At 45.4% G+C, this 285,849-nt stretch overlaps 1 protein-coding gene, 1 long non-coding RNA gene, 37 other non-coding genes and 6 pseudogenes across 77 annotated transcripts in view; 44 read left to right on the forward strand and 1 right to left on the reverse strand.

Moving 5' to 3' along the window:
• Positions 1-6,993, forward strand: part of LOC119619087 (uncharacterized) — a 14,027-nt pseudogene extending 7,034 nt beyond the window's left edge. Inside the window, exon 1 of the transcript XR_005235478.2 lies at positions 1-6,993. This exon is cut by the window's left edge and continues 7,034 nt beyond it. The product of XR_005235478.2 is annotated as an uncharacterized protein (transcript).
• Positions 6,994-29,874: 22,881 nt separating this feature from the next.
• On the reverse strand, positions 29,875-60,346 carry RTL1 (retrotransposon Gag like 1). 5 transcript variants are annotated; one of them, XM_007987865.3, is made up of 4 exons: positions 57,697-60,346; positions 53,384-53,462; positions 43,593-43,660; positions 29,875-35,005 (listed from the first exon to the last, which is right to left on the reverse strand). In XM_007987865.3, the coding sequence occupies exon 4, from the start codon at positions 34,917-34,919 to the stop codon at positions 30,840-30,842; it is 4,080 nt and encodes a 1,359-aa protein (XP_007986056.3). In that variant the 5' UTR covers positions 34,920-35,005; positions 43,593-43,660; positions 53,384-53,462; positions 57,697-60,346; the 3' UTR covers positions 29,875-30,839. The 5 variants fall into 5 exon arrangements, with proteins under 5 accessions (XP_007986056.3, XP_037840440.2, XP_072867426.1 ...); XM_037984512.2 differs by having other exon boundaries at positions 57,299-60,346; XM_073011325.1 differs by having other exon boundaries at positions 29,875-36,160; positions 57,299-60,346.
• LOC103229707 (uncharacterized) lies at positions 34,401-222,899 on the forward strand. Of its 34 annotated transcripts, XR_012091069.1 has the most exons (47): positions 34,401-34,499; positions 39,756-39,863; positions 44,853-44,924; positions 45,026-45,192; positions 49,074-49,202; positions 56,169-56,234; positions 57,011-57,082; positions 60,345-63,622; positions 89,145-89,254; positions 90,784-90,870; positions 92,261-92,337; positions 93,746-93,831; positions 96,150-96,214; positions 98,525-98,588; positions 100,723-100,805; positions 102,677-102,738; positions 103,215-103,296; positions 104,454-104,527; positions 104,830-104,948; positions 105,380-105,462; positions 106,658-106,741; positions 107,618-107,689; positions 109,521-116,816; positions 117,171-120,593; positions 121,448-121,524; positions 122,258-122,344; positions 123,541-123,626; positions 124,364-124,584; positions 125,080-125,164; positions 126,938-127,016; positions 128,220-128,305; positions 128,863-134,537; positions 135,394-135,475; positions 136,340-137,084; positions 137,966-138,053; positions 138,892-138,978; positions 140,046-140,127; positions 141,027-141,113; positions 142,633-142,699; positions 144,946-145,018; positions 148,005-148,035; positions 149,118-161,299; positions 177,945-181,034; positions 181,233-202,260; positions 202,467-214,064; positions 214,155-220,617; positions 222,381-222,899. It is a non-coding gene; the product is annotated as an uncharacterized lncRNA (long non-coding RNA). The 34 variants fall into 34 exon arrangements; XR_005235484.2 differs by adding an exon at positions 109,168-109,249 and having other exon boundaries at positions 122,258-124,584; XR_012091058.1 differs by having other exon boundaries at positions 122,258-124,584; positions 181,233-201,358; positions 202,149-202,260.
• LOC119619188 (small nucleolar RNA SNORD112) lies at positions 48,042-48,118 on the forward strand. The gene has a single exon (XR_005235618.1). It is a non-coding gene; the product is annotated as a small nucleolar RNA SNORD112 (small nucleolar RNA).
• Positions 73,955-74,026, forward strand: LOC119619166 (small nucleolar RNA SNORD113/SNORD114 family). The gene has a single exon (XR_005235599.1). It is a non-coding gene; the product is annotated as a small nucleolar RNA SNORD113/SNORD114 family (small nucleolar RNA).
• Positions 83,276-83,347, forward strand: LOC119619157 (small nucleolar RNA SNORD113/SNORD114 family). Its single transcript, XR_005235593.1, has one exon. It is a non-coding gene; the product is annotated as a small nucleolar RNA SNORD113/SNORD114 family (small nucleolar RNA).
• LOC119619158 (small nucleolar RNA SNORD113/SNORD114 family) lies at positions 89,861-89,935 on the forward strand. Its single transcript, XR_005235594.1, has one exon. It is a non-coding gene; the product is annotated as a small nucleolar RNA SNORD113/SNORD114 family (small nucleolar RNA).
• LOC119619162 (small nucleolar RNA SNORD113/SNORD114 family) lies at positions 91,565-91,642 on the forward strand (annotated as a pseudogene).
• Positions 92,939-93,013, forward strand: LOC119619160 (small nucleolar RNA SNORD113/SNORD114 family). The gene has a single exon (XR_005235596.1). It is a non-coding gene; the product is annotated as a small nucleolar RNA SNORD113/SNORD114 family (small nucleolar RNA).
• On the forward strand, positions 94,508-94,584 carry LOC119619149 (small nucleolar RNA SNORD113/SNORD114 family; annotated as a pseudogene).
• On the forward strand, positions 96,838-96,911 carry LOC119619151 (small nucleolar RNA SNORD113/SNORD114 family). The gene has a single exon (XR_005235589.1). It is a non-coding gene; the product is annotated as a small nucleolar RNA SNORD113/SNORD114 family (small nucleolar RNA).
• Positions 99,361-99,432, forward strand: LOC119619152 (small nucleolar RNA SNORD113/SNORD114 family). The gene has a single exon (XR_005235590.1). It is a non-coding gene; the product is annotated as a small nucleolar RNA SNORD113/SNORD114 family (small nucleolar RNA).
• LOC119619127 (small nucleolar RNA SNORD113/SNORD114 family) lies at positions 103,533-103,604 on the forward strand. Its single transcript, XR_005235565.1, has one exon. It is a non-coding gene; the product is annotated as a small nucleolar RNA SNORD113/SNORD114 family (small nucleolar RNA).
• LOC119619163 (small nucleolar RNA SNORD113/SNORD114 family) lies at positions 103,931-104,005 on the forward strand. The gene has a single exon (XR_005235597.1). It is a non-coding gene; the product is annotated as a small nucleolar RNA SNORD113/SNORD114 family (small nucleolar RNA).
• Positions 104,858-104,932, forward strand: LOC119619126 (small nucleolar RNA SNORD113/SNORD114 family). The gene has a single exon (XR_005235564.1). It is a non-coding gene; the product is annotated as a small nucleolar RNA SNORD113/SNORD114 family (small nucleolar RNA).
• Positions 105,793-105,867, forward strand: LOC119619147 (small nucleolar RNA SNORD113/SNORD114 family). The gene has a single exon (XR_005235586.1). It is a non-coding gene; the product is annotated as a small nucleolar RNA SNORD113/SNORD114 family (small nucleolar RNA).
• Positions 107,105-107,174, forward strand: LOC119619137 (small nucleolar RNA SNORD113/SNORD114 family). Its single transcript, XR_005235576.1, has one exon. It is a non-coding gene; the product is annotated as a small nucleolar RNA SNORD113/SNORD114 family (small nucleolar RNA).
• LOC119619165 (small nucleolar RNA SNORD113/SNORD114 family) lies at positions 107,980-108,074 on the forward strand (annotated as a pseudogene).
• Positions 109,583-109,656, forward strand: LOC119619154 (small nucleolar RNA SNORD113/SNORD114 family). The gene has a single exon (XR_005235591.1). It is a non-coding gene; the product is annotated as a small nucleolar RNA SNORD113/SNORD114 family (small nucleolar RNA).
• On the forward strand, positions 115,916-115,992 carry LOC119619155 (small nucleolar RNA SNORD113/SNORD114 family; annotated as a pseudogene).
• LOC119619125 (small nucleolar RNA SNORD113/SNORD114 family) lies at positions 118,833-118,904 on the forward strand. The gene has a single exon (XR_005235563.1). It is a non-coding gene; the product is annotated as a small nucleolar RNA SNORD113/SNORD114 family (small nucleolar RNA).
• LOC119619143 (small nucleolar RNA SNORD113/SNORD114 family) lies at positions 119,862-119,933 on the forward strand. The gene has a single exon (XR_005235582.1). It is a non-coding gene; the product is annotated as a small nucleolar RNA SNORD113/SNORD114 family (small nucleolar RNA).
• Positions 120,916-120,990, forward strand: LOC119619144 (small nucleolar RNA SNORD113/SNORD114 family). The gene has a single exon (XR_005235583.1). It is a non-coding gene; the product is annotated as a small nucleolar RNA SNORD113/SNORD114 family (small nucleolar RNA).
• Positions 121,746-121,820, forward strand: LOC119619133 (small nucleolar RNA SNORD113/SNORD114 family). The gene has a single exon (XR_005235572.1). It is a non-coding gene; the product is annotated as a small nucleolar RNA SNORD113/SNORD114 family (small nucleolar RNA).
• On the forward strand, positions 122,674-122,747 carry LOC119619134 (small nucleolar RNA SNORD113/SNORD114 family). The gene has a single exon (XR_005235573.1). It is a non-coding gene; the product is annotated as a small nucleolar RNA SNORD113/SNORD114 family (small nucleolar RNA).
• On the forward strand, positions 124,920-124,994 carry LOC119619145 (small nucleolar RNA SNORD113/SNORD114 family). Its single transcript, XR_005235584.2, has one exon. It is a non-coding gene; the product is annotated as a small nucleolar RNA SNORD113/SNORD114 family (small nucleolar RNA).
• LOC119619128 (small nucleolar RNA SNORD113/SNORD114 family) lies at positions 125,488-125,560 on the forward strand. Its single transcript, XR_005235566.1, has one exon. It is a non-coding gene; the product is annotated as a small nucleolar RNA SNORD113/SNORD114 family (small nucleolar RNA).
• Positions 126,413-126,482, forward strand: LOC119619146 (small nucleolar RNA SNORD113/SNORD114 family). The gene has a single exon (XR_005235585.1). It is a non-coding gene; the product is annotated as a small nucleolar RNA SNORD113/SNORD114 family (small nucleolar RNA).
• Positions 127,622-127,696, forward strand: LOC119619130 (small nucleolar RNA SNORD113/SNORD114 family). The gene has a single exon (XR_005235568.1). It is a non-coding gene; the product is annotated as a small nucleolar RNA SNORD113/SNORD114 family (small nucleolar RNA).
• LOC119619129 (small nucleolar RNA SNORD113/SNORD114 family) lies at positions 128,636-128,707 on the forward strand. The gene has a single exon (XR_005235567.1). It is a non-coding gene; the product is annotated as a small nucleolar RNA SNORD113/SNORD114 family (small nucleolar RNA).
• On the forward strand, positions 129,279-129,353 carry LOC119619142 (small nucleolar RNA SNORD113/SNORD114 family). The gene has a single exon (XR_005235581.1). It is a non-coding gene; the product is annotated as a small nucleolar RNA SNORD113/SNORD114 family (small nucleolar RNA).
• LOC119619153 (small nucleolar RNA SNORD113/SNORD114 family) lies at positions 131,567-131,655 on the forward strand (annotated as a pseudogene).
• LOC119619164 (small nucleolar RNA SNORD113/SNORD114 family) lies at positions 132,543-132,617 on the forward strand. Its single transcript, XR_005235598.1, has one exon. It is a non-coding gene; the product is annotated as a small nucleolar RNA SNORD113/SNORD114 family (small nucleolar RNA).
• Positions 133,554-133,625, forward strand: LOC119619148 (small nucleolar RNA SNORD113/SNORD114 family). Its single transcript, XR_005235587.1, has one exon. It is a non-coding gene; the product is annotated as a small nucleolar RNA SNORD113/SNORD114 family (small nucleolar RNA).
• On the forward strand, positions 134,879-134,950 carry LOC119619131 (small nucleolar RNA SNORD113/SNORD114 family). Its single transcript, XR_005235569.1, has one exon. It is a non-coding gene; the product is annotated as a small nucleolar RNA SNORD113/SNORD114 family (small nucleolar RNA).
• On the forward strand, positions 135,816-135,887 carry LOC119619132 (small nucleolar RNA SNORD113/SNORD114 family). The gene has a single exon (XR_005235571.1). It is a non-coding gene; the product is annotated as a small nucleolar RNA SNORD113/SNORD114 family (small nucleolar RNA).
• Positions 137,401-137,472, forward strand: LOC119619140 (small nucleolar RNA SNORD113/SNORD114 family). The gene has a single exon (XR_005235579.1). It is a non-coding gene; the product is annotated as a small nucleolar RNA SNORD113/SNORD114 family (small nucleolar RNA).
• LOC119619136 (small nucleolar RNA SNORD113/SNORD114 family) lies at positions 138,393-138,464 on the forward strand. The gene has a single exon (XR_005235575.1). It is a non-coding gene; the product is annotated as a small nucleolar RNA SNORD113/SNORD114 family (small nucleolar RNA).
• On the forward strand, positions 139,520-139,590 carry LOC119619159 (small nucleolar RNA SNORD113/SNORD114 family). The gene has a single exon (XR_005235595.1). It is a non-coding gene; the product is annotated as a small nucleolar RNA SNORD113/SNORD114 family (small nucleolar RNA).
• LOC119619135 (small nucleolar RNA SNORD113/SNORD114 family) lies at positions 140,468-140,539 on the forward strand. The gene has a single exon (XR_005235574.1). It is a non-coding gene; the product is annotated as a small nucleolar RNA SNORD113/SNORD114 family (small nucleolar RNA).
• Positions 141,429-141,500, forward strand: LOC119619141 (small nucleolar RNA SNORD113/SNORD114 family). The gene has a single exon (XR_005235580.1). It is a non-coding gene; the product is annotated as a small nucleolar RNA SNORD113/SNORD114 family (small nucleolar RNA).
• On the forward strand, positions 143,053-143,124 carry LOC119619156 (small nucleolar RNA SNORD113/SNORD114 family). The gene has a single exon (XR_005235592.1). It is a non-coding gene; the product is annotated as a small nucleolar RNA SNORD113/SNORD114 family (small nucleolar RNA).
• On the forward strand, positions 144,344-144,418 carry LOC119619138 (small nucleolar RNA SNORD113/SNORD114 family). The gene has a single exon (XR_005235577.1). It is a non-coding gene; the product is annotated as a small nucleolar RNA SNORD113/SNORD114 family (small nucleolar RNA).
• LOC119619168 (small nucleolar RNA SNORD113/SNORD114 family) lies at positions 145,364-145,437 on the forward strand. Its single transcript, XR_005235601.1, has one exon. It is a non-coding gene; the product is annotated as a small nucleolar RNA SNORD113/SNORD114 family (small nucleolar RNA).
• LOC119619167 (small nucleolar RNA SNORD113/SNORD114 family) lies at positions 149,563-149,635 on the forward strand. The gene has a single exon (XR_005235600.1). It is a non-coding gene; the product is annotated as a small nucleolar RNA SNORD113/SNORD114 family (small nucleolar RNA).
• Positions 222,900-285,849: the final 62,950 nt, after the last annotated feature.

Consider the following 285,849-nt stretch of genomic DNA (forward strand, 5'->3'; position numbering starts at 1 on the left):
TTATTCACCACATACACTTTTTTTTTTTTATCCTGCCCCTTCTGTTTAATATTCTGTCATCAACATTTTCCCTTGTTCCATTCATCTTCATAACCTCACTGGCTGCGTTGTGCCTTGTTGAGTGGCTATGGCGTCATTCGCAGAACCTTTCGGTTATTCTTATGTATAACCACCTTTTAAAAATATTATGAATAATGCCACAACTAACTGCTTAGAACACCCTTTTTTTCATTCTTAAGAATTATGTTCTTCCACCCAGAAATTATCATTGCTTCATTACAGATCAGTTTCCCCTGCTAGACTGTGAGCCCCATATGGGCAAGGAGCTTATTGAATTGGCCTTTGTATCTCTGATGCCCAACATGTCATAGACTCTAAGTAAACGATGGAAGATTGGATGGAAGAATGGAGGAAGGAGCGAGTGAGTGAGCGTTTGGCTGATGGATAATTGGCTGATGGATAAGAGGGGGAAGGATGGGTGAATACATGGATTGGTGAATGAATGAATGAATGAATTTCCTTTGGTTAAGTCCCTTGAAGTAAAGGCTATGGATCTTTGTATGGATATTGATTAATTTCAGAAGGCTTACAGCATTTTACAATGTTCAGCTATGTATGACTATTTAATTAAGATTTGGCTAGTTTGTCTCTGTTCTAAAGTACTTTTGCATTACTCTAACTTGCATTGCCTTAATTACTAATGACGGGCGAACACTTTCACCTATGTTTGTTAACAAATTGTATTTTCTCTTCTGTGAACTGTTTGTCCAAGCCCCTTGGGTCATGGCTTTTGGAAGAGACTGGTCCCAGGTGTCCTTGGGATGTAGGGAGCCCTTACCTCACTGGAGGCATTCAGGGAACCAGCTAGGTAGCCCTCAGGGAAGATAGTGTTTAGGAGACTCCCATGGTGCGGGGTTGGCCTAGGTGGCCTTTCAGGTTCTTTACAGATCAGTTTTCCCTGCTAGACTGCGAGCCCCATGTGGGGCTTTGCTTATTAGGATTTGCTTATCCCTGGGAAGTGGGTGATGGGGACAAGGACACCTTCCATTGGCAGGTGGAGACACTGCAGGCTGGACCTCCTGGGGGTGCTCGTGAACTCCGATCTTGCCCTCCATAAAACCCCTGTGGGACAGGAATAGCTCTCTGAACCTCCAAGGTCCAGATGGCCACATCCTAGCACCCTGTACGATCAGTTGGTGGCCTTCCCACCAGCCCAGTCTTTGGGGTTTAACTGGTGAATGGAACATTTTTGGATCAGGACTGATGGGAGAATCCCCTTTTATTTTTCTTCACCTGGGGCAATTACATTCCAAGGAGCAGAATAAAGGGCATGTTCTGCCCAAAGCATCAGGGCTCACAGGTCAGTCACAGCCATTTGGGGAGGGCACATCACCCAAAGAGGGCTTGCCCTTCTTTCCAGAGCATCCTCCGCTCTCAGCAGAGCTGCTTCTGCCCACCCATCCCTCTACTATAGCACTGAGCACTGTTTGCCTGTGTCAGAATCGCTCACCCACATGTTTAGCTTTGTATCCAAGCTTGGGAGGCCGACGATGACTTTCAACATGAATTGCTCCATCTACCCATCCATGCACTCGGCCTGCTTATCTTGACCCCGTGCTTTTGGCTTTTTCTTCTCCTGAAAGCAAACCCTTTCATTTTGGGTGGGCTGTGTAGCACCATGGGCTGTGGTTATGAAGCAAACACCTTTTCTTGTAGCTCCTCCTCCGGGTTACTGCTCTGAGCGCATCCCAGCTGGATCTCATCTGCCACTGTCACCCACGGCTTCTTCCCCACGGTGCTTTCCATGTGTCACACACCACGACTCTGACCCAGGGTCAGGGTCCCAGAGTAGCCCTGGGCCAAGCCCTCCACCCATGAGCGGAGAGGTCCTGCCCAGGCCTCGCCTTGCCTGGCGCGTGGTCCCTGCCATGAGCTTTGCGTTCAGCCTTTCAGCTTCCTCCACCAGACGGCAGTGGTTGTAACTCATCCATTCATTCCTTCATTCCTTCCTTCCTTCACTCACAGCCAATAAACATTAGAAAAAAATTAGCCAGTGCTATACTAGAGCTGGCTCCCAAGGACCCACTGCCACATTGCCTTTTGAAAGGAAACAATGAACATTTTGGTAAAGGGGCCGTGCTTGTGTGTCGGTGACAAGGTGAGATCCCTGAGTCAGCTCAGGCTCGTAGATTCGAGTTCTGTTGCAAGTTTCACTGCCCCTCTGACTTTGTCCCCTGTACAAGTAGGTTGATTAGGAATCAGCCAACTGTGTTCCCTGGGTGCTCAGAAATCACAGCCCATATCCTCGAGAAGCCAAAATGAGAGCCAGGGGTTCCGAGATGAGTGGCTGCTTCTGGCTGTGAGCAGGCTTTCAAGTCATTAGAACACTCTGGCCTTTCCTGGAGGTGATCTTGGAGCCATTCCTGCCCCTTTCAAGAGGAGTTAATGCCCAGCTCTATTTAGAGAAAATTGGGGGAGATGATTGCTCATGTGGGTGATAAGAATCACCTCCCGTGCAGGGTTCTGCGTGGAACACTCCATTGGCAACCCTGGGTGTCCAAGGCACGTGGCATTTTGCAAACTAAGGGCACAGCTCCAAGCTGTCCTGCAGGTCCCAGACCAGGTGAGAACTCCCTGAGTTCCTGCTGCATGGGTAGGGGGTGAGGCATCGGTCTTGGGGCTTCCACCTGGAATTCTGAATGTTATTCATTGCATTGGAGAGGAAGGAGAGTAGGCAAAGCCAAGACCCGGGAGCTGGACAAACCTGTGTGGTTTAAAGTCACTGTGAGAGCTGGAGTTGAACCTGCCCTCCGGGGAGGACTGCGGCACCTACCTCGCAGGGCTGTTGTGAGGAGCAATGTAACCGCCATTTTGAACTGTGATTCTGGAAGGGCGGTGTGCGTGTCCCCGGGGGTGTGCCAAGGGAGTGAGGATAAAAGGCCAGGGAGACAGCCTGTCTCAGGTGGCTGAGTGGGAAAGTGTTTCTCTCTAAACATGGAGGGGTGTATGGTGGGACAGGAGGAATTTTGGCAGGAACTTTCATGCTAGGGGTTTGGGGGACTCTTTGGGCAATGCCCCTGGACCCCCCGGGGGTACGGTTCACGCTCACCTCTGAGAGGCTGGAAGCTCCTGACTGTGCTTTCTGAATGCTGTGTGCTTCCTGCCTCTGTGCCTGGCCTGTGGGCAGCACCTACTTCAAAAGGCCCCTCTGGGTAGTGTCCTTTTCCCCAAAATATTAGGCACCAGCCATCAAAGACACTGCATTGTCCCCTCCTCCACCCCTCCCATAACTGACAACTTTTGGGCTCAAGTGCCGGCAGGCTGGGTGCCCAACACAGTGCCTGGCGAGTGGTAGCGCTTGCCTTTCTTTTCTGTTGAATGAATGGATAGCTAATGAAATTGTAACCAATGACAAGCCTTGATGTTTATAACCTTTACTAAGAGATTATTATTTTGCTCTTCATGAACCTGTTAACAACTGCCATATTGTATCTTACGGACGTTTGTATGCCATGTTTGAAGAGCAGGAGCCTTGTTTCGGCATCATGTGATGGAATCTGAGCTGTCTGATGAGAATCTGTGTTTTGTGTTAGAAAGAGCCTGGGCCTTAGGATCTGGCAGACCCAGGGGCTACTTAATTAACCTTTTGCCTCTTTGACCCTTGATCTCCTTTTCTCTAAGCCATAGGTCACCAGAAAGCCTACCTCACAGGGCTGTTGTGAGGGCCGAGGGTGGGTGTGCTGTAACCGTGCTGTGCAGATGCTGGCTTTCCCTGGGAATGGGCATATGGTGGGGTTTGTCTTGAAAGCATGAGTGATGGCTTTACTAGTCCTAAGTGAATAAAAAGTTAGCCCTGACCTTACGCTGGGATTGCATTTCCCACAGTCAGTGGCATGTGCAAACCAGTGGTGGAGCAGCCTGCAGGTGCTTAGCTATGTGGGCCCAGAGTAAATATTTGTTTGATTGATAAGTGATGGCTTTTTCCTTCCTCAGAGGTTACCCCGCCCCCCCGTTCCACCATGGGCTGCTGCGTCTCCCCAGCAGGTTGTAGCTGGCAGGGCCATTGTGCTTTGGGGTTTGCTGTACCTGTCGGTGCCATGAGGGGGGGCGGTCTGTCTGCTTGGAGGGGCTTCTGCAAACATTCATGTATGCCCCTGGTTTCGTTTGTTAGGGAGGAGGAGTGGGGGTGACCTAGGGAGAGGATGAGGAAGGGGTTCTGGGTGGCATCCTTGGGGTACTAACCCTCCCTTCACCCTGTGCTCTGAATTTCCACACGGCCCTTTTCTTTCCCTGGTAGAAGGTACTGAAGGTAGGCTTTGCCACCTTCTCTGGGTCTGGCACCAAGCTTGGGGGTCTTGTACACTTTCCCTTCTCTAACTGGGATGTGGGTCCATTTCCTAGATGAGCTTGCTGAGACTCAGGACAGCTGGTATCAGAGCCGGGACTTCCCAGTCTTGCACAAACAACCTGTGCTTTTTTGAGTCCACCAAATAAGGCCTCCTACCTGGTCCGGTTCATCCCTGCCAGCCCCCAGCAACTGCAGCCTGGGCGTCCCCACTCCTGCCGAGTGCCTAGGAGTGCTCTGGAAGAGGAGTGCAGGGATGAAGAAGGAGGCTGTGCCCTCCAGGGGACTCAGCTGCATTAGAGAAGGTGCTGCTGCGCTGGCGGGGGTCTCCGGACATCCCAGGCAGGGGTCGTTTCTGATCAGGGATCTCTTCACCAGACCACCATATTCCTTTTCCAGCCCTCATCTCTTGCATGTGGGGGTGCAGTATTTGGCTCTCACATCCCCACATTCCAGCTGGTGGGGGTTTGAGCTGGATGTTCCTTCTGCTCCCCACTCCCCACTCCTGGTCCCCACCCCATGCAAGGCTCCCTTGCCCCCACTCTTTGTCTCCAGCTTTCCCAGCCTCGGTGGGCAGGCACCTGGGCCCCTTGCCGCCCCAGGCCTCATCCACCCGCCTCTTCTTTCTCAGCCTGAGCTTTACTGTGAGGTCTAGGAGTCACACCTTGGTCCCTGCCATGCCTGCCCCCAGGAGCACCCACATGGGTCCCCTGATTCTCCCCTCCCCTGGGCTTTGCTGGGGAGCCCTTGCAGTGTGGCCTTGGGGTCTGCCCCATGCCCATCCCCTGTTCTTGAGAACCTGGAAGCAGAGGGAGCCCCTCCTATTGCTCCCAAGGGGCTCCACAGTAGGAGATTCTGAGTCTGTGTTTAGGTATCTATTCCTGGATGGGGCTTGGGGTCCCCTCAGGCCAGGCCTGTGTGTGACCTAAGGCTGGGGGGGCTCTATTAGGCACCTAGTGTCCCTTGGAGTTGGGCGGGGCTGGGTCCTGGACTCCTGAGGGCGGGTGGGGAGACAGGCTCAGGGAGATTTCCATGAAGCTGCCCTTGAAGCCCTGCTCTGAGGCCTGCACTGCCCTGACCCTTTACACCCTGCCTCCTGCACTAGTAGGCACCTAACAGATGCTCGCCACCTGTGAAGGGCGGGGTTTAAATGGCTGGAAAGAGCTGAGTGGGCCGGCTGGCTAGTGTACGTGCATTTGTTTAAGAGGAAAGGGTGTGTTTCTTGGCAAAGACTCTTCGGAGGAAACTCTGAACTGGGGAAGGGTCTCTACCTGTTCTGGAGCCTCACTGCCCTTCCTGCCAGTCTGGGGACAAACTCACTGGTGGGTTTCCCCCAGTGGAAACACAGTATTTTGGAAATATTTAGATCTAGGATAAAACTTCATCTGGACCAACATGTGTGTGTTGGTGGTGTGGCCCAGGTGATTTTGAGACTGTAGAATACATTTGGCAATTTCCAAATGGAGGGATGACTTGCTCCTCCGCCCCCCATGCCCGCCCTGAGGCTGGAGGCCTCAGAAGCCCCTGCCTTGGGAGGAGCCTGTTCCACCTGAGAAGGCTTTGTCCCCACCATTGGTGATAATCAGTGTTGACCTGTGAGACACCTGCCAGGTTTGGGATGCAGCCTTAGATATTCAGAAAACTGGGGGTTGAGGAGTGTGGGGATCAGACCCCAGAGCTTGAGTCCTTTTGTCTGTCTCACCCCGAAGAATGGTGCATGGGTACCAGGTAGGTTACTTGAACCACCCTGAGCCTCGATTTTCCCACCTGTTAGAAATGGGGTAATTCATGACAGTGTCTGCTCGGGAGATGGCTGTGACCCCGAGAATCCTGGCTGCATGCCTTAGACTGGCTCGTGAGACTCAAGGTCTGGGTTGAAGGTCCCCCCATCCCCTTCTGACAGTTTGCTGTTTTTAACCTGGAAAGCATCACACTTGCCTGGCACGGTTATTGTGGGATTCAATGAGATTGTTTGTGTGAAATAAATGCTTTGTGACCTGGCACACAGGCGCTCTCACCCCGGCTCTCCTGGTGGGCCTGGACCGCTGGGTACTGGCTGCAGAGGCCCTGTGCTCCCTGGAACTGTCTGCGCTGGTCCCGGGGACTCTTGGGCAGAGTGGAGGGCAAGGGGGGAAGCACCAGCCCACTCTGGGGAGACAGTGGCAGAGGGAAGGGTTTGCTTTTAAATACAGAGACTCAGCAGGTTCAGGTGGGAGATGATCAGAGGGGAAATGTTTATAACCCTCAGGAGGAGGAAGAGTCCGAGTTTTAAGAAAAACACCATAGGTTGGGCAGAAGAGCTGGGGATGGCATTTAGAAAGGATGAGAGTCCTGGGTTCTGGGTTATCAAGGTGAGAGAAATCAGGGGTTGTCAGTTGTAGGTGGACGTCAGGACTAGAGTGATGCTTCCAGAAGTTTCTACAAGTGGGCAGAGTCCAAGGTACGGCAGGGTACACCAGAAGTTGAGGGGCACTAGGTAGACAGGCCGAGCTGGTGGCTGGGTGCTCCCCTCACCCTCCATGCTGCTAGGAGCCCCTGAGCACGGACTCGCTCTCCTCTCCTCCCTCCTGGGGCCTGCCTGTCTGTCTGTGAACTCTTGTCGGCCAGCGAGGCCGGGAGCAGGTGGCCTTCATCTGCAACTGTGTCTCTCTCAGCCTCCACAGCCACGGGGACGCCCTGCACCTATTCCCACGGGACAGGCTGGACCCAGAGACTCTGGACCCGGGGCCTCCCCTTGAGTAGAGACCCGCCCTCTGACTGATGGACGCCGCTGACCTGTGGTCAGACCCGCGGGCTGGACCCCTGCCCACCCCACAGGAACCCCGAGGCCTAGGGGAGCTGTTGAGCCTTCGGTGTCTGCATGTGGAAAGTGGGCTTGTTCACCTACCTCACAGGGCTGTTGTGAGGGGCGCTGTGATACGGTTCCAAAGCACGGGCTTGGCGCACCCCACTGTGCTCTCAATAAATGTGTTTCCTGTCTTAACAAAAACAGTGATGGGTGTGCTACTAATATAAGGAGGGGTGAGTGTTGGGCGTCCTGTCTCTCTGGGCAGTGTGATGGGTGGGAGGGTGGGGAACCAGCTTGAACCCCACACAGCTGCCAGCACCCGACCCTGCCCACTGGGCTCTCAAAGGGGAGAGTGGCTCTTGGAGGTCCGGAGGTTGACACGTGCTTGGATGAACTAACATCTGTCTGGTCGCCTCCTTCTCCTGATCGTGGGATGCCAGGCTTCTTTCCAGAAGGGACTGGACAGGAGGAGGTGGGACAAGTCTGGTTTTGGTGGTGGAGAGGGGTTCTGAGTTGAGCTCACTGTGTGAGTCCCTGGAGCCCCAGAGAGGAAGCTCCCCTGGGGCTTCGAGTCTTCCTCCTCCTCTTCTCACATTCCCCAGGGCTGGGCTGAGTGGTCATCATACTTGACCTGATGTTGAGCGATGGCCAAGGTGGCCCAGCCAGGCTGGGGCTAAACTCATTCCTCAAAATGGCTCCTGAGCAGGGCTCTGTGTATAGGCTCCTAAGCAGGGCTGCAGAGGTAGAGCCTCAGACCCATCCCTGCCCGCGGCAGGAGTGCTGGCTGAGCCGGGGAGGTGAGCCTTCCTCCCTGCAGAGTGCTTTCTGTGAGCAGCTTGTGGCTGGGCTGAGTGGAGGCACTGAGGGCAAGGGACTGAAGGGTGCTAGACCTGAGTCAAGATGGATCCTGAGTCTGCACACCTGGCTTTGCTGCAGCAGATGATAAGGACATGCTCCCTATGGGGAAGGAGAGACCGACCGCTTTTGCTGCCACAGCCACCATGGCCATCACAGCTACCACGGCCACCACGGCCACCACCACTACCACCACCATCACAGCCATGGCCGCCACCGCCACTGCCACCTCCTCCTCCTTCTCCTTCCTCTCCTCCTCCTTCTCTTCTTCTTCCTCCTCTTCCTCCCTCTTTTCCTTCCTTCTCCTCCTCCCTCCTCTTCTTCCTCCTCCTCTTCCACTTTCTCTTCTTCTTCCTCCTCCTCCTTTCTCCTCCTCCCTCTTCTTTTTTCTCCTTCCTCCTTCTCCCTCCTACTCTTTCTCCCTCTTCCCCTTCCTTTCCTGCCTTCTTCTCCTCTTTCTTTTCCTCGTTCCTTTTTCCTTTCCTTCTCCCTCCTCCTCTTTTCCGTCTTCTTCCTTTTTCTCCTCCTCCTTCCTTCCCTTCATTTGTTTCTCCCTCTTCCCCCTCCTCCTCTCTCTTTTTCTTCTCCTTCTTCCTCCTCCTTCTCCTCCTGCTTTTCCTCCTCCTCTCCCTCACAGGGCGGTATCTCTCAAGAGAACTGCAGGCAAGTCCAGCCGTAAGTGAACAGGACTGAGCATGGCCCCTTTGCTGAGAGAAACAACTGCCTTGAGGATCATGGCCATGACTTCACAAAGGAGACCTGACCCAGCCCCTGATGGAGATGGTGACATGGATGGCACTGAGTGATGACCCAGGCAGCAGTGAGAAGAGGAGGAGATGGCCTTCAGAGTGCACCCCACCTAGATGAGCCAATCTGTGCTCAGCCAAGACCAGGCTGAGAGTCCAGGAGAGTTCTGTGTGGTGAGCAGAGTGTCAGCCTTTGATGAAACTCAGGTGTCCACAGCAAGCCACCCACTGGTGTTCCAGAGCCAAGATCCCAGCTTCAGCCTCTGTTGAACCTTGGGCATTCAGAATGAGCTGCCCGACTTTTGATGTCCCAGAGCTAAGACTCAGTTCCAGCCTCTGATGATGAAGCTCAGATGTCCAGAAAGAGGGACCTCCGTGATGTTCTAGAGCCAGGACTCCAGATCCAGCATCTGATGATGCTCAGATGTCTAGAAAGAGGAACCTCCTTGATGTTCTAGAGCCAAGACTAAAGATCCAGCATCTGATGCTCAGATATCCAGAAAGAGGGACCTACTTGATGTTCTAGAGCTGGGACTCCAGATCCAGTGTCTGATGCTCAGATATCCAGAAAGAGGGACCCCCTTGATGTTCAAGAGCCAGGACTTCAGATCCAGCATCTGACGATGCTCAGGTGTCCAGAAAGAGGGACCTCCGTGATGTTCTACAGTCAGGATTCCAGATCCAGCATCCGATGATGCTCAGATGTCTAGAAAGAGGAACCTCCTTGATGTTCTAGAGCCAAGACTAAAGATCCAGCGTCTGATGCTCAGATATCCAGAAAGAGGGACCTCCTTGATGTTCTAGAGCCAGGACTCCAGATCCAGTGTCTGATGCTCAGACGTCCAGAAAGAGGGACTTCTTGATGTTCAAGAGCCAGGACTTCAGATCCAGCATCCGATGATGCTCAGGTGTCCAGAAAGAGGGACCTCTGTGATGTTCTAGAGCCGGGACTCCAGATCCAGCATCTGATGATGTTCAGATGTCTAGAAAGAGGAACCTCCTTGATATTCTAGAGCCAAGACTAAAGATCCAGCGTCTGATGCTCAGATATCCAGAAAGAGGGACCTCCTTGATGTTCTAGAGTGGGGACTCCAGATCCAGCGTCTGATGTTCAGATATCCAGAAAGAGGGACCCTCTTGATGTTCAAGAGCCGGGACTCCAGATCCAGCATCTGATGATGCTCAGATGTCTAGAAAGAGGAACCTCCTTGATGTTCTAGAGCCAAGACTAAAGATCCAGCATCTGATGCTCAGATATCCAGAAAGAGGGACCTCCTTGATGTTCTAGAGCCAGGACTCCAGATCCAGCATCCAATGATGCTCAGATGTCCAGAAAGAGGGACTTCTTGATGTTCTAGAGCGAGGACTCCAGTTCCAGCCTCCAGTGAAGCTCAGAGGTCCAGAAAGAGGGACCTCCTTGATGTTCTAGAGCCAGGACTCCAGGTCCAGCCTCCAGTGAAGCTCAGATGTCCAGAAAGAGGGACCTCCTTGATGTTCTAGAGCCAGGACTCCAGGCCCAGCCTCCAGTGAAGCTCAGATGTCCAGAAAGAGGGACCTCCTTGATCTTCTAGAGCCAGGACTCCAGTTCCAGCCTCCAGCAAAGCTCAGAGGTCCAGAAAGAGGGATCTCCTTGATCTTCTAGAGCCAGGACTCCAGGTCCAGCCTCCAGTGAAGCTAAGATGTCCAGAAAGAGTTACGACCTTGATGTTTTAGAGCCAGGACTCCAGCTCCAGCCTCCGATAAAGCTCGGATGTTTAGAATGAGGGTCCTCCTTGATGTTCTAGAGCCGAGACCCAGCTATAGTGCTTAATGAAGCTCAAGTGTCCAGAAAGAAGTGCCTCTTTGATGTTCCAAAACCAGGATTCCAAGTCTATCATTTGATAAAGATCAAGTGTACAGGAAGAGAGACCTCCTTGATGTTCCAAAGCCAGGACTTCAACTCAAACTTTTGAAGAAGGGCAGATGTCCAGAAAGAGGGACCTCTTTGATGTTCTAGGGCTGGGACCCAGCTCCAACATCTGACAAAGCCCAGATTTCCAGAAAGTGGGAACTCCTTGATGTTCCAGAGCTGAGGGACCTCCTTGATGTTCCAAAGCTAGGACTTTAGCTCTAGCTTTCGTTGAAGCTCAGATGTGCAGAAAGAGAGACCTCCTTGATGTTCTAGGGCTGGAATCCAGCTCCAACCTCTGACAAAGCTCAGATGTCCAAAAAGAAGAGTCTCCTTGATGTTCTAGAGCCTGGACTCTAGCCCTAGCCTCTAATGAAACTCAGATATCCAGAAAGAAGGACTTTCTTGACATTCTAGAGCCAGAACTCCATCTCCAGCCTCTGATGAAGCTCAGATGTTCAGAAAGGGGGACTTCCTTTATGTTCCAGAGCCATGACCCGCTCCAACCTCTGACAAAGCCCAGATGTCCAGAAAGAGGGACCCCCCTTGATGTTCTAGAGCTGGAACCCAGATCCAGCCTCTGAGGAAACTCAGGTGTCCAGAACTGGTGAGAAAGCCTCAAGGCTGTGGGCTTCCCAGGGCAGGGATAGGTGTGACCAAGTTTGAATTGAGACTGGAGAGGGCAGACAACACTCTTCTGTGCAAGGGTGGCCTACAGCATTTCTCAATAGTGACACTAGCATAAAGACGGGTCCCGGTTGCAGAAGGAGAGATGTGGAGAGGGGACTCCCTGTGGGAGGAAGAGTATTAGGAAGAACATGGCAGCAGAAATCATGGATTGCAGATGGGGTGCCTTTGATGAAGCCTGCCTGAGGGCATGTAACACTGCAGCAAAGCACCGTTTTATGCCTTTTAGTTGTGCTGGACTCATGGCTGGCCACACACCAACCTTGACCCACAGGGCTGCCAAATTGGCTGGACCCTGGAATGTAACCCAAGCTAGTTTCTGCGGCTTAGCTCCTCTCCCAGTGGAAGGTGCTAAACCCCCACTTGCCAGCCCAGTGTAAAGCTGCAACCTTGGGGCGAGTCAGATCTGGTTGCCTCCTCCTAGCAACGGAAGTTCACCTAGGTTAGGACTGGGACAGGGTCAGGCTATCACAATGGGTGTGAAGACAGCATGAATGGCAAAGGAGGCCCCCAAATACCTGGGGACATGGATGCTAATGTCTCAGGTGAAGCTGGTTTGGGGCTGGAGCCCTGCCCTGAGCACCTTGACTCTATCACTTGCCCTCCAGGAGCTCCATTGACACCAGACTGTCCATTAAGCTGAAGAGAGATGGTGAGTAAAGAAATAGGGCAGGAATACTGGCTTGCTCAGAAGCCATAAGAGCATTATAGGTAGACAGAGTCCAAGTGATGAAAGAAAAATGTAGACTTGGGGAGGAGAGAGTGTTGAATGCTATTCGGGGTGTTTGAACTCTGCAATATCCAGATTGGGAGAGAATCTGATCTCACCAGTTTTGCCATTCAGACACAGCTATGAGAATGGATCCTAGAAGATGATTTACTTCATTCAGCTGGAGTCTGGAGGAAAAGGGAGCAGCTAGCAAGAATTCTTGAAAAACATACCCTAATGATGCCACATCATTCTGGTGATATTTCCTAGAAACTCATTAGAACTTGGAACTATGCAAACAAGAACTTCTTTGATGAGTAACTGGAACTTGAGACTTGGGATTGAATGAAGGAGAAATGTCATATTAGAGGACTGCGCCCCCGCTCCCCACCCTCATTTGGCCAAGTTATTTTAGGAAATTTCCAAGAACAAGCAATTGGAATCACTCGTTGCTGATTTCCTAGAAGTCTCCACAACAGATTCTGAAGCCAAATGCAGAATGGGTGGGCCCAGCTTGTGAGGCTTGTGAAGAAAATGTGACTTCTACTCTATAAAGTCATTGACCTCAGGGAGCAAGACTCAGAAGTAGAGCTGCGTTAGGGAAAATGAGGACAGAACAGAAGGTCTAGATGGCCAGGCAGAGCCCCATTGCAAGGGCGAGCCTTGAGATGACTATGGGCCCTCCCCTGCTGGCAGCCACAGCTTGCCTCAGACTCACCCCTCAGAGCCTGCTTCTCCGTCACTCCCTTTGTCCTTCTCCTGCCCATCAGAGGGATGTTCTCCAGTCTGCTGTGTTGCTACCTGGCTTCCATGGGCCATGGCCTGAGCCAGGCTGTGGGCTCCGGGTGACTGTCCGTGAGGTATGGTGAGCTTCCTGAGTGGTGGCCATGTGGCAAAGTGGATCCATCGCAGGGAAGTGGGCGATCACTGGGGGAGAGGAAAATCATGGCTTTCTTCCTTCCCAGGAGGGGCTGAACTGGGCTCCCAATTTCCCTGACACTCCCAGCTCAGCTTGTAGAGGAATCAGGGAATGGAGACGCCTTGGGCTGCAATTTTCTTTCAGATGACTGTAATTTTCCCCTCTTATCCTCACGGGTAGCTGCCGTGGGACAGGGGCAGGCGGGCACTCTGAAAGCGTTTCCTCAAGCTCCCCTTCAATGCAGGGCTGTTCTCACGTGCCCACCAGCCAGCAGGAGGTTGTGCTTCTAATTGTGACCCCCTACTTCTCAGAAGACACTTCGGACTCCACCCCCGCCTCCATACCCAACAATGGCGTGCAGCATTTCATGTGACTGAAATGGAAATCCAGCCTGGCCCTCTAGGGCCTCAGTGAAGCCAGTCCCAACCACAGCACATGATACCCTCTGCAGAGGCCGGGCTCATGAACGGCCTGGGTGGGTGGAGGTGGGTTGAGGGGACAGGGTGGGTAGGGCAGGGGAGGGCAGGAGGACAGTGACCAGCTGGTCCAGAGTCCTGCCAAATTCAATCCAGATGTTACTGGATTAATCAGCCAAGGAGGGGGAGCCCCGCCCCTACCCCATGGAGACATTGATGAGCCCCATGGGATAGCTGTGGCTTTCCAGGCAGCCCACAGACCTACAGCTGCCTGTCAGCAGCCAGGGCCTTCTGGGCAGAGCGCCTCGAACCCCAAATTGCCCTGGGAGGGTGGGTTTTTGGTGTCAGCTTAGTTCAGCTCAGCCAGCTTTTATAGAGCACCCACTGGCTGGCTCATTGGAGTGATGCTGTCGTGGGGTAGATGAGCCGCAAGGCAGATGCACAGGGTTGGGTGCAGGCAGCACTCCATGGGGGCGTGCACGGGGCCGCTGCTTTTCAAGCAGAGGTGGACTGAAGGCTGGGCTTGCAAGGGGGTGGGCTGGGGTGGGCACTGGCAGGGAGTTCTGAAACATTACCTATATACCTGCACTTTACAAAGCACTTTATATGTTTGCCTGGTGTTGGCTGATGGTGCAAGGAGTGAGTGGAGATGCCTGTCTGTGGCCTGGGTGCTGGTTAGTACCCCCATGTCAGGTACAGACCCTGGGCTCAGAGTGGGCAGAGGCTGTCCTAGGGATTCTTGAATGTCTATCGGGGGACTGGGATTCCCTTCCTGGGACCAGCGGGGGCTCTTCCTGAGATACTATGGCTGGTGGCCTTCCTCCCCCAGAATCACAGGGCCATATGCTAGGAGGAAAGACCTTGTAAACTCCAGACCTGACCTCCTGGGACCTGAGGTTAGTTACCCAGGTGGGGATTTGCCTCTCTTGCCCTTCATTTAGAATTGGCTGTGAGCCCCTAAGGGCCAGGCCTTAGCCAAAAGCCTGCACGCAGCCCGGTGCTCCTGCAGAAGTGCTGCCTCTGGAGGGTTTCTGCAACTTGGGACTCCTGGCAGTGGGGCTAGTGTCCCCCACTCATCCCTGCTCCTGCACAGTCCCCAGCACTAGGTGGGCACCCTCTAGTGTGGCGTGAATGGGCTCCTATGCCCATTAGCCCCGGGTTAGGCTCGGATGTATGTACTGAGCTCCTGTTATGGGAGGGCTCAGAGACAGGGACCCCTGGCCTGGGAGGGGGTAGCTGTGTGCATATGTGTGGGTGCGTGTGCCTCCATGAGCCTATGTGTGCCTTTGTGAGCCTGTGAGCGTGTGAGCATACCTGGTGTGCGTGTGTGTGGGCGCACGTGCCTGCGAGTGCATGCATGTGCAGCTCTGTGCTTGTGTGTATGTGCGTGGGTGGGAGACAGATGGTGGAGAGCGACTGGGAGTGGGCAAGAGTGGATCTGTCCCTAAGCCTAGAGCACCCTGGATGCCGATGCCACATCCATATCCTGCCCCCAGACCTGCTTCCCAGAGTCACCCATGCCTATACCCCCTGTGGCTTTGCCCACCAGTCCATCTGTGTGTCCAGGTCTGCCTCAGTGAACAGAAGAGTGAGAGTCTTGGCCCTCGAACCCGTAGTCTTCTCCATGCTTCTCCACCTCCCCCACTGCCTCTTCTTGGCAAAGCCGCAGGAGTGAGACCTGGGCTGAGGCCAAGGGTGGGCGTACTGTGCCCCCATGGGCTGCAGACACCATCCTCTCACCAGCTCTCCCTCCTGTGTCCTGGAGTGGAACCTACCCCCATTGCCCACTCCTTAACCCCTACCCCCTTGTCTGGGGTTCTGGCCATCCCCCCACCCCCACCTGCTAGTCTCCAGCTTCCAAGGCAGCTCCCAAGACAATGGGTTGAATAAGGGGCAGGCTGGGTCCTGTGCCTAGCCCCTCAGCTCCCCCAGCCGCTGCATGGGGCATCTGCTGCTCTGTGGCGCTGGCTGGGGAACCTCAGAACCAGATGGGACCTCCCAGGCGTCGGCTGCTGCATCACGCTCTGGACAGGGCCTTGGGCCTGGACGACACCTGTGCCCGCCATGCCCTCTGGCCAGATGCTGCACCCTCCACCCAGCCTCCAGGTGAGTTCTCGCCGTGCCCACGGTGCCCCACCCTCCTCAGCATCCAGGTGATGCACCTACCTGAGGTTCTGAATGCAGAGGGGAACTGCTGGCCTTTGCGCTGCGTATTTATGCACTGATTTCAATTGAAGGGAGCCCAAAATGACATCAGGCTTTTTCTGAAAAAGTCTGTTTTGCCCGACTGATTTGCCAGTGAGGTTCCGAGTACACAAATCAAAATGAGCTGATTCCACACCTCTGAGGTTTTGACAGGTGCTCCAGACATAGCATTTGTCACATTTATATGCTGTAGTGTATGCCAGAGGCCACCTCATCGCAACTTTGTAGACTTCCTATTAAGTTTTATGGCCCGTTTAAAAATGGGCTATGGGACGGGGAGATCCGTGGCTTTCCAAAATCCCTTCATGGGGTCTGCAAGCAGAAATGTCTACTGCCCCCTGTTCCAGGGCACGCCCCGCTCCTCACTGGCAGGGCTCTCGGGCTCACTGATTGTTCTCTGAGCTTCACACACGACCGATTTTCTGTTAATGCAACTGCGTGAGTTGGGTAGCGGGGGCGTCGAGCCGAACGCTGGGCTGGATGGGAAAGGCTCCTGCTTCATGTCCCACCTTGACCCTCAGAGGTTTCCAGGCCCAACTCTTGGGCCCTGGCTTCCTCCTCTCCCTCTCGTCTTTGGGGGGTCCATCTCATGCATGTCTGTTACCATGGACTCCATCATCACGGCTCCCATCACCTCCATCTGGCCTTTGTCATCCTGGGCACAGCATCTCATCTCTGGCCATCCCAGCCTCCATCACCCGCCTCACCTCCATCATCCTCGCTTCGGGGCTCATTCTGGCCTCCAGGGCTTTGTACATGGTAGGCTTTCATTCATTCGTTTGCACATTCGGTGAAGGTCTACTGTGTGCCAGGCCCTGTGCCAGGCATCGTGTAGATGGACGTTGCCCTTGTGAGTGCACGCCTCGGGGAGACACACGCCAGCCGGTGGATGGCAGGAGAGCCTGGGCCAGGGCTGGGGTTGGGGTGTGGGTGTGGGCATGGGCGCAGAAGAGGGTGAGCTGCTCTCCAGAGGGGTGGGGTCAGCTGGGGTGGTGGGCAGGGGGTGGGGATGCGGGCTCAGCTGAGGTCCTGCTGTGTGGAGCCTGGGGGGAGAGATAGCACGTCCCCTCTCTATTCCCCATGGGTCATCTCAGTAATGGCTGCAGGAGTTCAGGGGTCCCTAGATCATTCCCGAGGTCCTCACTTCCAAGTCCTTGGCAAGATTCCTGCGCCCTAGGAGCCTTCTGGCACCTGAACTCTGCCACTTGGTCTGTTGGTCAGCCTCTGCGCTGCCCACCTTGGTGGGTGTCATTGGATTGTTAACAATATACGTTTTGCTCTAAAATGATGGTGACTGAGGATGGGAATTATTTTGTCTATTGATTTTAATGTTTTCTTTTGTGTGTGTGAAGTGTTTGTTGTGAAATATCTATTTTGGAAGATTTTAGGTGTTGGAAAGCACCCTGTGATGCCCTGGGGTGAAGGGATATGGACTCCCAGGGGCAAAACAGTGGACTCTGAGGTCCTCAGGGGCACCTGCCTTTAAGGACTGGAGCACACTCAGTGTTCGGGGGCCTCTGTGGTCTTTATAGATGTCCCATGTTTGTTAAGAAAATGTTACTTTTGCCGGATGAACTTCTGAAAACCGTTTAGAATTGTTTATCTGCATGTTTTACTTCATTCAGAATTAGAATCGGTGGCATGTAGATATGCTTCTGGGTCTACTGAGATGAGGCAGGCTGCCTGGGTCTCCACCTTCAGCTCAGGACACCCGTGATTCCCCTGGGAGGGGCTTCCTTCATTAGATGTTCACAAGGCTGAAAAGTGTCCCAGCCTCAAGTGTCACGTGGAGCCTCTCACACATGCATCGCCAGGAGCGCCTCCTCCCCCATCACTCTGACCCCGCCCCACACTAGGGGGGACGTGTCACACTAGGCTCCTCCTCAAGTCATGTGTCACATGAGACCCCCCATGTGTCACTTCCAGCCCTGACTACTCAGTGTCACTTGGAGCCTTTTGCCCCTCCAATGTACCACTTGAACTGTCCCCAATCCATATGACACACCGAATCTCTGTGTCCCACTGAGTTCCATCTGCACTCATGTATCACACAGTTCCACCCTCATGTGTCACGCTGAGTCACTCCTACGTCACGTGTCACAGAGAGGTCCTATCACCTCCCTTGAGCCATCCCGAGAACCTTCTTTCTCCACTTTGTCCCATGGAATCCTCTTTTACCCAGGGTTCCTTCTCAGCACCTCATCCACCTGTGTGTCCCATGGAGCTCTCTTCCTCCACCTGGGGTTCATCCTCAGCTCCTCCTCCTCCCATGTGTCATCCTCAGAGCTCCTCCTCCCTTGTGAATGTCCCATGGGCCTCCTCCCCCCATGTGTCATCCTCAGACACTCCTTCACCTGTGTGCCCCATGGAACCCCCTTCTTATCTCATGTGTCATATTCATCACCTTCTCCATCCTTGTGTCCCATGGAGCTCCTCCTCCTCCCATGTGTCATCCTCAGCTCCTCCTCCTAGCTGTATGTCCCATGGAGTCCCCATCTCTTCCCATGTGTCATCCTCAGCTTCTTCTCCCTTCCCTGTGTCCTATGGAGCCCCTCTTCTTCCCATGTGTCATCCTCAGCTTCTTCTCCCTTCTGTGTGTCCCATGGAGCCCTTTCTCCTCCCACGTGTCATCCTCCGCTCCTCCTCCCTCTCAGGTGTCCCATGGAGCCCCTCCTCCTCCATCCTTGTGTCATCTTCAACACCTCCTCCACTCATATGTCACATGGAGCCTCCACCCATGTGACACAAATAATTTCTCATCTACTTGTATCACACTGAACTTACCTTTCTTAAGGGTGTCACAGCAAGCCCCACTAATGTCGCAGGATGCCCCTCTCCCACTCTTGTTGCACACTGAGTTCCTTCCACCACTTAGGTGTCACTCTGAGCCTGTCCTCTGCATGTGTGTCACTACGAGCCCCACCCATTCAGCTGCTCTCTGAGTTCCTCCTCTAATCATGTGTCACACATGGAGTCTCTCCTCACACTCATATGTCGCACAGAGTGCCTCTCCCCATCCATGTGTCACACTCTCTCCAACATGTGTTACTCAGAGCCCTTCCCTGACTCCTGTGTCACCTGGAGCCCGTGTCCCTATCCATGTGTTACACCGAGTTCTTTCCTGCTCATATGTCACATGAAGCTCCTCCTCGACTCACAAGGCACACAGAACCCCTGCCCATTTGTCGAATGGAGCCCCTCACCCCATGCGTGTGTAGCACTGAGCCACTCTCCCACCCAGGTGTTGTACTGAGCTCCTTCTCCACTGACGTGTTGCATGGACTCCTTGTGACTGTTGTCACACGGAGCCCCTCCCTTCACCCTTGTGTCTCACTAGGCATCTCTTCCCAACCATGTGTCCCATGAGATCTCCCCCACCCACGTGTCACACGAAGTCCCGTTTCTTGTGTTACTCCAAGTCCCTTCCCTCATATGTCACACAGAGACTCTTCCCACCCACGTGTCACACCGAGCCCCTTTTCTGTTTCACATTCCACCTCTCCTTCACTCCTGTGTCATGAGGAGCCCTTTCCCTACTAATGTGTCACCTGAGCTTCTCTCACATGTCACTCAAAGTCTCCCCCTTTCCATGCATCCCCCAGAGACCTTCCCCCCACCCAGGCATTGCCCTGAGCCCCTCCCTTACTTAGGTGACATGGAGCCCCTCTCCACACCATGTGTTGCACACAGCTCCTCACCTTCTCATGTCATAATGAGCTCCTCTCCATCGGTGTTTCACAGTGGAGCCCTCTCACATGTCAGAATGAGCCCCATCCCCCACCCATGTGTGACACTAAGGGTCATATGTCACATGGAGCCCTCCTCCACTTATATGCCATATCGACTCTACCTCTGTGGCTCACACGAGTCCTTTTTTTCCTTCATTTGTCTCACAGAGCCCTTCTCTTCACCCGTGTGTCACACTGAACACCCTCTCACATAACATGGAAACTCTCCTCACTCACGTGACACACGGAGGCCTCTTCCATCCATTCGTCACAATGAGCCCTTCTCGTGTTTCAGAGGGAGCTCCCCTTCCTATCAATGGGCATCTCCCGCACATAGATGTCACCCATGTGTCATGACAAGTCTCCCTTCATGTGTCACACCCAGCCCCTTCTCCACCCGTGTGTCACACCCAGTCCCTTCCCACCTGTGTCACACCCAGCCCCTCCCCCACCCATGTGTTACAGAGTCTTTCATATGTGTCATGCAGAGCTCCTCCCCTACCCGTATGTCAGGTGGAGCCTGTCCCCACATCCAGGAGTCTTGTTAAGTCTTTTCCCCACTCATGTGTCACACCAACCTCCCTCCTCTCCACCCATGTGTCACATGGAGCTCCTCCCCCACCCATGTGTCACACCAACCCCCTCTCAACCCGTGTGTCACACCAACCCCCTCCTCCCCCCATGTGTCACACCAACCCCCTCCTCCCATGTGTCACACCAACCCCCTCTCCACCCATGTGTCACACCAACCTCCTCCTCCCCCCATGTGTCACACCAGCCCCCTCTCCACCCATGTGTCACACCAACCCCCTCCTCCCCCCATGTGTCACACCAACCCCCTCCTCCCCCCATGTGTCACACCACCCTCCTCTCCACCCGTGTGTCACACCAGCCCCCTCCTCCCCCCATGTGTCACACCAACCCCCTCTCCACCCATGTGTCATACCAGCCCCCTCCTCCCCCCATGTGTCACACCAACCCCCTCCTCCCCCACCCATGTGTCACACCAGCCCCCTCCTCCACCCATGTGTCACACCAACCCCCTCTCCACCCATGTGTCACACCAACCCCCTCCTCCCCCCATGTGTCATACCAGCCCCCTCCTCCCCCCATGTGTCACACCAACCCCCTCCTCCCCCCATGTGTCACACCAGCCCCCTCCTCCCATGTGTCACACCAACCTCCTCTCCACCCATGTGTCACACCAACCCCCTCCTCCCCCCATGTGTCACACCAACCCCCTCCTCCCCCCATGTGTCACACCAACCCCCTCCTCCCCCCATGTGTCATACCAACCCCCTCCTCCCCCCATGTGTCACACCACCCTCCTCTCCACCCGTGTGTCACACCAACCTCCCTCCTCCCCCATGTGTCACACCAACCCCCTCTCCACCCATGTGTCACACCACCCTCCTCTCCACCCATGTGTCACACCAACCCCCTCCTCCCCCATGTGTCACACCAACCCCCTCCTCCCCCATGTGTCACACCAACCCCCTCCTCCCCCCATGTGTCACACCAACCCCCTCCTCCCCCCATGTGTCATACCAACCTCCCTCCTCCCCCATGTGTCACACCAACCCCCTCTCCACCCATGTGTCACACCAACCTCCCTCCACCCATGTGTCACACCAACCCCCTCTCCACCCATGTGTCACACCACCCTCCTCTCCCCCCATGTGTCACACCAACCCCCTCCTCCCCCATGTGTCACACCAACCCCCTCCTCCCCCCATGTGTCACACCAACCTCCCTCCCCCCATGTGTCACACCAACCCCCTCCTCCCCCCATGTGTCACACCACCCTCCTCTCCACCCATGTGTCACACCAACCCCCTCCTCCCGCCATGTGTCACACCAACCCCCTCCTCCCCCCATGTGTCACACCAGCCCCCTCCTCCCCCCATGTGTCACACCAGCCCCCTCCACCACCCATGTGTCAAATGGAGCTCCTCCCCCACCCATGTGTCAGACCAACCTCCTCTCCACCCGTGTGTCACACCAGCCCCCTCCTCCCCCCATGTGTCACACCAACCCCCTCCTCCCCCCATGTGTCACACCAACCTCCCTCCCCCCATGTGTCACACCAACCCCCTCTCCACCCATGTGTCACACCAACCCCCTCCTCCCCCCATGTGTCACACCAACCCCCTCCTCCCCCCATGTGTCACACCAGCCCCCTCCTCCCCCCATGTGTCACACCAACCCCCTCCTCCCCCCATGTGTCACACCAGCCCCCTCCTCCCCCCATGTGTCACACCAACCCCCTCTCCACCCATGTGTCACACCAACCTCCTCTCCACCCATGTGTCACACCAACCCCCTCCTCCCCCCATGTGTCACACCAACCCCCTCCTCCCCCCATGTGTCACACCAACCCCCTCCTCCCCCCATGTGTCACACCAACCCCCTCCTCCCCCCATGTGTCATACCAACCCCCTCCTCCCCCCATGTGTCACACCAACCCCCTCTCCACCCATGTGTCACATGGAGCTCCTCCCCCCATGTGTCACACCACCCTCCTCTCCACCCGTGTGTCACACCACCCTCCTCTCCACCCGTGTGTCACACCACCCTCCTCTCCACCCGTGTGTCACACCAACCCCCTCCTCCCCCCATGTGTCACACCAGCCCCCTCTCCACCCATGTGTCACACCAACCTCCCTCCACCCATGTGTCACACCAACCCCCTCTCCACCCATGTGTCACACCAACCCCCTCCTCCCCCCATGTGTCACACCAACCCCCTCCTCCCCCCATGTGTCACACCAACCCCCTCCTCCCCCCATGTGTCACACCAACCCCCTCCTCCCCCCATGTGTCATACCAACCCCCTCCTCCCCCCATGTGTCACACCAACCCCCTCTCCACCCATGTGTCACACCAACCCCCTCCTCCCCCCATGTATCATACCAACCCCCTCCTCCACCCGTGTGTCACACCAGCCCCCTCCTCCACCCATGTGTCAAATGGAGCTCCTCCCCCACCCATGTGTCAGACCAACCTCCTCTCCACCCGTGTGTCACACCAGCCCCCTCCTCCCCCCATGTGTCATACCAACCCCCTCCTCCACCCGTGTGTCACACCAGCCCCCTTCCTCACACATGTGTCACACCAGCCCCCTCCTCCCCCCATGTGTCACACCAACCCCCTCCTCCCCCCATGTGTCACACCAGCCCCCTCCTCCCCCCATGTGTCACACCAGCCCCCTCCTCCCCCCATGTGTCAAATGGAGCTCCTCCCCCACCCATGTGTCACACCAACCCCCGTCCACCTGTGTGTCACACCAACCCCCGTCCACCTGTGTGTCACACCAACCCCCGTCCACCTGTGTGTCACATGGAGCTCCTTCCCACCCATGTGTCACACCAACCCCCTCTTGACCCATGTGTCACACCAACCCCCTCCTCCCCACATGTGTCACACCAGCCCCCTCCTCCCCCCATGTGTCACACCAACCCCCTTCCCCACACGTGTCACACCAACCCTGTTCCCCACACATGTGTCACACCAGCCCCCTCCTCCACCTGTGTGTCACACCAACCCCCTCCTCCCCCCATGTGTCACACCAGCCCCCTCCTCCACCCATGTGTCACACCAACCCCCTCCTCCCCCCATGTGTCACACCAACCCCCTCCTCCCCCCATGTGTCATACCAACCCCCTCCTCCCCCCATGTGTCACACCAACCCCCTCTCCACCCATGTGTCACACCAGCCCCCTCCTCCACCTGTGTGTCACACCAACTCCCTCCTCCCCCCATCTCCCCCCATGTGTTACAGGGAGCCCCTCCTCCCTCCATGTGTCTGTCAATCTGAGCCCCTCCTCTACTCATGTGTCACTCTGAGCCTCTTTCCCACCTCCATACCCTCCCCTGACCCCTACCTCTTAATCCTTAACCCCATTCCCTAAAGGTTTCCCTCCATGGGCTCTTTCAGAGAATTTTATATTATCAGGTCATTTATTCACAGATAGGTTTTGACCACCTGCCATGCGCCTGGCTGTGTGTCCCTGTGAATGTGTGTTGGTGGTGTGGGTGGCTGGGGAGTGTAGGACAGGGCAGACAGTATGGTGGTTGAGAAAGATGTCAAGGAATAAAGGAAGGTGTTTTGGGGATACAACTTTATTGAGATGTAATCTGCATACATACAATCCACCCATTAAAACTCACAGCAAAGTGTGTCTTAGTTATTCAGATATTTGCAACTATCGCCATAATCAATTTAAGATCATTTTCATCACCCCCAAAAGAACTCCAGAGCCTTCAGCTGTCACCCTCATCCTACATGCACACCCCCCAGCCCTCAGCAACCAAAAATCTACTTTCTGTCTCTGGGAAATTATTTAAGTGCCTCTGGACTTCATGAGTCCTCACTGGGTCCCCAGAGGTGCCTGTTGCAACCCGTTTCACAGATGTAGAAGGCAAGGCTGGAGAAGTACCAGGGAGTCAAAGCAGTGGATGGGTGGGGTCTAGTCCCCGATGTCTACTCACAGGCCTGGGCCAGAATCAGACCTGCCTCCCCTTTCACTTCTCCACCCTCCATCCCCTGGCCTGGCTCCACAGTCACCTGGGGGCTCTGTGGGGCTAAGGGAGGCCCAGGCCCTGGCCATAGGAGGAGGTAGGGTAAGGCTGGGCAGGGGGGGCAGGTACCCCAGTGCTGCAGGTGCCCAGCAGTGGGTGGCACTGCCTGGGCTGGCTGTCCCTTGCTGTCACTGCTCTAACCACTAGCAGCAGGCGTCCCCTCTGCCATCTGAGCACTTGCACTGCGCTTCCGGGAGGAGGGTTGCGGCCCGTAGTCAGTAGTTGGGGGGTGGGAACGGCTTCATACAGGAGTTGATGCACAGTTATCCAGCTCCTATATGATGCCTTTCTTCATCCCCTTCAACCACGCGCAGCCCCCGGACCCTCCTCTGCACCCTTGGCTGCACGGGGACGCGTCCTCAAGTCTGCTGCTCTCCTGCCAGCCTCTTCCCGGCATGCTCCTTGGGCTCTTCTCTCTCTTCCGTAGCTCTCTGAGTTCCTGGAGGGGAGGGCCTGGGGCTGGGCCATCTCTGAGGCCCCTCCTTGGCAGGGAACTCTGCCCCTGGTGGGACACCCCCCTGGGCTGACTCTACAGCCAAGGGCAAATAGGCCAGAGTGGGAGTTGGGTAGCCCTGGGGCTTCTCCCACTGAGGAACTGGGGCTGTGCTCCCACATGGAGCCCTCCAAAGGGACCCGGCTCACAGGATGGACGGACAGACGTTGGAGAGATGGTTCCCCTTTGTGCCCAGGGTGGAGGAGGTGGGGCTTTGACAAAGCAGGGCTGGCCCTTTCTGTGCCCCAAGAGGAGGGTCTCCTCGAGGGGTCTCTGCCTCTACCCAGGACTCTTTCATGACCAGGAGGCTGAGGCCCCTCACAGGCGGCTTCTTACTCTCTCCTTAAACCTGTTCTGGAGATATTTCCCCTTTCCCCAAGGATTCCCAACTCTGGGTCCCCAGAAGCTGTCAGCTGGACCCTCTTCTTCTGCTGTGCCCACCCTGCCCAGGCTGGGTACCTGAGGGTGCCCAATGGCAACATGAGCAGGGGGCATGGCGGTGGCCCCTGGTTCTTGGACCTCTGTCTTCTGCCTCTCCGACTAACTCAGGTCCTGTGCATGGCAGAGGTGACCCGCACCAAGCCCTGTGATACTGGCATCAGTAACCCCATTAACAAGCCACGACAGCCAGCCCAGGCATGAGCATCTGGGCAGCAGGGCAGCGAGTGTGGGGAGGGATGTCTTGCAGCAGCTGAGGCCATTAGAGAGGACAGGAGGGTGCAGGAGGGAGCACCCTCTTCCCTGCCCTCCCCACTCACCTCCCATCTCCCCTTCCTCACCCCTCCTCCCCCACGCACCCCTTCTTCCTGCAGGAGGGTGCACCCTCACCCCTGTCCTTCCCACTCACCTGCCATCTTCCCTTCCTCACCCCTCCTCCCCAATGCACCGCCTCCCTTCCTGCAGGAGGGAGCACCTGCACCCCTGCCCTTCCCACTCACCTCCCGTCTCCCCTTCCTCACCCCTCCTCCCCTGTGCACCCCCTCCCTTCCTGCAGGAGGGAGCACCCTCACCCCTTCCCTTCCCACTCACCTCCCGTCTCCCCTTCCTCACCCCTCCCCCCCTGTGCACCCCCTCCCTTCCTGCAGGAGGGAGCACCCTCACCCCTTCCCTTCCCACTCACCTCCCGTCTCCCCTTCCTCACCCCTCCTCCCCCGTGCACCCCCTCCCTTCCTGCAGGAGGGAGCACTCTCACCCCTGCCCTTCCCACTCACCTCCCGTCTCCCCTTCCTCACCCCTCCTCCCCTGAGCACCCCCTCCCTTCCTGCAGGAGGGAGCACCCTCACCCCTGCCCTTCCCATTCACCTCCCATCTCCCCTTCCTCACCCCTCCTCCCCCGTGCACCCCCTCCCTTCCTGCAGGAGGGAGCACCCTCACCCCTGCCCTTCCCATTCACCTCCCATCTCCCCTTCCTCACCCCTCCTCCCCCGTGCACCCCCTCCCTTCCTGGTCTGCCCCTCAGCTTCTGTGGTGTCAGGATGGGTGTGCTTGTCTTTGTCGATCAGGCAGATGGCCGGGGTCTGGGCGAGGCTTACTGCTTGGGTCTGAAGTCAGTGCCGACGGGCTTGGGGCGTAACTAGGGTCTTGTCAGCCCCGCAGCCGGGCTCTGGGTGGGTGGGTGGAGCTTGGGAGTGGGGGTGATGGCTTTTGTCTGTTGTCTTTCTCTTTTTCACTTTGGGAGCAACCAGGGTCACCAGGTGGGCAGGAGGGGACCTCACGTCTCTGCCCTGGGCAGATTGTTTGGAGCTGGCCAAGCTCCTAGCACAGGGGACTGAGTCCGAGGCCCTAACTGGACCTGGGATTGCCTGCAGGAGGGATGAGCAAGTCCGGACCCAAGCGGTGAGTAGCCCTCAGCTGCCTGGGTGGTGTGCTGTTCCAGAGACTGGCCCTGTGTGCACCAGAGCTGGAGGCTGGCACGTTGGGGATCTCATGGGGGTGGGCTGGGCCGGGAAGGGAGGTTGATGGACAAGACTCAGCAGGGGTAGAGCTCAGGGCTCCCTCCATCCCCTGACATCAGTGACCTGGGGGTGGGCAGAGAAGGTGGAAAATGGGTGCATTTGGTTGTGGCCCGCCAGGTCCCATGGGCCTGTGTGCCTGTGTCCGCACCAGGCTGGGCGTACAGCCTGCTGTTCAGAGGAGTTTTCACCTTTTTTTTGTGGTGGCCATGATGTCATAACCTAACATGACATTTAACATTAACTTTCCTTTTTCTTTCCCCAGGAGGAAAAAAGGTTTGTATTCTTTTTCTTTTAAACTTTTTATTTCCATAGGTTTTGGGCAATAGGTGGTGTTTGGTTACATGAGTAAGTTCTTTAGCGGTGATTTGTGAGATTTTAGTGCACCCATCAGCTGAGCAGTACACACTGAACTCAATTTGTAGTTTTTTATCTCTCACCCACTTCCCACCCTTTCCCCCGAGTCCCCTGGGTCCATCGTATCACTTTATCAGTAGTTCTCCCCTGGGCCTGGGGGCTGCTGCTCTTCTCTGTAAGCCAAGCCCACCCTGGCTGGATTGGGCGGGAGAGCCAAAGAGGCGAGGTCATCGCTGTCTGCTGGTGTCGGGGGCCGTGGCCACTCTAGCACTGGGAGCCCCCTAGTCAATATGTGTGTGTGTGTGTGAACTGCGGATAAGTACGCTCACCTTAGTGTGTGACTGAATTTCCCCGCTGTAGGGCACGGGTGATTATGGCTGGTAAATTCTCTGTTTGGCCTTACCCTGCGAGGTAGTCCTGTTTGTCCCTCCACCATTTTTTTTTTTTTTTTGAGACGGAGTTTCACTCTTGTTGCACAGGCTGGAGTGCAGTAGTGTGATCTCGGCTCGCCGCAACCTCCACCTCCCGGGTTCAAACGATTCTTCTGTCTCATCCTCCCCAGTAGCTGGGATTACAGGCATGTGCCACCACACCCAGCTAATTTTTTGTTATTTAGTAGAGACGGGGTTTCTCCGTGTTGGTCAGGCTGGTCTTGAACTCCCGATCTCAGGTGATCAACCCACCTCGGCCTCCCAAAGTGCTGGGATTACAAGTGTGAGCCACTGCGCCTGGCCTTGCCCCTCCACCTTTGATGGCCCAACAGGAAAGGATGATGGTCCTCAACCGTCCTGACTGCAGGGATATGGTGACTGCCAATGCACCCCACATTTACCGGGGAGCCCCTACCAAGCAGGGACAGAGGTTTGCCATTGAAATCCAGCCTCTGGAACCCCCTGGGGTGGCCTCCAAGTGACCTGATCTAGGGATCCTCCATTACGACCCCAGGCTCTATCCCAAGGTAGTTCACTTCAAGGGACTTGGGAGCTCCAAGAAGAATGTCATATGGGAACAGAGGGGGTTTTAGGAATCAGCGGCCCTTGGAGACTGGGTCTGGTTATTCTGGAAATGGCCCTCCCTCTCACTACATCCCCTGTTTGATGGTGGGAAAACAGGCTGGAAGATGGACAGCCACTACCTGAGGTCACCCAGCAAGTCAAGGTTGGGGCCTTCTGGGGCCAGGTCACTAAAGGGGATCTGCACCTCTTGCAGCCGAGCCCCTGGCCTTAATGCATGGCAGTCTGTCTTGGGTTGCCATCAGAGGCAGAGTGCTAGGTGAACACACACAGACAGACACGGTGCCTTTGAGCTCCTGGAGCTGCTGTGCTGTTGGCTGCTGTGGGGGTCATTGCTGGGCCTTGTGACTGAAGGCAGAGTGGGTGAAGTGGCCCAGGCGAGAGGACAAAGAGCCACCAGGAAGGGGCCTCCATCCTGGCTCTGTCCTCAGCTCCTCTGCAGCCCATTCTGGGCCTTGATTTCCCCAAGTTTACCTTGGGAAAGTGACATAAGAAGTCTGTGGATGGGGCTGGGAGCTCTGAGTGCCAGCTGCGCCCAGCACTTTATTCCTAACTCTGAATCCTCACAGCAGCCTTGGTGGGTTGGAGTGACAGATGAGGAAACTGAGGCTGGGAGAGGCCTTCCTGCAGCCAGCCAGTGGAGGGAGAGAGAATCCCAGAGGTGTAGCCCCTGCCTTTGAACCTGGGGATCCTGACCATGATCTCCCGGTGTTGCTATCAGGGGTACATTCGTCAGACAGGTGGATGGTGGGTGAAGGCCAGGCGCTGGGGACCTGTGAGGGCATCGTGAGCCCTGTGTGGGGCTGGGCAGTGCAGTGCAGGGAAAGAATGAGGCCGAACCTGCAGCGCCAGCCTTGGGCTCCTGTGGGTTGTGTCCTTGGGCACGGGCTCCCCGCGGTGTGCCCAGTGGTCCTGGTCGACAAGGATTAGGAGCAGGAGGCAGAGCCACGCTGTCTGGCGGCCGTTGTGCTCCCGTGCGTCCTCTGGAGGACAGAGTAGGGTACCTTCCATGTGGGAGCTGAGAACTCTGGGAGCAGGTGGAAATGGCTTTCCTAGGGGATGAGGCTGCTCCAACTCAGGCTAGTCAGGTCCCTGCGGGGCCCCTGAGCTTTGAGCCTGAGATCTGTTGGGTGGTCTCATGGTGTGTCTTCAGGGGCAGGTTACTCATCAGGGAAGAGAGGGCAGAGCTGGTGTGTCCTGGCATGGCGGACCCGTGTGCACGGACCTGGTGTGTCCTGGCATGGGGGAGCCATGTGCACGGACCTGGTGTGTCCTGGCATGGGGGAGCCATGTGCACGGAGCTCCAGTGTTGTTGCCCTCCTAGCTGAAGTTCAAGGTCATGCTGAGAGAGGCCCACGGCTCTTTCTCCTCTGTGTCCTCACAGAACTCTTACCTGTGGAAGGGTGCTGTGGGATGGGGGCGCTCTGGGAGGTTGGAGGCCACTCCTGGATAGGTGTGGCCCATGGCCAGGAAGAGGGTTCAGCGTGTGCTGGACTGTGGAGGGGGAGCTCAGAGTGAGTGAGTGCCACCTGCCTTACCTCACCGACTCCCTGTGGGACTCCTGGCAGCCCCCCTACCCAGGTCAGTGCCAACACAATAACCCTCACAACAGTCATTTTACCACTTCCTGGGAACAGCATGACCCTCTGAAATGGGACCCAGGCCTTTTCCTCTTGGAGTGGGAGTTAGGGCTTGTGGACCAGGGCTTGTGGACCCTGCAGTGTGGGGCTCAGACTGCACCTCGTTTCTCACATGGCGAGGAGGCCAAGGCCAGAGGTGGGATTTGGGTTTCGGGGCTCCCTTTTCTCCAACCCTTAGGAGAGGCAGCCTCCACTCCCCCGCCTCCCACTGCCCTGAGGCACCTTTTCTGTCCTCTCCTCTCTTTGACGTGAGCCTGTGGGGGGTGCACATCCTTGGTGGCCTCAGTGGTGGTGGGTACCTTCCCATGGCAGAAAGAAGTGCCCAGAGTCCTGGTGGGGGCACCTTCAGGAAGGTTGGGGGAGGCCTGCAGCCCATGTGCCAGGCCCCCAGGGGCTGTTTCAGGGCAGAGCGTTTCTTGCCCCCACCCTTCCTGCCCAGTCCACTTGCTCCCTCCCCCACCCCGCCTACTCCCTCCCTCCTCCCATGCGTGTCCCCTCCCCTGCCTTTCCACCCACCACCTCCACTTTTAGAACAAACCCTAAAGTCAGACAGTCTTTTTTTTTGCTTTAATTGAAGAGTGCAAAAGGATTGGGGGGTGAGAAAGCTCAGGGGGTGGGGAAGGGTCTTCTCCCAGTTCAAAGCGGCAATGTGGCTAGAGCCTCTCTGTGACTCGGCATGGTCCCCTGGGTGCCTGTGTGCCTTCTGGGACCCCCCTCCCTTTATGGGGGGCCCCTGCACCCCTGCACTGCTCAGTGTTCAGTGTTGGGAGGGAGAAGTGCCCCAAGGCATGAAGGGGCCCTCTTCGCCATGCGAGTCTGGTAAGTGGCACTGGTACGTCGGGATGCCCCAAAGAGCGGCTTTGTCCAGGTAAGTCCAGAGCTCAGGGCCAGAGGAAGGCGGGGTCAAGAAAGCTGAAGCAGATGTGGTGGGGGTGGGCTTGCTTGCAGGGTGGGATGGGGGTGAGGGAGGCACCGCATCATCAGATGTCGGGAGGTTGGGGGGATGGGGTGGGGGGAGGGGGCGGGAGCTCAGGGGAGCAGGAGCACTGGCGGTGGAGGTAGAAGAAGTCAGTGGAGCGCACCCGAGGTCAGTGTCCCAGGACGGCACAGGGTGGCCGTCGCCAGGCCGGGTGGGGGTCCCCGGCACCTGCTTGCTTGGCTGTGCCTGCTGTGCCTGCTTCTTCATCTGGCCGTGCGTCATGGGGTCACTTCCTGTTCGCCACTGCTTTCTCCCTCATGGATGTCACTCCCGGGCACGGGCTTGGGACCTGGAGAACTGAGAACTCCCAGCCCCGGGCTGGCACTGGGTCTCTGAGGACTGGATAGTCCGTTAGCACAGGTGGCATTGCTGGTTGATGAGTTGAAGAAGCTGTCGTCCTTCACAAGTGGGTTCCTCTTGGGTCAGGAGTGGCAGGAAGGGAAGCGAAGCAGGCTGAGGCACAGGGAGGCCAGGGGACATCAGGAGGCATTGGGGCGAGAAATAGAGGGGACTCTTTGCTGGAGACGGGGAGGCGTCTTCAGTCGAGGTCAGCATCTTCGTCCTCGTCAGGCAGCTCTTCCAGCCTTGCCTCCTCCCTGGGCTGGCTCTCCCAGGTGGGGACGGGCAGGGCCTGCCTGTAGATCAGGGTCAGGAACTGGCTCAGGGCCCTGACCGCCTGCTCCCGGCTGAGCAGGTGCAGCTGGCCGTCCGCACCGCGGATGTGGAGCAGGCGGCTACTGAGGAATTCCAGGACCTGGGGATCCATGAGGTGGCGTGGGCGGGGTGGGTGGGAGGCTCCTGTGTGGCTGGGCGAGGCCTCCTGCACGTCGTTGTCCTGCTTGTCCTGCGAGGTGTCTTGCAGGCCGTCATGCAGGCCACACTGACGGTAACGTTGCAGGTCGTCTTGCAGGGCTTCTCGCAAGACGACATCCTCATCACCAACGACGTGCAGCTCCAGGTAGCGGTTCTCACGCAGGGCAGGGAGGCGGCCCTCCCAGGGGGTGACTCTGACACCGAAGAACTCACACAGCGTCATCCAGAACCCAGGGGTGAACTGCAGGCCTCGGTGGGTCTGGGAGTGCAGAGCGTTTCGCTGCCAGTGGCCAGGACCCAGGAATAACTCAGCCAGCTCCCGGGCGGGGATGGTGTTTGCGCCTGCGAGAGCGGGCATCTGGGTGAGCAGCTGGGTGATGGCTGTCGTGATGCTACTGCCTGCGATGAGGGATGAATCCAGGATGAGTCGTAGGGAGCGCTGGGGCTGGGGCCGAGCCACCTGCATGGCGGGTGCGGGCAGCACCGAGAGGCACTGCCTCACCCGCAGTAGCACAAGGATGGCTGCCAGGGCTAGTGTGTTCTTCCAGTACAGGAGGCCTCGGAAGAAATGCAGAATGACGGCCCTGATCTGGGCCATGCTGAAGTGGGCGAGGAAGCTGTTGAGGATCTGGTCGATGGGTATTGTGGCCAGCAGCTCTTGCTGTAGGGTCTGTTCGTTGGTCTCATCCTGGTCTTCATTCTCTTCTTCCCCGGATTCTGTGGCTGGATCCCTGGGGAATCCCCTTGAGGCGAGCAGCAGGGTTTGCCTGGCGGCGGTGTTCCTCTGGAAGGCTCTCCTCCACCGGAGGTTTCTCACAGGTGGCAGCGCTCGGCCACCATCTTGTTCTGGCAGCTCCATGACTTCAAAGTTGAAGTGGGAGAAGAAGAAGACCCAATGCCCGGGGAGAAGTACGGTGAGCCTGTCATTATTCAGAGAGGCTAGATCCTCTGTGTTGAGAAGGATCATGATGGGCTCCTCGGTGTTCTCCAGGTAGCGGCACCACACCATGAAGGCAGCCCGTATTGGAAGAATCTTCATCTCCACTTGAGAGTACTCAACCTCGATAGGGGAGATGTTGCGGGAGTAGAAAGCACAGTAGGCCCTCTTGCCGGTTTGTTCGTCAATTTGGATCAGGGAGGCATGCAGGGCCGTGCTGGTGACCCCGGTTTCCAAGTAGAATGGGTTCTGGGGCTTGGGGTGGTGGAGGAGGGGTGCCTTGCGGAAAGCCCTCTTGAGGCACTCGAAGGCCTCCTGCTCCTCGACTCCCCAGTAGAACTGGTCGGAGCTCAGCAGCTGCCGCACCAGGGGCTCTGCGATGATGCTGAAGCGCTCCACGAAGTGGCGGTAGGGGAAGACGAATTCGATGAAGTTTCTCAGAGATAGCCTGGAGCCAGGGGTAGGGTACCCTGTTATGATGGTCATGACGTTCTTGTTCAGTTTCACCCCTTTGGGGGTGACAACAAAGCCCAGGAATTCCACGGTTTGGCGGTGGAACTGGCTCTTGTCCAGGGAGCAGTAGACGTTGTGATGGCGGAAGCGGACCAGGACTTGGCGGACGTGGTGGAGGTGCTCCTCCTGACTCATTGAGTAGATCAGGACTTCCTGGCCATAAGAAAGCACGAGGAACCCTAGCATGTCCTTTAGGATGAAGTGAATCACGTTCTGAGGTATGATAGGGTCTGGGGAGAGCGCGAACGGCTGGTAGCTCTTCATCTCTTGAAGCTCCAAACCAAACGCTGCTTTCCACACATCTTCGGTGCGGTGCACGTTCACGCTTTCTTCCACAATGGTCCCACGCAGCTCCAGTTTTGTGAACCACGCGGCTCCGTGTAACTGGTCAAACAGTTCCGGAATCATCTGTATGTAGTCCTGTCTGTCGGTCAGCATGTCCTGCAGGTCCCAGTATTCCTCTTGTAGCCTGGCTCTTTCTTGCATCCTGGCACCCACAGGTTCCCAAGGCGCGGTGGAGGGACACTCGTAAAAGGTCTCGCTGTGATCACTGTCTCCAGCCTGCTGAAGCTCAGAGGGCTCTGATTCAGAAAGATCATCGGATCCGTCTGAGCTTGGCTGGTCGGAAGTCTCATCATCTGCTTCCTTCGGGTTAAACACGTCGGCCAGGTCTGAGTATGGGTGTGGCAGTCCGGGTAGCAGGCTCATGCCATGCCTCTCTAGGGCAATGCATGGCGGGGGCGGGCGAAAGCAGTTCTTCAGGCAGTAGGGAGAGTGGAAGGTGCAGCGGCCTTTGATCCAGTCGACTTCAGGGGCATGGACTCGGAGCCAGCGGATGCCTAGGACCACGGAGAAGTTCGGTGAAGGTACGATGTCAAACTCGATGGACTCCTGGTGGTTCTGGTGGATGCACACCAGGGGCTCCGTGTAGAGCCAGATAGGCTCGTTGCCAATCAGTGAGCCGTCCACGGATTGGACCGGCTGTGGGTACGGCTTCTCGTAAAGCTCCACGTAGTGCTCCTGGGCGAACTTCTCATCCATGAAGTTGCCGTCAGCTCCCGAATCCACCAGGGCCTGGACCGCGACGCTGTGGTAGGGGTTCACTCTCACCATGAGCAGTAGGAAGAGGTGGGCGCGGTTGATGCCCGGATGGACTTCGCTGGGCAGCCAGCTGCTGACCATCCACCTCTCTGGAGCAGGTGAGTCAATCCAGGTCAGGTTCCGGGGGCGGGCCTCGGGGGGCAGCCTGAGCATGGCTCTTCTCTCTGCCAGCTTCTCTTCTATTTGCAGGATGAGCACAATCAGACTGTCTAGGGAATCCGGCTGAGGGACCCGGAATAGATAGTGCCTGATCTCCTCGTTGAGCCCCTGGCACAGGTGGGCCTGCAGGACTTCATCTGGCCAGCCCAAGATGGGTACCAGGCTCTGGAACTCATCGATGTACTCGGTGGCAGAGCGGCTGCCCTGCCTGATTGTGAACATGGCCTCTTCTGCCACACGCAGTGTCTGGCGGTACTCAAACACCTCTGACATGGCCTCCAGGAAGGCTGGGAAGTCTCCCATCAGGGGGCTGTTTTCCTGCAGTAGAGCTTTGGCCCATTCTAATGCCAAGCCAGAGAGGTGGTTGATGACATAGCCAACTCGCAGACGGTCGTTACAGAACATTCTTGGGTAGCTCTGTAAGGTCAGTTGGCAGAGTACGATAAACTCGTGGAATTCTCTGCGATCGCCAGAGAAGTGCTTTGGGGCGGGCAGTTGGCCTGCATTGATCCCTTTGATCAAGATCTCTTCTGCTACTCTCTGTTGCTCTTTGAGGTCTTGCATTCGGAAGTACAGCGAGATGATGGACCTCACCATGGCCATAAGTTCTGCGGTTGAGTGCTCAGTCTGGTTTTGCTCTTCTTGAGGAGTCTCCTCCCTTCCTGATTCCTTCAGGTCAGTGTGAGCCTCTTGCTCTTCTTGGGCTCCCGATGGGTTGACTGACGCTTCTTTCATCCTATCAGATGCTCCACTGAGTGGATCCCCCCTTGCCTGGTGTGAACCGTTGCATGACTCCTCCATGTCTTGGAGTAGGTCATTGGGTGGATCCTCTATTTCCTTACGTGGGCCACTGGATGGCTCCTCCATGTCTTGGAGTAGATCAGTGGGCAGCTCTTCCATTTCCTCGAGTGGGCCACTGGGTGGCTCCTTCTTTTCCTGGGCTGGGCCGCTGGCTGGCCCTGCCTCTCCCTGTACTCCACTGCCCGATGTCGCCTCGGTGGTGTTGGATGAGCCCTCGGAGGACTCCATTTGTTTTGATGATGGATTCTTATGCTCCATCATCGTCTCAAATGAGTCTTCAGAGGGTTCTATCATTTCGTCGGATGGAAAGGAGTGTATTCTGAAGATTGGTAAGGTTGTGACAGCGTCCAGTCAGTAGCTGGGACCGTGGAGATCAGAACCTGGTGGTAGAGGGGGAGTGGGGGATAAAGGCAGTAGTTTAGGATCTCATGAGGTGGCAGTGTGAAGGTCTCAAGGACAAATCAGATGCCCAACTAATCAGAACAGAGAGAAATGGGGGAAAGCCTTCTATCCAAGCCAGCCTCTTGGCTGGTCACTTGGGGTGCCCCCAGGGAGGGAAGATCTGTCAGCCCCTGACCTGCTTCCCAGGCTTATTCAGTCTGCCTGTCCTGTCCATTTCCTCCATAGATGTGAGCCCATAAACTCTGTGGAGTGACCGGCTGGGAGCAGCCACCGTGGCAGGCGGGCACCTAGCAGTGTGCACAGGCTGCTACATTTCACCCTGGCACATGCACCTGGTCAATCCTCTTTTCCTGCTTTGGTCACCTGAGAATTACAGAGGTCACATCTCAGCACCATCCAGAGCCACCCCTGGCAGGCTCATGGCTCTGGAGCAAGCCCAACTGCCTTGGTTGTGGGGTGGGAATCTCTAGCAAAGATGCCTACTGTTTCACCAGCACAGTGGAAGAGGAGAAAGTGGGCACTTGGTCACTGTCCCATCAGTTGGGTCAGCAGCCCAAAATAGCTCTTATTTCCTTCTCCATGTTCAAAATAGAAATTTTAGGGGGTGTGTACTGGTCTGGGTTCTTTTTTTTTTTCCATAAAGTTTATAACATACCTATTACATGCTAGATAATTGCATATTTGTTACTTGATTCCAACTCAGACTTGCGGCCAATTTCTCTTTCTTGATTTGGTCTCCTTCCAATGCTATGTTCTCCTGAGCTCTGAGCTGTTGAGGAGATCTTCAAATAATCTCCTTCTCTTCCCACAATCTCCACTCTCCCAGGAGTGACCTCTTTGTGAGGCTTCTGGAACTTCACACATCTGGCCTCAATTTCACCAATGCAAGAATGTCTGCACGCCTCCCCAATCTTATCCTTCCAGGTCCCCTTCTTCACTCCAGTAGGGCTGGTCTCCTCATTCTAGCAAGTATCTTTTGCTCTCTGTTGCTGGTTGGGCCCTCCCAACAGAGACATGTATCTGGCAGAGTTGGGACATTGAATGTGGCGGTTGGGGGGAGCCTGTGACATCTTTGGAATCTGACGGTCCCAGAGTGGATTTTTGGAAATCTAGTGTTGGGTGATTTCAGTGGGCTGAGACAGAATTGAAAGAGAATGTCTTGGTTGGGGTTATTTGCATATTTCTTCTCTGCTGGGGCAGAGCAAATTGAGCTTTGATTATCTGATAGATTAGCTGTAAAGTTACTGCTCTTTATACATTTAACACCTTTTGTTACTTCTCAGTTTTCTTCTAAGCCACTGGACCCATCTGTAAAAAAAAGCCACGCGTTCCCCCTTACGTGAAACTCATTGGCTAAAATCCAAGCTTTCCAACAGGATACAAAATTCAGATCTGCTGTTTCTCAAAATTAAGTACACCCTTGTGAGCATGACACTTAAATTTGATCGTGCAGTCTCTCTGATTAAAGCCTCCCGCTGTTTATTTACTGTCTGCAACATTAAATCCAAACCTTCTAGCATAAACAGTTCTGACATGTAAACTCACCAAAAGTATTCTCTGGCTAAAATGGAAGGGCCTTAATATAAGATTCTTTGTCATTCCTCAAGGTAGAGATGACATTTTTTTAAAGCACAGTATACAAATTAGCATGGTATAAGAATTATAAGGATCATCATCATCATCACTGCAGCAACATATACACAGCACATTGCATAACGTAACTCATTTCCTCTCCAAAAAAGTCCTCTGAGGTATGCATTATTACTGTAAAATTCCGAACCTCTAATATCAAATTCTAATTGAAATACAAAATGTAACTAAGTAATTCATCTGCAGACTCATCTATCAGGAATGAAAATCTCAGCATGTCTCACTTAAAACTCTTTATTGGTGAAAATTTAAATTTCTTAGCAAGATGATTTAAAAGCTAGATTATGCACTCTCTTAATATAAAGTCTTCACTCCTCAACATATTTACAAATTCGACCATGTGAATGATTAAATCCTTCAATGTTCCTGCCTTCAGCTCAAAATCTAATATCCTTGGCATGTTAGAAAAATCTTAATACTTCTTAACATCAAAGTTTAAACTGTTAGCAAGATGAATAAAGGTCATCTCATAATTTCTCTATTTAACACATACAAAAATTCATTTTTATTGCCTGTAAAGTTTCAACCACTTAGCATAAAATAAAAATTTTCACTATGTAATTTGCTTGCCAACTGATTAATACGAACCCCCAAATCTTATCAGGTCACTCCTAAAACCCTTTATTGGCTTAATTCCAAACCTCTTCACATGATATAAAATTCTGATCATGTCATTCCTCAAAATAAAAAGGTCACACTCCCTTGCAAGATACACAAATTTGCTCTTATAACTTCTGCTTAAAGCTTTATTCTATCTCTTAATTACCTATGAGATAAGGTCTAATTATTTTTAGCATAGAACAATACATTTTACTATAAAATTTTTCTGACTACCCAAGACAAAATTTCTGCCATGTTACTGCCTTAAAAATCTCTTAATGGGCCACGTGCAGTGGGTCACAGCTGTAATCCCAGCACTTTGGGAGGCCAAGACAGGTGAATCACTCGAGGTCAGGGGTTCAAGGCCAGCCTGGCCAACGTAGTAAAATCCCGTCTCTACTAAAAATACTAAAATTAGCTGGGAGTAGTGGCTCATGCCTGTAATCCTAGCTACTTGGAGGCTGAGGTGGGAGAATCACTTGAACCTGGGAGGTTGCAGTCAGCCGAGATTGTGCCACTGCACTCCGGCCTGGGCAACAGAGGGAGACTCCCTCTCAAAAAAAAAAATAAATAAATAAATAAAAAAATTCTCTTAATGGCTGAAGTCCAGATTCCTTAGCATGGCATAAAAATGTAATCCTGTCATCCCTTAAAATAGTGTCCAAACTTCTTAGCATGCTATGTAAATTTAATCATATAACTTCTTTTTATAAAAACATGCTCTGTCTATAAATGACCTGTCTCCTCAGCATGGAGTCCAGCCTGGGTGCCCTCGTGCCTCGGGGATGTCTCTGCTTAGGAGTGTTCCCATGCTTATTCATTATCTGGTTCATCAAATCCAGACACCTTAACTTAAAATATGTTTACAATCCAATTCCTCTGGAGACAAAACTCTCATCAATTTACTCCTTAAAACTCTTTACTGGCTGACATCCAAACGCCTCTGCACAAGGTTTCAACAATGAGCTCAATGAGCTCATCCCCCACCCTTTCCAAATACAACACTTGAATGCTTTCAACTCTCATGTAAAATCACATCTCCTTAGCATAGGAGCAAAATCTGATCCTATCATCTTTATCATAGAGATCCTGTCTTTTAGCTGTGCCAAAATGTACTTGTTTGAGCATGTAACTTCTCAACTTAAAACTTCTCGAAGTTTCTTCATTGCCTGTAACATAAAGTCCCAACTACTTAACGCAAAATGCAACATTTTACCATGTAATTTCTCTCAGGATGGTCTATTAAAAAACCCCAAATGTCATCCTGTTACTGCTTTAAGCCCTTTATTGGATTAAATCCAAAATTATTAACATGATATAAAAATTTGATCATGTCATCCCTTAAAATAATTCACACTTCCTAGGACAATATATAAAATTTGATCTTATAACTCCTTTTTAAAATCTTACAGTGTCTCTTAATTGTAAATGGAAGAAAAGTCAAAATTCTTAGCATAAAATGTGAATTTTATTTTGGAATTCACTGCATACTATTTATCAAACACAAAAAACTCACCAGGCCACTCTGTTAGAAAGATTTATTGGCTAAATCAAATTCCTAGGCGTGTGCAAAAATCTAATCATGTTGGAGCCTCAAAATAAATTCCAAATTTCTTTTCATATTCGCAATATTGATCATTTAACTTCTCTGATTAAAATCTTTCAATTTTGGTGTCAACATAATCACACCTCCTAGGCAAGCTCTGCAGGTTGAAACTGGCACTCCCCCAAGACTGAAAGTCAAAATGTTTGCACATGATTGTTAAATTGGTGGCCGTTACTTTTCTTTTACAATTTCCAGCGTTTCCTTGTTGCTTGTAACGTGAATCCCAAAGCAGTTACGCGTAAAATATATTTTATCATGTTTTTCTGCATACTTATCTCCCACAAGCAAGAATCTCATCATCACATTTCTTAAAACCCTTTGGCAAAAATCCAGACTCCTCAGCATGATATAAAACTTTGATCCTGTCATCCCTCAAAACAAAGTCCAGATTTCTTCCCAGGAAACTCAAATTATGAAACTCTTGCTTAAAATCTTAACGTGTTTTCATCACGACAAAAAGCCTCACCATCTTAGCAAGGCACCCACTTTTAATCATGGCACTCGTAGCTTCCAACCTGTCAAATTTCATGTCCTCAACATAAAATCTAAATGCCTGAGCATGAAATGAAAATTGGACCAAGTATTTGTTACGCTGAAAATCTTTAGATTGCTCTTCTTTACTTAAACTATAAAGCTGAAGTTCTTTTCGCATGAAACCAGACCTTTTCACCATCTACCCTTTCCGGCTTCCATTTCCTGTTCCTCATGCTTCTCTCTGACAAGACTGAGTTTCCCATTCTCCAACCTCCAAACGCATTTCGATTTTATTGTCCCCAAATGTTTCGTTTCTTTGTTTTTTTTTTAACCGAGTCCTTCTGCCCATAATTAATTAATTCATACAGCAGCATGTCCTGATTCTTTTTCTGGGCCAGGCATGGTGCTTGATACCCGATGGAGGGAAATGGAGGCAGACCCACCCTGCAGGTCATCACTAGGAAGGAGAAGTGGCTCATGTCCTGGAGACGAATACTCCCCTGGAGGTGAGTGAGGGGCCTTGGAAGCAGGGTGAGGGGATTCCCTCCACACCTGCTCAGCATCTGCCTCTCTGGGAGGGCTTTGGGCATTGTCAGGGTCTGTCGGGCCTCCAATTTCTGGCTTTAGATGGGCACTCTGGGATTCCCATCTGGCTTCAACTGCCTACCAGCCGGCCTGCCAAAGCCTGGGCCCTACCTCTTCTCTGGGCTTTGCAGAAATCATATTCTCAGTCCTTCAAATGTGGCTCAATACGTGTTGTTCTCAAATCTCATGACAACTTTTTAAGAAATATCTATTGATTTGAAAATTCCCACCTTATTTAAAAAAAAAAAAAAAAAAAAAAAAAAAAAGAAGCCCAGCATATAATGCACCTGGTTTGGGGTCAGAATTGCCTTTGAGGTCTTTGAGTGGGACCCTCTTCCCCCCCAACACTCAGAGACAGACGCCCCAACCTCACCAACTTCAGTGCCCAGAGCCTCGGTCGGGTCAGCTCCTTGCTTGCCTCTGAGCCAGTGGCCCATTGGGTCAGGGCTGCCAACGTGTGTCTATGAAGGGTTGGGTGTGGGGGGGCCATGGGGGGGACAAATCCCTCAGCAAATACCTCTCTCTGTCAGCTCGCCTGTACAGTAAAGGAAATCTGATTTTAAAAATAGAGCTTGGAAGAGGAGATGAGAGGATATTTAGGAGCAGAGCTGAGCCTGGGGCGGGGGGCCGGGGTGGAGGAATTAGGGGAGCGGTGAGGACAGGGGAGGAGGGTGGGAGGCTGGGGGCCTGAGGAGGAAGATGAAGCTGGTGAGGAGCGGGGAGGCTGTGAGGATGGAAAGGGGAGTAAGGGAGATATGGGTTCTCTGGAATGCTGGCCATGACCCCTCTCCTAGCCACCAGAAATTAGCCCAGTCACACCTGGGGCCCCTGGCTCTCTGGACGGCCAGGGTGGGTGTCAGGTGAAGGTCCCTGTCCATCTTGGCCTCTGTGTAGGTGGTGCTCAGAGCTCCTTGGGTTTGAGGATCATAGCTACTGGGTCTTAGGGGTGAAGTGGCCTCAAAATGAATACCCCCAGCAGCTCCCTCTGCTGCCTGGCCTGCTCTGGCTTCCTGTGGATGGCAGGCGTAGCGCCATAGTGAGGGTGGGCGTGCAAGGATCCTGGGAGGGTTTGTTGTTATTGATTGATTATTATTATTTATTTTCTTGAACTCATGTCAAGGTTAAAATGTGTCCATGGCAGCTTAAGGCTTGGAAGCCTTCCTGGTTTCCCTGGTATGAACAAGCGTCAAGGATGGCTCATTCGGTGGGAGTGGGTGAGGAGGCTGGTGAGATTCCTGGGAGCTTCCTGAGGGCCTCATGAGGAGCTTGGGTTGGGTCCCGGGGGTCCCAGTGGATTGTGGAGTCTGCCGGGGCTGCTGGCCTGGCATAGCTTACATTGGAGTCCTTCCCCCTGGGACCCTTCAGTCTTGCGCAGCCCTAACTGTGGCTACAGACGACTTGAGCCTTACAGGGTGGGATGCCGCTGGCATCTCGGCCCAGGGCAGCCCAGTCTCGGACATTCCCTCTCTTCCGCTATGGTCTGGACCAAGGTCCTTGAATGCCAGGCCCCATGGGCCTCGGACTTCATCGTAGTGATGGGGAAACTGAGTCTTTGGAAGGAGGAACAGGGAGTTACAGTAGAACTAGGCTGTCCCCAGGGTGTGTCTAAATCCCAAACCACCCAGCAGGCTAGGGGTCTTCTGTAGAGGGACCCCCAGCCCCTCACCTTGCTAAGCCACTGAGGTGACAGGCAGTGCCTGGGCCCAGCAGCACTCCTGCTGCTGTGTCCCTGCCCCCTCCACGCTTGACTGGCAGCTCCAGGGGCAGCTGGATCACTCTGCCCAGAATAACCCTGGGAAGGGGCGTGTGCCGCCTGCGGGAGGGGCTGTGCGAGGGGTAACGGGTGAGCTTGTCCTTGTCTTGCCCAAATCAGCGGGGCCAATCAGCTGCTCCTGAGGCTGATCTTGCCTTTCAAGGCAAGTGGGCAGGGACAGGCCTGCACCAGCCTCCTAGCCTAGATGGGCACTGACTGTCAACGTGACCTTCCTCTCCCAGGTCCTCAGTTTCCCCATGTCTGCAGGGAGGCTTTGAGCAGTGGTCTTCTCACTGTGCTTCTGTAGCTCTGGGGTTCCTGAGAGGTGCCTGTGGGGGGCCCTGGGAAACAGTAATGAGAGAAGGTGGCTGGCCCAACAGGTGGAGCTCAGGGACACCCATCGCTGCCTTAGTTCCACCAGCTGCTCCTATAAATTGGGGTCATCATATTGTTTCATTGAAACGGAGGTTGCCAGATCTGAGCAATGGTTGAAAGCACAGACCATGTGGTCTCTTCTAATGGCTTGTCTTGATTTTCCATCCTGGGTTGGGAGGGGTGTAAGAGTGGAACCTGCTTGTCTCTCTACTCTGGGCGAGAATAGAGAGAACCTGCTCTCTACTCTCGCCAATCTACTCTCGCCCAGTGGGCTGCATGGAGGAGCCCAGGTGGCTGCAGGCCTAAGAGTGTGGCTGTTCTTAGAGTAGGAAGGTGAAGACTTCAAGGCAAACAGGGAGGGCCCCACCTCGGGGCCTGGTGGAACTAGAATGAGGGCAGGAGGCAGATGAGAGGCTGGCTAACCTGGCAGAACCTCAGTTTCTCAACTTGCAGAAAGGTAGGAGCACCTCCTTCCCAGGGAAGACGGGTGTGTGAAGCTCTTTGTAAACTGTAAATGCTACAGACAAGTCAGGGATAGCTACTGTCATTAGAATTCTTACAATTATTACTTCCAGAACACTCACTGTAATCGGAACGGTAAAGATTTGGACAGCATTTCATGCACGGTGTCAAGTTTAATTTTCCCATTAACCCCACAAGGGGACGATGCCCTGCTTGGAGAGTGAGTAAACTAGAGTCCAGCGGGGTGAAGTGGCTGCTCTGGAGCCATAATTATCAGCGACAACAGTGCATGGACCCAGGGCACAGGACTTTCCCCGGGAGGGGCAGGCTGATGACTGGAGTTGGTGAGGGGTACGTGCGGAAGACGGAATGTGACCCAGAAAGGGATGGTTAGATACATTCTAATGAGTCTCTGAGTACCTGCTCTGTGTCAGGCATGATTCTAGCCACTCACCCCTAAAACTGACTTTGCTCCTAATGAGTTGGGGGATGTGCCGCTGTCTTACAGAGTTAAACTGGGATTCGGAGGGCGAGGTGCTGGCACAACGTCCCGGAGGGACAGAGGCAGGGTTTAAAGCCAGGTTTCTCCTTTCTCCCCTGGTAGACGGTGAGGGCAGGAGCAGATGCCCAGGGTGGGTTTGGCAGTTGCCATTTGGGGACCTGTCGGGACCTTCAGGGCCAGATATGCCATCTTCATTCCATGGTGTTGATACTGCCAGCCTCGTGGCCTGGGGGGCACCCAGACCACAAGAGTGGGGGTCTCGCTGTCTGCCTCCATCTCCCCCAAAGGTGCTTGCTGTCATTCCCAACTCATTCTAGCTTATTTGGTGTTGGAGGAGGGACAGGACAGCTGGCCCAGGACCTGCTAATTATAGCTGCTCAAGTATTTGAATAGAGGCCTTGAGTACTCACCACCATGTCATGTTTTTTGCTTACAGACAAACGAACCCTTTAACCCTTGTCTTGAGTGCCAGCCCAACCCATTCACTGCCCCACCTGCCCTGCCCGCCCACCCGATCCGTGGGGGAGGTCAACATGGGACCTCTGCCCCACATCTTACCTTGATGTGGGCTGCAAGTGTTCAAGTGGATCTCCTCCCGTCCTGTGCCACTCGATCCTTGCTGCTCGCTAAAAAGTTATTGAATACATTTGTTTCTTTAATTATGAAAGTCCAGTCTTTTTGACATGCATACATTTTCTACAGTAGCAACCTCAGTGCACACACACAGTCTTCCCGCCTGCTCTGCTTGTGTGCCTTTCTGTTATGAGCTGCTTTTTTCCATGTGGCTACGTTGGGGACCTCCGTGATGCTTCCTGAGTGCTTACTATGTGCCAAGCGCTGCTTTCAGCATTTTACAGGTTTTCACTCTTTCAATCCTTCTAAGAAGCTGTGAGGGCCTTCCTTTTATAATCCCCATTTTTCAGAAGAGGAATCAGAGGCCCTGGGACATACATCCACCCACCTGGGCCCATGCTAACTTTAATAACCTGGACTGGGCAAGGACTAAGTCCAGCCAGAGCATCAGCCTCACTGGCATCCTCGCTGGCCATGGCCCTGAAGCCTTGATCTTCAGCTCCTGGAAGCCTCCTGCCCTTGGTGGACGCCCAGTTTGCTCTCTAGCAAATGGATAGAAAAGTTTACGTGAGTCTGGCTAGGTGGGGTGGCTCACACCTGTAATACAGCGCATTGAGTGGCCGAGGCAGGCAAATCATTTGAGGTCAGGAGTTCGAGACCAGCCTGGCTGACACGGTGAAACCTTGTTTCTACTAAAAATACAAAAATTAGCTGGGCGTGGTGGCATGCGCCTGTAATCCCAGCTACTTGGGAGGCTGAGGTAGGATAATTACTTGAATCTGAGAGATGGTGGCTGCAGTGAGCTGAGATCATGCCACTGGGCTCCAGTCTGGGCAACAGAGTAAAACTCCGTCTCAAAAACAAAACAAAAAAAAAGAAAAAAAAGAAAAAAAATGTGTATGTGAGTCTGGACCCCGGCCTCTGTTGGACTCTGAGTAAATCTTAATTTAGCTTCCGGAGCTGCAACTTCTTCCTCCTGACCCTGCCACCTGCATGCGCCATTCTACGTGGCTGCGTCCCAGGCTGGCCATCCTTTCCACCTTGGGTCCCCATACACTGCGACCCCATGGGGTTTTTGTCCTGCTCCCTCATGTTAATCTGCACTGGTGATTCCTTTGTCCCATCCTTCCCTCGGAACACAGTAGGGCTGCTGGCAGCAGGTGAGGCCTGGGGCAATGGCTCAGAGAGGCAAGATGCCATTTGGCCATGCCAACGAGTGACAAGTTTCTCTTCTCGCCCTCGCAGGTGGTGTGAAGGGGAGATGGCTGCTTTCTCCTGGGAAGGGAGCAGATGCCTGGCCCAGGACCAAATCAAAAGGTCTGAAAAACTATATTGCTTGTCCTAATGTGTAAATTTCAACAATTTGCAGATTTGTAGATTCTTTAGAATGGAACTAACTCAAGCCCTTCATTCTGCAGCTGAGGCTCACTGCCCCCAGTGGGCAGTGGGTCCGGGGGTTTCTGAGGCCAGGGCATGGCCCAGTCTTGCTGCCCCCAGGATGGCACCTGGCTTGGAGGCGTGAGGGGCCCTGTTAGTCTGACTTTGAAGAAGACCAGCCTTCCAGACTCACTTGGTGCCCTGCCAGGTATGTGTGCTCTTCTTTCTTCCATCCGATAGTCCCTACTGGGAGATGGGGTCTGAGAGGAGTCAGGGTCATATAACCTTAACACAGTATATTATCCAAAAACCCAATAACCCTGTTACTCTTGTTTGTCTGCTATGTGAAACCAAGGGTGGTGTTAAAGTTTATCACCATGATACACAGATGTGCATGGGGGCATCTGGGACGGGGCTCAGGGGGTCTCCCTGGAGGTCAGAGAGGCCAGGGTCTGCTTAGGGGAGATGGATTACTGTGGGGGTCAGATAGGGCAGGCTCTGCTTAGGGGAGATGGATCATTGTGGACATGTGGCTATAAATCATCCTCCCTGTCTTACATAGGATGGGGATGCAACTTTGAAGAGTTGCCTTGATCGATACCTTAAAGGAAATAAAACAGAAAATGCTTGGCACATAGTAGATGCTCAACACATGTAGAAAAGGCACCTATTTTAGGTGGATCTGCCCCCAAATGGCCCTTTTGCAAGCCCTTCTCATTTTTTGGAACCCAAAGGGAAGATGTGGGGAGCCGGGTTGGGGTGGAGGGGAAGGGCGACGTGAGGTTGCAGAGGGCATATTCTTGAGGCAATGGCATATCGTTCATTGGCATTGGCTGGGTTCATGTGGACTTTGAGAGAAGTGGAGTATCTCCAATTGGGGCTACCCCAGCCTGCAGGTTGCATGCAGGTCACCTCAGTCTGGGCACTGCATTTTTATTTACCATAAAAATATTTCATATTTGCTGGGTGTGGTGGCTCACGCTTATAATCCCAGGACTTTGGGAGGCCGAGGCGAGTGGATCACCTGAGGTCAGGAGTTTGAGACTAGCCTGGCCAACATGGCGAGACCCCGTCTCTACAAAAATACAAAAAATTAGCTGGGCGTGGTGGCGCATGTCTATAGTTCCAGCTACTCAGGAGACTGAGGCATGAGAATAGCTTGAACCTGGGAGGCAGAGGTTGCATTGAGCCGAGATCACACCACTGCACTGCAGCCTGGGTGACAGAGCAAGACTCCGTCTCAAAAAAATAAAAAATAAAAAAACATTATATTTACAAAACTATGGCAATCACCTCAAGGTTTTCAAGGTTTTCACAGGAACCAAACCCAGTCTAAAATAAAATGCTATGTACTAAATAGTGGAGCCTCACATGCAGGAAAGGTGATTAAGAGCGAGGCATGCGGGCTGACGGCTGCTTAACCTGTCTCAGATTTCTTCTGCACAAAGTAATGGTTGAAAATAGGTCTCTGCCTGGCAGAGGGGAAAGAAGTACTCAGAGGCCTCTGTCTGCATTAGCTCAGTGAGACGGGAGACATTTAACCAATTAACCAATTACTGATCTGTGCGGATGGAGACTGAGCAGGACGAGGGTGTCAACTGACTGGGTGTAAAGTGGGCTTAGTTTTGTCTTCTTGGTGTCTGGGAGCCTCAGTGCCTTTCTATGTAGATGGGAGTATGCTTGTCACATCCTTGTCGCACGTGTAAACCTGTGCCTGTTTGAGGACTCTGAGAGCCTATGATGGCTGCAAGGGGCCTGAAGCTTAGTGTGCAAGCAGGAGCTGGGGACAGAGGGGCTTCTGATGGGAGTCGGGGTGCCTCCCCTGGATGTGGGGGTGGGCTAGGGTGGGCAAGGTTCCTTCCCGTTCTCCTGCAGCTGACAGTTAGAAATGCCAGTGCCGTTTAGCCACAGTCCCTCTGGGTTAAACTCGGGAGGAAACATGGGTGTGTTTTGCACAGAAATCAAGCTGTCAAGGGGAGCGGTGAGGCCCCAGCTTCTTACCAGCAAGCCTGCTCGACTGTGAATGCGAGCCGCCAGGCCGCAGCTCTCTAGAGGCCTGTGTCCCCACCGCCTGGCCCTATCTCATGTCACATTCCCCCGAGGTCTCATTCCACTCGGCTAATCTTCAAGAACACCGGCCAGGGCATTGGCTTTCGGGTCCTCTTAAAGACCAAAAAGTAAAGCGCTCCCCCATGGGTGCTGGGCAGCTTGGCAGGGATTTGGGACTGTGGGTGGTGAAATCACAGCCTTGGGCACACACCTGCTGGCCCCATGTCAGTGACAGGCTGCTTGGAGGCTTGGGGCTCCAGTGAGAGCATATAGATATTTTTAAAAAAAGACATTTGTGATAAAGTAAATCCCCTGTGTCTGCAGAACTTGCTCTGGACATATGTACCCACTCCCAATCCGTCAGCAAGCATGCCCTTTGCTTTGTATTTGTAAAAACAGAAACGAAAACAAAAACAACCCACAAGCGAACAAACAAATTAAATCCCCCCCCCATAAAATGTTTATTCTAATTATGCAAGAAATGGATTGATAATTAATACATGCATTAGTAAAAATCAACGACTGCAGATGAAGCCATCTTTAATGCCTCCCTCCATCCCTCCCCACCACCCCCCAGCAAATTAACTGCTCTTCTCAGTTTCAGGCATCTGGTTCCAGATATTTTTTCTGTGCATTTGCATATGTCGATAAATATACCTCTAAAATCTATGACTTTATTTTTTACATAAACTATATCATAGTGTACATTTCCTCTCGCAGCAGCTTGTGTTTCTTCCTTCAAGAGTCTGCTTAGAGATAATAAAGATCAACACTATTCCTTATAACAACACCTCAGTATCCTATGAGCTGTACACACCAGAGTTTATTTAACCACCTTGCTGCTGGCATGAAAGCCTCAGGTCCTTTACCCTGGTGGGGGTGAACTGTGGCGGCAGGTGTAAGTAATTGCTGAGATATGGGTTTGGGGAGTGGGCTCACGAGTGTTTATGACATTATTATAAATGAATATATGAGTGCATAAATTAGCAAAATAAAAGGGGGCCTTTCTGGACCAATGATGAGACAGTGTTTATGAACAAAAGATCATGATTAATCCAGTTCTGCACAAAATACTGAGGTCCATTAGAAGACAATAGGTCTCAGCTTGTTCATTCCTTTTAAGAGCTGTTTAATATTCCATGGTATGTATGCACCATTGTTGATTGCACTGTTTTCTGCTGTTGAAAATCTCAGCTCTGGGGAAGGAGAATGTGCAGATAGAAGCTTTGGTCACAGTCCTAGCCGTCAGGGTGGGTCACAGATTCATAGGTGTTCATTAAATTATTTTTTAAAAAAGAATACATAAAATAAAAATGGTCCCTATGCAGATCAGTGAGGAAGCGTGTCACAAATCGAGGTTTTAATTAATAGATTCTGCTCAACTGATGCCCGATAAAAAAGATCTAAGCTGTTTCCCTTTTTTTTTTGTTACCAGCGACACTGCAGTGAGCATTCTTGCAGCTAAATCTGTAAACACATCCTCGACTGTTCCTTTTTCCCAGCTTCTTAGAGATGGGGTGGTGGGTTAAATTGTTTGCAAAAGTTTATTTTCATTGAGTGATCTTTCTAACATGGCGTTTTGACCTTGTTACTGTCTTGCTTTAAAGCCTCCATCTGACTTCCTGGAGCTTCCAGGATGGGGTCCAAAAAGTAAGGCCTTATCCTGGCATGGAAGACCCTTTAGGGTCTGGCTTGGAACTCGCCAGCCTCAGCCCCTCCCCACTGCCGTTTCCCTGCTAGGCGCACCTCATCCCCTCGGGGCTACCTGTTCCTCAGCAGGCTCCCTGCTTCTTACGCTTCGCCTGGCCATGCCTTTTCAGCCAGCTTCTCTCCGGCCTTAAAGAGCAGACTTGAAATATCCCTGCTGGAGAGCCCAAAGTTAGATGTGCCCCCCAAAACACTGTGTTCAAAAGTCCTGACCCTGGAATTGGGATGCTTCATTGACATGTTTTTCCCAGTTAAAGGGAATGCTTTGCATTTTTCTAGAATTGATAAAACTAGCCAACTGTTAATCACTCCCCTTCCTTTGTCCCTTTCTAGAAGCCCTGGGCTCCCCCAGTGTTGCCTGTATCTGACTTTGCCTCAGTGAAAACCACCTTGAATTCTTTCTTGCACCGATGGGCAGATGGGCAGTGTCAGAGGATCGTGTCGTCTGCCCTGTTGCGCTGGGTAAGTCTGCAGTGTTGTAAAGCTGCAAACACCCTTCTGGGTGGGGCTCAGGCTGGCACCCCCAACTGCCCCAGCCTGCGCTATACCAAGTTCCCCTGATGCCTGCCTTGTGCAGGGCCCCAGAATCCAGGGTCATGGGGTCCACGGTGCAGGAGTAGCATCTCAGTGTTGTGAGTTTGGGGGACGAGGTCTGGGGTATGGTTACAGCTTAGAAATGGCTGATTGCCATTATGGCTCCTTCTTGCCAGAGGTAAACGGGTCTGGTCCCAGAACAGGAGGAGGACACATGATGACTGGAGTAACGATGAGGGGCTCTGGGGAAGGACAGGGCTGAGAGTGAGTGCTTGGACCTTTGGGACAGAGTCATATTCTAGAAAGAGCACAGGCTTTGGGGGAGAGGGGCTGAGGCCAAGGCAGCATCCCCCAGGGGAGCTTGTCAGGAGTGACAGGAGCCACTGGCAGTGTTCTGGGCTTTTGGTCCCTTTTTTTCTCTCCCAGGGGAGGGGAGAAGGAGGCATTGCAGGAAGCCAGCCACCCCGAGCACAGACCCAGCGACGGAATAGACTCGAGTTGTGTGTCCTTGGCAAATCCCCAAGTGTTTCTGTGCCTTGGTTTCCTGATATTAAAAAAAAAAAAAGACTCATAATCTCTCTCACACAGGGCTATTGAGATCTCAATGAGGAAATAACGCAAATAAATCATCCAGCACAGTAGCCAACACGCAGTACCCGGCAAAGCTCGGTAGCTCTCCCCATCTTACCCCGCCATGAAATGCTTAACCCTCTCCCTGAGACAGGCCGCCGCTCCCTTTCAGGGCAGGGAGACCCAACGGAGGAAAACAAAAATGCCAGAGAGAGCGTGAGGGGGAAATAAAAGCTGACGCTCGCCCCCCTCCCAGACACCTTCCCAGGGAAAGGGGTGCTTTTCTTGAACACCTGGGGGCCGGGGAAGGGGTTGCCCTACCACTTTTAATCGGGCTTTCCCGAAAAGTTCGGTGAGAGTTTATTTTTGTGTAAATAACATATAAAAAGTCAGACTTCTCCTCAGGCAGATTTTTTGAGGCTCGTATTTTATAGACTTTGGCAAGGGTCGCTCGGAAGGAACAGTGGTTACAGTCTCCAGAGGTTCGTAATTCCTGGAAAAACTTCTGGCCAAACCTGACTTCTCCTAAATTTCACAGAAAATTCTCCCTGGGCTGGGCTCAGGCTAAATGAGCTTTTTGTGTGTCGGTACAGCCTTACCTAGTGGAAGTATGACTTGCACGTTGCCTTTTACACAAAAGGGAACCTCCTCGGCCACTGTGAACAAAGGCTCCACTCTCCGAAATTTTTGATTTGTTTACTCAGGAGCGTGAGCCTGGTCAGCCACATGTCTGACACCGGGGCTATTTCTCTGCGGCCGTAGGTAGAGCTGTCCGGGTCTCTGCAGTTTAACCCTGTGCTTCATGCCAGAAACCCGTTTCCTAACTTCGTCAAGCACAGTGCAACGGAGCTAGAGCAAAAAGGAGTATGGGGGAGTGTTCCCTCTGTGTCTGGCAGGGGCTAAAGGGCTTGCTACCCTGTGACTTCTGCCTCTAAATAGGGATTTGGGTTGGTAGCTTTTTACATCTACACCAAAGCCCTACAGAACCCTTTCTGCACCACCAGCTCTCCTGAACCAGAAATCCCTGTTCACAGAATTTCCCATGTGGGTGCCTCTTGTTCTGCACCCTGCATTGTGCCCCCTCCCCCGTTTATGTTACACATGTAAATGTCACTCTCCCAAACATTTTCACACCTGCAGCTTCAAATCAACCCTTTAATAGGTTAAAACAACAGCACCAACAAAAACCAACAAAAACAGAGGCTCCGAGAAACAAAACAGTTTTTCCCGAAGGGCTTGCAGTGCCTAACTGAGCTGCCAGGGCAGTCTGTCTGTCTGCTAGCCAGGAAGGCAAACTAGCCTGCGTGCTCCACCTGCAACACGATGCTGCCCCCCCACGGCGGGTCGGAGCAGCTGTGCCGACCCCAGGGCTGACAGATTGGGTTGTCAGGAGCAGGACAATGAGGCGGCAGTGAGGATGGGCTCCATTATTGAATGACTCTGCCCTCCTTGAAATTTTTCTGCCCCATGGAGGTGCATCTCTGCCCCTGAGGACCTTGGGCATTTCACAGACAAGGAGCCCTGGCTGGCCTTGCAGTTATCCCCCATATGCACACATGCACATGCACACACATGTGCACACACACGCACATGCTGAGTGCCTGCACTGGGAACAAAGGCAAGAAAACTCCTTTAGAAACTGCAAAACAGAGGCTTGTCTAGCAGAGGTCCCCTGATAAAGGCTCTGTCTACCCACAGTTCCTGGGAACTGAACCCCTGTGAATGGGCCAGGAGAGACAGCTCCCGACTCCAGTGTGGGCTGCATTCATCAGCAGGCAGGCCCCCCAGCCCAGTCACTGTGTGAGGAGCTTTCATGAGTCCCCAGAACATCTAAGTCACAGGCTGGCAGCTGGCTGCATCTGTGGTTGCTGCTCAGCCTCCAGATAAGGGCTCCTCAACCTGCCAGACCCCCTTGCTCCTTCCACTCACTCTGCCAGCCTGTTGTCCCAGAGAGGACACAGGCCAGCCTCTGTGGGCCCAGGAGCCAGGGCAGGTGCTTGGCCACTCTAGGTGTTCTGGCCCTCAAGAGGGGAGTTGGCTACAGGACAGTCCCCACCTCTCCCCACCAGCCCCGGGCACTCACCCCCATTCTCTGCTCCTCTCCCTCATTGCCTTATTGGGACAGAGGCACCCCGCCAACCATCTCTGTGCCTTTGCCATTTAGCCCAGGGCAAGCTACTTGGGAGAGGCCAAATGGTCTCACACTGACCCCTGCCTGGTCCCCTCTGGCTGCCTCGCTCACTTGCCTGCTCGCCTGCTCGGGAGTTGTGCTGTAGGAGCTTCTCAAAGGCCTAAACATGTGGGCCACCAGCCTGGGCAGGGAGCCATGCTGCAGCCTCCCAGCCAAGCACCGGACTGCCTCTCTCCCCTCGGATGCCTCCTGTAACAGGGAGCTCCCTCTCTACCCAAGCAGCCTGCTCAGGGCTCGCACACAGAGCTGCTTTGCGGAGCCCTCCCCTGTCTTTTGCATCTGCCTCCTCGGCTGTGCGGCAGCCTCCTTGCCCCCTCTGCCCTCCGATCTCTGCAGGCTGCAGGCTCCCTCTCTTTTCAGTCATCTCCTTTCTGTGCTGAATGGCAAAACCCCCACCAATGGTGGGAACAGGTTTGGGGGCCTCTACACCTGTCCTAACACTTCCGTCTCTGCTCCTTTAGACCTGGGACAAAGCCCTTTGCCCTGCTGTTCTGCTAAAAGCCCAGGGGAGGGCGTGGTGCTCCCCTCCCGGGGCCAGCTGCTCCGTGTCTATCTGTTCAGTGGCTTCTAAGCCCTCTCGGGTTTTCTATGGCCCCTTTTCCAGTTGCCAGGGAGAACGCTCTCTACGCAGCCCCCTGCCTTTTCTGCAGGAGCTGCTGGCCTCCCGGCCAGCCCTGGTCAGCCCTGCAGTAGCAGCTGCGGCCGGGCTGGGGGCTCCCGAGCCAGACCGACCGGCTTGACTCCCTGCTCTCTAGCTGCGAGACAATTCCCTTTACTTTTCAGAGTCTCAGCTTTTCCTCCGTGAAATGGAGATGAGAGTTTCTCCGTCACCGGCTTGAAGTGAGGACTAAATGAGATAAGTGTAGGCTTGCACACATCAGACACTTCATAAATGCTTGTGGAGTAGACGGTGGGACCCAGGGAGGGAGAGAGGTATGTAACAAGTGTCGCAAGAGAAAAAACAGCCTGGCCTTTCAAGACCCCGCTCCCAATACAAACGGGAACCTCTCCTGGCAGAGTCCCCTCTGCTGGCTTAATCGCACAAATCAAGTCAGCCGGAGGCAGCCCCTGGCCTGCGGAACTCACAGTAGATACAGCAGGCAGCAGAAATGACATGCAGAGCCCACATCTGCATTTAATAGACCGAGAATTTGCATTGTATATAACAGCACGAGGGGTAAAGCATGAAGGCATAAAGGAACATTTTTCCCGGCGGCTTCCTTGAAGGACCAGCTTAGACAGGGTGGGATCTGGGGAGGAGAAACCCAGCGGGGTCCAGGCATCCCATAGACTGTGGGATAGACATCCATCCATGCACTCATTCTCCAAGCCACCGCAGTGTACCTACCTTCCCCGGGCCCGGTCCCAAGCGTGAGACTGGGGATGAAGTGATGCCGGTGGCTTCCTGTCCTCGAAGCTCAGTCGGTCTGGTGGGGGAAACAAACAGGGAGTAAGTCACTGGAAATCGAGGTGATCGAGAGGGGATGCAGGCATGGAGATTTATGGAGCCCCATCTTGGAGCCAAGTCCCGAACTGGGCTGTCTGCAAAGAACTCACCCGGGCAATAACCCTGCACACTGGTCTCATGAGCCCCATTAGATTGATGAGGAAACTGAGGCACAGAAAGGCAAAGTCCTATACTCACCGTCTCTCAGCTGGTGTGAGGCTGGGCCAGGATGGAACCCCAGACTATCTGAGGCTCCCCACCACACCCTGCTGCTGAAGGCTGCTCAGCGAGGCTGTGCCGAGTGCTGGGGGGGTGTGGGTGGGCAGGGGACGGATTGATTAGTTATAAGCACCTCCCAGCGGTGCTTGAGATCCCAGCTCCTCTGTGGCCCAATCCGTTTGAAGGGCAGATTCAAAATTAGGTGGTAGCACCTATGGGCAGAGGCTTATGAAAATGGCATTATTAACCTGATGTGGAGAGGGCCCTGCCTGTCTGCAAGTAGATTGCAGATAGAGACGGAGGGGGCTGGGCTTGTTTGTGTGGACAGTGAGTTAGAGAGGACGGAGAACATCCAGGGGCCCTTCAGGGCTTCCGGACAGGGAGAACCAGATCTGGAGGGGTTGGGGCTGGACAAGTGGGAGGGGGAAGAGGGGGCACGTCTTAAGGGCGCCCCAGCACCTCAGGGAAATGCCTCAGGCTGGACTTGCAGGAGTATCACCAGCCTTGACTCTGACACAGACAGGGACTATGGCCCTCCCCGCACCTCGGTTTCCCATCTGTGAGATAAGAGATGGAAACCAAACATCATTTCGAGAAAAACCCCCATTCCCACCACCTTCCTGGCCTCCCTCTTCCCCCACCACCACAATCACGGTTGCCAGACACCTGTCTGCTTGTCAGAGCAATATTCAACAGGAGAGTTCCTTCGGTTCCTTCCTGGAGGGAGAAGGGAGAGGTGTGGACGACAGGCAGAGGGGAGGGGAGAGGTGCCCCCGACTCAGAGAGGCCGCTGAACAGAGTTCTGCATCGGGTAGGAGTTGGGCCACCGAAGATTTGTGCCAACTCACGGTGCGGTGGAATCAGTCTGAATTCCTCAGACACCAGCCAAGAGTCTGTGGCGCCCCCACGTGCCACAAGGGGGCTGCCTGGGCCACATTTTTGAGCCCGAAAAGTGAGGAGGGGGACAGTGAAGAGGAACCAGCGCTTTTGCTCTGGCAGCGGCGCTTTTAACTGCGACAGATGCGTGCGGCGGGGGAGCCGGCCGGCAGTGCCGGGGCTGGGGGCTGCTGGGCGGGGGTGGCCGGGGCCGGGGGGCGGGGGCTGCCGGTTGCGCCCCTCCCTCACAGACGGCTGCGCTGCAATGCAGCAGGCTGCGGGAGCTGTCCCGGGAGCTGTCCTGTCCAGTGGCCGGTTTTCCAAAGTGGGGAATGAGAGATGAGGGAGGGAGCACTTCCAGGCGCTGCGTGGTGGCCAGGCGCCCAGGAAGCCGAGGGGCCCGAGACTCTGCAGCGGGGCCAGAAAGAGAAGAGTAGGGGAGGAGGCCGGGCGTAGTGGGTGGACCAGGGGGTAGCTGGAGGTGGGTGTGGACCTGGGGTCGGGCGCCAGTTAGCTTGCAGCCTATGAAGGACGGAAAGGAGGGCTACAGAGATACGAGGAAGAGTGGGGCTGAGGATAGCCAGAGCAGCTTGGCACACAGTTTTAGGGTAAAAGCATCAACTCTTATCTTTCCAAAAGAAATAAACCCCCGCCCCCAAAAGAAAGAAAAAAGAAAAAAAGGCATTTGAAAGCTAGACAGCTGAATCCTTCCCAGCATGACTGAGCCGGCCGCTCCAGGGTCTTCCTTCAAAGCATGTCCAATGGGAGACAGCGTTGTCCCAGTAACCAAGCTGGGACCGGAGTCCCAGGGAAGGGCTCATCAGGTGGCCGCTCTGCCTTAAAGAGTGGTACCCTCAGGCCCTTTTCCAGTCGGGGAAGGGCCTGGGGGTCAGGGAGAGAGCTGGAGGACTTGGGGAGGCAGGGGCTGGGAGGGAGAGTGGGGAGAGGAGCGCTGGGGGGTGCAGGAAGGTCTCTGGGCAGCTGGTGGGTGTCTTGTTCTGTAGCACTCTGCACCCTGGTACATCGTCCTCAGTCCACCCGACGTGGAATGATTCTCTTCCCTCTGGATACAGCCCCTCTAGCTCCCTTTTCACTTTGAGACGTTTGCCCCCTGCAAATCAGTTCCCTGCTACCCTGAAAGATTTCTCTCATACCCCAGGCCCCTCTGTTCTTTTAAATGCACCCTCCACATCCAGCCCTTCATCTCCTGCGCTGTATTTTCACTTGTTGATTTAAAAATCCCTTTATTATGGGACATTTCAAACAACATAAAATTAGAGAAAATAGTATGTATTTTTACAGTTTATTCAATTTTCAAAACCCTGGCCCCTCTTATTTTGTCTAAACCCTAAACTGTGCCTCTACGCCCACTCCCCAGCCCCTACCCCTGGACTATTTCAAGCAAATTTCAGACACCATTTTGTTTCCTCTGAGCATTTTTTAGTTTGTATCTCTAAATAAGCTTTTCTTTCTTAAAAATATAACCACAATACCATTATTACAGTTAAAAATTAATAACATTTGCTTAATATCATCCAACATCTACGCAGCATTCAGATATTCTTGATTGACTCATACATTTCTTTTACAGTTGGCTTGGTCAAATCAGTGTTCAAACTATCTCCTGCCCTTTCAAGAGGATCTGGGGCTCTAGAAGGTAAGTATGGCTACAAATTTAGGGGTTGAATATCTGCCTGGACCTTAAATGAGAAACTCAACCTCAGCAAACCTCAGTGTTCTCACTGAAAATGGAGCAAGTTCTGGGTCTCTCCTTGGGTCATTGAGAGGGTTAGAGCATTAACCCCTGAAGCCCCCAGCTTCATGTCTAATATGTCAGAGACACTCAGCAAACAGTAGCTGCAAGAATGATTCTTTTTCCCAGAAATCTTTAAAGGGGAGTTGGGCAGGGGTAGGCAAAACGTAGCTGGCTATCATCCATAAAACAAAAGGCTCCTGGCAGTCCAGGCCCCATGAGTGGTTAAAACAGCACATGCACCACATCCCAAAAAGGGCAACCGACCGTCTCGGGGCTGGGTTCGCTTGGCCCTCCTGGCTCGCCATTCAGCTGCCTGACCTCAGCTGTTGTGACCCGGGACCAACGGGGGACCCCGGCAGGTGCCTATCCACTAGATGGCACTCTCTACTGTGAGTCCAGGGGGGACCTCCACCCCAAACCGCTTTGGCCACTGCCCAGCCCTGGGGGTACCGCTACGGGATGCACACCACTAAAATATCTCAGATAATTTCTAAAAAGCACTTCTCAACGTGTCATGCAAAAGATGCAGTGGTTTTTTTCCTTGCATAAATCCCAATCAGATTACAGGAGCAGAGGGAATGAACATGTAATGACTTTGCTGAGGCCAGACACTGGTAACGTCTACACTCTCTTTAAATCCTCGCTCCGGCGACATCTGATTTCCCTTTATTTTACAGATTAGAGGACTTTGAGAGGTTAGTGACTTGCCCAAGATCGGCTAGGAAGCAAGACCCAGGATTCCAACTCAGGTCTGTGGGATTCCTCTGCAAAATGGAGAGGTGGAAGGATGGATGTCAGGTCTGAGGGAGGGATGGATGCCTGCATCAAGATGCATGCATAGATGGAGAGATGACTGGCTATCTGATGAATGCTGGTTATATGGATGAGTGAGTTGAAGCACAGGTGGTGGAAGGAGAGAGGAATGAGAGAGAATAGTCAATTTCTCACCAAGATCAAAGGCTTACTTGATCTTTGAAGAGAGATTCCTTCTGAATGGAGCTCGCTGGTGAAGCTCCTGCCTTCTGTTCTGCTTCTGAGCACACTGACTGGCTCAGGTGGCTCTGGGACAACAGGTGGGACGCCAGCTTACAGGGACCAAGTCCCAGCTGTGGTGCTGGAGCTGCTCAGTGGCAACTCTGTGTCTGCTGCTTTCACGCAGCACTGAGGGAATAGCAGGCATCCGTCTTTCCACTGGCTCTCCTGGATGACTAAGCCCTAAGCCCCAACCGCATACTCAGCCCTTCGCTGGCACTTGGCATAATTTTATCTCCTCTAAATCATCACAGCCACCCTCCACGATAGCAATTTCCATTCTCAATTAAGTGAAAAGGAAACTGAAGTTTAGGAGTGGTAAGTGACTTACCCGAAATCATATAGGGAGGAAATGCAGACCCAGGATTTGAACTCAAGTCTTCTTTCCTTCCACACTTATCCGCTCAACCTGTTTATCTCTTTTTCTCTATGACCGTGTCTGAAGAAATCTGCCTTGGGGTTGTCTTATGTTGGACTCACTCTCTTGGTCTGTCAGTGAGCTGAACTTCTCATCCAATCAAATCCAAGCTTATTTCCCAAGTAATATCTCTAGTGTATTCTATTTGTAATGATCACACAAGCAAGGGCCACACATATCACTGGCATCCTACAGTACAATTAATCAAGTCAAATTAGATTCCTGGCATCTCATATTCTGACTGAATGCTAATGGTAGCAGATGTAAAAATGAGTCCATTGCAAGGCAGGGAGGGAGGGGACGGGGTGGAGGGCTGAATGGTGAATCAGTAAGCCTCGCTGCAGACCTGGGTTAATATTAGCAGATAGGTTTTGAGAACCTGCTTATGGGCTAGGCCCTGCTTCACACATTCTAGGTGCTAGGGTTTCTTTATTTTATTTTATTTTATTTTTTTGAGATGGAGTCTCGCTTGGGTTTCAATCTCAGCTTTGCCATTGACTACTTTCATGAGTTTGGACAAGGTATTTAATTTCCGTGCCCCGTTTTCTTCAGTTCTACCAATAGTACTTTACTAATACCAATAGTACCTTACTAATGAGTACTTGAGGATTAAATGAGGCAAACATATAAATTCCTTAAAAGAGAGCATTCCAGGCTGGGCATGGTGGCTTGTGCCTGTAATCCCAGCACTTTGGGAGGCTGAGGTGGGAGGATCCATTGAGCCCAGGAGTTCGAGACCAGCCTGAGAAACATAGGGAGACCTCAATCTCTACAAAATATTTAAAAATTATCTGGGTGTAGTGGTGCACATCTGTGGTCCTAGTTACCTGGGAGGCTGAGATGGGAAGATTGCTTGGGCCTGGGAGGTCAAGGCTGCAGTGAGCCATGATTGTGCCACTGCACTTTAGCCTGGGTGACAGAGGGAAACCCTGTCTCCAAAAAAAAAAAAAAAAAACCATAAAAAGAATGCTTTCCAGATGGTGAGCATTCAATAAATATTTACTTACAATGAAAATTACAGTAGTTACAAGTGTTGTTATTGAGGTGTCATTTGATGACAGGCAGGTAAGAATCGTTCTCCACATTTTACCAATAGCCGAACAGGTGCTCAGAGAGGCCTGTGTGCTTGTCTTTGGAGAATGAATCAGTGAAATGGAAACAAAAATACTCATTTAAAACTGCAAGTGCTAGTGATAGAAGTGAGAGTTCTGCGCAGCAAATGGGCATGATCCATCTAAGGAAAGATGAAGCCCTAAGAGAGGTGAGACTCCCGTGAAGGAATTTCCTTGTGGTGTAGGGGCTTACACGGGGGTTGCCTGGGAGCTGGGAAGAAGCTGAGTAGGTAAAAGGCAAGATAAATAATTACAGTCCTGTGAATCGAAGTTTCTGAGGTTAAAATTCATTAAACTTCATGGTTTCTAGCAGTAGTGAGCAAGGTTCTCCAGTTCTCATATACGATTTCATTAAACTTCTTTCCCTACCTGTTTTTTGGGAGAGGAACAGTCACTTTAGAAATGTTTCTTGACTTGCTCTTTTGGAGGTGGCCAGTTGGAAAAATTCGGAGTCTCTTACCATGTGAGGCATGAGGACTGGGAAGCCTCCTTCCATTCCTGGGGCAGCACATCTGTAACTTGAGCCTAGGTGGCATGTGGCTGCACATGGGGTGCCTCTGGCGGGGTGCAATCGGATGCCCTAACAGCCAGGTGGGAGGAGATGGGTCTAGCATTGGTGCTGACTTGCTGGGCTGTGTTGAGTCTAAGCTGTGATCCCAGCATTGCCTGACTTCAGATTCTGTGAAGTCCTGTAAGAAATGTTGCCCCGGCAGCTCCTCCAAGATGGACAGTTTATTTATTCATCCAGGTCTAATGGTACATCCTGGGGATAACCTCTGCTTCCTGTGTGGGAGGTCAGAAAAACCTTTGCAGCCCCACCCCCCACAATGTGATTTATTCTCACACTCACATTGCCGGCTGGCAGTGGGTCACTGCTGCCAAAATGAGGCGTCGGGAAGAAGTAGGAAGGCTGACTCCGGAGCGACGCTGCCTGGGTTCTGGGTTTGCCTCCCGCCTCAGCATCTCCTTGCTGTGTGACCACTTATAAGTCATCTAACTTCTCTGAGTCTCAGATTCCTTAGGTATAAAATAGGACTAGTAATGCTTCGCTCAAATATCATCATCTCCGTGAGGCTTCCTTCCTCGTGTCACTCCCTGCCCCTGTCCTGCTTTATTTTCTTCCCTAGTTCTTATCACCGTCTTTTATTCCATGCATTAGGCTTTACCTTTTCTGATGATTTTCTGTTCCTATCTCCACCCACAGGGATGTTAATTCTCATGGGATGGGGATCTGTCCGTTTCGTTCACTACTGTATCCCCGGCACTTAGACCCAGCACCGGTACAAAGCACATGCTCAAAAATTTTTGGGGAAAAATTTATGAGATCCTATTGAATCATGTCTACTCCAGAGGAGTGTCAATGTATGCAAAGTAGGCAGCATGGTGCTTGGTACAGAGTATGCATTCAATAAATATTGGCTAATTATGATTATTATGTCTAATTCACAGGCCTGTTGTGAGAATCAAACGAGATAATGTATGCTGAGGCATGCTGTGAACACTGCGTGCTGGGTACAGGAGGTACAATATTAATGATCCCTGCTGCTTGGAGGGAACTTGCACTTAAAATGTTATGCTTTTCATTTTCACACCACTTAGGAGGGAGGAAAGGCTGGTGGGATGATCGCCACCTGAGGCTCAGGAAGGGGACAGGTTTTCCCCAAGGCCCCACAGTATGAAAAAGGCAGGAGCAGGGCGCCACACTGGTGGTCTTCCCACGACTCTCTCATGAAGGTCCCCCAACGGACAGATTGATGTGTATATGACATTATATACGTATACCATAACGCTATATAATATATAGAATTATTTTCAGGTCCCTGAGTTGCTCCGAGGCCAGTTGTGGCAGATGGTGCACACCCAGGACAGGCTTCGGGGATAGGAAGGAAACTGGCTGTGTATCATTGCGAAGGCCCGTAGTGAAGCCTCTTTTGGTTTCTTGGAATCAAGTTTGAACATCAAGAATCTCACGCATAGACTTCTCCAAGGGCAGTCCGATTTCACAAAATGAATTTTCATTTTCCAAAGCGCATCCCTTAGTTGGATTTCTGTTTTTCAGGGTAGTTGTTTAAGCTCTGATGCCGTGTCCAAAAAAGAACAGACCCCCAACGATTCCCTGCCCGAGTCCCAACCCTTGACTTGATCTGAGCATTGAGCTAATTCATTTCTTTGATCAAACTGGGGACTGTTTAACCAGTCAGGTGGGCGTCATGGGACGGGGAAAGGGCGGGGTGTGCGCAGGTGTGCAAGGTAGGCTACTTGAGGGATGGGCGATAGTTCAGGTCACCCTCCGGTTGGACCCACGAGGGCGCTGCGTTCCTCGTTCTACAAATCGTACAAGTCGGGGCACAAGACAGAGAAGCCAGGTCACGTCTCTGCAGTTACACAGCTCACGAGTGCCTGCTGGGGTGGAACCTGGTCTGTCTGTCTGTCTAACACCAGAGCTCGGGCGCTGCTGCAGAGGGAGCCAAGATTTGGGTGAGGGAGGGGCTCAGACGTGGGGTGGAGGGTTTTGTTTGTTTGTTTTTTTAACCTGGTTGCCATTGGCGTGAAAATAATAACATTACTTTGCTTGGGGACTAGTGCTGCGACTATCTTGCTGATGGGGAAACAGGCACAGAGACGTTAGCTCGTTTTCCTGATGTCACCCAGCTAGTCTGGCGTTGAGGCTGGATTTGGGAGGTGGGGACTGAGGTGTGAGCATATGTGCTGTACCCGTTGGGCCCACTGACTCATGAAGTGAGCACAGGTGCAGATGGCTCAGCGATCTGGGTTTGAGGGCTTTTACCAACCCCCCAGCCGTGAGTGTGCTCTGAACTCAAGCTTGTATATTTCACACTCTCCCTTGACCCTTCTTTTTAGCCTTCTCTGAAAACTCCTGCAAGCCACTGATCCATGGAAAATATTTAAGAATACATATATTACATATATGTTGTAAATTTACATATATATATATCTGGAAAGGGATTGTATCCAGAATATTTGGGAGTGGTTGTTTAAGGTAGAGGGAGGCGGGGGCATGAGAGGGGGAGGGATGGAGGTGGGGACCACCAGTGTTAATTGTCATGGGTGGTTTTAACAACCGATACAATAAGAGAGAGGCATGCCAGCGGGAAGGATGGGAGTGGGTTGTAAACCAGGGATGGTGATTAATTCTCCACAACTGAGGGGCATTAAAAAAAGAGATCAGAGCAGTTTGTGGCTATTAATTTTGTTGTTAAAAATAATCAAGGAATAAAGAAATAAGGTAATAAAGACCTCGAATGGAATAATTTTGAGAATGTGTTCTAGGCAAAGGATTATGACTAATCCAGGTCTGGTAACCTGATATTAACAAACAAAAAAGGCGTCGAAGGCTATTTTCTTTTTTTTAACCAGCTTTATTTTCCATAGAATGGGCACACTGGGGTTTCTCTGCCAGAGAAGGTGAGTGCAGACAAATAAAAGCCGGCTTCATGGGTGTTGACTGAACAGTTAAAAATGAATGAATGTGCAAATAAAACTAGAGACAGCCAAGCATGTACCAATGATGGCAACGTGTTCCTCACTCCCCAGCTTCATAAATATATCATTGACAAATAAATATTATATGTATTTGTATTGTATGTATTTAAGTTGTACAGTGTGACATTTTGATATACATATATATTGTGAAATGATTACCATAATCAAGCAAATTAACATATCCGTCATCTCATATAGTTCCCTTTTTCTGTGTGTGCAGTGAGAACACGTAAGGTCTACTCTTTTAGCAAATTTCAAGCATGTGGTACATTATTATTAACTGTAGTCACCGTACTCTGCATTGGGTCACCAGAACTTACTCCGAACTGAAAGTTTGCATTCTCTAAGATCTCCAGATTCCTCTCACTCCTGACCTCTAGTAACCACCTTTCTAGTCTCTGTTTCTGTGAGGTTATTCCAAAACAAAAGCCAGGTTCTAGGCTGTTGAGGTTGACAGTAGGCAGTATATCAACAGGTATACAGAATAATCACTGGTCTTGGGCTAAATGGTGACTTCAAGTCTGGTGGCTGCATAGTTAAAAATGAATTCAATGAGTACAAAAGTGATGAAATGAAAGAATGTCAAGAATGGACCACAAAGACAATGTTTTATGACCTAAAGATTAAGATTCATCCACTTATGTACAATTATGGACTATTTAAAATAAAACAAGACTTTTATGTTAGTGGATAAGAAGTATTTGGATGTACTAATCAATATTTTTGTTCTGGATCAGTGGTGGGTTCATCTGTGTTTACTGTGTTTAAAAAAATAAGTGAAAAGATTGAAAAGGGTGAGCAGGAGTCAAATATGATTGTTACTCCAAGTCTGCATCATCTACGTCTGTTAGGAAGAATATCTGAGTTGGCTCCTTCTTGGGTAAGATGCGTAGGGACCGATGTTTGTGATAGTCATGATTCTTGTTTTTGATTAGAGTGGTGAATTAATACATACTCGTTGTAATAATACAAATTAATAAATGAATAATTGAATACAAGGAGAGCTGTGATTGGGCCAGTGGTGAGACTGTCATGAACTAAAGATTATGATTAATACTGTGCTTCTCACCTGATGGCCATTAAAAATATCTAGTTTTTTTCATCCTTTTTAGTATCTGCCTTGTGTTCCACAGAATGGAGGCTCCAGAGTGACATTAATGACATGTTGTCGATGAAGATCTTGATTGTGACCTCTGTGGAAAATAAGCCATGAACCAACCAAGGTGAGTAATGTTTAGTGTTGTTGTTTTGAAGTTGGGTGGTTGGTTGATGGTTTATTACATTATTAAATGTGAATCAACACATAAAGTCAAAGATGACAAGCATGATGAGAATGTCATGAACCAAGGGTGATTAATTTCATTTAGCGTAACTGTCACCAAATTAAAACACAATATTACTGGGCTGTTCTCTAGCAAATGAGCAAAGAAAAAAAAGCATATAAAAACATAAAAAAAAACACATATATACACACACACATCCTACATATATATCACATATATCATGTGTTATGTTTATACATGTATCCTATATATATCACATATGTAATATGTATTCTGTTTTGTGTTTTCAGGCTGGGGGTGGGTTTATATATGTTTATGGGGTAATTAAACATAAATGGATGCATGTATAAACAAGATCAAAGAGAGCCAAGCATGGACTAATGAAGACAATATATCATGATCTAAGATTTATGATTGCACAGTTCTGCATATTGGAGAGACATCAAAACACAAATATTTATGCTGTTTCATTCATTTCAGTAGCATTCCACTATTAATTTATGCACTACACTTTTGCGTCAACACTTCCCTATTGAAGAAGTTTGGGATGTTAAGTCGGTGGCAGAGGGTCACATAGGGAGGTAAGGTATTGGCCGTTTTCTGTTTGTTGAATAGGATTCATCATTGTTCTTTCATGATTTTTGTTTAAAGTGACAAATAAAATTTAAAAGGGCCAAGCATAGATAATGAGGATAATATTTCATGTAAAGTGAGGGTTATTAATTAAATTCTACACAAGTAAAGCCATTAAAAATGGTCCAGGGTGTTTAATTTTCTAATAGTTGCTGTTTGTTGCACAGAATGGACAAATCGTGGTTTATGTAGTCGTGCAACATTTATGAGAATTTTTATTCTTACTTGGGTAGATAAGGTACTTAAAGAAAATGTAATTAATAGTTGATGTTCTTAAATCTTGGCTGGAGAGTTGTTCAAGGTGTTCATAAATAAGTAAATGAATGAATGAATGAACAAACACATGAATAAAACAAGAGAGAGCAAACATGGGACAAAGGTGATCATATCTCATTGTCGTAATTTTTTTTTATTGTATGTAGCTTCAGCATGCATTTCGAACCTAAGTTTAACTTTCTCATTCCAGAAGCAGGCTTAGTCACCCTTGACACAGTTTGTAGTTCTCCACCTCCTCCCAGTTCTTAATGTGATAGATCCAGATAACTGCCTTGTACAGCCACCTCCAGGATACTACCTTCCTAAGGAACAGCTAGATACACTGACCCCACAGTCTATGTGGACCACACAGTTATACTGGCTTGCTCTAAATATAGAGCAAGAGAACTCTCTGCAGGAAACCTGCTTGGGAAATGCCATAGCCTGCAATACAGGCTTTTCCCTTCCCACTGGTCCTGTGAGGCATGCAGGATCTGTAAGTAATAAACTGCTTCTGTTGTTTCATTTCAAGGGTTTTGTTGAGTTGCTTCCTCTGTGTCTCACCTGACCAACACACTTCTATCAAACTTCTTTCCTGGTCAGGGATCTCCTAGAGAGCAGCTACCTTGGTAGGAATAGACTGGACATAGGTCAGACAAGAACCACAGGGGGACTGTCAGTGTAAATAAGTTTCCTGTGAGAGGGACACCTGGTAACAGATAGGATACTTAGACATTAGACTGTCTGCTGGGATAAAGACATATCCCGTAAAAGACACACTGTAAACACCTATGACCACCCCTCCTGGATCCCCATCAGGCAGAGCTAGAATTTATATTCACTCTCTTGAGACAGACCTCAAGACCATGTTAGAGGAAAGTACAACACTCATTATCCTAGAATTGTGATTATTCCAATTCAGTTCATCCAAGACCCCTTTAAAAGTGCGTTGGTTAAAGAGTTAATATTCTTGTTTTTGCATGGTGGCATGTTGGATGTTGATTTTAGTACTAAAAATAAATAAATAATTACATAAGTGTGTAAAATAAACAAAAGGCCAAAACATGGACTGGCGATGAGAATGGTCCAAGAATGAAAGGATTATAGTTAATTAAATTATGACTGCCATACAAATAACCTACCTCGTTTAACTTCCTTTACCAGCTGTTTCGCATTTCATTTTGTACATGTACATAGTTTATTTACACGTTTGCCCATAAATAGAAATCTGGGCTGTTTACTCTGACCAAGGAGCACACAAAGAGATGAAAGATGATGTCAGTGTTCTATTACTGGAGTAAGAGATTGGATTTATGGTTGCTCATTACAATTTCTTTAGAAATGATCAAATCAGATAAAAAAGTGTCAGCATAAACCAGTGATGTTTCATGAAGCAGAGATAATGATTAATCCAATTAGGTTCATTAGAAAAAGTTCTAGAATATAACCTAAGTGTATTTTCTAGTATTGTCCAATGGAACTTTCTTTTTTTTTTTTGCCTTGAGACAGGTCTCACTCTGTTACCCAGGCTAGACCTCCCTGGGCTCAGGTGATCCTCCCACCCCAGCCTCCTGGGTAGCTAGGACTACAGGTGTGCACCACCACACCCAGCTAATTTTTGTATTTTTTGTAGAGACAGGGTTTCCCCATGTCCAGGCTGGTCGTGAACTCCTAGGCCCAAGCAATCCACCAGCCTTGGCTCCCAAAGTGCTGGGATTACAGGTGTGAGCCACCATGCCCGTCCCAAATAGAACTTTCTGCAGTGATGGAAATGTTCTGTAATCTGTTCTGTACAGTATTGTAGCTACTAGTCCCATGTGATTATTGAGTCCTTGAAGTGTGGCTGGTGTTCATGAGTAACTGAATTTTTAATATTACTTAATTTTTATTAATTTAAATTTAAATAGTCACATGTGGCTACTGGCCCATGCAAGTCTGATATCCAGTGGGGGAGTCAAATTTTAAAGCTACTACATTAGTCAATTGTGTTAAGTGGTTGGTTCATGGCAGTTTTTTGAATATTGAATATGAATATATAAATACAAAAGTTAAATAAAAGAGAGTTAGTTATGAGGCAGTGTATTAGTCTGTTTTCACGCTGCTGATAAAGACATAGTCAAGACTGGGAAGAAAAAGAGATTTAATTGGACTTACAGTTCCACATGGCTGGGAGCCCTCAGAATCATGGCAGGAGGTGAAAGGCACTTCTTACATGGTGGAGGCAGGAGAAAATGAGAAAGATGAAAAAGTGGATACCCCTGATAAAACCAACAGATCTTGTGAGACTTATTCACTACCACAAGAACAGTATGGGGGAAACAGCGCCCATGATTCAAATGATCTCCCACCAGGTCCTTCCCACAACATGTGGGAATTACGGGAGTACAATCAAGATGAGATTTGGGTGGGGACACAGAGCCAAACCATATCATTCTGCCCATTGTCCCTCCAATCTCATCTCCTCACATTTCAAAACCAATCATGCCTTCCTAACAGTCCCACAAAGTCTTAACTCATTTCGGCATCCAAAAGTCCACAGTCCAAAGTCTCATCTGTGACAAGGCAAGTCCCTTCTGCCTATGAGTCTGTAAAATCAAAAGCAAACTTTATTTCCTAGATACAATGGGGGTGCAGATATTGGGTGCAGCCTAGATACAACAGGGGTGCAGCCATTCCAAATGGGAGAAATTGGCCAAAACAAAGTGGTTGCAGGGTCCATGCAAGTCCAAAATCCAGTGGGGCAGTCAAATTTTAAAGCTCCAAAATGATATCCCTTCATTCCAGGTCTCACACAGGTCACGCTGATGTGAGAGGTGGGTTCCCATGGTCTTGGGCAGCTCCCTCACTGTGGCTTTGCAGGGTATAGCCTCCCTGCTGGCTGCTTTCACAGGCTGGCATTGAGTGCGGCTTTACCAGGCACATGGTGCAAGCTGGTGGATCTACCATTTTGGGGTCTGGAGGACAGTGGCCCCCTTCTCACAGCTCCACTAACTGGTGCCCCAGTAGAGACACTGGGGGGGGCCGTCAACCCCACATTTCCCTTCTGTGCTGCCCTAGCAGAAGTTCTCCATGAGGGCCCCACCCCTGCAGTAAACTTCTGCCTGGGCATCCAGGTGTTTCCATACATCTTCTGAAATCTAGGCAGAGGTTCCAAACCTTAGTTCTTGACTTCTGTGCACCCTCAGGCTCAACACCATGTGGAAACTGCCAAGGTTTAGGGCTTGCACCCTCTGAAACCACGGGCCGAGTTTTACCTTGGTCCCTTTTAGCAATGGCTGGAGTGGCTGAGATGCAGGGTACCAAGTCCCTATGCTGCACACAGTGTGGAAACTGTGGGCCTGGTCCACAAAGCCATTTTTTTCCTCCTAGGCTTCTGGGTCTGTTATGGGAGGGACTGCCATGAAGACCTGTGACATGCCCTGGAGACATTTTCTCCATTGTCTAGGGGATTAACATTCAGCTCCTTGTTACTTATGCAAATATCTGCAACCAGATTGAATTTCTCCTCAGAAAAAGGGTTTTTCATTTCTGCTACATTGCCAGGCTGCAAATTTTCTGAACTTTTATGCTGTTTCTCTTTTAAAATGGAATGCTTTTAATAGCACCCAAGCCCCCTTTTGAATACTTTGCTGCTTAGAATTTTTTTCCACCAGATACTGTAAATCATCTCTCTCAAAAATCTCTAGGGCAGGGGCAAAATGCTGCCAGTCTCTTTGCTAAAACATAACAAGAATCACCTTTGCTCCAGTTTGCACAAGGATACTTAGGCATTAGACTGAAATATTAGGAGATAATTTCTCATCTCCATCTGAGACCACCTTAGCCTGGACCTTATTTTTCATATCACTATCAGCATATTTGTCAGAGCCTTTCAACAAGTCTCTAGGAGGTTCTAAACTTTCCCACATTTTCCTATCTTCTTCTGAGCCCTCCAAACTGTTCCAACTTCTGACTTTTGGAACTGTTACCCAATTCCAAAATCACTCACACATTTTTGGGTATCTTTTCAGCAACAAATCCCACTCCTGGTACCAATTTACTATATTAGTCTGTTTTCATGCTGCTGATAAAGACATACCCGAGACTGGGAAGTAAAAGAAGTTTAATTGGACTTACAGTTCCACATGGCTGGGGAGGCCTCAGAATCATGGCGGGAGGTGAAAGGCACTTCTTACATGGTGGTGGGAAAAGAAAATGAGGAAGATGCACAAATAGAAACCCTTGATAAAGCCATCAGGTCTCGTGTGACTTATTTATTACCATGAGAGCAGTATGGGGGAATCGCCCCCATGATTCAAATTATCTCCCACCAGGTCGCTCCCACAACATGTGGGATTTATGGGAGTACAATTCAAGATGAGATGTGGGTGGGGACACACAGCCAAACCATATTAACCAGTGATGGGAAAGTTCCTTGAAACGAATATGATTAATCCAGTTCTGTACAATTGAGACTCACTGACAAAAAATGTCTTTCATTTATGAAAAAACAACATAGGCTTATTCATTTATTTTATGACTATTGAGCATTACATGAATGTGTACCCCATAGTTTCTGTGAACATTTCTCTAATGTTGAAGGTCTATGTATCTTGGTGGTAAAGGATCAAAAATGTATTGTCAAAGTCATAGTGTGTTGAATAGCGGCTTTGTGGATATTCATCATATGAAATTATTTACTTCAAAAATGATTAATAAACACTAGAGATTCCATTGCATGTGGCAAGGATCATAATGTGACATAGACCAGGGTTTGTCACCACAAGTGTAGTCCGTAAATAAAAGATCTCGTGTTACGTTTGTTAGTGAGGAATATGTAGATGAATGCAACTCATTGTCATTATACATAAAGAAGCCTAAGCATGGACCAGTGATGAACGTGTGTCATGGGTCGGGTGTGGTGGCTCATGCCTGTAATCCCAGCACGTTGGGAGGCCGAGGTGGGTGGATCACGAGGTCAGGAGATCGAGACCATCCTGGCTAACACAGTGAAACTCCGTCTCTACTAAAAATACCAAAAAAAAAAAAAAAATTAGCCAGGCATGGTGGCGGGCACCTGTAGTCCCAGCTACTCAGGAGACTGAGGCAGGAGAATGGCATGAACCCGGGAGGTGGAGCTTGCAGTGAGCCGAGATTGTGCCACTGTACTCCAGCCTGGGCAACGGAGCGAGACTCTGTCTCAAAAAAAAAAAAAATTAAATAAAAGAAAGTGTGTCATGAACCTAATATTATATCCATACATTTCTGAACAGATTAAGTCCATTATATAAAGGTTTCTGTTTCTCCAGTTACGGTTAAGGATTAAAAGATTATCTATCGATCTATCTATCTATCTATCTATCTATCTATTAATTATATATCTATCTCTATAATATACTACTGTTTTTCTTGGTTTTGATGGTAGATTTGTGGTGTTTTCCTTGATTATATTATAAAAATCAGTAAGTGAATAGATTTTTAAAATTCAAAGACCTTAAATAAATAGGTTATCTGTCTCCTGTATGGTAAATATTCTATAGACATGAAGGCCACAAGAACCACTCCCACTTACAAAAAGAATAGGAGGCACTGAGCAGTGCCACCCCACGGCAACTCTAGTCCTGCTGGGCAGATAATGCGGGCTCTCCCTACCTGGGACTGTCACTCATATAAGAGGGGACACATAGACAGGGTTTGTAATGGTCATTATTCTCATTTTTATTTTAGGTGATTCACTCAGTGGTGTTTATTAAGTTAATTAAAATAATCAATTGATTAAGTCAATTAAGAAGGAAGTGTTAATTGTGGGTCAGTGGTGAGAAAGAGGGCGAGCCATGGACCAATGTTGGGAATGTGGCACAAGCCAAGGGTTATGGTTAATCCAGTATTTTGCAATTTTAATATTTCTTTAAAAAGTTTAAATCTAGTCTCTTTCACACCTTTTCACACTTGCTTTCTCTTCTACAGAGTGAGTACACCGCAGGTGATTAGCTATTCTGTAATGATGAGGGCCGGGCTGCTTTCTCTGTGGGCAAGGAGCATGGAGGCTGATGACAGGACAGTCAGGGTCCCTGTTCTTGGTTTGGATAATTTGCTCACAGATGTTGACTGTATTACTTAAAAGAAGTAAAAAGCTCCACATATTAAAATACCACAGAACACGCATGCGCCAATGATGAGAATGTTATATGAATCAATGTTCATGATTAATCCAACTCAACACCACTTCCATTAAGAATATAGTCAGGCTATTTTATTTGTGTTGCTGGCAGTTTAATATTCATATACATTTTACATCACTGTTGATTTAAACAGTCCTCCGTCGATATAGACCTATGCCATTAACTGCTTAAGAGGGTAGCACATAGGAAGATTGAAAGTAATTATCAGTATTCTACTGGGCAAGAAGATGGTGGATTTATGGTAGCTCATTGTGTCATCTTTGAAATATAGACAAATTAAAAGAAAGAGGGCTAAGGATGGGCCAGTGATAATTGTGGCATTGCTATGTATGAAGAATGTTGATTGATCCATTGATCCATGTGTGTCATACTTAGATGCATTATAGGAAGATATCTAGTGTATTATTTCTGTGGGAAATTAAAGACATGCACTGTCTAATACCATCACTGCTAGCCACGGGAACTACTGTGCACATGGAATGTGACTAGTCTAATTGACATGTGATCTACATGGAAAAATACATACCGAGTTTAAAAACCTCAATATGAATAAGGTAAAATATTTCTAGAATTATTTATATCGATTAAAAGATAGTATTTTAGATACTGGGCTAAATAAAATACATAATTACAGTTGATTTCACCTGTTTCTTTTTACTTTTTAAATACTGTAGCTTCTAGAAAATTTACAAGTATTTGTGTAGGTGGCATTAAATTTTTTATTGCTCAGCACTGCTATAATCCAATGAGAGGAATATTCAATTTTATGTTTTTCTAATCCATGGGTACTGATTGTATTATTATTGGCTAATCAGTGATGAATCACTAATAAGTGAATAAAGGAATGAGAAAAAAATGGAAACAGCACATGCTAAACATTAAAGTGTAGACTGCTGAAACAAGGATTATTTTCCTTTTCTTTTTTGAGGCAGAGTCTCACTCTGTCACCCAGGCTGCAGTGCAGTGGCACAGTCACAACTCACCATAGCCTCGACCTTTAGGCTTAAGCCATCCTCCTGCCTCAGCTTCCCTAGTAGCTGGGACCACAGGCGCATGCCACCACACCTGGCTAATTTTTTTGTATTTTTTGTAGAGATGAGGTTTTACCGTGTTGCCTAGGCTGGGCTCAAACTCCTGGGCTCAAGCGATCCACCCTCCTTGGCCTCTCAGTGCATGAGCCATTGTGTCTGGCCTATTAAAAATAGTTTTTATTAAGCACCAAAACCCGTAAAAATAATGGCTATGGTTTAATGGTTAATTCTTTTAGGTAGGGATGGTTAGTTTATTTAGGTAAGGAAGGCATGAAAAGATCATGTAATAATCCATGCTGTTTTATTTTGTTGGTGGTGTCTTGCTAGTTTTCAGTTTTTTTTTGTTTCAAAGACAATTACTAACAACAAATACCTGATTAAGTAGCTGACTAAATGGAAGAGGATTAAGCATGCAAGTACTGAATGTGGGCAGGATTAATCCATGTAGGCACCACTGAAATCCACTGTGAGAGATACCCAGTCTCCTACTTTCATAGATGGGCCTGTAGCAGGATCTTGATGGTATTGATTACATTAGTATTGTTTAAGTGAATTGAAGAGTAAATAATTAAACAAATTGAACAAATGTATAAATTAACTTTTTTGTTTGTTTGTTTGGTTTTTTTTGGAAAAGGAGTCTCACTCGGTCGCCCAGGCTGGAGTGCAATGATGCGATCTTGGCTCACTGCAACCTCTGCCTCCTGGGTTCAGAAAATTCTCCTGCCTCAGCCTCCCGAGTAGCTGGGATTGCAGGTGCCTGCCACCATGCCCGGCTAATTTTTGTATTTTAGTAGAGACGGGGTTTCATTATGTAGGTCAAGCTGGTCTCGAACTCCTGACCTCAAATGATCTGCCCGCCTAGGCTTCCCAAAGTGCTGGGATTACAGGTGAACTTATTAAACAAATGTGTAAATGAATAAAAAAAGAAAGCCAAGCATGAACCAATGGATTATTATTATGTTTTTGAAGCATTGAAGTCAATAAAATACACACAAGCACAGGGATGGATGGTTGCTCTTATTTCTAAGGTAGAGATTTTTATGGAAATAAGAAAATGGAAGACGACCAGTGTTGAGAATGTGTCAGGTGATAAGAATTAATATTAATCCAGTTCTAGTCATTGAGTTCATTGAACAACAATGAGAATGAAGATCTAGTTGATTATCTCTGTGGGTAATGGGCAGGTTGACAGATGTTAGTTTTATTCAGAGTTTTTGAACAGTTTCTTTGGATTCTCAGCTATGGATTGTAAGGGAATGAATGAAGAAGTTTATGTCACAGTAAATTAAAAGAAGACAAATGACAGACCAGTGATGGTCATAAATTATGAAGCAAGTATTAGGATAAAGTCATTTCTATACTGCTGATGTCCATATAAAGGATATAATGTCTGGACTCCTAACTGCTTAATGTTCACAGATGGGTTGATGTTATATTCAGTTTTGGATGCTGGTAGATTTATCCTTGTTAATTTTCTTTCAAAAGATAGATGTAAGATTAAATTAGCCTATTACAAATTAAACAGTAAATAGGCAAATAGATGAATACATAAAGAGGGTCAAGAAGGATTTGTCAATTAAATAAAATTTTATTTTATTTTAAGAATAAAATAAAACTTAAAAAAAGAATGAGCATTGGTGAAAATGTACCCTGAAACAAAATTTAAGATCGATATAATTCTGAACAAGTTGGTTCTGCTAAAAAATGGATGGAAGAAGATATTTCATGCAGTTTACAATTGTTTAGTATTTCACTTTTTCACTACTCTTAATTTACACATTCTGCCATTGATAAAGATTTAGGTTTCTAAGCTATTGGCAAAGAAAACACAAGGAAGGAAAAAAATGTTGTCAGTGAAGTAAAACACAATGTTCCTTTATGTTCTTTGTTAAATATTTAAAATTTGAAAATAGTTGAGGAAAGGCTAGAGAAAGAGGGCCCTGCCTGGGCCACGCTGAGTGTGAGGCTGCATACGGATTTTGGTTGGTCCATACATGTAACAGTGAGATCCTCTGTAGAAGGAGATTTGGTGGATGAGCTCTTGGAGAAATTAGCCTACATATATCAGTTATAACATTCACATATCTTATTCTTGCTTTGTTGTGATTCATGAATATTGATTAAGTAATTTTTAGTCAATTAATGAACTAAATCAATAAACAACTGTATAAATAAATAAAAAGTCTCAAAACTAAAGCAATGATAAGTACTCTGGGGTGCTTGAATCAAGGATTTTGATTAAACTATATGACTCTGAGGTTCATTGTGAAAACAAGCCTAGTTTACTGCCTCAGTGGGACATGAGCTTGTAGCTGCAGTGAGGAATATAAGCATCTCGTGCTTAGGATTGTGCAGATCTGATATGAATCCTACTATTAGTAGTAAATCAGTGCATGAGTAAATAAAGACACGTACCAATGAATTCAGCCAAAGAGGGCTGGATATGCACCAATTATGAGAGTATGTAGTGAGATATAAATTATTATTAAATATTTCTGAGAAGCTGAGTTCTAGTAAGTAAATAGTTCAAGGCTGTTACCATATTGGTTAGGAACATATGGGCAGATGTATGTTTCTGGGTTGCCAGCTGTTAATTTTGTTCTGTATTTTAATATGAAAAGGGAAAAGAAGGGAACAGAAATAATTGCTTACAGAACTACCTAATTGAAAGATCAAGCAGGCACCAACTGTTGAGCTTATGGGCAGATGTTAGTGTTATTTAGAGCTCTTGTTCAGGGTATGTAGGCTAACAAATTTTGATGTTATTATTCTAAGTATATGAAGGAAGGGATTATTTATTTATTTGCTTATTTTTTATTGACAGAATTTTTTTTATTAACTGTAGCATCAAGAACAATACTTCCCTCATAGCAACGACAAAATAAAACTATAATAATAAAATAATAAAAAATAATACAACTGTTAGTCATATAGCTAACAATAATTGTTTACTATATATTAACCACTGTGCAATTTTTAAAAATTTTCTATTTTTATTTTAATAGTTTTGGGGGACTAGGTCATTTTTGATTACATGGGTAAGTTCTTTAGTGGTGATGGTGCATCTGTCACCTGAGCAGTGTACACTGTACCCAATGTGTAGTCTTTTATTCCTCATCCCCTACCAGCCTTCCCCTTGAGTCCCCAAAGTTCATTATGTCATTATTATGCCTTTGCATCCTCATAGCTTAGCTTGCACTTACAAGTAAGAACATACGATGTTTGGTTTTATTCCTAAGTTAATTCACTGAGAATAATGGTCTTCAACTCCATCCAGGTTGTTGCGAATGCCATTATTTCGTTCCTTTTTATGACTGAATAGTATTCCACAGTTTGTGGATATATATACACATTTTCCTTATCCACTCACAGGTTGATAGGCATGTAGGCTGGTTTCATATATTTGCAATTGTGAATTGTGTTGCTATAAACATGCGTGTACAAGTGTCTTTTTCATATAATGACTTCTTTTCCTCTGGGTAGATACCCAGTAGTAGGATTGCTGGGTTAAATGGTAGTTCTACTTCTAATTCTTTAAGGAATCACCATACTGTTTTCCATAGTGGTTGTACTAGTTTGCCTTCCCACCAGCAGTGTAAAAGTGTTCCCTTTTCACCACATCCATGCCAATGTTGATTAACTTTTGATTTTTTAATTATGACACTCTTGCAGGAGTAAGGTGGCATCCTATTGTGGTTTTAATTTGCATTTTCCCTGGTAATTAGTGATGCCGAACATTTTTTCATATGTTTGTTGGCCATTTATATATCTTCTTTTGGAAATTGTCTATTCATGTCCTTTGTCCACTTTTTGATAGATTATTTTTGTTTTTTTATTGATTTGTTTGGGTTCCTTGTAGTTTCTGATTATTAGTCCTTTGTCAGATCATAGTTTGCAAGTATTTTCTCCCACTCTGAGGGGTGTCTGTTTACTCTGCTGATTATTTCTTTTGCTGTCCAAAAGCTTTTTAGTTTCATTAGGTCCCATCTATTTATTTTTGTTTTTGTTGCATTTGTTTTTGTGTTGTTGGTCAAAACTCTTTGCCTAGGCCAATATCTAGAAGAGTTTTTCCGATGTTATATTGCAGAGTTTTTATGGTTTCAGGTCTTAGATTTTAAGTCTTTGATCCATTTTGAGTTGGCTTTTGTTTAAGGTGTGAGAGATGATGATCCAGTTTTATTCTTCTACATGTGGCTGGCCAATTATCCCAGCAGCATTTGCTGAGTAGGGTATGCTTTTCCCACTTTATGTTTTTGTTTGCTTTGTTGAAGGTCAGTTGGCTGTAAGTATTTGGCTTTATTTCTGGATTCTCTCTCCTTTTCCATTGGTCTAAGTGCCTATTTTTATACGAGTATCATACTGTTTTGGTGACTAGAGCTTTGTAGTATAGTTTGAAGTTGAGCAATGAAATGCCTCCAGATTTGTTAGTATTACTTTGGCTATGTGGGCTCTTTTTCAGTTCCATATGAATTTTAGGATTATTTTTTCTAGTTCTGTGAAGAATAATGATGGTATTTGGATGGTAATTGCATTGAATCTGTAGATTCCTTTTGGTAGCATGGCCATTTTCACAATATTGATTCTATCCGTTCATGAACGTGGGATGTGTTTTCATTTGTTTGTGTCATCTATGATTTCTTTCAGCAGTGTTTTGTAGTTTTCCTTGTAGAGATCTTTCACCCCTTTGGTTAGGTATATTCCTAAGTACGTTTTTGTTCTTGTTGCAGTTGCCATAAAAGCTATTGAGTTTTTGATTAGATTTTTAGCTTTGTTGTTGTTGGAGTATAGCAGTCCTACTGATTGCAGGAAAGTGATTATTTAAAAGAGGACAAACATAGATGAATAAGGTTAATTTATCATTAACAATGTCTGTATAAATAAAAGGGGCATGGGGTTCTGCACACTGTGGATAAAGCATATAGAATCAGTTATTTGCAATAATATTTTAGGCCATTTTGCATTTTCTTTGAAGAAAATAAAAATACTAACAAATTATTCCATGAGTGAATAAAAAAATAAACAAATAAATGAATAGATTCATAAGTTAGGATCAAACACAGACCATTGGTGAAAATGTGTTAAGAAATGGGAACATAAATTTATCCAATTCTAATCAAGGAAGATCTATAAAAAAGATCACCTTGGTTCTTATGTTTGTGGGTGGGGCTTAAGTGATGGAATTTGGAACATGCATCGTTTTTATCATTTTCTTAGGATGTAGGTTCAGGAGTTTTCCGTATAGTGCCTAAATTAGTAATTAAACAAGTCAATAAATAAAATCAGAGCCATTCTTAGGCTAATTGGGAATTTGACAAAAACTGCAGTTTTTTTTTTTTAATATATAAATTTGGTACAACAGGACTTAAGTCCCTTAAAAAATCTAAATCTGTGCTGCTTCTTGAATTTTCTAAAATCTGGTTTTCACTCCACATTCCATATGCCAGATCTGACTTATTTGTTATCCAGTGATGGAGATCATGTCTGTCACTTATGTGGATAAGAAACAGAGAGGCACATGTGAGTAACAGAGTTCTTGTTCTTGCTTTGATGGGGGCTATTCATGTTGTCCATCGAATTAATTCAAAGAATGAATGGCTACCTCAAACATAAATAGAATTTAAAAATGCTGAGAGAGTGGATGTGAAGTGTTCTCGCCACAAAAATGACAACTATGGGAGGTAATGTTTATATTAATTAGCTAGAGTTAGTCAACCGACAATGTATATATACTTCAAAACATCATGTCGTACACTATAAATACACATAATTTTATCTGTCAATTAAAAATAAAATAACAAAATCAAAACCAATTAAACAATGCCATGCATGAACCAATATTGGGAATATGTAATGAACCATAGGTTAAGATGAATTTGTTTTAGTACAGCTGAAGTCCCTTACAAAGATGAATTTATTTTGGTACAACTGGAATCCCTTACAAACATAATTGGAGGGGGTTGTATTCATTTTCATGGTTGCTTAATATTCTTCTCTATTGTGCACCATATTTTAAGAAGATTTCTCTATTGATAAAGATCTAGGCTTTTACATTGTTGGGAAGGGAGCACCTACAAATACGGAACGAATTGCCAGTGTTCCAGTTGTGGAATGAGATGATAGACTGTTCATTGTACTGCTGTTAAGTTATGAGTAAATTAAGTGAAAGACAATTGAGCAAAGAGCAGTGGCACATGGGATGGGTAGAAAGCAAGGTTATTGATTAATTATAGGCACAGTCTGAGTCCCAATTAAAAAGAGATCTCGTCTACCAGCTCTGTGGGAAATGAGCCTGGAGATAGCATTCTGCGACAGTCAGAGGTCTTGTTCTTGGGTTTTTGTGATTCATGGGTATTAAATTATTTTGTGGGTGAAACCATTAATGAAATAATATGCATAGTCAATAAACAGTGTATAAGTAAATACATGAGAAAAAAGTGAGTGATGAATAGTTCTGGGGCATATGAATCATTAATTTTGATTAAACCCTAAACTCTGAAGTCCATTAGAAAGAGACCTTGCTCTTCTCTGTAAGGGAGTGGAGTTCAGAGTAGAAGTTCAGGTTCTTGGGCTTCAGTGAGTGCTTAGGTAGGGATTGTAAGTGAATCAATGAATGCATTAACAAAGTAATGTGTAAGTGAAGATAAAGACTATCATATGTGAACCATTTATGACAGCATGTCATGAAACAAGTATTACTAGTAATATATTTGTAGAATACTGAATTTCAATATGATACATAGGCAAAAGCTGTCTTTTGGAGTACATAGGAGCTCCAGACACACAGAAACACATAGATAGATTCATCTAAGTGTCCATGTTGGCATTCTGCATTGGTAAGAGGTTGCTGGTTGTCAGTTTATTAAGAAGGGAAAATATTTACATAAAATATTACATGACTGTAACAGAAAAGGAGCAAATATGTGCCAATTTGAGGATGTGTTACATGACACCAGTTATGATCCATCTAATTGTATCTACTGAATTTTATAAAAAACAACAAAAAATGGCAAGGGATAGAGTCAGTTATTTCTATGGGTAATGAGCATGTGGGTTGTTTTGTGTTCAAGTATAGAATCTAAGATCTCTGGTAATTGTATATTGTTTTTTAAGTTGAATGAATATAATTATATCTCAAGGGTCAACTCTGGACAGTGTGGAGCAAGCTTATGACTAATCCCATTCTACCTTACTGATGTCCATATAGAGAAAGTGGGATCTAGGCACTTCTAACTTGGGTTAACTTGGGTTAAGTTCATAGAGAGAGATCATAGGGTATTTCAGTTCTGGGCTGCTGGTGGGTTTACTATATTTTATTGAGATAGTGCCAAACATGGACCAATATTGAGAATGTGTCATGTGACCAGGGTTATAATTAATCCAACGTTATTTAGTGAGTTTTATTTTTAAGAAAATTAAGAGAGGAGGATTTTGTTGACTGTAGCTATGGGCTGTGAACATGTAGACAGATATTGACAGTTCGTATCTTTCGTCTTGGAGTCCATTGTTATTGATATGTTGTTCTAAGGGAATACAGGAGGTTGTTCATATCTAGATCAATTACTTAAGGGAAGGTTAAGCATGGGCCAATGAGGAACATGTGTTATGAACCAAAGATAATGATTACTCCAGTTACACTCTAATGTTGTCCAGATAAATAGAGCTCCAGGTTGCCCCTGCTTTGGGTAAAGCACACATTGAAATTTCCATGGAGTAATTCTTTAGAAAAACAGATACGTAATTTATTCCATGCATAATTGTATATATGAATAAATAAGCAAATCACTAGACATATAAATCAGAAAGATTCTCTGTCATAGATGAGAATATGCCGTAAAACGAAGGTTTACATTTATCTAATTTTACACAAGTGAGATCCACCAAAAATGATCACCTATCTGTTAAATTTATGGATAGGGAGTATGTAGACAGACATTTGTGATAGATATGGCTCTTATTCTCATGTTGATATTCATTGTATTATTTAAAAACCCAAACTACACAAGTCAATAAATAAGGAGTGCCATTTTTGGGCAATGATGAGGTGACCCAAGTTTATGATTAATCTAATACTGCCAAACAAATTTCCATTAAAAAGTCTAACTGTAGGGTCTTTCTTTCTCTTGAAAGTATGTATTTTACTTCACCAAATGAGCACATTATGGTGAAGAACTGGTTTAATCATTCTCTAATGCTAAAGATCTTGGCTTTTACCTCTGTGGGTAAGGAGAGAAGAGATTTATGTAAGTAACAATTAGCGTTTACTGTTCTTGGATTGGGAGGTTGGTTTATGGGTGTTGCCTGAATTTATTAAAATAATAACTGGATATATTAATAAATAAAACTAGGTAATACCAATATGGACCAGTGATAAGAATATGTTCAGAATTGGGATTTATGATTAATCTGATTCAGCACTAGTAAAATTCAATAAGAAAAATACAAGATGTTTCATTCATTTTCAGAGACGATTCAAATTCTGTTTTATTTTTGCACTGTGATTCAGTTAAGTACCTCTCCATTGATAATTAATTCCTTGAGGGAGGAGCACATAGGAAGATGGACAATATTGTCAGTGTTCTAGTTGTGCAGCAAGATTATGGTTCCTTGGTAATTTATTACATCATCTTTGGCACTTGAAAAAGGGCCAGCTGTGGACCAGTGAGTAGCATGGAACTGACATGAAACAAGGATGTTGATTAATTAATATGTGCAAAAAGTGCATATATGTGTGTGTATATATATGTATGCAAATACACGCACACATATATGTTGCAAAAAGTGACCTCATCTATTAGCTCTGTGCTCAATGGACATATATACAATTATTAGTAGTCACAGATGTTGTTTTTGAGCTTTTTGATTCATGAGAATTGATTATACTATTATTAATGAACAATGAATAAAGAAATAAACGATGCATAAAGTATGTCAAGTATAGCCAGTCATTAGTATTCTGAGCTGTAGGAATCAAAGATTTTGATTCTCAGAGAAAAAAGAAACTAGTAATTTCTTCTGTGGGAAAGGGGCTTACAGCAAAAGTTAGGAATAGCCAAAGATCTGATTCTCAGTTTTTCATGCTGTGAATGGTATGAGAAGTGAACCAGTGCAAGAATAAAGATGCAGAAATTAATGATGGGCTAATTATGCAAGTCTGTCATGAAACAAGGATTATTACTAATTGTTGTTATTTTCTGAAGCACTGAGTTTCATAACATAAATAGATTAAGTCTCCCTTACAATTTTCCATAAAAGACATATCTAGTTTCACGAGAGTCCCTGTTGTAATTTTGGACTGATGTTGGGTTGTTGGTTTTATTTAGAAAACAAACAAATCATTTACATTAAAAGTAATTTTTCCAATAATTGCCTAAATGAAAGAAGGCCAGGTGTGGACTAATATTGAGAATATGATCGTAGGTATTATTAATCCAATTCTGTTCACTGAACATTATTTACAAAAATAATAATGATCTAGCCATTTGTATTTTTGGGCAAGTGAGCATACAAACAGATATTAATCAGTGTTCTTGTCCAGTTTCTTGGATTTTATTCATTTTGATGTATTGTAAAAAGCAAATGAACAAATGAGTTTGTGTTTCAATTATTTAAAAGAATATGGAGGATTGGCCAATCTGTCATCAAACAAAGATAACAATTAACCCATTTTTACAGATTAAAAAAAAAAAGAAATCTACATGGATCCCACTTTGGACAAAGTGCATGTCAACAGTTGCGTGAAATGGTATTCCACTTCTGGATTACTGTTTGGTTTTATTCTTTTTTTAAAAAAAAAGATGAATAAATCATCAAATTATTTTTGGGGTAATTAAATAAAAGAAAGAACACAAGTGAGTCAGTAAATGCTTAAATTAAGGTAAATCTTGGATCACTGCTTCATGGCACACTCTCAGCAATGCTCAAATACGGTCCCTTAAAAAAGATTAATGAGGTTTGGGTGTTTATGTGGTTAGGGAGTATACAAATGGATAGTTGTAATGGTTACATTTATTACTCTTGTGTTGGATGGATTTAAGGGTTCATTATATTAAAAATTAAACAATAAATCCCAAAGGTATGGTTATTCTTGACTCAATAATGAGAATGTGTTAGGAACCAAGGCTTATGATTAATCTAAAAGAATTTCTAAAAGAAGTTAAGTCTTTGCTGTTTCATTTTTTTCTAAAATGTGTATTTTCATTCACACAATGAACATGCCACACCTAATTATTCAATAACAATAAAGATATGGGTGTTTCACCTCTGTGGTTAAGGAGCTCAGAGACTGTTGCAGATAATAGTCACAATTCATGTCCTGGGTTTAGGTGGCTTGTTCATCACTAAATTATGTTAGAAGAATAAATGGCTAAATATATACATATATGAAAAGCATACCATGCAAAAACCAATAATGGAAGTGAACCAAAGTTTATGATTAGTCAATTCAGCCCAACTTAGGTCCATTACAAATGATGGAGGGCTTTTATTTTTCAGAGGTTTTTAATATTGTATTTTATTTTGTGCCGTGGTTGATTTACACACATTTCTTTAAAGTTAAAGATCAAGGCTATTCACTCTTCTAGGGTGAAGCTAGAGGAGTGAATAGAGGAGTGAATATCCTCTAGATAGGAAAAGGAAGATAGTGTCAGTGTCCTCATTGTGAGTTAAGATGGTGGTTCCACAGTTGTTCATTCTATTGTATTATTATCTTTTGCTGTGTAATGAATTACTGAACAATTTAATGGATTAAAACAACAATAACATTTGTTATTTCTCACGGTTTCTATGTGGCAGGAATCCAGGAGAGGCTTACTGGGGGCAGTTTTGGCTTAGGGTCTCTTGTGAAGTTGCAGGCAAGATGTCAGATGGAGTTGCAGTCATCTGAAAGCTTGACTGTATTAGAGAGTCTGCTTCAATTACATGGCTGGAAAGTTGGTGCTGATTGTGGGAAGCCACAGTTTCATCACAAATGGACTCTTCCTCAGGACTGCTTGAGTATCCTCACAACATGGCAGTTGATGTTCCCTAGAGCAATCAACCTAAGACAGAGAAATGTGGAACTCTCAAAGTATTTTATAATCTGGCTCCAGAAGTCATACACCATCATTTCCACAGTATTCTATTGGTAACATAGGCAGTCATGATTTAATATGGAAAGAAGCTACACAAGGCTATGCGTACCAGGAGACATGGGCTTTGGGAGCCATTTTGGAGGCTGGCTACCTCACGTACTATCTTTAAAATATGGACAAATTAAATACAAGAAAGTCTGGATGAAATATTAATGTGAGTTTGGTATGAAGCAAGGAAGTGTAGTTCATTATTTGTATAATGCTTAGATCCATTCTAAAAAAATGCAGTGTCACTTCTATGGAAAATAAGTTTACAGATCTCAGTAATATTCAAGGATCTCGTTCTTAGATTTTTTTGATTTGTGTCTGTTGGCTTTGTTGTTAGTGACTCAATGAGTGAAACAATAAAGTATGAATGAATGAATAAAAAAGGAATGCTAGGCCTAGACCAATGATGAGTATTCTGGGGTGTCTGAATCAATGATTTTGATTAAACCCTGTAACTCTGAGGTCCATTACAAGAGGAGACCTAATTAACACCTATATGGTAAATGATATTATAGTAGAAGTTAGAATTATTTGGGATTTTGTTCTTAGGCGGTTGAGGTTCATAGGTGTGGATTGTATTACTAGAAAAGATTTAGTAAATGAAAAATGAAACAAATATGTAAATAAAGGAAGACAAGTAGAGCCATATGTGGTCTAATTATGAGAATGTATAATGTATTTATTATTATTAACACACTTCTGAAGCACTCAGTATCGACATAAATTGATTAAATCTGATACTTATTTGGGTAAGGTGTATATATAGAGAGATGAGTACCTAGAAATCAATGTTGTTTGTCCTGCATTATTTAGGTGGTGCTGTTTCTTAATGAACACAAGAAAATATGATCTAGTCTGGGAGTGATGAGCAAATGGACAGGGGTTAATGCCATTCATATTTCTGATGCAGTCTGTATGTTCACAGATATTGATGATATGAGTGAATGTATACACAGGAGTGAATGTATTCAGTTATTTGAGGAACGTAAAGCAGTGTTTCTTGACTTTGGCTGTATGGACATTTTGGGTAATTCTCTATGGTGCAGGATTGTCTTGTATATTGTAGGATGTGTGGTAACTTCATTGGCTTCTACTCAGTAGATGCCAATATTGACCCTCCTCCCAGTGTGACAATCAAACATTTCTTCAGACTTTGGCAAATTTCATCTGTGGGGGGCAACATTGGCCCCAGTTGAGAACCACTGAGGTACAACATGGACTGAAGAGGAGCATGTGCTAAAAAAGTGTGAATTATTTATCCTGTAGTATCTTACTGATGTTTGGGTAAAAAAAAAAAAAGCAAAACAAAAGACCTAAAACTAGGCTTTTCCCATACGGGGTCAGGTTCATGTGTATAGTTGCATTTAATTGTATTACAATTCTGGGTTGTTGATGGGCTGATCATACTGTGTTTTCTCTGAAAAAACATAATTGTTCATGAATGCTTACTAAATGAATAAGTGAAACAAAAAATGAATAAAGAGATACATAAAGTAGAGTCTAGCATGGACTATTTTGGCGAAATTTTACCATAAAAAAGTGTTTAAATTTACCTAATTCTGTATTGTATAAATGAGATCCATTATTGGGAATAAGGTTCTAGACTTTTACCATCTGGGTAGAAAACACATAGATGGATACTTGTAATAGCTTTTATTCTTGTGTTGGGTGCCAGATAAATCAGTAAATAATATTCCAGGCCATTCTTTGGCCACTGATTACAATGTGGTGTGAATGAGAGTTTATAATTAATCTTGTACAGTCCTACAAATGCCCCTTGAAAGATTTAAATGCATGTAGGCTGTTCTTTCTTAAATCTGCTCTTACTTTACACAATAGATGCACCATACCTGATTTAATTATTTTTCAGTGGTGAAAATTATGGCTCTTACTTCTGTGGGTAAAAAGTGTAGGAATGGATTTAAGTTAATTTTTATCGTCTTTATTTGTGGGGAGTTGTTCATGCTTTTTATTATTTTAGAGAAATAAATGGGCACATTTTTAAATAAAGTAAAAAAACTCTGTGCCGAGATGGCGCCACTGCACTCCAGCCTGGGCGACAGAGTGAGATTCCGTCTCAAAAAAAAAAGCTCTGTGCTTTGCCCAGTGGTAGAAATGATTGTAAACAAAAACAAAATTCTATTTCCATTCGACACAACTGAGAACCTTAAAGAAAATAAGGAAGTTTTTAAATGACTTTTAGAGTTGAGGATTATTCCATTTTATTTTTGCACCCCAGGTAAATTACATTTCCTCAAGTGACCTAATCTGTTGAACATATATATACACACACACACACACAGACACACACACACACACACACACACACACACATATATATATATATTTTGAAACGGAGTCTCTGTCTGTCACCATGCTGGGGATCACTGCAATCTCCGCCTCCCAGGTTCAAGCGATTCTCCTGTCTCCCAAGTAACTAGGACTACAGACACCCGCCAACATGCCCAGCCAATTTTTGTATTTTTAGTGGAGACAGGGTTTCACCATGTTGGCCAGGATGGTCTCAATCTCTTGACCTCATGATATGCCTGCTTTGGCCTCCCAAAGTACTGAGATTGCAGGCATGAGCCACCTTGCCCGGCCAACCTGTTGAATGTTTAAGGGCATCACATAGACAATGGTTTATATTGTCAGTGTTCCTATTGTGGGGTAAGATGGTGTGCTTGTGGTCATTTATTGTGCCATATTTAAAATACAGACAAATTAGGCCGGGCACTGTGGCTCACACCTGTAATCTCAGCATTTTGGGAGACTGAGGTGTGCGGATCACCTGAGGTCAGATTGCCCAGGATGTAGTGCAGTGGTGCAATCTCGGCTCACTGCAACCTCTGCCTCCTGGACTCAAGCCGTTCTGCCTCAGCCTCCTGAGTAGCTGGGATTACAGGCACATGCTGCCACGCCCGGCTAATTTTTTGTATTTTAGTAGAGACAGGGTTTCACCATCTTGAACTCCTGAGCTCAGACAATCTGTCCGCCTGGACCTCCCAAAGTGTTGGGATTACAGGGGTGAGCCACCACCCCACGCCAGAGACTTTATATTTTTTAGAGTAATTTTCGGTTCACGGCAAAATTAAGCAGAAGGTACATGTACAAGCCTCCTAAGTAGCTGGGATTACAGGCATGTGCCACCATGCCCAACTCATTTTTGTATTTTTAGTAGAGACGGGGCTGTGTCATGTTGACCAGGCTGGTCTCAAACTCCTGGCCTCAAGTGATCCGCCCATCTTGATCTCCCCGAGTATTGAGATTATAGGCGTAAGCCACCATGCCTGGCCTTATTTTTTAATCATGAATGAGTGTTGAATTTTGTCAAATGCTTTTCTATATTTATTGATATGATCTTGTGATATTTTTCCCTTTGTCTGTTGATGTAATGGATTAATTAACTGATTTTGAAATGTTGAGCCAAGCTTGCATATCCGTGACAAATTCTACTTGGTTGTGGTGTTAATATTTTTTGAGAATTTTGACAGGTATGTTCATGAGAAATATTGGCCTGTAGTTTTTCTTTTCTTTGAATATTTTTTAATGGTTTTGGTATTTGGGTAATACAGGCCTTTGGGAATGAGTTAGGAAGTAGTTTATCTTCTGAAAGAGAGTACTGAATTGGTATAATTTCTTCTTAAGTGTTTGGAAGAATTAATCTGTAAATCCATCCATATCTGGTGTTTTCTGTTTTGGAGAGTTAACTGTTGGTTGAATTTGTTTTAATAGACATAGGCCTATTCAAATAGCTTTTCTTGTGTGAGTTTTGGCAGATTGTATCTTTCAAGGAATTGGTGCATTTCTTTAATGTCATCAAATTTGTGGGCATAGAGTTGCTTATATTATTCCCTTATTATCCACTTAATGTCCATGGGGTCTGTAGTGATGTCCTTTCTTTCTAATATTAGCAATTTGTGACTTTTCTTTTTTTTCTTAGTTAGCTGTCTAGAGGCTTTTTGATTTTGTTGAACTTTCCAAAGAACCCATTTTTTTTGGTTATTGATGATCGTTCTCTACTGATTTTCTCTTTTTAGTCTCAATGATTTCTGCTCTAGTTTTTGTTATTTCCTCCTTCTGCTTACTTCAGATTTAATTTGCTCTTTTTTCTAAGGTGGAGACTTAGATAATAATTTTAGATCTTCTTTTCTTTTTAAAACTTAATGTTAATATTATTTTAAATGTTAAAATATAATTGTATACATCTGTGGGGTACAATGGGATGTTTTGATATAGGTGTACAATGTGAAATGATTGAATCAAGCTATTTAACATATCCATCATTTTTATTGTTTGCTTATCATTTTTATTGTGAGACATTTGAAATTTACTCTCTTATTTTGAAATACCCAGCACAGTTTCATTGACTGTAGTCATCCTGCTTTGCAGTAGATGTCAAACTTATTCCTCCTGTCTATCTGAGACTTTGTACTCTGTGATTAACAACTCCCCATTCCCTCCCTTACTCTCACCCCATCCTCCCTTAACCATCATCCTAATCACTACTTCTATGAGTTCAGCTCAGAGAATATGTGGCATTTGTCTTTGTGTGCCTGGCTTATTTCACTCGGCGTAATATCCTCCATGTTCATCCACACTGTCACAAATGACAGAATTTTCTTCTTTTAAAAGAATGAATAGTATTCCATTGTGTGTATATTCCACAATTTCTTTGTTCATTCATCCCTTGGTGGACCTTAAGTTGGTTCCATATCTTGCCTATCATGAATAATGGTGCAATAAACATAAGAATGCAGATATCCCCTTGACATATTGATTTCAGTTTCTTAGGGTAGGGTTTCTGGATCATATGGTAGTTCTATTTTTATTTTTATTTTTGAGGAACCTCCATAACTTTTTCCACAATGGCTATACTAAACTACATTCCTACTAACAATATAGAAGAGTTCCCTTTTCTCTGCATCCTTGCCATCATTTGTTACCTTTCATTTTTTTGATGAAAGCCATTCTAAAAGATAAGAGATGGTATCTCATTGTGATTTTAATTTGTGTTTCCCTAGTGATTAGAGTGACTGATAATTTTTTTATGTATCTGTTGGCCATTAGTATGTCTTCTTTGGGAAAATATCTGTCCAAATCCTGTGTCTATTTTTAAATTGGGTTTTCTTGCTATTGAATTGTTTGTGTTCCTTATATATTTTGCATATTAATGCCTATGAGATGTATGGTTTGCACATTTTTTTTCCCGACTTGGAAGTTGTCTCTTCATTCTGTTAATTGTTTCCTTTGCTGGAAACAATTTTAATTTGGTTTTTAATTTGATGACATTCTACTTGTCTATTTTTACTTTTGTTGTCTGTGTTTTTGGGGTCATATTAAAAAAATCATTGTCTAGACCAATGTTGTGGAGCTTTTCCTCTAGTAGTTTTATAGTTTCAGATTTTATGTTGAAGTTTTTAATCCATTTTGAGTTGATTTTTGTATATTGGGTGAGATAAGGATCTAATTTCATTCTGCATGTTGATAACCAGTTTTCCTAACACCATTTATTGAAGATACTGTCTTTTTCCCATTGTGTGCTCTTGGTACCTTTATCTAAAATCAATTGATTGTAAATGTGTGAGTTTATTTATGAACTTTTAATTCTGCTCCATTGGCTGATGTATCTGTTTTTATGCCACTATTATGCTGTTTTGATTATAATAACTTTATAATATATTTTGAAGTGAGGGATTGCAATGCCTCCAGCTTTGTTCTTTTTGCTCAAGAGTTTTTGTATGTGGCTATTCAGTGTCTTTTGTGGTTCTATATGGATTTAAGGATTTTCCCCCTATTTCTATGAAAAATGACATTCAAATTTTAATAAGAATTGAATTGAACCTGTAGATGGGTTTAGGTAGCATAGACATTTTAACAATCTTAGTTCTTTCAACCCATGAACACAGGGTATCTTTCCATTTATTTGTGTTTTCTTCAATTTCTTTCACTAGTGTTTTATAGTTTTCAATATACAGGTCTTTCACTATCTTGGTTAAATTTAGACAATATTTTTGGTGCTATTGTAAATGGGCTTATTTTCTTCATTTCCTTTTAAGTTAATTACCTATTAGCATATAGAGTCATTACTGAATTTTTTTTTTGTTGATTTTCTATCCTGCAGTTTTACAGAAGTCAGTTCTAACTGTTTTTTTGTGAGGTAGTTTGGATTTTCTGTATATAAAATCATGTCACCAGCAAATAGAGACAATCTCACTTCTTTTTTTCCTATAAAGATGTCTTTTATTTCTTCTTGTTCTTCTAGGATAAGTCTACTTTTCTTCCACGTAGCAACCACAGGATAGATGACATTCATTTTCTAAGAAACAAAATCTTGGCAGTTAGATCCGTGGGGTAAAGAATATAGATACTAATGTAAGTTACCACCTCAAGTTCATGTCCTTGGTTTGGATGCTTTGTTCAGGAGTGTTTAGTGGTATTTCAAAGGAATCAATATCTATAACAGAAATTAAAATCACCAGGAATGGACCAGTGATGGAAATGTGTTCTGAAAATATGTTTAATATAATTTGGCACAACTGAAGTGACAAAAATATAGTAGTTAGACCATTTATATTCACAATTATTGAACATTGTATCTTATTTTCTACCACAGATGATTTAATCTTTTCCACATTGGTATGGTCCTGGCTGATAACTCTTTGTGTGGCAGCCTGAGATAATATGGAAGACATTGTCAGTGTTGGAAGATGGTGGTTTTATCACTTTTCATTGCACTATCTTTAAAACATGGGCAAATTGACTAAGACTACGGAAGAAATAATGGTGAATGTGGATTTGGTATGAAACATGGATGTCAATTAATCACACACGTTTTCTGAGGTCCATTGTAAAAGGAGACCTAGTCTTTAGGGAGAGAGCCACTAATGGGAAGATCTTATTCCTAGAATTTTGTGGTTATATTATTATTCATGAACCAATGAATAATAAATGAATGATATAAAGGAAGAAAAACGTGCTTGGACCAATGATGAGTACCATGGGGTATCTGAAACAGGATTTTTGATTAAACCCATATGCAACTCTGAGGTCCATTACAAAGAGACACGTAATTATTCCTTTTTTGGGAAGTGAGCTTATGGTACCTTGTCCTTGGGCTTTGTGGTTCTTGGGGATGGATTGCATTTTTGTTATAAAATCAGCCCATGAATTAAAAATTTATCAATGAGTAAAACAAAAAGCATAATTCATGTGCTTATTATCAGTGAATGTAATGAAACATGGATTATTATTAAAACTTATTTGAGACTCCCAATAAATTAATAGCCAAGGCTTCTACCATTCTGGTAGGGAGCATATGGTCATTTGTATGCAAGAGTCAGAGTTTTTGTTCTGTGTTGGTAGGGGGTTGCTGACTGTATTATTAAGAAAATGAAACATCTTTAATCATATAAATAGTTGGTTAAATAACCACTTAATTGAGACCAAACAGAGACCAATGATGAGTGCATTAATCTAATTTTTAATGGATTTTTGTTAAACAAATAAAAAAAGAAACATAATCTGTTCTTCTTGAGGGCAATGACTCTAGACAGATGTAAATATTCCTCAGTGTTCTTGTCCAGTGCTGTGAGAGCACAGATACTGATGTCTTTTGTATATGAGAAGGAAGGTTCACTTCTATGTCTCTGTTTGTATTTTAGAGTCAGCAAACCATGGACCAATTAGGAACAAATGTTATGATATGAGAATATGATTCATGTTCTTTTTTCATGACAGACATTCTAAGAAAAACTCTAGGCTCTTTCATTGTTTTAGGAATACATATATGGGCCTTTCCAAGTTGTAGTAATATAGTTTCTTAGAAAAATGTTTTTTAAAAGAGGCTTTTAAAAAGAGCCTTTTAAAATGTTTTTGAAACAAGGCTTTATTTTTCTCTGTAGAATGAAAACCATGTAGCTGGTTTTATTATTCTCTAATCATGAAGACCATTATTGTTATTTGGTGGACTAAGGAACAGAATGACTGATGTAAGTAAACATCAAATTGATGTTTTGGGCTTGGAGGGTATTCATTCATGGGAACACACTACATTATTTTGATAAAATAAATGGCTAAATAACACATGAAATTAAGGAATGCCAGCCATGGACTTATGATTATAATTTGTCATTAACAAAAATTTATGATTCATTCAACCCAACCCAACTGAAGAGCATTGTTAAATAAATGAAGAGCATTTCATATATTGCCAGAGTAATTTCAATTCCCATTTAATGTTTCTGCTATAGTTGCTTAACATATTCCTTCACTGACAAACATTTAAGTTGTTGACTTTTTGAGGTAGAGGTACCTTGGAAGATATTATGTATTAATTTGCTCAATTGTGGGCTCACATGGTAGGTGCATGGTTTGCACCCACATTAATGAGTAGACAAATCAAGTGGAAGAGAAGCTGGTAGACACCAATCACAAGTATGAGATTTAAATGCAGCAGAGTCGCTGATGAATATGTGTAAACTTGAGGTTCATCACGAAATATGATCTAGTCTGTTTGTTCTGCGTGAATGGGAGTAATAAACAGATCTTGGTTCTGTTAGAGCCTTTTGTTCTCAGTTTTGTGTCATTAAGGAATATTGATCATATAATTGTTATTCCTGAAACTATGAATGACTGAGTCAGTTCAAGAAGGTATAAATGAATGAAGAAATAGAATGCCTAGCCTGGATCAATGATGAGTATTGGTGGAGGTATCTGAATCAACACTTTTGATTAAGCCCTCTGTGTAACCCTGAGATCTGTTATTGAATGAGAACCAGCCAATATTCTCTGTAGAAATTTCCTAATAGAAGTTAGGAAAATTCAGTAAAACTTGTTCCTGAGGTTTTGTAGTTCAAAGGTATGGAATGTATTATTTTAAGCGAATTCAATGCATAAATAGAGAAATGTGTACATGAGAGATTAACAGGCCTACTTAAGGAACTATTCTTTGAGTACAATGAAAAAGTATTATAAATATTAACACTGGCAATAAAGCAAGTATATTTATTAATCTGAGGTAAAATCCTATTATATGGAACATATTGTATCTGCAGTTGAGACAATTTTTTGATTTTTATAGTTTGCTTTTTTTTTTTTAATTAAGAAAAGGGAAAGTGTTTGCATCAGCCAGAAATCCATTAAGTGATATCTACTTAACAGATTTTTATATAGACAAATATTCATAATCATTATAGATCTTATTCTTGGGCTAGGTGATGAACTCAATAGTGTCTATTATACTATTTAAAACTAAAAGTTCAATACTGGCCTGAAAAACATTGCATTTTTGAGCCAAGGTTTATTGTTATCTAGTTCTGCTTGTCTAACATCCGTTGAAAAAACCCTATATCTATTCTAAATCTGCCTTTTTCTCTCCAGAGTGGACATAGGCTAGCTGATTTAATAATTTAAGAAAGAGTTGTTATCCTGAGTAAGGAGCATAGAGACAAATATAAGTAAGTGCCTTATTTCATGTTCTTTCTTTGAATGGTTCATTCTTGGGTGTTAGCTAAAGGATTTCAAAGGAATCAATGTCTACATACATGAAAGAAATAAAACACCCCAAATAGACCAATGATGGGAATGTGTAATGAACCATTAATTATGTTTAATCTAAATTGTCACAACTGAGGTGATTATAAAAGAAGACAAAAGTTAACTTATTCTCAGAGCAGCTCAGCATTATTCTTTATTTTATGCCATGGTTATTTTACACATTCCCTTATAGGTAGAGATCCTGGCTGACATCTGTTTTGGGGCATCCCATAAGAATATGGAATACAGTGATTTCATTGTTTTTTATCGGACCATCTTCGACATATATACGTATTAAATAGAAGTGGGCTATATCAGATTGAATGCTGAATGTGAATTGAGAGCATGCAGGGGCGTTGAGCAATTCACATGTGCACCTTTAAGTGTCATTGCCTAAGAAATGTAGTCTGTAGCTCTATGGGCCAAGAGCCTAAAATTTAATGATCTTGTTTTGGGGATTTTTGATTGCATCATTATTTGTGAGTCAATACGTTAATCAATACATGAAAAAAATGCACATTATGGACCAGTGATGAATGTCATGGGGTTTCTGAAACAACAATTTTGATTAAACCCATCTGCAACTCTGAGGTCCATTACAAAGAGACACCTCTTTATTCTTCATGGGAAATGAGTCTATAGGACCTTGTTCATGGGCCTTTTGTGGTTTGAGGGTATGAATTACATTATTATAATAAACTTAGTCCATGAGTATAAAATTTTATCAATGAGAGTAAGAAAAGTATGCATGCACTTGTCTCTTAAGGCATGTAATGCAACATGGATTATTATTGAAACAATTTTGAGATTCTTAGTCCCAATAAATTAGTAGTTAAGACTCTTATCATTTTGGTAAGGAGCATATGGTCTTCTGTGCACAAGACTGAATGTTTTTGTTCTGTGTTGAGGCAGGTTGCTGATTGATCATTTTATTAAGGAAAAGGAAATACATTTACATAAATAAATAGTTGACTGAGTAACTGTAATTGAGAGAGGGAGAGCATGGAATGATGATATCTCTATACAGCCACACTCATGATTAATTCAATCTTTTATGGAATTTTACTTAAGCAAACAAACAGGTTTGGTACTAGATTCACAGTGTTTATTATATTGTCTAAAACAAAAAATTTCATAGTGGAGATATTTCATCTTGACAAAAACAATTTATGTAAGTTAATAAATAGAAAGCAGTGCTCACCCTTCTCAAGTGTTCAGAATAGGGTACAAAACAAGGTTTATGATTGTTTACTACACAACTATGATTCATTTTAAAGAGCTAAACATATAGTGTTTGATTCTTTTTAAAATTTGTGTTTTATACTGCAGAATGAACGCACTCTACCTGATTTAATTATAATCTTCTAGTGAAGATCTTGCCTTTATCTCTGTGAATCAGCAGAGAAGAGATCAATGTAAGCAAAAATCAAACTTTATGTTCTTGCTTGGGAAACTTGATCATGTTTATTCATTGAATTATTTCAAAGGAATAAATGGCTACATACATAAATGAATCAAAGGTGGTTATGCATGGACCAATGGTAGAAATGTGTTATGAATTAAGAATTGTGATTAATCCATTTCAGCACAACCAAATTCATTAGGACAAAAAGTTGAAAGGTATTTCTGTCGTTTTCAGAATGCCTTAATATGCTGTTTTTGTACCATAGTGGATTTAAACACTTCCCCATTGTGATTGTTGTTGACTGTTAACTAATTGAGGGAAGAACATAAGAAAATGGAAAATCTTGCCTATAACTGTGGTATAACTTGGTAGTTATACCATGATATAACCATAGTACCGTCTTAAAAATATGAATGTTAAATGAAAAAAGCCAAGCCATGGACTAATGGCTAATATGGAATTGGCATGGTGCAATTTGTGGAAATGAATTAATTCACCTTTGCAACACTCAGGCTCATTACAGAGAGAGCCAGTCCTCTAGTTCTGTGGAATATGAATCTTACAGACATAGTTACATCTTCAAGGATCTTTTTACCCTCTAATTCATGGATAGTGATTTTACTATTAGTGAACCAATGCATAAATCAAAAACGGTATATTTGAATGAAAGCACAGAATACCAAGTCTGGATCAATGATGAGTATGCGTGGGGCATCTGAATCAAATATTCTGATTATACCCTGTCTGTATCTCTGAGGTCCGTTCTATCTATGGGAAATGTGCTTCGAGAGAAAGTTAGACATATTCAAGGAATGTGTTCTTGGTACTTTTTGGTTAATGGGAATGGATTGTATTATAAGTCAATCAATGAATGAATAAAGAGAAATACAAATAAAGACAAGGAAGGCTACATCTCATTCAATCATGAAAGGAGCTAATGATGTTTTGAGTTTAAATAAAATAAATCTGCTCCTCCTTCAAGAGCATATAGATAGATATGCATTCAATGTTCCGAGTTAGTGGCAAGTTTCTGGTTGCATGTCTTGTTTGATTTAGGAAAGGATAAAACATATACTTAAATGACGTATTCAGTTGAATAATAGTTAACATAATAAATATTAGCCAATAAAATTAATATTTATATTCAATAATAACAATTACAAATCATGTTAAATATATTAGCTTAAATTTTTATAATAAACAATAATTTAATATAATTAATAATAGACATTAAAATACTAATGATTAGGTTGTGAAGTGTGGAGAAAGTCTAAGGATGAACATTGAAAATTTGAATGTAATAACTAAAAATCCTCTTATGTTTGCTCATTATTATTTAAAAAGAAAAATGCAAATGCATTTTCATGACTTTTATGAGTAATAAGTGAATAAATAGATGCTAGCGTCGTAAAGGGCTTTTGTCCAGTGTCCTTTGAATTCATGAGTAGTGGCATTATTATTATGAGTAAAAGAATCATTTTATATCTCCATCCCTTATTTAAAAGAGGGTAGATCACGGACTAGTGAGAAGCGTATGTAATGTGTGAAGGGGTGTGATTAATCTTGTCTATCCTCTTGAAGTCCACTTAAACAAAAAAGGTCCAGGACCCTCCTTCCTTTGGAAGGGTTGTAAAGACCCACTCTCTTGACATATTTTGCTATTAACATTTAAATGGAAATTAATTAAAAAATAAAAATTCAGTTCCTCAATTGCACTAGCCACACCCCAAGCCACAGGTCACAAGTGACCACCATTTCAGAATCGCCAATAGAGAACATTTGTGTCACTGAGGAACGTTCCAACAGCACATACAGGGCTAATAGGAACAGTTGCAGGTAATAGTATTTAATTTTAGGTAGCAGGTGACTTCACCATTTTGAGTTTTCTTTAGAAAAGAGAGTAGATAATTTAATTATTTTTTGAGTTATTAAATAGATGAGTAAATAAACGAATCTGTAAATGGCTTGAATTAAAATAACTGTGGCCCACTGGTCAGATTATGTTATAAAACAACAGTTTAAATTCATCTTATAGTACAAAAGTTTTCCTCATTAAAAATGTATCTTCCCTTTATGCTGGGAATACCTAGGCAGATATTGAAAATTGCTCTTCTTGTGCTGGGTGGTAGATTTGAAAATGTTCATGGTATTATTTCATGCTAAGAATTAAGTCAGTACATGAAAAAGAACTACTGTTGGGTTGATGATTAAAATTTGACACAAACCAATGTTTGTAATCCATCTAGTAATGGAGAACTAACTTCTACTTAAAAATGGATTTAAAAATGTATACTTTTTATTCTTATAAAAATCTGCCTTTTCCTCCAGAAAGACTAGATGAGATTGGATTTGGTCATTTCTCCAAGGTGAAGAGCATGACGATTTCTTCTGTGGTAAGAAGCAATGTTAGTAATGGAGTTTCTGTTGGTGGGTTATGCGGTTGGTTCATGTGTGATTATCGAAGAAAGGAACAAAAGGCCATATACACAAAAATAAAAACATCAAGTAACAACCAATAATAAGAATGTGTTGTAGGCCAAGGAGTAGAACTGACCCATTTCAGCACAATAGAGACTTATTTTTTAAAAAGGTAGAAGGAATTTAATTTTCAGAAATGTTTCACATTTCATAGTATTTCTACACCATACTTGATTTAAGAATTCCATACTGGAAGAGATTCAGGCTGTTAACTGTTCAGGAGAAGCTCTTGTAAGGTGAAACATGCTGTTTGTTCTAGTGGGGGATACCATTGTGGATTTTCATTGTTCATTATACCACCTTTAAAATTATGCAAATTAAATGAACATAGCCCAGTCATTGGCCATTGATATTGATAGTACTGATATGAATCAAGATTTATTGATTATTCCACGTGTGGCACTGAGATCTAGTCTGACAGCTTTGTGGGAATTGAGCCTAGAGATATGTTGTAGTGATATCCAGGGTCTTGTTCTTAGAATTTGTGATTCATGGGAAAATGAAGGTATATGTGAATGAAGAAAAAGAGTGCCAAGCCTGGACCAGTGATGAGATTGGAGGGTGTCTGAATCAAAAATTTTGATTAAAGCCATCTGTAACTCTGAGGTCCATTTAAAAAAGAGGCCCCCATTTTTCCCTCTAGGGAAATGAGCTTATAATACAAGTTCAGAATATTCAGGTATCTTGATCATGGGTGTTCACAGTTTTTTGGTATAGATTCCATTTTATAAGTAAATCAATGCATAACTTTTGCATAAATGAGTAAATATAAGGAGAGCTTGGCATTGACCAATTATGAGAGTATGTAATGACGAATGGATTATGATTATATGCTTCTATAGCACTGAATTCCAGTGATATATATTGATAGAGGCGGTTGCCTTGTTTTGGAAGGAGTATGTGAACAGATGTATGCAAGACACAAAATAATTGTTTGATGTTTATGGTTGTTTACTGATTGGTTTTATTTAGAGAAGGGAAAATTGCTGGGCACGGTGACTCACACCTGTAATCCCAGCACTTTGGGAGGTGGAGGAGGGAGGATCACGAGGTCAGGAGATCGAGACCATTCTGGCTAACGTGGTGAAGCCCCATCTCTACTAAAAATACAAAAAATTAGCCAGGTGTGGTGGCGGGCACCTGTAGTCCCAGGTACTTGGGAGGCTGAGGCAGGAGAATGGCGTGAACGTGGAAGGCGGAGCTTGCAGTGAGCCAAGATTGCGCCACTGCACTCCAGCCTGGGCGACAGAGCGAGACTCCATCTCAAAATAAATAAGTAAGTAAATAATAGGTGAAACAGTTATTTAATTGGAAATAAATGAGCATATTTCAACTTAAGAATATTCCTTATGAAAAGTTATTATAAATCCAACTCTGTACTAAGTTTTATTAAAAACTTAAAAAAGCATCTAGTTTCTAAATCTCTGTGGATAGCATAATGGACATATGGAGACATAATATTATTCAAGCTTCTTCTATAATGTAAGTAAATTCCTATATATTGAATTGTTATATGTGAATAGAATATGTCCTTGTGACAGTTAATTTTTTAAAAGAGGTCCTTGTGACAGTTAATTTTTTAAAACTTTTTAAAGTTGTGTTATTTATTTTTTAAATAACACAACTGAGTGAGAAATGAAAATGAAAGTTAATCTTTGTCTATACTACTGATGCTCTCTTCCTGGTTAGGTGGGGGAATATAGACATTGAACATGAAAAGCATTTGTGTTCTGGGGTCTTCATGAATTTACTGCAGTGTGTGTGTGTATTTGTGAATGTATAATAAAATATTCCATGCGTCGTAACATAAATGAACAAATCGAAACAATAAATGATTGAATTAATATGTAAGTAGGGTAAAGCATTTACCATTGGTGAAAATATGCCGTGAATCATGAATTTAAATTCATTCATTTCTACACACGTTGAGTCCATTAAATAAAAAAGATGATCTAAGCGGTTGCCTTTGTGGGTAGGTGTCTATAGACAGATGTGGGCAGTAGTCCTAGTTTTTGTTTTGGGTGATGGATTTAACAGTGTTTATTGTATTATTTAAAGTTGATAGTTAAATCAAGAAATAAAAATAAGTGTAGTTCTTGGGTCAGTGATAAAAATGGGATTTGAGTCAACTTTATGATTAATTTAATATCACACAACTAATGTCTTTTAAGTCAATCTAAATCTGTACTGTTCATTCTTTTGAAAATTTGTATTCGACTCCACAGAATGAAGACCATGGCTGATTTAATCAGTCTCTGCTGATGAAGATCTTGGCTGTTACCTTTACGGGTAAGGAAGCTAAAGACTTAAGTAAATAACAGTCAAAAAGCTTGTCAATTAGGGTAAATTTTTCATTAATGTTCACTGAATTACTTAAAGTCAAGGCATATGTAGATCAGTGATATGAATGTGTTACAAAACTTAGATTATGGTTAGTCCAATTAAACACAATTTTGGTTAAAAATAAGATGAAAGACATTTTATTCATTTTTTACTTCTGATTAATCATCTTGTTTATACTGCATTTAATTTAAGATTTATTCAGTAACAAAATCTACAGCTGCACTGTTCAATGTCGTTTACTCTATCCACTTGCGGCTATTTATATTTAAAATAATTAAAGGTACATGCACTTTTAAATGTAATTTCTCAGTTGCATTAGCCACATTTGCAGTGCTCAGTAGCTGTATGTGGCTATTGGTGACTGTATTGGAGAATGCAGTTACAGTGCATTTACATTATATGCAAAGTCCTGTTAGACAGCTCCTTAATGAGGGAGGAATGCATGGAAAGGTGGAAGATAAGTGGAATGAGATGGCTAGGAAGCAAGGATGTTCATTGATCTATACTTGCTTCACTGTGGGCCACTACGAAAGGCGATCTAGTCTATTGAGAAAAGGGCTAGTCTATGCAAAAAGAGTCTGTAAACAGATCTTGGTTATATTCAAGGATATTGTTCTTAGATGCTAAAATAACAATGGGTATTGACTTTGTTACTGCTACTGAATCAATGAATGGATCAATAAGCAAAGGTATAAATGAAGGAAAAGATTGCTTATCCTGGATCAATGATGAGTACCCTGGGGTGTCTGAATCTTGGATTTTGATTAAACCCTGTAACTCTGAGGTCCATTACAAAAAGAGTGCTTTTCAGTCTATGGAAAATGAGCTTATTCCAGAAGCTAACAATAATCAGGATTTAGTTATTGTACTTCTGAGTGTGGACTGTATTAGTTTTAGTAAACAAGTATGTGGATAAATCAAGAAAAGTGCTGTATAAATAAAAACAAAATGGTTATTCCTGTTCCAAATATGAGACTATATAAAATAATAAGAATCGTTACTAATACATTTCTGAAGCACTAAGTCCCAGTAAAATCAATTAATCAAAACTGACCCTTTGGATAAGGGGCATTTAGATAAATGGATGTTAGAGTCCATGTTGTTCTGGTTTAGGGTATTCATTTTTTGTTTTTTAAAAGAAGAGGGCAAAGTATTTACTTAAATTATTTAAATCACTACCTAATTGAGAGAGGGTTTACACATGGATCTGTCTTGAGAATATGTCAAATGATCAGTTATAATGAATTCTAATAATCTTCACTATTGAAGTTCAGTTCCTCAGTTTAATTTATGAAAACAAGGAAACTGATCTGAATTTTCTGTCTAATGAGCATTTGGACAGGCATTGATATTGTCCAGTTTCTGTGAAGTCACAGATATAATGATTTTATTATAAATGTAAAAAGGCACAAATTAATGTCCCAGCCAGTTATTTAAAATAAGGCCAAATCATGGACCAGTGAGGGCCAGGTATTATGGAACAAAAAGAGTAATTAATCCAGTTCCGTACAATGGCTCTCCAGTATTGTCGTTATTTCCGTAAACAAAATTGTGGTAGGCTCTTGCGTTTTTGTAATGGTGAATATATTTATATATTTGGATAGTATTTCCCTTTCAGTCTTGTTGGTGCAATTTCCTTAAGACACGGAATAGACAAATGACTCCATGTGTAACTATTTAACTTCATATGTATGTATGCATACATGCACAGTTGTTCAGAATATATTCGAATTCAGGATTCAGATTAATTTAATTCTTTCTAGCAAGATTCATGTACCAAGGAGATTTAACTCTTTCCTGATTGGGTAGAAGGCAGATAAACAGACAGACGTGTTTAAAAGTCACAGTTATTATTCTTTTGCCTGGTGTTACTTATAGTAGTTAAATTTCATACCTAAGTCAATTAATCAATGAATCAATGGGTATGTTATTCATCTTTTAAACATATGACAAGTACCAGGGTTTATTTCTAATCAATAATTGTCGACCTGAACTGAATTTAAAAAAATCTAAATCTAGGCTGATCCATTTTTCTCTCTCTCTCATCTACCTACTTTGATATTCACCTTGTACTCCACAGAATGGATGCGCAATGATTCAATTATTCTCCAGCGAGGAAGATCATGGTTGTTGTCTGTTTGAGTAATGAGTGTAGAAACCTATGTAAGTAACAAAGTGATTGCTTTTGCTTTAGTGGTTGTTAAGAGAGTTAACTCTTACTGGAAAGGAATAAATGACTACATACGCAAATAAAATGAATAAAGTTTATATGTGAATCATTCAGCACATCTGTGGTCAGTTAAGGAGAAAAAAGCAAGACTATCTTATTCATTTTAATAGTTTATTATTGAGTTAATTAATGTAAAAATTAATTATTCAATTTTATTTGAGTCACAGTTGATTTTAACTTCCCTCTGTAAGGACAGCTTAGTCACATTCCAAGATGGAGGATATTGTCAGTGTGGGGTAAAATGGTAGGTTCATAGTTCTTTATCGTCACATCCTTAAAATAGGGACAAGGTCAGTGAAAGATGATCAAGCCTTGACCAATTAAGAGTATGGGATTAATAGGAAGCAGATATGGTCATTAATCTGCTAATCTGAAAAACTGAATCTATCACACAAAGGGATCTATCTTCCTTCCTCTGTGAGAAATGACCCATGAAGAGATGTCATGGTTGTCTGATTTCTTGTTACTGGGTTTTTGGGATTCATAGGAATTGATTACGCTGTTAGTAAATCAATGAAACATGAGATAATGTGTAAATGAATGATGATGAAGAATACTAAATATGGACCAATGGTGAGTTTTTGTTGGGTTGAACCAAGGATTAAGATTAGTTCAAATATGCAGTAGTAATGTCCATTTCCAAGAGGGACAGTCTATTCATCTTGTGGAAAATGAGCCCACAGACAATGTGGCAGTACTCATGGTGTTTAAGTTTTAAGGTTTTGATGGATATTGATTATATTATTATAAGTGTATGATGATTGAATTAATGCCCTAATGTAGAATGAAAGAAGAAAAGAATCTGGTATGGGCATATAGAATGAAACAATAATTTTTGGTTTCTTTTTTACATTTTAATTTTATTTTAAGTTCTGGGGTACATGTACAGGATGTGCAGGTTTGTTACCTAGGTAAATGTGTGCCACGGTGGTTTGCTGCACCTATCAACCCATCACCTAGGTATTAAGCCCAGCGTGAATTAGCTATTTCAAAAAATATTTCTGAAATACTGAATTTCACTAGGGCTTGATGAAGCATGTTATCCCTTTGGATGAGGAGAATATAGGCAATTTTTGTAATAGTCAATTTTCTTGCTCAGGTTATAGAGTGAATTCATAGTTTTTCATTTTATTTAAAAGAAAAAAGCTGTTAAATAAATAAGTAAAAGATTAACCCAGTAACTAAACTACAGGGCCAAACATTGACTGTTAAGAAGGCTGGGTTCCTTTTTATTTAACTGTTGTTCAGATATAGAAAGAATTTCAAGGCTCTGTCCACTTAGGGTATTTTACATGTAGACAGAGGCAAACATTATATTTTAGTTCTTAGTTGTTGGTTTTCTTAACCTGCTAACTTTCTTTAGAAATGTGAATGATGATTAATTAATCCATAAGGAAGTACAGACACAAATACATAGATACAGATGTATACAAACTGATGTATACCTAAACAAGGGATACTGTAGACCATTGATGAAACTGTGCCATGAAACAATCATTTAGGTTAATTTCATTTAAATGCAGTTCATTTAAAAGTAAATCTAAATTATTGTTATCTATTTCAGAGAGGCATAGAGACAACTATTCATTATATAGTTCTTTTTCTTGTATTTAGGAATGAGGTTTATTGTACTTATAAGTTTATTAAAACTTAATTTTGAGCTAGTAATAGGCCAATCATAAGCTAGTGATAAAACTGTTACCTATCAAGAGTTTCAATTAATCCAGTAACACATGACATCCATAAACAGAAAGAAAAATCACAGTGGTTTCATTCTTTCTAACATCTGGTTTGTACTTCACAGAATGGAGGCATGATGGCTGATCCAATCATTTTCCACTGATGAAGGTTTTGGTGGCTACCCATGTGAGTAGGAAGGATATAGGCTGCTGTTAGTAATTGTCTTAAGTTCTTAAGTCTAATATCAAGGATTTTGTTAGTAAATTTTGATTTTATTATTATAAAGGGATCAGTGACAGAACCAATAAACATGCATATAAACAGGTAAAAAAGGAGACCGAAGCATTGCTCAACTATGAATAAATGTGATTAGGCGAGAAAAACTACTAATATAAATGGAAAACACTGAAGTCTCAAGAAATATATGTACCAAACATGATATTTCTTTGTCTAAGGGTCTTAAGACACTGCATATAAGAAATAGTCAATATTATTGTTCTGGATGAGTTCAAGTTCAACGTTAATTTTATTAAAAGAAAAATATACAGATATTATCACAGATTAATAAATACCTAAACTATTGTGAAAATGAAAGGGTAATACAAAAGTGAGTGAGGACAAGTTATCGATGTTTATCATCTGGTCTGCTTTCTACTCCTCAGAATGAACAGCCCCATCTGATTTAAGCACTGTGCTATGACCATGAACGGTATGGTTACCTCTATGTGTCACAGGAAGACTCTTGTGAGTAGTAGTCAAAATTCTTGCTTTGTTTTAAGGGTATTCTCTGTATTCTTAAGAAGTCTAAAATGTAATCAAATAAGGTCAAGCATTTTTATTATTCACTACTTAAGCATAAATTTATTTTTAAGATTTCCCTCGTCATAGCTATTTATTTTATTATTACAGCACTGTTAATGAATTGATTAATTAATCAAAAAACAAATGTAGATAGACATGAAGAAAGATGGAGTCAATCTTGGACCAATGATGATGACTGGTGGCGTATGAGTCATGGACGATGAATACAGGTCTGGAAGTCTGAGGTCCAATATAATAAAAAATCTAGTCTTCACTTTCTGATCCTAAGGATAGACATTAGGAATATTTGAGGATGTTGTTCTTGTTCTTCTTGTTCATGCATTTTCCCTCTATTTTTATAATTGGATCAATGAATCAATAAGCAAATATATTTTAACTGCAGAAAGACAAAAAGAATGAGGCATTGTCCAATTACGGAAATATATGGTGAAATAAGAAATACTATCCATTTATATTAAAAACACTGATGTCTTCTTTCTATTAAGAATGAGTGAGTCAAAGGTATTACTGCTTGCTGGAGGATGGCATATACGAATGAGGAGAAAGTGGTCCTTCCTGGACCAATAGTAACAACTGCCAGCGTATGCATCTTGCGTGATGAATAATAGATGTCTGAAACTCTGAGTTGCAAACCAAAAGGAATCTAGTCCATTCCATCCCATCTGTTTAGATGCTCCTATAGACAGATATCAGGAGAACACTATGGCCTATTCTTGTCTTTATGTTTATTAATTCTAAAAAATATTTTAATTAAAGTAGCAATGGTAGAGTCAATAAACATGTATAAATAAAGATGAGACATAAATTACTGTTTGATGTTAAAATGTATAAGAACAAATAGTACTAATATAAATTGAAATCGATAATAAGTAGATCAGCATATTACATCTTTCACTAAAGATCCTATAGTCAGTGATAAGTAATAGTTATTGCTCTGAATCAGTTGCAAGTTTAACATTTGTTGTATTAAGAGAAAAATTAATAAATACATAAATAACTGTGTAAATGAACAGTGGAAAATATGGACCAATAGAGAGGATGTCTCAATATTTTCATCTTCTCTGCCTTGCACTCTTCAGAATGGATGCACTGAGCTGACTTAAGCATTCTTCTATGATCAAGATTAAATGTCCTTCTTAGGAAAGAGACCAATGTGAGTAACAGTCAAAGTTCTTACTTTGCTCTGTGCCATTTGTTTCAGGGTGTTAGTGTTAAACTAAATTTAAAAAGTGTTAAACATACTTAAATAGCTAAATGACCCAGTTGTAGCTATGATACAAAATATTATTTTGATTATGTATATAGAGGTCAATTAATGAAAGACATATAGTCTGTGTGGGAAATGATTCCATAGACTAATGTTAGGGATTTTCAAGGATCTTGTCTTGGACTTTGTAAATCACATGTCTATTTAGTTATTATTAATGAATTAATGATTTATTCAAACAAATGTAGAAACGAATGAAGAAAAGGGACCCAAACATGGACCAATGATGACTACTGATGGCGTTTGAGTCATGGACGATGAATACTGTGTGTCTGAAACTCTGAGGTCCAACAGAAAACATAATTGGGTAGATATCAGAAATGTGGAAAGATCATATTCTTACTTTGGATTAATAGATTTAGATTTATCATCGATAGATAAATGATAGAACAATTAAACAAGAATTAGTAAATAGAGAATGAATCATTGTTCAATTATGAATACACATGATGATGTAAGAAATATTGTCATTAAAAATTTTGAACACTGATGCCCTTTAAGGAAATGGATCATGAATGTCACCTCTTTGGCTAAGGTTCATCTAGACTCTAATAAGAAGAGTCAGTTTCATTTTCTGATTCAGTCTCATTTGATATTTTTCCTTTTGTTATGAGAGAAAACATTTCCATTCTGAAAAAATAATCAATATCAAAATAACTGAATAACGGAAATGTGGAAAGGATCAATGGAGATAAGTTTTGAATTTTTTTTAAATTACCTGCTCTTTGTATTCTACAGAATGGATGCACTTGAGCTGACCTAAGCATTCATGGTCATGAGATTCATGGTTGCTACTGTTGGTTAGGAGCATAGAGATCAGTGTGAGTAATAGTTAAATTTCATGTCTTTCTCTAGGAGACTTTTTAAAGGGTATTCATAATATCATGAAAGTGTAAAAAATCATCCAAAAGGCCAACCTCAGCCAATGATAAATATGAAGTTAGTTGAAACAGTATATTTACTAGCTCATTTATGACACAATGAGGATAATTCATGTAAGATACATCAAACTGACAGATTGTATAGAAAGTTCTAGAATATTCTATGCTCTTACTCTTTGGATATTATATTTACATGGGTTATAAAATTAATATTAGTGATTTAATGCGTAAATACATGTAGATGAGAATTAAGCTAAAGAGTTCTAAGCCTGAGCCAATGATGAAAACTGGTGACGTAGAAGTCAAGGATGCTGAATAATGTGTGTCTAGAACTCTGAGGTTCAATAGAGGAGGAAATATAGTCTATTGCTTTTGAAGTGATCCTGTAGTTAGGTTTTGGAAATACAAAAGGACTATCTTCTTGACTGTTTTTGTGAATTTTGATTCTTCTTTAAAATAAATTCATTGATGTAATAATCAATGTTCACATATAAAAAAGTAAAGATGCGGAATGTGAAGCATGTCCACTCAATGTAAATGATGAGACAACAGAAATCATTAAAACCTATTGAAAATCTGAATACCATTAAAAAAACAAACAACTCAAGTGTTGTTTTTTGACTAAGGATGACAAAGGCAGTATAGTCACGTTTCTTATTTTGCATCAGAACAAGTGTGTTATTGTTCATTTTTTTTTTTTTTTTTTTTTTTTTGAGACGGAGTCTCGCGCTCTCGCCCAGGCTGGAGTGCAGTGGCCGGATCTCAGCTCACTACAAGCTCCGCCTCCCGGGTTTACGCCATTCTCCCGCCTCAGCCTCCCAAGTAGCTGGGACTACAGGCGCACGCCACCTCGCCCGGCTAGTTTTTTGTATTTTTTTAGTAGAGACGGGGTTTCATCGTGTTAGCCAGGATGGTCTCGATCTCCTGACCTCGTGATCCGCCCGTCTCGGCCTCCCAAAGTGCTGGGATTACAGGCTTGAGCCACCGTGCCCGGCCTATTGTTCATTTTTTTAAAAGAAAATTGATAAGTATTACCACAATTAATAGATACCTGAATGCCTAAGAGAAGGGTCGAATGAATGAATCCATGAAAAATATTTCAATCCCGTCATCTTCTCTGCTTTGCACTTCCCAGAATGGACACATCTGGGCTGGCAGAACATCTGGCCTTGATCTGGAGCCCCATGTCTTCCCTCTGTAGAGGTGCACATGAGCCAGTGTGAGTTAATAGTAAAATTATTTTTTGCTTTTGCTTATTTGTTTAGGATATTCAGTGTAATATTTTAAAAGTATTGTATATTAATGTAATAAAGGAAGGCCAGCCATGTCCCACGGATACATACGGACTTGACATGAAATATTGTGTATATTAACAGATGTTATGTTAATGAACATGACTAATGAAGGAAGTTATTAATACACTAATTGAAGCAAATGATTATATAGACAGATATTAGGGATACTTAAGGATCTTGTCCTTAAAACTTGGTGATCCAGAGGTATTTATGTTATTGTTAGTGAATTAATGAATCATTAGGAAACTACTTATAAATAAAAGGAGAGAAACAGGGCCAATTCTGGCTGGACTGATGATGACCACTGGTGGCCTATGAGTCACACAATGAATACATATCTGGAACTCTGAGGTCCATCACAAGCAGTATCTAGCCTAGTCCCTCTGTCTGAAAAACTCCTGTAGACAAATATCAGGGAAATACAAGAACCTTGTTCTTTTTCTTTATGTTTATGAATTATAAAAATATTATATTATTAAAATAGCAATGAAAAATAAACATGTATAAATTAATACAGATGAAGGTGGAGTATTATTTAATGTTGAGATGTATAGTAAAGAACAATAATACTAATATAAATTGAAATGGATGGATAATTAGTGGACCAAGTGTAATACATCTTTGACTAAGGATCATATAGACAGCAATAAGTAATGGTTAGTGCTCTGAGTTAGTTGCAAGTTTCACATTTGTTGTATTAAGAAAAAATAAATACTCAAATGACTATGTAAATGAATGGTGAAAAATATAGATTGATGGAAAGAATATTCAATTTTTTAATCATCTACTCTGCTTTGCAGTTTTCAGAATGGATGCAGTGAGCTGATCATTTCTCTGTGATCAAGGCTGTGTTGCCTCTGTGTTAGGCCAATGTGAGTAATGGTTCCTGTCTTGGTTTAGGTTGTTTAATAGTATTCCTGGTGTTATTAAAAATTATTTAATATAATAAAAAGTTAACTGGTTCAATGACAACGTGCGACATTGAGGTTAATTAATCAAAGAGATATAGTCTCTGTGGGAAATGATCCTGTAGACAAATGTAAGGATTCTTCAAATATCTTGTTCTTGGGTTTTTGAAATCCTGTATTCATTTTATTATCAAAGAACAAATGATTTATTCAATAAATATTTAGAAATGAATGATGAAAGAGAGACCCAGCTATGGATCAATGTTGACAACTGGTGGCATAAAAGTCATGGATGATGAATATGAGAAGAAAATAATCTAGGTTTTTGCTTCTGTTGGAAATGATCCTGTAGACAATGTCAGAAACATACAAAGATCATTTTCTTATCTTGGGGTCATAGATTTAGGTTTATTATTACTAATATATGACTGATAGAACCATTAAATAAATATAAACAGATAAAAATACAAGTAGAGGTTAACTTCTTGGACCTCAGAGTTCCAGACATATATTGATCATCTATGACATGAATGATGCGATTCCATAGATAGATGTTAGGGATATAAGAATCTCTTTGAGATTTTTTGATTCACAGATAATTATTTTATTATGTTTGATGAATTGAGAATTAATCAATAAGCAAATATAAAGTAGTATGAGGAAAAAGACATGTAAACTTGAACCAATGATTGATGGTTTAGAAGTCGTGGGTGATGAATAATATGTGTCTGGAACCTAAAGGTTTGCAGAAAACAAAATCTGATCTATTTCTCAGGGTCATTTGCAAACGGCGATCAATGTTTGAAATGATAGATTGATGTTAAGAATATGTAAGAATCTACTTCTTTTATTTTGGATTCATGGATTTACATATTATTATTATTTAAAATTGATCCATGATGAAAGTATTAAATATATAATTTGACAAATACGAAGATGGTGTGATGGACTTCAACCATGTGATGATTCAAGATATACTATCAACATAAAATGAAACACTAGCTCCCAGTGTGGTGAAATCCTGTCTCTACTAAAAATCCAAAAAAATTAGCCGGACGTGGTGGTGCACGCCTGTAATCCCAGCTACTCGGGAGGCTGAGGCAGGAGAATCACTTGAACTCAGGAGGTGGAGGTTGCAGTGAGCCAAGATTGCACCATTGCACTCCAGCCTGGGCAAGAAGAGCAAAACTCCATCTCAGAACGAAATGGACCCAAGGGTGTTACCTCTTTTTGATTAGTGATCATATAGATGCTGGGAAGTAGGAGTCAATTTTATTGCTTGAATCAGTCCATTTGAGGTTGTTTGTTTTGTTCAGAATGAACATATATGTTATGAAAAGTTAATAAATAACTAAACTATGGTTTGGAATAAAATATGGAAAGCAAAATTGACAAAGAGGTATTAGTTTTGAAAATCAGCTGCTTTGCTTTGTACTTCTTAGACGGGATGCACTGGCGCTGATTTAAGAGTTCTCTTAGTCAAAAGACATATGGTTGCCTCTGTGTAGGTTCCTGGAGACCAATGTGAGTATGAGTCAATATTCTTGTCTTGGTTTGAGTGTTTTTTTAAGAGCTATCACTGTGTTATTATACACTTTGACATATAATCAGTTAATATCTTAAGAATGGAATTGGTGTAATGCATTATGTTGATTAATCTGTATGTGAAACACTGTGTTAAATTAATAAAATATATCTAGTGTCTATGGGAAATAATTTGTAGACAGATATTAGATATTCAAGAATCTTGCTCTTGAGTTCTTCTGACTCTTTGGTATTTACTTATTTTTATTAGTGAGTTGATGAATTCATCTGTCAATAAATGAAGACATGAATGAAGAAAAAGAGCTCCAAGTCTGGACCAAAGATGAAGTTTGGTGATGTATGAATCATGAACAATAAATACCTGTGTCTGGAACTTTGAGGTCCAACATGAAAACTAGTTTGCTCCCTATGATGTAACTGATGTATATATATAAGAAATAGCAAAGATCTGGTTGTGTTTCATAGCTATCGATTATATCTTCATAAGTTGGTTAGTGTGCAAATAACCAAAGAAATGTATGAATACATGAAGAAAATGGAACCAAGTATAGACTAAGTATGTCCCCTATAAAGTTGCTCTGATTTAGAAACAAATTTTTGGATTTTACTAGTTTTATTAAGATCGGCTAGGCATTTCTGTTCTAGATTTCTGAAAATGAAAATATTACTCATTTTCTTGAAAAAGAATAGATGGTTGGAAAAATTAATTCATTTGTTCCTGAATTATAAACTCATTTATACTAATAATGAATGAGTTAATAGATAAAAAGGTCAAGAACTGACCACTCATGAGAATGTGTTATAAAGCCAGGAATGAGAAGAAGCTGATTCTGTAAGTCGAAGCTAACTTGCAGAGAATACCAAGACGATTATATGTGTGAGTGGAGGCACTGAGGCCAATATGTCCCATAGTCAGATGTTTTTCTTAATGCAGGTGATGGATTCAAGAATGTTCACTATTTGATGTAAAATTAATAACTGAAATAATTCAATAAATAAAAGGAGAGTGAATCTAATTTAAGGATAGGGAGTGTCATGAACCAATGTTTGAGATGAACCTAACCCTTATCATTTCATATTTATTCAGACACAGCCTGAATCTTGTTGTTTCATACCTTTAACATTTACTTTGTACTTCTCAGGGTTGATGTTCATGGGTGATTGATCATCCTGTAGCGACGGTGGTATTGACTGTTCCACAGCGGACAAGGAGTGCGTTCTTATATAAGTCATAGTTGACATTCTTGTTTTTGATTGGGTAGTTTGCCTGTTCATTGATATTCATAGTACTATAGAAGGTAGATAAATGGCCACATACCTAAATAAAATCAAAGGAGACAAAAGGTGAGAATCTGTTATAAACTAAGGATTATAATTAATCTAATTCAGTACAACTGTGGAAAATTTTGAAAAGATAAAGATTGATGTCATTTTAGTCATTTTATGGATAAACTAAAAATGGGACATTTTTGATATCCCATTTTAGCATTTTTCATAGTTTACACAAACGTTCCTATATTGCTAGATAGCCTAGTCTGTTAACCCCCTGAGGAAGAGCATATATGAAGTAAATACTTGTCATTATCATAGTAGGGTCTATGGATTAGACCCATAGTGGATTATTCTTCCGGTTTATTGTTACATCTTCATAGAATATATAATTTAAACAAAAAGGTTCAAGCATGGACCAATGACATAACTGAAATCAAATCTGGACAAATGTATATAATTATTATATTTCACAACATTTTTATAGTTAATTACAAAAAAAGACCTAGTCTATTACATTGTTTATTACCTCTCTTGGAAATGAACCCACTGACAGATATGAAGACTATTCAAGAAACTTGTTTAGGGGCTTTGGTGGATTGTTAACACATACTAATTTTATTATCAGTGGATCAGTATGCAAAAACATCATGTAAATTAATGTAGATAAATATGTCTAAGTGTGGTCTCATTTTGAGTGTATTTACTGGAAGAAGAATTATTATGACATGTCTCAAATGTTATGATCCATTAGTAAAAATAGACAAAGCTTGTGACCCAAGTCAGTAACCTGCATATACACATATGTGAATACTCATTGTCTTTATTTCTGGAGCTTTTTAGTTTATACTTGTTTTCGTTTTTTCTTTTAGTAAATTGAAAACATTATATAAATACATAAATCAAAACACAGGTAAGGAAATGAGAGGAAGCTAAGCATGGACTATTTATGAGGATGTGTTTTGAAGCAGGGATTATAGCTTAATCCATTTTAGTACAATGGCGCACAATTTAAAAAGAGATCAGTGTTTTCCATTCTCTTTTCATGGCTATATATTATTCCATTTTAGGTTTTACTCCTGTTTATGCAACATTCCTTGATGGATAACAATCTATGGGTTAGATCCAAGGCTTACAATTTAGGCGGTTGTGTTTTCGTAAGTCATTATCAAGATTTTAGATGTGAATGCAGTGGTGAATTGATGGTTGTTCATTGTTCCATCTTAAAAGTATGTACATATTAAATGAAGAAAAGGCCAAACACCAATCAGTGATATGAATAGATTGATTGATCAGTTTTATGATTAAATTCATTTCTGCATCCCTGCAATTTATTTAAAAAGGAGATTTGGTATGTTAAATCTACAGGAATTTGTCTGCAGACATATTTCAGTAATAATCCAAGAACTGATTTATGGGGTTTTGTTGGGTTGATTATTATGCATCAATGGTAACATCAATAAACACATAAATAAATGAATAAAGAGGAAAAGGACAAAATTGGACTAATTGTCCAAATAGATTATGATGGAAAAAATTTGTTAATGTAATTCTGAAAACTAATATTTATTAAAAAATAAACAGAGTATCTGAAGGATGATTTAGGAATATGTACATAATAGTCAAGGTTCTTGAATTGGATTAGTGATAGTCTAGGTTTTTTGCTTAATTAAAAGTAAGAAAGTAATTATTATATTAGCTAATCCATATGTCAGTGTCTTAGAAAATGAAACGAGGATGGCATGAAGTCAGTGGAGTGGTCTCATGGTTTTCACACCTATCCTATATTCCACAGAAAGGACATCATGATTGTGATTGTCTTTATTAACTTTGTCAGGGGAGTAAAGACCAATGTGGCCAGGCATGGTGGCTCATGCCTGTAATCCTAGCACTTTGGGAGGATCAGGTGGGCGGATCACCTGAGGTTGGGAGTTCAAGACCAGCCTGACCAACATGGAGAAACCCCATCTCTACTAAAATTATAAAATTAGCTGGGTGTGGTGGCACATGCCTGTAATCCCAGCTACTCAGGAGGCTGAGGCAGGAGAACCTCTTGGACCCGAGAGGCGGAGGTTGCGGTGAGCTGAGATTGTGCCATTGCACTCCAGCCTGGGCAACAAGAGTGAAACTCCATCTCAAAAACAAACAAACAAAAACCAAAAAAAATGTAATTAGCTGTTACAGTTCTTGCTATGGTTCAAGTGGTTTGCTTCCTCACTGTGTTATTAAGAAGTTTGAAGTATATTTAATGAATGTCCTCCCTGCCCACTGGCCCTGCCAGGCATGCTGCCGTCTGTTCTCTGGGACTTGTGAGTAGCACACTGCTCCTGTTATTTCATGTGATTTGTTAAGTTGTTTCTTCTGTGTCTCACCTGACCAACAGACCCAGACCTAACTTATTTCCAGGTTGGGTCTCTCCTAGAGCGTGCCTGTCTTGGTAGAAATAAACTGGACACAGACAAGAGCCTCCAGGGTGTCTGCCTGTATAAACAAGTTTTCTGTGAGGGGGACACTGGATCATAGATTGAACACTTGGGCATTACATCTGTGAGAATAAGTCTATAGTAGATTTCAGTAATTTTCAAGTATCTAATTATGCGGCTTTGGTAGATCCTGGGAATTTATTGCATTATTCGAAGGAAATAAATGAAAGAATCAGCAAAACATACAGACGCACATATAAATAATTAAAGATGAAGAGGATAAAGCTGGATTAATTACAAAAAATGTTATCAGACAGCAATTTTTGGTTATATAATTCTGAAACACTGCAATGCATTAAGAAACCAGTACATCAAGGGTGTCACCTGTCTAGGGTAGGGTAGTATAGAGTAGTGGTTCTCAAATGTGAGCCTTGAAGTGACCTGGAGGGTTTGTAAAAACACAGAAGGCCAGTTACATTCCCAGGATTTCTTTTTTTTTTTTTTTTTTTTTTTTTTGAGGCGGAGTCTTGCTCTGTCGCCCAGGCTGGAGTGCAGTGGCACTATCTCGGCTCACTGCAAGCTCCGCCTCCTGGGTTCACGCCATTCTCCTGCCTCAGCCTCCCGAGTAGCTGGGACTACAGGCGCCTGCCACCACACCCGGCAAATTTTTTTTTGTATTTTTAGTAGAGATGGGGTTTCACTGTGTTAGCCAGGATGGTCTCGATCTCCTGACCTCGTGATCCACCCATCTCGGCCTCCCAAAGTGCTGGGATTACAGGCTTGAGCCACCGCGCCTGGCCCATTCCCAGGATTTCTGATTCAGTAAGTTTGGTGTGGGTTCTGAGAATCCAAATTTCTAATAACTTACTTTCTATAGGTTCCAATAGTTTCCCAAGTCATGCTGACGCTGCCTCCTGAGAAGTATTTTCAGAATCACTGAGAAAAATGTATGAAATACATTTCATACATAGAGTCTTTGCTCTATGTCAGTGGTAATTTCCAGTTTGTTTATTTTATTGAGAAAGAGAAGGTAATTAATTAAGCAATTAATATTTATTTATTTATTTATTTATATTTGAGATGGAGTTTCACTCTGTTTGTTGCCCAGGCCGGAGTACAGTGACATGATCTCAGCTCACTGCAACCTCTCCCTCCCAGGTTCAAGCAATTCTCATGCCTCCGCCTCCCGAGTAGCTGTGATTACAGGCGTGTGCCACTATGTCTGGCTAATTTTTGTATTTTTAGTATAGACGGGGTTTCACCATGTTGGTCAGGTTGGTCTTGAACTCCTGACCTCAAGTGATCTGCCCACCTCGGCCTCCCAAAATGCTGGAATTACAGGCATGAGCCACTGTGCCCCGCCCAATTAATATTTAAAAGTCTAAGTAAATGAAAGGGGAACAACATGGCTCAATGGAGAAAATGTCTAATTTATGTAATATCATCGTTGTACAAAATGGATGCACCTTAGGTGATTTAAGCATTCTGAAAAGACCAGGCTTTCTAGGATGCTGCTACATTTTAGGAGATTAGAAATCAATGGAATTGGCACAGTCTTTGTCTGTTGAGTGGGTTTTCATGGGTGTTCATTGTACATCTTTAAAATGAGTAAATGACTATATACATGAATAAAATCAAACAAGGACAAGCCTATACTAACGACGAAGAACCAAAATTTAGGATTAATTTGATTTAGTGTTATTTGGGATGGTTTCTAAAAAAGATCAAGTCCCTATCACAAATTGTTCTAACTGTTTTAGAATTCTACTGCAGGTTTCCCTAAGCATTCCTCAAGTGATAAAAATGTAAGTTATGAAGAAGGGACGCACGGGAACTAGAAGCACTTGTCAGTGTTTTAGTTCTGGTGGTTGATTCATGTTATGTATAGAAAGAATATACACATTATGTGAGAAAAGGCCAAGGAAGGACCGATAATGCGAGTGCAATACATTCTGAAATGTGTTTTATGATCAAAGTATCTGTGACCTACAGCGGTCCACTACAAAGAGGGATTTAAGTGTTTACATCTGTAGGAATGCCTACAGATAGATTTCAGTGATATTCTGGAAACAGGTTCTCAGTCCTTGGTGCTTCATGGATTTTGATTTTGTTGTTATTCAATAAGTGAAAGAATAAACAAATATGTCAACGCATAAAAATGAATAGAATGAAGTGTATCTAACTACGAAAATATGGGGTGAGGCAAGAATTATTGTTAATATACGTAGAACCACTGGAGTTCATTAAATAATGATATCTTTACCCCAAAATGTAACCCCTTAATGCATGAAAGGGGTTACATTTTGGGATAAGGATAAGTAGGCAAGGTAGTGATGTATAGTAGTCAGGGTGCTTGCTTTGAGTCTGTGACAAGTTCAAGTGGTTACTTACTGCAGAGGGAAAAAAATAAATTATGCCATAAAATAATAAATATCTAAATGACTGAGGAAATGAAATGGGGAAGGCATGTATCAGTGGAAAGAATATCTCAGCTTTCTATTATTTGCATTGCTTATATTTCTCAGAATGAAAGCTCCTAGCTGATTCTCAGAATGAAATGAAAGCTCCTAGCACATTCTCCTGTGGTCATGAACTCTGTGTTAGGAGCATAGGAACCAATGTAAGAGTCAAAGCACTTCTCTTATTATGAGTGGCTTGTTTAAAAATACTCACTGTACTATTTACAAAACATGTTAAGGTTAGTCAAAGAAGTTGATTATGGTGTACTATGGCATTGATGTGAAATGTATGTTCATTAATGGATATGTACAACACAATTAATGAAGGTTATAGATACTGAGTGAATTTACTCTGTAGACAATTGTTATGGATATTTAAGAATATTGTTCTATGGAATTTGTGATTCATACACATTTATATTATTGTAATTATTCTATTGAAGAACTAATAAATCAACAAATATAGAAATGTATGAGAAAGAGATGTCAAATCCTGAACCAGTGGTGATGGCTGGTGGCATATTTAGTCACAGATGATGAATAAATACATGCCTGAAACTCTGAGGTTAGTACCTTGACAGAGATCTAGTCTGTTATTTTTGATGGATGTAGTCCTGTAGAATGATTAGTTATGCACGAAGGTGATGTTCTTGGGCTTTTGTAGTTTATGAATTTTGATTGTATTGTTACAAAACAATTAATGACAAAGTTTATACAACTGCGTGAAGATGAAGACGGTGAAACATTGTCCAATTATGAAATATGAGGTGAGGACTGAAATACTATTAATATAATTTGAAAGTCCTAAGGTCCATAAGTAAATAAGTGTCACCTCTTTGGTACAGAATCATATCTGCAGACCGGTACCAGTGCCTGGCGTGTTAGGAACCAGGCCACACAGCAGGAGGTGAGTGGCGGGCGAGCAAGCATTACCACCTGAGCTCCACCTCTTGTCAGATCAGTAGTGGCATAAATTAGATTCTCGTAGGAGCAGAACCTGTTGTGAACGGTGCATGCCAGGGATCTAGGTCTAATCTAAGTCCTATGATCTGAGGTAGAAGAGTTTCATCTGGAAACAACCCCTCCCTGGCCTGGTCCATGGGAAGTTTGTCTTGTACAAAACCCATCCTGGGTGCCCAAAACGTTTGGGACCACTGGTGTAGACAGTGAGAAGTAACAGTTAATGTTATTGTTCTGCATCAATGGCAAGCACCATCCTGTCCTATTTTTAGAAGAGACAAATAATAACATCAATTAGTAAATATTTATGTGACTAAATAAATGAAAGTTTGAAAGCCATTGTCAATGGAGAGAATGTGTCAATTTTTTAATCACTGGTTCTCCTTTGTATTCCTAAAGGTGGAAGCTGTCTGCAGTAGGAGCATGGAGACCAATGTGAGTAACAATCACATTTTGTCTCGGTTTGCGTGGTTTATCTCAGGGTGTTCATTTTATAATGGCATTTGAAATATAATCAAACAGGGCCAAATGCACCCCAGCAATGAAGTTGGGATTGATGGACATTATGTTCTTTGATGTATATAAAACATTGAGTCTTTCCGTGTCAATCAAGTGTTATTTTCTGGGTTGGCTGCAAGTTTGACATTGTTCCTGTTGTTGCGACAGAGAGAAAGAATACAAATATATAATGAAAAACTAATAAATAAGTAAATGAAATTTGGAAAGGACGGATAAATGCAGATAAGGTCTTAATTTTTTTTTATCACATGTTCTGCTTTGTAATCCTAGAATGGATGCTCTTAAACTGATTTAAGCACGCTTCCATGGTCACAAGCCCTATGGTTGCCACGGGGCATTAGGAGCATGGAGACCAATGTGAGTAATAATCAAAGTTTGCATTTTGGTGTGGGTTGTTTGCTTAAGGGTATTATTCACTCACTGTATTATTGAAAAGGGTGAAATATGATCAGAGAAGACCAATTGTTGTGCAGTGACAAAATTGATATAAAGCACTATATAAATTAATGGATATATGAAAAACTGAAGACAATAAAGGAGATACATTGATGTAAGATGACTTTGTATATGGACTAGAAATATCAAGGGTCTCCTTGAGTTTTGTGAATATAGGGCTTTAAAATTATTAGTGAATGAATTAACTAATCAATGGATAATGTGGAAGTGAGTGGAGAAAAAGAGAACGAGTCCTGGATCAATGATGTGATGACCACTAGTTGCGTATGAATCTTATGTGGCATATGAATCTTATGTGGCATATGAAACCCTGAGGTCTGTTGGGGAAGATACATGGCCCATTCTCTCTTTCAAATGATGCTACATAAATGTTTCAGAAATGTTTTTCTTTGTGATAATTTCATTCTATTTTTATAATTGGATCAATGTGAGAATCAATAAACAAATATATAAATAAAGATAAGGTAGATGAAGCATTGTTCAGGTATGGCAGGATATATTATTAATATGTATTGAAAACAGTGAAGTCCAAAGAGAAATAAATGGCACATGCCTGTCACCTCTTTGGCCAGTGATGACATAGATAGTATAATTATAGACAATGTTCAATTTTTTGGTTAGTGACAAGTTCAAAATTGTTCATTTTCTTAAGAGAAAATGAAATAAATATACCCAGATAATTACTGCCTAAATGACCAACTAAATGAAAGGTGAAAGGCAAAGATCAATGGTGATAATGTCTCAAATTTGTTATCATCTTCTCTGCTCTGTACTCCTCAGAATGAACCTAATTGTACTGTTTTAAGAATTCTTCCATGGTCCTCTGTTTGCACCATGCTTAGGAAGGAGCATACGGACCCAGGTGATTAATGATCAAAGTTCTTGTCTTGGTGGTTTGTTGAAGAGTGTGTCAGGTATTATAAAAAAGTTTGTAATAGGCTGAGCGTGGTGACTCACACCTGTAATCCAAGCTCTTTGGGAGGCCGAGGCGGGTGAATCACCTGAGGTCAGGAGTTTAGATCAGCTTGGCCAACATGGTGAAACCCGGCCTCTACTAAAAATACAAAAATCAGCTGGGTATGGTGGCCTGTAATTCCAGTTACTCAGGAGGCTGAGGGAGGAGAATCACTTGAACCCGGGAGGAGGAGGTTGCAGTGAGCTGAGATTGCGTCATTGCACTCCAGCCTGGGCAACAGAGTGAGACTCCATCTCAAAAAAAAAAAAAAAAAAGTTTATGATACAAAGATGGCCAATGTTATCCCAAAGATAGATATGAGAGTTATGTAAAGTATTATATTGATAATGCATAGATGAAAAACTGAGGACAATTATATCAATGTTAGAATGATTCTACATACATATATGGAATATCCAGGTTATTCTTGTTTTTTTTTTTAATCATAGGGACTTATTAGTGAGTTAACAAGTCAGTCAGTAGACAAGATAGAAATGAGTGGAAAAGGAGATGATCAGTCCTGGATCGATGATGACTGCTGGTGGCGTATGAGTCTTACATGATGAATACGTGTCTGGAACTCTGAGGTCCATCACAAAAGAAACTGAGCTCCTCCTGTAGTTTGAAATGATCCTATGTATATAGATGTCAGAGATACAGAATTTATTTGTTTTTGGTCTTTGTTTTTACTTATTTTCATTGTATTTTTATAGTTGTTCAATGTGAGAACCTATATATATATAATTTCTATATATTACATAAAAAGATGAATAATGTTAATCATTGCCCAATTATTAAAATCTGTAGTGAGGCAAGAAACATTTCATATGTATTGAAAACATGGAGTCCAAAGAGAAATAAATGGGACATGCCTGTCACCTCTTTGGCCAATGATGATATAGCCAGTATAATTATAGATAGTGTTCAAATTCTTGGCCAGTAGCAAGATCGAATTTGTTAATTTTCTTAACAGAAAATGAAATTACTACGATTAATGAAATGAAATTTTCTTAACAGAAAATGAAATTAATATGAAATCCAAATAATGATTGCATAAATGACTAATTATAGGTGAAAAGCAAGAATCAATGGTGACAATGTCTCAAATTTGTTATCATCTTCTCTGTACTCATCAGAATGGATGTCCTTGTTCTAATTTGAGGATGCCTCCGAGGTCACGTACTCTGTTTGCACCATGCTTAGGAAGCAGCGTGCAGACCAATGTGAATAATAGTCAAAGTCCTTACCTTGGTTTGGGTGGTTTGTTTAAGAGTAATCAGTGTATTATTTAAAAGCGTGAAATACAGTCAAAGATGGCCAATGTTATTCCAGTGATACAGGAGTGACATGAAGTATTATATTGATGATGCATATACATAAAACAGGATAGTTAATGAAACACACCAGTGTTTGAGTGATTCTGTATACTGATGTGGAATATCAGGAGTGTTACTGAGTTTTGTGAATCATGGGCCTTGAAAGTATTATTAGTGAATGAATGACTTAATCAATAGACAAGGTAGAAATGAATAGCAAAAAAAGATCGACCCTGAGTCAGTGATGACTACTGGTCGTGTATGAGTTATATATGATGAATACATATCTGGAACTCTGAGGTCCATCACAAAAGAAATCTGGCCCATTCCTTCTGATTCAGATGATCCTATGAATATGCAATGTGTTTGCTTTTGGTCTTTGGATTTGTTCACTTCATTGTATTATTATAATTGGATCAATGAACTAATTTATACATATACATGTACATATATGAAGGGGATGAAGTATTGTCCAATTATAAAATAAGTGATGAGGCAAGATGTACTATTATTATTATATTAAAGCATTATATTAAAGCTTTAATATATCAAGTAAATATCTAATATTAATGCATAATAATTGCAATATTTAATATACATTAAATATAATAATATATTAAAATATTATATTAAAGCACTGAAGTGCCAAGAGAAATAAATGTTACACCACTGTAACTTCTTTGACTAAGGATGATACAGATGGTATTTATAGATAATGGTCAACCTCAGGGTCAAGGAAAGTTGCACAAGGTGTTCATTTTCTTAAGAGAAAATGAAATAAGTATCCTTCAGATAATGATTTCTCAAATATCTTCCTAAAAGGAAGATGATAAACACAGATCAAGGAGGACTGTTTAATCTGTTTGTGATGTGCTCTGCATTGTGGCCTCAGGATGGATGTTTGCCAGCCGATTCCATGGTTACAAGCTCTACAGCTGCATCTATGTTAGGAGCATGAAGACCAATGTGAGTAATAGTCAAGCTCCTTCTTGTTTTGACCATTTAAAAATGTTATTTGCTATATTATTAAAAAGTATTAAACACAATAAAAGAAGGTGAAATATGCAATGATTAAAAATTAGATTAAAACTTTAGGTTAATTAATGCATATGTGAAACATCGAGCTCAGTTAATGAAAGAAATATGGTCTTTGTGGAAATGATTATATGAATGAATGCTAGGAATATTCAGGAATCTTATTCTCTTTTTGAAGACTTATGTGTATTTCCTTGTTAGTGAATTAGTCAACAAACAAACTGAGATGGTAATAGAGAAAGAGGGCTGATCCTGGACCAGTGATGGTGACTGGTGGTGTGTGAGTCATGCACAGTGAATGTCATGTGTTGGGAACTCTGAGGTCCAATACAATGGGATCTTGTCCATTCCCCCTTATAAACAGATGTCAGGATACAGGATATACAAGGATCTTCTCATGATCTTTGTGCTCATGAATTTAAAAAATATCATTGTAAAAGAATCAAGGGCAGGATGAATAAATCAGTGTGTAAATGAAGAAGATGAGGTGAAGCATTGTTTATTACTAAAATACGTACTAAGAAAAATGGATTTTAATTTAAATTGGAATGGATAATATAGGCATGGATGAAAGGTATTATGTCTTGGACCAAAAATAACATAGATTGTGATAGGTTATAGTTATTACTTTCCATTAGTTGCAGCCTTGAAGTCTATTTTATTAATAACTATTACCGTTAATTAATAAAAGCCAAAGTGACAATGTAAATGAATGGTGAGGTGTATGGATTGATGGAAATAATGTCTCAATATTTTGATTGTCTTCTCTGCTTTGCACTCTTCAGAATGGATGCACTGAGCTGATTATGAATTTAGCCCTGATCAAGACTTGTGGTGCTGTCGTGCTATGAAAGATTCCAGTGTGAGTAATAGCCACGATCTTGTGTTGTTTGGGTGGTTTGTTTAAGGATATTTACTGTGTTATTGAAAATTTTAAAAAGTCAGATAATGTGTATATATATAATGAATATCAATTATAGACTTGAATTATGGGAACCATAAATTTTTATAACTATTACACATGAATTACTGAATTAATCAACAAATAATGTCTAACTGAATGAAGAGAAAGTGGACCCTTCCTGGACCAATGATGATAAATACTGGTGTATGAGTCTTGGATGATGAATAATACATGTCTGGAACTCTGAGGTCCAACACAAAAGAAAGCCAGTTTTTTTCTGCTCATGTATTTTCACTCTATTATTATAATTGGATCAATAAAAGAATCAATGAACAAATATATAACTAAATAAAGATGACTCGTGTGAAGCATTGTCCAATTATAAAAATAGATGATGTGGCAAGAAATAATATTAATATATACTGGAAACTCTGAACTTCAAAGAGAAATAAATGGTACATGATTGTTAAATCTTTGGCTAAGTATGATGTAGACAGTAATAGGTAAATATCTGTCTTCATTTTCTGGGTCAATGGCAAGATTGACATTGTTAACCTACATAGGAGAAAAATAAACATTATTACAAATTACTAATTATGTATGACTGAATACCTGAAAAGAGGAATTGAAGGACCAGTGGAAAGAATGTTACAACCTTTTAAAATCATCTGCTCTGCTCTGTGATCCTCAGAATGAAAGCACTTGAGTTGATTCAAGCACTCTTCTATGGTCATGATCTCTATGATTGCCTCTGTGTGTTAGGAGCATACAGTCCAATGTGAGTAGTAATTAATGTTGTTATACCAAATCCAGCAGTTTTTAGAAAGGTATTTGCTGCATTATTTTAGAGTTTTAAATATAATCAAATAAGGGAAGTCTGTCCATGTTAAATATCAGATTGATATGAAGCATTATACTGAGTAATGCATTTATGCAACAACTCAGTTAATGAAAGAAATTTGGTCTCTGTGGAAAGGATTATATAGATGGATGTTAGGGATATTCAGAATCTAATTCTTATTTTTCTTTTCAGATTTCTGTGTATTTCTTTGTTAATACATTAATCAGTAAACAAATTTAGATGGGAATAGAGAAAGAGGGCTGATCTGGACCAATGATGACCACTGGTGGCGTATGAGTCATGCACATGAATACCATGTTTCTAGAACTCTGAGGTCCAACACAAATGGGATTTAGTCCATTCATCCTTTGTGAAGGGATCCAATGGACAGGTATCAGGATATGCAAGGATCTTTTTCAGGATTTTTGTGTTAGTATTTAAAAAAATACTATTTTAAAAGAATCAAGGGCAGGATAAATAAATGAATGTATAAACAAATAGAAATGAAGAGAGTGAAGCATTGTTTATTGCTAAAATATGTAATAAAGAAAATGGATTATTGGTGTAAGTTAGAATAGATAATATATGGATGGAATTTATTATGTCTTGGACTAAAGATGACATCAACTGTGATGAATAATAGTTATTACTCTCAGTCAGTTACACATTTGAAGTTCATTTTATTGAGAGAAAAGCAGATATTTCTATAAATTATTATTATTATTACTATTATTATTATTATTACTTTTAGACAGAGTTTGGCTCTTGTCACCCAGGTTGGTCTGCAGTGGCACATTTTTGGCTTGCTGCACCCTCAGCCTGCTAGGTTCAAGTGATTCCCCTGTCTCAGACTCCCAAGTAGCTGGGATTACAGCCACTACGCCTGACTAATTTTTGTATTTTTAGTACAGATGGGGTTTCACACCATGTTGGCCAGGCTGATCTTGAGCTCCTGACCTCAGGTGATCCACCCACCTCAGCCTCCCAAAGTGCTGGGATTATAGGCGTGAGCCACTGTGCCTGGCCCCATAAATTTTTAAAAACCAAAAAGATGACACAAACGAATAGTGGAACATGTCAGTCAGTGGAGAGAAATTCTCAATCTTTTATCATCTTCTCTGCTTTGTATGAAGATGGATCAGAATGAATGCATCAAGTGGGCTTAAGCATTCTGCTTGATGGAAAGCTGTGTTGCTGTTGTGCTTGGCAAGAAACTAACGTGAGTAATAGCCAAAATTTTGGTCTTCCTTTGGGTAGTTGACTAAAGGTATTCACAGTATTATTAAAAATTTTAAATTATTATAAAGTTAACCATGGCCCAATGGTTAACATAATATAGAACAGTATGTTTATTAATCAATAATGTGCCACAGAGAGGTGAATGAATGAAAGCGACATTGTCTAATGTGGAAAGGATTCTGTAGACAGACGCTTGGTATGTCTGGCATCATGTTCATAGGTTTTTGTGAATCATGTTCTTATTTTACTCTTATAAATTGATTAATGATTTATTCAAAACAAAAGTAGAAATATATGAAAATTGAGACCAATGATGGCATGAGCCATATACAATGAGTTAAACATGTCTGGACTTTGATGTCCAACACAAAAGACATATAGTCCATATTCTTGATATAAGGCATCCTCTAGGCCCATGTTGGGAATATCCAAGGGTCTTGGTCTTGATCTTTGGGTTCATATATTTTCATTCTAGTATTATAATTGGATCAATGAAATAACCAATCAATAAGTAAATTAATGAAGTATTGTTCAAATTAAAAATATGTAGTGAGCAAAGAAACACTACTAGTATATTATGAAAACACTGAACTCTAATTTGAAATAATTTTACATGACTTTTACCTCCTTAGCTCAGGATGGTGTAGATAGTATAAGTTACAGACACTGTTCATGTTCTGGATAGACGGCGATTTTAAATTTGTTCATTTTCTTAAGAGAAAAAAATACTCGAAATGTGTGATTACTGAAATGACTGACTGAAGGTGAAAAGCAAGGATCAGTGGAGAGAACGTCTCAGATGTCTGTTCTCCTTCTTCATTTTAAAATCATCTGTTCTGTCCTGTATTTCTCACACTGGACCCATCTGAGCTGATTTAAGAATTCTCCCATGGTTATGACTGTATGACTGAATCTCTATTAAGAGCTTGGAGACCAATGTGAGTAAGAGTCAAAATTTTTGTCATGGCTTGGGTGGTTTGTTTAAGGATGTTCACTATATTTTAAAAAGTGTGAAATATAATCACAAAAGGCCTAATGTAAACATCTTGATTTGGGATTAACATGAATCATTATACTGATTAATGCATATATGAAAAACTGAGGATAAATAATAAAATTTAAATACTGATTTGTGAATAATGATGGATACCTAACAAATAGGTATGCTTTTGTTGGAGGTTTGTGAATCATCAGCTTTAAAAAATATTATCAGTGAATTTATGAATTAATCAATAAACAGTGTTGTAAAGAATGAAGAGAAAGTGGGCCTTCCTGGACCGATGATGACATTTGCCGGCGTATGAGTGTTGGGTGATGAATAATACGTGTGTAGAACTCGAAGGTCCAACATACAAAACACCTCAATCAGCAAGGATCAGTGGAGGAAGATCTAATTAAAAAAAAATCATCTTCTTTTTTTTTGTACTCCTCAGAGTGATAATCTCGAGGTGATTTATGCATTCTTCCATGGCCACCAGCTTTATGGTTGCATCTCTGCGTTAGAGCTTAGAGATCAATGTGAGTAATAGTCAAAGTTCTTGGTGTGGTTTAGGTGGTTTAAGGTATTCACTGCATTACTAAAAAGTATGAAATATAGTCACATAAGGCCCGCTGTTACAAATGACAAATATGAAGCGTTATATTGATTAATACATGAGTGAAAAGCTGAGGATAATTAAAGCAGGAGATACATGGAGATGAGATGATAATATGTACAGATTAAGAATATCAAGGCTGTTCTTGGGGTTTTGTGAATCATAGAGTTTTGATTTATTGTTAGTGAACTAATGATTAAGTCAACAGACAACATAGAAATGAATGGAGAAAAGGAGGCCCAATCCTGGATCGATGATGACCACTGGTGGCGTATGAGTCATACATGATGAATTATGTGTCTGGAACTCTGAGGTCCTTCACAAAAGAAATTGGGTCTTTTTGTTCATTCTTTCTTATGTTATTATTATGACTGGGTCAATGAAAGAATCAGTAAACAAATATATAAATGAATCAAGGTAAAATGGGGGAAACATTGTCTAATTATAAAAATTTGTAGTGAGGCAAGGAATTTTGTTAATATGTGTAGAAAACACCAAAATCCAAAGAGAAGTAAATGGTGCATAATGGTTTATTTTGGCAAAGGATGATATGGACAGTATTAATTAGGTAATGTTTTTGTTCTGGGTCAGTGGCAAGTTCAAAATTGTTCATTTTAAGAGAAAAGGAAATAAATATACTCCAAGTAATGATTGCCTGAATTAATGACTAAATGGAAGATGATAAGCAAGGATCGATGGAGGATTTTCTCATTTTTTAATCATCTGTTTTGCTCTGTACTCCTCAGAATAGATGCTTTAGAGGTGATTCAGTCTCTCATCCCTGCTCACCAGCAGGTTGGTTGCATCTCGTTTTGGAGTATGAAGGCCAATATGAGTAATAGTCAATGTTCCTGTCTTTGTTGGTGTAGTTTTTTAAAAAAGATATTTCCTATGTTATTAAAATGTGTTAAATATAACCAAAGAGTCCCAAACATTTCAATTTTACTATCAGATTGATAGACGTATTATAGTGATTGGTCATTATATGGATCAAAGAAGATCATTACCATGGAAGACAGTAATGAAGAGATTTAGTCTGTGGAAATGAATCTGTAGATGAATGTTAGGAATCTTTATGAGTACTATTCTTGTGTTTTCTGATTGATATGTATTTATTATTAATGAATTAATCAATGGATAAATTTGTATTAGTGTGAAATCAAAGAGATCCTGGATCAATGATGATGACTGGTGTGAGTCATGCATAACGAATACCATGTGTCTGGAACTCTGAGGTCCAACACAAATGGCATCTAATCCATTCCCCATTTCGAAGGGATCTTATGCACAGATGTCAGAATCTATGAGGATGTTGTTGTTGATATTTTTGTTCATGAATTTTAAAAATATTATTGTAAACGAATCAAGGACAGAATAAATAAACAAATGTGTAAATTAATAGAGATGAAGAGGGTGAAGCATTGTTTATTACTAAACTTCAGGAAAATGAATATTAATAGAAATGGAATGAGTAATAAGTTGATCAAGAATATTATGTCTTGAACTAAGGATGACACAGACTGTAATAGGTAATAGTTCTTGCTCTCAGTTGCAAGTTTTGAAGTTTATTATGTGAAAAATATATAAATATTAGCATAAATTAATAAAAGCCTAAAAGGCAGTGCTAACAACTGGTAAACAACGTGGATCCATGGAGAGAATATCTCAATGTTTTTCTGTGCTTTCTACTCTTCAGAATGGATGGAGCAAGCTGTTTCAACCATCTGTTGGGATCAAGGCTGTTGTGTTACCTCCGTGTTTGGAAAGAGACCAAGGTGAATAATAGTCAAAGTTCTTATCTTGGTTTCAACAATTTGTTTGAGGATATTCTTGGTATTATTATAAAATGTATTAAATTATTCAGTTAGAGAGGAGAGATACGCTCAAGAGAAATATTATACAACATGGTGATTGTAGTTAATGTTATACATCATATTCTTGAAAAATGCTAGAGAGTAGCTGTTAAGTATTCTCACTACAAAATGATAACTATGAGATGTAATACATATGTCAGTTAGATAGATTTAGTTTTTCCATAATGTATATTACTTCAGAACATCATGTTGTGCATGATAAATACATACAATTTTATCTGTCAATCCAAAAATTAAAAAGTATCAAATTAATACACAGTTAACCACAGCTCTATGATGAGTATGACCTGAAACAGTATGTTGTTTAATTTATCATGTGCAACACTGAGGTCAATAAATGAAAGAGATCTAGTCTATGTTGAAAGTGACTCTGTAGATGTTATAGATATTCAAAAACCTTGTTGTTGGCTTTGTCTGAACCATGTATTTGTTTTTATTAATGTCATTAATATGATCATTTAATTGATAAAAATGTAGGAACACATGAAGGAGAGGAGACTCAATCATGGACCAATGATGACAAATGGTGGCATTGGAGTTATGGACGATGAATAACATGTGTCTGAAACTCTGAGGTCCAACACAACTCATAATTAGTCTGTTCTGTCTGTTGAAATTGAGTTACAGAGAAATGTCAGGAATATATAGATAATATCCATGTATTGATTCCATAGATTGATATTTATTATTATCAATGGCTCAATGATAGATTCATTAAACTAATATAAATTAATGTATAATGAACAAGAGGGTCAAGCATTGTCCAATATGAACATATGTGTGGAGGCAGGAAATGTTATTAATCAAAATTTAAAGCACTGAGATTCATTTACAAAATAAATGGATAAAAGATTACCACTTTTGGTAAGAATCATATAGAAATTGATAAGAGTTGATTTTATTGTTCTGGGTTAGTCCCGTGATGGAAGTATTCCTTTGCATAAGATAAATAAATATATATATACACACACACACACACACACATAGTGAACAAATAATAAATAACTACATGACCTAATAAATGAAATGCAGAAAGCAGGAATCAAGAATCAATGGAGATAAGGTTTTAATTTTGTTATCATTTGCTCTGCTTCATACCCTTAGAATGAACACACTCAGGTGATTTAAGCACTCTTCCATGGCGACGAGCTCTGTGGTTGCCTCTGTATATTAACAGCACAGAGATTAAAGTGAGTAATGACTGACATTCTTTTCTTGGTTTCAATATTTCTTTTATCTTAAGATTATTCACTATATTATTAAAAAGCATGAAATATAATGAATGCAATTATAACCCAGTAATAAATATGAGATGTATGAAACATTATATCCATTAGTGCATGTATTAAAAATAGGATAATTAATGAAACTGTTATGTTGATGTGAGAATAATTCTATATAGAAATTAGGGATATAAGGACTCTTCTTGAGTTTTCGTGAATAATAACACTATAATTGTATGATATAATGAATTAATCAATAAACAAATGTAGGTGACAATAGAGTAAAAGGGCCAATCCTAGATCAATGATGACTACTGGTGGCGTATGAGTCATATACGATGAATACGTGTCTAGAACTCTGAGATCCAATGTGAAAGGATGTAATTCATTTACTCTGGTTGAAGTGACGCTGTAGCCAGTTGTTGCGACTATACAAGGATCTTGGTTTTGGTCTTCATGCTATGCAGAGAATGTCTTTTTTTTTTTTTTTTTTTTTGCCATTTTCTCTGATTTGTATTTCTCAGAATGGACCCACTCAAGCTGACTTGGGAATTCCTCCTTGGTCACAAGCTTTTGGGTTGCATGTCTGCATTAGGAGCCTAGAGAACAACGTGAGTAATAGCTAAAGTTCTTGTCTTGTTTTGCATGGTTTGTTTATGGGCAGTCACTATATTATTAAAAAGTGTGAAATATAATCAAAGAAGGTGAGCTGTAGCTTAGTAATAAGCATGGGATTAATATGAGGTATTATATTTTTTAGTATGTACATGAAATACTACAATTATTATTAACATTAGGAGATATTGAAGTGAGAATGATTTTAAGTACATGTTAGGGATATAAATCTCTTGAATTTTTGTGAATCAGAGTTTTAAAATTATAATTATTAAATTAATCAATAAATAACTTAGAAATGAATTGAGTAAAAGTAGGCCCTTCCTGGATCAATGATGAAACTTGCCGGCATATGAGTCTTGGATAATGAATGATATGTGTGTGGAACTCTGAGGTCCAACACAAAAGAAAAGTGATGTTTTTTTCCATGCACTTTCATTCTTTTATTATAATCGGATCAACAAAAGCATCAATGAACAAAAATATAAGTCAATCGAGATAAAATAGATGAGGCATTGTCCAAATATAGAAATATGTGGGAAGGCAAGAAGTATTATTACTATACGTTGAAATCATGAAATTCAATGAGAAATTAATGGTATGTGACTTTTACCTCTTTGGCTAATGATACACAGACAGTTTAAATTATAGGCAATGTTCATGCTCTGAGTCTGCGGCAAATCTGAAGTTGTTCGTTTTTAGAGAAAATGTAATATCCTCCCAATGAATGTTTGCCTTAATTACTGGCTGAACGGTAGACACAAAGCAGGGAACCATGGCCATAAGGTCTCAAATTTTTAATCAAGAGTCCTACTTTGTGCACCTCAGAATGGGCTCACTTGAGTTGTCTCAAGCACCCCTTCATGCCCACGGGCTGTACAGTTGCATCTGTGTGTTAGGAGCTTGGAGTCCACTGTAAGTAATAGTCAATGTTCTTGGCTTGAGTACTTTTTTTAAGGATAGTTAGTACAGTATTAAAAATTATACAGTATATTAAAGAAGGCCAACTGCAGCCCAGTGACAAATGTGAAATTGATATGAAGCAGTCTATTGATGAATTAATTCAATTAATTCATTTAAGAAAACTGAGGATATTTAGTAAAGGAGGTACATTGACCTGAGAATGATTCTATACATATATTAGGGACATCAAGGCTTTTTTCAGGTTTTGGGCATTATAGCACTTTAAACACATTATTAGTAAATTACTGAATTAATCAATAAACAATGGAGAAACAAATGAAGAAGAGATGGGCCATTCCTGGACCAATGGTGATGACTGGTGGTATACAACTCAAAGGTATAAGAAGTGTTTTTGTTAGTAGCAAGTTCAGAGTCATTTGTTTTAAGAGAATATGAAATAAATATATTCCAAATAATGATGATTTAAGTGATAAATGAAAGGTGAAAGGCAGGGATCATTGGAGGAATGTCTGAATTTTTAAATCATCTGTTCTGTTTATACTCCTCAGAATGGCTCCACTCCATCTGATTTAAGCACTCTTCCATGGCATGTGCACTATGGTTGGTTCTGTGTGTTAGGAGCACGCAGACCATTGGGAGTATGCATTCATTTCCTCTCTTTACAAGGTCCAGTAAGTTGGTGTCAGTGACAAGGATCTTTGTGTTCATGCATTCTTTTTTTTGAGATGGAGTCTCTCTCTGTTGCTCAGGCTGGAGTGCAGCAGTGCGATCTCGGCTTACTGCATGCTCTGCCTCCCAGGTTCAAGCAATTCTCTGCCTCCGCCTTTCGAGTAGCTGGGATTACAGGCACCTGCCACCACGCCTGGCTAATTTTTGTATTTTCAGTACAGACGGGGTTTCACCATCTTGCCCAGGCTGGCTTGAGTTCCTGACCTCGTGATCCGCCCTCCTCAACCTCCCAAAGTGCTGGGATTACAGGCATAAGCCGCCACGCCCGGCTGTGTTCATGCATTCTTAAAAATTATAAGGAATCACTGATAGAGTAGATAAACAAATACATAATGAATAAACATCAAGGTGGTAAAGCGTGCTCATTGTTAAAATATACAGGAGGGAAAAATAGTATTAATATAAATTGGAACAAGTGTATTTTGTCTTAGACTAAGAGTGATAACTGAAAGTGAGAAGTAACGGTTTTTGATGATTCACTTGCATATTTCATGTTTGATTTATTAAGAGAAAAATAAATATTGATATAAATTTATAAATGCCTGAATGACTATATAAAGGGATGGAGGCATCTGTGGCTCAATGAAGAGAATATGTAATCATCTCCTGTGCTCTGATTTGTATATTCTTCCACGCTCACGAACTCTGTGTTTGTATCTATGTGCTAGGAGCATAGAGACCAGCATCAGCAATGGTAAAAATTACGTTGGTTTGAGTGATTCAAAGAATGTCAATCATGCTAATGTTTTATTTCAGATTGATATGCAGTATTACGTTGATTTAATGCTATGTGAAAAACTGAATTCATTTAAAGAAAGGGATTTAGGCTCCTTGTAATAGTATAGATGAATGTGAGTGATATTGAAGAGCTTATTTTTTTGTGGTTTATGTGTATGTCTTTATTAATGAATTACTCAGTAAACAAGTGTAGGTATGAATGAAGAGAAAGAAGGCCAATCCTGGACCATTGATGACAACTGGTGGCTTACGTGATTGTATATGCTGGTTGTATATGAAGAATAGTATGAATCTGAAACTTTGAGGTCCAACACAAATAGAATCTAGTCCATTGCCATGTTTAAAGTGATATAATAGACGGATACCTAAAATGTACAAGGAGTTTGTGATTAGTCTTGTGTGCGAGAGGTTTAAAAATATTGTAAAAGTAGCAATGGCAGAATAAACAAATAAATGTACAAATAAAATAAAACAAATAAAAATGAAAAGGACAAAGCCTTGTTCATTGCTGAAATATGCAGTAAGGAAAATACTGTTAATGTACAATTGGAATGGATAATAAATGGACCAGGTGTATAATATTTCTGACTAAAGATGATAGAGACAATAATAATAATTACTGATAAGTCATAGCAGTTATTGCCCCAAGTCAATTACAAGTTTGAAGTTCATAAGAAGAAAAATAAATAAATATTACCATAAATTAATAAATACCTAAACGACTAAGTGAATGAAGGAAAGAAATTATAGATCAACGGACAGAATGTCTCAATTTTTTTATCATCATCTCCACCTAGCACCCTTCCATGCAGATGCAGTTAGCTGATTTGAACACTCTGCAACAATCAAGTTTCTCATGTTAACTCCGTTCAAAAAGAGACCAATGTGAATATAGTCAGTCAGTGTTCTTGTCTTGGTTTCATTTATTTGTTTGTGAGTATTCATGGTATTATTAAAAAGTATTAATCAAATAGTTAATAAGTATAATGTAAAATATGATGTTGATTAATCCCTAATACTGACATCATTAAATGAAAAAGATGGAATGTATATGGGAAATGGTTGTATTGATAGCTGTTAGCACTATTCTAGCATTTTATTTTTGCATTTTTCTGACTCACTGATTTTCAGTGAATTAGTGATTCAGTCTCTGCAAATATAAGAGTGAATGAAGAAAAAATTGGCCGATGAGTACACACAGAACAATGATTACAGATAGTGGTGCAGGAGTCATAAACGATGAGTAATATGTGTGTGGAACTCTGAGCATCAACACAAAACGTATTTATTCTTTCTGTTTGGAATAATCCTATAGACAGATGTTTGGGATACATAAGGACAATGTTCTTATTTTAGATTCATAGATTTAGATTTATTAATATTAAAGAATTAATGATAGGACCATTAAACAAATATAAGTAAATAGATAAAATTGAAGAGAGTGCAGCAGTGTTCAGCTATAAAAGTATGTAGTGAGGCAATCAATATTATTAATACAAGTAGAGAAAACTAACATCCATTAAGAAAATATTGGATCAAAGATGTTCCCTCTTTCTTTGGATTAAAATCATATAGACACTAATAATAGTAAGAATCGATTTTATTATTCTGAACCAGTTCCTCTAAGTTCGAGGTTGTCCCTTTTGTTAAGAGAAAAAAAATATACTTCATGTAAAATTATTAAGTACCTGAATGATCAAGTAAAAGAAATGCAGAAAGCAAGAATTATAGAGGATGAGGTGTCTGTTTTTTAAAATATCGACTCTGCTTTGTTTTCATCAGAATGAGTGCACTTGAGCCAATTGAAACATTCCTCCTTGCATCTTTGTTCTATGATTGCATCTATTTGTTAGTAGCACAGAGACCAATGTGAGTAATCATTAAAATTCTTCTCTTGGTTTGTGTAGTTATTTCAAAATATTCAATGAATTACTAAAAAAGTGTATACTATAATCAAAGATGACCAGTGGTATTCTAGCAATAAATAGGGGACTCATGTGAAGCATTACATTGATAATGCATCTACGAAAAACTGAGGATAGTGAATGAAACAGCCATATCCATATTAGAAGGATTCATTGTAGGGATTAGGAATCTCTAAGCTCTTATTGGGATTTCATGAACAATGATTTTAAAATTTATGGTCAGTGGATTAATAAATCATTAGTAAGTAATCAGAAGTCAGTGGAGAGAAAGAGCACCTATCCTGTGGGTTGATGATGACTACTGGTGGCGTATGAGTCATCTACAATGAATATGTCTCTGGAACTCTGAGGTGTGTCACAAAAGAAATCTAGCCCATTTTCTATGTTTGATACAATCCTTTAGATGGGTATCACGAGCGTAGAGTGGGTTTGTTTTTGGTCTTTGTACTCATACATTTTCATTCAATTTTTATTATTGAGTTAATGTGAGAATCAACAAACAAATATAAAAATAAAGATATATTGGCCGGGCGTGGTGGCTCAAGCCTGTAATCCCAGCACTTTGGGAGGCCGAGACAGGCGGATCACGAGGTCAGGAGATCGAGACCATCCTGGCTAACACGGTGAAACCCCGTCTCTACTAAAAAATACAAAAAACTAGCCGGGCGAGGTGGCGGGCGCCTGTAGTCCCAGCTACTTGGGAGGCCGAGGCAGGAGAATGGCGTAAACCTGGGAGGCGGAGCTTGCAGTGAGTTGAGATCCGGCCACTGCACTCCAGCCTGGGTGACAGAGCGAGACTCCATCTCAAAAAAAAAAAAAAAAAAAAAAAAAAAAAAAAAAAAAAAAAAGGATATATTGGGTGAAGTGTTGCACAATTATAAAAATAGATGGTGAGACAAATACTATTAATATGTATTGGAAATAGTGAAGTTCAAAGAGAAATAAATGTTACATGTCTGTCACCTCTTTGGCTAATGATATAGAGAGGATAATTATAGACAGTGTTTGTATTCTGGGTCAGTGGCAAATTCAGAGTTGTTCATCGTCTTAAGAGAAAGTGAAATAAATATACTGTACTCTAAATAATGGTAGCCTAAATGACTAAAGAAATGCAAAAAGCAAGGATCAATGGTGATAATGTCTCAAATTTGTTATCATCTTCTCTGCACTGTACTACTCAGAATGGACATCGTTGTTCTGTCTTGAGAATTCCTCTAGGGTTACATGCTCTGTTTGCACCGTGCTTAGGAAGGAACCTGCAGACCAATGTGAGTAATGGTCAGAGTCGTTATTGTGGTTTGGGTGGTTTGTTTAAGAGTAATCAATGTATTATTAAAAAGTGTGAAATATAGTCAAAGATGGTTAATGTTATCCTGATGGTAGACATGGCAGTGACATGAAGTATTATATTGATAATGGATGTATGAAAAACTGAGGATAATTAATGAAACAGATAATATCAATGTTAGAATGATTCTGGATACAGATCAGAAATATCAAGGCTGTTCTTGGAGTTTTTTGAATCATAGGCTTTGAAATTATTATTAGTAAATTAATGAGGCAACCAACAGACAATGTAAAACTGAATGGAGAAAAGGAGGGCCAATCCTGGATCAATGATGACCACCGGTGGCGTATGAGTCATATGTGATGAATACGTGTCTGGAACTCTGAGGTCCTAGTCCATTCCCTCTGTTTTACGTGATTCTATAGACTGATGTCAGGAATATAGAATGAAGTTGTTTTGGTTTCATTTTCATTCTAATGCAAGAATCAATAAACATATAAATAAAGATAAAATAGGGGAGCATTGTACAACTATAAAAATACGTGTTGAGGCAGGAAATACTATTAATGTATATTGAAATTGGTGAAGTCCAAAGAGATATCGTACATACCTGTTACCTCTTTGGCTTATAATAATATAGACAGAATAAATTATAGATAATGTTCAAATTCTTATTCACTTGCAAGATCAAATTGTTCTTTTTCTTAGGAGAAAATGAAATAAATATTAGTCCACCTAATGAATGCCTAAAGGACAGATTAAAGGCAAGGTGAAAAGCAAGGATCATTAATGAGAAAGTCTCAGTTTTGTTACTGTCTCTGCTCTGTATTCCTCAGAATAGATGGCCTGTGCTGATGGAAGGATTCCTCCCTGGTGACGTGGTGTGTCTGCCTCTTGATTGGGAGCAGGCAGACCAATGTGAGTAATCAAGTTCTGGTCTTAGTTTGGGTGGTTTAGTTAGGAGGACTTGATGTATTATTAAAAAGTCTGCACTATAATAAAAAATGGCCAGCTGCAGCCCAGGGATAGAAATAGTAGTGATATGAAGCATTATGTTAACAATATGTATTTGAAAACCTGAGAGTAATTAATGAAACATTTATCAGTGTGAGAATGATTCTATATGCAGATAAAGAATATTAATATTAATGCTGTTCTGAGGCGTTAGTGAACCAAAGGTTTTAAAATTATTATTAACAAATTAATGAATTAATCATTAGACAAGGTAAAAGTGCACAGGGAAAAATAGGACACATTCTGGATCGATGATGACCACCGGTGGCGTATGAGTCATACGTGATGAATGCGTGTCTGGAACTCTGAGGTCCGTCACAAATAAAATCTGGCTTATTCTCGATTTCGAATGTTGTTATAGACAGATTTTAAAAATATAGAATGTTTGTTTTTTCTATGTGATTATGTACCTTCTATTTTTATAATTGGATCAATGTGATAATCAGGAAACAAATATATAGTAAATATAAAATGATTGAAACACTGCCCAATTATAAAAATTTGTGGTAAGGTTAGAAATGCTATTAACATGTGTTAAAATCAGTGAAGTCTAAAAAGAAATGAATGGTATATGATACAGATAGTATAAATTATAGACAATGTTCATATTCTAAGTCAGTGGTGATTTTGAAGATTTTCATTTTATTAAGAGAAAATAAATAAAACAAATATACTCCAAATAATGATTGCCAAAATGACTAATAACAGGTGAAAATCAGGGATCAATGTTGAGAAATTTTTTATCATTTCTGCTTTCTATCCTTTCAGAATGATGCACTTGTTATGATTTGAGAATTCCTCCATGGTCACGTGCTCTGTTTTTATCATGGTTGGGAGCCTACAGACCAATGTGAGTAGTAATCAACATTCTCGTCTTGGCTTGAATGGTTTGAATGGTTTGAGAGGAATCGATATTATCAAAATATCGGATTGTCTTGAATCCCTGACCTCAAGTGATCCACCCACCTCAGCCTCCCAAAGTGTTGGGATTACAGGCATGAACCACAGCATCTGGCCAGAAGCACTCTTAATATCTTTTGACACAGTGAAGTCCACAGAGATATAAATGGCATCTTCTGGTGACCTCTGTGGCTAATGATGGTTTAGACAGTACAAATTATAGAAAACATTCAATTTCTGGGTCAATGGCAATTTCAGAATTATGCATTTCTTTAGATAAAATGAATATACTGCAAATAATGACTGCCAAAATGACTGACTAATGATAGGTGATAAGAAAGGGTCGGTAGTGACAATATCAAAATAGGATAATAGGATAATATCAAATATATTTAATATTTGATAATAAATATATTTTTTATATTTAAAATAGGATAGTATAAAAATAGAGGATAGGATAGATAATAGGATAATATGGAAATAGAGGATAACAAAAGTTATCTTCTTCTCTGCTCTGTATTCCCTGGAATGATTGCACTTTGCTGATTGAGGGATTCCTTCAAGGCCACGTGCTCTACTTGCACCGTTTTTGGGATGGAGCCTGGAGACCTAGGTAAGGAATAGTGGAAGTCCTCAGCTTGCTTTGGGTGGTTTCTTCCAGAGGGTTCAATATATTATAAAAAGGTGTATACTATAATCAAAGATGAGCAACTGTATTTAAATAAACATGGGCATGATGTGAGGATTATATTGAAGATGCATACAAGAGAAACTGAAGATAATTGATGAAATAAATATTCCTACATATTAGGATTATCATGGCTATTCTTGTGGGTTTGTAAATCATAGGGCTTAAAATTATGATTAGTGAATTAACAAATTAGTCAATAGACAAGGCAGAAATGAATCCAAAAATAGAAGATCAGTTCCGGATCGATGATGACTACTGGTGGCGTATGAGTCTTTTGCGATGAATACGTGTCTAGAACTCTGAGGTCCGTTGCAAACAGAATCTAGCCTATTCTGTATGTTTGAAATTAGTTTACAGACAGCTGTCAGGAGTATAGAATGTATATGTTTTTGGTATTCGTGTTTACATGTTTTGATTCTACTTTTACAATTGATCCATATGAGAATTAATAAACAAATGCAAATCAAGATGAATAAATTCAAGCATTGTCCAATTATAACAATTAGGGACAAGGTAAGAAACATGATTAATGTATATGAAGCAGTGACATCCACAGAGAAATAAACGGTACATTCCTGTGGCTTCTTTGGCTAATGATGGTGTAGACAGAATAAAATATAGGTAATGTTCAACTTCTGCGTCAGCGACAGTTTCAAAATTATTCATTTTATTTTCAGAAAATGAATTAAATATACTCCAAATAATGATTGCATGAATGGCTAATTAATGATAGCTGAAAAGCAAATATCAATATTGAAAATGTCTTAATTTTGTTACTCTCTTCTCTGGTCTGTATTCCTCAGAGTGAACAATTTGTGCTGTGTTAAGGATTCCTCCATGATCACGTGCCCTGTTTGTACACCATGCTTGGGAAAGTGCATGCAGACCAATGTTAGTAATAGTCAAAATTCCTGTGTCGGTTTGTGTGGTTTGCTAAAGAGGACTCAGTGTGTCTTGAAAACGTGTATTATATAGTCAACGATGGTCAACTATGTCCCAATGGTATTTATGAGAGGGATCTGAAATATTTATTGATAATGCATATATGAAAAACGGAGAAGAATTAATGAAACAGATATATCTATTTTAGAATGATTCTGTGTAAAGATAAGGAATATCAAGTCTGTTCTTAGGGTTTCGTGAATCACAGAGTATAAAATTATTACCAGTGAGTTAATGAATGAATCTAAAGACAACATAGAAATGAATGGAGAGAAAGAGGGTCAACCCTGGATCGATGATGAGCACTGGTGGAGTATGAGTCACATACGATGAATATGTGTCTGGAACTCTGAGGTCCATCACAGAAGTCAGTTTCCTCTGTTTCAAGTAACTCTAGACAGATGGCAAGAATATAGAATGAATTTTTTTTGTTTATGAGTTTTTATTTTATAATTGGTTCAATGAAAGAATAAAACATGTGAATAAATAAAATAAATAAGCTAAGCATTGTCCAACTATAAAAATGTGTGGTGAGGCGTATTTAATATGTATGTAAATTGATGAAAGCCAAAAAGAAATCTAACATACCTAACCTTTTTGGCCAATAATGAAGAGACAGTATAAATTAATATGCCGTTTTCATGTTCTGCGTTAGTGGCAAGTTCAAAGTTGTTCATACTTCAAATAATGATTGCCTAAATGTTTAACTAAAGATAGGTGAAAAGGAAAGATCAACAATGAGAAAATCACATGTTTGTTATTATTTTCTCTGCTCTGCACTCATCAGAATGGACGTACTTGTGATGATTTAAAGATGCCTCCAAGGTCACGTGCTCTGTTTGCACCATGCTTAGGAAGGAGCATACAGACCAATGTAAGTAATGGTCAAAGCTCTTGTCTTTGTTTGAGTGGTTTGTTTAAGAGGATTCAGTGTATTATAAAAATATATTGCAGGAATATATTATATATATTTCTATAATGTATTACAAAATACATTATAAGAAGATATAATACATTGTAAAAGATATAATACATTATAGGAATATAATATAGGAATATATTATGTATAATATATTCCAATATAGTATAGGAATATAATGCATATATAATATATTCCAACATAGTTTAGAACTATAGTCTATGATATATTCCAATATATTATAGGACTATAATCAAAGATGGCCAACTCTTTCCCAGTTATAGGAGTGATATGAAGTACTATATTGAAAAAGCATATATGAAAAATGGAGAACAATTAATGAAAATATGTATCAACACTATGATTCTATGTAGGGATTAGGAATATCAAAGCTCTTGGGCTTTTAAAAACCAAAGATTTTAATGTTATTATCAGTGAATTAATGAGTTAATTATTAGACAAAGTAAAAATGAATAGAGAAAAATAGGAAGAATCCTGGTTCAGTGGTGACTACTGGTGTCGTGTGAGTCATACGATGAATACGTGTCTGGAACTCTTGAGGTCCATCACAAAGTCAGTTTCTTCTGTTTCACATGATTCTATAGGTAGATGTCAGAAATACAGACTCTGTTTTTGGTCTTTGTGTTTTATGCATTTATATTTTATTTTATAATTGGACTAGTGAGAGAATCAATAAGCAAATATTTGAATACATAAAGATGAATAAGGTTATTTGGCAGGGCAGCAAGCACTGTTAATATGTACTGAAACAGTGATAGCCAAGGAAAAATGAGTGATGCATGCCTGTGGCCTCTTTGGCGAGTGATAGTGTAGACAGTGTAAACTATAGATAATGTTTAAGGTATGGGTCAGTGGCAAGTTCAAAACTGCTAATTTTCTGAAGAGAAAATGAAAGACGCTTCAAACAATGATTGCCTAAATGACTCATTAGATGAAGATGAATCATGAGCGAGAATGTCCCACTGTATGCTCTGAACTCCTCTATGCTTTGTGCTCTGCAGAATGGATGAATTGTGCACCTTGAAAAGTTCTTCCCTGACCACCTGAGGCACTTGCATCACGGTTAGGCTCAGGCAGACTAATGTGAGTAATAGTCAACATTTTTGATTTCCTTCTGATGCCCTTTTAAGAGGACTCATTGTATCATAAAACTTGTGTGACATTATCAAAGATGTCCACCTGTATCCCAGTGAAAGATACGGAGATGATATGAAGCATTGTATTGATAATGCCTATATAAAAACCCGAGGATAGTTAATGAAGAGGTATATCAATGTTGAAATGATTCAGTATACAAATTAGGAATATTAAAATTATTCTCGGGATTTTTTTGAACCATTAAGACTTAAAATTGCTAGTCGTGAATTAACAAAATCAATCAATAAACAAGGTAGAAATGAATGGAGAAAGAGATGAACAATCCTGGATCGATGATGACTGCTGGTGGCGTATGAGTCATATGCGATGAATACGTGTCTAGAACTCTGAGGTCCATCACAGAAGAAATCTAGCTCATTTTCTGTGTTTGATAAAATCCTTTAGACAGGCATCAGGAATATGAGTTTGGTTTTGGTCTTTGTGTTTACATGTTTTAATTCCGTTTTTATAATTGGCCAATATAAAAACCAATAAACAAATATATAAATAAAGATGAGTAAGGTTAATCATTGTCCAGTTGTAAAAAATATTTGGTGAGGCAAGAAACACTATTAATATGTATTGAAAATAGTGAAGTCTGGAGAGAAGTAAATGTGCATGTCTTTCACCTCTTTGGCTATGGTGATATGGACAGGATAATTATAGACAATGTTCAAATTCTTGGTTAATTGTGAGTTAGAAATTGTTCATTTTTTAAAGAGAAAATGAAATAAGTTTACTCCGAATAATGATAGCATAGATGACTAACTATTGAGAGGTGAAAAACCAGGATTGATAGTTAAAATGCCCCTCTTTTGTTATTATCTTCTTTGCTCTGTACTTAGAATGGACGTACTTATTCTGATTTGAGGACTTCTTCATGGTCACGTGTTCTATTTGCACCATGCTTAGGAAGGAGCATGTGTACCAATGTGAGTGACAGTCAGATTTCTTGTATTTCTTTGGGTAGTTTATGTAAGAGGACTCAATGTACTGTAAATAAATATGTAATATAACCAAAGATGGTGAATTTTATCTAGTGAGGGATATTGGAGTCAAAAGAAGTATTATATTGATAATTCACATACAAAAAACAGGATAATTCATGAAACATATATTAATGTCAGAATGATTAGGGATATCTTTTTGGGGTTCTGTGAGTCATAAGGTTTAAAGTTATTATTAGTAAATTAATGAATTAATCAACAGACAATGTAGAAAATAACAGAGAAAAGAAGGGCCAGTCCTGGATCGATGATGACTGCCGGTGGCATATGAGTCATAGACAATAAATACGTGTCTGGAACTCTGAGGTCCGTCTCAAAAGATACCTAGTCTATTCCCTGTTTCAAGTGATCCTACAGACAGATGGCAAAAAACAGAATGTATATGCGTTTGGTTTTCATGTTTATGAATTTTTATTTTATATTTATAATTGGATCAATGAGAGAATCAATTAATAAATATATAAATAAAGATGAATAAGGGCTGGGTGTGGTGGCTTACACCTGTAATCTCAGCACTTTGGGAGGCCAACACAGGTAGATCTCTTGAGGATAGGAGTTCAAGACCAGCCTGGCCAATATGATGAAACTCCATCTCTACTAAAAATACAAAAATTAGCCAGGCATGTGCCTCTAATCCGAGCTACTTGGGTGGCTGAGACACATGGATCTCTTGAACCCAGGATTCAAAAATCTGCTTGAACCTGGGAGGTTGCAGTGAGCTAAGATCACGTCACTGCAGCGTGGGCAATAGAGCACGATTCTGTGTCCAAAAAAAAAAAAAAAAAAGATGAATAAGGTGAAGCATTGTCCAATTATAAAAATATGTGGAAAGACAACAAACACTATTAATACATACTGCAATTGGTGACTACTAAAGATAAGTCTTGCATACCTGTTACCTCTTTGAATGAGATAGACAGTATAAATTATTGACCATATTCAAGTTCTGGGTCAGGGACAAGTCCAAAGTTATTTATTTATTTATTTTTATTTTTATTTTTATTGAGATGGAGTCTCACTCTGTCACCTAGGGCAGAGTGCAATGGCACGATCTCAGCTCACTGCAACCTCCGCCTCATGGGTTCAAGCAATTCTTGTGCCTCAGCCTCCCTAATAGCTGGGATTGCAGGCATGCGCCACCACGCCTGGCTAGTTTTTGTATTTTTAGTAGAGATGGGGTTTCACCATGTTGCTCAGGCTGGTCTTGAACATCTGACCTCAAGTGATCCACCTGCCTTTGCCTCCCAGCGTGCTGGGATTACAGGCATGAGCCACCACATCCGGCCAGTTATTCATAAAAAAAAATGAAATATACCTCAAATTAATGAACATGCAAATGAGTATAAATGTTTACACATTCGTTAATTTGAGGTATATTTGAAAAGCAAGGATCAATGGAGAGAAGGTCTCATTTTTGTTGTCATCTCTTCTGCTCTGTACTCAGAATGGAAGCACAGAAGCTGGTTTTCACTGGTTAAGAGCTATCTCTGTGCTAGAAGCTGGACACCAATGTGAGTAATAGTCAAAGTTCTTATCCCATCTTGGGTGTTTTGTTTAAAGGTTTATAGTGCATAAACAAAAAATATGAAATATAATCCAATAAGGCCATGAGTAGCCTAGGGATAAATATGGAATGGATAGGGAATGTTACACTGAGGGATGCTTGTATGAAAAGCATGTCCTGTGTTATTATGAAAGGTAGTAATGAGGGGATATGGTATTGTGAGGCTGACTGTATATACAAATTAGAGATATCAAGGCTCCTCTTGGGATTTTATGAGTGATAGTGTTTAAAAGTTATTAGTGGTGAAATAATGAAGTAATAAATAAAGTAACAAAGAATGAAGAACATCAGAGCTAATCCTGGATCAATCATGACTACCGGTATTGGGTGGGTCTTAGTCAGTGAATACCTATCTGGAACTCTGAGGTCCATCAGAAAAGAAATATAGTTTTTTCCCTCTTTTGGAAGTGATCATATAGACAGATGTCAGGAATATGCAGGGGTCTTGTTTTTGCTGTTTGTGAGCACGAATTTTCAATCTATTATTATAATTCGATCAATGAAGGAACCACTAAACAAATATACAAATAAATTATGTTGGATGGGACTAAGCATTGTCCAACTATAAAAACAATTTGTGAGGCAAGAAAAGCTACGGTATGGTCAGGCGTGGTGGCTCACACCCGTAATCCCATCACTTTGGGAGGCCGAAGTGGGTGGATCACCTGAGGTCAGGAGTTTGAGACCAGCCTGGGCAACATGGTAAAACCCTGTCTCTACTAAAAATACAAAATTAGCTGGGCGTGGTGGCATATGCCTGTGATCTCAGCTACTTGGGAGGCTGAGGCAGGAGAATCGCATGAACCCGGAAGATGGAGGTGGTGGTGAGCTGAGATCACACCACTGCACTTCAACCTGGGTAATAGAGTGAGAAGAAAACCTATGATATATATTGAAAACACCAATACCATTAGGAAATAAGTGGTATGAGGTTATTTCTGTAGTTAGGGATGTTATAGACAGTGATAAATAATAGTGAATGTTTATGTGTTGTGGCAGTCGCGTGACTGACACTGTCTGGCTGTGTAGAGTAAATAAGATAGATGTCATCCCGAATAACCTATATGACTGAATCAGTGGAAGACAGAATGCAAAGGTAACGCAGATAATGTCTTAATCTTTTCTGATCATCTCTTGTGCTCTGTACTCCTCAAAATAAACACACTCTGGCTGATTTTATCATTCTTTTTTAATGGGAAGATCCATGATTGCATCTATGTGTTATATGGTGTATGGAGACCAATGTGAGTGATAGTCAACGTTCTTGGTTGCAGTGTTTTTTAAAAAAGATATTCGTAGTATTATTAAGAAGTGTTAAATATAACCATTGAAGGTAAGCTTTGGCCCATTTGTAAAAATAGGATTAATGTAAAGCATTATGTTGATTAATGCATATATATAAAACATTGAATTTAATTAATGAAAGAGATGTATTGCTGTGAGTAGTATTGACAGAGACAGATATTAGAGCTATTTAAGGACTTTACTCTCAAGTTTTTGTGGCTCTAAGGTAATTATTTTATTGTTAGTGAACTGATAAATTAATCAATAAAAACACGTAGACATGAATTAAGAAAATGAGGTCCAAGCTTGAGCCGGTGATGACAGCTGGTGGCGTGTGAGTCATGGATGGTGAGTACTAAGTGCCTGGAACTCTGAGGTTCAATATAATAGAAATCTAATCTATTCCTCTGTTGAAAAAAATCCTTTAGATAGATGTTAGTGATATCGAGGTCTATTTGCTTCCAATTTTACAGTTCATTGATTATGATTGTATTAATATAAATGAATTAGTGAAAGAATCAAACAAAGATTTAAATGATTAAACATGAAGCGAGAGAGAGGCATATTCTAATTGTTAACATATGTGGCAAGGAAAGAAATACTATTAATTAATTTGGAATGGATAATAAATGGGCCATCGGTTTTAACTCTCTGGCTAAGAATCATAGAGCCATTGATAGAGCAGTAACACTGATTATTAGTTATCAATGGCTATGTGATTTTTTAGGTCAATTCGCAGGTCAACTGGGTCAATTGTAAGTTCAATATTTATTTTATTAAGGGGAAAATAAGCAAATATTAACATAAATCAATAAATACCATCTGACAGAGTAAATGGAAGGTAGAATGAAAAAACTAATGAATAGAAAGTCTCACATTTTGTCTTCTGCTCTTCCTTGTAATCCTCAGAACAGTCACTTCCTGCACTGATTCTGCCATGAACACTTGCTCTATGGCTGTTTTAAGGAACCTGCAGACAAAGGTCAGTAATCGTCAAAGTTCTTGTCTTAGTTTGGGCCATTTAAGAGTGGTCAATGCATTATTAATAAGTAGAAAACATAATTAAAGAAGACTAACCATGGCCCAATGAACATGGGGTTGATATGAAACATTATGTTGAGTAATGCATGTTTGAAACAATGAGGTCAGTTCAAGAAACAGGTCTAATTTCTGTAGGAACTGATCTTCAGATAGACAACAGGGTTATCACAGCTCTTGTTATATTTTTTTCTGATTCATGTCTATTTCCTTATTATAAAGTAGTAAATTAATAAATAAATGAAATAGACAAAGTGTAAATGAAGAAAAAGATTGATTGTCTGTGGCCTGGTCCAGAGATGATGACTTGTGGGTATGAGTCAAGGATGATGAGTAATAGAAGTCAGGAAGTTTAAGCTCCAGTATAAAAGAAATCTAGCCTATTGCTCAGTTGGAAATGATCCTGTAGACAGTAGTTAAAAATATTCAGTTATTGGCTGGGCGCGGTGGCTCACGCCTGTAATCCCAGCATTTTGGGAGGCCGAGGTGGGCGGATCACAAGGTTAGGAGTTCTAGACCAGCTTGACCAACATGGTGAAACCCCATCTCTACTAAAAATATAAAAATTAGCTGGGTGTGGTGGCGAGTGCCTGTAATCCTACCTACTTGGGAGGCTGAGGCAGGAAAATCACTTAAACCCAAGAGGTGGAGGTTGCAGTGAGCCGAGATTTCGCCACTGAACTCTAGCCTGGGCAACAGAGTCAGACCCTGTCTCAAAAAAACAAAAAACAAAAAACCCAAAATCAATTATCCTATACCCTATTCTTATGCTTTGGTAACTCATGGATAATGATTATATTATTACAAGTAAATTAATGCATGAAGAACTCAAGTAAAAGAAATAAGTGAATAAAAACATGGCCACATCTGGACCAAATATAACATGTGTAATAAAGCAAGTCACAGTACTGATCTATTGCTCAGGAAGTGGGAATTGTGTCAGATTTTGAATCTCTCACAATGAGAAACATGTAGACAAATATATGAGTTGTCCATGTTTATGTTGAGTTGTCTTTGGTTTCCTGGTTGTTTGTCTTATCCCTAAACAGGGATGTTGTTTATATAAATAAAAAACTAATTTTAAAGAGGACCAGTGACAAGAATTTGTTCCACAACAAGAGCTATTGTGCTCACTAAATTCCATTACAAAGTGACATCATCTGTTATTACTTTGATCATGATCAACTATGCATGTGCTACGATGATCCATGCTATAGTCTAGATCATGTGTAAGGATACTGATTTTATCTTAATAATGAACAAATGCATGCTAATAATAATCAATTAGCTGAAAAGGATAAAGCAAGGGCCAGCAGCAAACATGTCTGGAAATAATGGTTGTGATGTAACTGGGTCCAGAGATTGTGTTCTTCTTAAAGCAAATATTTTGGCTCTTACAAGTGTTTGCATAAGGTAGATGCACATGATCAGACACGTTCTGGGTTTCTGAGAGTTTACATATTGTTCTGTTTCTTTACAAAGAATGAATAGTTGGCCAAATTGGTTTGTGATTGAATGAATGAAGTGGTATCAAGCACTGTTCATTGGTATGAAATTGCTCTGAAACAAGTATTTAGATGAATCTAATTATGCATATGGGAGGTCCAAAGATTTAGGTTGTTGAGTGCATGGGTGGAGGCATTGAAGCTGACATGTTTTGCAGAGAACTCTCATTCTTGATTCAGGTGTTGGATTCAAAGGCATCCATTTAATTTATTTAAGTTCTGGGGTACAAGTGCAGGATGTGGATGTTTGTTACTTGGGTAAACGTGTGTCACTGTGGTTTGCTGTACCTATCAACCCGTCACCTAGGTATTAAGCCCGGCATGCATTAGCAATTTTTCCTGATGCTCTCCCCACCCTTCCCTGACAGGCGCCAAGGTGTGTTGTTCCTCTCTTGTGTCCATGTGTTCTCATTGTTCAGCTCCCACTTATAAGTGAGAATATACAGTGTTTGGTTTTCTGTTCCTGCATTAGTTTGCTGAGGATAATGGCTTCCAGCTTCATCCATGTCCCTGCAAAGCACATGCTCTCATCCCTTTAATGGCTGCATAGTATTCCATAGTGTATATGTATCACATTTTCCTTATCCAGTCTATCATCGATGGCCATTTGGGTTGATTTCATGTCTTTGCTGTTGCAAATAGTGCTGCAATGAACATACATGTGCATGTATCTTTATAATGGAATGATTTTTATTCCTTTGGGTATATACCCAGTAATGGAATTGCTGGGTCAAATGGTATTTCTGCTTCTAACTCTTTAAGGAATCACCACACTGTCTTCCACAATGGTTGAACAAACAGTATAAAAGCTTTCTTATTTCTCTTTAACTTTGTTGGCGTCTGTTTTTTCTTGACTTTTTAATAATTGCCATTCTGACTGGTATGAGGTAGTATCTCACTGTGGTTTTGATTTGTATTTCTCTGATGATCAGTGATGTTGAGCTTTTTTTCTTGTTTGTTGGCTGCATGTATGTCTTCTTTTGCAAAGTGTCTGTTCATGTTCTTTGCCCACTTTTTAATGGGGTTGTTTGTTTTTTTCTTGTAAATTTGCTTAAGTTCCTTGTAGATTCTGGATATTAGACCTTTGTCAGATGGATAGATTGCAAATTTTTTCTCCCATTCTGTAGGTTGTCTGTTCACTCTGATGATAGTTTCTTTTGCTGTGCAGAAACTCATTAGTTTAATTAGATTCCACATGTCAATTTTTGCTTTTGTTGCAATTGCAAAGGCATCTATTTCAAATGCAAAATTAATAATTGAATTAATGTGACAAAAAAGAGGAACTTTCTGGCCAATTGTAAAAAGAGCATGACTCAATTATAAAAATTAATCTAAACTTGCTCACCTTTCATTTATTAGAATATTAGAGCATAGTCAAAATTTAAGATGTTTCATTCTTTTTACCATTTGCTTTCTGCCCTCCAGAATGGATTATCATTGGTGAAGACCTTGGCTGGTAAGTCTCTGGGAAAGAAGGCTATAGGCCTATAAATATAATGTGCAAAGTTCTTGTCCTTGGGTGGGGTGTTTACTCAGAGGTATTCATTGTATTATAAAATAATGCATAAATGACTACATCTATATACAGAATTAAAAAAGAACAGGGATGAAAGTGTGTTACATACCAAAAATTAGAATGAGTCCAATCAGAACATCTGTGGAATTATATATTTTTAATATCCCGAAACACTGAATTGTATGAATAAATGAATAAATCAGGAATGTTCCTTCTTTTGGTAAGGATCATATACACAAAGAATAGTAATAGTCAACGTTTTTGCTCTGGGAGAATGGTGAGTTCAAATTTGTTTTGTTAAGAGAAGCAAATAAATAATTTCACAAATTTACCAATACCTAATTACAAATAGCTAAGCAAATCAAGGAGGGAAACATGGATCAGTTTTTGATATTTTCACTCCCTTTTTGTAAGGGATATTCCTGCATATTTTGTGTATAAATTTTTAAAGGTATAAAATAATACATATTTATTTTTCCTTTTTTTCACCATCTGCTTTCAATTCCATAGAATGAACACACTCATCATTACAATGATTCTGTAATGATGAAGACCTTCGTGGGTCAGTTCTAGTCATTGTTGGATGGTCCATTTAGGGTATTTAGTGTATGATAATAATAACACATAATATAATCAGTGAAGGCTACATAAGGACCAATGGTAAGATTGTATTATAAATCAAGTTTCATGATGACTACTGTTTTGCACAACAGAAGTCCTTTTTAAAAGAGGAGCTCTACATTTTTAGCTCTGTGGGTATGGAATATGGAGTCAGATGTATGTAACTCTCATAGTTTTTATGTTAGGTGGTTCATTTAAGGGTATTCCTGATATTGTTAAAACGGATAATATGTTAATTAATAAGATGGCGCTCCATGCACAAACCAGAGATAAGAATGTGGCATAAATCATTGTTTGTGATCAATTTCTGTGATGGTTACTTCATGTTCACTAAATCGAAACCTAAATCTAGGTCTTTTCATTTAGTAATATCCTCTTTCATTTGGTAATATCATCTACAGGATGGATAGACCAGAGCTGATTAAATTCTTCTTCCATGATGAGGAACTTTACCTTATCCCTCGGAGTTAGGAGAATGTCATGCAATGTAAGTAATAAAGTTCTTGGGTTGGGTTGTTAGTTCATGATTTCTACTGTCATTTAAAAAGATAATTAAATTTTAAAAGGTCATGCATAGGCCTATGATGAGAATGTGTTATGGACCGAAACTAATCCAATTTAGCACAAGTGAAGTATAAGGAAAAAAAACTTAGCTTTTCCATTCATTTTCGATAGTTAAATGTCACATTGTATGTTTGTCTCACTGATTATTCAAAGACTCTTCTCTTGATAAAGGCTGTTACTCATTTATGGAGTCAGTATTCTAGTTGTTGAGTAGGATGGTGGTTCAAGCTTGTTCATTTGATATCTAAAAATGTTTCAAATTAAATGTAGAGGGGCCATGTCTGGACCAATGATGTGAACGGAATGCATCTGAGTAAAAATTATGATCAATCATTTTTGAACAACTGAGGTCCACTGCAAAAAGAAGAACTAATATGTAAACCTTTGTGGGAATAATATCAGGCACGTTTGAGAATCTAGTTCCGGAGCTTGAGAGGGTTCACAGATACTGATTTTATACAATTAGCAGATCCACTTCTGTGGATCAACACACAAGTATATTCATGAGTAAAGAAAAGGAGGTTAAGACATGGACCAATTCTGAAGGCATGTTGTAAAGCAAGGAATATAATTAATTCAGTTCTGAAGTACCTTGGTCCATCAAAAAAAGAAAACAGATTAAATTTGTCACCACTTTGGGTAAGAAGCATCTAGATAGAAGTATTTAATAGTCAATGTTCTGCTCCTAGTTTGCTGTGGGTTCCCAGGTGTTTGATTCATTAAGACAAAAAAAATTAAAATTAAACAAACAAATACGTGTATAGCTAAATAAATGGGTGCCAAGTATGAACCAATGATAAGGGTATTTCATTATTTTCTACATCTGCTTTGTAAGCCCACAGAACAGAGGTAACTTGGCTGTTTTAATAATTATTTAAAGGATGAAGATCTTGACTGTTACCCATGTGGCCAAGGAGAGTGTAGAACAGGGCAAGTCAGATTAAGTTTTTATTCTTGGTTTAGGCTTTTGTTAGAGATGATGATTATTTATTATTTAAAAAGAAGAAATGACTTTATGCAATCATAAAATCCAAGAAGACCATGCCTGAACCAATGATAAGAATGAATCCTGCCAAGTGTCATTTTGCAAAACGAGATCCATTTAAAAAGAGGTTTGGTTTGCTACCTCTTAGATTAAGGAGATTATAGGCTGTTTCGAGCCTTAGTCAAAGATCTCGTTCTTGGGTTAGTTGTGGTTCTCTTGAGTTTTATTATTTTATTAAAAATAATAAATAGTTAAACAAGTACAAAGCGTTTATGCTAGTAAAATTACAATGGCCACTCATGACCAACTGGGAGATTATACCATGAAACAAGGATTTGTTTAACTTGGGTTAACTGTTTTACCACTGTTTGAGGAGGTCATGGAAAGATTTAAATGATAGTCAATTTCTCCCCTCTTTCTTGGGAGTGGATTCTTTGTTGTTGACTTTATTTTTGAAAATGAGTAACTTAATAATTAAGTAAATTAATGAACAACAAAAACATTAGAATGGACAAGAATATTCAAATGATAACATTTCATGAAGCAAGAATTATGATCAACACAATTCTGCTTCTCTGAAATCCATTACACAGAAAAGAGTCAGTCTGTTTTCTCTGTGTATAATGAGGTCAGAAACAGGTGTTAAAACATTCAGTGTTCTTGTTTTTGTGTTTTGTTGGGTTCATGGAGTTGATTATTATGATTAAGGAAATAAGTATATAAAAAAGTAAATTAGAAGAGGGCAAATCATGAACCAGTGGTTAAAATGTGTTTTGAAACAAAGATTATAAGTATTTCAGTTCTGCACCATGGACTTTTATGAAACGAAACTTTCATCTTTTATATCTTTATTTTAATAGTACATAGTACCATTCTGCATATACTACGGATATTTTAGACATTTTTGCATGCTACTTACATTGAGTTTTTTTCACTATCTCAGTTACAAATTCTAGTGAACTGATTTATTTGGAGGTGGTGTTAGGAAACCCCTATACCCCATATTTTAAAATTTTCTGGCGGGTGATATCAGAGAGAGTACTAAAATAACTAATATTAAGGTATTAATTTCAGCTCAACAAGTATTGATGCTAATTCTTGTCAGACTCCATGTCAGGAGTGGCATTTATATATGAATTTAGTTCCACCCATTAAGTAGCTCTGTGAGATTAGATAGAGACCCACTTATAAATGCAACAATTCAATAGAATAGGGAAGGTAGATGGGCTCTCTGTGAGGTTAGAGGGAGACCCACTTATAAATGCCACAATTTGATAAGATAGGACAGGTAGATGGACTTTCCAGAAGCACAGAAGGTATGCCTTCAACTCAATCTTAGTGTCAGGTGAGTTGTGGAAGAGATGACTCCTGAGCCAGTGACAGACTCACTAGTCTGTAGCTCCGCAAAGCTGGGGACCACACTCCTGTCCTTCACTGCTCTGCCCCTTGTGCCTTACATGGAGAGCACACACAATAAGCATCTGTTGAATGAGTAGGTGAATACATGGTGAATAAAAGAATGGAGGAGTGAAGCAGTACATGAACAAATGAGTCTTTGAGTAAACACAGGAATGAATAAATGAAGTAATAAAAATGGGAAGGAGTACATGAATGAGTGAATGGATCAAATGATAGGTCCATGAGTGACTGAGTCAGTGATCAGTGGATAAATGCATGGTGAGTTAATGAGTGGGTGAGTTCACGTGTCAGCAGAAATGTCACAAAGTGAATGAGTGGATGATGAAAGACTAAAGTCAATGAGCAAATGAATGGAAGACTAATAGGTCAAGGAGTCAAGAAATGAAAGACGAACATGTAAATGGATGAGTGAATCAATGGGTCCATGAATTCCTGAATGAATTTATGAATTAACGGATAAATGAAAGTCAATTAGTAATAAGGAAATAAATGAATAGATGAGTCAATGTATGAATCAATCAATGAGTTAATGACTCAGTGAAGAACCAAATGAATGAATGAATCTATGAATGAGTGAGTTTACAAATGAATAAATCAAAGAAAGAGGAAACAATTGAATAAATTAACTGGGTAGATAAGTCAGTGAATGAAACAAATTATGAGTGAATAGATAGACAAAGGGATGGATAAATGATGGATATATTATAGCTAATGAATAGAACAGTGAATTAGTGAGTGAGCAAATGAGTCAGTGAATGAGTATGTAATCAAGGAATAAATTAGCTCTGGGAATGAGTAAGTGAATAAGTGAATGAGTCAGTAAATTAGTGAATTAGTCACTTATTGAAGCGTAAGGCAGTGAGTGAATGAACTCACACTGGGACTCTTTCCCTGACTGTTCCACAGAGAATAGTCATGACCCAGCTTCACACCACAGCATAAATAATCAGAGCGCCCACCCTACACTATTGTGGGCGTTTGTTTACATGTGATCACTAAACTGATGTGCTGCAGGGGCCAGGAACTGGATCATATTATTCTCTCTATCCCTGGTGCCTGCCCAGCTCTGAGCCTCGGAAGAGCACAGTAAATTGTTGCTGAATGAATGAACGATAGCTAAAAATACATACGCTTTTTTGGAACCAGGATGGGCCGTCTGAGAATGGCCTGGGAGCTGTTCTTTGGGGAGGTGTGCTGTGTGTCAGATGGTTTGTGGCATCCTCCTACGCAAGTGCAGATTCTGCCTTGAGTCCAGCTTCCTGTGTCCAGTGCCAGACAGTGAGACAGGATACTGGCAGTTCAAACTGCCCTGGACGTTGGCCCATCCTTGGGCAATGCTGGCTTGGCATGGTGGAATGGAAGCCCTAGGTCTTCCCGAAAGCTGCCCTTGCCTCTGCCAAGACAGGAGATCAGAAATAACCCGGTCTTGTTTTTATGCCTTCAGCAAGTGGGCCCACTCCATGCCTTTCCAAGCAAACCACGTTCCTCCTTGCTGTAGTTGTGGGACATTGTGTTGAAGTAGCCCTTAACCTTTATCTGGTAGATGAGAATAACAATCTCCTGCCTGGGTGGATGTGCTGCTTTACAGGAGATTATTTAATACATGTTACATACATAGTGTGGTACCTGGGAGGAAACAGATGTTTCAGAAATGTTACATGCCAATTTTCTTCATCCCCACCCAACGTAGCTATATTTGATGATTTCAAATGCATTAATTTAAGAGCTCTCAAATGGATGTGATACTCAAATTCCCCTCTTCCAGAAGATTGGAGAGTTCAACTGAGTTCTAGGAAGAATGCCAGTCTGGATGGTATTCTGGGTCAGTCCAGACCTTCAAGATGGCATGGCATGCCCTTCTACCAGGGAACAGTCAACCAGAAAAATGAGTTGGCAATATCCACACTCTATGTAGGACACATACACGAGACCCACCCTTCATCTCTCTACCCTTCCCTCCCTTCCTTCATTCGACATATAGGTATTCAGGGCCCACTGTATGCCTCACACTGACCATTTCTTGTCTTCTCTTGTCTTGGCTGGCTCCTGACCCTGGATTTCATCTCTCACTGCTGTTCTCACGTCCTTCCTTTGAACTTGGCGATTGGTTCTTGGTCATCTGGTGTGAATACTGCCCTCTCCTTCGTGAGGACTTGATTTGGGCTTCCTACTTCAGAGCACATCAGGTAGACTCCCCCTTCTTAATTCGGGGCATCAGGGACCCCTATTCTGACTCTTCTAGGTCAGCCGTTTTCCATCTGGGCAAGCTTCAGCCCCTTATAAGAGGAGCTTAGGCTGCGTTGGTGGCAGGGTGACCTCTGAATGCTGGGGTTGGGCGTCAGCGTCAGCACAGAAGGCTGTGAGATTCAAGGGCTAGACTCTGAGATTTGCTTGGTCTGAAAGCTGGTCTAGGAGAGAGGAGTTAGGTTGTCACTGCCCCCCGTCCACTGAATTCCTTGAATAATGAGGCAAAACGACCTTTCAACATTCAGCAACTTGCAATTAATTTAGTTTTCCCATCCCTCCCACTGGTTACTCAGCCTGTGCTGGGCCTGACACACATGTCACCCCCTCTTCTATCTTCACAGCCCCCCGCCCTCTCCCCTAGCTTCCTTCCCACAGTCCTCTGTTCACATCTGCCCTTCCTCACTCCTCCATACCCACACCAGAACCCACATCACATTGTCTGCTATGAGCTGCCAATTTATCCCAAAGGGCTATGAACTTCTTGAGGCAGGTGTTCTTTTTATGTCATTATAATCCACAGAAGGTCTAGACATCAGGAAATGTTAGGTGAATTAGGTGTTCATCCAGTCATTCATTTATACAAAAGGTGTTGGGCCCTTTCTGTGTGCCACAGGCTGGGTGGTAGAAGTAAGTAATCTATCTTACAAGAAGTAAGACAGACACCACCTCTGCCCTTATAGAGCTCCAAGTCTTGGGTGAGAGATTCTAAGCAAATGTTTCTGGCAAAAGAATTTAATTACACTTGTGATAAGTGCTATGAAGCCATGGCTCTGGGGACCGTCATTTGCTCGGCCAGCTGGGTTGGTCCTGATGTTCCCCTTGCTTCTCTCCTTGGCTTTGAGGAGAGCCTGAGAGAAGGACAGAACTCTAGCCATGGTCAGAGATGGCCAGTGGCTTTGGCTCCCTGGGCTCAGGTCCGTGGGGTGTTTGGACATCTAGGAGGAAAGAGGAATGACTGGACCTGGGGGTTTATGCTTGGCTGTTACTTGAGTTCTGCTTGATAATGACCTGGGCGGTTGTGAGCCGTCGAACCCTGCCCTTTGCTCAAGCCCCTCACCTGTTAACAAAGTCCCTGCTGAGTGTCAGAGTTTAGTCTGCCCTGTCAACTTCCAAGTATTTCTCTCAGATATTTTGCCAAATGACAAACTAAAGGTAGACTGGAATATGAGTTGACCTTTTCTTTTTCCTCCACTGCAGTTCTGAGTTTCTTAAAGTGGTTGCCTGAGAAACAGTGATATCCTGCAGGCAGCTGGGCCACTGGGCATGCGCTGTTCCAAGCACCATCCCTGCTGCCTCCTCCTTCTGCCTTTGTTGTTCAGTCTCCACCCAGGCACCCATCCCTCCTCTGTAGAACCCCCAGTGAGCCCGCAGGTCCCTCTTCTCATCTGCACCACCATGCCACCCAGGCTTCCCTCATCTTGGGCTGGTCTTTCTGCTCCCACCTCCACTCTGTTCTCTTCCTGGGAGGTGGAGTTAGAGCAGCCTTTCTAGAATGCATGCCCCAGAGTCCCTGCTCCTGGATGCCCGCTCATGGCTCCCATAGTCCCCAGGATGGAGCCCCAGCTCCTTGGCCTCCTGCTATGCCTCCCACTACATGCCCCCTGCCCTTGTGTGCTGCCTGGCAGAGCCTCCCCGGGTCTCCTGTGCCTTTGCCCCTGAATCCCTCTCTGTGGCCACCCTCCCACTGCTCCATGGATGCAAGACTGCTCTTGCTTCTCTCCCCATGGTGGGCTATGCTGCCCCACACTCTGAACTGTTGCGTGGTCATGAACTTGACCTTCATTCATAACATTTGTTGCTTGGTCATGATTTGTTTAGGTGTCTGCTTCCACAACCAGACCTTCGGCTCCCTGAGTATAGGTGCTCTGTCCTGGTCATCTCAGACTCCGCCACTGTCCCGTACAGACCCCAGTGCAGAGGGGCCGATCATTAAGAACGTCAGTTGAATGAAGGAATGAGTGGATGCACAAAAGGATAGTTGTACCGTCATACTGGGGCACAAATTATATCCCTGGTGGAGAACTGGGTTCACTGGCATGGCGGAATATCACCTCCTTCTCCAGCCAACTCCACTTTGCCTTCCACCTGCGACTCATTAAGAGATATGTAACCTTAATCCTTGAAATTGCCTGGGACGGAGCATGTTTTCACTCAATGGCATGGACATGGGGATTTTATTCCTCTCTTAAATAAATCTCACTCCCCTAGGAAGCTTGGACAGGATGTGGGCAATCGAACTAGGGCTTGAAACTGAACGTTTTGCAAAAGGCCCCTTTCGAAATTTGAAACCCTGTGGCCACTGGCCAGAGCTGAGTCTGGCTTGTGGGGGTCGCGGGGGCCTCCTTCCAAAGAAGGGAAGGGAAGATTGAAAATAAACCTAGGCTGATGGTTTGTGAGACAGAATTCTGAGGTCTGGTTTTGCTTCTCTGACGAAACTTGAGTGAACTTGGCCATCCTTTTTAGCTCTTCTTTTGAGCCTTTGGTCGAAGGCTCCAACCCTCCCAAAGCCTCCCTCCCAGAAGGGAGCTTGATTTGATCTTGAAATGGACGGGACAAGTGTGCAGGCACTAGGTGGGATGGGAGCTTTGGCCCAGGTTGGGAGGAGAGGGAACTCAGGGCCAGGGCCAGCAATCGTGCAGTCCCGCTCAGAGGGTGGAGTGGTTGGAGGCTGACCTTTCTCCCAGGGAGCAGGCGCTGGGTGGACCCTGACACTGGGGAGAATGAAAGGAAAATTATATCATGCCTATTGTGTGCCAGGCAGAGGCAGCAGTTCCCCTTTCATCTGGGGAATGTCCCGGGTGGGTGATGTCAGTTCCTCATTGTGCAAACAAGGAAACTGAGACCCGGGGCCCATCCCATCCACGATTAGGGCCCAGGCAGCTCTGACTCAATGTTCAGTGCTCTCTGCAGGCATCCAGGCACTTGCCACGCAGAGCAGTGACCAAGGATCACAGATGCAGTGGGCTGGGGGGATGGCAGAAAACAAAGGGTTAGGGTGCCCGGATGCCAGGTTCTCAGTGCTGGTGTCCTCACAACTGGCTGTCCCTATGCCCCTGCTGTCCTCAGTGGGTGGACACTAGATCTGGACTGACCCCTGGGACAGGAGGATTCGAGATGTCTTATTCTCTTTTGATTTCTTTTGTCTTTTCTCTGCCAGGAAGATACTGGTCTCTGTTCTTGGTTAAGTTCCCGGAACCATCTAAGTTTCGTGCCCCTCAGCTGTAAAAGGGAAGTGCATTGCATTTGTTTATTCTGTAAAACTCTTGGTGTGTGCCATGGTATGCACTGATGACGAGCACATGTGTGCGGCCCTGCCCCCGTGGAGCACGTACATGGTCCTTCAGCCGGAGACCGCGCTGGGAGAACTCAGGGGTTCACTCCCGGTCAGAGGTGAGCATCTGCCTGTGCACACAGGAAGGCATTTCGTGAAACCCCAAAGGCCCCGCAGCCCCCGCACGTGGAAGGAGTCACTCTCCTCCTTGTGGGGTGAGCCACGCTGGCCTTGGGGCATTCACGTGTTCTCTCCACCTGCTTCTCCAGCCTGAAGGGGACCTCAGTGTCCTCTGATGACCTTCTTGAAGAGAGACATTTCCTCCCTGCCTTCATTGGAGCCTTTAGACGGAGCCGATGACAGCCCAGCTCAGGTTGTTTCCCATCTGTGAAATGGGAAGAGGGAGGATGGCGCCAGTCCCTTGCCCTCACCACATTGTCCGCTACAGAGAGGAAAGATGTTTCCATTCTGATCCCCACTCACCTCTACCCCGTCCTTCCAGGCTCCTGATCCTCATTGTAATTTTGGGGCTATTTGGTGATATTTTCTTTGTCCTTGGATCTGAGGCTTCGCCTACCAGCACGTGTTTTTTCAACATGACAAAATAAAAGCCCTGGGCCAGGCGGGGTGGCTCATGCCTGTCATCCCAGCAGTTTGGGAGGCCGAGGCAGGTGGATGACAAAGTCAGGAGTTCGAGACCAGCCTGACCAACATCGTGAAACCCCATCTCTACTAAAAATACAAAAAATTAGCTGGGCATGGTGGCACGCGCCTGTAATCCCAGCTACTCAGGAGGCTGAGGCAGGAGAATCGTTTGAACCCGGGAGCTGGAGGTTGCAGTGAGCTGAGATCACGCCATTGCACCCCAGCCCGGGCAACAAGAGCGAGACTCCGTCTTGGGGGGTAAAAAAAATAAGACAGCCCTGCTCCTGCAGCGGGGGCTGAACCCCATCCCTGCCAGACGTTTCTGGTATCAGCAGCAGCTGGTGACCCCGGCCAGCCCCCTGCCAGTCGGGGTTGCTGGCAGCCACTCAGAGGGGACAAAGACCATCCTGGGCACATGTGTCCCTCCTGTGGCCTCCCTTCCTTCAGCTGCCCGCCCCTACCCCCACCCCATTGCTGCTGGGCTCCTGGCTTCATTTATTGATGGACTCTCCTGTGGGGTTCTCTGGGGAACCCAAGCCAGAGTTCAGACTTCATAAAGGGCTGCTTAACTGACTCCCTGTGTCCCGGGGTTCCCCTGTCCTCCTCTGCGACCCTGGTCCCTGGCCCCCTCATTTGCACGCAGCTGTGCTATACATTCCCTTTTCATCACCCCCCACCCCCTGCTCCCTGCAAAACCCCACTGCTCTGCAGGCCACAAATCCAGAGATTTAATACCCCAGTGAACTGTGGATCATGTTCCTTGGCTCAGCTGTTTACTCAGCTGGTGGGTGCTCATCAGAGTTAGAGAAGCCATATTGGAGGGGAAGGGTCCCAAAGGTAGCAGCAACCCCTCTAAAGCCATGGAGTTGGGTGCCAAGGGCCACCCGGGGCCCTGTGGTCACACGCTGCTGCAATAAAGGTCTCCTGGCTTCACCTCCCAGGCTTCCTCCTTGCCATCCTTTCTCGGGGACTGTGGCTGTGTGGCCTGGGTTTGGATTTGTATTGTGAGGAAGAAGAGACAGAGTGGGGTGTGTGACAAGGGCTGGGGTAAGCAGGAAATCAAGCCTTGCTAGTTGGTTTTCTGGAGTGGAATTGAGCCTTAAGAAAAGAGACTTGTGAGGGCCAGGTGTGGTGGCTCATGCCTGTAATCCCAGTGCTTTGGGAGACCCATATGGGAGGACAGCTTGAGGCCAAGAGACCAACCTGGTAACATAGCAAGACCCCATCCCTACAAAAAAATAAAAAGATGAGCTGGGTGTGTTGGTGCACACCTGTGGTCCCAGCTACTCAGGAGGCCCTCGGGATGCCCCTCTACCCTGACTTCTAGTATGGCTTTGTGCCACTGTACTCCAGCCTGGGTGACAGAGCAAGGTCCTATCTCTAAAAAAAGAAGAAAGAAAAAAAAATGAGCCTTGTGAGCTGGAAACAAGGGAGGCAGAGGTCCTTCGAGTTCCCCAGCCCAACCCTGCGGGACCCCCAGGGAGCTGTCCCTCCCTCCCTCCCTGCTTCCCTGACACGGGTGGAGTCTGCCACACTGGCCACCTTGCTGAAGCCTGCCAGTGCTGCAGGGGGGTGTCACTGGCCTTCCTTACAGAGAAGGAAACTGAGGCTCAGATGAATGCAGACAGCCTAGGCCTGCGCCAAGTCTGGGGTGCATCTCGCGTCCGCACACCTGCCTCCAGTACTGCTCACTGCCCCCGGGACACACAGGTAGGGGATTGAAGCAGAAGCTGGCAGCGGCTCTGTCTGCAGAGGCTGGTTGCCTCGTCTCCCATCTGTTTGCTTGGGTCAGGGCCCCTTTCACGAGCAGGCCCCCGTCCGGAGAGCACTGCAGCACATGTTCACTGTTTGCTCAGCAGGATGAAAGAGCTTACCAAACTTTCCTGGCCAAGTTGACCAATTGGTGATTTTTCATAAAGCCCCGCAGCAAAGCATCTGGAAAGCTCCTTTCCTGCTCCTGACAGTCACCCCGAACAGCATGTTTCCAAATGCACGGAACATATGGGCTGCAGAGCTGAGAGCCTTGCTCCTGGCCCAGCCAACAGAATGCCGTCTTCTTTCTCTGGTGTGGGTGCAGGGGCCGCTCTCAGCTGCCTCATCCCCAACCTTAGAGCCTTGCCTTTGGTACCCGCTCGCTTGCCTCCAAATTCCTGCGTCCAAGACCTCAGGGACAGCCCCTGTTGGGTACTCATCTGCTATTAATACCAGCCCATTTCTTTTCCAGCAAGGAGAGCCTGGCTGAGTCAGTCCCTGGGCCAAGATTGGTATGGAAGGAACTCTACTGATATGAGCAAGGCAGTGAATAGGCAAAGCACAGCTCCTGAATCCAGGATCAGGTCATAGCCAGTGGCTATCAGAGCCTCAGATGGAAGAGCCAGCGGGAAGCCCCAGACCCACCTGGCTGTGTGGGACGTTGACCCAGCACAGGGAGAAGACCCAGGTGGATGTCAGTTATAGTTACTGTTCTAGTTCCGGGTTGGAGGCTGGGCTTATCCATGGGCACTGAATCCTTAAAAAGTTAAATGAAGATACTAAAATAGAGCCACTTATGGACTCATGTTGACTGGTGTCAGAATAAAGACTACAATCAGTCCAATTCTGTGTATATCTGAGTTTGAGGACAATGATAGTAATAATAACAATAGCAATAACTTGACTGGTCTAAACCTCAATGCATTGCTCTACTTGGCCAAACCTGTACACCCTCCTTCCCCCAAGTTCCTTTATCTTGATGAATGGCCTCAGTAATCCTGAAACCAAGGTCTGCTGCATCTTCTTCCTCCCCTGCACCCTCCAGGAGCAATCCATCACCGACTCCCATCAGCACGACACCCTGAATGCCTCTCCTCCTCACTTCCTTCCAGTTGCCCCTGCCTGGTCGGGCCTCATCCTCCCTGTCTGGCTCCATTGGATGCCCTCTGCTTGCTTGCCTCGTCTCTGGCTGTATCCTGTGGGTGACATGCATGCATAACCGGCGCCACTTAAACCCCCCGGTGGGCTCCAGGGTGCACCAAGCCACGCCATCTCATTGGCCCCGTGTCCTTTCCTTTTCCTCTCTTGCTCCAGCCTTACTTGTAATTCCTCAGTTCTGTCACCTCCATCATGTCTGTCAGTCTCAAGATCTCCTCGAAACCCCCAGCCCTTCTCCAGACCTGTTCAAGTGCCCCGTTCATCACTCCCCGTGTGCAGTTCCGTAGTTGTCCATTTTGCATTGACTTCCCAGTATCTGGAGGCAGGAGCCGGCTCTGACCCGACTTGCCATTCCCAAAGTACCCTCTCAGTGACTGTGGCAGGTCCCCCTGCCTTGTCAATAAGTCATGTGATTGGGCAGGTTGTGTGACTTGTCCCTCTTGTCTCGGAAGGTCGTCCTGCCCAGAGCCTGTGAAGGTGCAGTGGCCTGAGCCAGGCTTCCAAGAGGACAACCGTGATGGGCTCAGCGTGTGCGTTGCTGGGTAAGCTCTGCTTTTCCTGGTTACACTCGGAAATACTTGTGTACCTGTGACTAAGGGCCAAATTCGGACTAGATGATAGGCGATCAGAGATGGGCTTTGTGACAGGCTGGAGTGCCTGCGATGGCCTCAGAGAGGGGCTGGCATGCACGTGCTTCTCACCAAGAACATGAGCAAGCAGAGGCTGGGTCATTTCTAACAGCTGCTTCTCTGAGTGGAGGGAAGGGCTGGCTAGAGAAGTCCCTCATCTCTGGTCCCACCTAAGAGGTGGGAGTCGTGTTACTTTGCAGCTGACCAGATGCCAGCTTGAGATGGGGCCCAGGGTAACCTTCACATCCCTGCCCGAAGGCTCTTTTAAAAATTATGTAGCTAATTGCATTCTATTAACTCATTACCGTAATGGAGAGTGCAATAAGCAGGGGTCATGTATGTTTTCCCCATAAAATAACCTAAGCTAATGGCTGACTTTTATTGCACATAATTTTAAAAAATATTTTTCCTATTAAAAAAGAAATATATGTTTATTATACAGAGCTTGAAAAATATTGAAAAGAACAAGTGTAAGAGCAAGACTCTCCCTAGTTCCCCCACTCACAGATCACCATTGCCAACGTTTTGGTGGCCAGCCTCGGCCTTTTGTTTTTTTCTATAAATTAGGTGTGTACGTGTCTGTGTGTGCTTAATTGAGTTTATCATTGCCATCCTGTCTTCTATTTCCACTAATTATATATCCTGAACATTTCCCAAGCCATTAAGCAATTTCTTATCTTGTGCTTTTTAATGGTTACATAGGGTTCTAGCAAATGGCTCTATTGTAATTAATTGGTTTGCTTTTATTGAATATTTAGATCCATTTAGAAGTTGAATTGCGCAAATGGGGAAGGACATCTTTGTTTATTCATCGTCATATACGTGTCTGGCTCACTTTCTGCAGTTCATTCTGTGTCAAAAGGTGTGAGCGTTTTATGGCCAAATTGCCCTCTTAAAGCTTGTATCAGCTTACATTCTCAGAATTAGTTTGAAAAGTGCCTGTTTCTCTGGGAATTATCAAGGTTGTTCACCTTTGCCAATTTGTCAAAACACAGTATTTCGTTCTTTTCGTTGGCAGTTCTTTTATTACCTGTGATAAAAAACATTTCCCCCTGTCTCTTTTGGTTATCTGTATCTGAATTGCCAGTTCAGGTTTTTTTTTCATTTTTCATTTAGTTTTTACTTTTGTCAAAGTCATGCATATGCATTGTTTCAAGATGGTTGTAGAGCAGCAGGCTTCCAACTCTCCCAACTCCACCCTAATTTTCTGCTTAACGGAAGCAATAGTTTTTAACTCCTTTAACTGTTTCTCTTGACATTTACATCCGAATATCTAAGTAACATTGTTTTTCTCTTCTACTTCTTGATTTTCTTTTTCTTTTTTGAGGCTTAGGCATTATCGTGACTTTATAACTGTAGAAGATGAGGATTTGACTCCTTGGCCTCACCGCCCCCTCCTCCCTTCTTTCTGTGCACCATCCTCAATATATTTAGTACATAGTTCGTGCTTGATCCAAATTCATAGTTCACCTTTTTATGAGAGTGTAAGCACCCCTGAAATCTGAGCGTTAGCACTACAATTTACCTTTCCTTCACGACTATTTTTTCTCTTGGAGTTAGTAATTATCTTGTATTTTTTTTCTCTTTGATTGGTTAGTTTTTTTGTGAGCCTAGCTGATTTATCCCTAGCCTCTCAACATATTCAAACACATTATTTTTAATTTTTTTAAAAATGTGTTTTGTCCTATCTAGAAATGTCTTCCCAGAGCCTTCTGGCCGGTTTGTTATGAACTGGGTGATCTTTAGGGTTCTGGATACCATCTTGGAATATCTTTCACATTCTCCTTCTGAGGATTCCTTTGATCCTCTCTCTTTAGCTGGATTTTGTAGATTGCCTACTTTTGTAGATTCATGTTATCATCCTTTTTGGTTTACTCCTTTGTTTTGCTAGAGTGCATCCTCTAGCAGTTTCTGTAGAAATGCTTAATGGAAGGTAAGTTTTTAGAGCTCTTTCACATCTAAAAAGGAAAGTATCTAGCCCACACTGACATTGAAAGATTGGCTGAGTATAGAATTCAACGTTGGAAACCTTTTTTTTTTTAAATTTTGGCTCAGATTTTGAAAGAACAAATCATTATCTTGTGGCTTTCAGTGTTATTGGTGAGATGTCTGAAGTCTTTGTGATGCCTCATCCCTTCTATGTGATTTTTTTTTTCTTCCTTTCTGGAACTTGTAGAACTTTCTTGCTGTCTTCCAATGTCTTAAAATGTCATGCGTTTGTGTATTGATGTACATCTATGTTTGTCCATTTTTCCAGGTTCTTTTAGCCTGAAGACACTTGTCCTTCAGTTCTAGAAACTTGTCTTGAACAACTGGTTGGATCATTTCCTCATATTTGTTTTCTCTTCCTAGCATTTCCTTCTTTTTTTTCTTTCTTTTCTTTTCTTTTTCTTTTCTCCCCCCAACCTTTTTTTTTTTTTTTTGGATGGAGTTTCACTCTGTTGCCCAGGCAGGAGTGTAGTGGTACAATCTTGGCCCACTGCAACCTCTGCCTCCTAGGCTCAAGCAATTCTCCTGCCTCAGCCTCCCAAGTAGCTAGGATTATAGGCGTGTGCCACCACACCTGGCTAATATGTGTATTTATGGTAGAGATGGGGTTTCATCATATTGGTCAGGCTGGTCTTGAACTCCTGACCTCAAGTGATTCACCCACCTTGGCCTCCCAAAGTGCTAGGATTACAGGCATGAACCACCACGCCCAGCCTCTCTTCCTAGCATTACTATTGTTTGTATGTTGGAACTCCTGACTAGTTTTCTAATATTTCCCTATTTTTCCTTTGATTTTTAACTTTTATTATTCATGTTCTGTTTCTAAGAAGGATTTCCCTACCTTCATGTTTTAACTTATTTTCATTTCTGCTTTCATATTTCTAATTTTTAATTTTTAAATTATATTCTAAATATTATATAGCATTTTGTTTTATGAGTGCAATTGCTTCTTTAATATCTCTGATAATATTAATAATAGGTCTTTTGAAATTTTTTTCTCCCTGCAGAGTAGGCAAGCTTCATTCAGTTTACCACTTTGAACTGGAAATCGTTTACCCATTTTGCTCTATAGGTGTGTTCATTTTTTATTTTGATTTTGTAAGACCTTTTTTTAACAAGAATAGTAACTCTTTTTCTGTCATATGTTACCTGGATCCCCCACTTTTTCATTTGCCATTCCATTTTGTTCATAAATTATTTTTTATTTTAAAAATTACTATGTTCTAAAAATTTATCATTAATTTTTCCTTACAATTTCTTCACTTGCGTTTTTCTTTTGGCTCAGAAAGTCCTTTCCCAAACTGAACTTTAATTTTTTTTTGTTCTTTCATGATTTCATCTTTTATATTTGAATCTTTACTTATCAACTTAATTATTGTGAGAAATAACTAATTGTTCCACTTCCACATTTACTACATGCTAGATACTTTTATAGTTTGGGTTCTTGTTCTGGTTTTCTATTATCCATTGGTTTGTCATTGCTTTATTTTAGTTTATTGTATTATTAAAATGTGTTATTACTCAGTAGCAATAGTCTTCCTTAATTCTTATTTGTCAAGATTTTCTCCGTTAGTCTTATTTGTATATTCTTTCAGATGAACTGTAGTGATATTGTAAAGTTAAAAACATTCTTTATGGATATTGTGTGGAACTTTATAAAGCTGTCAGTTAATTTAAAGAGAGTTAATATTTTTTGAAACAGGCTTTGCATGATATTTTGCAGCTTTATGTATACATATATATTCATAAGTTGTCAAATTTGATAGATTCACAATTTGTTACTTTTATTTCAGGAAATTAAGTGTGGCTTCTATTGTGAATTTGATCCACTTTCTTTATATTTTGTAACTGGTTGTTATTGGTATGTAGGGAAGTGTCTATATATTGTTACTGTTCATCTCACTGAATTCTCTAATTTGTTCTGCAAGTTTCTAGTTGAGTGTTTTGGAATTTCTAGGTAAAGAGTCATTCATGGCTGGGCATGGTGGCTCATGCCTGTAATCCCAGCACTTTGGGAGGCCGAGGTGGGTGGATCACCTGAGGTCAGGGGTTTGAGACCAGCCTGCCCAACATGGTGAAACCCCGTCTCTACCAAAAATACAAAAAAATTAGCTGGGCGTGGTGGTGGGTGCCTGTAATCCCAGCTACTCTGGAGGCTGAGGCAGGAGAATCACTTGAACCCGGGAGGCGGAGGTTGCAGTGAGCCAAGATCGTGCCACTGGACTCCAGCCTGGGCGACAAGAGCAAAACTCCGTCTCAAAAAAAAAAAAAAAAAAAAAAAAAAAAAAAAAAAAAAAGAGTGATTCATATCTATATATAATGCAATTTTTGTCTGTCATTTTATCTCATCTATTTCTTTTCCTTTGGCTAGATCTTCTAAAACATTGTATTATTGATAACAGAAATCTTGTCTTGTTTCTGGTTTACTTTTAAGTATGGTTGCAAATCATTTTTCAGTTGAGATTTTTTTAAATAAATGAAGTATTTATACCTAGTTTACATAAGACTTTAAAATCAGGATTGGAGTTAGAATTTTATGAAATGTTTTTTTGATATCTGTAGATACCATGTTGCGTTTCTCTGTTGATCTGTTGATATAATAAACTGTTTCGTAACTTTGAAACATTTTTGGATTGAATTCTACTTGATTATGGTGTATTGTTGTTTTAATATACTACAAGATTTGCTAGGCTAATATTTCATTTAGAATTTTCCAAATCTATTTTTTTGTTGAATTTGGGTGTCAAAGTTATGCTGACTTTGTAAAATAAATTAGGTAACATTCCCTCTTTTTCTGTGTTCTGTACCATATATGCAGTATTTGAATGATTTAGTCCAGGAAAGCTTGAAAGAACTCACCTATGTGACTAGCCTGGGATAAGTCTTTGGCAACGTCTCTTATTTCTTCTGTATTTATTGGATTCTTTAGGTTTTCTACATCTTTAGAATTTTTGCTTCTTTTTCTAATATAGCTCAGTGTTTAAATGTGCAGGCACTGGAATCAGACAAATTGAGTTTAAGATTTTGGCTCTCTCATTTTCCATGTGATGGGGACACTGTGTCACTTCCCTAGTTCTTAGTTTCCTCATTTGTTAAATGGTTAAAACGAAAGCCTCCGAGGGCCCTAACAGGACCGGTGTGAGGATTAAGAGATATAGTTACCTTGCACTGGTTCTTGCACATAATGAGTGCTCACTAATGTTTTTAGATATTATTTATCCTAGAAAATAATAGATTTTTATGAGATTTAAACATTTATTCACATAGGATTATAGTATTTTTATACTAGAATTTTAATGTATTTCTATGATTACATCACTTCTGTCATTCTTAATTTTGTATATGCATACTTTATCACTTTTTTATTAGATGACCTGGAAGAATATCTGTTTTAGAGGTTTTTCAAAGAATCTGTTCTTGGGATAACTTGTCAGTTCAACTGGTTTTTGTGTGCCTGTGTTCAAATTAAATAATATCTGTCTTTATTGATTTCTTTCTTCTGCTTTCTTTGTTTTATGGATTTGTCCATATATGCCCTATTGTTATTCTTCTTTAATAATGAAAATATTTCATGGTATGAACTTGCTTCTGTTTGCAATTTTGACTGCATTTTCATATGGCTTAATATGTAGTCTTCAGTACCTTCAAATATTTGTTATAAGGCTTCTTATTTCTTCTTGTTATTAGAAGAAATAATTATCTGAGTTAAATGTGCAAAAGTAGAGCTGATTTTAAAAAATTGATTTCTAATTTTTTAAAGTTGTAAGTTGTTTATACTTTTAATTCAATTGTGGTTATATTTTATTGTGGCTTGAGAATGTGGACACAAGTTCTACTTTGGGGGATTTATTGATGACTTTTTTCTGCATAATATAATTGATTTTGTAAATGTCTTTTGTGGGCATTTAAAAGTAAGATGTACTCCTTGTTTATAAGGTATGGATTTTGATGTAAAGACATTTAGTTTTATTAGCTTTTTAGTCTTTATTTGGATTTTCTTAGCAAAGAATTACGTAATGTATAAGCAACCGTATTTTGAATCTCAATCTAAGAGTTTACTGGACGTATCTGGCTTTTGTTTGTTTCATTACATTGCTTGGAACTTTTTGGACGGTGACCTAATGTTGATGAGGTGGGCTTCTTTCCCGTTTTTCTCATGTTCTGTTAAGTTTGTTGTTGCTTCTAGATTTGGGGTATGCTTATCATTGACTTCCTAGCTATTTGACATTTTTAGGACTGGAAGAGTTTTGGAAACGATGTTTCTATTTTCCTTGTTTGGGTCCTATTTTACTTCTAATGCAAATGTTCATGAGTGCCATGTCACTGTTGTGGATTATACCTTCCCTCTCTGAGAGGGGTTTAATGACCTGAAATCACAGAAGCACATCTGTTTTCTTTTAATTTGTGTTCCTGAGCTAGGTAGCCTCACTTGCTCATGTAATTGTTTCTGGAAGCCTGTAATGAAGGCAAAGTGTTGTTTGAAAGTTGAGCTGGAGACTTGCATGTTCCAAAGAATTTTGCTCCTCGAGAGCTCAATCTTCCAGGCAATTTCTAACATTCCATGGATGTTCTTTAGTTTTGTTCTTTTCAAACACACAGTCAACTGCCTTAAATTCAATTATTGAGGCCAAAGACGGGCCATGTTGGGTCCGCCTAACAATGCCCATGTTTATACTAATTTCTGAAGTATATAGGAGATCTGTGCTCTTACCACAGGTGTCAGCAACTTTGTTTTTCCATTTTCCACTTATTTATACAACAGTGGAGCAAAATGTAGTTAAATACTGGTTTTCAAAGGCAGCCAAACCCTTTATTCAGACCAAATATTACCCAGAAGGCCAGTAAGTAAAATAGATCAAGTCAGGTCTGCCTTGTTTGGGGCTGTGCAGTGACCCCAAGCTGTTGGTGCTGGACACCCTCCTTAAAATGCTATGGGGGACCCCAAATGCCCCTGAGAATACCCTTTGAAAGCCTCTGCAAAGAAATATTTAAATAATTGCACAAGCAAACTGAAAAAAAAAAATGGCTATGTATGCAAAACTGGGGGTGCCATTGACTGCTTGCTGGCAGTCAGCTGCTGTCTGCATTCCGTGGCTTGGGGGATGTCCGTGCATGATTGTGTGGGCTCCCTGGGATTCCAGCGCATGGAAATTGAGGCCATCCTGTTTATCCCTGCCATCCCTCGGCTTTGGATTTTCTTGAGTTAATTTATTTAAATTGTATTCCAAATAGACAACATATAGTTTCAGTTGGAGTCTTTTGACACAAACTGAGCATTCTGTTTGGAAAGAACATGTAACCCGTTTACGTTTGGTCCCTTAATTGTCACGTTTGCGCTTTAAACAAAAATTGTACTTAATGCTTGTTTTATTTTTTTCATCCTTTCTTCCCTGCTATCTTCTGTTATATCACAGAGACTACATTTTTTTTTTTAATTTTAATTTTCTGTGTGATTTGGAAAGTACATAACCAGTTTCTATGTCTGTTGGTGCTTACATTTCAGTTTCTGAAAAACTACGCTTACATCTTTATTTCTCTATGGTAACAAATGAAATAGTGTTCTCTGACTTTGCCCTGTGTGGAATAATTAAGTTTCATATTCATCTGCTTCCTCCCTTTCCTCCCACTGTTACGCCCTCCCAAACGCTAAGGAAGGTGTCGGTGAGTTTTATCCCTGCCTCCTCTACTAACCATCCCTCTGGTCCTGTGCCCTGTGCTTTGGGGGGCACAAATGGCCTCTCTCTGCCTCTGTGGTCTGCCCTCCCCCTTGCAGTAGGTGAGGCTGCTTACTGTTTCTGGACCATAGATCGTGTAGACCTCAAATCCTACGACTTCATGCACTTCTGAATTCACCGATCAGCGTTGTGTGGGTTGAGTATCTGTTTTTCCCTTATCCAGCCTGTGAGCCCCTGGAAGGCAGGAGCATTGAGTCAGCCTCAGCCTCTGCACAGGGCAAATGCTAGAAAATGCATCAATGGTTGAGTATCCAAGAGAGTACCTGGGCGAGCCAGTGAGAGGATGCGTAGCTGAGGAGTGGATGACTCTGTGAAGGAGTGGGTTCTTCAGGGAGAAGAGTGTGTGCAGGAGTGGATGAGTCTGTGCACCTTTGCAAGAATGGATGGGTGAGGGAGTGGAACAGTGACTGGGGTCTGGGGGATGAGAAGGGTTGCCAGCCATCTGCAGTCAGCAGGAGCTTCCAGGCCCAAGTTTGGTGTGTTGGGAGGCTGGGTGAGAAGGTGGGTCCACTCACCTCTGTAGATACCCAAGAGGCTAGTGGGGACCCAGGCCACTTTCTCCAGGAGGACATGGATGCTTTTCACATCTCTCTCTCGTACTCCTTCCTTCCTAACCATGCTGTGGCATGCACAGCCTGTGCCGGGAGCTAGGGGTACAAAGCTGAGGCCAGTACAGCCCTTTCCTGCCCCAGAGGAGTTCCCATACCAAGGGAGGACCTGAGTGAGTTCCCCCCACACTGGAGCCCCCACTTGGCTCTTCTCGTGTTCTAGTCCCTTTATGTTTACAGACCTCAAGAATCCACCTTAACTCCCCTCACCTAGCTGCCATCTGCTTGGTGGCTTCTCTGTATCTCACTTCTTTGTGGCTCCCAACCCTACCGCTCCACCCAGAGAGCTAGGTACAGATCATCAGGGGCCTCCACCAACTGCCAACTCAGAATCTCCACTAGGATTTCTTGGTGGCACTTCAACCTCAGCACACTTAAAACTAAGTGTGCCTCACTAGCACTTGGTCCACATCTAGTGATCCCCAGCCCCGAGAGTGGTCCCACTCACAGCCAGCTCCCGGGCCAGACACCCGCAAGGACATCCAATGTTTTCTCATGGCCCACCATGCCTTGTCCACATCTGGGCTGTTGCCAAGTCTCTTGTGCTCTTCTTCCTAAATATTTGGAAACATGGCCGCTTTCCTGTCTCCATGACTCCTACCATCCTCTCTTTGGGGTCCTATACTCTTTCTTCCTGCTCCTACTCCCAGCAACACCAGCCAGAGATTTCATATCAGCCAGAGAAATCTTGTAAAAATAGGAAGCTGGCTTTGTCCTTTATCAGCTAATAATGGCTTCCCCTTAGCCTGAGGAGAAGTTTGGAATTTTACCTTTGTTTTAAGGTCCTGAATGATCTGGCCCCACCCAGCTCCTCAGACTCATTTCTGGCACGTTTCTGGCTCCCTGGGCTCAATTCACATGGATACTCATCCAGACCACGCCCCATCCAGACCACACACTATCCAGACCACACCCCATCCAGACCACGCCCCATCCAGACCACGCCCCATCCAGTACACGCCCCATCTAGATCACACCCCATCTAGACCACACCCCATCCAGACCACACCCCATTTAGACCACATCCCATCCAGTACCCATCCCACCCAGACCACACTCCATCCAGTACACATCCCATCCAGTGTACCACCCATCCAGACCACTACTCCATCCAGTCCACAGTCCATCCTGTCTACACCCCATCCAGTCCACACCCTGTCTAGTACACACCCCATCCAGTCCACACCCCATCCAGTCCACACTGCATGTAGACCTCACTCCAACCAGTCCACACCCCATCCAGACCACTATTCCATCCAGTCCACGCTCCATCCAGTCCACGTTGCATCCAGACCACTCCTCCATCCAGTATGTACTTCATCCAATCCACACCCCATCCAGACCACTACTCCATCCAATCTGTGCTCAGTCCAGGCCAAACCCCATCCAGACCACACCCCATCCAGTCCGCTACTCCATCGAGTCCATATCCCATCCAGACCACTCCTCCATCCAGACTGCACTGCATCCAGTCCACACCCCATGTAGTTCACACTCCCCCAAGTCAACACCCCAGCCAGTCCATGCTCCATCCAGTCCATGCCCCACACAGACCACGCTCCATCCAATTCACGTCCCACCTCGGCCACTACCCCATCCAGTTCACACTCCATCCAGTCCACTCTCCACTCTGACCATGTTCATCTGACCCATGCTCCATCTGGTCCTCTGCTTTTACCCTACAGTGTCCACTCTTGTCCTTTCTCTTATTGGCTTAGTCCCCTCATCCTTCATCTTCGAATCTAAACTTCTGAGAAGTTTTCCCTGATTGGCGAGAACCTCTTATTAAATGCTGTCAGCTCCTTCACAACACTTTAGCCTCCTCAAATTTTGAAACCAATTTTCTGCAATCACTATTTTAATGTTGGTTTCCCCCACAGTGCTGGAAGCTACAGGAAGGCAGAGACTGTGTCTTATTTACTGTCTAGCTCCAGCACCTCACAGATGTTCAGTAAATATAAATTTATTTCTATGAGTGACCACATGGAAAATGTGAGTGGGCTGCAGTACAGGTGCAGGCAGGGCCGGGGCTCATGCACCTGAGGCGGAGTCGGGGCTTATGGAGGAACTGCCATTTGCTTGGGCTTGAGAGAGATGTAAGCAGACATTGGCTGTGGGTGGAGGAGTAGTGCCAGCAAAGGCATGTGGACAGTGCACGGGGTGTGGAGGGTAATCTGTTAGACTGGACTAGCTCATGCGTGGAGGGAGCAGGGGAGGATGGTGCCTTGAGTGACTTCCTAAGGAGTTAGGACTTCCAACAACTGGGTTGCAGGGCCCAGTCTACACTGGGGTTCAGGACTTTAGAGGACAACCGTGCCTCCTGCAGGGCTGCTGAGGGGTCTGCCCTTGTCCTTTCCCTGGAGGCTAACCAATCATTGCTTTGCATCCCATTCACATGGGATAGTTGTGCCATGAAAGGGGATGGAGAAAATTAAGGAAGACCTCCTGAAGGAGGTAGAGAGGTTGATGAGGAGGTGGAGGAACACAGTGCCCACTCAGCTCTGTGGTTTGAGTCTCCAAAGGTGGTCTAGAGCATGGTGAGGACCATCAGAACTTGGGTGAGCTTGGGACGTTGTTACCTAGAGGTTGAGGGACCCCCTTTCATATGATGAACTGTGCCCTTAGAGTGTCCCGTTTGCCATGCAGAACAAAACAGTGCCCTTTATCTTGAGGAAGAGATAGTTGACCACATGATGGCCAAAGCATGGTCAATGTTGTACACTTTGCCTTGTCGCAATCTTTCTGAGTTGACATGGCCTTCCTGGAGGAATTACCACTTAGGGTAGAGGCATCCCTTCCCCCATCAATGCCACTGCCCCACATTGGAGGAGGGGTTGTTTATGTTCACCATGTGCCTGCTTCCAATGCCAAATCAGGCCTCAGAAAGCTTTCTGGAAGTGACGCCAACTTCAGGGGCAAGGCCCTGGTTCTGGGGTCAGCACCATTCCGTGGTTCCTGAAGAGATGGTAGACTATGGAACGTAGGCGTTATGATTTTTGACCTATGTAACATGGTCCACTAACTCTCAGTATCCAATCCATCCTCGGAGGGCTTCCTGGAGGTGTTGCCAACTTCAGGGAAGAGAACACTGGGTTTAGCTTCAGCACTGCTCCACGGCAATTTCTGTGGTTCATGGTTGATGTCTGACTTGTGCAACAAGGCCTGGCTCTTCTAGGCACTAAATGCACTCTCTGGGGAGTTTTCTGGAAGTGATGCAACTTGGGTCCAAGACACCGGTTCCAGCCTCAGCCGTGGTTCTGGAAGAGATGGTTTGCCATGTGGCCTATGCGAAAGGAGGGATTTGTGTGACATGGGCTACCACTTCCCAGTAGCCTGCCAGCTTTGGAGGGCTTCGTGGAGCCAGTACTACCTTCAGGGGGACCCACCAGTTCATCCTTCATTCCGCTGTGTGGCATTGAAGAGTTGCTTTCCTGTTTATACTAATGTCCACCTCTGATCAATCTTACATTCAGTCTCAGAGGGTTTTCCGAAGGCAGTGCCAAGTCTGGGAATGAGACAGTGGTTCTGTCCTTAGGGAGGTGGTTGACCAAAACAACTCCTGCTTTGTTCATGAAGATGGCATGGTGCTCAGAATCTAATCCAACCTAAGAGGACCTCCTGGAAATGCCTTTGGTATTGAGGCAGATATGGCCTTACAGCACTGTTTTTGGTTTTTTGTTTTTTTTTCAAATGCCCAAGACTAGAGCTCACTAATAGGTAAGATCTGGGCTTCAGTTGCCCAGTACTATTTCTTGGCCTGGTCAGTGTAACTAGACGGATGTTCTTTGGTTGCACATGGGCCATTTTGTATTTCTGATTTTCTCCCCACTCCCCCAACCAGCTCTATTAGCCATGTGGCATGTCCTCCCTCCCACCTACCCACTCCTTCAGACCCAGCACAGTGTGTCTGGCACATAGTGGGCACTTAATCAGTATTTATGGAGTGATGAAATCCATATCATCATCCACTTCTTCTCAGTGGAACTTTCAGCCTTGGAGGGCTTCCTGGAGGAGTTGCCAGTTTTGGGGATGAGCCACTGCTTCGAGCATCCATGTCAACCCCTGACCATGAAGAGGAGACTCCTGGCCTGTGTGTGCTTGTGGCATGATGCATGTGCTGTGCTCAACCTCCCTTCTGGTTCCACCCAGCTCAAGGCCTTGGAGGGGTTTCTGGATGTGTCCTGAGCCTTTGTCCTCGGCGTCTCTGTGTGGTACTTGGAGAGATAGTAGACCGTATAGCGTACGCTTTATCTGTGACGTATGTAACACGGTCCACTAACCCTCAGTATCAAATCCATCCCCGAGGCTCCTGGAAACAACGCTGTCTTCGGGGAGGAACCGTTGGACCCACCACCACTTCTCCATGATACCCGAAGAGATGGTTTTCTGTATGGCATGTGTTTTTCTGCATGATGCAAAATGGCATAATCTCGCTCCTCTTAAATCAAGTTCTGCCTCGGGAAATCGCTCCATCCCTGGGGAGGAGACCTTGATTCTTTCCGGAATCAGTGCCATTCCATGGCATTCAATGACGTGGTTGACTACGCAACACTTATTCAGTAGACTCTGTGACCTGCTTCTTCTCAGCTTCAAATGCAGCCTAGAAGAGGCACCCTCGGGCAGCTTCGTGGACTTGAGCCTTGTTCCAGCCACAATCACCATCGTGCGGTACTTGAAGAAATGGTTTACCGTCCCACATACATTTTCAATATGTATGTGGGACGGTAAACCGCTTCTTGGTATCCAGCCCAGCCATCCAAACCTCCGTGAAGAAAGCCTGCAGTTAGAGGAGAGCCACGGGTCTCGGCATCCTCGCCATGCCATGGTGCTTGGCGGAATGGTAGACTCTTAGATGTGTGCTTTCTCTGTCAATGCTTGTGACGCGGTCTTCTTCTCAGTGCCAAACACAGCCTCCAGTGGCTTCATCAGGACAAGGATGACCTCCAGGAAGGTGTCCTGCTGCCCATGTTGGCACATCCCTCTGGAGTAATTGAAGAAATGGTGGCAGGTGCCACTAATGTTCATGAAGGAGGGATGTGAAACAGGCCACCTCTCATCCTCAAAGCTCTCCTCAGATGACTTCAGGACAGTACGCCCATGTAGGAGCAGATATGGGTCCAGGAGACGATGCCACTCCAGGTACTTGAAGACGCACTGACTCATTTTTGTCTTTGCTGATGCGTGTACAGTCTATCTTTTTTCCATCTCAAGTCTAGCCATGTCGGGGGAAGATGCCCCAGCTCTGGACTCAGCCCTGATCCTCATGAAGATCTGATCGACCCATTGTGTATGTTTACAGAGGAAGTACCTCCGTGGCCCACTTCTTCCCTATCTCCAGTCCAGAGCCCTTGCTTGGAGAACTTGCTGAAGAAGCTGCCAGCCTCGGGGACAGAGCACTGGTTCTGGCCTCTTCACTGACCTCACGGTACCTGAAAAGGGTTCAGCCACACTGCATGTCTTTTCCTCATGACGTATGTAACATGGTCTACTTCTTTTCGAGTATCCCTTTCAGCCTGGAAAGTCTCCAAGGAGGTTATGTTAAGCTCAGGAGACGAGGCACCAGTTCTGGTACCAGTACTGCCTCGGGGTACTTAGTAGAAGTTGGCCATGCTTCATATGTTTTACTTACAACGCATGTTACTTGGTCCACCTTCCTATAACAGCGTGCACCTTGGGGGCTTTCTGTAGGGAGTAACAAGTGCCAGGCATAGCACTAGTTCCAGCGTCATCTCCATTCTTGAGGGGTTCCTTTGTGCTGTGTCCACTGCATCTGTGGCAGACATTGCATGGTGGCCTCTTCTCAATACTGCATCAGGCCTCAGAGGGCTTCCTGGAGGTGATGCTAGCGAGAGGAAAGAGACACCGGCTCTAACATCAGCCCTCTCCAAGGTACCTGAAAAGATGGTTGACCATAGAACATGCGCTATCTCTGTGTCGTATGTAATATGGTCCACGTCTTCTCAATATCAAATTCAGTCACAGAGGGCTTCCCAGAGACAGGCAAAGTCACCTTCGTGGGAGACACACTGATCTGGCTTCAGCACCATTCTATAGTACTTGGAGAGATGGTAGAGCAAAAAGCGTATGCACTGTTGAATGACAGATGTAGCATGGTCCACTCATTCTCAGCATCAGGCAGCCCTGGGGCTTCCTGGAGGCCTTGCCGACTCGAGAGCCAGGCCTGCGTGGTAGCCACTATGCAGTGCAGGTCACCGGGTGGTTGGCTGCAGACCCTGTCCTTTATTTATTACATTGGCCATTTGGTCCACCAGCCAAGAACTCAGCACCGGTCCCAGCCTTACAGGGCATCCTGGAGGTGGTGGTGGCATTGGATGTGAGTTTGTGGTCATTGTCACATTGCCGGTGGCTGGTAGTTCATGATGCACATTGTGAGGGCTTTCTGGAGGTGATAGCAGGTGAAAGGAAGAGAGCCAGGGGTCACCGTCACTTCCTGGTATTTGAAGATGCGGTTGACCATGGTGTGTACGCTTTATTTATAACGTAGGACACATGGTCTACTTCTTCTCAATATCACATCTCGCCTCGGAAGACTTCCAGGAGGTGATATCAGCTTTGAGGAAGAGCCACTGTCCTGGTGTCAGTACGGCTGCTGCTTGGTACTTGGAGAGAGGTGGTCCGTGGCGCGTTCGCTTTATTTATGGCGCACATTACACGGTCGACCTCTTTGCAGTATCTAATCCCGCCTTGCAAGCTTTCCTGGAGCTAACATCAACTGCGGGGTGGGGCCACTAGATCTGCGCTCAGTGCAACCCAGCGGGGTTTGTGATGTGTTTGTCTTGTGTGTGACGATAACTCACGTGTGGCAGCCTTCTTCTCAGCACACTGCTCTGGCTTGGCGGCAGGGTTAACTTGCGAACAAGGAGCGTGGTGTCAGCACGTGCCTGGATACATGAGATGGTTGACCAGAGAGCACACGCTTTATATGTGCCGTTTGTGACCTGGTCCACTAACCCTCAGTATCTAATGCCCCCTTGGAGAACTTCCTGGAAGAGGTGTCAACTTTTGGGGAAAGAGACAATAAACCGGGGCCGGCTGCACTCTGCTAGACTCTGAAGAGAGCGTCTGCGAGGCGTTCGCGTCACGTGTACCCAATGTGACTGAATTGGACTGATTTTCACTCTAATCTCTTTCCTTGGAGGGCTTCCCAGATGTGGAAGCATCCAAGTTCAAGGGAAGGGGCATGCTGTCTATACCATCCCCAAATCCTCGAGTGATCAGCTGACCTGAGTGTGTGCACTTCTATTTACAACCAAGGGCACCTGGCCCGCCACACCTCAGTATCCACTAGGTCCTTAGCAGGACCTTTGGTAGAGTCAGCCTTGGTTTGGGGCATCTGTGCCTCTCTTGAGTAACTGAGAAAACATGGCCCTGGGGGTTAACCCTAAATGCGATAGCTCCTGTGACCAGCCTTTCTATGGCATCACCACCTCTGGCTGTGATGTCAACTTCAAGGCATGCCGTGGGGTCTGCTCCACTGGGGTACTTGGACAGGTGGTTGGCGAGCAGCATGCATCCAACTCTTGGCTTCCTCCAGCAAATCTACTAACTAACGCTCAGTGTGCAATTCCATATTTAACAGGACTTCCAGGACTGAATGTCAAGTTTGGGGAAGAATCAGTGGTGTTCCTTGTCAGTGTTAATCAGTGGTACCTGAAGAGAGGTTTTCTGGGTTTCTGTTTCTTTAATGAGGATGAAACACACCTGGTTAACCTCTTTTCCAGTATCAAATCCCATCTTGGAGGCCTTCTGGTCCAGACCTCAGCTTCAGGGAAGGGCGTTACTCTCAGCTCCAGTTCACTGGACAGAAATCTATGGTTAACCACAAAGCCTGTGCCGTATTATTTTGACTGATGTCATCTGTTCTACTAACCCCAGTGTCCAATCCGTATTTAACAGGACTTCCAGGACTGAATGTCAAGTTTGGGGAGGGAATCAGTGATGTTCTTGTCAGTGTTAATCAGTGGTACCTGAAGGGAGGTTTTCTGGGTTTCTGTTTCTTTATTGAGGATGAAACACACCTGGTTAACCTCTTTTCCAGTATCAGTCCCCACCTTGGAGGCCTTCTGGTCCAGACCTCAGCTTCAGGGAAGGGGTGCTATGGGCATAAATAAGTAGACATGAGCAAATGGCTGACTGCTAAGCGTGCTCCATGTTTCTGAATTTGCCACCGATTGCACTAACCCTCAATGTCTTATCCCTTCTTAGGAGGACTTTTCAACGTGATGGCAGCCTGGGGGAAGGCAGTATCACCACGAAGTGTCATGGAACATGCAGGTGAGTCGTCTGTGGTTGCCTTCGTCGTGCTCCCAGTGGATCGTGTGTGTCATTCAGGCTCTTTTGGCATCAGACCCTGCTGCTGGGGGATGCCTGGTTCTTGCCACACTCAGTGATGGGCTTGAATGAGCCAAGCCCACCGCAGGGGAATACCAGTTTGATAGGAATCATGCCCTGGACAGACAGCGCAGGTGTCCTGCACACCTGTCCCCAGCCTGCAGTTTATTCTGAAAGGATGTCCTGAGTATAATGACACCTTAGAGGAGAAAAGCTGATTCTGAGGTCGAGAGGAGACCTTGGGGACCCTGGAATTGGCCTAAGTTGGGACCTGTTTATTTCTAACAGGAATTGTGGAGTTGACTTATTTTAAGTCTGGAGAAATCCTTGATGTCGTGCCAACTTGAGGGGAGGGCATTTTCATCAGCCCTGATCCAGGGGAAGGAAGTGGATGGCCCACCATGGGGCCCCCAGGAACACACCTGCCTCACTGACCAGCACATCTGACCCATCCTCGGGGTTGTGTTTCTGCAGATGGTTCTTCTTTGGGGTGCTTGAGGAGAGGTTTCCTTTGGCATATCTATTTCTTTTATAGAAATCGTTTCTGTGGACCACTCTTCAGTATCAAACACCAGCTCAGAAGGCTTTGGGATAAGACAGTAGTTGTCAAGCCCCTGGCCAGGGTGAGTGGGCCGGAGATGGGCGCTTCTCCTGTTCTGAGCATCCCGTCTGGCAGTCATGCTTGGTGCCCGATCCTTTCCAGGAGGACTTCCTGGAGGTGATGCCGGCCTCTGGGGAAGGAAGCGGCTCCCTGCTAGCTCTAAGGCCAAGGCACAGAAGTAGGTTTTGCTGGTGCTGCATTTGTTTTGATGGCTCTTAGTTGTGACTGTGGGTCCTCAGCTCATCCGTGGCATTTGGGGAGGGGACTTGTGAGGAAGGAGGGTGTCAGGTTCTGGAGAAGGCCGGGTCTTTCCATCTCAACCCTGCTTTTTATAACCAGAGACAGAACATAGGAGGTAGCACCAATGACCACCATTGCCAACCCTTCCTACTAGCTGATACCCAAACACCATTCCTTCCAGCCGAAAAGGGCCCTCATGAAGAGAGGGCAGAGGGAGAGAGTGCCAAGGCCATGTGACAGCAGGCAGTGTGCTGTCGCCTCTGGGGTATTCAGGTTAGGCGGCTGCTGAGTCCATGCAGATTGGGTGCTCTGCTGGCTACACAGAGGTCAAAGGACAGGTGGCAAGGGTGCAGAGCCGAAGCCTGGCCCTGGGATTTTCTTCCCTGCCCTCTGCTCCAGGGTCCACCTTCGGGGGAAAGGAGGGCACAAGTGTACAACTTTGTAAGAGGAAACCTGAAGTTTTCTGATCCCTGATTCTCTCCAGCCCTGTCAGGATTGACCTAACTCTCTGTTGAAATGCAAAAGAGTCTGGAAATACCAGTATTCCCCCAACAATGAAAACAATTATTGTCAAAGGAGTTTTATAGTAAACAGAAAATCCAGCCTGGAATTGGCTAAAACATTTGGGGAGCTCACATCAGGAAATGAAATTTGTTTTTATTTCTTAATTCTACTGAATTGGATTGAAGGCAGCAGAAGGCATTAGGTGGGTGACCTGGAGGAGGGGGGCCTGGTCATGCTCCCGGCTTCCCTGACCCTCCCTTCCTAGGTGTGTGTAGGGGGCGCTCACTTTGCTTACAACTTACTGGGCACCATGCATCTGGTTTTAGAATCACACCTTGCCTGGAAGACTGCTTGGATCCATGGCCAATGCCACACAGAGGCCTGGGCGCCGGCTAACTGCAGACCCAGCCACCTGCTTCTTGACCACAGAATTCGAGATTTCCTCATGAACTCTACTGATGCACTGACTTCGGGATGCAAACCATTATGACTGGGGGCACTTCCTGTGGCCCGGACTTCCACAAGGAAACCCTGGTTCCGCCATCAGGAAAGCTCCAGTACCTGGAAAGAGGTTGTACCTAAAATGTTCTCTGTATTGGTGGAAAATGTTTCACGGGCAACCTCTTTTCACTGTCAAGGCTTAAAGGGCTTTTGGCTGACCTCCCGAAAGCAACCTGGGATACTCGAACAGAAGCCCTCTGACATCTGGTCTACGCAGTGCCATATAGATCCGCGGAATCCTCCTGGAGGTGACACTGATGTCGGCGAAGATTCGGCAGTTTTGTTTTGATATTTTGTTTGTTTTTTAATCAGTGCTAATCGTCGATACTCGAAGGAGAGGTTGTCCGTGTTGTCTTCTCTTTATTTATGATGAAACATACACGGGAAACCTCTTCTTTAGTATCAAATCCCACCCTGGAGGCACTTCCTGTTCCTGATGCAGCCTTCAGGGAGGGATGTTGCTGGCTCCTGTCTCGGTGGGTGCAAGCGAGGCCGACGGCTTGCCGTGTGTCCTAGGGGTGCGGCTCTCAGGCCCAGCGGTCCCGCGGAGGCCCCTGGGAGGGCAGCTGAGTCTGGAGAAGGGCCTGTGCTTCTGTGGTTGAGGGAGGTCACTCATTGTGGTGTGTGCCTATTTATTGACTCACGGCGGGTGGTGCCTCTTCAGTGTGAGGTCTTGCTCAGATGGCCTTCTGGACACGCTAGCAGTGTCACTGAAGGGACGATGGTGCCATCTGCTCTCCAGGGTAGCTGAGGGGATGGTAGACCAGTGACGTGCACTTCATTTACGATGTAGGTCACCCGTTTGACTATCCACCAGCGCCCGGTCCATCTGTGGGATGACATCTTGGTGCACATGGCAACTTCGGATAAGATGTGGGAGGACGTGGGGCTCATGGGACTCTGCAGGATTTCAGGAGGGGTTTCCCTTTGGGGGCCCCTCCTCCCACCTCCTTAAAGTCAATATAAGCAATCATCAGTGAATAATCTCTCTTTTGGTTTCAAATCCTGCCCAGGAGGGATGACAGCCTGAGCACAGACAATGCCAGGACCGCGGAGGCCTCAGCTTCAGTGCCCCAGCAAGGAAAGGCCCACCTCACACCGCATGCTGACTGCAGGAGGTGTGTGTGTGGGGCCTGGTGCAGGGGTGTCGTTATCCTTGGAAGGGTTTGAGGAGTGGTTTGTGTGTGGGACAGGGCAAGTGTTGGGACAGCTGTGGTTGTTATGGCCACTTTATTTGGTGCTACATGAAGAGAGGTTGTCTGACAAAGCTTGCCGTGTGTCTGATGAATGCTACATGGTCCATCTCTTTTCCATAGGAGGACTTCCTGGACATGAAGCTAGATTCTGGCAGTGCCCCACTGGTGTCAGCAACACTCCTGGTGAGTCGTGGATGGGAGACTGAGGAGCTGGTGGCGTGATTGAGATGAGCCCTTCCTGTGTCGAGACCACTCAGAATCCAGCCACTCCCGAGGCGGTATCCAGCCCACGCTTGGGGAAGGCTTTGCTGTCGTTGCTCACCTCTGTCTGTGGTTCAGCTCTGACTGCCTTACAAGGCCCGAGATGCCCTGGATGCTCTCAGTGTCAGACTCTGGAAGATGTGTCCTGGCTGTGACACACGCTGCAGGGGAGGGCTGTGGGCGTCAGGTCCCTGGAGAGGTATGGGAGCGGATATCTTGTCTGAGAGCAGACGTTCTGCTTCGGGTGTGTGTCCTGGTCCGTTCATCCTCAGCCTCCCTCCCATTCCTAGGATGACTTGTGGAGAGAAGGCCTGCTCTGGAGTCTGAAGGTGAGACCCACAGCTCTCACCCCGCCCTTGGGATATTCCCACGGCTACGGCAGAGGCACAAGAAAGTGACTAGAAACACAGAAACTCCTTAAGGCCAAGGCTGGGAACTGCTGTGTTTCCACGCATAGATCATTGACCAGAACAAATTACGTGGTTGAGCCCAAGGCAAGGGGCAGGGGGGGACACTCTACCCGGGAGGAGGTTGTGGTGAAGTGCGAATGCATGAACTGGGGAGGATTTGCCACCAGGAGAGTTGTCCACGTGGCCCACCTGAGGACTTGGGCTTTATTCATTGCTCATTCATCCCTCCCTAACCTGCAGCTCCGATCTGCCATGGGGGCACTTCTCGGGCTCAAGCTGGTCGACGGTGGTGACACTGTGTCAGGACCTCTGGTCATTCCATCTGTTTGAGGCAAACATTAAAACATCCCTTGCGGTACTCGTTCTGTGAAGACTTCCTTGGCTCAGGGGCTCCATCAGGGCCGGCACTTTGCTGTTTGCCCCTGAAGGGTAGGTGGTAGATCTCATCGATCTTATCTGGGGAGTTATTGTGACTCTCCTGGTCCCTGCTTATCTATCCACAGGAGGACTTTTAGGATGCCAGACCAGTGTTTCTGTGCCATTGTCATTCTGTGATCCTGGAGGAGACTTTGTTATTGATGAACACATCGTGCCCACAGGCACCTCCAGGACACAGTGCCACCTGTACAGAGGGGGCAGACCTGTTAGAAGTCTCCGAGGTCTTGAGGTGGGTTGTATACAGGGCCATATCTTTGTCACCCATTGCCCGGTGTGCATCAGGACCCGTGTGTTCTCAGGAAGCCTGCAGAAGTGATACCAGTCGCGGAGAAGCAGTGCTGTCAACGGTGCTGACGTGCGGTACTTAATGAGAAGTTGCCCGTGTCTTTTTCGCTTTATTTGTGCCGAAACATTCGCGGTGCACTTCTTTTTCAGTATCCTATTCTGCCTTGAAGACGTCTTGGTTCGGGGAAGGCACATGGGCCCCTGTAGTGGATGCTGGTCAGGACCTCCCCACCCCATATCTTTTCTCCCTTCCTAAATTTCCCCTGGTTTTTTTAATGAAAGCTCCTCTCTTCCCACCGTGTGCTTTGATTGCATTGACCCTGCCTGACTTCCTTCACCAGCCCAGGCTTAAGTGAATCTCTTGATCTCTTCTTCTTTGCCACTGCAATTGCTTCCAGAATAGGCTCCTGACCCCACTGAGCCAGTGAAAGGCAAGGAGATGTTTGCTGTGGCTTCTGGGAAAGAAACTGTTTCTCCCTTTTCTATGATAGCTGCCAGAGTAGACACTGTCTATTCCATTTAGCTGGGAACAGACAGTGAACTTTGATGTGAGCTTCGAAGGTCCTACAGCCATTTAAGGACTAAGAGGAGAGGGCTTGGTGCCACACAGACACAGAAGAGGGAGTCTGTACCACGAAAGGCATCTTGGAGACCTAGAGAAGAGCCTGGGTGATACCATTTGAGTCCCTAGATCAAACCCTGCCTGAAGCTTGCTCTGTCTCTGTACTTTTTAGTTATGTAAGTCTATACATCCCTTACTTGTTGAAGCCAGTTTGAGTTAGATTTTATCTTACTTGCAATACAAACAGATGATACCACAGTGTGTTTTCCAGTGTGACTGGGAAAGCCTGCATTTTTTTGATGATATGTTTCTCACGGTTTGCCTATCTATCTTCAGCATCCTATTTAAGGCAGGGTCTTTGTGAAAGGTGACTTTTCTTATGGACTTATGCTTTCAAAGCTTTGTCTTAGTGATTTAATTTATGGTTGACAAATGATGCACAATTACCGTGTTTTGTGTCCAGCAATGGATCACTGGGTCCTCTCTGGAAGGCCTGAAGGGTGGTGGGCCCCGGAACTTGTGCCCTGATTCACTCTCCCTGGAATCCACCTCTCGCTGGGAGGCTGCCCGTCAAGTGATGCGGACTTGGGGAAGCTGTTGTCCTTTCCTGGCCCCTGCTGTCCTTTGGCTTTCTGTGGGTTGGTTGTATTTGTCACAACTCACACCAAACTGTCAAGTATTTTAGAAGCCAGCCATGCCTCCAGGGAACCCAGAGCACCTTAGGGAGGAGGCATGGTGGTCAGGACCATGCAAGGTGCACAGATAGATGGGTCCACCGAGAGCCGGGGCTGCCTTAGTGGTTTGTTTCTCCTAATTCGTTATCTTTGTCTTCCCATCTCTGAAGAGGAGAACTTCCTGGAACCACGGACTCATGGAGGAGATTCTATTTTTGGGTCCAGGAACATCCCATTTTCTCCATTTGTGGGTTTGATAGTAAACATTCCGAAAGCCGTCTGCCCTGATGATTGAATTCTGCCCGTGAAGACTTCCTGGGATCCCGAAGTAGAGGGAGTCTAGGATCGCTTTGCTTTATCTGTGATCTGTGATGACTGTCCGCCTCTGCTCAGTGTCAGCCCAGCCCTTCGCAGCATGCCCCCCGCCTACCTTGGGTTAGCCAACACCTGATGCTTTTAAGCTTAATTGAGCATAAGTTTGATTGGTAGTGTCTGCCCAGCCCTGTCCCCACGCCCTGACCCTTCGTGTCCCTTCACGCCCAGGTGTGCCGCTGGTGGGGAGGACGTGCTCATCTCTGGTACCTGAAAAGAAGTTGCCCATGTTATTTTCGCTTTATATGTGACGAAACAAACATGGTGCACTTCTTTTTCGGTATCAAATCTCTCCTTGAAGAGCCTCCATCCCTGATGGGACCCTGAGCATGGGACCTGGTGTCACTACCTCTCTTGGTATGTACATGGAGGATTTGTCCCGGCAGCCCCTCGGTGACTCTGCGTGTTGGTGGGCTCAGGGACCATGCTCAGTCCTTAGTCCACGCCCACCTCTCGGAACAGGCACAGTTGGCGAGGCCTCAGCCACATGCCAGCTCCCCACTACAAGGGAGGCTGGGGAGACGCACTCCCAGGCTCCACTAAGAAGTGTTCCCCAACATTTGAGAAGAGTTCCGATTATAGCAGCCAAAAACAAAATAAAAAAGGAAGCAGCTGCCACAACCACAAAAACAAATAAGCAGTGAAGACCCCCACCCCCATCCGCTCTGTCCAGAGGCGCGAGGGGATGGCTGAAGGGGACATGAGGACGTGCCACCTGGTGGACTGCCACCCGCACCTCCACAGAAGAATTGATTGGGGGTAGCAGTTGTGGCAGAAGTCGTCCCTGTGGTTCGGGGGGACAGGATTTCCCAGAGTGAGGATTCACTGGAGCCTAATCCTCCTAGCCCCGCTCTTTCTTTTCTTTTTCTTTTCTTTCTTTCTTTTTTTTTTTTTTTTGACACGGAGTCTCACACTGTCACCTGGTCTGGAGTGCAATGGTGTGATCTCGGCTCACTGCAACCTCTGCCTCCCAGGTTCAAGCGATTCTCCTGCCTCAGCCTTCCAAGTAGCTGGGATTCCAGGCGCCTGCCACTAGGCCCGGCTAATTTTTTGTATTTTTAGTAGAGACGGGGTTTCACTATGTTGGCCAGACTGATCTTGAACTCCTGACCTCGTGATCCACGCCCGCCTCGGCCTCCCAAAGTGCTGGGATTACAGGCATAATCCACTGCGCCCGAGCCCCGCCCCATTCTTTCTAGGTGCCAGTCCTGCCTCTGAGAGATGTGCTCCTTGATCACCAACAGCAGAGAGATGTTGGTGTCTGACGTTGGTGTCTGCCCCAAGTTGGGAGCAGTGAACAATGGCTGATGGCAGAACACATGCCTTCCCGAAGACACTGCTATCCAGGTGTCCAGTCCCCACATCCAGTCCGTCCTTGGGCACTGGAAGAGAAGTTTTCCCAGTGTGTTCATTTTATTTGTGACGAATCATTTCTGGCCAGTCTTTTTGCAGTATCAAATCCCACTTGAAGGGAAAGGCTGTTTGAGCTGGGAGCTTTGGTGGCGTCAGCAGTTCTCTGGGGTGAGTGATGGGTGTTGCCCAGAGGGCATGTGTGCCAGCACCATGGCCACCTGGTCCTCTGAACCTCAGCATCCCTATCCCCTAGGAGGGCTTCCTGGAGCTCTGCCAGCCAGAACTAGAGGCTGTGGGACTGCTCTCTGGGTTACACTTTGGTACTGGAGGAGAGGTTCTCTGTGTTTCTTCCCTTTATTTATGATGAAAAATATGGTGCACTTCTATTTGAGAATCACGTGCCATCAGGAAATCCCAGAACCCACTTCTGGGAGGAGATGCTAATGGCAGTCCATCGGTGGCACTGGGACCATGCTGGCCTCAGCAGGTGCCCTTTGGACAGTGGGCAGCTGCTCCACCCATCCCCTGGGCTCTGGCCTCCCTCTAGAAAGCTGCCTGGTGGCAGAAACACGTTGGAGAGGCAGCACCAGTCTTCATGTCGGGAAATTCCATCAAGAAAGGCTGTCCAAGCTGTGGCCTGCACAGTCAACCCGTTCTACTCATTTGAGTGCCACCCTTCTACATGATGGGGTGCCCACTTCAGGGAAGGTGCAGCTGTGGGAGCAGAAGGCAGGCCACACAGTCTGTATGTGACACGTGCCACTCGGCCCGTGGACCCTCAGCCTGAGGACCTCTGGAGGGGACACTGGTTCTGAGTCCCCTGTGGAAGGGGAAGCATAGTTGTTGGATGACGTGACATGGACAGTTCTCTTCTGACCAGAGCCTCGTCTCTCATCGAGGAGGGCTTCTGCTCTCTGCTGCTTATGTCAGGAGAGGGCCACTGTTGCCTCCACCACCTCAGGTACGTCGGAGGGAGACCTCGAGGAAGCATTACATCTCCGACGGTGCGTGTCCCTGTGTGTTAACTCTTGCCATCTGTTTCCTTTGCAGAAAGACCCCCTGGGCTCTGGAAGAGAGACAGGACCCCAGAAGCTGTCCAGGAATGGTTGGAGGGAGGTTGTTGGTGATGTATTCACTCTGTGTGGCAGATACCCCACAGTGGACCTCCTAAAGCACTGAACGCCTCCTTGAAGGACGTGCTGTATGTGGGGTCAAGTTCAGGAACGTGGTGTGGGTGTCCGTCAGCCCCTCACTGAGGGTATGTATGCAGATGGTGGAACAGATGGCAAGTATTTTTCTTCATTTGTTTTTTCTTTTGAGAATTGAGAATTTATTGAATGAACATGTAATCCTGTTTCCTAAGGTAAATCTATACGTAAAAATTTAGGTCCTGCACCACCAATTTCTTATTAAGAAATGGACCAAGAAATGTGAACAAAACCATATGTAACACAGTTTTCAGATTTCTAGAAGAATGTCAAAATATACACTGTCTTGTCTCTTGATTCCCAAAGCTTAAACTCTAAAGAATAGGGAAGACATCGGTATACACTGGAAAAAAATGGCAAATAAGTGAGGAGGATGGGAATTTTTATGACTACATGGGAGACACACTGAATTTTTTTTTTTTTTTTTGAGACGGAGCCTGACACCGTTGCCCAGGCTAGAGTGCAGTGGCGCGATCTCGGCTCACTGTAAGCTCTGCCTCCCGGGTTCACGCCATTCTCCGGCCTCAGCCTCCTGGGTAACTGGGACTACAGGCGCCCGCCACCACGCCTGGCTAATTTTTTTGTATTTTTAGTAGAGATGGGGTTTCACCATTTTAGCCAGGATGGTCTCAATCTCCTGACCTCGTGATCCACCCACCTCGGCCTCCCAAAGTGCTGGGATTACAGGCGCCCACCATTGTGCCTGGCTAATTTTTGTATTTTTAGTAGAGACAGGGTTTTACCATGTTGGCCAGGTTGGTTTTGAACTCCTGACCTCAGGTGATCCATCCACCTCGGCTTCCCAAAGTTCTGGGATTATAGGCATCAGCTACTGCGTCCGGCCAGCAACTTTTTGCATCTAAAAGGTGAATGTTCCTTCTATGCTTACAGGATTTATGGTTAATCACAGAGGAAGTACCATCAGGGAAGCCCATTCCAGCAGGAAGTGGGGAGGGGGCAGGTGAAAAAAGCGGAAGAAACCAATTGGGGCATATCCAATTAAGGACAAGTCCTGTCCTGAGCAGGGTTGCTGCAGCCAGATCCCCCAGCAGGGCCTGGGGAGTCAGCTGCACCTAGAGCTGAGGGCCCGGGGCGGACACGGATGTGTTAGTTCACTAGCCTGGGTACCCTAGCCAGGCCCCTCAGGGCGGGATGCCAGCCCCTCGGAAGAGACAGCCTGTGGGCTGACCTTTCTCCCAACACACAGGAAGAAGAGTTCCTTGGCTGATTACTACACCTATCCCAGCTCTTCCAGGCTGCCGGTGTTTCAGTTACCAAAATAAGACCCCCAAGCCCAGCCAGCAGCTGTTCCTCAATTCCATGTCCCCCTCCTTCAGGACCATCCTGGCAAGACCTACTCCTGGGGACATGAATGATGTCTGGCCACAGAGAATACATGTTTATGACTCAGACCGTTTGATTCCCTAACCAGCCATGTCCCATTGGTCCTCAACAGGGCCTCATGGAGGCAGCTGTGACCTGGGGAAAGTGGCCTTGCTCTGGCTGGTATGGGCAGAATGCTTGTCCATGTAGATTTGCTTTATTTATGCAAATTGTGCTTTGAGGCTTCGGAGAATCAGACTTGCTTCCTCAACAAGCTGTGGCTGCAAGGGAGGGGCTGGCGAATTGCAGGCAACGGGTGTGATCTGGTCCGCTCTCTAATCCATTTGCCAGTAGGAGGAACGCCTAACTCTGCGTGTGTGAGAGGTAGTGGTTTTTAAGTACAAGACTGTTTTGAACCAATTCCAGCTTTAGAGAAGTGAGATGGGTGTAGGTTGTCCGTGTGTGGAATGTGAATGGAGGGTTGGACATGGAGCATACGCTTTCCCTGTGGAGAATGTGGCCCGGTCCTCAGTACTGAAGCCATTTTAGGGGCACTTCCTGGAGTGATGACACCCTTGCGAGATACGGTTTGAGTCTGGGATTATTGGTCCTCTATTTTTAACTCTGGGAGGCATGTGTTGTCGCTATTTTAGTAAGCCTCTGCATCCACCACCCCAAAAATGATTTTTCTGAAAGCTGCGATCATTGTTTGTAGAGGGTGGTGGTGGTAGGGGCTGGTGAGCATCATGTTTTGCTACCTCTCGGTTATATTTAAAGAGACATTGTTTTTGACCTGTTTGCCTATTCCTCAGTCTGTCACACTGACATGACCAGTCCTGCAGATGGAAACTTTCTGGACACAAGCTTCACTTTCTGGAAGATTCTTGGGTATCCTTCTCCCTCCAAGGTATGTGAAGGACGCTCCAGCCCACAGTTATGTGATGTTGGTCATTAGGTGCCTTGGGAGGGCTTCATGGAGGCAATGCTCACTTTAGGAACCTGACAGGCTTATTTTCTTTTTGTTTTTTATATTTTTGGAGTTTAAAGCATGGAATCCCTACTTCGCCTGCTTTACTTATGGCAAATTTTTGATGAACATTCACTTTTTTTTTTTTTTTTTTTTCCCAGAATTAAATGCTACTTGGGAAACGCTCTTGACCGTGAAATCTCCATTAGGGAAGAGACCTTAGGGTTACCGCCACCCAGACGAGTGACAGCAGGGCAGACCCCAAACCTACACGTGCCTACGTAGGAGTTCCATCTCTGGACGTGAAGAGGCGGGGGTGGGCCCTGCGCTTCCTACGTGGGACTCAAAGCACTCACCTGCTTCCGTTACCTTCTCTCTTTGATGAGTCATGTTTGGATTTGTGTTCTCCAGGGATGTTCCAACTTTTCGCATCTAAAAGGTGGATGTTCCTTCTATGCTTACAGGATTTATGGTTAATCATAGAGGAAAATCCACATTGTCAGTATCTAAGGCCGCTTTTAAAACATTTCTGAACATTTCTGAGAGGAAGGTCAGCTCCCGGCCCCATGCAGAGTGATGGAAGGTGAATCCCAGAACCTAAGCTCTTGTTAGCAAGGTCTGTCCTGGGACACGTGTCCTCCGCAGGGCCCACGTCACTGCTGCTAGCCCGGGAGGCCCCTGCCGACTGCACCTGTCCTGTGCTGTCTTTAATCTTGAGAGATTGTGCTTAGGTTCATGCTTTCCAGGACTCAATCCTTCTTTGGTATTTAAAAGGTGGATATTCCTTCTATGTTTATGTTATTTATGGTTAAACATAGAGGAAATTCCACGTTTTCAGTATCAAATGCTGCTTGGAAACATTCCTGGACTGAAACCACCATCAGGGAAGAGACAATAAAGTCCCCCCCCAATCCAGGGTAAGTGGAAAGTTGGTGGACCCCAGAACATGTGCTGGATTCGTGCCATATGTCTGTGGACCACCCGCCCATCTTGAGAAGACCCCTCTCGCGAGCTGCCCGCTCAGCCAAGCGGCTGGGCTCTGTCGTCAGTTTCTCCATGAGGCCGAATGCTCTCCTCTGTGTTATGCTACTTTTGTGTTTGATGGATTGTACTTAGGTTCGTGCTTTCCGGGATGGAACCTTCTTTGGTATTTAAAAGGTAGATTTTCCTTCTATGGTTACGTGTTTGATGGTTAATCATAGAGGAAAATCCACGTTTTCAGTATCAAATGCTGCCTTGGGATCCTGGCTGGACGGAAGCCACCAGCAGGGACGTGAGGTGGGGCTGAGCCCTCCAGGGTAAGTGGAAAGGTGGTGGGCCGCAGAACATGTGCTGAGTTCGTGCCATATGTCTGCTGACCATCACCTTTAGAAGCCCCCTTTCGCTGAGGAGCCAGCTTGGCACACAGGCTGTGGTGTGTTGTCACGGCTACGCCATGGGACTGAAAACGGTTGCTTTGCTGTCTTGCTTCCATTTTCCATGAACTGCGTTCAGATTTGTCCTTTCCAGAGCCCAGTCCTTCTTTGGTATTTAAAACGTGGATATTCCTTCTATGTTTACGTGATTCCTGGTTAATCATAGAGGAAAATCCATGTTTTCAGTATCAAATGCTGCTTTGGAAATGCTTCCGGAAGAGACCGTAGGGCCTGATTAGGTGCAAAGATGGTGGGCCGCGCGTCGTATCTGAATGAATGGGGTGCGCCTGAGAACCATCTTGAGATGCCAACTTGGTGAAGATTAAATTGTGGGTCTTGTGGTGCCAGTTTTTCCATGGAAGCTCGTCTGCCTCATGTGACTTTCTTTTCTGATGACTCAAGCACAGGTGCGCGTTTTCCTGGATGGAATCCTTCTTTGGTATTTAAAAGGTAGATTCTCCTTCTATGAGTACATTATTTATGATTAATCATAGAGGAAAATCCACGTTTTCAGTATCAAATGCTGCTTTGAAAACCTCGGAGGACGTGAAGTCGCCATGGAAGAAGGGATGCCATCTGTACCCCTCTCGGGTACAGGACGGACAGATACAGAACTGTACTTTGTGTGAAATACGCCGTCAGCTTCTCTGCTGTTTGCTCACTGCCCTGGGCGCGTGCATAATGTGTTGTTACAAGGCTGTGTTCTCAGTATTGCCTCATTGACCTTGAACGAAGTTTGTTCTCTGTGTGTTTACCATGATTGCTATGCATTTTCTGGAATGAACCTCTTTTTCTGTGACTAGTTGTACCTTAGAGAATACCTGAGTGGGCTGTCAATTTCAGGAAGGAGCACTGCTTCAGGGGCTATGGAAGGAATAGACTTACGATTTACCCGCAGGCCTGCACTTCACACCTCGGTGTGCTGCCCTCACCATGCAGATCCCATCTGTGTCTCTCAGGCTTGCTCCTGGAGCTGGTGGCAACTTAGTCACAGTGAAAATGGCCTTCTGTCACTGCCACCATTTGCTGTTTGAAGAGAGGTAATCCTCCCTGCTTTTGGTTTACTTGCAATGATTATACAAAGGCAGACTCTCTAGGGAGCAAATCCTGCCTGGGAAGCCTTCTTCAGAACAAGGCTGACTCCAGCAATCTGTCAGATGGCCAGGATAGCCCGGGGGTGTGGATGGTTGACCACAAGGCACGTGCCTCTGTCTTGCTGTTTGTGACCTGGTTCTCTGACCCTCTTCATCTCATGCGTCCTCCCGAGAACATTCTGGAAGAGATGCTGGCTTTGGAGATGATATAAGGTTTTCTTTTCAGAGCACCTATTCTGCTTAGAAAAAAAGGGCCTCCCTTGGCCGGGCATGGTGGTTCACGCTTGTAATCCCAGCCCTTTGGGAGGCTGAGACGGTGGATGGCTTAAGCCCAGGAGTTCAAAACTAGCTTGGGCAACTTGGCAAAAACCCGTCTCTGCAAAAAATACAAAAATTAGCTAGGTGTCATGGTGTGTGCCTGTGGTCCCAGTACTTAGGAGGCTGAGGCTGGAGGATCACTTGAGCCTGGGAGTTGGGAGATTGCAGTGAGCCAAGATCGTGCCACTGCACTTCAGTCTGGCTGAAAGAGACCTCTGTCTCAAAAAAATAAGTTTTTTAAAAAAAGAAAGAACAAAGGGCCTCCCTTGATGGGCCCTGCTCATCACAAAGCATCCATGGGCTGTTACTCCGGCAGGTCTGCCCAGCATGATGCCAGCCTCTGGGAAGAGGTCTCCTGGTCAATGCCTCTCCCCGATACACGAAAGAATGACTGTCAGCAAAGTCAATGTCTAATGTAGATGTGGGTCATCTGGTCCACCCACTCTCCATACCTAGCCCATCCTTAGAGTGACTTTTGGACCTCACTGTCCACTTGAGGAAAGGCTAGTCCACAGGAAGGAGGCCCCAGAGCACCCAGTGTGGCTACGGCACTTGCTACGGGGACCTCTAAGCCCCACTGCTCTCTTAGTCCATAGGCGTCCTTTGGGGATTCTTGCCAATGGGAAGACCCTTGGATTCCTGATGTTAGTATCTGTTTATTCAGAGAGAGTTGGCCCATGAGAATCTCATTTTCCTTTGATGAATCTTGCCAATACTTTTGAGTAACAACTAGATGAATACTTTTGAGTAACAACTAACTGCTCAGATGGCTTTCTGAGTACAATGCCAGTTTCAGGAGAAGGGACACTTGTCATAGTGCTGCTTTGTGATTTGCAAATGGAATGTGTTGGATTTCTGTTTCTCTTTTTTCTTTAACGATGCATGTTACTGCATCTGCTAATCTCCCTTAGCCAGTGTTCACCAGGAGGGCTTCCTGGAGGCAGTGGCTTTGGGCAGAGGCAGAGGTTCTTCTCCCAGGGTATTTTGCAGGCCCTAAAGGGATTTCAGCCGTTTTACATTTACATTATTTCAAATGGTATGGGATTGCCTGTCTTTTGGTAACCAATCCTGTCTTGAAGAGATGCTGGGAAGTAAAGTCAACTGTATGGCAGGCCCAGCTCCAGGGACAGCCAGATGAGGCTTGTCACCTGGCCCGTCCCACTTGGTCTCAGGCCTCACACGAGGAGATGTCCACTCCAGCGAAGACCTGGCGTGGTCCTCACCTGCTCTTCGAGCCACTCTTTGGTACTTGAAGAGAGGATACCCTTTGTATGTTCACTTGATTAGTGGTGAATATACAGGGGGAGACTCTTATTTGCGTATCAAACTCTGTCGGGGAAGGCGCTCGGACCCTGCTGTCTCCAGGACAAAGCCGTGGATGTCAGCCCATCTCAGGTACAGCCTGGTTTCCCTGTCTGGGAACGTGAGCTTGGCAGTGATCCTGGCCCTTGGGTTCTGCCTTTGCCCTCTGTGCTGGTTCTTCCTGTGGACTCCCTGGAGGCAGCGGGAGAGGAGGGTCCTTTTTGTGTGCACCGAGTTTAATGGTGGTTTGCTTTTTTAAGGATAAATCACACGGATCTGCCTCTTCTCCATACCAAGTCATACCCAGAAGGCTTCCTGCTTCTGGCACTAACCTCGCACCTCTTTGGACACAAGAATGGGTGGTGGAGGGTGGAGCACGGAGCCGATGCTGCTGCTCACCTGCTACTCCCCTGACCTGCTACTCCCCCGTGGGCTTCGTCCTTGAGAGAGTGTCAGCCTTGAGGGAAGCACATGGATGTCAGGCTGTTCTAAGGCAAGTGACTGGTGGAGCTCCCTGAACCTGCCTGTGCCCTCTGGGACTGTTGCTGGACTCCAATGGCCAGTCCTCGGAGCACATTGTCCAGTGGATTGCACCTGAGTGTGCCTTGGGCAGGTGTGTCTGGTCTTCAGGACTCCTTTGTCCCCAGTGTCTGATGCTGGGGCCCTCTTTTTATTTGTTTTGAGGCAGGTACAGGTGACACATTCTTGGATCTGGTCATCTCTAGGACAGCCAGCCTCAGAGGAGGGACAGTGTCTCAGCACTCTCCAGCTCTGAGAATGCCTGCAGATGCCCTCTTCTCTGATGAGTCCATGTCTTCCAGGGCTGAGCCCTCACACCCCATGCCCCTTTGGAGAAAGGTGATGGTTCCATTGTCCATGTAGCTTGTGGGTATTTGAAGCAGGTTCACCCATGCATGCTGAGTACATTGATAGTTATGCCCACCTGTTCCGTTGTTTAGAAGCCAATCTCGCTGCAGGGAGTCCTGGATGTGCCACCTTTCAGGGCCATGCCACCACCTGCAAGGTGCAGGCCCAGCTCCAGGGTCAGCCAGATGAGGCTTGTCACCTGGCCCCTCCCCTTTGGTCTCAGGCCTCACAGGAGGAGATGTCCACTCCAGCGAAGACCTGGCGTGGTCCTCACCTGCTCTTCGAGCTGCTCTTTGGTACTTGAAGAGAGGATACCCTTTGTATGTTCACTTGATTAATGGTGAATATACAGGGGGAGACTCTTATTTGCGTATCAAACTCTGTCGGGGGAGACGCTCGGACCCTGCTGTCTCCAGGACAAAGCCGCGGATGTCAGCCCCTGTCAGGTACGGCCTGGCTTCCCTGTCTGGGAACGTGAGCTTGGCAGTGATCCTGGCCCTTGGGTTCTGCCTTTGCCCTCTGTGCTGGTTCTTCCTGTGGACTCCCTGGAGGCAGTGGAAGAGGGGGGTCCTTTTTGTGTGCACCGAGTTTAATGGTGGTTTGCTTTTTGAAGGATAAATCACACATCGATCTGACTCTTTTTGGTACCAAGTCATACCCAGAAGGTTTCCTGTTCCCAGCATCAGCTTTATAAGGGAGACCTGGATGTTGCATCATTTCAAGGGGAACACAGACAGGAGGGATGCTGGAGCACGGAGCACTGGCTCTGTCTGTGCTGGTTTCCAGCCTGGTAGGCCAGCCCAGGAGGACTTCCTAGAGGTGGTATTGACCTTGGGGAAGGGTGTGAGGTGTGCTCACCAGCGTTTTTTGTTTTTTGTTTTTGGATGCTTGGGTGTTCATGATCCAGCTTGCAGTCCCCAGGCTGAATCTGCAAGAGTGGTTTGTTTCTATTTGTCGTTTGTGATTGCCCATGAAGGCAGCTCTGGGGATGAGCCGTGAGAGCCGTCAGCCCCGCACCAGGTATGTGAATGTGGGAGGTCAGAGGGTGCCTGCTTCTGCCTCGGTGTCTGTGCCCCGCCTCTGACTGTCGGCTTTCTGCTCACACCTAGGATGGCGGCCTGAGAATGGGACTCTGGTTCTGTGTTTGTGGAGACACTCCTTGGGCCGTGTGACTGCCAGCTTTTTACACCCCGACTACCATGGGGGTCATGTGGACCCGAAGCCAGCTTCAGGAAGGGCATTCGCCGCATCCTTAGCCCAAGGAAAGTGAACGTTCTGGTGAAGAGAGGTGAGCGCCAGCCTGGGTAATGAGTCACACAACCTGCCACCTAGACCGGCATCTCCTGCTCCTCTCCCCTTCTCGAGGGAGAGGCACTGTGGGGAATGGGCCGTAGGTCTGCTTCCTAAGTTACTCGGGGGTATGGGGGTTTGACTACTGTTGACCATGAGCTCTTTCTTAGCCTGTCTTCATGGACACGATGCCAGCCTCTGGCAGGGATGGGGCAAGGGCTGGCATGGAGAATGACACTGGTGTTAACGGCTCTGTGAGATGGATGAAGGAATGGTGACCACAGGGCCTTTGCTTTGTCTAAGGCGTAAATTCATCCAGTGCCTGGGACCTCGGTGCTGAGTGCATCCTTAGGAAGACTTCCTGGAGAGGTGCTCACACTGGGAAGGAGATGGTGGTCCCAGCCCAGGGAGTTCCTGTAGAAAGGGAGAAGCTGAGCTCTGTGTGTGCCCAGGAAGGCCTGTGGGGTAGATCTCCTTTTCAGGAACAAGCCCTAATCTGGAGTGATGCCTGGAAATGAGGCTGATTCCGGCGAAGGGGTGCTGGCATCTTTGGGATGGAGAGCTGACCTATGGGCACACGGCTGGCAGGTGGTGTTTGCCACCTGGTCTGCTGATCCCGCGTCTCCCACCCCCTCCTCCCCCAGGATGAACCCCGGGAGACGAGGCCGGCCCTGTGAATGATAGTGAGGAACCTGCCCAGTGCTATTGTTTGGTACTTAAAGCGAGGTTGCCCTTTGTATATTCGGTTTATTGACATGGAATATACAAGGGCAAGCTCTCTGTGAGTATCAAACCTTGTCTTGGACCCAGTCCACACTCAGCAAGGGATGCGGTATGTGTGTGCATGACCGTGTGTATCCGTTTTGTGTGTGGCAAATTGCTCACGGGTCCCCACTTCACAGAGAGGACTTCACGGGCACATGGATGACTTTAGGGAAGGCAGTGGCCTCTGGGACATCCCCTCTCCTGGTGCAGTGTGGGTGGGGCCAAAAGCATGCACGATGTGTGTGGTCTGGGTCCCTGCTTCCTGAGCGGGCAGTCACCAGCCTGGGCTGATGGCTGGGGTGGCACTGGTGCGGGGCAGTGGCTTTGTGGTCCCTGCTGTTACTCGGTACGTGAGTGTGCATGTTCTGCTTGGGGTATGTGACCTGGTCCACTAACCCTCAGCATCTAATTCATCCTCAGGACCGCGCCTTGAAGACATACCAAGTCCACCCAAGGCAGTGGCTTTCTTTTCCGTGCTAACCTTTGGTACTTGGAGAGTGGTTATCCCTGTCCTGTTCGTTTTGCTCATGTCGAATCGTACAGGGTCATCCACTTTTTCAGTATCAAGAGCGCAGACTCTGGAGCTCGATTTCCTGTGTTTGGATCCCACCTCTGACATTTACTAACCGTCCAACTTTGGGCAAGGATCTCATCGTGCTGTGCCCGTTGTCTCCCATGTCAAATGGGAATCACATCGGCGTCTACTTCGTGGGCTGCTGGGGCTGAATGAGTTAAGACTTGTACACGGCTCAGAGCAGAGCCCGGTGGTCGGCACTTCGTAGGTGGTAGCCAGGACCCTTGTGTGCTGTGAAACTATCACTGGGGGTGGTGGTGGTGGTCTTATGACTAAAATCTCTCCGTGGGTTTTTGGAACAATGTCAAGATATGGAAGTCAAGTCCTTTGTTGGGTATGGAACGGACTATGAAGCCCAGAGCACACACGGTGTTTACAGTGGGGGCTACTGACAGTGTTGATGCTTGGCAGCTAAGCCATGCTCACGATGCTTTCGAAACACAATGCCACATGCAGTGGGGGTCAGCAGGGGTGCCGAGAACATTTGCTCCACTTAAGAGAGACAGTCTCTGGATTCTTGACCTCAGCCACTATCCACACTTTGAAGCAAACTCTTGAGCGAGAACGCCAAGCCGAGTGAGAATTCTATGGCATCTTGCTTCCCTGGTGCTTAAAGAGAGGTCAAACATGGTGCATGCATTGTGCATGCCTGTATGTGCGTGGTGTGTGTGCATGAGCGCGTGCGTGACTGGGTTTGCCAGGTAGCAGTCACCATCCAACCTTGAGCTAAAGACCTGGAGGTGGTGGTGTTCCTGTCCGTGCTGCTGTTTCATACTTGAGGAGAAATTATCCTTGGTGTGTTCGCTTTATTTATGATGAATCATACAAGGACAATTTCTTTTTGAGTATCAAATCCTGCTTCGGCAGACTTCCTGGACGCCACGACAAGTTCTGTAAAGGGACGCACGCATCAGCCCTTCCCAGGGGGCTCACGCCTGGGTGGGGATGAGGGTGCATGCAGTTAGTTTGTGGTGGGGACACTTGTGCCCTAACCTCAGAACCCTGGAGGCGGGGCCATGCTTGGCAAGGGGCCATGGGACTCCTGGGTGCTGCCAAGGATTTGCATTGGCCATGGGTGTGTGTTGTGGGTGACCCAGCATTCAAGCGACTTATCAAATCCTGCCTCTTGGAGGCACTTCTTGGACATGAAGCAAACCTTAGAGACAGATCACTGGGGCCAGACCCCTTTCCCTGCCCGAGAGTGTGACCCCCAAGGCATGGGCTTGACTCTCAATGTGTGAAGCTGACCTGCTAATCCTCATTGTTTGGACTACCTGAGAAGAACCTTCTGGAAGAGACACCAACTTTGGAGAAGATGCCCAGCTCTTCTTGATGGCACAGTTCTTTGGTGCTTAAAGAATGGCTGTCCGTAGTATGGTCTCTATATTTATGATGATTAATATCGGACAACCATTGTTTTAGTATCCAAATTTGCTTCAGAAGTTTTCGAAAGCACAGTGCTGACTTCAGCGAGGGGACATCGGTGCCTGCCCCACCATGGAGTGTGACTGTGTCATTGATTTATAATAATGAATCCAGTGATCTCAGAAGGCAAGCCACCAGTGTGATTTCCTTGGACAAATGCTAGCTTTGGGGTGGAGATGCCATTTAGGGGTTTGGTGCCATATAGTTTTATTGGAAGATGTTCACAATTATTTCATCCCTCTTTCTCTTCTTGTTATTTAATCTTAACTACGGGGAATTCCTTGGAGAGATGCCAGTGTCAAGCATCTCTCTAGATAGATGGTGGACCGGGGCATCTGGGTCCAGCCTCTCCTATCTTTAGCCTCCATTCTGAGCATGAAAACCTTCCTGTAGGGAATGCAAACATTAGTAAAAACTCAGTGCATTTTCTGTTACTACTACTACTTTTTGGCAACTCCTAAGCAGCTGCCTGTTGGGTGCTAGGATTATTCTTGGTGGACATGGCATGGCTTTGTGTCTTCCTTGGGAACCACCCCATCTCAGACAGACTCTCATGGAATAAGACATTGTGTTCGACAGCATCTCTGGGGTGTGTGTGTGTGTGTGTGTGTGTGTGTGTGTGTGTGTGCGCGCGCGGGCGCGTGCACGTGCATATGAATTGTTGGCTAGAGTAGTGTTTCTCAAACTTTAAAAATGCTCCTAAGATTTTCATCACCTAGGGATCTTGTTAAAAAGCAGATTCTGATTCAGGGACCAAGATTCTGCATTTTTAGCAAGTTCTCAAGTGATGCTAATGCCGCCGGTCTGTGGACAACACGTGCAGCGGTTCAGGGCTGGAGACCAGGTGCTTTCCCTGTGATGTGCGTCCTCTGTCTCCCCACATGCCATAAACTGTCCGTCACGGGAGAACGGCCCAGAAGTAATGTGCCATGCTTTGGTGTGTGAACAAGGGTTCACCTTCACATGCCTAAATATCACAAGATTACTTTTCTTTAAATCAAATCATGCCTCAAAAGGGCTTCCCAAATGCAAGACCTGCTTCAGGGAGGGGCCGCCGGCGTCAAGCTGCTGCAAGATTGTCGGGTGGGGGTCAACGGCATGCTGATTCATTATTGATGTCCTGGGCTCTGGAATTCTGTGTCCCTTCGTTTCCAAGCAGTCCTCGGGAGGAACTTCCAGGAACTGAGACCATCTCTGCGGTAGGGACCCTGTCTTCAGGGATCAGTGACACCCCGTTTTGTTGGAAGCAGAATTCTTCACGATGGCTTTGCTTATCTCTGACATGCATTCTGGTGGTTTCTCGTCATCAAATCCTGTCTGTCAGGAATCCCTGGAGGAAGCTTTTATAGATCTTTAATGGAACCTGCCTTAGAAGTCTTTCTGAGCATGGTTCCAATTTCAGGGTTTGGACTTTGGTGCCAGGGCCGCCTGAGCCCTGAGACTAAGGTACGGGAATGGAAGGTTGATGCCAGCATCTGTGCTTTCTCTGCAGGATGTGAACACCTCTCCCTGCCCCCGCTGCAACCCTGGGATTCAGCTCATCCTGAGAAGAATCTTCTGGAAGCAAAGACAACGGTGGGGAAGAGGCCATGGTTTTCGTTTCAGAACTATTCAAGGATATTTGAGGAGAGGTTATCCGTGTTATGTTCGCTTCATTCATCATGAATAATACATGGTTAACCTCTTTTTGAATATCAGACTCTGCCTCGGAGGGCCGCCCCCACAGGAGACGTGAGAGTGTGTGCCTTGTGTGAGCTGAGAGCCCGCACCCCGGCTCTGTGCTGTGTGAGGGAGGCTTCCTGAAAGTGAGGCCGGTTGGGGGAAGAGCCCTGGATTGCTTTGCTGTGTTTGCTGTGAATGCGATGTGTTTTTACGAGTTATGTGAGGTTCCCTCCTCTTTGAATGCCAACCTGTGCCTTCCCCCAGTGCTGGGGCTTGTGGCTTAGCCACAGGGCTAGGTCCTTTCCTGGGACAGACCCTCTGGACCTAGTGCTCTTCAGGGTGGCTCCCTGGGGGCGAGGACAAGGTCTACCACTGCCCTGGGACACTTGAGGAGAAGTTACTTCTTCCATGCAGACTCCTCTGAGGACAGCCTGTTTTTTTTAGGGTCGGATCTGGCCCAGGGTGGCTCCCTGGATGAAGTCCAGTGCCTCTGTGGGTGTGTGAAGGGCAGGGCGACTTGGGCTTTGTTCCTACTCCTCACCCAGGTCACTGGCCCAGTGCCACTTCCTCCTCAGGTCAGCTTCCCTGAGGCTCTGCCAGCCGACCTGGTGGGATCTCCTGGTCCACTGCTTGGCATTCAAAGATGCTGGCATGGTGCCAGGTTCCCTTCGCTGCCTCCTGATGGAGACCACGCAGCTAATGACTCTTTGGCTCTGTGATGCTGCCTCAGAGGGCTTCCTGCACGTAGCACCTAGTTTGGGAGGAGAGCACGGACTCCAGCATGGCCCCTGGTTATGGAGAAGGGAGGCTGTCCTTGATCCCCGGTTTGGCTGTGCCTCCACCCAGATCTCATTTTGAGTTCCTTCGTGTTGTGGGAGGGTCCTGGTGGGAGGTGACGGAGTCATGGAAGTGGGTCTTTCCCCTGCTGTTCTCAGGATAGTGAACGGGTCTCACGAGAGCTGATGGTTTCGTAAGGCGGGGTTTCCTGCACAACGTCTCTGTTTGCTACTGCCATCCACGTAAGACCTGACTTGCTTCTCCTTGCCTTCCACCATGACTGTGAGGCTTCCCCAGCCACGTGGAACTGTAAGTCCAATCAAACCTCTTTCTTTTGCACATTGCCTAGTCTTGGATATGTCTTTATCAGCAGCCTGAAAATGGACTAATACAATGGAGGACGGTGGCACCGAGCCCCGCCCCCTTCAGGATGTGGTCCCTGTGCAGGGCAGCATCCTGAAGTTGGCTGCAAAGCCCCACTGCTCTCTGCCTCGATGCTTTGTCTTATCTGAGGTGGCCAGTGCGCGGGGGTCCCTGTGTGGAGTCAGTTCCGTATGGGTGCCTGCGGGTGCCAGCTTCACAGTAAGAAAACTGTCAGCTTCGCCTGAGGTATGTGCACAGAGGTGACGCAGGGACAGGAACTTTGTTGATGAATGTGTTCCCTGCGCCGCTAACCCGGAGAATTCGTTCCACCCTCAGGAGAAGCCCTAGAAGTGATGTAGGCTCTGGCCGGGGGATGCCGACGTGCTGTGAATGTCGCGGCACGGGGCTTGGTGAGGAACCGCTGGAGCGCTCTTGCACTTTCATGACAAAGACCACACCGTTGGCCTCATTCCTGCATGGTGGGAGAATGTGTGGAGGTGTCTCGCCGCCAGAGAGGAGGCCTGTGCAGCACCATCACGAGGTACCTGGGGAAGGGTCTGTTGACGATGCCCAGTGTTCGCTGGCCCAAGCAACCAGTCCTTGGGGGACTTCTGGGCAAGACCGTTTCAGTGCTTAGCCCCACTCTGTGTCCCAGGCAGAGAGGGGCTAAATTCATGATACCTATTAAATGGTTCATTAATTCTCATTATCCTTGCAACCTGCCTGTGAGGGCCCCCCAGAAGGTAGGGCAACTCCAGGGAAATGTTCTCGCCATCAGCACGAGGCCATGGTCCAGGAGGTACTGCTGGATCAGAGGCCACAGGGCAGATTGTCAGGCCAGGTCACAGGCTTTCTCTGTCCTTGACCCTCAGCATCCAGGCTACCTACAAGAGGAGGCAGGGGGACTCCTCTGCCACACCTGGAGAGGTCTCATCCATGGCAGGTTCCTTCTACAATGCTTTCTCTGCTACTCATCATCACCTCTTTCCTGGATATAATTCCAAGGAATTATTAAAGGAGGCATTGGTGTCAGCACCTCCCAAAATACTTGTAAAGATGGCCCATGGCAGAGCCTGTGCCTTCATTAGAAGTAAGCAGTGGCCTCCAGGCTCTGGAGGCCTCGGGGGCAGAGCAGCGTCCAGGCTGACTGTGGGGCCTCGCCTGGGTTTGCGGCTCATCATATTGGACCGCTGTTTTTCAGGACAGACTCCCTGGAGAGGTCCCTCGGCAGGACCCTGACCTGAGGGTCAGGGCACTGTCCATGATAAGGGAATGGATGGTTGATCAGAGAACGTACATTTTATAAATGGTGTATGTCAATTGATCCACAGTCCCTACCCATCCAGTGACTTCTCCTGGAGGCCACATCAGCTCAGAAGAAGAGGTGGTGGTTTCCTAGGCCATGCTGTTATCTGGCACTTGAATGGACCGTCTCCTTGCCAGGTTTGTTTTTTTTTGTGCCGAGTCTCATGAGGGAGGGTTGGTGCCTTTTTTGAGTATGGATATTGCCGGGGAAGCTTTCTGGAAGGAGCTGTTGCCCTTCATCCCTCTTCAGGGGCAGGAATGCGTGGTTGACTGGGAAGCATGGGCTTGATTGACATTGTGCACCCCTCAACTCTCCTAACCCTCTGTCCCCAATTCATCCTCAGGCAGACTAGCTGGAAGGAAGGTAGACTCTGGTGAAGATGTGGGCCATCAGCGTCAGCCTTCGGTACTTGAAGAGTGGTTATCCCTGCTGTGTTCGCTTTATTTATGACGAATCATACAGGGACATCCAGTTTTTCAGTATCAAATACTGCTTTGGAGGGCTTCCCGGACAGCGTCCCGCCTTCAGGCAGGAGGTGTTGGCTTCCTTCGCCTCCCACCCAAGGTATGAATGTGAGCGGGCCATCGCAGGACACGAGCTTCCTCACGTGCCACAGCCATGACCAGAATCGAATCTCTGAGGAAGATGGCTGCTTCCAAGGCTGTGATTTTCTGGAAGGGGCTTTGGTGTCTACACTACATTACTGGGGGAGGTTGACCAGTGAGAAGCCCATTCACACAAGACGTCTGTCACCTGCTCCAAGTGACCCTCACCCTTGGTAAGATGAATCCCTGGAGACATGCTGACTTGGTAGTGTTACTGTCATCAGCCGGACTGACTGATAGGTAATTGGTCATCATTATTGCTTTTGTTCCAGGGCAGAATTTTTGAGTGTCAAATCTTGCCGGGGAAGGGTTTCTGGAAGTAGCTGTGCCCTCTGGGGAAACTTGGCATCCACATCTTTTACAGTTTGTGGAGAGTTAGTTGAGTAGTCTGAGCTTTGTTTCTGAGGCGTCTCCCTCAGCTCACTCTCCTGCCAGAGCTGTGTCCTGCCCATGGCCATAATGGCTGTTGAGAGGGTTGGTGGCTTTGGCCACCATGATTTTATTTATCAGGTTTTCTCTTTTTACAAAATCAGATTCTTTTGTTTTTAGCATAACTACATGGTTCATGAATTGATCAAATAACAAGGAATGACTTGGTCAGTCCATAAACAGTGATGGAGTGCACACTCTATTCTTGGTGATTCTGGACCTTAGCATAGAGCAGAGAACGAAATCAAGTTCTTGCTCACGTGGACTTTACATTCTGGTGGAAGAGATGGATGAGAACACATGAATTAGGAAGTGTAATTTTGTCCACTGCTAGGTTTTATGGAGAAAGGGAAAGCAGGTTACAGTGACAGAGGTAAAAGCAGGTGGACCTTTGTGTTAAATACAGGGGTCTGGAGAGCTCTCTCTGAGGATGTGGGTGGGAATGGAGTGGGCTGGACCAGAGGAAGATCTGGGGTAGGAGCATTTCAGGAAGAGGGCAAGGCCCATGGAAAGCCCCCTGACATCTTTAAGAAAAAGCAAGAAGGCCAGTGGGATTGAACCGAGCTGCTGGGAGTCACTGGGTCTGAGCTGGGAGAGGCAGGACTCCAGGTTTTATTCTGAGTGAGATGGGGGATTTGGAAGGGTTGTGAGCAGGGGGGATGCATGGTCTGTGTTGGAAAGATCACTCTGACCACAAGGGCATTGATAGAGAACCCACCCAGGGCAGTGATGGGGAACCCACCAGGGGGCTGGTGTGTCTGAGCTGGGCAGTTTCTCCAGGGGCACCTGCAGTGGCAAAAGGGGGCTCTCTCTGGACCTCCCCCATTCAGTGGGCCCTGCGGGAGCTTGGCTGGCACCTTGATGTGCTTGATGGATAACTCAGTGTGCTCTGTTGAGAAGTCCAAGGCCTTGTTCAGAAACCCTGGGGTCTACACACTGTGGAGTGCTCCTGGCCTGCGACAAGTGGCCTCCCTCTTCTCATTTCTAAACCTTGCGCGTGTGGATTCAGGACCAAAATTTCGACTCCAGGGAAGGGGGACTGTGCCAGCACCACTCCGGGGGAGGTGAGTGGAGGGTTGCCCAAACTCCAGGGTGTTCCTAGAACACCTGTCAGCTGCCTCACTCATGCTCGGTGTCCACTCTGTCCACAGGATGGTGGTTGGCAGCCACTCCCCTTGGAGAAGTGGAAGGGGACTCCTTGTCTGTCTTGTCTCTGCTTTTCTGTGGTACTTGAAGAGAAGTTGTTCGTGGTGGATTCGCTTTACTTATGACGAATCATTCACGGACAACACTTTTTTCAGTACCAAATGCTACCTCTAAGGACTTCCTGGACACAATGGCAGCTTCAGGAAACATAGTCTTTGTGTCAACCATGTGGAAAAGCCAAGAATGGATGGCGGGCCATGGACAGTGTGCTGACCTAGCTGTAAGTCACCTGGCCCGATAACTCGAGCGTCCTATGCACCTATAGGAGGCCTTCCTGTGGGTCTCGCCAACTCTGGGGAATCAGCTGTGGTTCTGTCACCAGCGTCACCTCACGAGACTTTGAAGAGAGGCTCCCTGGGCCCCAGGCCGACTTCCAGAAGAGATGTTGGTGTCAGCACCGTCCAGGGTGTGTGACTGGTTGACCAGAGGGGCGTGCACTGTGTTCACCCTGTGGGCCACCTAGTCACCAACCCTCAGCATCACTCCCACCCCAGGAAGACTTTCCAGAGCTCCCACCAACTCTGGGGAAGCGGCCATGGACTTGCTGTGACTGCTTGGTGGACCGGGATGACACGTACTCTTGCGGGGGTGTGTTTACTTAAAATGCAATGAGTCAACCTTGGCCTCCTTGAAGTGTTGACTTCCGATGTTGGACGCCACATTGTCTTCTGTTGAGGGACCTGATGCAGGCCAGTTTTTCTCCTGGGTGTGTGACTGAATCCTTCTTCCCAGAGCATGTGCTGCATTTATTAGGGCTGTCACCTTGTCCTCTAATACCCAGCATCCTGTCTCTCCCTAGAAGGCTCCATGGAGGTGCTGCGGCTTTGGGAAACAGCCATGATTCTCCTGTCGGGAACAAGTGAGCTACACAGAAGCTCCCTGTCTTGCCCAGGAGGACGAACTGCATCGTTGCTGCTGGGGAGAAGGCAGTGCCCTCAGCACTCCCCTAAGGTAAGTGCGCCTCGGGTGAGCATGCACTTAATGTGGGTGTATGTCACTCGGCTCGGCCCACTACCCAACGCTATCCCACCCATTCCTAACAGGACTCCCGAGAGGGGCGGCCACCTCTGCAAGAGAGGCAATGGATTACTACTCACCAGTGTTCATGTGTGGTACTTGGAGAGAGGCTGGCCGTGATGAATTCGATTCATCAAAGCGAGTCATACACGGCTCTCCTCTCTTTTAGTGTCAAATTCTGCCTCGGAGGGCTTCCTGAGCTGCTTCCAAGGTAGGTTTCTGGATGGCTGAACCCATGGCAAGCACTTTTCTGAGGATGCATGTGACTGACATACTAACTTTAGAGTCCAGGCTGACCCTCAAACAACTTCCTGGGGCACTACCAGCTTTAGGAAAATCGAGAGAGGTTGTTGGGATGCCCTAATGTTTTAGAAGTTAAGATTGAAATATACATGGCTGACTTCTTTTTTCATTCCTATCAAGTTCAACCTTGCAGTTGAATCTTGGGCATCTAGAAGCATCTTGAATAGTCAGCCCTCGGGATACAGAAGAGAAGAGAAACAGGACTCTGTGTGATCCCTGGTTTACTAACCCACAGCAGCCTCACACCCTCCAGAGAATTCCTTTAAGGGAATCCCAGGTTTACCAAGGAGGCAGTGCTTAGCCTGCTTTTGCAGACACATTTGTGTGTGGTTTGCTTCATTTTTAATGACTCATGTGCCACTGACATCTTTGCATTATTAAGTGTTGCCTGCATGGCCAGCTGAGCACAGGAAGTGGTATTTCTGTGCGCACTAATCCTGGGTTGGTGAACCTGGGGTTGGCTGGAGAGCATGGGTTTGAGCCACCTGGTCCACTCATCCTCAGGGTCCCATCCACCCTCAGAGGCCACTCCCAAGCTGCCCAGGCTGTGCAGAAGATGCAGGAATGCTGTGAGCAGTGCCACCTCATGGTACTCGGAGGGAGGTTGTCCGTGGTGAGTTCGCATTATTTAATGATGCCCAATACACGGTCGACCTCTTTTCGGTATCAGATCTCACCAGGTGTCTTCTTGGACCTGATGCCGATTTAGGGGACACCATACTCATGTTGGTTCCACACCAGTGCAACTGAACATGTGTTTGGCCCTGTAACCAATGGGTAGGTGCTGCTAGCACTCCTAATCCTCAATCCGTGCATTCCTGGGGAAGAAGCACGTGATCTGTGCTCAAGACCCCTCTGTGACTGAGGAAGTGGTGGTGCCCAGGTTGCTTCCTGGGTTTTGTATTTTTTTTAAAGAAAAATAATATATAGTTCTCTTCTCTTTCACTGTTAAATCTTGTCATGGAGGAAGGACTTCTTAGACATGTTGACAAATTCAGGGAAGGGGCATTGATTTCAGCGTTTTTGGGGACTCACTGGAAGGGTGATTCACCACATCTGTTGATCTGGAGGCCACATCAAATTTAAGAACAGAGGATAGTTGCATTTTCAATTTCTTGTTTTTCTTTTCAAAAAGGATAATTATTCTACCTTATTACCATATTTATAAAAATGACACATGCTTATGATAAAATTCAAGCGATGTGGAAAAATCTAAATGAAAAAGAGGGAAAATTGCCCGATTCTCTGGGCACCCAGAAATAACCATTAAGGGCTTTAGAAATTTCATACACCTGTCTGAGCATACATGCAAACAGAAAAACAAGACAGACACAGAGAAAATATGAGATCACACTGTACCTAATCATTTTATTAAAAATGCTAACTATAATTTTACTTCAATTTATCATAAAGAACAAGCTAAAGGAGATTGAAATGATTGATAAATATTTCTCGCTTCACTGCCAGAGGTAGCAACTCCTAAAAGATCCCCGTAAAATTAAGAAAAATTAGTGTGTAAAAATTAAGTGGTTGGGATTGTTACGGTTTTTAACTATTTCAGTTTCACTCCTAGTTCAGAAAGATAAAGAAGTCAGCACTTTTATTCTTTGCTTATTATCTCCTGCTTTTTCTCAGTTATATATTTTAATTTTACATTATAAATATCTGCAATTTGTTCTAGAACTATAATTCTTGCAAGTGTTTAGCCATAGTTCTATATTTAAATGAATTCATTTCTGACCACAAGGTTTGTTTGTTTGTTTTAACTGAGGTTTCTCCATTCTTTAGTTTTTAACTTTAATTTGTCTCTCAATGGAATTGATCTTATTGTTTTTGTGAGAATAGCTCATAGACACTACCCTTGAGTTCTGGTGCATTTACGAATATGTATCTCTTTCTTTTATGCGTAAGGGACAGCTTAGCTAGGAATAAAAGTCTCAGCCTACTTGTTTTTTCTCAGAAATTTATAGCTGTTGTCCACTGTCTTTTGCATTGAGGCTTTCACTAGCTGTCTTAATGTGGCTTCTCCATGTAGCCCTTACTTACCTGGACTATTTTATGTAGTGATCTTCACAAACCTTGTTAGAAACACTTTGGGATACTGTGTTCTGTGAGGTATTTCATCTTTGAGAATGTCTGACCATTGCTCTTACACCTTTTCTCATCTGTCCATTTTTTTTCATTCTGTTCTATTTGGCCTTTAAAGATATGTATTGTATAATTTCTTTCAGCTTTAGGGATACAAGCCCCTTTCTTTGTTGAATCTATTGACTCTCATGATGGTGCTTTTCTTTGTGGTTTTTGTAGCTTTGTGTTGTGAGGTTATCATCAGTTGAGCACTAAGGTGTTTCTGTTTTGTTTTAATCCCTATGTACATGAGTTTGCATTTGGTTCTGCCTGGCACCCCAAGGAATTTACCAGTTGGTGCCAGTTTTCTAACTCATTTTGTTGGCTTACGGATTCCCAGACATATGGTTGGCATAAGTCCTCACCATATCTTTGTCCTGAAGCTTTGGTATCTCACAGGAGACCTCTTTCTATCCACTCCCTAAAAATGACAAATACTCTTATCATCCCTGGCTATTATAAAATTTTCTGGTTCCCCTTTCCATTCCTAGGTCAACTTCTCCTGGACCTACGGTCATGTCTTTTTATTCTGCTTATACTTGAACTGGACTATAGACTCTTGGAGCCTCTAGCTAGCACAGCACCCCTTAGGTCCCTTAGTAGCAGGTTGCAAACATGTTGCTCTGAACTAATTTTTTTCATTAACACCTGAGGGTTTTGCCTTTCAGTTGTATGTTTATTTGGGAATTGATTTTGGCTGTGGTTGCATTTTATCCAACACTTCTCAACATTTTTGGAGGAGAGGGTTCCTTACCAGCGCTTGTTGCTGGGATGGAGCCTTTGAGCTGAATGATGGGTGAACTTGGCATGACATTCTTGGCTCCCAGTTTCTTCGCTCTGAACTTTGTAAACTTTGCTCCATTGCTTTCTGGTATTAAACCACTGCTGTGGACAAGCCTGGGGACAGCTTCTTTCCCCTTAGATGGATGAATTTTTTTTTTCCTGCTTAGATTTCCTGATTCTTTCTTTAGTCTTGAATATTGGTGACTTTACCGGGTTATGACTCAATCGCTATTTTTATTCATTAGTTTTTCTGAATCATAGTATGCCTTCTTGATGAGTAGATTTAATCATTCCTTTGTTTTGAGGATTTATTCATGTTATGAGCACTTTTCTACTCCAGTAGTTGGTCTTTTCTTTGGTGAAATAATCTGTTTTGTTCATTTCATTATGTGCTGGAGGAGAAGAAAGTCTGTCATCTGGCCCCTTGCTGCCATCTCTGTCTGCACATCAGTCTGTTGTCATTTGCACTGTGCATTTGTCTACTTAAAACAATCTTACCCAGATGCCCCCTCCTCAGTGTCACCTTCCACCCTGGCAGGATGCCTTATGGCAATGCCCACTTCTGAGATAGTCGTGGGAGCCAGCACCACTGGCCAGGTATGTAAATTTTCTGTTAACAATGGAAGATTTTGAAAAACCATATATGCTGTACCATTAACCTGAAGCATACAATCTATCCTTAGGAAGAATTCCTGGAAATTATGCTCACCTTTGGGGATGAGGCCATGATTCTGAGGTCAGTGCCATGCCATGGTCTAATGAAGTTTGCATTCAATGCTATTTGTTTCTTTATGATCAGTATTGTAAAGTCAATCTCTTTGTCATGGACTCAGCTTTGGAGGACTTCCGGGACACAAGGCCTGTGTAAGGAAAGGATTGTTACTGTCAGCCTTGATGCTAATGTGAGATAAGGGAATGTATCCTGCTCTGATCCAAATGCCGAGTTTCTGTGTACTTGGCCTCTCCACCATCAGGCTCCCTGGAAGTGCTTCTCAGGCGTGCACCCACCTTGACTAAGGCGTTGAGGTCTGGATGGCTACAGGGTCCAGGATGGGATGGTTGAATATGGGGCGTGTGCTTTCTTTTCAACCCTCTTGCAGTCAGTCTGCTAACCCTCAATGTTCACTGTCTCCTAGGGCGACTTCCTGGAGGAAGCCAGCTTTGGGGAAGAGGCACTGACACCGGGTCTGTGCTAGTGTGAGGTACTTGAAGATAGGTTATCCGTGTTGCCTTCGCTTTATTTGTGACGAATCATACACGGTTGACCTATTTTTCAGTACCAAATCTCGCCTTGGAGGGCTTCCTGGAGCAGAATCTCACTTCAGGGCAGGACCTTGGTGTCAGCTCCTCTCCAGGGTAAGCAAAGGGACCGTTGACCATAGCTGACCCAGCAGAGAATGTGGTTTCCTGAGGCCGTGTGCTCCGGCCTTAACCCTGTGTGTGCCCCATCCTTGGGGAGGTTTCTAGAGATGGTACCAGCTTTGGGGAAGAAGTGGGGCTTTTGCTCTCAGAGCTACTCTGTGGTACTGGTGGAGAGGTCTTCCATGATGCCTTCAATTTATTTTTTTACCAATCCTACATAGTGGACCCTTTTGAAAGCATTAAATCTAGCCTTGAAGCACCCTCGGGTGGTGCCGAGTTTAGGAACTAGAACTGGTGTCTGAATGCCTGGACGGATGGCGACGCTGACTGTGTGCACACTCTTCTTGGTGGACCGTGCACCTGCAGGCGTCCTGCTTGCTCACCACGGCGGTTTCCTCCAAAGAGGCAGCAGCTCCCTTGTCAGCTCACTTTGTGTTTGACAAGACGCCGTCTTGCTGTCTTCCCTGCTGCCCTCTCTTCACGTATCACAGAAGGTGCTCTGCAGACCTCTCTGCTGTGGCACGTCCCTCCCTGAATGGCTTCCTACAAGAGACGCTAACTGCAAGTAAGGGATGGAGTACGGCCCGGACCACACAGTGTGTCTCATGGGTGGTCTGTTGCCACCTTCCTGACTCTCAGAATCCCGTCCGTCCTCAGGCCTGCTGCTGGGACGCGCTGGAAGTGAGCGCCCAAGTCAGGTACTCGAATGGAGGTTGTCCATGGTGTGTTCATTTTATTTATGATGAGTATTACATGGCCAATCTCCTTTCGGTACTCAATTCTTCTTGGGAAACGTCACGAGGGGCAAGCACAGCCGGCACCTGCTCAGGGTAAGGAAGTGGATCACCTCCGCGCGGCAGGCACGCTCTGTGTGACTTACATCACTTGGCCCAACGTCCCGGCCATCATTAGGAGGAATTCACCGAAATGATGCTGACGTTTTAGTTGACATAGTGGTCTTCTAGTCACGTCCTTGAAGACTCATTAGTGAATAAACCACATTTAGTCAACCTTTTTAGGTGTGAAATCATCTTGGCTGTGTGGCACACTTTAGGGAAAGGAGCTCCTGGCTGAATGGAAGACATTCACATTACCCCCTCAAATACCTTATCTTCGGGGTGACCCTTGGGAAGCAAGGGGTGGAGGGGGTCTCCTCGGCAGTGATAATTGATGTTGTTTAAAGACGTGTGCGTTTCCGTGGCATGACTCGGTTATTCCTACTGCAAGATGAGAATCATTAATAGCATTTATTACTATCTTATGTTGCCAGCTGTGTGCCCTTGGAAAATCCCTTCACCTGTCAGCTCTGTGGGCCTCAGTCTCTTTCTCTGTAAAGCAGGGTTAACAGGGGAGTAGAAGTGTGCTCTTTGTGAAATGTCTAGACAGCGTCCGGCATGTGGCTGTAGGATAAGCATTGTTTCTGAGGGTGGTCCTTATATGGATGTTACGTCATCTGCACTCATTGTCCTCTTGCCGCTAGAATGGAAGCTCCTTGAGGGCAGAGTCCTTGTTTGTCTTGCCTGGTGCTGTGTCCCCAGGTATGCACAGTAGGTGTGATGCTGAATGAATGAATAGGCGGCGTGACCTGTTTTCTTGGTTGAATTCTCTTTGAGGCCTCCTGGAATGGAGTGCATGGAGGACAGTCACCTGAACCTGTGCTGTCCCTGTGACACAGCCCCACCCACCCTCTGAGGATGCTGCACTGGAAGAGGAGTCGCCAGCCTTCAGGTCAGGTCCTCCCTCAACCCCCTGTGTTGAGGGACCTTGGTATCCCAGCCCCCCTAGGATAGGTGACCAGGGGCTGACTCGAGCTTGGGCTGACCCACGCTGTGTGTGCGCATGGCCTCACCCACACCGCCTGCTCCACGGCTACAGGAGCTGGTCCATGGCCAACAATGTTCCGACCACTGCCTGGGGGGCTCCTCGGAGGTAGAGAAAGAGAGAGAGAGAGAGAGCAAGAGGGGAGAGAGGGAGCGAGCAAGCCAGCAAGCCTGCAGCTGGAGTCAGCAGGGAGGCCCCGGAGGCAATGCCACCTTTGGTGAAGAGGCATCTCGGTGTGTTCTTGCCTGTGCTGACGTTTGACCCTTGAGCAGAGGTTGCCCTTGGTGAATTCGCTTTATTTATGTTGAATCACACAAAGGCAACTTTTGTTTGAGTATCAAATCCTGCTTGGGATGGCTTCCGGGACCCAGTGGCAAGCTCAGGGGCATCTACGCCCCTCCCGTGAGCAAGAATGGACGGGGTAGACGTGGGTGGTCTGCCCTCTGCAGTCCTCTGCGGTGGATGAGAACAGATGTCGATCAGAGAACACAAGCTTCATTCATGATGGGGGCGGGGCCTGCGGCCCGGGGAGGATGGCGTTGGTGTCACGTCGGCTTTGGCTCTTACCCTGGACCCTGTCTCTTCATATCACCGTGTTGGCTGTGTTGATCCCGAAGACGTTTCGACCGCACCAAGTTTTTTTCAGAAGATATTTGACCTTGCGGATAAACAAAGCGCTCACCCCCCTCCCCCCTTGGCAGTGTCTGTGACGAGGCTGCAGCCCCAGACCCCTGTCTCGCTCACAAGTGCTGTGTTTTTTTTCTATGCCTTTCCTTGTCTCTATTTTTCTCTTTCTATCCCCCAGCCAAACATTGGTCCCAATTTTCTCCTGGGTTATGAAATAAATAGAGGCCATCAGTATCTCATCCCATTTGTATTAAATAATAGTGATAAAAATAATCAACACAAAATAAAACTAAAAGCAGCTGAAACGGCACAGCACTAAATGTGTTCAGTTGAGTACAAATTGGCAGAAGAATCCAATTTTCTTGACAACATTTCGGCTGCGACATTTGACCTGGGGAAATAGAAAGCTGCCGACGTGGCAGCCGCAGAAGGAAATTGACGGTGGCGGCGGCGATAAACAGTAATATTCGATGTAGACAAAAGCACATTGAGGAACCAAATCTTTATTCAGATTTTTAAATGGAAAGGAATTGATCCTAATGAAAATGATTTGGGGAAAATAACAAGGGAAATAAAAGAAATGCAAACAGCTCAACAGCGCAGTCAAGACAGCTAAACAGGGAATTGGATTAGTGTAATGGCATTCGCTCTGAAAAACACGTTTCTATGAAAATCAGTGTTGGTGCAATTCTTGTGAAGATGGTTACATTTGTGTATTTACAGTGGAGTTGCTGGGGTCAGTAGGAATCTAGGGTCAAAAAATGGGATACAGTCTCTTCCCTTATGCAGTTGACCTTTCCTTTCTGTGCCAAACCTTCCCGAGAGCTTCCTGGAAAGGTGTGCTGACTTCAGGTGTGACACACTGCTAAGGCGTCCTCCCGGGGATCTGGGTGCATGTTGTCCCCAGAGTATTCACTATGTAACTGACAGGCATCACCTGGTCTCCCTCCATCCCCATGGAGGGTTCTGGGTGAGACGCTAACTCGAGGGAAGCAGAAGTTCTACCATCAGTGGGGTCTGGTCTTTCAGGACAGTTGCTTCTGTGAGCCCAGGAAATCTGAGACAGCTCTCAGTTAATTTAGAAGGTTTATTTTGCCAAGGTTGAGGATACACCCATAACACAGCCTCAGGACGTCCTGTGGTCAAGGCACAGCTTGGCTTTATACATTTTAGGGAGACATGAGACATCATTCAATATACGTAAGAAGTACATTGGTTTGGGGCCTGCAAAGGTGGGATGACTTGAAGCGAAGGCAGGAAGAAGGAGGGAGCCTCCAGGTCACAGATGGGTGATACACAAACAATTATATTCTTTCGCATTTCTGATGAGCCTTTCCAAAGGAGGCAAATCAGATATGCATCTGTCTCAGTGAGCAGAGGGGTGACTTTGAATGGAATGAGAGGCAGGTTTATCCTGAGCAGTTTCCAGCTTGACTTTTCCTTCGTGATTTTAGGGACCCGAGATACTTTCCTTTCACACTTCCGAGGCTGTTGCTGAACACACAGGAATCCAGGAACACTCTGAGGTTTAGTCCTTCCTCAGACTGTGCTGTTGACACCTTACATGGTTCCATGCTGGTCCCAAGGACACGCCCTTCGTTGGTGCTGAATGTCAGTTGGTCATGGAGGCTGAAAGTCATTCTGGAGTTGATGTTTCCAAGGTCAGAAACCTTGCCGGGGCTGTGGAAAGAGCGCGTTGTTTGCTGGCGTTCTTTGTCTGTGACCAGCATTGCACATGGCTCTCTTTTCAGATCGAGCCCTACCTGGAGAATTTCCAGAAGCAACAGCACCCTCAAGAGGCAGCCTGCAGCCAGAGCCCTCTCCAGGGTAGGTGCCTGAGGGCCGCCCATGGGACAGCCCCGATTGTACCCATGGTGTGTGTCATCTGCTCCCCTCCTGCCGACTCCAGTGCGTTCCGGGACCACCTTGGGAGGTGATGCCTGCCCTGGGAAGGAGGTTCTGCTGCAGGTCAGTGCCCATGGCTCCTGACGGGAAGTCGTCTGTGACATCTTTTCTTTCTTTACAGCAGGCCCCGCATGGCAGGCCCCTTGCTCCACTTGTAGCAAGATGCAGAGGGCTCTCAGCTCATGCCAACGTCAGGGAAAGGATTCTGCTGTCGGTCCCACTCCAAAGTGCATAGAATGGGTGGTGGGCACAGAATCCGGACTCTGCTTGTGGCATCTGTCGTCCGGCCCGATGCTTGTTGGCTGCCCGCTCCAGGAGGCACCTTCTGGGTGTTCTCTGAGTCTGGGGAAGGTTGGGTTCTGAGGTCAGGGCTGCCCTGACCCTTGTAAAGAGAAGACATCTGTGACTCTCCTGCTTTCTTCTGCGGCATTTATCCCCCCAGTCCCTTATTTTTAATGTCTCACTTGCTTTATGAGGCTAATCAGATGGTCAGCCAGCTGTTGATAACTGTGAAGTCACCCTCTGAGGGATCCTGGGGTGATGGCTCTGTGGGCTGGAGATGGTGCTGGTGAGACCGCGGGTCTGGGATCAGCGGTGTACCCTGTTGAGCTCCTGCCAAAGGCATCCTCTGCTGGGAGGGAGGCTCTGTGCTTGTGCAGGGGTCCCTATAGGGTCACCCCCTCTCAGGGTCTGGGAATGAAAAGCGGGTGCGAGCAGCCGGGTTTCATCTTCATCTTTAGCAAGGTGCCCAAGGAAGGTTGCCGTCTTTTCAGTATAAGATCCTACCTGGGTCTTGCACTCACCTTCTGGGAAGAGTCTCCAGAGTCATTCTGGAAGGGATTGGAATGGTTGGACTTGGCAATTGGGAATGTCCTTGGAGAGTGTGAGACTCTGGTCTCTGAATGTCCAGACCTTGTGCTGCCCTTGGGGGAGGGTCTTCCGCAGTCACGGCCGCCTGCAAGCATCCTCCTTAGTTCGAGCATCTGAGCCTCTCCATGGTACTCGGGGAGAGGTTACCCGAGCAACTTTGCATCTGGACGACGAATGTTGCTCGGTGAACCCCTTTTCGGTATCAAATTCCACCAGGGAGGCCGTCTTGGAGGCGGGGGCACCTCGGGGAAGGACGCCAGCATCAGCACCATTCTGGGGTACAGGGATGGATGGTCGACCAGTTGGAAAGTAATTGTTTCTAATGTACTTCACCTGGTCCACTAGCCGTCCGTATCCGCTGCAGCCTGTGGGGCCTGCGGGCCGGGGAGCCGATCGCGCTTCAGCTCAGCGCCTTTCCTGGTACTTGAAGGGAGATCGACCGTGTTATATTCGCTTTATTGACTTCGAATAATACATGGTTGATCTTTTCTCAGTATCAAATCTCACCTTGGAGGACCCGTTGGAGATGAAGCCCTTTGGAGGGTGGGAGCGGGACAGGTGCTTTGGAGTCACGGTCTCAGTGGGGACCTGGTCACTGAGGGTGGGCCGGGCGGGGTCTCTTTCCTGTCTCTGTGTCTTCTCACCTTTGGTGTCCCATCCGTCCTCAGGACAGCTTCCCGGGGGCAACGCTGGCACCACAGGATGCAGCAGCCACATTCTTGAGCCGATGGCCCTCTGGGTACCTGAGGAGAGGTTGTCTGTGATGAGTTCGCTTTTATTAATGACGAATATAACACAGATGGCCTGTTTTCAGTACCGCTACCGCCCAGTGGTGTGCGGGCGCCACGCCTGAGGTGGGCCTTTTCAGGGTATGTGAATGCATGGGCTGACGTGACATTTGTCATCCTTTCCACTGACCCCCGCCATCGAATCATTTTGGGAGAGCTTTCGGGGGGCCATGTGGACTTTGGGGAAGATGCTGGGGTTGTGCACTGGGGTGGGGAGCGGTCATGAAGCTGATGAGCAATGGGTGACGGGGCTCAGTCTGTTTTTCATGGCCAGTGCCATCAAGGCAGAGGACTAGGGGGAGCTAGTCCTGCTGGAAGGCATCCTGCTGCAAGGCCACCCGCCCCTTGCCAGGGTGTTGGGGGCGGCTGCATGCATTCCCTGCACCCAGGCTGCTTCTGCTCGTCCAGTGCTATGAGACCCTGGGTGGGAGCCGGTGCCTTGGGTGGCCATGTGTGTGTGCTGCTCCCCACAGTGCCTGAGGAGAGGTGGCCTGTGTTGCCTTCACAGAAATCATGACACACAAGACACGATCAGTCTGTCTTCAGTGTCAGATCCCGCCTGCATGATTCCTGCACCTGCTGATGTCGGGGAGGGCCAGATGTGCACCCTGGGGGACCCCAGAGGCATGGCTGGTGGCCGAGCAAGTGCTTGACTTCCACCTGCAGCCCTGTGCTGGCCTCCGCCCTGGAGGCAGGTGGCGGGTGGCAGGGCCTGTCACTGAGGAAGGAGCCTCCTCCCTGGAGTCAGCGCTGCTCAGTGGTACCTGAAATAGGTTGCCTGTGAGGTGTTCACTTTCTATATGATGAATATTATACAGTCAACCTCTTTCCGATATCGAATCCCACCTTGGATGCCTTCCTCTTCGCTGCTGACTCCAGGCAGCAGCTGTCTCTGCTCTGGTTGACCCTATGGACTTTGTGTAGGGCCTGTGTCACCTGGCCTGTTAACTTTCCAGCTCCACCCTGTTCTGGAGGGCTTTGGAAGTGTGACAGAATGGCATCCCCGATTCCAGTGTCAGTGGCAGCACCCGCCATGCCCTTGCTTCCGGTTGGCACGTCCCCCAGGCTGGGCTGGCCTTCAGCTACCTGATGCTTATGTCATATTTGCACCCCTGGCCTGCCCAGACTACAGGAAGATGACCAGAGGCCTGTTTGCAGCTGACCTGGAGACTTAGTGACTCCAGAATGTGCTGCCCATGCCCAGGGTCCAGGGCCAAAGGCAAGGAGCACCTCAGGAGTGACCCCAAAGAATGAGCTACGGCTGCCCTTTACCGCTCGTTGTTGATCAGTGAGCTCCTGGGCTCGGAAGGTCTTCGTGAGCCTGGCTCCCATCATCCCGATTGAGACATCACTGCCTTGGAAGTCGCAGCCCTGTGCCTGCCTTCCCTCTTGTGGGCTTCTCCTCAGGACCGCTCCCCTCTGTGCCCAGCATGGGAGTGAGGATCCCCAGCACCGTCCCTCTGGGCTGCTGCTGCCACTCTCCCTCGGCACCCCTGTTCCCCAGCCCCTGGGCCACACCCTGCTGGAGAGGCCGGCCCCACTAGCTAGGCCCCTCTGGTCACTTGGGTCTCCCTCCAGTGCCCCCTCCCTCTGCCAGGGAGAGCATTTGCAAGTGCAGAGTCCAGCTGTTTACCTGCACTGCCCAGAGCACCTCTGCAGGCCCCTTCCCTTGGGCTTGGTGCCAAGATGGTCCGAGGACTCCCCAGGCCCCGAGAGTGGCAGCCCCCCTCTTCTTTTGGAGCCACAGCCTATCCCCCATGTGTTTCCATCCTTCGTTCTGGCCCTGCACACGCCCCTCCTTCCGGAGCTGAGTCCTGGGCGGCCCTGCTCTGCCCTCGGCTACCTCCTGTCCAGGCTCCAGCCCTTCCTTCCTTAGAGGGCCACATCCTTTGCATTTTCCTTTCCCAGGGGTTCACACTTCCCAAGGGGATGGAATGTCTCTTGTTCAGCAAGGTCATCCCTGATAACCCTGTAAAAGCAGCTCTTCCCTTGCCTCTTCCCCATCACTTTGTAACAGTTGCCCCGTTACTGTTTTCTTCCTAGCTTACAGCTCTCTGAAATTGCTTAATGTTAATGTCTACTTTCTCTGTGTCCTAGACTGTGAGATCTGTCATTGGCAGAAATTTCTCTCTCTTTCTCTCTCTCTCTCTCTTATCCTCTGCTGTGTCCCCAGCACTGAAACAGTAGCAGAACAGTGAGTGTTTGTTGACTGACTACTGGAGTCCCCGAAGACAGGGACTGGATCAGGTGAATCCCCAGGCAGGTGCAGGGCACAAAAGCAGGCAGTCAATAAGATGTGGTGATGGAGTACATGGATATGTTAATCGAGTTTTAGAAATTCTTCCCATTTGTTCAAAGCTGTTTGGTTTTCCAGCTTTTTCTACCCTTCCAGGATGAGGCTGAGATTTGTTGCAGGAGGCACAAGTCAGCTGGGTCTGGGTTCTCTCTTCCACTTTCCAGAGGGTAGTGGCACCAAAGCCCCAGAGGCAGTGACAAGCCCCGTGTCCCCCTGCAGATGCTGACTGAGCGCGCCCCCGCCCCTCCAGCAAACGCCCCAGCGCTGAGAGCCAGATGCTCTGGGGAACTCCATCTGCAACGGGCTGGAGCGTGGTGTTAGGGCTCATATTTTATGCATGGGGCTGACTAAATGGGAACATTTGGAGATGAAAATTGCTGTTAATGCATCTACACATCTTTGGAATATATTAAATGTGCGTGTGAGGGGGAGAGTGACATTAGCCTTATTTAATAGCTTCAATGTAACCATCCCCACACACCGTGGCATTAACAGACACAGGCCCCCCTCCCCGAGCCTCCCAGGCCACCACTCAGGAAGAGTGCTGGGTGCATCACCTGCCACTTGAGAATTACACGTGAGTCCGGCGTCAGCCCGGCATTCGGCAGCGTGCATGTTCCCCGCCCATTTCTAACCCAAACACAGTGACCCTGTGCCAAACTCGATGCAGAATTTCATTAAAAGCAAAAATGATTGGTTTATCTATTGTTTGCGCAGAAGAAAGAATAAACAAAGGGCCTTTCGCATCAGATAAGCCAAACGAGAACGTGTGCCCCCCAGGTGGGCAGGATGAAAGTTTTCACGGACCCTTCAGCCAGAGGGCCAGTGACTTGTCCCATCTCCAGGGCGGTGTGTAAACCCTGCCGCCGGTCCAGGTTCACGAGGTGTGCTCCTTTCTCCAGCGCAAAGGCCCGGTTTATCCCCACATGTCTCCTGGAGGTGGTTAGGAAATTGAACAACCTGGACCTCCATTCCCATTTCCTTGTTGTTTTCAGCCAGAGATAAGAGGAGAAGTAATAGCTGTCCTAAAGGGGTGCTTGCCTTGGTCCTGGGCCCCATCAGCTGCTGTGAGTGGACAGTTTCTGTTCCACAGTCAAGGAAATGGAGCACAGAGAGGTTGAGTGACTCAACCAAGGTCACCCAGCTGGAGGTGGGGCAGGGTCTGGCTCCAGGCTGTGTGCTCTTACCCTGCTTGCAAGGGCTTTAGGAATAGCCCCTGTGTCCTGGAAGACAGATTGCTCATCAAATGGGCCTCTTTTCTTGGTATTATATGGTGAAGTAGGCTCACTTTCCCCAAGACTTAGCTTGCCAGAACGTTCATGTTTTTTTTCTCTGTACCCACCCCTCGTCTCTCCAACATGGTGCCATCACCCATGAAATGGGATGCTTTCGTGTGTGTCTGGCCTGGGGAGAGGGCTGCTTGCTTTGTCAGAAGACTCAAAGCATGATGGGCATTGAAAAACCAAAGACCTTTGTTGACCTGTGTTTTTCACTCTGCTTGATGGTAATTGAGGGCTGTATTCACTGCCTCGGTTGCATGGAGTGAACAAGACCTAGCGAAGGTGACGGGTGCCCTGAGACCATCTGGTTGATCTCTCCTGGGCAGGACCAGGTGCTCCCCTCACTGCCCCCACCCTTGTCTGTGTACCACTACTCTGCACAAACACGGCGGCTGGTGCAGTCCTGGAGACCCACTTAGCTCACGGTTGTCAGGGGTCCTCAAGGATTCAGAGAACCCCCAAACATCAAGGCTGCTCCCTTCTTGTCCTGCCTCTCTGCTCACACCCTTGGACAGGTAAGAAAACTGAGGTCCACAGAGGGGAGGGTGCACTGCTGTGGCTTTTGTTCTGAGCACTGTCTCCCCAACTTTGGGGTTGGGGCTCCGGGGTCAAGACCCACTTCTGATGAACAAGCAGCTTCCTTCTTTGTAAAAATTGAGGCGATCCAAACCAAGAAGGGCTGCAAAATCACCAAGTTGGGACCTCAATACCCACGGGGCTGGGGTTTCAGCCACCCTGTGGCAGAGCTTTTAGAAGCCAGGGCCCTTGGCTCAGCAGTGCTGGCTCATAGTAGGTGCTTAGTTCATGCCTGTCTCCTTGGATGAAATCTGACCACAGACACCAGTGCAAAGCAGGTGTTCAACACAGGAAGGTGTACTGAACCCGATCTCTCTATCACCAGGAGGAAGCACACAGGAGGCACGCAGAGCACGTTTGTGGAATGAATAAATAAAAACGTATCTTTGAGGGAATAAAGAAGAAAAAAACAAAGAAGAATCTGGGGAAGATGGGCATAAATCTCCACCAAGTGCTGCCAAGGCTTCCCAACCGAGGCTTCTGAAAAGACCCTGTGGAGGTAGAGGGACTATTTGTCATGGATGGGAACGGGCTGGGAAGCAGGGCGTGATGGGGCCTCATTCATCATTTTCCCATTATCCCAGCGACATGCAGGGGAGCAGGTACAGCACCCGTCTGTGCAGCTGTGCTGCCTGCCCAAAGGCTCTAGGTCCTGGGCGGAGTGAGTGCCAGGCTGGGGACTGGGAATGGAAAGGACCCCAAGGAAGGACAAGCTGAGCTCTGGGAGGCCACCTCCTCCAGGAAGCCTTCCCTGATTCATCCTTCACAGGCACAGAGTCTCAATTTGCAGTCAGATATCCATTGCTCTGATTCTTAGATCAGCAAGTATCTCCCTACCCAGACTGCAGGCTCTGCTGGGGCCGGGGCTGTTTCTGACTTGTGCACAATGGCATCCCTGTACCTAGTACAGGACTGAGTCCAGAGAAAGTGCTCTGTGATGCTTGCTGGCCTTATCTCCCCTTTGTGGGCAGCACTGGAGAGGGCACCCGGCAGGTCCTCAAGGTGTGGACATCCCACGGCAGAGCCTGTGGTTGATCCAGACCATGAACTAAGGCCTGGGGCGGGGGTGGCCACATCAGGCCACTTCTGCCAGGAGAGATGTGGCTGTGAGCTGGGGAGCCTGGCCTGCCCCGGAGGCATTCCTTGGGTTTGCATCCATCAGAAGGTCTATTGGTTGCCTCTATTTGGGTCTGGAGCAGGGATGGGATTTTTCCAAGGTACATGGGGTCTAGGGGAGACCCAGGCCCACTATTAGGGTCGGTCTCGAGAAGGCAGAGATAAGGCCACCACTTTATTTGGTGTAGCTCCTGGCTCCATCGGTGTGCGTTGAGTGAATGAATGAATCAGGACTCTTGATTCCTGCCCAGAGCCCCCTCCACACCCCACACAGCCTTGCTCCAAGGAGAAGGGGTCAAAGCCAACTGAACAGTGCTGCAGTGTGGGGAGCCTTGCACAGGCTTGGCCCTTGGCGATGAGATAGGCAGACAGGCCCGTGTGCAAGGGAGCTAGCTTGCAGGGTCCTAGAGGCCAAAGGCCTGGTCTTGGGGCCAGAGGCTGCTGAGAAGGTGCACAGAGCCTGGGTGCAGGAAGCCATCCAGGATGCTGCTTCCCACCATCTGTGAGAGCTTCGTTTTCTCTAACACTCAAAAATAGATGTTTCTGTTATGCTCTCTCGTTGGCAGGGGAGCGGCGGGGCCTGCCAAGGCCTGGGGGAGCCCGCCAGCCTGCTGAGTTTTACTGTACAAACAGTTGGGGAGGGGGGGCTGTCTCTGTTAACTTGAAATTCCCCGATCAGTAAACATGCCAATTTAAAGTGTAATTAACTCAGGCCGGAAAAAATTCAGATTTGGACTGCTTTTCACAGTTGAGGTTGTTTTTCTTTTATTTATTTATCTCTTTCCGGGTGTGGTGGTATCTGTGGCTGGTTTTAGCCAGGAAAAATAGAAGGGGGACCGGGTGGGGAGGGGGCTGGTTGGGAGAGGAAAGGCTGGAAGGAAAGGAAGAGAAAGGGGGGGGTGGCCTGTCACCCAGCAGCCAGCTGTCTCTAGGGTTTCTGTCCTGGGAAGGGGCTGGCAGGGTGATACCCGCCTGCAGAGAGGGGTCCTTCTGTGAGGCTGGGCTGCAGACCCAGCCAATGAAATGAAACGGATGAAATCTGCCAGCAGGCCTGGGGATTCAGAAATGACGGGGCACCGTGGAGAGACCCCAGGAAAACACCCAGTGCTGCTTCTGACACTCTCTCTCCATCTCCTCTATCTCCAGAGTCTCAGTCCCCGCTTTGCCACCATCTCCTCCTCCGATCTCCTTTCCTGCTTCAAAAGACTCCAGAATCTTCCCGGTTCTCAGAGAAGGCTGAATCCACCTATGACCTAGTGGGTGCATCCTGTGCCAAAATTGTTTACCTTCTGGTCCCCGGAGCCATGGGTCACGACCTGGTCCTCACGTAGGCCCGCTCCTCAGCAGCCCCCACCTCGCTGGGGAAGAAGGAGAGCCCTGGGGGTGTGGAGAAGCCCCCGCATCCCTCACATCTTACAGAATCTCCATTGAGTCCCTGGGGACACATCCCTCAGCAGGACACGAACAGTCTTTGCCGCGGCATGGGGAGGGCTGTGCTGGGGACGAGCGCCCAGTGGCCGTGGACTAAGTGAAGGAGCAGATGACCATGCTCTTCTCCCAGCTGGACGGCGAGGCCGGGCAGGAACGCAGAATTTTTGCTCTTCGTTTTCAAACACTTTGCTGTCGAGCTATTTGAATAATAAATACATATTATAAAAATGTAAATATGTTTGTGTGTCTGTATGTTCGGAGATGATGTTTGTTAAGCGGGAGGTTTAACAACGGAGGCCATCTGCCTTCAGCAGGGATTCGCACAGAATGTCACTGGCCTTCGCCCAACAAGCCTTTGCAGGGAGCAGCCTCCTGAAGTCGGGGCTCACTCCTGGGCCCCTCCACCGCATGTGAGCCCCCCGTTCCAAGGCAGGAGCCAGGGCAACAAAAAGACATGCTGCTTCATCAATCCGAGGCCTCAAACGGCTCCCCCAGCCCCCCTGCCTGCCCATTCCAGGCCTGGGGCTGGCAGCCTGGGCCCCACGAGGGGGCAGAGGCCAGAGCCCGGGGGCAGAGCCCGTGCCCACGCCTCGGTGCCGCCAGCCTCTGCTTGGTCACGACACAGCCAGGCTGACTCAGACGCAGCCCCGAGCGGGAGCCTCATAAATGACATCATTACCTATGAAACCTGCCGCTAGCGCACTAGCAGGGAAGGACGCACTCTGGCCGCCGGTGACTCACACTTTTCCCCAGAGCCTCCCAGCTCCATCGCCTGTGTCTGGGCTGGCTGGGCAGGGGGAGGGGGAGCCCAGCTCGGCCTCACTTCCCCACTCTGCTGCAAATGCAAAAGCAGTCGGCCAGGCAGCCACCGTCCTGCTGAGGGCTGTTGGGGGGCAGGGTGGGGGGGCCATGTCTCCCTGCTGAGGGCTGGGGCAAGGGCAGGGTGGGGACCATGTCTCCCTGCTGAAGGCTGGGGCGGGGGTGGGCGGGGGCACGGAGACCATCTTTCCGGCCTCCCTCTGCAGCCCCAGTGGCGCTCCAGAGGGACTGTCAGTTGCCTATGACAGGGAGGAAACTGAGGGCTAAAGAGGCCCCATACCTGGCCTCATACATCCCACAGAGGGGGGTGGCTTCGGCTCACGCTGGGAACCCTCAGGGAGACCCTTGGGTGAGCCCAGCCGCTGGGCAGAGCCGCAAAACCTCTGGCTATTCCTGCTGGACCTGAGACCCCAGCTTCTCCTGAGCTACTCTGGTGCGTCAAACTTCTGCTGAAAAACACTTCTACTCTTGAAAGTGGTGGCCTTGCCAACCCAAGATGTCCCCACCAGGTGGGGGGCACTGTAGGGGAATGCTAGTTTTCTTTTTTCTTCAATTAAAAAAAAGTAAAGCAAATAAAATGGGACCTGTTGGGTATGGCCTTCAGAGTCGGAGGACTTGGGTTAAGATCCAGCCTTTGTCATTTTCTGGTGCTCTGGCTTTCTTGTCTCTGGCCTCCACCTCCTACACATGATGAGAGTAAAATGCCTGTTAGGTTCACATTAAACTGGGGCTCCCCGTCAATGATCCATGGCTGGGGAGGACTCCCACCAATCCTAAGGTGCACCTGCAGCCCAGACCTCACTCTGGCTGCCCTGATGGTCTAGCCCCCCACACGCTGCTGGCTCTGGGGCTGTGCCCTCCTGGTACGCCCCAGCACCTGATGGCATTCCCCAAACAGAACAAGAACCACAAGCAGCAACTGCCTGTTTTTGCTCTTAGGAAGCTCAGAGCAGCATCCTATGCCAAAATCACTCTAGTCCCCAGAGCCACGGGTCACAAGCTGGTCCTCAGCCAGACCCACTTCTCAGCGGCCTCCATCCTTGACCCTGGTTTCCTGGGGACTCTGCCCCACTGACTTCTGAGCTGTGGGAGCTGCAAGGGAGAGGGGTGGGCTACAGACTTGATGGGAGGGTACAGAGGTAGAAATTCAAGTCAGGGCCACAGAGCTGTGTTCAAAGCTGGAAACATGACCTGAGCTCGGCACAGAGCCAGGCGCCTGGGAGGAGCGGAGAGGGAGAATTGGAGGGCACTGGGATTGGTAATCCTCAAGGCATCTTAGGCAAATGAGCTCGGGGTCACAGGGCAGGATACACAGGACTGAGGAACACTGGCCAACCATCAGTACTGTGACCCAGGCTGGCTTGGGGTACAGTGGGGGATCCCAGGACTGGCAGGCCCCACAAAGCAGCCTTCCCTGAGTTTGTCTGAGCCGAAAATCCCAGCAAAGGGCTTTGTGGCCCGATGCCGCTTTCACCCTGGTAGCTCCACCCCATTTCCCCCTTTGCCACCAATTCGCAGCTCTCCTGCATAACCCATGCCGTGACTTTCAATGGGTTAAGGAAAGTGCACATCTCTAAATGACCACACGCGCCCCGTCATGTGCACGTGCACACACACTGACATGCATTTGAGGAACGGGAGCATTCTGTGAGCCTGAGCCAAGGTCAGGGACCCTGGATGGGGTAGGAAGGAACCAAGGGAGTTGGGCAGCAGACGCATGTGCTGGCAGGGACGGCAAGGAGCCCTGAACGTTGGTGGTGGGTGAGTGCTGTGTCAGGACCGGGGCTAGAAGAAAGGCTTGCAGTCAGAGTGGACCCAGTTCTCTTTGAAGCATAGCTTTCTTCTGGTTCTTTCTAAGATCAAAGCAACTGACACCTGTGCAGCTGTCCCTGGGTCACTTTGTCTGATGTCACACAGCCTCAGGACTCTCTCTCTGTCTCAGTCACTACTGAAGCTGACCCCACCTCTCCCCCAGTGATGAGGCCTCTCTTCCCACAGATGGGGGATTTCTCACTCACATCCAGACCCCTCCTGGCCACACTCATTTTCTTCTTGGGGCACAGGGGGTACCACCCCTGGTCTGGGGACTGGTCGGCTGGCCACACCCCCTCTTCGGTGGGTAGCAAAGTGACACTTCTGACTAAAAAGACAGGAGTCACACTGCCCAAGAATTGAGTGGAGTTTCTTGCACAGAAAGAGAGTTTGTCTTCCAAAAGACAAAGAGGTTTCCAAGCCTCAGGAAGGGACGCCGAAAAGTCAGTGGGTTGAAGCTGGCTGGGTTTCACCCCCAACTTGGGCACTAACCCTGAGAATGGGGGTGGGGGCAAAGGTGGCATCAACGCTGCCAGAGCCTCATGCTCCAACACACGGGAGCCACTGGCCCAGCTCGCCCACGCCTGTGACCTTGGGACCATCACTGGAACCTTCTGGGCTTCTGTGTCTTCATAATAGGACCCGGGTTCTTGAGAGAGAGACACCAAAGCGTGCCCAGAACAGAGTCCAGCAGCCCACTGGTCCCCCGTCACCCCAGGTCTCTCTGTCAACCTTCTCTGTCTCTCCCACGTCAGCCTCATACCTGGTTTAGACCCTGGGGGATGCTGGGTACACGGAACAGACCACCTGCGCTTGGGCCATGGTTGCTGGGCACTGCCCTCTTCCCTAACGAGGGAGGAGTGAGCAGAGCCCTCAGAGGGGCCATTGGCAGTCCCCGGGTCAGGGCCTGAGTCCCCGGAAGTGGGGCTCCTGCCGCCTCCCTGCAGGGTCCTGGCTGTGTCAGGTGGGGCTGTTGTTCCTCTCCTGTCTGTTGTCATCTTCCCTTTGCCATTTCCCTCACGGTGCTGACATTTTCCTGGTGGGTCCAAGAGGAAGGAGGGTGGACAGACTGCACAGACAGCCCCAGCGAGTGAGCAAGCCTGGCCTTTACTAAGGCTGCCTCGAGCTTGCAGTGAGCCAAGATCACGCCACGGCACTCCAGCCTGGGCAACACAGTCAGACTCCATCTCAAAAAAAAAAAAAAAAAAAAAGGCTCCCTCTTTCCCCGGCTTGGGGAAAAGAATGGGTGCATATCACCCCTTCTATGGAGGGGTAACTTCATGGGTTCCCCCAGAAAACCCCAAAACCTGGAACTGCTGCAGGGTTATCACCTACCCTGCCTGTGCCCGGCACAGAGCGGCCTCCGACGGTCGCCTAAAAGGGGGGCAGCAGTCCTGTTTGTCTCCAACATCCTCCCTCTCCAGGATTCTCTGAGCACTTGTGATGGCCGCAAACTGAGCCTCAGCGAGGGGTTCGCTGGCCTTCCGCGGCTCCCGGCACTTTGTAATCCATAACGAGAGGAGGACCGTGAGGATGTATTCACAGTTCACGCATTCAGCTTCTATTTAACTAAGTTCCCGAGCACCCGTGCTCTGAACTATGACCCCACAGAGAGACCACCGCCTCCCGGCAACTGCCTGGCAGGGCACCAGGCTGCAGAGACAAAGGAATGGGACCTTTAGAGGCCTGGGCCAGTTACTGGCACTGGGTGCCCACCTCTGGGTAGAGAAAATGCCATGTGCCCAGTGCAGCCTCAAGATGCTTCCTGGCCAGAAGGACCCTGTTTGCCAAGGCCTTTTCACCTCTTATCTCCCCCAATGCCCTTTCTTGGCAGTCAGCCAGTGGTTCCACCTTTCCCCTTTTCAGTCAAAAAAAAAATAAAAAATAAAAAATAAAAAATAAAGTAAACGCAGGCCAGAGAAGCCACCTGCCTGCGGTCCCACAGCTCGAGGTGGAGGTGGAGGGGGTGCTGCCACTCTAGCTCTGGGCGCCCCCACCCGAGTGCCTGGCTCCTGAGAACAGAGCCTGGAGCCAGAAGAAATCCACCCTTGGGGCCAGGCTGGGTGGACTTGGAGAGGGGGTGGAGGAACGCAGGCGGGAGGTACTGAAGGCTGTAGAGGTGAAGGGGGGTTGGGGGCCCCCAGGGATCCCTGCCCTGTGGTTCTTTGGGCTTCATAGATTGGAAAAGTTGGTGCCCTTCTGAGGGTGGGTGGGGGTGGCACCAGAAGCAGAATAAAGGCCCCTCCCCTAGAGCCAGGATGGCTCAGCGGAATCATCGAGAATGAGACCGCTGGTTGCTAATGGGCTTGGGGAAAATGCGATGCAATTTCGCCGGTGTTTTTCAGGCCCAGACCTATTGAATAAATGAAGTGCGCGCCGGCGGAGTGAGTAACGCACTGCGCGGCTCCTGGCTGGCGGGGGCGGAGTGGGGGCCGCAGAACCGGACGTGCCTTGCGAGGTTCAAAGGCGCTGGCGGTGTGGTGGGTGGGCAGCACCGGGATGGCTGGACAGAGGAAATACGGGGGGAGGGGTTGCCGATCCGACACTGGTCTGGAGGGGAGGAGCAGGGGGAAGGATGGGGCTTGCTGGAGAACTTGACCTTGCTTCGCTCCCCGCAAGGGGCAGCTGCTGGGGGACCAACTGTCACCGGCTGGCAATCAGGGCCCCAGGCCTGGAGACTTCTGGACAGGCGGGGACAAGCCGACCATGACGGCTTGTGTGCAGGGAGCAGGTGTCTGAGGCTTTGACGTAGACCTCCTGGGTCCCCACTGCACGGTGTAGGGGAGGGGCGGCGCAGGAAGGAGAGCGGGTTTCCAAGGGCTGCACATTTACCAGCCATCACAGCCACCCTTCCGCTGAGCTGGGGGCTGCTTTGGGTTCAGGGTCTGCAGCTCATAGAGCCCCTGCAACGCTGTGCCACCCACCGCCTCCAGAAGCGGATGGAGGACTGCCGGACCGGCTCAGGCCTGGAGTGGGGCGAGAGGCTGCCATGGGCTTCAGGGCCCCCACACCCTGTAGGAACCCCCTGGGGGATGGACAGCAGACCTCCGTCTCTGCCTGGTTCCCCTGGGTATTTGCTGGGCCACCCTGGGCAGGCTCCTGGTTTCTCTGGGCCTCCGGTTTCCAGGTGGAAAATGGACCATGCAGCCCGTGGGTTCTCCTAGCTCCAGCTGTTCACCTCTGTGCTGGTGCAGACACTCACTCCACTCTGTTGGCCCCATGATTTCCAGAGCCCCAGCGTCCACTTTGGACCTGTGTTCAAGAAAACCCCCAGCTCTGAGTAGCTAGGCTCCTCTCACACCTTCTAGAACACACAGCCAAGCCAATGAGGGGGGACAGGTGCTCCCCCATGATCTTTCTCCCAGCCCCAGTGAGGTCCATGGGGGTCCTCCTCTTTCTCCCTCTCAGTACCCCTACTCTTTTGACTCCAGGGGCCCTTCCCCTCCTTCCGAAGCCCCAGTCCCATTCCACCTGGAAGCTGCAGGAGGGTGCAGGGAGCTGTATAAGCCTGGACCAACAGAAGGGTAAAAATGCTTGAAAAATTTAGATCTCAGGGTCCCGGCCTTCTGAAGCCAAAACCTCATACAAAAGGTATCATGGAGTGACAGCAGATCTGAGATGGTGGCTCAGTGTGGCTTGGCACAGAGTACACCGGGATGAATGCCTGATCCCAAGAGCCACTAAGCCCACCTGCTGGCCCACAGTTCCCGAATGCCTCTGGGGAGACCCCACCTCCCCTGCGGGGCACTGCACCGAACTCTGGGTCCCCAGGGAAAATGCTTCTGAACCGCAGTTTCCACAAATGCAAGAGGACCAAAGGCTGCATACCTGCTCTGCAGCACGCCTGTGCCTGTGGGCTCCTTGGTGGGCAGGGCCCACTGTGCAGGGTGCTCACCCTTGCCTTTCCTGGGAGCAGGGCAGAGCACTAGGAGATGGTCTCGCCCAAGGCTCTTCCCCCTGGAAGGACAGCCAGCCCGATGTGTCTCCATTGGTGGGGAGCTTGGGGTGGGGGTGGACTGGTGCTTCAGTGCTCCATGCTCCGCAGCACTCACCTATCATTCCTGGGCATCTCATCTCATTTCCAGATAAGCCCAGAGTGGTGAAGTCATGTGCCCAGAGCCCCACAGCTGCAGTCAAAGCCCTTTACTCCCATAGAATGAGTTAGGGAAAATTTCTTCCTCTTTGATTTTTTGAAATAGTTTCAGTAGTAATTGGTTCTTTCTATGTTTGGTAGAAGTTGACTATGAATCCATCCAGTCCTAGACTTTTCTTTGTTGGGAGACTTTTTATTACGGATTCAATGTTGCTACTTGTTATTGGGCTTTTCAGGTTTTCTGTTTCTTCCTGATTCAATCTTGGTAGATGGCATATTTCCAGGAATTTATCCATTCCCTTAAGGTTTCCCAGTATTACCCTGATACGAAAACCAGACAAAGACACAATGAAAAATAATAATAAAACTACAGGCCAGTATTCCCGAAAAACATAGACACCAACATCCTCAACAAAATGCTAGCAAATCAAATCCAACAACACATCAGAAAGATAATATACCATGATCACATGGGATTTATACCTGATGCAAATGCAAGGATGGTTTGACATATGTAAATCAATGCATGCACTGCATCACATCAACAGAATGAAGGACAAAAACCATATGATCATCTTAATAGACTCAGGAAAAGCATTTAATAAAATTCAACAGCCCTGCATGATAAAAACTCTCAACAAACTAGGCATAGAGGGAACATACCTCAAAATAATAAAGGCCATCTACAACAAACCCATAGTTACATCATTCTGAATGGGAAAAAGTTGAAAGCTCTTCCTCTAAGCACTGGAGGAAGACACGCTCACCATTCCTATTCAACACGGTACTGGAAGTCCTAGCCAGAGCAGTCAAGCAAGAGAACCCAATAAAAGGCATCCAGATTGGAAAAGAGGAAAAGAGGAAGTCAAATTTTCCTGCTTTGCTTATGATATGACCTTGTATCTAGAAAAATCTAGAGAATCCTCCAAAAAACACGGATTTAATACATGAATTTAGTGAAGTTGCAGGATACAAAATCAATGTACAAAAATCAGTACACCAATGAAGATTTAGTTGAGAAAGAAATTAAGAAGGCAATCCCATTTACAAAAGCTACCAAAAGAAACAAACGAACAAACAAAAATACCTAGAAATAGCTTTGACCAAGGAGGTGAAAGATCTCTGCAAGGAAAACCAAAAAACATTGATGAAAGAAATTGGAGATTATACAAATAAACAATATGGTCTTTAAAATAAACAATATGGCCATTTTAATGACCATATTGCTCAAAGCAATATACACATTCAATGCAATCCTCATCAAAATACTAATGTCATTCTTCACAGAATTCGGAAAAACAATCCTAAAATTCTTATTTAACCAAATAAAGAGCTCAGATAACCAAAGCAATCCTGAGCAAAAAGAACAAAGCTACAGGCGTCACATTACTTGACTTTAAAATATATCACAGGGCCATAGTAACGGAAACAGCATGATACCGGTATAAAAATAGACACAATTAGGGCAATGTAACAAAATGCAGAACCCAGAACTAAAGCCACATATTTACAGCCAATCTTTAACAAACTCCCCAGGAACTTACATTAGAATGCTTGGAAAATTGCATAGCCACATGCAGAAGAATGAAACTGGACCCCTATCTCTCACCATATACAAAAATCAACTTAAAATCGATTAAATAATTGAACCTAAGTCCTGAAACTATACAAATACTAGAAGAAAATCTAGAGAAAACTCTTCTGGACATTGGTCTAAGCAAATAATTTATGAGTAAAACTCAAAAGCACATGCAACAAAAACAAAAACAGACAAAGGAGCTTAATTAAACAAAGCAGCTTCTTCACAGCAAAAGAAATAATCAACAGGGTGAAGACACAACCTGTTGAATGGGAGAAAATATTTGTAAACTATTCAGTCGAAAAGGGCTAATATTCAGAATATACAAGGAACTCAAACAGCTTGACAGGAAAAAAAATAATTCCACTAAAAAGTGGGCAAAGGGCACGAATAGACATTTCTCAGAGAAGACATACAAATGGCCAACAGGTATATGAAAAAATGCTCAACATCACTAATCATCAGGGAAATGCAAATCAAAACCACAGTGAGGTATCATCTTACCCCAGTCAGAATGGCTACTAATAACAAGACAAAAAATAACGGATGTTGGCGAGGATATGGAGAAAAGGGAGCTGGTACACTATTGGTGAGAATGTAAACTAGTGCAGCCAGTGTGGAAAACCGTATGGAGATCTCTCAAAAAACTGAAAAGAGAATTATCATTTGTTCCAACAACCCCACTACTGGGTATCTACCCGAAGGAAGATAAATCAGTATTTCAAATAGGCACCTGCCCTCACATGTCCATTGCAGCACTGTTCACAATAGCATAGATATGGAATTAACCTAAGTGTTGATCAGTAGATGAACAGATAAAGAAAATGTGGTATATATACACAACAGAGTACCATTAGGCCATAAAATCGAATGAAATTATGTCATTTGCAGCAACACAGATGGAACTGGAGGGTATTATGTTAAGTGAAATAAGGCACAGAAAGACAAGTATCAGTTGCTCTCACTTATATGTGGGAGCTAAACAATTTGAACATGTGGAGGTAGAGAGTAGAAAAATAGATAACAGAGACTGGGAAGGGGAGTAGGGAAGAAGGGAGAGGATGAAGAGAAGTGAGTTGAAGGTACAAACATACAGTAAGATAGGAGGAATAAATGAGATGTTTGATAGCAGAGTAGGATGACTATACTAAGAAAATGTATTGTACTGGGGCGACGGATACCGTAAATATGCTGACTTGATGACTTTGCATTATATACATATAAAAGATTTCTCACATACCCCATAAATTTGTACAAATCAAACCAAAAGCAAAGCCCTCCAGCCAGAGCCCACTGGGACCCACCTGTAGCTAAGTAGTTTGAGCTCATTACACATTGCAGAGAGGGAGAGCACGCACTGTGGGGAAGCGCCAGGTGTGCCATCAGGGAGTTAGAAAGAACTTGTGCCCACACTGGGCCAGAACTGGGGGTTTAGGGGAGGATGTAAAGAAGCAGGAGTTCCCTCAAGTGTGGATGCTGTCAGAACTCAGGGTGGTTCTGTGATCAGGCATCTGGACAAAGCTCATCTGCGGTGGGCAGAGCAGAATGGAGAGCCCATAAAGCAGCTACTGCCACTCATTTTTGCCAACAAAGGGAGTGGCTGGGATTTTGAGGGTGGCACAATGACCTTGCTTTTGTCTGTGTTTGGACAAAGTGAAGAGTGGCCTAGCCTTGGTCTCATTCTGTCACCGTCTCAGAGACACCTTGTCTGAGGTTGGTTCCTGCGAGATGGCTCCTGTCCAATAGGAGAATAACTTGTTCCAGATCAGGTTCCAGTGCTTCACAGGGGCAGAGGCTGCTTGGTTTTCTCTTCCTCACTAGTAAAGAGTGAGGCCAGGCTTCAACCAGGTGGTGACAAGTGTCACTGCAGAGCACATCCTGTGCATGGCACGGTTCTAAGCATCTTATGAGTGTAGCTTCACTGAATCCTCATCATAGCTCCACGGGGGCTGCAGGTTGTTATTGTCATCCCCTCTTACGAGCAAACAGGGGCCAGAGGGGTTAAGTCACATGCCCAGGTCACGCAGTTGTCAAGTGGCAAGCTGGGATTTGCACTCAGGCCCTCTGGCTCCAGAGTCTCAGCCCACTGAGAGGACGAGACACCTGGGGGAGTGGCAAGGACCTGGGGGTCCCTACTCAGCACAGCCCAGGGTGTCTGGAAGTGGAGATGTGAGACTGTGTCTGGAGCACAGGTTAGAGGTCCTGAAAGCCCAGGCGTGCTTGAGCAAATAATAGCCCCAAACATGTCCATGTCCTAATCCCCAGAAGCTGGGAACATGCTGCTCTACAGGACTAAGGGACTTTACCAGTGTGCCTAAGTTAAGGATCTTGCGACTGGCGTGTGATCCTGGACTATCTGAGTGGGCTCAGTGTAGTCATAGCATCCTTGTAAGAGGGAGGCAGTAGAGTGAGAGACATAAAAGGGGAAGGAGATCAGGCAAGAGTAGTAGAGGTCAAGAGACAGACTGGATGATGCTATGTTGCTGGCTTTGAAGATGGAGGAAGGGGCCATGAACCAAGGAGTGCAGGTGGCCTCTAGCAGCTGGAATGGTAAGAAAAGGAATTCTATTCTAGGCCTCCTTGGTTTTAACCCAGCAAAAACCATTTTGAACTTCTGACCTCCAGATCTGTAAGATAATAAATTTGTGTTGTTTTAAAGCCACTAAATGTGTGGTAAGTTTTACAGCAGCACAAGGAAAGTTATACACCAGGTTTCAAATCCACAGGACTGAGGACCACTCGGGGCACCCCCTTCCTGCAGGATCTGCCACTGCCCAAGGCTAAGTGAAAGGAAGGATTGGGAAGACCCCCTGCCCCACCACGCGACCAGGGCCACCAGGGTCATAGCATTGGGGGCTGCAAGTCTAAGCTTGGGTGCCATCCAGAATGCAATATCAGCAATCACATGGGGGCTGGTGGAAGCCGACAGTCACAGAGTGCCCTGTGCTAGGTGCTGCTCGCAGGGTCATCCATCCTCCACCCTCCCCTCTAGGGGCAGAGACTGGAGTCAAGCCTATTGTCAGAGGGCTTCCCTGGCATGCCCAGAGTGGAATGGCTGGTGGCTGGACCTGGCCTCAGACTGGTCTCACTGGCTTGAGCCCGTGCTTTTAACCACAGCTCCATGTGGGCCCCTCAAGCTGGGTGTTTGCCTGTGTCTGGTGCAGTGGAGGGCTTACCTGCTGACTCCCCAACTCAGCAAATGGTGACTGTCCCCAGTTCCCCTCTGTGCCTGGCTCTGGGCTGGGCCTTAGGCACAAGAACCTTGGCAGGTTGTGTAGGCAGGTGCTGAGAGAGTCCTGCCTAGGGAGAGTCCACCCCAAACCCAGGAATGGTGCCAGGAGAGGGATGGTTTCACTAGACACCAGGGAGGAGAGGTGACATCCTCAGCAGAAGGAAGAGTGCGTGCAAAGGGGCTAATCCGTACAATGGCTCGGCCTCTGTGAGGAGCTGGGATGTGCCTGGAAGGACTGGGGCTCAGGTTTTGGGGAGGGAGAAGCTTGAAGCGGGACACAAAGCTAGGGCCAGTTGTTATCACAAACATTTATGGCCAATGCGGGGCCCAAAGACTGGTAAGGTTCCCTTCAGATCATCTGACTTACTCAGAAGCCCCATTTTGTGGAGCCCAGAGAGGTGACCAGGAGCAAAAACCTGCCCTCTAGGGGAAGCAACTCCTGACTCTGCCGGGGGACATCCACAAACCAATCCACTTCCACAGAACTCTCCCGTCCAGACTGGCGCCAGGAGAGATGAGCCTTCTCACTCTTTTGCTTATTTGTTTTTCACGGATAAATACTGGGTACAGTCGTCACGTGTGACACATTGCTTTGATGTATGTATGCATTGTGGAATGGCTAATTGACATATGCATTACCTCACATGCTTATTTTTTTGTAGTGAGAACGCTTAACATCTACTTTCTAAGCAATTGTCAATGACATTATGTGTTTTTATTAATGATAATCACCCTGTTGTATAACAGATCTCTTGAACTTATTCCGTCCGTCTAAATGAAATTTTGTTTTCTGATCCACATCTTCTAAATGCCTCCACCACCAGCCTCTGGAAACCACCATTTTACCCTCTATTTCTGTGAGTCTGGCTTTTCTAGATTCCACATATCAGTGAGATCATGCAGTTTTTTGCCTTTCTGTGCCTGGTTATTTCACTTAATATGATATCCACCACGTTCATCCGTGTTGTTGACAATGACAGGATCCCTTTCTTTTTTGAGGCTGAATAATACTTCATGGTTTATATATACCACATTTTCTTTATTTGTCCATTGATGGATACTTAGTTTGATTCTATAGCTGGGTTATTGTGAATAGCACTGCAAGGCGTATGAGAGACCAGAAAATCTCTTTGACATCCTGAGTGCATTTTTTATATATATATATCTATAATATAATATCTATATATCTATAATATATATATCTATAATATAATATAATATATCTATATATTAATAATATCTATATATAATATATAGATATATATACACACACACACACACACACAAAAAAAAAAAAAAAAGTGGGATTGCTGGATCCCATGGTGCTATGGTTTGAATGTGTTCCTTAAAGTTCACATGTTGGAGACTTAGTACCCAATGCAACAATACTGACAGATATGACCTTTAAGAGGTGATCAGGTTGCCGGGTGTGGTGGCTCACGCCTGTAATTCCAGCACTTTGGGAGGCCAAGGTGGATGGATCACCTGAGGTCAGGAGTTTGAGACCAGCCTGAACAATATGGTGAAACCCAATCTCTACTAAAATACAAAATTAGCTGGGTGTGGTGGCGGGTGCCTGTAATCCCAGCTACTCATGAGGCTGAGGCATGAGAATTGCTTGAAACCAGGAGGCGGAGGTTGCAGTGAGCTGAGATCATGCCATTGCACTCCAGCCCGGGTGACAGATGGAGATTCCATCTCAAAAAAAAAAAAAGAGGTGATCAGGTCATGAGAGCTCTATCCTTGTAAATGGATGGATGTGGTTATCACAGGAGTGGCTTTGTTATGAAAGCGAGCTCTGTCCCTTCTTGCTCTCTCATTGACCCTCTCTTGTGCTCTCTTGCCCTTCCACCTTCCACCATAAGGCCCTTGCCAGATGTGGGCCACTGACCTTTAACTTCCCAACATGCAGAACTATAGGAAATAAATCTTTATTCTTCATCAATCACCCGGGCTCAGGTATTCTGTGATAGTAGCCCTAAACCAACTGAGATATGTGGTAATTCTACCTGCAGTTTTGAAGAGCCTGCATACGTTTTCCACAACGGCTGCACCAATCTACATTCCCACCAACAGTGTGCAAGGGTTCTCTTTTCCCACCTCCTCACCAAAACTTATCTTTCATCTTTTTGATAATAGTCATTCTAGCAGATGCGAGGTAGTAGCTCATCATGGTTTTAATTTGTATTCCATCGATGATTAGTGGTGTTAAGCGTTTTTTTCATATATCTGTTGGCCATTTGTATGTCTTCTTTTGAGAATTGTCTATTCAGACCCTTTACCCATCTTTGAATCAGGTTATTTGTTTTCTGGCTGTTGAATTGTTTGAGTTCTTTATATATTTTGGGTATTAACCCTTATAAGTTATATGGTTTGTAGATATATTCGTCCATTCTATAGACCGTCTCTTCGATCTGTTGTTTCCTTTGCTGTGCAGAAGCTTTTCAATTTGTTACAATCCTATTTGTCTACTTTTATATTTGTTCCTGTTGTTTTGGGATCATAGCCAAAGAATCATTGCCCAGATCAATGTCATAGAGCTTTTCCCTTATGTTTTCTTCTAGTAGTTTTACAGTTTTGGGTCTCATGTGAAAGTCTTTAACCCATTTTGGGTTGATTTTTGTATGTGGAGTGAGATGAGGGTCTAACTTCATTCTTCTGCATATGGACATCCAATTTTCCCAATGCCACGTATTGAAGAAACTGTCGTTTCCCCATGTGTATTCTTGGCATCTTTGTCAAAATTCAATTGACCATAAATGAGTGAATTTATTTCTGGAGTAAACATTCCCATTCTGAGGGTCACATGTGCAAAGGGACTGCAGGCCAGACACGTACTGGAGCCCTGGGATTCAGGCAGCCCTCTCTTATCATGTAGGGCCATGGCTGGAGATATCTTGGGCTCCAGAAGACTGTAGGACTCATGGGTCAGCACGGGATGGGTGTGGGCAGCTCCTGGGCTGGTGGATCCATGGCAGGTGCTGAGGCAGAACTTCAGGGACCTTGGCACTCACCTGCCCACTGAGGTGACCATGCCAAGGAGCTGGGTCAGCTGGGTTGGTGAGCTTTCTTGGTCCAAGGAGGACTGTGAGGCTTTCTGAACTATTTTGGGACAGGGAAATTATGCTCATAGCACACGGGGCTGGAGAGGTGGGTAGGGGTTGAGAGTTTCTGGGAACCAAAAAGAACTGTGACATACGCTGGCTTTCCCACCCAGGAGTTCACTCTGGATGCTGTTGGGGTATGAGTGTGTGTGTGTGTGTGTGAGTGTGTGTGTGTGAGAGAGTGTGTGTGTGTGTGTGTTGCAGGGGTAAGGATGGGTGAGGGGGCAGCAGAGAGTCCACACAGATGATTCTGCCCTGGTCCAGGTAGAGAAGGAGTGACTGGATCCAGGAGACTAAAAGAAGCTGGTGGATCCATGGACTACTGAGATAAGAGAAAGAATCCACTTGAAGTGGAGACTGGGGCCTTAGGGGAGGAACACAGGCCAGCAACTGGTTCCTGGCTTGGTCCCTAAGTGCACTCTGGAGCTATTGGTGAGAGGAGGAAGCAGGAGGAGGGACAGGTGTGAGGAGCTGACAATTAACTCACGGCCCTCCTTGTTCAGCAGGTAAGTGTCAGAAGGCATCAAGGCCAGGAGCCCCTCCCCTGGGTTTGCCTCTGCAAACCTAGTTCAGTCCCTTGCAATTAGACCCCCTAGTGCGAGATGGGGGCAGTGGCCATGCAGCCTGGACTTGGACTGGGGGGCAGAGTGGAAAAACCGGGGTGAATGTCCCCATTCACGGTTACATCACATCACTGTTAAAGAGTTGTTTGCTCAAATAAACTCTGTAACAGTGGGGGGCCATAAAGCACCACTGCACATGGCTTTGACCCTGGAGTAATGTGCAGGAGGCAGTGTGGATACCACGTCCTGCTCACAGGCTCAGCCCTGAAGGCAAGAGGCTCAGCCCTGGACACCCGCTGTGTGCTTCCAGCACTACGGCCTTTGGAGACTTGTTTGGCACCCATCAAAAACCACAAGAAAATTGCCAGTGGTAAAACATCACATAAACATTGCTTCTTGCAAAATACTGGAAATAACAATCCCAGCATTACCAAGCAGTGAAACAAGTCCTGTGTATGATGTTGGAGAGCCCAGGGCTGGCTGGAGGGCATGTCCTGCCAGCCTTGAGCTCCTGCCCTCTGTGGCCAGATTCCTCGGTGGCCACTTGGAGCAGTGAAGGGAAACAGAGACCAGGGAACCCAGGGGACAGGAACCTCTTTCCCTCTCTGCCAGTAGAAAGTGTTTATGGCCCAGAACTGACCTGAGCCTGGCGAGCTCACGAGCTACTGTGGCCAGCAGGCCTTTGCCTTTGGGGTGGAAACCATGCTTGGAATGAGCTGGGTGATCAGGACCAGGTTCAAGGATGGGCCCTTGGCCTTGGTGAGCAGAGGCCCAGAGGCGTGGGCCTGGCAGGGCCTGGCAGGGCACAGAGCCCGCTCCATCTCAGGCATTCCTGGAGCTTTATGCTGGAGAGTGCTCTCACGTGGCGTCAGGGGAGTCCAGTGTAGGCATTTCTCCATCTGTTTAGCTCAGGTGAAAATGGCACCTGTTCAGAGGTGAAGGTTCTTGCCCAGGGCCACAGAGGACATGGGGGGCTCCTGTCCTGTGTTCTTAGCGCCCATCAGCCCCTCTCTGCACTCTGTGCATTTTAGTGGCCATGACTGGGGGATTCTGGGAAGCTGCATGTGGCAGGAATTCTCTGCCATGAAACAGAATCAAGTCCTGAGTGGTCCTTGCAGGGAAATTAGAAGCCATGGATAAGGAAAACTAGAAGCACATTTAAGAATTAAATCGTTTTGAAATCTGCCTCTCCCTGTCTGCTGCTTCTTCCCAGCACTCAGCAATATTCTTGGTTAATATGAAGTTACGGCCACATTTATTTTCTTAATGGACAAGTAATAATTGTATATATTTATGGGGTATGATATGTTAAATTAAAATGGAGACGAGGCCTGAAGAATTCCTGAGCAAACAAAACTGCTTAGGTCTCATAAGTAACCTGAACCTTGCTTGATTTGCAAACATAAGCAAAACGTAAGCTATTTCTTGAAAATGCCTGTATTGAAGAACAACAGAGTGGCTCACCCTTGTAATCCCAGCACTTCGGAAGGCCAAGGCGGGTGGATCACCTGAGGTCGGGAGTTCAAGATCAGCCTGGCCAACATGGTGGAACCCCGTCTCTACTAAAAATGCAAAAATTAGCCAGGTGTGATGGTGCACATCTGTAATCCCAGCTACTCAGGAGGCTGAAGCAAGAGAATCGCTTGAACCCAGGGGGTGGAGGTTGCAGTGAGCCGAGATCACGCCTCTGCACTCCAGCCTGTGCGACAGAGTGAGACTCCAACTCAAAACAAACAAACAAACAAACAAACAGAATTTAAGCTCAACCAATTAGAAGTAGCCAATAAGCTAATAATTACATAACTAAGGAGTTTCTAACTGGATAAAACAAATACGGCAACGGTTTAACTGTAACCAATCAAATTGCTTAACTTCTGTGTCCATCCTATAAAAGCCTCCCTTTTGCAATTCCTCAATGGAGCTCCTAAACCACTCCTGGTTTGGAGCTGCCTGATTCATGAATTGTTGTTTGCTCAAATAAACTCTTTAAAATTTTATGTGCCTCAGTTTACCATTGTAAAAGTTTGGTGTTCAGAGTGGGATCTGATAACTCCCTGGAGCAATGAATAACCAGACACAGGCACCGACTGGGCCCACTGTGGTGATCACAGGGTAAACCTCTCTCAGATGTTGAGCTTTGCAACCTGTATCCTGAGCTGTCTGACTTCCTTTGAACAACTTTTATTCTGGAGGTCAAACTGGGTCTGACAGGGACTGGACTAGGTCAAGGATAGTGCTCTGTTTCTGGGATAGGCCTGGAATCCAGGTTGGAATCTGGAGGTCAAACTGAGTGTTCAACAAAAACTGGATTGGATGCACTGGAAAGCCTCAGGTAAGTAAAGTTTTAGGAAAACAAAGTATTATGGGTTCTTCAGAATCTGAGAGGCCTAGGACTCCTCCATTTGGAACTCCAGCTAATTTTGTGTTGGAAAGTATCTACAGACCCAGCTTCTGTGCCTTTCTAGAGAAATGGATGCAACTTGGGAAGATAACTGAGACTTAGAGTGACCATATTGGGGAAACTTTTATTCTAGATGCAATTATTGGTCTATGGGTACATTTTTAAAAAGTGATCCCAAACACTTCAGAAACAATGAGATACTTTTTTTTTTTTTTTTTTTTTTTGAGATGGAGTTTCACTCTTGTTGCCCAGGCTGGAGTGCAATGGCTCACTGCAACCTCTGCCTCCGGGTTTCAAGCAATTCTCCTGCCTCAGCCTCCCAAGTAGCTGGGATTACAGGCATGTGCCACCACGGCCGGCTAATTTTATATTTTTAGTAGAGACGGGGTTTCTCCACATTGGTCAGGCTGGTCTGAAACTCTCGACCTCAGATGGTCCACCTGCCTCGGCCTCCCGAAGTGTTGGGATTACGGGTGTGAGCCACTGTGCCCGGCCAAAATACATTTTTTGATTGGTATACAGAGGTTCCCAAAAGACAGAATGACTCGAAAAATAATCTCTCTAAAGGAATCTCTACAGCACAGTAATAAAAAATTATTCTGAATCTACTAACCTCTTTAATAGTCTTTAGTCTTGCTTTTTCTATCTGACTCTCCTCAACACTAACTTCCTTAAAAAATTAGATCCTTAAATGAACAAGGTGTACCTGCAACAACTAAATTTAGTTCTTGGTCTTGCACACAACTCTGAGCTATTATAAAAGCAACCACCTAAGGCTAAAACAGACAAAAGACTAATTGGAAATGGACTGCTTGTCTTCTCGGTTACTCACCTGCAATTCAGCCTGCAGTCTTATTGAGACTGGCTCCCGATAATAGAGAAATATGCCCCAAAATTCCTCCTGAGAGAAAACTTCATGTCCTTTTCCTCTGCCTTTGAGATGTCTAAATCTTCGAAACGCAGACTTCAGGGAAATGACTTATCAGAAGGATAATATAAAGAGAAACTTTTTTTTTCTTTTTTTTTTTTGAGACGGAGTCTCGCTCTGTCACCCAGGCTGGAGTGCAGTGGCATGATCTGGGCTCACTGCAAACTCCACCTCCCAGGTTCACGCCATGCTCCTGCCTCAGCCTCTCCAAGTAGCTGGGACTACAGGCGCCCGCCACCACGCCTGGCTAATTTTTTGTATTTTTGGTAGAGACGGGGTTTCACCATGGTCTCGATCTCCCGACCTCGTGATCCGCCCACCTTGGCCTCCCAAAATGCTGGGATTACAGGCTTGAGTGACCGCACCCGGCCAAAGAGAAACTTTTTAGAAATAAATGGTAAATGAAACACCTTAAAAGTCCTTTTCACAAATATTAATAAAAGGCTTTAGCTATCTGAGCAGGTAACTTTAACTGCCAGAGATACAATTTGGATCCAACCAGAGAGTTTTACATTATTATACCTGAAATGTGGCTAAAATTACAGAATAGACTCTATGAATCTCTGTTTGCATCTGTCTATCTTTATGTATGGCTATATATACACATATATACAAAAAATATATATATATGAAAATCAGTAGTATTTTTATTTTTTAAAGATTAAAGTCATTAGGAACTTGAAAACCATTGGGGTTAATTCCTTTCTCTTCTGAGAAAATACTTATTTTTTTCATGCACTTATTTTTTCTTTAAACAAATTAGACCTTTCAGTATTATTTCTAACAATACCATCCAGATATATCATTTCTAATAATAACATCCACATATAATATCATTATATATAGAATAATATTACATATAAATTATTTATATGTCTGGCTATATACATATATGTGTATATACGTATACATATAATACATATGTATACATATAAATACATATAATACATATATGTGTATACATATAAATACATATACATACATATAAATTATATATATGCCTATATATGCACACATATAAAATTATTTATATGTATATAGGCATATATATAATTTATATATATGTATACACATATATAACCATACATACAGGCATATAATTTATCTGTAATATTATTCTACATATAATGATACTACATATGGATGTTATTAGAAATGATATATCTGGATGGTATTGTTAGAAATAATATCGAAAGTCTGTTCAGTTTGTCTAAAGAAAAATAAGTTCATGTATAAAATAAGTATTTTCTTAGATGAGAAAGGAACTAACCCCAATGATTTCCAAGTTTCTAATGACTTTAATCTTTAATAAATAAAAATATTTGTGATTTAGTTAAAAAAGGATATTCCATCTAGCTTTACTAGTTGAATAAGCTCATATCATCTTTGTTATGAAATCTGTCAACAAGAAAAATAACCTGAGATGACAGCTACTTTTATTTAGAGGCATAATATGTCTGTCTAAAAACAATTTCCAATATCTTCTTGATAACTTGAAACCTTAAAACTGTACTAAGTTAAATTAAGTGATAGGTATTCATTAAGTATCTAGACCATTTCCAAATAATACAAACTGCTAAAATATTAATTCCTGAACATAAGTTTAAGCTTATATATTTTTGGCTTCTTATTAGGAGGAATTAGAGGTATCTGAGTTTACTGGTAGGCATGTCCTGTGCTATAAAGAAATATATGCTATTTAAAAATTATGAAATCATGCACTATCTGATTTTCTCTGGATATAAAGGGTAGTAAGTGTTAAGAATTTTAATTAATATATGTAATTAAAACTACCATAAATAATAAGGATGAAAACAAGTATATATGAAAAATATACATATAAAATGGATACTTTAATAATATGTTAAAAATACATTAATAAGGAAAAGTATACAAGGTATGTGTTTTCATTAGGGGAAAAATAATAATTTTGTCTTAAAGCAAAGGTGACTGACTTTTCCAGAAGGAAAAGGAAGAAAATGACTGAGACAAAAACTAACTGATATAGAAAGTTGTAGGGCTGCGAAAAGGGAGTTTTACTAAGATTAGGTAAATTTTATTTCTAAGGGTTAAAAAAATAAGCTAAGTAAATACTAAGTAATACAAAGCTAGAATTGGGTTCTCTCTGTGCTAAAAGGATGAAGTTTTCTCGCAATATTGGTCTGTTGTTGATTATAAAATGTTTTTTCTTTACCCTTTAAGTAATTGGCCCAGAAAACAAACATCTTGTGTTTTAGCAAATAATTTCTTATACCACATGTTGTCTTTTATGAGGTCTTAGATTGTCTCAGAAAAGTGAGTCTTTCTAAGATTAAAAGGGCTAATTTTTGTTTTTCTGTTTGCTTGTTTGTTTTCTTTTTTTTTTACAACGATATAGTTTTCTGTATTTGCCTTTAAAATCTTTCGTCATTTTGGTACTGTTTCACAGTGACCTATGATCCTCTTCAATCAAATGTTTTAAACTTTCTGACATTTTTGATAGCTTCTTAAAATCAAATTCTGAATTAAGTCTTTTTGACCTTTAATTAGTTTTGGGAGTTTCCAGAAGGGTCCCTAGAATATCTCAAAAGAATTTTTCAGCTAAGCATGGTGACTCATGCTTGTAGTTCCAGCACTTTGGGAGGCTGAAGTGGGCAGATCACCTTAGCCCAGGAGTTCAAGACCAGCCTGGGCAACATGAAGAAAACCAGTCTCTACAAAAAATACTAAAATTATCTGGGCGTGGTGGCCTGTGCCTGTAGTCCTAACTGAGATGAGAGAATTGGTTGAGTTTGGGTGGTCAAGGCTGTAGTGAGCAGTGATCATACCAGTGCACTCCAACCTGGGTGACAGAGTGAAATCCTGTCTCAAAAAAAAGAAAAATTTATAAAATTTATAAAAATAAATACTAAATAAAATAAATACTAAACTTTATAAAAATAAATACTAAACTAATAAAAATAAATAAATACTTTATAAAAATAAATACTAAACTAAATAGGCTTATTTGGTGTTAAACTGTGTGAGAGGCATGGCTAAGTAATAAGTGATGCTAAACCTTCTTAAATTTATATTTTAATTTATATCAATTTGTTGATATGAGTATTACAGAAATTGTATGAAATTGCTAAAAATCTGATATGTCCTAGTATAATGTTATCTATATAATTGTGATTATTGTCATAAAATGTTAGATGGCAACAAAACAACCACATTTTCTAATCAGTTGCATGATATGAAATTTCAAACAATTCATGAAAAAGACTGACAAGTACAGGTTTCTGATAACCTTAAGATCATAATATTGGACTGGGTGAGAATTTCTGGAATTGTAATAAAAAACTGATGGATTCACAAAACTGCTAACCCAATATCAAACAAAATAAAAATTAATTACATGGGACCAAGTTAACTGAAGATAATTATAATTTCTATGACTGTTTGTTGGAAACATTGCTTGTTCTGCAATGTCTTGTATTTTAGATTTAATAAACTCCTTTTCTCTTTTCTCTTAAGTTGTCTATAAATTATAGTAGTGATAAAACATACTTTTGTAAACAAACATGGAGCATTTATTTTTTTTCTCCATACCTGATTCCTCCAGAATTTGGAACTTATATTAAATATTTTTATTTTCATGGCAATATGGGTGTTTGCTTAGGTTCAATAAGAATCTGTGCTCTTTGAGGCCGGGCGCAGTGACTCACACTTCTAATCCCAGCACTTTGGGAGGCCGAGGAAGGTGGATCTCCTGAGGTCAGGAGTTCATGACAAGCCTGGCCAACATGGTAAAACCCTGTCTCTACTAAAAATACAAAAATTAGCCAGGGGTGGTGGCGCATGCCTGTAATCCCAGCTACTCAGGACGGTGAGGCACTAGAATTGCTTGAACTCGGGAGGCTGAGGCTGCAGTGAGCTGAGATTGCACCATTGCACTCCAGCCTGGGTGACAGGGTGAGACTCCATCTTGGAGTGGGGCAGTGGGGAGAATCTGTACTTCTTGTAACAGGACATAATTGGGAAACTCTTTGGTTTGGCTTCTTAGCTTAGAGAGGTTTTTAAAGGTCTAATATGACATTTCTCCTTACTAGGTCATTTAAAAAAAACTAAAGTTGACTGATAGAAAGTCAATAAAGTTCCTTGAATATGTAAAGGAAAATGAAATTCTGAGTCCCCCAGCCAACAGAATGGATGCCCCCGTTGGCCAAGGGGGAACCCAAAGAAACCTGAAAAACGAATTCAGGCCATCATGGGAAGCTGAGGGGTCAGACCTGCCTTGTCATGCCCTCCTCCCTTTGGAGTTCAGGCACAACTGACCAGCATTAACATTAACATTGAGATTAGAAGACTGACAAAACAAGCTCTTTGTAGCAATAGAATATCTAACTCCAACCTGGCTCTGGTGTAGTGTTGTATGACAGGTAGCAGGCTCTGTAGAAAATCAGAGTATTTTACCACCCAAAGAGATCTTCTTTGAAATATTTTGAAGTGGCCCTGTGAAGCATCTCTTGTGGGGGAAATTTGCATTCTGTAGAGCATCTTCTTCCCCTGCTAGGTCTTTTTCAGAGAGCCTGACACCTTTTAAGGTCATTTAAGGTAGCTTTTAAGGTAAATGTCATAAGAAGCATTTACCGTCTATTCTCTCTGAAGCCTGTTACTTAGCGGCTTCATCTACATAACAAGAACCTCGGTTTCCACAACCCTCCTTATCTTAACTTAAGCATTTCTTTATGCTGACTCCAACTTTTCAGGCAAATAGATTAACACTTTTAACCAACTACCAATCAGAAAACCTCTGGTTCCACCTATGATCTGGAAGCCCCTCTCCCCACTTCAAGATGTTCCATGTTTACTAGCTAAACCACTGATATGTATTGATTTATGTCTTGGCCTGTAACTTCTGTCTCTCTAAAATGTATAAAATCAAGTTGTAAGCCAACTACTTTGGGGACGTGTTCTCAGGACCTCCTGAGGCTGTATTGCTGGCCATGGTCACTCATATTTGGCTCAGAATAAGTCTCTAAATATTTTACAGAGTTTGGTTTTTTCCATCAACAGATACTACCAAAGCTCTGTCTAAAATATCGTATTTTAAAAAACACACAGAATTGCTATTCTTGTTACACTTACATAAATAATAAGGCCAAGTTAACTGAAACTGGACTTATTTTAAAAAATCTTACTGTGATTATCATTGGTAAAATGGGAGTGTCTGTTACAAAGATTCTATTTTAATAGAAACCTATATAGCATCTATTGTCAAATTCTAGTCCTGTTCATTTTCTTTGAGGTTCTGTTACCCATCTGTAAATGGGATTGAGTTCTGATTTCTTCTAGTTTAGTAAAAAGCTAAAACTTCCTTTTTCCTAAGATCTGTAAGCTGAAACTGGATGACTTTAAACTTCAGAAAAATCACTATAACAGACCATGCATGGGCAATGTTCATGCCTGCTGCCATATGGGTCACTTGGAGAGTTCACCAGAAGAGTATCTGATGACATAAGCAGAGATATTCCAACTGCAAATCAGGAAAATTCATCAGATTACAGCTGCCATGCTCATTCCCTCTCTAAAGATGTTTCAAACTCAAATCTAGAAATCTCAACTAGCTGTCCTTCTGACTCAAACACTAAGATCACAATATACTCCCAATATTAATCTTTGTTTTTATTTTGCTCTCATAGGATGACAGCTTGAATTTCCTTCAAGCAATACAATCTGAAATGAACAATTTAGCTTCCATAGGCTAACTTCCATAGAAGTTCTTGATCTGGTAAGAAGTAGTTTGTGCTCTTCTTAATAAAAAGTGTTGCTTCTATGTCAATAAATTAGAAATCGTTGCCCCAAATTAAAAGGCTTTTCAGAAACATATATTTCTCATCAAATAGGTACTGCCTCTTTGTTTGATTTATTCAGTTGGTTAAATCTTGACTCCTGGGATCTCTGCTCCAGGGAATTTTTTAGCCAATAGTTCTTGGCTATTATCCTCCTTAGTCATTGTATTCATTCTCCTTAGTCATTGTGTTCACTTCCCTGTAGTCCTTGTATCCTTGTGAGGATTTTAAATACTTACCAGTAGCCACTCACACCTCAAATGATTGCCATCAGGATTAGACAATTTAGAGACCTGAACAAACTGACCACCCAAGTCTTACAATGAATGTCCAATTTTGAATAATAATGACAATGTGACCTTACTTCCCAATGCAGTTGTTGATAATGATAATGCCTACATGACTGTTCCAGTGACTATATCAACAGTGGTAACTGAGAGTAATGCTATGCTGTTTGATCACTGTCAGCATGCTGAGAGGGCTAACAAAGGGGAGTGAGGTGTGGGGTTGTTTAAAGTAAGTGATGATGGAAATTGGGCCTGAAGAATTTCTGAGAGGACAAAACCAGTTAGGTCTCATAAGTGACCTCAATCTTGCTTTATTTGCAAACATAAGCAAAACTTAAGCTATTTCTTTTAAATACCCATTTTTTTTTAAAGAGCTTAAGCTCAACCAATTAGAAGTATCCAACAAACTTATAATTATATAACTAGTGACTTTCCAACAGGATAAACTAAAAAAATCAACTACATAGCTGTGTTTAATCAAATATTTTATTTGCTTTTGTTCTATGCTTGTTCTGTAAAAGCCTCACTCTTGCATTCCCTTGGAGAAGCTCCTGAACTCCTTCTGGTTTGGAGCTGCCAAATCCATGAATCATTGCTTGCTCAAATAAACTCTTCAAAATTTTATGTGCCTCAGTTTACTTTTTAGACAACTGCAATGTTTTTATACACGCATACACATGAAATAATTAAATCAAGCTAATTAACAAATCCATCACCTCACTTACTTATTTTTTATGGCGAGGCCATTTAAAATAAACCCTTCTAGCAATTTTGAAATATATAACACATTATTATTAACTATAGTCACCATGCTGTGCAATAGATCTCTAAAACTTATTCCTTACGTCTCACTGAAACGTTGCACCTTTGGCCCAACGTCTCCACGTTCCCCAGTTCCAACACTCCAGCCCCTGGCAATCACCACCCTACTCGCTGCTTCTAGGAGTTCCTCTTTTCTAGATTCCACATATAAGTGAGAACATGAAGTATTGTCTTTCTGTGCCTGGCTTATTTCACTTAACATAAGGTCCTCCAGGCTCATCCATTTCATAAATGAAAGGATTTCTTACTTTATAAGCTAAATAGTATTCCACTATGTATATGTTGTTGTCAGTGGCGATGTGGGTGGTGACTGATTGGGGCCGGCGTTGCGGGCAGTGAAATAATTTACTGAAACAGCAGTAAACTAAAGAAAGCAAGTTTATTAGAGAGAAAGTATGTTGCAAGGAAGCAACAGGCGGCACACCAGAGAAGGGGCTTGTTTGCCAAGAAGCAGAGACTGGAGGGAAGTTTTATAAGGTGGTGCTGCTAGGGCTACGTGCAGAATGAGGTATTTGGGAACAGGATGTTGTGCCAGTGGGTTGTCTGTGATTAGCCATCTCCCAGAACAATTGTTCTCCTCCTCTCCTGGAGCCTCTTCCTCATTGTTGCTTACTTGTCTTAGGACTCCACATATATGTCAGATTTTGTTTATCCATTATCCACTGATGAATACTTAGGTTGATTTCACATCTTGGCTAATGTGGATAGTGCTGCAATGCATTTCTTTGACGTATTATTTTGTATCATTTGGATGTATACCCAGAAGTGAGGTTCATGGATCATATGGCAGTTCTAGTTTTAGTTTTTTGAAGAACCATAGTGTGCTCCAAAAGGCTGTACTAAGTTACAATCCCACCAACAGTGTGCAAGGGTTTCCTTTTCCCCACATCCTCATCAACACTTTTAATAAGTGTTTCATCATCTTTTTGATAATAGCCATTTTAACAGATGTCAGGTAATATCTCATTGTGGTTTTAATTTGCATTTCCCTGATGATTTAGTGACAATGAGCATTGCTTTATATACCTGCTGACCATTTATATGTCTTCTTTTGAGAAACGTTTCTTCAAGTCCTTTGTCCAGTTTTAATCAGGTTGATTTCCTGCTATTGGGTTGAGTTTCTTATATATTAATCTCTTATCAGATGTATGGTTTGAAAATATGTCCTCCTTCTCCCATTTCTTAGGTTGTTCTTCACCCTTTTGATTGTTTCCTTTGCTGTGCAGAAGCTTTGTAGTTTGGTGTAATCTCACTTGTCTATTTTTGCTTTTCTTACCTGTGATTTTGGGGTCACATCCAAAAACATCATTGCCTAGACTGATGTTGTGAAACTTTTATCTTATGTTTACTTCTAGTAGTTTTACAGTTTTAGGTCTTATATTGAAGTCTTTAATCCATTTTTAAGTGACCCTTTGTATAATATATGATATGAGATGAGGGTCTAATTTAATTCTTCTGTATGTGGATATCCAGTTTTCCTAAGGTCATTTACTAAAGAGATTGTCATTTTCCCATTATGTGTTCTTGACATCTTTGTTGAAAATGAATTGACCATAAATGCATGGCTCTGCATGGCTATTTCTAGGCTTTCTATTCTGTTTGATTAGTCTGTGTCTTTTTTGTGTGTCAGTACCACGCTGTTTTGATTACTGTAGCTTTGTATTAGATTTTGAAATTAGATAGTGTGATGCCTTTGAGTTTGTTCCTTTTGGTCAAGGTTACTTTGGCTATTTGATGTCTTCTGTGGTTCCATGTAAATTTTAGGATTATTTTTTCTGTTTTTGTGAAAAATGATATTGGAATTTTGGTATGGGATACACTGAATCTGTGGATCACTTTGAGTAGTATGGGCATTTTAACAACATTGATTTTCAATCAATGAACACAGGATTAAAAAAAATTTTTATCTTCTTCAATTGCTTTTATCAATATTTTCTAGTTTTCAGTACATACATTTTTCACCTTCTTGGTTAAATTTACTCTTAAATGTTTTATTTTTATAGCTATTGTAAATGGAATCGTTTTCTTAACTTCTTTTCCAGATCATTTGTTATTAGTGTATAGAAACACTACTAAGTTTTGCATTTTGTATCCTACAACTTCACTGAATTTGTTTATTAGTTCTAACGGCTTTTGGTGAAGTGTTCAAGGTTATCAATATACAAGATAATTTAATCAGCAAATATATTTTCACTGCTTCCTCTCCTATTTGTATGCCTTCTATTTCTTTTCCTTGCTTAATTGCTCTGGTAGGACTTCTAATACTCATTGAATAGGAGTGGGCAGCCCCATTTCTAACTCAGTGATTTAAAGGGGCTGTCCAGGGCCTGACACTTCACTAAAGAAACCCAGGCAGGCTCTCCTGTCCAGACTGGGTCCTGAGCTCCCTATCAAGAGCCAAGTGTTTGCCATGCACTGTGAGCTGTAGTTACTGTCCCATTTCTCTGATCTGCAAACTGAACTTGAGCTGTTAAAGGCCTGACATCTCAGAGGGCAGACACTGCAGAGCTGAGACTCCACCTCAGGTAGTTCTGAACCCCCAAACTGGGCTAACCTCTTGCCATGTTGCCCCTACTTAGGTCATTCCACGTTCAGGAAACCGAGTTCTGCACTGGCCCTTCCTGGCTCTTCTGACAACCTTCCTGTTGAGGGCATCCCTGCCTCACAGCCTTGCTCTGCCCTTCTGCTCCCACTCTCTCTGCTATCCACAGGCTCATCATGCCTTCCATTTATACACCTGTGGTCACCTGGGCACTCCTAGGCCAATGAGTCTGTTGAGAAATGTCATGGACTAGCTTGTACCCTCCAAATTCATATGTTGAAGTCTTAAGCCCTAGTATCTTGAAATGTGACCTCATTTGGAATTGGGAGATGGGGTCTTTACAGAGATAATCAAATTACCATGAGGCCGTTAGGGTGGGCCCTAGTCCCACATGCCTGGTGTTCTTACAAGAAGGGGTAATTTCAAGGACTAAGTTCTGGTATTTGACAGTACAGTAGGAAAGTTATAGTTAACAATAATTTTGTGTATATTACTCGAGATAATTAGAAGAGAAGATTTGTAATGTTCCCAAAATAAAGATAAATATTTGAGATGATGGATATATGGATATCTTAATAATCCTGATTTACTCATTATTTTGTGTAAAGGTATCAAAATATCATGTGTACCCTCAAAATAGGTACAACGGTTATATACTTGTAAAAATACATGGATACTTGTCACTTGTAATTGTCACATGCCAAGAAAAATGAAGGGGAAAGGAGAAATTTGGACACAGTTACACACACATGTGGGGAATGCCAAAGATTGCCAGTGCACCACCAGAAGCTGGAGAGAAGCCTGGCACAAGTTCTAACTCACAGCCCACAGAAAGAGCCCAACCTGCTAACACCTTGGTCTCAGACTCCCAGCTTCCAAAACTGTGAGGCAATCCATTTCTGCTGCCTAAGCCATTCAGTGTGTGGTACTTTGTCATGGTTGCCCAAGCAAACTGATCCCGGGAGACAGGCCTGAGAGCCAGTCCTCTCCATAAGCCACCTGCCTACCTGTCCACATCCAAGGGCATGCCACCTTTCCCATCTTTGCCCATACAATGCCTCTCCCCAGCTTGCCATTCTCGCCATCCATGAGGGGCCTCCCTGGCCAGTCACGGATGGCTGGAGAACTGCTGATGTGAGGGATGGTGGCCCTGACCTGGGACAGGAGGCTCCCAGTGGACCAGGAGCCTGGTTGTGTTGGAGTCTGTGGCTCTCGTGCTGTCTCTCTGTCCATCCCAGGCCCCATCCTTAGGGGAGCTTCCTGCCACCCTGGGAGTGTCCCTAAAGGGAGATGAGACTCTGCGTTGCACGTTTGCAACCTTGGGTATTTGCAACCTGGAGTGTTTGGACCTGGCTATCTCTTGCAGAACAGCCATTCACAAATTAACTGTAAATGAATCAGAAACACCAATTCAATTTTTCTTGACATGTAAATGGGAGTTTATAAATGTTAAGGGGGAGTTTGGCTTTTTTTTTTTTGAGACAAAGTCTCACTGTGTGGCCCAGGTTGGAGTGCGATGGTGCGATCTCGGTTCACTGCAACCTTCACCTTCCAGGTTCAAGTGATTCTCGTGCCTCAGCCTCCTGAATAGCTGGGATTACAGGCATGCACTACCACGCCCAGCTAATTTCTGTATTTTTAGTAGAGACAGCGTTTCACCATGTTGGCCAGGCTGGTCTCAAACTCCTGACCTCAGGTGATCCACCCACCTCGGCCTCCCAAAGTGCTGGGATTACAGGCGTGAGCCACCGTGCCCGGCCTTGGCTATTTTTAAGGGAGTCTGGACACTGGCCCATGCTGGCTGCCAGGAACCTAGAGACAAATGGAGATGGTCCCCCAGAGTGGGTCAGCTCAGGTGTCTGAATCCCATGCAGCTGGTGACTGGGAGCTAAGACTGCTGCCCACATTCCCTCCAGAGCCCTCCTGCAGCCCCATGATGGACCCAGCCCACTTTACAGATGGAAAGACTAAGACACAGACTGGACAAGGCCCTGGCCTGGAAAAAGGCACAGCCAGGGTCCAGCCTTGCTTTCCCTGACTCCAGGCCCTGAGCCGCTTTTATAGCAGGAGGGTTTCAGGAGCCCCAGGGAATCCTGGAGGGAATCAGGGCAGCTCCAGAGAGGAGGCAGTGCTTGAGCAGGGCCTCAGGCAGGGACTGGAGCTCTGAGGCCAGCATGGGGCAGCCCTGCTGGTGGCGTGAGGAATGCCAAGTCCCTATCTGGGGGTATGCTCCAGCGGGTACCAGGGCACCAGATGGGCTGCAGATGGCCAGCAGGCACACGGTGTCTGGGCTGCGGTCTGGACACACTGGAACGTGGGTGGTGAGAACCTGGGCCAGGGCCAGGCCTGCTGTCCAGTGGTGACTCTCCCTGGAGTCCTGGCTGCTAGTGGACCTTGCTGTGGGTCATTTGAGGCCAATTCCTCTAAATGGGGATGGTAGGATGTGGGGGAAGGCAGGGAAGGCTGTGTCTCCGGACAAGGGTTATGGGGTCTGAGTCCCGCCAGTTGAGTTGAGCTGGGACAGAGTCAGGTGAAACGTTGGGGGGGACACCCTCACCCATGTTGGCTAGGAGGGGCCGAGGCTGCAGGCCTAGGCTGTGGTGCAGGCTCAGCCGGGCCCTCCCTGCAGAAACTTCAAATACCTCGCTAAGGTGTCCCCCGCACTGCAGCTGGCTCCCTCAGCATGCCAGCCTCTCTGCCTCGGCAGGCCATTCCCTTCCAACCAGGCGTCCTCCCACTTGGCTGCCCAGCTCAACTATCACCCTCACCACGGAGCCTGTCCAGCCCACCCGAGGTGCCCCCTGCCTCTGGCCAGCTCAGGCTGTGTGCAGGGCTTGAGGAAGGCACCATCTTTCCGCTCAGGGGTCGCCCCGCGGCGGCTCTGGTTGTGGGGATGACATCACCATTCCCCTCCCCAGCACACTGCGGCTTGAAACCAGCCTGGCCCTCACCCTTCTTACCCCGACACCCCCAGGATCCGCGGCGGCTGGGCGCCACGTTACATATGTCCCTCCGCCTCCCCCAGAGGCAGCAGAGCGACTTGGAGAGGGCTGTTGGCCGATCTGTGGCCTGGTTCCCCTTGCTGTCTGCACCATCTCCAGCAGGCCCTGAGGCTCGTGCCTCAGTCTCCTCCACACGAGGAGAGAGTCAGGTACAGACACACAGGAATGGATCATTCTGAAAGAGTGCCTGGTGGAAAGAAAATGCCTAGTAAAGTTCGCCATTATGATTGGCTGTCATCCCAGCCCCACCCTTGGTCTTGCCTCCTCCTGTCCCATGGGCAGAGGGCTAAGCAGGAGCCGGGCCCAGAGGCAGGACAGCTGTGGGCTTGTGTGGACCCCCCATCCATCCCATGACAGGGTGTGGGCTGTGGGAGGCCCCAACAGGCAGGGCTTTGCAGTGACTGAGGAGCTCAGAATTTGATACGGGGGTTGAAAGGAGCAGGTGAGAGCCTGATTCAGGGCTTTCAAAGCCTAGGGGGAAGGAACAACCACAGGTGCGGGAAGCATCAGATGTTCCAGGGCAGGCCTGCCAAGTGGGCTGGGTCACTGCTCTCAGGGCCTGGGACTCTGAGCACAGGGAGATTTCTTAGGGACTGAAGGGTAAGCAGGAGGGTGAAGAACACTCACAGCTCAGAAGCTAAGAAACAGGCAGGCCCTGGACACCCTTCCCAGGCCTCTCACAGAACAGGTGGGGAAACAGAGCAGAGTCAGACTTAGGGGCAGGGCGGTGTCTCAAGCCCTTCACTATGGGCAGGTGGAGAGCCCCGGGCCCCCACAGAGCCCACCTATGCATGGAAGACTCACACCCCCACTCTGGCCCCACTGCTTTCAAGTCTGTTTGATTCACAAATGCCATGGGGCCTTTGAGAATGTGGGGGACTAGTGGTCCTTGGGGTGAGTGATCTGCTTGGTGGAGACAGCTGGGGCTGAGCCTTGTCTCCCGGGACAGCAGGAAAACCTGTCTTTTACCTGCTGCCACTGACCTTCTGAGAGTCTTTGGTCAAACCCTCATTCTCTCCAGGCACAGAGTCCTGCCCCAAACCAAGAGCTGTGGGTCAAATCCCTGAGGTCACTGCCAGCTCAGAATCCTGTGGTCAGGAGTCAGGTCACCAAGATGGCAGAGTAGGAGGTAACAGCCTTCTCATCCCCACAAAAACACAAATATAGAAAGTTATGCACGAGCCAAAATGGTCCCAGAAGGGCTCAGGGACCCATTTAAAAATCTGCAGCAACGCAGCAGGAAAAAAAAAAAGGGAGATATTACACAGAAAGGATCACCAGTGAGATTGGCACATCTGACATGCCAGGAGAAGGCTAGAAACAAAGAAGAAAGCTGAGGCCATGGGTATCAGCCACACAGTGGGTGCCACCATGGTCTCCAGTGGTCTGCTCCACAGGGAATACTGCCATCTCTTGCAGTTGAGGTTACCAACAGCTGTTCCTACAAGGGAACCCCAGAGGGGGAGATGCAGCTGTCAACTACCTCCCCACGTCCAAACAGCAGCCACTGGTGTGCTGCTTCAGGGGAGGAGCTACCAGCTCTCCCAACTTTGCATGTGCCTCTTACTCACAAGCCACAGGCACTCCATGAGTGCACATACTTCAGACTCAGCTCTGTGGCTGCACTGCACTCAGTTACAACTCAGACAGCCTAGCCATTGCCATAGTGAGATAGTTCACACACTAGGCCCTGGAGCCAAGGTCTCTCCACATGTGCTTGCACTGTGGTCACCACTCAGCTGCCATAGAGAGCTCACCTGCACAACTGGATCGTGGAGCCACTGCAGCTACACACGTGTCTGTGCTCCAGATCTTGGCTATGAGGTTGTGCTGCATGTGCCCACCTCAGACAGAAGAGCACAGTAAGCCTGTTTGCACTCTGGGCCCTGGAAACAAGATCTCTCTGTGTGTGTGTCCATTCTTTGGCACCAGCTCAGCTGCCATAGAGAACGAGGCCCTGCTACAACCCCAGAGCCACTCTGCATGTGCTTGCACTCCCATTTTCAGTTCTTAAGCTACTTCAGAAGCACCCACACCTGGCATACCATTACCAATGTGGCAACGGGAGTGTCTACGCCCCAGGTACCAGGGCCACTACTGCCTCTGATCCCAGAGTTGTAGTCCCTCCGTGCATACCCGTGATTCATGCCTTAGCTCTATGGTAACTCAATGGCTGCTGCTCATCAGACACCAGTGCCATTGTCACTATGAGCATGCTCATATGCTAGACCCAATGCCAAGAGGGATCCCCTCAGCCAGAATTTCCCTGGTGGGATTAAAAGAGAGTGGGAGGACCTTAACAGCCATCACCACTGAAGACCTAATAGCCCTTACTGCCACAGCAGAAATCCACATTGGTGCTGAGGATCCATGTAATCTTTGTCAACACCAACCTCAGCTAACAGAGCTTCTCAGAGACCACAATTCTGTTCCCTCACCCAGTGCCAGATCTGCTGAACATCACCCGGCATGTGCCAAACTTGCAAAGTTTGGCAGATGAGGCTGCTCCACTGAATGTGCAAACATCAACATAAGACAAGAAGAAATATAAAAAATAAAGAAAACATATTACACGAAAAGAACATAATAATTTGCCAGTAGCTGACTCCAAAGAAATGGAGATTAATGAACTACCTGACAAAGCATTCAAAATAATTGTTTTAAGGAAGCTCGGTGAACATCAAGAAAATAACAGAGAAATAATTTAGCAAAATTAGAGAAATAATAAGTAAACACACTTAGAAATTTAGCAAAGAGATTGAAAGCATTAAAAAAAACCCCAGAAATTCTAGAGCTGAAGGAGACAATGAATAAAACAAAACATGCAATAGAGAGTGACAGTAGCAGGATTGATCAAGCAGAAGAAAGAACCTGTGCACTTCAAGAAAGGTTATTTGAGGCCAGGTGCGGTGGCTCACGCTTGTAATCCCAGCACTTTGGGAGGCCGAGGCAGGCGGATCACGAGGTCAAGAGATTGAGACCATCCTGGCCAATGTGGTGAAATCCCATCTCTACTAAAAATACAAAAATTAGCTGGGTGTGGTGGTGCGTGCCTGTAATCCCAGCTACTCAGGAGGCTGAGGTAGGAGAATCACTTGAGCCCGGGAGGTGGAGGTTGCAGTGAGCCGAGATCACACCATTGCACTCCAGCCTGGGCGACAATAGAGAAACTCCATTTCAAAAAAAAAAAAAAGAAAGAAAGAAAGATTATTTGAAAATATACAGCCTGCCAGGAAAGAACAAAGAGTAAAAGAATGAAAAGAAATGAAGAAAGCCGATGAAATTTATTGAGCAGCATCAAGGGAACTAATATTTGAATTACAGATGCTTAAGAAAGAGAAAATAGAAATGAATAGATAGCTTATTTAAAGAAATAATAGTGAAAAACTTCCCAAATCTGGAGAATGATATAGACATCCAGATACATAAAGGACAAAGGCCTCCAATCAGATTCAGTTTAAACAAGACAGCACCAAAACATATTATGAGCAATCTGTCAAAAACTCAAAGACAAAGAGGAGTCTAAAGGCAGCCAGATAAAAGAAGCATATAACATGTAAGGGAACTCCAATAAGGCTAGCATTGGATTTCTCAGCAGAAACTTTACAGGCCAGGAATAAGTAGGATGATATATTCAAAATGCTGGAGGAAAAAATGCCAACCAAGAATACTTCTTGCAGCAAAGCTGTTCTTCAGAAATAAAGGAGCAATAAAGACTTTCCCATACAAACAAAAGCTGAGGGAGTTCAACATCACTAGATGTGCCTTACGAGAAATGTGAAAGATAGTTCTTCAAACTGAAAGAAAATGACTTTAGTTAGTAACATGAAACATGCCAGGCACAGTGGCTCACACCTGTAATTCCAGCACTTTGGGAGGACGAGGTGAGTCGATCACTTGAGGTCAGGAGTTCGAGACCAGTCTGACCAACATGGTGAAACCCTGTCTCTACTAAAAATACAAACAAATTAGTTGGGTGTGGTTGTGCATGCCTGTAGTCCCAGCTACTCGGGAGGCTGAGGCAGAAGAATCGCTTGAACCCGGGAGGTGGAGGTTGCAGTGAGCCAAGATGGCTCTGCTGTGCTTCAGCCTGGGCAACAGAGTGAGACTCTGTCTCAAAAAAAAAAAAAAAAAAAAAAAAATCTGAAAGTATAAAATTCACTGATGAAAGTAAGTACATAGTCAAATTCAGAATACATTAATATTGTAGTAGTGATTTGTAAACCACTTTTATATTTAACATGGAGGTTAAAAGACAAAACAAATAAAAATAATTGTAGCTATACTTGTTAAGGGATACACAATATAAAAAGATGTAAATTGTGACATTGAAACATAAAATGTAGGGAGGGTAGAGTAAAACTATAGAGTTTTTAATGCAATCAAAGCTAAGTTTTTTTTAATCAGCATAAAATAGGCTGTTATAACTATAGAGTTTTTATATAAGCCTCATGATGACTGCAAAGCAAAAATACACACAAAAAAATACTCAAAAAAATACACAAAAGATAAAAAGTAAGGAATCACAGCATACCTCTAGAGAAAATCATATAGCCACAAAGGAGGATAGCAAAAAAGGGAAGAAATGAACAAAGGATCTGTAAAGCAACCAGAAAACAAATTACAAAATGGCTGTATTATGTCCTTACATATCAATGATTACCTTAAATGTAAATGGATTAAATTCTCCAATAAAAAGATATGGAGTGGCTAAATGGATAAAAATAAAATAAAATAAAGAAGCCCTCACTAGATTCTGCCTATGAGAGACATTTTAAGGACACACACAGGTTGAAAGGAAAGGAATAGAAAAATATATTCCAAGAAAATGGAAACTAAAAGAGAGCAAGGGTAACTATACTTAAATCAAATACTGTAAAAAGAGGCTGGGTGCGGTGGCTCATGCCTGCAATTCCAGCATTTTGGGAGGCTGAGGTGGGCAGATCACTCGAGACCAGGAGTTCAAGACCACCCTGGCCAAATGATGAAACCCCGTATCTATTAAAAATGCAAAAAGTAGCCCAGCATGGTGGTGCATGCCTGTAATCCCAGCTACTCAGGTGGCTGAGGCTCAAGAATCACTTGAACCTGGGAGGTGGAATTTGTAGTGAACCAAGATGGTGCCACTGCACTCCAGTGACAGAGTGAGACTTTGTCTCAAAAAAAAGAAAGGGAAAAAAAAAAACTGTAAAAAGAGACAAAGAAGATCACTATATAATGTACAATGGTAAAGAGGTCACCCCATTAACAAGACATAAGAATTGTAAATAAATATGCATCCAGTATCAAAGCACCTAAATATATAAAGCAAATTTTAATAGATCTGAAGGGAGAGAGAGAGACTACAGTTCAATATTAGCAGGAAACTTCAGTACCCCACTTTCCACAGAAAAAGGTCATCTAGACGGAAAGTAAAAAAGGAAACATTGGATTTGAACTACATTTTAGACCATATGGATGTAGCAGACATATACAGAACAGTCCATCTAACAGCAGCAGTGCACACATTCTTCTTAAGCACAAATGGAACATCCTCCAGGAGAGATTGTATGTCAGGCCACAAAACAAGTCTTAGCAAACTTAAGATGACTGAAATTATATCAGGTAATTATTCTAACCAAAATGGTATGAAGCTAGAAATCAAGAACAGGAGGAATTTTGGAAAATTCACCAATATGTGGAAATTAAAGAAACATCTTCCTGAAGAACTAGTGGATCAAAGAAGAAATTAAAAGGTTAACATAGAAATATCTTGAGACAAACAAAAATAGAAACAGAACACACCAAAACTTACTGGATGCAGCAAAAGCAGTTCTAAGAGGGAAGTTTACGGCAATAAACACCTACATCAAAAAATAAGAAAGATCTTAGATAAACAACTTAACTATACCTCAAGGAATAAGAAAAAGAAGAAAAAAATAAGCCCAAAGTTAGAAGAAGGAACAAAATAATAAAGACCAGAACAGAAATAAGTGAAATAGACTAGAAAAACAATAGCAAAGATTAAAAAACTAAATGTTTGGTTTTTTTTAAATGGACAAACCTTTAGCTAGATTAAGAAAAAAGAGTGAAGACTCAAAATCAGAAAGAAAGAGGAGACATTGCAACTGATTACACAAAGGATTATAAGGGACTGCTATGAACAATTATAGGCCAACACACTGAATAAACTAGAAGAAATGAACAAATTCCTAGTCACATACCATGACCAAGAGTAAATCATGAAGAAACAGAAAATGTGAACAGACTAATAACAAGTAAAGAGATTGAATTAGTAATAGAAAATCTCTCAGCAAAGAAAAGCCCGAGATCTAATGGCTTCACTGCTGAATTCTGCCAAATATTTAAAGAACAATGAATACTAATCCTTCTCAAACTCTTCGAAAAAATTGAAGGGAAGGGAATATCTCCACACGCATTTTATGAGGTCAGCATTACTCTGATATCAAAGCCAGAGAAGGGCACTACAAGAAAATAAATTTACAGGCTAATATCTCTGAAAAACATTCTAAAAAAAATGCTGAAAAATCTAATTCAACAGCAGATTAAAAGGATCACCCACCATGAGCAAGTGGGATTTATCCCTGGGATGCAAGTATAGTTTAGCATTTATAAATCAATAAATATAGTATATCACATTAACAGAATGAAGGACAAAAACCATATCTCAACAGATGCATGAAAGACACCCAACAAAATCCAACATCCTTTCATGATTAAAAAGAAAAAAAAAACTCTCAACAAATTAGATATAGAAGGTGATACGGTTTGGCTGTGTCTCTACCTAAATCTCATCTTGAACTGTAGCTCCCGTAATTCTCTCATGTTGTGGGAGGGACCCAGTGGACAATAATTGAATCACGGGGGTGGTATCCGCCATACTGTTCTCGTGGCAGTGGATAAGTCTCACAGACCTGATGGTTTGATAAGGGGAAACCCTTTTCACTTGGCTCTCTCATTCTCTCTCTTGCTGTTGCCATGTAAGACGTGCTTTTACCTTCTGCCACGATTTTGAGGCCTTCCCAGCCACATGGAACTGTGAGTCCATTAAACCTCATTTTCTTTGTAAATTAGCCAGTCTCGAGTATGTCTTTATCAGCAGCATGAAAACGAACTCATACAGAAGGACTGTACCTCAACACAATAAAGGCCATACACAATAATCCCAAAGCTAATATTATATGCAACTGTGAAAAGTTGAAATATTTTCCTTTATAATTGGGAACAAGAAAGGGATGCCCACTCTCACCACTTCTATTCAACATAATACTAGTAGTCCTAGTCAGAGCAATAAGGAAAGAGAGAGAAATAAAAGACATCCAAGTTGGAAGGAAAGAAGTAAAATTGTCTCTGCAGACATGTTCTTCTATACAGAAAACCTTCAAGAATTCACCAAAGAAAGCTGCTAAACCAATACACAAATTCAGTAAAATGGCAGGATGCAACACTCAACATATAAAAATCAGCAGTATTTCCATACACTGGTAACAAACCATCTGGAAAAAATCAAGAAAATAATCCCATTTATGATAGCTACAAAAATACTAAAATACTTAGAAATAAACTTAAGCACATGAAAGATCTGTGTAGTAGCCCGTTTTCACACTGCTGTGAAGAAATACCCGAGACTGGGTAATTTATAAACAAAAGAGGTTTAATTGGCTCATAGTTCCACATGGCTGGGCAGGCCTCAGGAAACTTACAATCACAGTGGAAGGCGAAGTAGAAGCTGGCACCTTCTTCACAAGGAAGCTGGCACCTTCTTCACAAGGAGAGAGGAGAGCAGGGGAAACTACTATTTATAAAACCATCCAGTCTCATGAGAACTCACTCACTTTCATGATGACAGCAAGGGGGAAAACACTCCCATGATCCAGTCACTTCCCACCAGGTTCCTCCCTCAACACCTGGGAATTACAATTCGGATTACAATTCAAGATGAGATTTGAGTGGGGACACAGAGCCAAGCCATATCATTCCGTAAACTGAAAACTATACAATATTGATGAAGGAAATTGAAGAAGACACAAAGAAATAGAATGATAACTCTTGTTCATAGATTGGAAGACTTAATCTTGTTAAAATATTTATACTATCCAAAGCAATCTGCAGTTTCAATGCATTACCATATTAAAATTCCAATGTAATTTTTCACACAAAGAGAAAAAAATAATCCTAAGATCTGTATGGAACAACAGAAAAAAACAAATAGCCAAAGTAATCTTGACCAAAAAGAACAAACACAGAGGCATTGCACTACCTCATTTTAAAATCTACTACAAAGCTATAGTAATTAGAACAGCATAGTACTGGCACACATAAAAAGATACATAGATGAGTGGAACAACATAAAGAGCCTAGAAATAAATCCACATAGTTACAGTCAATTCATTTTCAGCAAAGGTATCAAGAACCACAATGGGGAAGTAACAGTCTCTTCAACAAAGGGTGTTGGGAAAACTGGATATCCACATGCAGAAGAAGGAAATTAGAGCCTCATCTCCCAGCATATCTAACAGTTTCCTGCACTATCGATATGCAGTATGATACTCCCTTAAGACACAGGCCAGTAACAGGGAGCTGTAGCTTCCAGTCAGCCATGCAATTGCGTGGTTAAATAACCAATACTCTACTGGGTACTGTGTTGCCAGCGTTTGGAGGATAATAATGAAAAGAGGAAACAAACTGTGCTGTCAGAATTTGGTGTCTTCCCGTGGAACACTTATGCCTGCTAATCCATTGACAAGTATGGATGCCCCAGTACCTTCCCCCAGCTTGTCTTGAGCCCCAACAGAAATGGATGATCCTGTGGCTGTAGCATCCCCACCATGCAGCAATTAATTGTAGTTCCATGCTTCCCACATTCTTCAGGCCCAGGGTGCTTTCAGCTGTGAACGTTCATTGAGGAACCGTACAACCATTCTGTTTGTCATTTTCAGCACAGCCTTCAATAAACTACATGAGATATAGAATGCTTTCCTGTAAAATGGGCTATGGGCTAATGTGAGTGTTTGGAATGTGTTTAAGGCAGGCTAGGCTAACCTGTGAGGTTTGGTAGGTTAGGTGTATTAAATGCAATTTTTATTTATGGCATTTTTCAACTTACAGTATTTTCAACTCTCAACTTACAATCAGGATGTAGTCCCATTGTAAGCCAAAGAGCATCCATATAGCAAAACATCATGTTACACACCATAAACATGCAATTTGTGTCAGGCAATCAAAAATAATACATAAGTAAATAAACAAAGGAATCCTCCAGGAGGGCAGATGACTCCTGGCAGTAAGGGACCTTGGGCAGGTTGCCCTCCTCTTTAGGCCTCAGTCTACCCAAGCCTAGGTGAATTAGTCTAGATCCCCCTGTCTGATGGGTTGGTCACTTTCATGGCTAGAAGGGGATGGTAAGAAAGCCCTGGATGAGACAGACGCTTGCCTCAAATTCACTCTCTGGCTGACTGCCAAGCTGCACTGCTGGGGGACCGAAACAGAGCCTGTTCCCACCTCCAAATAACTGCAAACCTAGCTTGCCTGGCCTGCAGTGGGGTTGGGTGGCCAGACACTGGGATGGGATTCTTGCTTCTCAAGAGACTCAGTGCCTTACCCTTCAGTTTCCTTATCTGTACAATGGAGTGACACTGGGATCTCAGCATCACTGTGAGCATGGTATGCAAGCACCGTTTGCGGACCGGAGCTGGACACGCACCCAGGCTGCCCCTAGGGCTCCCAGGAAACAAACAAAGGAATGCAAGCACAAGCTCAACACCCATGTGCAGCTGGCACCCGAAGGTCACTTACTCCATCCTCACCCTGGTCAGCCAGTCAGAGCTCAGGGCTGGGTAGGACAGCCTCGCTCCCGGAGCACAGGGCTCCCTGGCCTGGGCCATGCCTCATCCATTCCAGCAGCCACCTGGCCTCAGGGTTGCCCAGCCTCCAGAGCGCCCTCTCTCCACTTTCTCTGAGTCCTTGTGTGATTTTGGCAGTTGCTTCTCCCGGAGCTGATGGTGGAGCTGCTGACTCCCCACGGCAGCCGCACGCCTATCCAGACCGTCTCCTGTGCGAGAAAGCAGAGGTTGTCTCACTGGCCCTGGGTCCCATGCCCCGGAATTGACAGTGTCATAGCCTCCCGCCTGTTCTGCCGTTCCCTGGGCTCTTCTCAGGTCCTGGAGATAGGCCAGTGTGCCCAGAGAGGCCCGTGCACTCAGGACCTGCCAGGCTGTCCCGCCAGGGTGTCACATTGCCCAGCCCAGTGGGGAAAAGCACATTGGTCTTCCAGAAAGAAAGAATCCTGGGAAACCAGAGATTCACAGGCGTGTGCTGGGTGCTCTTGAGGCTGAGGAATGAGACAGTTTGGAACGAATGTTCTTCCACAGGCTCCCCTCCTACTTTGCTGAGATCCTCATGAAGGATTTGAGCATCAGGGAAGGGGAAGAGGGAATGGCGTGCACTGGGCCCCCATTCCTGTTGGGAATGCCACCTGCACTTAGTCCTTGCCAGGTAGGAGGAGGGTCGATGCTACAGCCCATTTTACAGATGAAGAAATGGAGGCTGAGAGATGGGAAATGAGTGGCAGTTGGTCTGAGGGAAAGCCAGGCATCACCTGATATGAACTTGGGAAGTGAGGCTGGTTCTCAGCTTGGGGCCAGGGGCTGGGGACTACCCTTTTCTGACCTAAGAACCCTGCAGGGCCTTGGGCCATGATAAATTCTGGATGCTCCCTCTCTGCTCGTCCCACACCTGAAGAGCGGCTTGAGCAAAGGCTTGGAGGTGGGACGGCCCCTGTTTGTTCTGGGACTAGCACAGAGATGAGGCTAGCTGGAGTGGTGGGGAGGATCCTAAGCGCTGGGAGCCCGTGTAGCCGTGGGAATCGGGATGTTTTCAGAAGCCACCTGGCTGTGCAAGAGGAAGGTGATGAGGCAGGTCAGAAGAGGAGCTGCAGCAGCGGGGACAGAGCTGTGGACAGGAGGAGGGGCCTGGGTGTGCTGTGGAGAAAACGGCTTCTGTAAATGGGGGACCAAGGGTCTCCAGTGCGGCCGCGACAGGTAAGAGGAGGCCAGGGAAGGTGCCGGTGGGGACCTTGATGACAGTGGTGTTGGTAGAGTGCAGGGGGTGACAATGGCCTGGTGGGCAGACGGGGGACTGGAGATCTAGGCCCTCCTCCAGAGGTGGCAGGAGAGGACCTAGGGTCAGTGGCAAACTTGGGGGACAGGGGCTGAGTGTGCTCAGGGCTGTGAGGGAGGCTCCAGCCCCAGTTCCCATTTCTCAGATGAGGACAATGAGGACCAAGCCCGGGCCAGAGAGGAGGCCGTGCTCCCTCGGGTGACAGACTTGTGGCTGAGACCCTTTTCTGGACCCTTTCGTAGGAAGGCAGGGACTGCTGCCTTTCCCTCCGCCCCAGCAGGTCTGGGGTGGGGCCTGGAATGAGCATTTCTAAGAAGTTCCCAGCAGGGAACCACTTTGGGTAGAACACACACACACACACACACACACAATCTCACACACACACACACAATCACACACACACCCCCACAATCACACACACACACACAATCACACACACACAATCACACACACACAATCACACACAATCACACACACACAATCACACACACACACAATCACACACACACAATCACACACACACAATCACTCACACACACACAATCACTCACACACAATCACTCACACACACACAAAATCACACACACACACAATCACACACACAATCACACACACACACAATCACACACACACAATCACACACACAATCACACACACACACAATCACACACACACACAATCACACACACACAATCTCACACACACACAATCTCACACACACACAATCACACACACACACAATCTCACACACACACAATCACACACACACACAATCACACACACACAATCACACACACACACAATCACACACACACACCCCCCCCCCCCACAATCACACACACACACACAGAGACACAGAGAGACAGAAAGAGAGGAACAGGCAGAGAGGGGGACAGAGGGTACCTCAATGAACAGTGCCCAGCTGGTCCCTCTGCTGGTACCTGCTTCTGGCCTGGCTGTGAATCAGGGGAGTGACGGGAAGCGGGAGGGCTGGGGATACCAGGGGCCGCAGCGTCAGGGCCTGGGACTGACATGGAGAACAGGCACCCTCCAATGCCACATGCCAGGGCCTAGTTTTCCTGACCTGGGATGGTGGGGTGCAGGTGCCCAGGCCCACCGTGTCTGCAGGGGACTCTGGCTGGTGGGGGACAAGCAGGGATGCTCCGTGCCACCTGCAGTGCTCGGGTCGGCTGCTGGGTGGCCGAGGATGTGCTCTTGGCAGGCCCGGAAAGGGCGTTTTGTGGCGCTGGCTTACTCTGCTCCCGTGAGACACCCCGTTGGGCCCAGCAGCCTTAGTGCCACCAGGGCAGGGCAGTTTGCCCAGAAGTGCTGGTGACAGAGGTGGGAGGTCCCCAGCAGAGCAGGGGGAGTTCTGCCCCAGGGCTTCGGGGCCTCAGCCTGGGCACACTTTCCCAGGCTGACCCTGGTGGCCCAGAGCCCTGTAGGTGGGCAGCAGTGACCCAAGCCCACCCTGGGGAGGGCACAGTCTCACGTCTCCCGTGTGGCCCAGTGGCCCCCCCTTGGTGTTTATAATTGGCAGGGCCACAAAGAGGGTTTTGTTGACCCCTCGACAAGGGCAGGCGCATGGAGGGTGGGGCCGGTGGCCCCTTTCATCTTCCAGGCCCCTAATTACCCCTTTCTCTGGCCTGGACCAAGATGCCTTTAAATAGCAACAGTCAAGGGCCCGCGGAGGCTGATAGGGGCTGAGCGGCGCGGGGCCTCTGAGGCTGCTCACAAAGGAGGGAACATTCGCTCCTGGAGATCAAAGAGCTGGTGCCCAAAAATACACTGAGAGGTTCCGGCTTCACCTCCTGGCCCGGGACCCCCTGAGCCTCGTCTCGGAGTGCGAGGCCCCTCTGCGCCCCCACCCTTCCTCAGGCAGGCATTGACCTGCGGACGTTCTGGAAAAGCCTGCTCAGCCCTGGGGCAGTGGCCGCTGTGCAGTGGGCGTCAGCCAGTGAGGCCCCCGCTCCTTGCCCTTGCCCTTGCTGTGCCATTTCCTAGGCCTGGACCGCCTCCCCCCTTCCCCTTCCTCCTTCACTGAGGAGCCCATCTTTGTCTTTTCAGGGCTGGCTCTGATGCCACCTGCTCCAGCCTTCCCTTACCACTCAGGCTGAGTTGGGGCTGGGGCCTCTGCCTTCCCCCTGCCGGGGGGCCACACCCTGATGTCTGTCACTGTCTCCCACCAGCCCGGCACTCCTGGATGGCAGGGCTGTTGTCTTTGAGCTCTTGGCCCCAGAACAGTGCCTGGCACTCAGAGACGGAAGAAGGGAATGAAGGAGATCCCATCCCTAAACCCCCAGGGCCGCGCCCCAGCCTCACCTTCTCTTTCTCTCCATGCTGGCGCCTCCCCAGGTCTGCCCCCTCTTCCTTGGCCCTGTCTGTGTCCCCCACCTTCAATACATGCTCTGCAGTCCCCACCCCTGGGGATGGGGACACTTCCAGGGCTCATGGGGGCCCATTCTGGAGCTTGCCATGGTGTCTGCTGTGGCTGTGGTGGAAGTGGCCTCTGGGGAAACCCACCGCTACAGGCCTGTGCCCCTCATGATGCTTCTGCAGGGATGGCAGGCTGCGCTGAGTCCCCTCTGGCTCCTCTTCAGGGAGCAGGGGGAGCACGTGGACAGGGACAGGGCCTTTCAGGACTACAGGGGTCCCGGGAACTGCCTGGGAACATGGCCTGGAGGGAGGGGTCCCAGGCGTTTGTGCCTTGAAGTGGCACAGTCCCTGCGGCCCAGGCACACCTGCATGCTCAGAGGACATGCAGGCACCGGACGTGCCCTGTGCTGGGTTCTAAAGCCACAACAGTAAAGTGGACACCGTCCCTGCCTCGGTGGCCTCGGGGGCTGGTGGATCCACCTGACAGTGCAGGCAGCTGAGGCCCCCTCAGGGTGGTGCAGGGACCTGGCGATAGGGTAAGGGAAGTTCCGAGGCCCTGGAGGGACAGTCCAGGAAGCAAGAAGGATGTGGACCCTGCAGGGGCCTGCAAGCCCAGGCAGGGGGGCAAGGGGGCTGGTCTGCTTGCCGGTGAGGATGGTGTGTTGACAGAGATGAGGTGGGTGGGGCTGCAAGCTCCTGAAAGCAGGCATTGAGCCTAGCAGAGGTGGTAGCTATCCACTGACACCCTCCAGCCCCCTTGGGACAGACCCCTGCCAGAAGCTGGATTTGGGGAGGTGGGAGCAGGGCTGTGCCTCGGCCTCCTGAGGGCCTCAGTGGTCCTGGGGATTGATCTGGTGGGAACAGATAAGTCCAGGGCAGAAGCTCAGGGTTGGGCAGATGGGGTTACCATCTCCTCCATCCTTGGCATCACTGGTGGTCACAGAATAAACGCCCACCCCCAACCATGTCCACACCCTAGTCCTCGGGACCTGGGCATGTGCCACCTCACGTGTGAAAAGAGACTCCAGATGGGACTCACAGTCAGGACCCTGAGATGGGAGGTCATCCTGCGTCATCCAGGTAGGCCTCATGTCATCACCAGGATCCTTGTAAGAGAGACAGAGACCAGAGGAGGAGATGTGACAGGGGAGGCAGAGGTCCGAGGGATGAGGTCACTGGCCAAGGAGTGCAGGCGGCCTCTAGAAGCTGAAGAAGGCAAGGAAAGGGACTCTCCCCTGCGGCTTCTGGGAGGAACCAGCCCTGCCCACACCTGGAACATAGCCCAGGGAGAGCCACTTTGCATGTCCGACCTCAGAAGTGTAAGATAAGAAATCTGTGTTGTTTTATGCCACTAAGTTTGTGGCAATTTGTTACAGCAGCCAGAGGAAAGTCACCCATCATCCCTCAGACCCACTCAGGCCTTTCTGGGACACCAGACTCCCTACGCTGGTCCCCGGGTGAAGCCACCTGCACAGCCACTCTCGAAGGCCAGAGTTTTAGTCTCCCCATGGCCAGGCCCAAACTCCCCGCTTCAGATGATGGTGCCACTATCCCCTGCAGGGCAGGACTGGAAGAGCCTTCGGCACCTCTCCTGGCAGCTCCCGGCAGGGTTCCGCCCACAGGGGCTGGAGGGTGTCGGTGGATGACTGAGGTCTGCCATGCAGCAAGAGCGCCTGTGCCTGCAGACCGTATTCTTCAGGCCGTCAATCACAGGAGAGGCGCTGACAGTGTTCTTGGGCCCCTTTCAAGCCCTAAACCACCAAAATCCAAACAATGCTGGCCTCCAGATTCCACCCTGAGGTCAGGTTGCCGCTGCTCCCTGGAGCCCCCAGGTCCCGGAGGCCAGCCCCACCAGGAACCTTCGTGGGAGCCTTCCCAGGCAGACCCAGACGTGCTCTGGGCCCGGCCCCTGTCCTCTCCAGGAGTCCTGGAGCCTGGCCATTGGCTTCCTTCTGGAGCTCTGGCCTCCAGCTGTAATACTCAAGGGAAATTCAAAGAGAATTCCCCAGAGAGGTCCTTGGGGAATAAATGTGGCCCCAAATGCATTTGGGGGCAGAGCAGCAAATTTGGGAGGAGAGAGTCGGGATCCAGGAAGGCCCCGCTTCAATTGGTGATTACCTCCTAAGAGAACAGAGCCTCCGACTGGACCCCGACATCTGTTTCTGCAGGTAAGACGTCTGCCACGTTGTAGGAGGCTTCATCCTGAGGTGTGGAGTCTGGGGGCAGTGCCAGACTGGGGAGCTGCAGGCCACGTCACCCCAGCACACCCTGGACGGTTCACAGGGTGGTCTAGGAGTGGCCTCTGCCTCAGGCCTCCTGATTGCTGGGCAGGGCCATGCACCTCCTTCTCCATCTCTCCACGGCTTGGGGCTCAGTGGAGAAAGCATGGTTGGGGTGGGGAGATCGGACAGACCATGCTCCAGTCCTGGTTCCCCCTTGCCTGGGAGCTCATCACCCACCTCTCTCACAACATCCTTCCCAAACACCAGGCCGCAGCCAACATCCAGCTTTGCTGCCTGGAGCCCCTAGTGCCCGTTCAGGGCCCCAGACACACTTGTCATCCGTCGTCCCCCACCCATCGTCTCCACTGGATGGTGTTCCCGTGGCTGGGCATGGCTCACAGTGCCTGTTGAGTGGTCAGGGTTCCACAGTCACCTTCCACACTGGATCCCTTCCCTTTCCTGCTCAACCTGTCCTCATTTCCTTCTGCACTCAGGATAAACCTGGATCCGGTGTCCAGGCCCACCCAAGCACCCACGGTTGCTCCATCCCACACCTCCTCCTGTTGTCATCCTGTGGCCACCCGACCTCCCATCCAGTCCACAGTCAGCTGCCTCCCAGTCTCAGGCCTTTGTCCCCACTGTCCCTCCTGCTGGAACTGCGTTCCCCACGTTCTCCTTGCAAGGCTCCCTGAGACTCCTTCTGCATCTTGTTCTGACTCAGACAAAGCACGGCTCCTGCAGGAGGCTCTGCCCACAGCGGGCTTGTGCAGATGCGCCGCTGGTTTCGCTCACAGCACACGCACGTCTTTTGCAGCAACATGGATGGAACTGGAGGCCATTATCTTAAGTGAAATATTGCAGACGCAGAAGGTCAAAGACCGCATGTTCGCACGTATAAGTGGGAACTAAATAATGCATACACATGGATGTAGGGCGTGGAGTGAGAGGCACTGGAGACTTGGAAGGGTGGGAGGGGATGCAGGACGAGAAACTGCTTAAAGGATACGACTGTACACTGCTCGGGTGATGGCTACACTAACGGTACAGACCTCACCACTGTGCACCATTAATGGAATGCCCTGGACCCCTAATTCTATTTTTTTGAAGTGTAATGGCCTTTTGTGTCTTCTCATTCCCCTATGTGGTCCCCTGGAGAGAATATCATTCTTGAGGGAAGAAGTGTCCCAGTTTGCTCCCTCCCATCTCCTCAGTGCCCGGTGCCCCTGGGTGGGAGGCAGGTGCCCAGGCAGCATTAGCGGAATGGGGGACCATGGAGGAAGAGGCAATGAGTGGGCGGACAGGGAGTCCCCCAGCTAGGGACCCAACAAACACCTCTGGGGAAAATCACAGACTGGCGTCTGCTGCAGGCAACCTGGGTCTATCAGCAAACTAAAATAGTTACCAAGTTTGCTCAAATCAAGACCTGAGCTGTCTAGAGTAGAGAGTATAGATAATTTGGTGGACAGGTGCACAACAGTCCCTAGGGGAGAGGAGAGGGCCAGCCTCTGCCTCCAGGGCCTGTTTCACTGTTGGGGCACTGTCCCCTTTCTTTCCAGGGCTGCGGGAGGCCATGAAGGAGGCAAGGGAGGCAGAGGTGTGGTCCGGGTCTCCCTCCTTGCTCTCAGCACTCAGTGGCTCCTTAAGCTGTTGGGGGTGGGGGTGTCTGCAGGTTTTGTTTATTGCACAGCAATCGGTCAACTCGAGAGTTCCATCGAAGGTATTTCAGAGCTGCTTCCTGGGATCACAAACTCTTTGGAGTTCAAGGGTGCAGAGGCATCTAACATGTGGGAATCCTACTGACTTGCGAGATTTTCTTTTCTCAGCAAAGGAGCACGACAGCGGAAGACACGGATGGGATGATAAATTGCAGGAGATGAGCACACACTCACAGTGGCCCTGCCGGTCTGCACAGGCAGCTGCTCCAGGACCCAGTTCTGTCTACCACTCACGGACGGTGAGTGACCCTTAAGCCCCGCTCCCTTCCCACTCGGAGCACTCCAAGCTCAGCACACTTGCAGCGCTGGTGGAACTGAAGTCACATTTTCAGAAGAGTCACGGATTCCGATGCTGAGGACTGGGGCTTTATGTCTGTGCTGCTGCCATTGTGCGCAAACCTCCGGATCCCAAACCTCTCAGGACAGGCTTGCGGCACCGTCTGACCTGACCGTGAATAGCATCAGCTCCTCACCGACCTGCCCTCCAGGAGTGGGGAATTCACAGGCCCGGACGGCTCCGGAGTTCTGCATCTCAGGCAAGAATTCCAGTTCTCTCCAGCATTGCTGGGATCCTTCTTTCCCACCAGACTGTACAAAAGGAAGCTGAGTCTGGCGTGCCACCCGCCACCGTGGGCCTCCAGCAAGCTCGGCTTCCTGAGGCCACAGATGGAACTTGTTGCGGGAGAGGGGCCAGAAGGCTCAACTCTCCAGGACCAGGTCCTGTCTGTCATTTGCAATCTGACCTTGGGCAAACCTTTGCTCTCTGAATCCCGGTTCCCCGGTCAGATAAGAGGAGATGATGTTCATCTCCAAGTAGTTATAAGGGTTAAACGAGGGCATGGATATGTTTTGCAAATTGGGAAGGAATAGAAAAATGATGATTATGGTTGTCTTTGTAAGAGTCTGCTTCTCAAAAACACACAGAGGCTACGTTAAGATATTTATTTTCCTTCCCTTTTATTTTGTGCATGACTTTGGAGGACTGAAAAAATTCAGAGCCAGAAGGATCTGGGAAGGTTATTAAGCCTGAACTAAAGCCTTGACAGGTTGTGGTTTTAAAATTGCCAGCCAGTGAACAGGCCCACTCTCCTTCCCTCCCCCTTTCTCCCTATCTTCATGCATATCTCCCTGCATTCATATAATCATCCATCCGTTCGTCCATCCATCTATCCGTCCATCATCCATCCATCCAACTCTTCATGTGTCCATCCATCCACTCAGCCAGTATGCTTCTCTCTCCCTCCATCATTCCATTCATCCATTTTCCTTCCATATATCTACATATTCTTCCATCCATCCATGCATCCATGCATCCATCCATGCATCCATCCATCCATCCATCCACTTTTCTATCCATCTATCCATCCATCCATCCATCCATCCATCCATCCATCCATCCATCCATCCACTTTTCTATCCATCTATCCATCCATCCATCCATCCATCCATCCATCCATCCATCCATCCATCCACTTTTCTATCCATCCATCTATCCATCCATCCATCCATCCACCCATCCATCCATCCATCCATCCATCTCTCCATGTGTCCATCCATCCACCCACCCATTTGTCTGTTTCTTTCACCCTCCATCATTCCATTCATCCATTTTCCTTCCATATACCTATATATTCTTCCATCCATCCATCCACTTTTCTATCCATCCATCTATCCATCCATCCATCCATCCATCCATCCATCCATCCATCTCTCCATGTGTCCATCCATCCACCCACCCATTCATCTGCTTCTTTCTCCCTCCATCATTCCATTCACCCATTTTCCTTCCATATACCTATATATTCTTCCATCCATCTATCCATTTTTCTGTCCATCCATCCATTCATCGATCCATCCATCCATCCACTCATCCATCCATCTCTCTGTGTGTCCATCCAGCCACCCACCCATTCATCTGCTTCTTTCTCCCTCCATCATTCCATTCATCCATTTCTCCTTTCATATGTCTATATATTCCTCCATCTGTCAATCCACTTTTCCATACATCCTTCTGCCCATCCATCCATCCATCCATCCATCCATCTCTCCAATTATCCATCTCCCTCCACCTCTCCTTCCAGCACTCACAAACACTGCCTTCATGTTTGGCATAGGGAAACCAGACTTAGATCCATCCCCCCTTGAACCTGGACAGCCATAGCACATAGGCTTCAACTAAACATGAAATCTCAGAATGGGGAGTGGTTGTGGGGGAACCCACAGGGGTTCAGAGAGGAACTTTAGCACCAGCCAGGGAGGGGCTATGGTCCTAGAAGAGTTAACTCCACTCTCCTTGCAGCTACCCAAAGAGCTAGATAATCTGAGCACATCCCTCCTCCCCCGTCCCTGGCCCACCTTGGCGTCTTTCTGCTCCGCCGAGGTGAAAGCCGCCTTCACTCTGCAATTTAATCCCAGTTCCCATAGCTCTGCAAGTTTCCCAGACTCGAAGACAAAGATAAAAACATCATAATAACCACAGTGAGACAAAAAATAATAACAATCCCAGTGCTGAAAAAAATGAGATGCTGTCGCTTACATCTCGATAAACTGTAAAATTTATCTTCTTGTGCCGATCTTCCCTTCTCTATTTCATTTACAGTGGGTTTTTAATAAAAAAAAGTTGATAAAAATCAAAGCAACATAATCAAAATAGAAAAGTTTGACATTTATAGATGTTGTTTATTACTATAGTGTTTTAAAGTATTAAAAAGGCACACCAAAATTAGTTTCTTATCAAATGTCAAATTTTCATCAAGTTCTCGCCTAAAAACTATTTAAACTTTGTTCTTTGGAACGGAGTTGAGTGTCTCCGTGAGCATGTGGGGGAGAGTCCCCGAAGACATGCAGTGGTGTTTTTCCCCGCATCGTCGCTCCACTAAAAGAGTGAACACGACATGTTGTCTTCCTAATAAGCTTTAAGAAGGACTTTTTTTTCTTGTTCTTTTTCCCCTGCTTTAGAGGCAGATCTGTTGCTGTTTGTGTATCTTATACCCTAGAAGGAAACTACAATGGTGGAAAGGCCTCCTGACCTTGGCCCAGTCCAGAACTGTCCCAAATGACACCCTCTTGACTCCGAACGAGCCCATCCCTTCCGCACGTACAGCTGTGCAAAGAAAGGCGCTGTCTCCATGGAACCAACAGCAGCTCTGGGCGGTACCAGGGGCAGGGTCTCAGGTTGGAGTTTGATTGCTTGGAACAGAGATCAGCTTTAATCAGCTTGAGCAAGGAGGGAGGAGGCCCCAGACAAGGACCAGGCCCAGTGGGGCACAGTGAACATGGGGCACCTGGGAGCTGAGAGCGAGCCCCAGGAGCATGAAGACAGCGGGGCGTGGCCACGATGTGATGGGGCTGGGCTTTTTCTTCTTAGATGCGAGGGCCGGATTGCCCGGAGGGGCCAGCTCCGACTCAGGAGGCCAGGGCTGCCATCCTTCTTCAACATATCCATGGCCACTGTGAAGGTGTGGTCAGGGGCAGAGTGGGGCAGTCAGAGGAGCTGGAGTTTGCATCCTTCTTGTACCACTCCACATGCATCCTGACCAGATGACTTTCCCGCTGAGTCTTACTTTCTCAATTACCTGAACTCCCTCAACCTCAGTTTTTGCATCTGTCAAATGAACAGCATGATTCTCTGGCCCGAAAGGGGAGCAAGCACCGGGTATTCATTCTTCCTGCACCTCGGGTCTCCTCTCATTTGGGGAACTGCAAGCCCATGGTTGAGCAGGATGTGAATTCAGACCCCTGCCCCCAAAGGAGTCTTTCTCCTCCCCCCACCTCCTGCTTCCCTGTCTTGCTTGGCAGGCAGCATTGGGCTGCAGAGGTGAGTCCTGCTTCTCTCTGTCTCCCACACCGTGCTTCCCGTCAACCCCCAGCCCCAAGGAGAGGCAGCAGTCTACATTTCAGAACCTTCTGAAGGGGGTTGTGTCCTTCTTCCAGAGCCAGCTCTCTTGAGAGTGCTCTGAGCTGGACAGCTGGTGGGTGGAAGACAGGCAAGACAGCGATGCCAAGAGACACAGCATTTCCAGATGATTAGAGGAAAAGACGCAAAGGATGTTGCTCGTCTCAGAAAAATCTGTGCAAACAGCCGTCAGGGAAATAGCTTCCCATGAAAGTCCCACGAATGAAAAACAAGAGGAACGAGGCGTCCACTGATCCCAGAATAGACAGGAGGAGCACGGCAGAGACAATCAGGATCGATTAGCCCTGCCTCTCTTCTAAACAACCACCGGAAGACAGCCTGTGCTGGGCCCAAGGACTCAGTGATGGCCAGACCAGCCCTGACCCTGCGTGACCACCACGTGTGGCTCAGGGTGACAGTACTCAAACCACAGGGGACCGGCAGGTGCGTGACATCCAGGAGGGAAAGCCGTGCACTGCGGAGGTTTAAAGGAGGCAGCAATAAACTCTGTGACTTTGGGTTTAGAAAACACAGTGTATTCAGAGACAGCCAGAGATGATTTATAACATGCCATATTAGGGAACTTATAATAGCATCTAACAAGCGAAACCTCTGCATTTCAGTGGCTTCGTGTAACACCGTTAACTCTTGCTTCCTGAACAGCTCCATGTGGTGCTCCTGGTGGGCAGGTGGGCCTCCTCCTGGGTGACTCAGGGACCCCTGTGGCTCTGCTATTCAGGGGGAGTCAGAGCCCTCTGTGTGCAGCTGGCAGAGGAAGAAAGTGGCCAACGGGACGGCCCAGCCCTGTCTCAGAAACCCCAGCCTGGAAGTGGCCCTTGTCCCTTCCACTCACAGTCCTTTTGAGAACAAGCTTCATGCCTGGAAGCGAGGAGGGTTGGAACTGGGGCCCCGCTGGGAAGCCCTGTGTCTGCAAAACTCTGTCCCATAGGGGCCGGGGGGGGCACAGATTTTTGCAGCCCTCTGATGCTGAAGCCTTTCTGGGGCTGGGGATGACCCAATGCCCACTTGGACCGTGCACTTCCTGGTGACCCTCTGAGACAACTTCCTGGGCAGAGGTAATCATCGTGGAGTCAATGCAAGTCTGGGAACAGTGGCCCGAAACTGTGCCCCTCCGGTGTGTCGGTCAGCACCGTCCTCCCAGGGATCGAGGGCAGATGAGAAACCAGAAGATCCGCAGAGCAGGAGGCTCCACTGGAGGCCCGAGCCAGGGCCACCCAGAGGAACGGGCCCTGGCTGGGGCAGAAGCCTGCTGGTGTGGTCACTGAGTTTCCTTCCCCTTTGTCCCCCTGCTTTTAAACGGGTTTGGGGAAGTCTCAGGACGATGTCAGCTGTGCTAGGGGAGCCCACGAGGGCAACTGGGCTGAAGCGAGCGGTGAACTCGAGAGCAAGTCCAGGACGAGAGGCCCTCTGTGCCGCTGAACAGGGCTCCCTCCCTGGCTGCCTTCACTCGGGCCCCCCTGTCTGAGCTCTTCTCCACCAGACTCCACCGTGACCTGCTGAACTCAGTTTCAGCAGAGAATCCTAAGTGAGCCAATCGCGAATCCCTCCCCTTGACAAACGATTGAATTCCACGTCATCATTTTCCATCCACGGCCCCTCCCTTTGCCCATGGGCTGTCAATCCCCAGGTGTCCCCACTGTGTTCAGAGCTGAGTCCATCTCTGCCCCTGCTGTAATGCTCTTGAGTCAAGTCTTCCTTGCCATTTATAGCTGGTGCAGGGCACCCCACCGAGAGTAGGAGACAGTTCTCCCCGTCTAGGACATTCCTCTCAGGCCCAGGACCGGTCTTGCCTGCTGGGGGATAGGGGATGCCAAGAGGGGCTTTTCCAACACAGGCAGTGGCATAGGAGCTGGGACAGGCATTTGGGTGGGAACGGTGCTCACCTAAGGCTCCTTCTGCCGAGCCCCTTCTGGCCTCTGCCAGGACGGGGTGCGAGAGCCTGCATCTGTGCCCGGCTGCTCAGGGCAGAGTGGGGCAGGGCAGCGTCCCTGGGGAGCAGGCTCCCGGGCCTCGGCATGAGAGTGCTTCAGGGGCACCCGGGCACCCTTCTTTGAAGGTTCTTTCTGTTTTTAAGCCTCTTTTAAACTGCCCAAGTGCCAGCTGAGGCTATTTTGGGATAAGCCATTCATCCCAGGGCCGTCTGGCCCTTCTGAAAACTCTCATTAAATTGTTCATCGACAGGAACCAAATACTTGGCCCCAGGGCCTCCAGGCTTCCCCTGATGTGTGGCCTCCTGGGGTCCTTGCCCCAAAGGCTGAGGGGGAACCTGGCTGGCCACCAAGGTCTTGTAAGCATCTTCTCCCTTAGAAATCCAAGTCTGTCTTCCAAAACACCCCCACCCCCGCCACTGAGTTCATGAATATTCCCTCTGTGGACACAATGCGAACTTGCGTGCACACGGCCCACCCACCACCTGAGGGAGGGACGGCTTCCAGTAAGTAATTACTCAACACAGCCATCCCAGGACATGACCTCAGAATGGGAGTGAGGAGGCCTTTGTTGGTTCCGAGCGAAGGGGGGTGTTCCCAGGGCTGGAGAACTCAGGTGGCCCCTCCAGCAGTTCTGCCTCCTCGGGATCCCATGAGCTCAGCCTCTCAAGTGCAAGTGTTATCCAGAAATCTCTGGAATAGGACGAGAGGTGGTGAGAGGTCATTCCAGGCCTTCCTCCCTGAGACCCTGGAGGGGTCTGCGGTGGGACTGGGCCCTAGAGAGACCAAGGCCAGCACTGGGACGGGGTGGGCCTGTCCCCAGGAGTCCTCCAGGGCTGCGCACCTGTCAGCACCCCTGGCCTCTCTCTTTGCAGCTCTCATGCCCTGACCTTCCAGGAGGGAGCCCTTCAGTGAGGAGTCCCCCAGTCTGGGTGGGAAGCCAGCCCAACCGGCTGATTCCTCCACTCTTGACACTGTGAGCCTCAGCTTCTGAGAGCTTGGGAGGACGGACAGTGACTGCGGTCAGCAGGAGAATGGGAAGCAGACGCGAGAGGAAGAAGCTTGCCTTCGATGGGGACCAAGGGGACTGGGAGCCCAGGCCCATTCACTGTAACATGTGTAGTAAATCCCATTATATTCATGCAAGGAATTCTAACAGCAAGGAAAAGGAAAGAGCTGTCGGCTCGCCACAACACAGGTGGATCTCACAGACCTACTGCTGAGCTAAAGAAGGCGGCCACACAAATGTACATGCTGCATGGGGCCGTTTCTATCTGCCCAGAACCAGGCACGAACCATCTATGCCAACAGCTTCATTGCTGCTGTTTCTGGAGTTGTTGACTGGAGGGGTGGGTGAGGGTACCTCTTGGGTGTGGAAATGTTCTGTGATCAGATGGAGGTTTCCTACATGTCTGTGCATGTGAGATGCATCCAGCTGCACACTTAAGATGCATGCATTTTATTGTATATGTTAGGCCTTGATTTTTAAAAGTCTTTAAATATTTAATCCTGAACAGCCCTATGAAACAAACAATAAAACAACCCGAGGCTCCTGATGTCTTGGCCAGGTCACCCACCACCCCCAGGCCTCTCTAAGAGTCAACATCTGGATGCCGATGCCTGCTTCCCCCTCCACACCTCACAGCCACCACCCAACTGGGGGCTGTAAGACTCCCCTCTGGCCGGCACTGGAGCCAGCTTTGAGCTGCCCGAGCCTGCTTCCTACGCAGGGTGCTTTAAATCTTCCAGATCACTGAGCCTTCATTTCAGAATACTTTATTGCTCATCTTCCTACCACGCAGGGCTGCTGCCTGTGTCAGCTCGCACGGAGGGAGGAAAATAATTATACCCCACAGCGCCAGTTGCATTGAAGGGTAGAGAGGCACCAGGCGCCTTCCCTTTCAGGATGCACAGAGCCAAGGGGAGTTCCAACCCTGCTCCTTGCTGACCTGGGCTTCTGCATCGTGACACTGACTGTCCCGCACATCTGGCTGCCGCCTCCTTGCCATTAGCTCATGTCTTCCTCTGCAGGCTCCCGGGCTGGGGTCCTGAGAGCTGGAGATGCTGCCTGCAGGTCGGGATCCAAGGGGAGCTCGGACATGACTGTGGCCCAGACAGAGCTCAGAGTCTACGAAAGCCCCACAGAGTCCACCTGTGACTTGTGACTAGGCAATGAGGTTATGCTGGCCCCACGTCCTCTGAATGCTGTTGTGCCTGAGCCCCTGGGCTGCCTCCCACCCTCCTGCTCTGGACTTTGCCTCCCAATGTCTTGCCCTAGATGTTTCTGTTGGGGGACCCCAGAGGGCTGGTGAGAACTAGAGGGTCCCTGTAGGGTGGAGAGGATCAGAAGTCACATATCAGTGTGGCAGACATGGCTGGTCCCAGAGCCCGGGGCTCCTATTCTAATGGGAGGACCCCAGTGAAAGCACCCACCTGCTTCTGGCAGGGTTACTTAACCCCCTTTCCCATAGAACCTCTAGAGAATCTAATAGACCCATCCCAATGGGCCTCTGCAAGGCTCCCAGTCCAGCCGCAGTCCCCTTTGTGTCCCCACCACAGCCTCCTCCTGGATGACTGACAGTGGGAAGGGTTGTTACCGTCAGGGACAGATGCAGCCACCACTGTCTGCAGCAAGGATCCTTAGTCCTAAGTAATACTGTGTGTGGACACCAACAGCCCAGCCCAAGAAGCATTGGCCAAACTGGGTCCAGGGAACACCTTCCAGGATGAGCTGAGGAGAAGGTCAACCTGCTCATCTGGACGGACTTGCTCCAGCCCCAGTCCCTGGGCATCTGGGGAGATCATGGGACTGACACCCCCTTTCCCAGCACACACAGACACACCCGCAGGCATGTTCGCAGGCACACACACACTCACACACTCACACATGCTCGTATACACACATTCACAGACAGAAACACACATCCTTACATACCGGCACTCAGACACACTCAGAGCCATGCGCACGTGCCCTTACGTGGGTACAGGTACTCGTGCTCCCCCACACCCACATACACACTCCCCTTGGTGCACACACGTGTCCATCCACACAGGCACAGCCATGCAGTGCACACACTGGTTTTCGGGTACAGGCCAGTTCTGTAACCTGGATCCAGTGACAACCTCCTGTAAGTCTGCAGAGGCGAAGTCTGGCCAATGCATGCAGCTGCCCTCCTGAACAGAATATCGTCAGCCTCAGCATCAGCATCGGGGTTCCCTCTTTACACAAGGGTCCCCCCTTATCAGCGGGAAATACATTCCAAGACCCCCAGTGGAAGCCTGAACCTCGGGTAGGACTGAACCTTATTCTACCATGTTTTTTCCTGTACCTGCTTACCTCTGACAAAGTTTATCAGTTAGGCTCGGGAAGAGATTAACAACAATAGTTAATAACCAGAGAGAACAAGTATAACAATATACCAGCACTGCTACTCCACACTTTGTGGCCATGATGAGGTAAGATAAGGGTGACTTGACCACCAGCACTGTGACATCATGACAGTCGACCTGGTCATCGAGAGGGCTCCTACGTGACCAGCAGGTAGGGAGGGCGCCTACAGTGTGGAGACGCTGGACAGAGGGGGAGGTGTGTCCAGGATGGGAAGGTGAGAGATTTCATCAGACCATGCAGAACGACATGCAATTGAAAACTTAGGGATTGTTTCTTTCTGGGATTTCTGTTTAATATTTTTGGACTTCAGTTGAGCACGGGTAGGGGACTCATATGCCTTGGTGTGGGAGGAGGGCCCCATCTAGGGGGTGGCATGGACTGAGGGGTGGGCCAGGGGTGTGTGACCCTGCTGCGGGTCCCCTCTGCCCACCCTCCTCCTGTCCCCGGCCCAGTCGCTGGTTCCCAAGGAAAACCTCTCTAAAGTAGTGGCCAGTGACACCACAGTGCTCTGCCAGGACCCGTCCCCGGACCCATCCTGCCATCTCCCCACCCTCTGTCCAGGGACCCATGTCTCCTCCCCAGCTGCCCCTCAGCACCCGGGTCTGGGACACGTCGGCTCTCCTCAAGGCCTCTTGTGACTGGTGCCTCCTCTGTCACCCTCCTAGACCATGAGGAAGAAACGAGCCCCAGGTGTCTGCAGCGTCTCGAACCCAGTTGTGCTGCCCCCCATAAAGCTCCGCCCAGCACCCTCAGGTGAGCCGAGGCAGCCCTGGCCTATCGCTGTGTGCTGAGGGCCAACCCCAGGGCAGAGATGGAGGCTGTGCTGGTGCCCTCAGCGGGGCCAGATCCTGGCTAGGAGGGAGACTGTCTTTGGCCCCAGAGCGGGAGCTTCCTCCCAGCACTTGGCTGGGGGCCGCACAGCGATGGACAGCCCCACAGGAAGACGGTTCCAGATGGCTGAAGTCATGTTTATTGTATACATGCCATAGATACTGTCCTGTGGTCAATTAGCCGCCAATGCGGTGAGGAGAATGAGAAGAGACAGGGCCTTCTCGGTTTCCAGGTTGGCCCTGAGCCCCAGGATGTCTGCTCTGGAAAGCAAAGGCTACCCATGATCCTTGCTTCCGCACGTACGGTGCAGGGATTGGTGCAGAGACAGCCAAAGCTATGTGTTCTCGGGACCCCTTAGTTCTCAGTTTGACGAGATGGGGCAGGCCGGCCACCAATGTTCCAAACTATTCCTTGAACGCTACGGGCTTGAGAGAGCCTCGTTGTTCTGTGGAATTTGGGCATCAGAGAACGAAGAGGCCCTGGGAGCTTCTTGTGACCTCCTCATTTCTCAGACCAGGAAACAGAGGCCCAGAAGAAAGGGGCTTGTAGGATAGCATGCAGGGAGCCCCTGGCCTGGGCTCACAGCCCCCATAGCCCCTCCTCCAAGGCCAGGGTGCTGAGGCGTCACAACCTGGCTGCAGGCTCTGGGATGGGGAGCTCACCCTTTGGCAAGGCTGCCTGCCCTGTCCACTTTCGGGAGAAGAACTCCAGGTGTCAGGAAGTCCTTCATTACACCGGCCAAGGCCCCCTTGCCCCGGGGCCCCTACCTCTGCTCAGTTCTGTACTTTTCAACTCTCCACCACTCTGCCACAATCGCCTAACGAGACCCTGGAGACAGTGATCTCAGCCCCTGCGGCCCTGCTCAGCCAACAGCCGCACGCCCCCAGCCCTCAGGCCTGGCCAGTGCTTGGACACGCGGGGTCACCTCCTATGACTGCTGGTTGTGGTCCCTCAGCAAATCCCACAGTGGGGGAAAAGCTCATCTTCACCATGGCCCTAGACAGCGAGGAGGTTCTCGTAAGCTGAGGTCATTCTCCAATCAAATGAGAGAAGAGCTAGGGAAACACTTCCCAAGCTCTAAAGATGTTATGGATGTTTATTAGATTATATATGTCCTGCCAGATGTCCACAGGAACATTCATCGTCAGATCTTGTAATCGTGTCAGTAACCATGTCCAGACTCACGCCCTCCCTAACCAGTCCCACATGTCAAGTGTACACACACTGGTAATGAGAGCTGACACATAGGAAGCCCTTCCACAGGCCATCAGCCCGCTGTCAGTGTTAGCTCATTTAATGCCCACAATACCCCCAGACAGGGATTGCTGGGGTTTGTGTTCCCTAAGGCAAATACTGAGGCATGGAGACGCTGCCATTTTCTGTGCACGCACACACACACTGTACAACCATGTTAGACAAACTGCTGATGAAAGATCAAAAGGCACAGAGTCGTTGCATGCAGATAAGCATACATTTGTATATAAATTTGCTCATTCATTTACTTATTTCAGAGAAGGATTTCAGGAAAGGTGTGCTCAAGGTGACCTAAGATGCACAAGTGGTGGCAAAGCCTGCAAGGTCTCTGCTGATGATGTCTCTGTCCTCATCTCCTTCCTGCCTCCTCTCGCTGGCTGCAGCCATACAAACCTCCTTGTTATTTTCAGAACATTCATGGCCCTTTCCAGGCATGAGGCTCTGCCACCCTAACCACCACATCCAGCTCCTTCTCAGTAATCAATTCTCAGCTAAAATGTTGCCTCCTCAGAGAGCTCTTCTTCGCTGTCCACACATCACCACTATTACAGAGAGGTCCTTGCCCAAGCCGGTTACTATCCCATGTTCCTGTTTGAGTCTCATCCCAGCACTTTTGGTCTTGTACATTGACTTGTTGCTTTTAAGTGTTGCTAGATTATAATCTCCCTAAGCACCTTTGCACCTGGGTGTTGCTGTGATCCTAGCCCCTTGCCCAGTGTCTGGTATGATGTGGTGGTCGGTAAGGGAATGAATGAATGAATTACAGGAGAATAAAATGACTAGATGAGGAAAGAAGGCATGGACAACAGCAGCAAGTGGAGTCAGATCTGAGGCCTGGCTCACAAAGTGCCTGCCTTGAAATCCTATTTACTGAGCTTCCTAGTAGCCACGATGAAAAAAGAAGCATGATCAGTCTACATGAGTGAAAGGACAGCTAGATATGCCACACTAGTGGGTCAGGAGGCATGTGGCTCTTTTTGATACAGAGACCAGATGGCTGTTTTCCCCTGAGAGTCCTCCCAAAGAAGCAGCAGCCATGATCTCACAGCCACGTGCCCCCCGACCTCTTCGTGGTGTACACAGGCACACTTAGGGGTACCGTTGACTTTCAACACAGCCTCCTGATGGCCGTTCTCACAGAAGAGTGGAGACAAGGAAGCTGCTTTCACGCCTAGCCCCACGGAGGGTGGCCGTGCCCACATCCAGATGGGAAAGGCAGCTACAGGGCCTGAGAAGAGTGGTGGATGGTGGATGTTCTGGCCAGCACGGGGCGGCAGCCTCTGCCCGGCGTGCCATCGCTCAGGATCAAACATGGAGGAGGCAGAGTGCCTCCCGTCCCACCTGCGGTAGAAATCATGATCTTAGGAAAGACAGTTCCCACGCACCCGGAGATTCCCAGCAGGTAGGATCCGGGGCAGGCTGCAGGGGCGTCGGGGTCCATGTGCAGTTCACTCGGCTCAGATGGTAACTAATCCCTCTCCAGAGAGGCAAAGGCGGAGGCGGTCGATACCAGCTGAATGCAGTCTGGAATGTTTTTGACAGGTTTCTCCTCAAGGTGGTAAAAAGTCTAACAGGGTCTGCAGAGTCTTGGCCATGTCAAAACCCATCTGCAAAAAGCAAGGGGCTCCTGCGGGGCTCGTGTTTGCCGAGTGGAGACATAACTCCTGGGCTCTGCTCGGTCTATCGAGGTTGGCTGGCCCCCGTGGACTCCTGTTGCTCTCTGCCTCCCCCGGGCCTGTGTGCGTGGCAGGAAGCAGCAGCTACAGAAGGCACTGAAGCAGGCAGAGGACCTCGGCAGGGCTGGGCACAGGAAAAGCCCCACTGAACCCAAAGAGTTCCACTGCAGTCACTGTCCATGTCTACAGGAGGCCGCAGGGCTGGGGAAATGCATATGTGCAAAGTCCCCTAACATTAAAATGACAATCGAAGCAAGAGACGTGTATTAATTTGCACTTTCAACTCACAACATTGAAGTCAGGGAAGTGAATAAAAAGGAAAGTAATTAATTAGAAGAGAATATAGCGAAGTCCAGAAGACATTCTTGCTTCAGTGAACGGGGCCAGGGGGAAAACTGGCATCTAAGAGATAATGAAATCTCATCTTGTGTCTAATCCATGTTCTCGGCCTCTGAGCAGATCAAATGGTATAAAAAATAGAAATTGACAATGGGTCTAAAATTGCTTATTGATGAAACCGTGGAATTACGTGATAGAAGAAATCAATTAAGTACTAAGAGGTGAGGCCCCTGTGGAAAGAAGAGGCTTGGAAATTAACAAAGGAAATTGAGTTGGGTGGTGAGAAAAGGGCTAGAAATTATCTTGCCAAAGGAAAAGTAAAAATAGAAGGCCACTTTGAAAGACTATATCATTAAAAAAAGTATGATGGAAGAGAGACTTGAAAATTGCATTCACCAGGGAAAGAAGCCTTCTCAAAATAGAAAGAAAACAGGGAACAATTTGCTGACCGAGCTCAAAAGCATCAAAAGCAATAAAACCCACAGAAAACAACAGCTCAAAGGAGAACATCAGGTCTACTTTGATGTTTTCCAGATGGGGAAACTGAGGCCCCAGGAGGGGCAGTTTCTGCGGAGGAGATACTTGTCTGCTATCCCTCCATCCCTCCTTCCTTCCATTCAGGAGGAAAAAGAGACAAGGGAGGAGGTGGGGGGGGGGAGAGAATGAGAGAGAGAATGACAGAGATTGAGAGAGAATGAGAGAGAGACAGAATGAGAGAGAGATAATGACAGAAAGAGAATGAGAGAGAGAGAATGACAGAGAGAGAATGAGAGAGAGAATGAGAGAATGAGAGAGAGAGAATGACAGAGAGAATGAGAGAGAGAATGATAGAAAGAGAATGAGAGAGAGAGAGAATGACAGAAAGAGAATGAAGGAGAGAGAATGAGAGAGAGAATGACAGAGAGAGAATGACAGAGAGAGAGAATGACAGAGAGAGAGAATGAGAGAAAGAGAATGAGAGAGAGAATGAGAGATAGAATGAGAGAGAGAGAATGGCAGAGAGAATGAGAGAGAGAATGATAGAAAGAGAATGAGAGAGAGAGAGAGAGAATGACAGAGAGAATGAGAGAGAGAGAATGAGAGAGAGAGAATGACAGAAAGAGAATGCAAGAGAGAGAATGAGAGAGAGAATGACAGAAAGAGAATGAGAGAGAGAGAGAGAATGACAGAGAGAATGAGAGAGAGAGAATGAGAGAGAGAGAATGACAGAGAGAGAGAATGACAGAGAGAATGAGGAGAGAATGAGAGAGAGAGAATGAGAGTGAGAATGACAGAGAGAGAGAATGAGAGAAAGAGAATGACAGACAGAGAGAAAATGACAGAGAGAATGAGAGAGAGAGAATGAGAGAGAGAGAATGACAGAGAGAGAGAATGACAGAAAGAGAATGAGAGAGAATGACAGAAAGAGAATGAGAGAGAAT

This window comes from Chlorocebus sabaeus, chromosome 24, assembly GCF_047675955.1.
Source record: "Chlorocebus sabaeus isolate Y175 chromosome 24, mChlSab1.0.hap1, whole genome shotgun sequence".
NCBI classification, from domain to species: Eukaryota; Metazoa; Chordata; class Mammalia; order Primates; family Cercopithecidae; genus Chlorocebus; species Chlorocebus sabaeus.

Excerpts from the sequence above, each read along its gene's own strand:
- RTL1 (XM_007987865.3), bottom strand. The coding sequence starts at position 34,919 with ATGATAGAACCCTCTGAAGACTCATTTGAGACGATGATGGAGCATAAG.